Consider the following 280581-nt stretch of genomic DNA (forward strand, 5'->3'; position numbering starts at 1 on the left):
ACTTAAACCTTTCCACGCAAATCCCTTAATACGGCACACAAAATAAATACTGAGGCAGATTTTAAACTTAAACAGGGTGAAAGGTTTATTAATAGAGAGGAAATGGGAAAGAGAGATGAATAACTTGGAGAGATGGAATGGATGAGGAAAATAAGGCAGGAGAATCTAAAGCTTGTACATACGCTAGAGCTGAGCACAGAGGTTCAGTTATTTAGTTTTTCAAGCACAGACTTAATAATACTTATTCAGTTTCAGTTCTCAGTTACAGTTCAGTTTATATGTTATATAGTTGTTTCTTAGATGGTACAGTTCCTTAAACGTAAGATGTTCTGGCTAATGGCTTGTTCAAACACACAAAGTTCTAACAGACTTGGTACATATACCCCACTCAGCCCTCACAGTTTGGAAGCCATCAACTAAAACATGAAACAATCTACTGAGGAAATACAAAACAAAGGACTAAGTGGTAGCCAGGAATTCTTCCCTTGCTAGAAGATATACCTCACTGGTTTACATATTTATGACCCTGTAGCTTGGCCCCTTTATAAACTTTTCCACCAGTTCTCTCAGTCTGTGTATAATTGCTTTCACACACACACACACACACAGACACACACACACACACAGACACACAGACACACACACACACACACACACACACAGAGAGAGAGAGAGAGAGAGAGAGAGCTCACAGGGCTAATACTAGTAGAGCAAAATTAAAATAATAGGAGATGGTTCTTCAAGTATTCTGGTCCTAAGATGTTTAAGTCCAAGTCTTACAAAAGACACTTCAGTCCCTGGACAAATATTCCTTCTAGCGTCCATCCCCACCCCCACAGGACCCTGATCCAAACCAAATATCATAACAAAGCAAATTACTGGGCTATCTGTTACCATGGCAACCCTAATCCAGGTTGGCAACTCTATCAATCCATTCATGGCAGGCATAACTCAGAAAATAAAACTAGGAATCTCAAAATTGGCCATCAGTTTAAAGATGATCATGGGGATTTTCAAGGCAAAAATTTGAAAAGGTATTGGAATATCCTGGTCCAGAATATCTCCAGACACCGCCCCCCATGCTATTTCCAATTGGCCATGCTGGCAGGGGCTGATGGGAATTGTAGTTCATGAACATCTGGAGTGCCATAGGTTTACCACCACTGTCCTAGCTGGTCTTGCCTTGATCCAGTGCTGGCTTGGCTGATGGGTTTAACAGGATCTGAGAAGCAAGGGGGGCCCTCAGCCTCATGGTAAACTTTTCAGAAAAGCCAAGCCCCAGAGTCAGATACTATCTTTGCTGTGCTCTGCAGTCAGAACTCCATCAGCAAGGCAGCTGACTTGGGCATCCTGAATTTTGTCTCCCCAGCCTCTCTCCTTGGTGGTCCTGTTTAGGGCTTTAATGGTAAGAATCAATACTTTGAATGGTGCACAGAAACAAATGGGCAGCCAGTTCAGATCTTTCAGCATTGGGGTGAAACAATCCCCCTATCCTGGCCTTGACAATAGTTTGGCTACTACATTTTGGAAGAGCTAATATTCCTAGACCATTTCCCAAGCCCCACATACAGTGCATTACAGTAATCCCACCTGGATGTAATCAGAGCATGGATCACTGCGGCTAGATTATGCTTTTTGAGGAATGATCGACTCTGACATGCCAGCCTGATAAAAGGCACTCTATGCCACAGAAGAGATCTGGGACCAGAATCCAGAAGTGTCTCTAGACCAGGGGTAGGGAACCTGCGGCTCTCCAGATGTTCAGGAACTACAATTCCCATCAGCCCCTTCCTGCATGGCCAATTGGCCATGCAGGAAGGGGCTGATGGGAATTGTAGTTCCTGAACATCTGGAGAGCCGCAGGTTCCCTACCCCTGCTCTAGACTGTGAACCTGTTCCTTCAGGAACCCCCTACAGAATAGGCTAACTCATCAGTCCTTGAACAGTTTTGGCATTGACTGGCCACACTTTAGTCTTGTCTGGACTGTGCTTGTCCGTATTGGCCTTCATGCATCGTATTAAAGTCTCCAGAAACCTGATCAAGACTTCCTCAGGCCCAACTGACTCAGATGTTAAGGAGAAGTAGAGCTGGATGTCATCTGCATATTTGTGACTCTTTACTCCAAATCCTTTAATGATCTAACATAGTAGTTTCATGTAGATGCTAAACAGCATGGGGACAAGATGGAACTCTGTAGGATCCCATAGCCTACATGCCATAGAGCTGAACAGAAGTCCTCTAGCATTACTCTAGAGGATCGGCCATTCTAGTAATAGCAGAACCACTGAAACAAGATACTTCCCACTTCAGCCAACCTCACCAGAAGGAGAACATGGTTGATAGCATTGAACACCACAGAGAGGTGCAGGAGAATCAACAGAGATACTCTCCCTTCCATCATTCTCCCAGAAAAGGACATTCATATGGTGATAAGGACCATTTGTTTCCCAAACCCAGGCCTGAATCCAGATTTAAATGAGCTAATATTCTAGATAATCTATATATATAAAAAGCTAACCATTCGTTTGTTGGAAATGCCCTAACGCCAAAACGGCTGGACGGATCGCCCCCAAATTTTCACATGATGTCTCTCTCTGTTGCGGGCAGGTAATTGGACCTTCAAATCACCAAAAGTCCATACCTGAGCCAGGTAAAACGTATTTTTCCTGGCGCGCCAGGCCATGAACCTGCCTCTGTTTAACTTTCACCCTTAGAATGCTCGTGCAGCCTGTCTGTGGCCTGAGGGCTTGGTATGCCCTTAGAATGTTCGCAGAGATGGCCAGAGATGAGCAGTGAAAACAGTAAATAGGTAATACTGTTAGGTAATACGAGTGGAAGTGAAACACATACACACTTTGCTGTGTGAGACGTCAGGTGGGGTTCCCCACCCCCACACACATGCAGGTAACTTTCACTCTCTGTGCCTCACCCACTACTACCACACAACACACATACTCTCATACACATCCAGCTCATCCTCACACACCTCACTCTGCCCTCCCTCACATCCAACCACCACTTACCCACTTCCTCACCCATATTCGCCACAGCTCTCTTTTACTAAAAGCAAGCTGGAGTTTGCCTTTTTCTTCTAAGAAAATATGCAGGGTGGGGGCGAACCAACACTACTGGCTCCGCTTCTTTTGCACGTGGCCCTTTAAAAACCCAGGGAGCTGGCCTCGATCTGAGTGCCTCACCACCCTGCCTCTGCTGCCTGACTGGGATAGCCTCCTTGCCTCATTTCTGCCTTACCCAAGCCAGGACTGTGCATGTCAACCAGCCTCATGGACAGTGGGATTCACACTCTGGACAGTTCCGTTGTGGAATGGAAAGGGTTACCTTATACTAAAAACCAAGACAGCACCATATAATAATGTGAATTGAAAAGGGAAAGAGGGATTCCATTTGACCACCCCAAAAGAAGAAGAAGAAGAAGAAGAAGAAGAAGAAGAAGAAGAAGAAGAAGAAGAAGAAGAAGAAGAAGAAGAAGAAGAAGAAGAAGAAGAAGAAGAAGAAGAAGAAGAAGAAGAAGAAGAAGAAGAAGAAGAAGAAGAAGAAGAGGAGGAGGAGGAGGAGGAGGAGGAGGAGGAGTAGTTTGGATTTATATCCCCCCTTTCTCTCCTGTAGGAGACTCAAAGGGGCTTACAACCTCCTTGCCCATCACCCCTCACAACAAACACCCTGTGAGGTGGGTGGGGCTGAGAGAGCTCTGAAAATCTGTGACTATCCCAAGGTCACACAGCTGGTGTGTGTGGGAGTGCACAGGCTAATCTGAATTCCCCAGATAAGCCTCCACAACTCAAGCTGCAGAGCTGGGAATCAAACCTGGTTCCTCCAGATCAGAGTGCACCTGCTCTTAGCCACTATGCCACTGCTGCTCCCAAAAGGCTATGCTGGGGATCATTGGACCTGCATGGACATCTGTGTGGGTTGCGGACTGTGATGAGAAGGACAATTGCCACAGCAACGCGTGGCCGGGCCCCGCTAGTTTAGTATAAATTGGACCCAAATCATACTGTATTATAATGAATGGAACCTCATAGAAACAGAAGCAAGTCTCGGGAGGAATCAAGTGGACAACACACCAATCTTGCAAAAAACAACACCACCTGATCAGAGGATGGCCTATTCTCCCCTCAGTAACTATGATGAATTGAATTGACAGTGTGGAATTTCCTTCCACACTGTAATCCATGACTTAATATAAATGATAGAGACTTTGGGATCTCTGAAAGGCTTTAATAAGTCACAAAACATTTGCAGTTAAATCCCCAAGGCCTTCAGATCGAAATCAAGAACACGAATCATGGATCTACTGCAAACAACTTTAGTTGACAATCCAGTTCCATCAATGGGATCACCAAATGGGAGTTTTGCCATACGCTGATACATTTCCAAAATAAACACACACAAAGTTGTTCTGCAGAAGCAGGATTGTCTCTTTCTAGGGCCTACATCTGGCCTGTCCTCAGTCAATGTGCCTGTGGCAAAACTTTCCCAACTCTGCAGAAACTGAGCAGGATCCACTTCTTTCCCTCATAACTTGGGCAGCCACCGTTGGGTTGGCCAGGAGTGGATCAGGAGCAGCACATAGCTGCAGCAACTGAGCATGGGCCTCACCATCTCACTCATGAGAGCTGAAGGCCTCCCAGGAACTGGCCAGAGAGAGAGAAAGGAGTGTGTCACACTTTGCAGGAATACTGCTCTAAGAAAGAAAGGAGGGACTTGAGTGGTGCAACCCAGTGCCCCCTCTTTTCCAATTCTGAGGCCTGGGGAGACCCTGGGAAAGTGAAGTAGTGCAACAGCTGAAGGCTAGGTGGCAGTACTGGTGAGGGAAGAGCCTCACAATATCATCATAGCTTTCTCCAGGAGGAGGAAGTGATCAGAGAAGGAAAAAAAACTGAAATTCATGGAGTTCACCTTCAGTTGTCCTTCTGATTTCTAATTTGTAGGTGTTTGCTCAATTGTCTGTAAATTTACATTGTCAAGTGTGTTGCACTGTGGATGCATTAAGGCATCTGGGATGCCAGAGAGCTGTTTTAAACAGCACAACCACTACCATTCATACTGGAGCAAAAATATGTTCAGCATCACCTTACTGGTGATGCTGGTGTGGTTGGCTTTTCCATCAATGCCCTGGTTGACCTCTGGAATAAAGACATGGCCCTCTCAGGTCTAAGAACCTGTGCTCCTTCGTCATTGAGTGGCTGTGAATGATGAAAAGACAAAGGGTACTGCTAGAGCAATAGTACAGAAAAAGTTGAGACAAATCAGACAAAGCATGGACTAGAGCTTATTTTAAATCTACTCCATGGTGGTCAGAGCCTTTTAGGTTCAGGCCTCCAAGAGGAGGTGAACTGTTCTGCAGCCTGTGCGATTATTTTGCTAGACACCTTGCAAGCAAATTCTCTTGCATCTGTTTCAATGAGGACTGCACATTAGCAGTGACAGGATCAAATAATCCCAGGGTGCCAATTTGTCCAGCTGTGTGGGATATCTTTCAGCTTGCCAAGTCTGAAGAAACAGATAGGATTCTTAGAAGTTTGAAACCTGCCTCTACTCTCCTTGCTGCTTAAATCTACTAGGGTATAAAAGACTGGGTCCAAGAGAAAATAAATGCCACCTTGAGAGAAAGGGGTGTCCAGCCCTGCCTTGCTGTAGGCAGTGGTGCATATATTCTCCAAAAGAATCCTAATTAGGACCATGGAGAGTTGAATAGCTACTGTCAGAGATGCTGCCTAACTATCAAGTTTTGCAACTGTACAATAACTGTGGTGATGGAGTTTTATTTCTACCCCATGATTTTGGATAGTCCAGTCATTAAATGATTGGGATGGGTGTGTGTGTGTGTGTGTGTGTGTGTGTGTGTGTGTGTGTGTGTGTGTGTGTGTGAGCGCGCACACACTATTCCTCCTATCTATGAACAAATGTGCAGGTTTGAAATGCCCTTTTTGACATGGCATCAAATAAGCACCAAAATGGTAACAGTTTAATTTTTGTAATCATCACTGGCTGACTCATTTGCTCACTGTCTTATACTCTAACAGTGAAATGAGCCAGTTTTGAGGATACTTAAATCCAGTGATTAGAGCTGTGAATGAGTCAGACAGAATTTTTCTCCAAAGCTGAAAAACACCCCAGGTTTGCAGATAAATCTGAAATATTAAAAAAAAAATACATTGGAGTTTTTGAAAACTCAAAATGATAAACAAACACTTTTTGCTTTAACAACTACATTCCCACAGTGACTGCTGCGAGCCATTCACAGCATTCCAGGCAGGGTTTCAGTGAATACAAGGCAGGGGGAAGGGGGAAAGGTCTTTTCCAAGGCTGTTTTAGCCTCTGAGTGAGGGCTCATTGGAGCCAGGTCTGACTAGAATTGCTAGCTATATGTTGGGAAATTCCTGGAGATTTTCTGGTGGAGTCTGAGGAGGGAAGTGTGGGGCCTCATCCACATACAATGCCACGGAATCCACCCTCCAAAGCAGCCATTTTCTTCAGCAGGCAGATTGCTGTCATTTGGAGACCTGTTGAAATTCAGGAAGATTCCCAGGTCCCACTAGAGGTTGGCATCCCAAGGCAAAGCAGTGAACACCTGGTGAAGTGACATCACCTGACTTGCATGACTCAACTAGGCCTAACTAACTGCTTGCTACTGTTCAGCAGCAGCCACACTATGAAAGCTATTGTGATGTAGCGATTAGAGCAGTTAGAGTCTCAGAGCAGGGTCTGGGAGACCAAATTCCCATCTTGCTTTGGAAGCTAACTGGGTAATTTCAGCCTAACTTTCCTCACAGGGTTGCTGTGTGGATAAATGGAGAGGAGACTAATTTAAACTGTTTTTGTCTCCACTGAGGAGAAAAACTGTAGTATTCCTAAGTGTGGTCTGTGGAGCAGGGAGTTGGAAAACATAACACAGATAAACATAAGGCAGATAAAGGTTGGTTGGCTGTTGGGTGAGAAGGCAATCAGGCTGTCAACTTCAAGTTGGAAAATTCCTGGAGATATGAAGAGTGGAGCTTGGGGAGGGGAGGGTTTGAGGTGGAGAGGGGCCTCAGACATGGTTGCCAGGTCATCCCTGACCACTGGCAGGGGACGGGGGGTATTGTCGCCAGATCCAGGCTGGGTAAGTCCTGGAGATTTGGGGTTGGACCATGTGGAGGAGAGGGATCTCAGTGGGTACAATGACACAAAATCATTTTCTCCAGGGGAACTGATCTCTGTAGTGTGGAGGGTGGATCTGTACCTCAGAAGGGTATAATGCCAAAGACTCCACCCTTCAAAGCAGCCATTTCCTCCAGGGGAACTAGCATTACCAGCTTCCAGATGAGAGCTAGAGATCTCTCGCTGTTACATTTGATCTCCAGATGATCCAGATCAATTCCCCTGGAGAAAATGGATGCTTTGGATCATGAACTCCATGATATTATACCTTGCTGGGATTGCTTTCTTTCCCAACCATGCCCTTCCAAGGCTCCACTCAAAATTCTCCAGGAATTCCCCAACCTGGAGCTTGCCACCCAAACAGAAGAAACCAGGAATAGGTGGAGTCTATGAGGTTTTTCAAGAAAAGGAAAGAGGAAATAGTGAGGTTCCTGCTTGGTTTTTCAAGAAATTAGTTTTTCAAGAAAAGGAAAGAGGAAATAGCGGGTTCCTGCTTGCTTATTTATATGACTGACTGCCAAGAAGTGGGCAGGGGTAACAACTTAATAGGCGATGGAGGAACTATAGCTACAGTATCATAGGACTGTATGAGAATGAATGTGTACAATTTGGCCAATTGCACTGCATTGTATTATTCTGTTTGAAAGCATTAAAAATGAAAAATGTTATAACACATTTTTGTAACACACAGGTGTTCTCCATAATGTGTGAATTGAAACTTGAGCCCTTTGGTAAAGTAACCACCATTTCAGTGCCAGTGTGGTGTAGTGATTAGAGGGTTGGACTAGGACGTGGGAGATCTCTATCTTGGAAGTTAGTTGGGTGACCTTGGGCCAGTCACACAATCTCAGCCTAAACCTACCTTGCAAAGTTACTGTGAGAATAAAATGGAAGTAACCAGAATGATGTAAGCTGTTTTGGGCCCCTATTGGGGGGAAAAAAAGGTGAGATATAATGAAGTAACTAAATAAATAGTCCTGGCAGTTTGTATTGGGAGCCATCTATGCCTTTTTTTGATCTATCAAGGGAACTCCTGCTGTTTCTCTTGAGATAAAATTCAGGGATCATTGGCTATTCCTTATCTGGTGCCTCCTACCAGCATGGCCAATTGGCCATGCTGACAGAGGCTGATGGGAATTGTAGTTCCTGAACATCTGGAGAGCCGCAGGTTCCCTACCCCTGATCTACCATATCCATCATTAGGCTCAGAACTGGCAGATAAATACCTGGATCTCCCCAGCATTGTTTTAAGCTTATTACATCTGAAGGGTGGTGTGAATTAATGGAGTCAGAAGAGTGTAAACCATCTTATCTTTGAAAGACTGGCAGTGCTGCCGCTAGATATGCCATAAGGCTCCTCCAGCAGCTCCCAGGGTTACATTTTTGCCAGAACTGGATACACAGAATATTATTTTCACAGCAATGAAGAAGCAAAGTAATAGGTGTGGTTAGGACAGCAGGTGGAGGAGAGAGATTTTTGTCTAGGGTCTGCAATGTGGAGACAGTTCTTTTTCCAGCAAAATATAATCAAGGGGAAGGGCAATGATGAGGGAAGAAAGAAAAGGCAAGAATGATTCTGTGCACATTTTTAGAAATGAAAAAGGCAACACAGATTTTTAATTGACTTCTCCTGTATTTAATGACTTAAAAATAAAATGAAGAGACACTCCACTGACATTGTTGGCCCAGAACTTTTTCTTTTCAGTGCGTGTTAAGGGCAGCAAAACAACCATGACATGGGTAATGGGACAGTCCATCCCTCTCCAACAAGGTGATCTTAAGAAACAAGCAGATGGAAATACGGTGATGACGTTGAATGAGCAAACATGATCAGCATTTTTCTTGTGCCCAGGTTAGGTTTCTCAGTCAGGAAGCCAAGCTTGTCAAATAAAAACTCACCTAATACATTAACACTGATTTGGTTTGAATTCCAAGCTCGGTATTTTTTTTTCTTTAAGGAAAGGCTGTTTTTTTGAGTCTCATGGAATTAGGAAAGAAATTCAAGAAACTTCAGAGATAAAATAGGTGCGGTGAAAACTTCTACTGAATGTGTGGCTTTGATGTTACTCAGCACTTTCCTACAGGCCCAAATAATTGTCTCACAAACCACTGTTGCTCATTCTATGCCAACCTCACAGGGTCGTTGACAGCATAAAATCAGATCTCATGCACATTGTCCTGACCTCTTTTAGGAAAGGATGGAATACCACTGTGACAAATAAACCAAAGCATACTTACATATGAACACAATTTGGTTAACAAAGGTCATATGTACTAAATGATTGTGAAGAAACAGGGATTAAAGACAGCCATAGTAACCTGGGGAAGTTCTGCTTTTTGAAATCCAAAAGAGCTGGTCATGTGATAACTAGCTTCTTATTTTACAAAAGATCTTGTGCAGGAAATTGGAGATCAGGCACCAAGATATTTACTTATTTAATCTGCTTTTCACCCCCATTTTTTCCCCTGAAGGTAGGTAATGATAAAATATAAATTGCAGAAAGATTAGAATGGATGAATTATTATGACAGATATTAAAGCTCCCACTAGAGATGGAATGACTATACTGAAGGAACAGTATTTCCATGGGAAGGAATCCTTTCTCTGGTTTGGGGCACATCCACCAGCGTGCTCTGATGCTCTTCAATAGGGTTCCGCAGGAGATCTTCCCAGTAGTCTGTACCATCCATTTTATTCATTTCACCATGGGGGATTACCTACTTGTGCTACCTCAGAAGCCTAATGAAAGCCATCAAATGTTCGCCCTTTACCAGTTTCCACAAATACAAATTTTCACCCCTTTTCTCTGTCCAAACTCTTATGGTATGGCAGAACAAAGTATTCCCATTTCCTTCTTATGTTTCTTAATGCACACACACACACATACATATAACTATATCGATATGTGATAAAGACCCATAAATGGAGTGTGACATATTTGAAACTTCTGCATGATTTTATAGGAAAATAAATCTTTTTTTTCCAGTTAAGGATAATTTTCATTCATTGTCCTACATTTCTTAGATCATCTTGTATCTTCATGTCCATGTTCAGTAATGCATCCTTTTTGGCCACTGCAAATTTCCCATCACTCTTTCATGTTCATGCTCTACACACACACATTCAGCATCCAATATCCATAGATGTACACTTCCTCCTTTGCTTCAGCAATTCACTCTTATAAAACGATATGCCTGATGGATACCACTTGTGTACTTGCCTCTGATCCTTCCGCGCCTCTTTAACAAGGTTGGCATTTATGAAGAAGACATTCCTGTAGAGCACCTAAGTATTTTTGGACAGAAGAAAATGTCTTCTACTTAAAAAATAAAGCATAAACCTTTCTGCTTTCGCACTTAAGAAATATGTATATATAATATGTGTCTATAGATATAAGTATAGCTTTTATTTAGTACCAACCCAAAACTTCCGTTTGCAGCTGTTACTATAATTCATTTATATTTTTTTCATTTTATATTTTTTTTTCTTTAAAAATGATCAATGGAAATGGAAAGGGTGCTCTCTTAGACTGTTCATCACATGAAGCAGAATGGGGGCAGTTAAGACCACACCTCTCAACCGAACAAAGACTGCAAAGTGAACCTGTGTGTGAAAAGAATGTGATGGATGTAACACAGGCTAGTTGAATGGGAAACATCACTGGAGCTGAAAAAATATTATCAGTGTTTTCTTTTGGAAAAAAGAAGACCAAAGTACCCAAAGGGGATTGGTGGTCAGTTTTCTTGGTATAGAAGGTGCCAGTGTACTACAGTAATCAGAGGTGTGTCGACATCCGCGAGATCATACTCTGCCTTACAGGAGATGAGGAAGTCATCTGGCCAAATGTAGGCCTACCAGATTACATTTCAGATGCTTCACTTGCCAATTTCACTTCAAGGTGATGATGACAAGCCATGTCCAAGTCTCCCAATGGCCGAGGCGCCAGGCCTCTGAGTCACAGTGAAGACTTTCTTTCACAAATGGGTTGTTAAAAGAGTCACAGATGCATCCCTGATACAGTCTGGCATACCTAGTCAAGAAGAGCAGGCAGAATCCTTTCCTGCTTCTCAAGTATTTTTAGGAACAAAGTATGTCCAGGAAAGTGATGCTTAGAAGACTTTGAGTGGCACCTTAACTCCTCAAAGTTTCCTCGTATGCACCAAAAAATGTGAGAACAGCAAATTATTTACATAAAGACATCTCCACGTAAAAAAGAAACAATTTCCTTCCCTTTCACAAATGGACAAATTGCCTACTATGACTAAAAAAGAAACTTGTGCTGGTTTTTCCTGGCTCCTATTTTCCACACTGCAGGCTTTGCCCCACCCCCCCACACCTTTGTGTTGATTTATTTACCTTTTATAAGTGACTATCTTTGTTGCTCTCTGCAGTGACAAAAGCTTTAAGAAAGTTCATTACACAAAGAGAGTTGCCATATTCAAAATATACAAGTTACATACAATATTATTAGAGGTCTTTTTTCTGTTTTCCGGGTTTTTTTAAAATTTTAGTAGCCCAGGCAGGTAATCAGATTGCTTCATGCTTCAGCTATCAACTGTATTTTTCCTGCAGAGGTGTGTGTGTGTTGCTTTGTGTTTAAAGCACAATAGTGTAACTCTAAAATAAAGTGAAAAAGAGCATGTCTCTTGACAGATGCTGTTTATGCAATGTAAACAAAAATGTAGCATTTTCATCTCCAGCATTGATTCTGCCTTGAGATTTGGATGGGCTGACAATTTCCCAGCTCCTTTCTGAGTGCTAAAAGGAAAATAGATCAAGTCAGGGCCAAACCAGATGAGAAAGATAAATGCATAATAGCTGCTTTGAAAATCTGGGAAGGATGCTTAACCCTTTCCTTTCATACCTCCTGCATATCTTAAAATGCCCATCCCAAAGCAGTAATTTAGTCTGCATGCAGGAAAATACAGATGCAAGCACCAGACCTATCTTTCCCTCTGCATAGAGTAAACTAAAGCTTTGGAGGAACATTTTAAGTTGTGGAAGAAGCATGAGAGGAAAAGATTAAACAAATAGTTCCTTAATCTTGAAAGCAGCAACCTGGACCTGCTGACTAACTTTTAACACATCAAGGGAGATTCTATATACATATTTTCTGCATCTTATCTGTTTTGGCTCTAAGAATCACACTGCCAAATACATTAAAAATTGTTTTCCATCTGAATCAAGACATTTAGTAAGGCGGAAGAAGGAATAAAGTTGAGTTCAGCAGTAACTGAAACAGGAACTTTGAATGTTGCTGAAGTTTTAGATTTAACAGGGTAGGATCAGCGACTGGGATGATGTTGTTGGCTTCATTTTAATTATCTTAAACTTTGTTTTTGTGATAGTTTTGCCCTTCTTAAAGCCCAGTTGTCCTACCATCTGGGCAGCTATGGAATCTTGAGTGATAGCTGTCATTCCTTGTTTGACAACACTTTGAGGACTGGTGTCTAATGAGGTAACGGAGGAGGGGCAGCCCTCCCTTCCAATTTGATCATCTTCTTCACGGCTTAGAATCCTCTGATGTAGCAATAGGCTTCCAGGGTGGCAAACAAAATGTACAGGAGCCACAGGCTCACGAACAACAAAGTTGTGGCAAGTCTGCACCCTTTGGGGCCTCCTAATTCCCCTCCAAAGTGAGGCCGTCGTCGGTACAGCAAGACGCTGATGCAGACAAAAGCAAAGATGGTGAACAGCGTCACAGAGAAGGCGAGAGTGCCTGCAGACACTTGGAACTCCTGTCCCTTGGAAGCCCAGTAGATGGCAGCCACTGACCAGGCCAGTCCAATGCCCAAGAAGACGTTGACAGCATTACTGCCTGTGACGTTGCCGATGGAAGCATCTGCATACACGTCTTGGACGGCGGCTGCTTTGCTAGCAAAAGTGTCTGAAAGGAAGAGGAGAAACTAGGGCATGGGTAACAATTAAACAGGAAGACAGCAATGCTTAATTGGGGCAAACAGCTATCACAGGCAAAGGGAACATATGGGTATCTTGTTGGGCTGCAAAGGAAAGGACTATCAGTTTAGTCCTGGTTCTTGCTAAGATACATCTGTGGGTTATAGCCTGCCAATGGTGTGTGGCTCCACAAGATTGAATTCTCCTACATATAAAAAAATTGTATTCAGAGAAAATTAGCATGTCAGGGAGAAGGATAGGGAAGAATAAATTTTCTTGACCGCCAAATTTCTATGTAGGAGAAAAAAATTACATGAAGAGAGTGAATCTCCACCTGCAGACATAACAGCAGCTGTGCTGGCAACTGGACTCAATATTCAGCTAGTTAAGAATCCCATTTTCCACAGTAGCCAACCAGGTGCTGTCCATTGAAAGGATCACGTCCCATCAACAAGCAGGAAGTAAAGCCACCCATGTCTATTGCTGTTCTATTGCAAATCAGCTTCATTGGGTGCCCCTGAGTTCTAGTATTATGGGAGAAAAAGTTCTAATACTTTCTCCACAACTTTATGACCCTCATGTTTCTTCTTGGTTGTTTTTCTCAAAACAGACACAGATTTTTTTAGTTTTTCTTAGCAGGAAGTTTGCTCATTTTGGCTATCTTGGACCTATCTTCCAATAATTTGTCTAATTACTTTTTAGGTGATACCCAACAACCAGGCCCAACATTCCAAAGGTTTCTGCACCAGAATATTGATTAAGAGCATTATGATACTAGCCATTTTTCAGAAAACCCCATTCCCTAGCAATCCTTAGCACAGAAATTGCCCTTTTCAGAGCTGCCAGAAGTGGTACAGGTTTGCCACCTTTCCAAGAAATGTGCAGTTACTGTAAGGGCAATTCATGTGACTACTTGAAGAACTACTTGACAAGTGATCAACCTATCACTTCACTTTTGATCAAGAGATATGGTGGAAACCTGATAAAATGTCTGAGTACAGTTAATTCAAACCCCACGGTGTAATTAGAAAGCTGTGTTAATCTTGTGACTAGCTGGACTGTGTCAGTTAAATTCATTCAGTGCCTTGGGAGCCACATGTGGCTTTCTGACAGGCTACCTGTCAGTAGTTTCCCAATGTTTGCCACCTTTCCAAGTGATACCTGCCTCAGGAAAGTAGGAAAGCCCTTGCCTGATGAGGCTTATGGACAGTAGGTGCTTTCCACTGTGAAACAGCCACTGATGGAGGAGCAGGTGAGCCTCCCTGAGGTTCAGGCCTTTGTGCTAGAGATGGAAGCAAATGTGTCTCTTTTGGATGAAGGTAACTGAGAATGGCTTGCCATAAGTACCTCTGGAATGTATGAGTTACCTCCAAGGGAGAAAGCTGTGTGTGGTTCTGCACATGGTTCCAGTATCATTTAATTCTGTCCTTTCTTGCAACTTCTTCCATCCCTTTTGAAGAAGTGTTTGATAAATTATTTAAACAAATAAATGCTATTTCTAGATGCAGTGATGCATGTAATTGCTGCCTTTATTTTTGTAATTTATACAGTAACTCAAGGTCCCCAACCTTTTTGAGCCTGTAGGCACTTTTAGGATTCTGAAACAGAGTAGTTGGCATAACTACAAAATGGTGATTGCAAGAGGTAAAGCCAACCACAAAATGGCTGCAACAAGAGGCAGAGCTGACCACAAGTCAGCGAGTGAAGTCATGTATAATTCTAATATTAATTCTTCAACATGTCAGGCAGAAGCTGTTTAACAGGAAGTCTTTTAAATTAAAGATGTAGTTTAAAAATATTTTCTTGAATGCACACAGCTTGCCTTCAGTCACACAGAGAAGATTCTTGTGCTGTGGCATTAGCTGTTGCTGAAGCAACTTTAAAAAAAATTGTATAACCAATCAGATCTTCAATGGCCAATGGACAAGAGTAAGCCCAGTCCCCTGATTAAAGCTTACATGGCTTCTTAAAAACACCATTTCACAATATAGTTCCATACACAGAAGGCAAAGTTTTCCTGAATTCTTTATTTTTTATCCCTTTCTGACACTCCCAAGGATTGTGGGACCTGTGCAGGAGAACAGCCATCAAGTTTGGGAGCAGGAGTGGAATGAGCTAGGACAAGAGTATGAAATCACTCCTCCTTCCTCTTCTCAAATGTAGTTATGATGAGGAAGGTGATCCATTTAATCCTTGTTCATCTCCACTCCCACCCATTGGCCTACAACTCTATTTCTTTGCAAGGGCCCCAGGAATTATTGTTGTGGGGATCAGAAGGTGCTGCAGAAATTGCGAAGAATGCAGAAAAACTCTGTTTGCCTTCTATTCATGGATGGTTGGAGACATGTAGTTCTAGGAATCAGAAAATCTGAGACAGATTTATGACAGACCTTCAGAGATGCCCATAGGTGGACACTCTCAGATGATGCGTGTGGTGCTCTCAGTTTGTCATATGCACATGTTTTGAAGAGGCAGCTCATAATAAATGCTAAACATATATGTGTATGTGTGATAAAATTGACATTTGAGGGGCTTTTTTCATGACAAATATAGTCTTCTGTTCCTGTTTACTGCTGTGTAAAGATAACACCATGTGTGAAACAGCCCTAAGACTGCTGTTTCTCTTGTTCTTAAGAGTAGTCATTTTTGTGTCATCCCTGTAGTTACACCTGGAGGCAGCATAATCCCCCCCCCCCGCCCAGTAGCTTAGATAAATGGGGGAGGGGCATAACAAGTGAACATATTTAAATGCTGAGCAGTGGGACTGGGAATGGTGAAGTAATATGGAGCAAAGTTCTCCATTAGTTTCCTCACCTGGAACTGAAGTACCAAAAGCCACAAAGACAACAGCAGTCACTGAGTCCTTAAGGCCAATAGTGCAGCCAAAATGAGAAGCCAGGTCTCCAATGACGGCGGTGAGCATGCCAATGATCAGGATAGACACAATAAAACAAGCCCAGCCATTGCAGTATTCAGTGGGTGGGACACAGGCAAAGAGCACCTTCCAGAAGACAGTTAGGAAGTGCATGACATAGTCAAAGCAGGAGGGCAGACGTTCCTCGCCAGATTCATCTTCATCTTCATCTCCTGCTGCAGAAAATAGAAAACAAGAAATGCAAGATCAGAGGACTCTGTGGAAATCCTGAGATCTCTGCCACTCCATTTAGCCAAAGAAATCACAGAATCTCACTGCACTAGAATCCCTCAAGAAGTTTGGGGATAATTTTTTTGTTTCTGTATCAGAAAGGGTAGGTCTATTTGGAAAGAAAGACTCAACCTGTGTACCAGAAAAACTCCTATCCCGACTTTTGGAGGTATTTTCATATGGACGAAGGGGACCAGTTTTAGTTAGAGCCTCACATGAAGGAATGAGGAGTCAGGGTTTGGTTCTTGATGACAGCTGTACCTGATTTGAAAGACTATGAAATACCTACTGTCTGCTTCCTGAGGGACAAAGAGTAATCAATCAGTCTGCTCATGATGGTTTTTGCTTTTTAACTTACAATTACAATCTTCTGACTCATCACTTTGCTAATATTGGGACCACCTTGTGACTGATCTTATTCCTCCAGGGTGGGGACAGAGAGTGATACAAGGGGAAATGATATCACCATGTCACCCATTGGTATGTGGAGGCCCCAAAAGGGCCATCCTCTTCCTGATGTTATTTAACATCTATATGCACCCTCTTGCCCAGTTGGTCCAGAGTTTCAGGCTGAATTGTCACCCGTATGCTGATCACACTCAGCAATACCTGTATATGGCTAGTCAGCTGGATGCTGTCCTGGATTCGCTGGCCATTTGACTGGGAGCAGTGGTAAAATAGTTGAAACAGCTGGCTGAAACTAAATCCATCAAACACAGAGGCTCTGTGGCTGGGTCAGGATGATTTAGGAAATGGATGCCAGCTACTAGCTCATGATGCTATACAATTATGTCAACCATTGAGAGTTTGGGCACAGTCCTGGATACCTCTGTTCTATGGAGGCATAGGTCACAAATGTAACCAGACTGGCATTCTTCCATCTTTGCCCTATCTGTCTCACCCCAACCTAGCCACAGTGATTCATGCAATGGTTCCCTGCAGGCTAGACTACTGTAACTTGCTGCATGCTTGGCTGACCTTGAGACTGCTCTGGAAAGTTCAACTGGTCCAGAGTGTGGCTGCACAGACCCTTACTGGGATGCTGTGGACAGCACATATACAACCAGTGCTCTGCCAGCTGCACTGGATTCAGGTGGAATATCAGTTCAGGTTCAAGGTTCTGCTGTTAATCTTCAAAGCCCAAAATGGTGTGGGACCTTCATACCTGCAGGACTGCCTCTCCCAATACATCCCCCAAAGAGCACCGAGCTCTATGAGTAACAACTTACTGGTGTTTCTGACTCCAAAAATGTCGGGCTGCCCTCAGCCAGAGTCAGCACATTTTCAGATCTGACCCCAGCCTAGTGGAACGCTCTTTCACATCAGATCTGGGCCCTGTGAGACTTCGATTTCACAGGGCCTGCAAGACATAGCTGCTTAACCAGACCTATGGTTGAAGGCAGCAATGATTTCCAGCTCGGCTGTTCTCCCTTCTCTCCTGTCCTTCCTTGCCCTGACCTGCCCTTCCTTCCCTTTCACTTCTCTTCCTTTTTTGGTACTTTGTTGTGACTTCATGCCTTTTATTCATTCCTAGTTTATTCTCTCCCTCTGGTTGGTTTACTGCCTATTATCTTCTGGGGCACTGAGATTATAATCTGAATTGATTTTATTATTGTAGATTTTTCTGTTGTGAGCTGCCCTGAGCCCATTCGGTGGAAAAGAGGGGCCTATAAATCTAACAAATAAATAAACAATCTTACCAACTGTAAAAAGAGGCTATAAAGAGATACAAAATACTGTTTTATTCTCTTGTGGTTGATATTTCTCTACTAACACATGCACTCATCAGGACAACAGCAAACCCACAGCATGGCTGGAAGGCACACAGTCTAAACAGGCCTATTCTGCTTATCACTGGTAATCCTGCAGATGAAAACCATGATAGAAGAAATGCAAGGTACTCATGGATCTACAGTTTCCTATGCCATGGTGTCTGCTGCCAGCACTTGATCAGGCCTAAGCCAAGACACATGCAGCAAAGTCAGGGTACTTCCCCAATGCCACAAGAGCCAAGCGGGGTGCATCCATTTCCCTCATACCTTGGGCAGTCACTGTCAGATTGGCCAGAACTCCCAGGATGGAACCTTGGGCAGCAAGTAGCTGCAGTAACTGAGCATGGGCCTCACTACTTTCCTCCTCTGCCTGTGCCAGGACAACAAAGAAGATGCTGGGGAAGAATGAGCCTCAGAAGCCATCAGGCCAGCCAGTGAACTTAGAGGCAGTCAGTAGAAGTCTAATGTAATGACCTGGAAGGAACCCAGCCATGCAGGAACCTGGAAGGAGCCTAGCTGGGAAGGCCTGGCCGAGGGCCTCCCAGTAACTAGCATGTGAGACAAAAAGGGAGGTCCAGAATGGATGGAGCAGGAGACTGGTGGAAATGGTGCTCCAACCCCTGGCCCAGATAATGGCTCAGGTTATATGGGCAGGGCCAGGGAAGGGTAGAAAGGGGGAGTGTCACACTTTGGAGGAACACTGCTGCAGGGAAGAGAAGGAGGCCTTTGGTGGTGAAACCAGAGCCTCCCTCTCTACTCTGAGGTCTGGGGAGACCCTGGAGAAATAAAGCAGTGTGCTGATTGATGGCCAGGGATGGTGCCAGTGAGGAAAGAGCCTCATGCATGTTTTTTGAATTCTAGAGCCACACTGTTACCACAGTCAGACTCAACTAGGAGTGCTACATCCAGGTTACAAACTCTGCAAATCAGGAATGATTAGAACTACTTCTTCACTAATCTCCGTCCACAGTTCCAGGAAATATCCAAACTTGGTAAGATGTGGACATTGATTCTTGTCCCTCCCTTTCTTTTTTGATGTGTAGAACTCCAGATCTCCTTTGTCTCTGCCTGACTCAAAGGTGGTGTATGAAGATGTAATCTTGCCATGAATTACTAGAAGCTAATTTCTGATAACATAACATTCAGGCATAGATAACTGCAGCTCTGTGGTATATTTAGGGAAAGTAATTAGAGAGACACTCCTCAAAACAGACTACATGAGAAAAAATCTTTTCACCTAGAGGAGTTCTTTGGGGCTGAAGGAATAAACACCGCTGTTAGAGTAACCCTTGTTTTCTCTGCTTCTTTAAGATTCTAATGGTGGGGCAGGCAAAAGTGGCACTGGGGTCCCCCACACCCCCAAATATTATCAAGTTATTTGAAAGTGTGTTAGCAATGCCACAATCGTATTTAATTTTCTGAACTTTTTATATGTGTACCCAGAGGATATGCTCAAATTTATTACCATAGCAACAGAGACAGCTTCATGAAGAGTGTGAAGGCCAGCCATGCATCCTTATTCACTCTTTCTCTGAAGAAGAGCATGAGCATACATTGGAAACACACAGGCATTATGAGAAATCTGTTTACAGCATAGTGGGATTGTTAAGGCATGGCAGACATTCATCGACACACATCAGGGCTGATCCTGAGGTGAGGAGAAAGCCCACTCTGCAGCTCTGCACTCTGGCAGTGAGGGCCTGCTTACGTTGTATCAATACTGAATGGCAGGTTTTGCCCTTATCACTTTAATGTCCCCGGGGACAAAGGGTTACTTTTCCTCTCACAAGGCTCAATGACAGTCATTCATTTATACAGGGAAAAGTAAAAGGGTATCCTTGGCTGGCATCATTGGGCTGAGTGGCTGGCCTAGCAATCCTTACCCAAGTTACACCCTTCTAAGTCCACTGTTTTCTGCTTAGGATTGCATGTAAGGTAAGATTTCTGCTCTGGTATCCTGTTTGTTTGTTATCTGCTTGGAATTGCAAAAATAAGGGACCCTGTCAGGTCCCTAGGAAACAGCAGAAGACAGCTGTTGGGCAGCATTCAGTGTGGTGAATGTTCAAATATGCCCTGGCTGCTGGGAAGTGACATAAATGTAGAACAGTAGAACAGAATATTGGAAGAGTTATCAGATATTCTACACAGAGGTGAAGAGATGAAAGGTCTTGATCATGGCTTGATCTACTTTAAATTGTCAAAGAAGGATAATTGCTGTGTTCAGAATATCCCAGCTTTGCCCACTTCACTGTCATGCCTGGATGTATGAGTAGACTATCCATAGATAAATTGCCAAAAACAGAACATATGCCTCTCCTTTACCACAATGTTTTTCAACTGAATCAGATCACCCCAAGTTTCTATCAGCTATATGAACATACTTCCTGTGGCTGCCCTTCTTAAATTCTTCAGGACATGCAACACCTACATCTGGAGGGTATGCACAGACATTGTGAGGGGAGGGGGGCTTAAATCCAGGCACAACTTTAGGGTTCACGTGGGGGGCACATTGAACCACCTCTCCCTCACTGCCTGCCATCTCCTCCAGCCTCCACGTCCTATTTCATTGTATGGCTGCCACTGTGGCCACCAGCTACCTGCCTGCCTCTGCCAGTCAGCCACCCTCCACTTGGGCTTCTGCCGGAGGCTGGGGAGGTGCAGAAGCTTCAAGCTGTGGCCAAGGAGAAGACACAGCACAGCCCAGGAGCAAGGAGCTGGAGGCGCATTTGCACTGCCTACATTGCTCCTCCTCTTGCGTCCTGTCCCCCTGTTTCCTCAAGATGCCCATATAGCAGAAGCACACCTGCCCATATCTGCCAGGGAGGAGTCTGGGTTTGTCACACTCCATGGCTTCCTTCTCTACAAAGGAAACTGCCCAGGGATTCCCCTCTCTTCCAAGTGAGGGGTGCCAAGCTACCCTAGTTACGTTAACTAACTTCCTTCCTTCCTTCCTTCCTTCCTTCCTTCCTTCCTTCCTTCCTTCCTTCCTTCCTTCCTTCCTTCCTTCCTTCCTTCCTTCCTTCCTTCCTTCCTTCCTTCCTTCCTTCCTTCCTTCCTTCCTTCCTTCCTTCCTTCCTTCCTTCCTTCCTTCCTGTTAACCCAAATAGGGTGGCTTGGCAGCTCTCCCCAAATTACCCAGACACCACTGCCCCACTATGGAGGCAATGGTGAGGCAGTGGAGTCCAGGGGGTGCAATTTCATTGGTTGCCCTGAGCGCCATAGTAGAAAGTCAGATGAAAAACATAAACATATTTTATAAAATAAAAAAATCAAATAATGGAAATATCATCTGTCATCAAATAAAGAAATGTCTCTCATATTCTCCTTTTTCTCCTAAAATGTTGCTAGATAGGAAAAGTGACTATGTCATGATGGACAGTTTTCCACTAAAATACCATTATGTCAACACTGGCAGTTGGCTGCTCTACATGCACTCAGCAGGAACAAAGTCCTCCTTTCCAAGACATGCTGAGACTCAGAGTAGAAGCTGTTCAAGAATTTGGACTTCTGGACAAAGCCTGCTTATGTTCCACAAAAGAGAAAGGCAGTGGGGAGAGGAACTGGCAAGCTAACCCTAAACAGATCTATTTGGAAGCAAATCCCAGTTGATTTCCATGGTGTGATCTGGCTTGCAGCCACTCAATAGTCCCAGCTGTAGTGTTCAATTTGGAAAGCAGAGGGAGACAGAGGTATTGACAAGCACAATGCCCTAAGCAAAGTTCTACCATTGCTGTTCTCTGACATAACTGGTATGGATGAGAATCTTCTGAAAGACAGAAGTTATGAATTGAGAATCTCTTTGCAGAAATATGAGCCAGGGGCATGGCTGGAACTCTTCCACTCCTCCATGTCCTCTGACTACCTCTGACATCTCCCTCACAAGTCTCCTCCAAGTTCATCAATAATAAAGCATCTGTATGGTGAACACGCTTGCATGCAGCTTCGGCAGAAGCAATTCACAGCTGTTCATGGCTATGGGCATGTTGGAAATCAACTCCTTTTCTGGGAGGAATGTGAGGTAGCCAAGCCATGGTGCACCATGAATTGCGTGGATACTGATTGCAGGGCTTTTCAAGGGTAACAGCTGCTGGCATTTTTATCCATGTTCCCTTTTATATTATGTTGGAATCAAGAAATGCTCTTGCAGATCTAAAAAGAAAGTGCCTAATCCTGAGCAATCAGTTCACTGAAATTCCTAGTCACAAAGGTAATTTTTTAAAAGGATGCCTAATGGTTGAGAATTAAGATTTCCACAGGCACATATAGTAATTAGCAGCCCAAATTTAGCTGAAAATAGTAAGAATTAAGAGCTCTAATCATTCAATTCTGAAGCCACTGCTGAATGGATAAACATTAAAGCTGGGTAGATAGTAGATTAATCCCTTAAAATGTAAATTAAGCAAGGTGGGGGGGACCAATTTTAATTGGCAAAGGCTAATTTTAATCAGTGGGAGCAGCAGATTAAAGAAACACATGTAAAATTAGGAGGCTATTTTGGTTCTAGTGTGTTACTGTTTTAGGAAATGAAAAATTACAAGTTAATTTTTTTTGACAATGCCTGAAAGACAATAGGGGTTTGACCAGTGGTAAGACTCAGTATAACAAAACTTCTTGGGTCCATGTGACATCCTTTAAAGATCTTTTTACCATCCAATGGGCTTCAATCTACTAGATTTTTTCTGTGGAAAGGAGTATTTTGGCCTGTGGAGTGCAACTTTTCTCACCACACTCTGTCCCCTGCAGTTTAAAATGTCCCCTTCAGGAGCTGGATTTATGGGGGTTGCAGCAGGAGGGAGAGGTGAGAAAGGTATACTGTGTAAGCAGAAATCCTCCTGTTTGTGGAAACACTCCAGTAGATTAAATCTATTGCACTGATGGGAAAAAAGAGGCAAAACATTTGTTTGTTTATTTAATCAATCAATTAATTAATACCCCTCCCCTTCCTGAACAACAGCCTAAAACAGCTTACATTCTTTTCTTTCCTTCTGTTTTATCCTTTCAATATCCTGGTGATGTACATTAGGCTGAGGATGCATGACTGGCCCAAGGTCATCCAGCAAGCTTCCATGGCAGAGTAGGGGGAATTTGAACCTGGGTCTCCCATATTGTAGTCTGACCACTTCACACTGGCTAACTACTAATCACAAGTAGAAAGAAACACTGAATCCCGGATCATTCTGAAAAGTTGTGCCACTCTGAGAGAGATGGGAAGGAGGACCACTGGCTTATTTCAGCACAGGTGATGCATGTTTTTCTCTCAATGGTGGTTGTTTGCCTGGGTTGCATTGTGGAATCCCAGCCATTAGGCCTGTCTCACCTGCACTGACAGTAATGGCTTCCAAGAACTGGTCCCGCCAGGAATGTGTCCCTACCACCAAGGCCAGGTTTGTCTTCTTGATCAGCTTGTCCACAGTACTCTGTCAATAATAAGAACACAGAGTAACCTGTTTGGGAGAAAACCTCTAAACTGACAATATAGAACTTCTCAATTTCATGAGCCCCAGGCTCATAATGATGAATAAAAAGATCACACAACAAACACACTAGCCAAGCAAACTTGGTGACAATAAGGTGCACTACTCTGCATACAGCCACATCAGATTTTGGCAGTTGCCATAGAGAATTAGGCCACCTTGTCATTTAGCAGTAATGGTTTCCTGCCTTCATTTATTCATATAGATGTTTCCATTCTTAGTCAAATGCTTTTCTCTTTTCATGGGACTGTCTTTTTGCTGAGATGTTCCTTGTGATTTCCACATAGCTTCCTCATGGGCTGTTCAATGTCTGTTCACAAATGGACAAGGCCAGCTGATTCAGGGACCAGGCTGAAGCTTTGCATGGGTGTTGTCAGAACTGACCTGTATTCAGGCTTGTCACTAATACCAAAGCAAATCAACTTTCTGAAAGAAAAAAGGCCAGGCTGAACTAAGGTCTTGCTTTGAACTTTTGTGTACTTGTTACCCACGGCTTCAATTAAATGGAAATGCTCACTTGTTGCTTTATATGGGAATAGAGATGTAATATTAATATTACTGTAGCACTGTAGCCATTGCCACAGGGCAGAAGAGATGGTGGCCTCAAGGGCCTCTCTTAGTTTCCCACAGGGATTAAGAAAAGTGGCTGACAGCCCTTGAGTGAAATTTGCCCTCACTCTCCTATTACCAGAAATGAAACAGATGTACCCAACAGTGACTGCAGCAAACACACCTTAGAGTTGTCGCACCTTAGAGTTGTCTGCTTAGAACTTTGACCTGCTATTCTTTTCAGAAATTAGTTTTGGCTCTCTTAGAAAACTACTTGCCTACTGGGCCCATAACTGCCTTTAAGGCCCATGTGCTACAATGTGCAGAAAGGAAAACAAAACTCTGCAATAATTTGCCTGAACATATATTACAATATCTGATTTAAAAAAACCCAACAGTGCAGTTATAAACATAATCCTATAGACTGACATGTACAATTGCTAAAACACAGCAATTATTATCTACTCTTCAGTCTTCTGAATGTATACTGAAGCAATATAATGTTGAATCCTTTGAGTGATCCATTTGGTTTGTGCTCAGGTGCAAGGTTATTTGCTGCCTCATGTTTCTTCAAAGCTAAATCACTAGAATAGCAAGATTTCCCCCTACTATTCATGGTTATATAATGTTCGGGTGCAATCAGATCAGGCTGAGAGACCTGGAGCAGGTCTCAGGAAAATATAAATTATCTGAAAAAATATACAAATAAACTTGGCTCTCAAGCCATGTATTTGGGACTCTGGATTGGCTGAGTTGTATTTTGAGTGGTCACATGGCAGTAAAGGATTGCAGGTCTCTGTAGGGCTATGCATTTCTCTGACAACAATCCTTTCAGCATAACCTTAATAAGGCATCTTGGGGACTACTTTTTTAAAAAAGTGCCTCCTCATTTTTTGTCTTGACAGCACAGACAAAATGTCAGAGTAAATAGTAGGTTCATTGTTAATTTAGTTCACATATACATCTCTTTTCTACCCAATGGGGACTCAAAGTGGCTTACATAATTTTTATTTCCTACGTTTTATTCTCCCTGTGAAGTAGGTTACACTGAGAGATTGTGGCTGGCCCCAAAAAAGTCAGCAAGAATTGATGGCACGGATGGGGATTTGCCATGGGTCTCCCAGATCCTAGTCCGACATTCTTAATCACTACACCACACTGGCTCCCCTGTGACTACCAAATTGTGATTTGGTATGACCTCAAAAATCACATAGCCACTCATAGGCTCCTGACTACAGAGACGGCAGCACAAGGAAAACAGTGGAATGTGGGGGAAAAGACGAGAAGTATACAAACGAGAGTTTTCATAGCAATTAGGTCTGGTAAATTAATGAAATTTGTTGCATAAGCTGTGTTTAAACAAACCACAACTTATCATGACATCGGAATTCAGCCTTTCTCGCCTTGTCACAGCAATTTTTTCCAAATCTTCCATCTGCTCTCTGACTTTTTACTATAGACCACACCTCTCTTTTTTATCCCCCCACATCAGCTTTCCCTTTCACCTGCTGCTTTTTTCTACTTCAAAATATGTTATTCTTTCCCTCCCCCTCTTCCTAAGGTGAGTCTCTTTCCTGCAGCTCTTTCTCATGTTCCATTCCAAAAAGTTTGATGCATAGCACTGACCTTGAATTCATAGGACTCTTCAATGATGACCTCCAGTTTGGGATGCTCGCCCAGTATTGGCTTTCCCATTTCTGCAATCCTCTTAGCTTCCTCCTCTTCCATTGTCAGCTTCCTTTCTGCCACTTCTGTGGGAACAGCACCAACATATAGAGAATGTCCTCCACACTCCTAACATAGGGCAGATGACACTGGACAGAAGAGCTGGGTTGGGAGGGAGGGGATTGGCATACCAATAGCCTTATTTGCAAACCCAACATAAAAGGCCTTATGAAAGCAGTGGAAGAATGGATTATTTAAAATGGCAGCATTATTTTAAATGCTGAAAGGGTGGAGAGAGCTGAAAAGGGATGCTATCTACTTGCTATAGTCAGATATGACTAATTTAACCAATCAGTTGTTCAGCCTTGCAAACACTATTCCACAGAATGGCTGTGTGAAGAGAGCAAAACAACATTTAAAGGAAAAGTTCGTGGGGAGGCTATGGACCTCAAAATCTGGTTGAAAATGGCAGAACTGATTGTTTACTGTTTTTTAAAACTTCTTTTTGCTATTTTTATTTATTTATTTATTTGCAATGGTATTTTCTACGTTAAAGATTTTCTCAAGGAACAATCCAGTTGAAAGATAAGTGCATTTAAATCCACTGAAGAAGCAGACTTGAGTGTGTACTGGATTGTGCTGTCAGTTATTCTAATATGGTATTTTGTTTCTCAAGGCTTTTCAGCTAAGATATGGCTAGCATATTGTATAGATAGGCAAACTTCATTTTATGTATTGTCGAAGGCTTTCACGGGTTAGATTAACTGGAAAGTTGTTGTGGATTTTTCTGGGCTGTGTGGCCGTGGTTCAGAGAATCTTACTTTAGCTGCTACTGCAGATATAGCTGGCATCTTCAGAGGTGTATCACAGAGGGAAGTCTGTTACACTCTGTGATACACCTCTGAAGATGCCAGCCATAGATGTAGGCGAAACGTTAGGAACAAGATCTATCAGACCATGGCCACACAACCCAGAAAACCCACAACAACCAGTTCATTTCATGTGTTGTGACATTATCATGTTCAATATTTCCCTGCTAACAATAGCCAATGATGTGGCACGAGAGCAGTGAAACATGAAACATGAAGAGGCTGTGATCCCACAGAGGCTGTGATCCCACATTTAACAGGGGAGAGAAGAAAAACTGACAAACTATCTTCATATCAGCAGTCCAATGTTGTGTGCAATATGTAGACCCCCCCACACACAATCAAAATATCATTTCATAAACCGATAACATACTTGCAAAAAAGTCAAAAGCATAAAAGGTTTATTTGAGCAGGGTGGCCCTATGCATTTTAATACCACTCCCAGATCTTTTCCTGGTAGATGCCAAGATTTTATCTGAAAAACAAGCCAAGATTTCAGAAAGAAAATATAAGCATTCAATACTATGAAATGACCACGAGAAAGAATTATTATGTATAAAACAGGCTTGTGTTCCTCTGTTTCATGACATTGACATAGTGCTGTCCATGGTATTTGGAGGGGGAAGAAATCGATTCACCAACAATTTCTTTTTCTAATTAATTAATTAATTCCCTAATCAATTTCTCTAATTGGGACTCTGCTCATTTCAGAGTTCTCCCATGTATTTATGCTAAAGGACAGTTAAAGCTTGGCTGATGTGTATGCACATACATGCACATCAACAAGCTTTAGTTGTCCTTTAGCATAGAAACAAGAGAAACATCTGAAATGAGCAGCATACCAAGAGGCATTTCCTTGTTCACTGCAAATGCAGAAAATATGTACAAATATGGAGGTTTTCTGAGAAGAATTCTTGCATCAAATAAAGAAAGAGTTGATGCATCAATTCCCTTCCCATCTTGTCCTAACTCTTGTCTTCTGTCCTAACACATTCGCATTGTAGCTTTTTTAACAATTAAAAAATGTGCAGGGGGATGCTGCTTAGGGGATTTTAAGTCTTGGAATGAAAAAAGGTGGGAGAAGTATCCTTAAAGTGAAGGGTGTGAAAAGTCATGCATGCCCTTACAGGCCAGGGAGGGACAGCAAATCAAGATAGAAGAAGACATCAGAGGTATCAGTAGCATGTGATGCAGTCTATAAGTGAATCCGTACTAGATTTGGCTGTGGACGTGTCACAAGGCAGTTGTCACAAGAAGGAATTTCAGTAGCATAAAATGGGTAGCAAATCCAGAGACAAAGGGTGGTATTTGATTGCAACATTTCAGTGTTTGAAATGGCCAGATGTTCAAAACAGGCTTGAAAATGACCTGTCCATTTAGGTTTTCTGTGATAAGGGGGACACCAAGAGAGTATAATAGTCCCAGCAGCCTCTGCGTTTATTGTGTCCATCAGGTGCAGACTGGATTAGGCTTGGTCAATACCATAGAAATTCAGTAAAATTCGGTTTCAGATTTATTCGGGCATAAAATTATCTGCATGCCCAAATAAGACAAATAACATATAGACCTGAGAAATTAGGGTCCGTCTGATTTTTTTTTGTAGTATTTTGGGTGTTTTTTTACGTTTGTGCCTGCAGGGAGTGCAATTCTAAAGCTAGTGGCACCAAAATTTCAGAGAATCATCCGGAGTGTCTCCAACCAAGTTTGGTAAAGTTTAGTTCAGGGGGTTCCAAGTTATGGAGCAAAGTTCACCAAGCCTGAATGCTATTACCTTGAGGGCCTCCTGGAGCCACCTTGAAAGTCTGGAGCCTCTATCTTTAAAAATGTGCAGCCTGCATACACACTCAGAAATTCCCCATTGGCTACAATGGAGTCAAGGCACTGCAGAGCAGAGAATATTGGGCAATTTCTTGGGGTGCCTGTCAGGGGCGCATTTTTAAAGTTAGAGGCACCAAAGTTTCAGGGTCTCATCCAGAGACTGTCCTGATGATACCACCTGAGTTTGGTGAAGTTTAGTTATGGGGGCAAAGTTATGGACCCTCAAAGTTATGGACCCTTTTGGGGTCCATAACTCTGGACCCCCTAAACCAAACTTGGGTGACATCATCAGGAGAGTCTCTGGATGATACCCTGAACGTTTGGTGCCACTATCTTAAAAATGTGTGAAAAGAACACAAAAAAATACTCCCCCCCCCCCAAAAGCCCAAATGCCTTGCATTCAGATTCGTTCATATTCGGACAGGACATATTTTGGCCCAAATGCACCCAGATTCGAGCCGAATCCGAGATTCGTTGCACTCAAATCTCCAAGTCTAGAATGGATCATTCCCATACTCACTCATGGTTCCTAGCTGGGAGGGGTGTCACGGACATTTGTGTATCTGTGTTTGTTGATGAGTTCAGCAATGCCATTGATTGTGCAAAAGGTCATTATTTTGCAAATGGTCAAAAAGGCGTTATATAAACTCTCTTGGTGTGATCATATCCCCCCCACCCCAATTATCTCCTAATTCCCGGTGGGCTTTGCCTCCATGTACCCTGTGCCCATCTCAGTAAACATGGGATCTTGACCACCATTCCCTGTAGAAAGTAGTGCAAAGCAAGGGAGTGTGTTTTTGATAGAGAAAGTATAATCTACACATAAGAGTAGTGTAAGATGTATGGAACTCCTGTGCAGCACTGGGGGTGCCAGCTTTCCCACTTCAACCAACTGCCTGCCATATTTCCATGACTATTTGCTCTCCTCTTCTATTAATCCACTAAAGCAAAGAACACAGTCTAGTACGTCTGAAACTTTCTCTGCTGACAATAAAAGTGTTAGTGATCATAATCTGTGTTGCATTATTAATATACATAGCACTTTATAGATGGGTACCCTTCACTTGCGGAGCATATGAAATACGTAGGCAGTTAATACAGAAAGGAGGCATGACAATAACAAGCAATAAATGGGAGTAAAATGTGATACAAAAGAAATGTGATATTAAACATTCTGTCACAAAATGTTTGAACAATCTTGTGCTAGGGACACAGTGAATAGTGAACACTCAAAATTTGACTTCGCTAACAGTATTTTGTTGTTAGAATAGACTTCCAGTAAATTGTGCCCTTGTCCATGTAACTCATGATAGTAACCACTAGCTGAAACAATGGAAAAGCAAATTGCAACTAAGGCTTGATGCATACAAACATTTCTTACATAGGCATTTTAAATGTTTTGAAATTTGTACTGAGCAAGAATTGTGGTTAGAATCAAAAATATAGTGGACTAACTGGCCCCTGTGCCAGAAAACAGAAGTTGACATAAAAATACCCTTGAAAAAAACCCCATGAACTCAGTGGTTTCAGCTGGGAAAGCTTGTCCCACCAACTTCCTATGGCCTATTGAAAGATTTGTTTGCCTTTTGGGGCCTCTCCTCCTGTGCCTTTACATGAAAACAGCAAACTGGGCCTTTAACTGAAAGCATTCTATCTCTTGCTGATTCTAGTGCTTCACAGTGGCTACAAAACTTGTCATAACACATATTAGTGGGGAATGCAGAGGTGTAGCTGGGCCAGAGTGCGCCCAGTGTGCACTCTGGATTCCCCCCCTTTGCGGCGCCCACTCCCACTCCCACTTACTTTAGAAAACTGAGCAGGGTGGAGAACAGGCCTTCCTGTTCTGGTGGGAACTGTAGCCTGTTCAGTTTCCTAAAGTAAGTGTAGGGGGGCGCCGCAGGGGGGCCGCTGTGGGGGGCATCGCGGTGCCCCCCCACACTTACTTTAGAAAACCGAGCAGGCTGCAGAACAGGCCTTCCTGTTCTGGTGGAAACTACATTTCCCAGGAGACTACATTTCCCAGGAAGGCACCATGGGGGGCGGGGGAAAGGGGGAGGACCCGGGGGATTTTTCACCCCCCACGTGACCCAAATCCATGCGCCTGGTGTGTAACACCCCTCCCATCCCCTGGGAGCTTCGCCACTGGGGTAACATAGTAAAGCACACTGTTATGCTTCACAGTGAAAATCTCTGTTTCATTCTTCTTAATTGACTGTTCAATCTGAGCTGTCACACAAAGAAAATATAACCATAAAACAAGATTCTCTAGGTATGTTTTTAAGAATTTCTGTAGGATTTTTGAAGACTGAAGGTCCTTCTGAGAGTACAAGATACTTCACATGATGGAGTTGATAACCCTTGCATGGGATTCAGCTGGCCTATTTTTCTCCAAAAATTACAGAGAGGCTAAACATTCTGTATGAACACCATATATCATTAAAATTTTCCCTCAACTCAAAAAGTCTACCAGACTGCAAAGACTATTAACTCTGCAGAGCCAGCACAGTTTTACACATCATACATGGAACCCTGTGTCAGCAGAAACAAATCCAGCTACCTTTTGAAGTGAACAATATCTTGAAACGTCATGGTCAATTTCCCTCCTCATGCAGGCTCCCACAGAGTGTTCCAGGAAGGAGAAGTCCTTTTTCAGCAGTTCTGCATGAATTAAAAAATTCTTCCCAACAGAACAAATGCAGAAACTGGCTGCAGCTATGAAAGCTAGGGTTATAATCTTTCAGTGCTTTTCTTTGCATCAGATGGAATCAGTGTGCAAAAATCGATGAACATCCCTTAGCACTTGGGCCACCAAGATACTGAAATGAGATTAGTCCATGAACGTTTATGCTAAGATAAAGTTGTGTTAGTCTTTGATATGCCACAAGACTCCTATGTAATTTTCCTGCAACTGACTAGCATGACTACCCATCTGGGACCACTTTTGAACGTGATTTAATGGCATCTACATAACAGCTGAATTGTGAGTGCTGCCCTCAGAGCCAAGTGGAGGTAGTGCATAAATTAAGGCAAATAAATTTTCCTGTCCACATCATCTCAGTGATGATTACTAGGCTGCAATATCATTACCTCCATATCTGAAATCTAAGAAGAGCAACAGAAGTCAAAATGAAAACCTTCATTCAGGACCTCTATTTGGTTTTCTGTCTGCCTTGAAGTTTTTTAGATACAATTCTCATTTCAGTATCTTGGTGCTGCTATAGTCCAACTGGTTTGGGGAAGAGGGATGCTTTAATTACTCTTTTTTTCCTTTGTAGAAAATGTGATTTTTTTTAAAAAAAATGACTGTAAATGCACAATTAGGATATTGCTTTCAAGAAATATTTTAAAATGGATCAATTCATGGACTGTCAAAGCAAAAGCATTTGGGAAGTAAGTCTGACCAGACAACTGAAGGGAGAAGCTGGCATTTGTTCAATGGGGTTTACTTGCACATAAACATAATCTCAGATTCCTGTGCTTGCAGATGAACGCTACCAAATAGCTTAATATCAAGTTCTGTGTGAAGTATCCAATTCAGTCCCACTTGTACAACAGGAACCATTCAGCAGCACAAAAAGCACAAGTTAGAAGAACTGACTCCAGTGTTATTCCAGAAAGGGAGACACATTTATTTCTCCTATATAGCTATGAAAGTGTTTTCAAACACTGGTCACCTCGGTGGTGCTGGATAAGACGATGAAAAGTGTACACCAGCCTCTCATTCATTGTGTGTCTTTTAAAGGGAAGGAGAAAATTGAAAATTGTGGGGATTCCCTATTGCGTGTACTGTGTTCCTCATCAGGGAAACATTCATGAGAGGAAGCAATATCCCAGAGCTTTTTGAGAGTTTTGCATCTGTAAAGGGAATCGGGTTGAAAACATAGTGAAAACATAGACTGTTCATTGCATTATTCACTGGATATTCGATTCTGTTTGGAGTGTGTTGTTCTTAACCTTGCAATTCTCTTTCTTTGCATTGTATGTTGTTTGTATTATAGTATGTTGTTTGTATTATAGTTTGTATTATTTGCACTATCTTTAATTGTGTAATCTTCACTGAGCCTCAATGAGAAAGATGGACTATAAATGAAATAAGTGAATAAATAAATGTTCTTGGCTGAGTGGTTCTGAGTTCTTTCTCTTCTCTTGCTCGCTAAAATATTTAAATATTGCATAAACAGTATACAAATAGTTACACTTCCTTCTTGCTGCCTGTACTCAGTGAGATTTATAAACAAACATCTGTACAAATTTTCATGAAGGAAAGAGGAAGGGAAGACACAAGGGCCCATTATGCATAGAATGCTTATCTCAGGCTCTTCAGGGGCTCTTCAGTGCATGGTGGGCTCGCATAGGAGTTTCCTCGCATTTTTCTGCTTACACAGGAAGAGCTATTCTTTGCCTTCCCTGAAGCTAACTTGCTAGTCTCAGTGGGCCTCCTCAGCTTTTCCTGGTTCTTTTAACTCCACTTATCAACTCGTCCTAAAGGCACAGATCTAATCACGCCTGTAATAGCAAGATAATGGGCCAAAATGCAAAAACACCAAAAATACCCAAAAAAGCCCAATGCCTTGCATTCAGATTTGTTCCTATTCGAGGAGGACATATTCGGCCGATTTTGGCCCAAATATGCCCAAATGCACCCAGATTCAGGCTGAATCTGGGATTTGGTGCATCCGAATCTCCAAGCCTAGAGGTGACTATAGCAGTAGCTAGTTCCTCATAATAGTGGATAGGGGTTTCAGGAGTATTCGCCTCAGCTGCAGCCTGGAAGAGACCATCAAAGGACCTTAAATTTATTAGATGTGTTAATCCCATTTCTGTCCTCTGTGACCATTTGGGTGGGTTAGCCTGAAAAGGATTTGTTGGATCACTCTTAAGCACAGGACTGAGGTTGATCAACAAAATTAAAAGCAATAGTCAGAGGTTGGTGGTCATTTTCAGCTCAGTCTGAGATACAAAAATTGGTAATGTGCCCTAGCAGGGAGGGTGAAACAAGGATGTAGCCGATGACACTGCTCCCTCTGGCAGAGTGGAATGTAGAAGACCCAGGGTGATCATTTGGGTGTCTTCCATTTATCATTATTTTGCTAGATAGTAAGCAAAAGTTGGCTAAAAAAGGGCCCACTTTGTTGATAGAGGGGTCACATGTAATTCTCGAGAATACAGGTGTATTAGAATGAAAAGCTAAAGGCTGTATCCCTTTCCCAACTTTCCCCCCACCCAAGAAAGAGGCAAAATCATTCCCTGGACTACACGATGCTGAAGAAGAAGCTCATGTGCTAGATCCCCCTTTCTTCCCTTTCCCCCTTCTCTCTTCATGCCTCCTGCAGCCAGAAAAAAATTGTTTTACAATACAGTCTTCTTTGAAATAAAGTTGTAAAAAGCCCTCCCAATCACTGGGTAGGGTGGAAACAGTAGGGGAGGCAGTGGTGGGATCCAAAAATTTTAATAACAGGTTCCGATGGTGGTGGGATTCAAACAGTGGCGCTGCCGCACACACGCACCTCCAGTCCCTATTGGGCAGGGAGGTTGCTTTAGTAACCGCTTCTTGGCACTCAGAAAAAATTAGTAACCACTTCTAGAGAAGTGGTGAGAACTGGTTGGATCCCACCTCTGAGGGGAGGTGAGGGGAGGACGAAAAGAGATCCTGCTTGTGTTGTTTCTTTGCAAAAGCCAGAGAAAGATTATTGCTTTTAAAATAGAAGTTTGTCTAAAATAAAATTTTAGAAATGCCCTCCAGTTCATTGACAAGGGAGAAACAGAGCGGAGGAGGTGGGTGGAGCCAGAAAGAGACCTTGCTTGTGTTGTTTTTATCAATATATAGATATAAGCATTTAGAGAAGTGAAAAGGGAAGCATGCAAAGCAGCGCGAGGAAATGGGTGTGTGTGTGTGAAATTGGGCAGGGTGACTTTGGGCAGAGGAAACAGGTCCAGGGCAAAGCTGTGCTCACTGGCAATTCTGCCCATTCTGGCTGCAAAGCAAAATTACATTCATGCTAGCAGTGGTCTCACTTGCTGCAGGAAGAATAGAAAGTGAAAGTGGGACTTGAGGAAATATGTCCGTCCAAGAAATCTTGCAGCGATGCACATTTGCACCATCATTCAGCAGTTGCTGTGTGTTTAATCAGCCAAGGAGAAAAACAACCATGGTCCATGGTCAGCACATTGAAAACAAGGTGCTGTTCGGGTTCTCCTTAAAGATGAAGAGAAAGGCAGAAAGAAGAATCTCTGCTCAGAAGGAATTCCACACACTCTGCCTTTATCTAGACAGAATCACCCATGGGTTTAAGGTGGCAGAAGCCCCCAGCAGCAGGGGTAGCGTTCAAGAGTGGAAAAGCCAGAGCTACTTTAATTTGATGGGTCAAGTCTGTCAAGGTGAATGCTGCCAAATGCCTGCTTAATTATTAACCAGCACTGATTTGTTTGCATCAGCTTCAGCACTCAGCTTTCAACATGGATTGCACCCTCGACTCCCAGCTGTCAACTCCAATTAGTCCTGATAAGGTCTGGAGATGCCAGGCTGGAAAATGAACCTGCCACTTCTTCCTAAGTGCCCATTTCTGCTTTCCATACACAGTAGAGGCAAGGAGGAAAGAATTCCTTTCTAACACTTTTCAGATTTGAACCCAAGGAAGTGTTAATGGGTACATGGGAGGTAAGTTGATCTGTTTAAGCAGGGAACAATGGAAGATGCACTTCCAGACAGATAAGGGAAACTCCCTTATTGTGACAGATACATGAAGCACAGACAGTACAATTCAACATTGAATAGAAGTAGTCCACTGTTTACATTTTTAAAAATTAATTTGAGAATATAGGGACACTTGTCTTATAAAGGACCCGAATGTCCTTCTGTTCAGATAAACTGACATTGACTGAGGCAACACTTGCTATGACAACTGCAAATCCTGTGAGAAATTTACCATGTACACCCCCACCCACATGAGGCCTGAGTTGTATATGCAACAAAGAGTGATATATTAAAAGCCTGAACTGGGAAGAATAGACTGTGTCAACTCAGGTTGTGAGCAGGAAATCACGTTTTCTGGTACCTCCAAGGTACAAAGAAAGATCTTACAAAAAAATTAGCCCTGCAAGAATAAAGAATTAAACAATCCAGTCCAGCCTGGTAACTGATGTACTGATTTTCTACTTGCGTGCTGATTTTTAAGGCCTCATGTTGGATTCACTTAGCTAAATATTAGAGGAGAGTCATTTGATTTTTTAAAATTCTGGTTATACTTGAGAACACTTGGGCTAATTATGACGCACTTACAAGGGAGGGCGTTTCCCCACTCATGATCCCCCTTATGCTCTGCGCGGGGGTCATCAAATGGCGCTGTTAAGAAGAGCGCCTGGGATGCAGCGCACTGAGGGGGCGCGACAGTGGCAGCGTCGGGGCGGCTGTGCTGTCGCCGCCCCTGTTGTGGGGAGTGCCGGGGGACTCCGTGCTACTCTCCTCAAGTAGCGCGGGGCTTAAGGTAAGTGGGGAAAGGCCCGGAGTCTGGTTTGGTGCTTAAGGAACCATCACCACAGAAAATGAAGGATTTATTTATTTATTTGTTTGTTTGTTTGTTTGTTTGTTTGTTTATACTTTACATTTGTACCCCGCCAATCTCCCAAGGGACTTGAGGCAGCTTGAAAGCTCTGCTGAAGAAAATACCACAACATTGACCATAGGTGGAGTAGTGTGGACCAATATGGTAACATTTCTCATCTTAATTTCAAACTGTACACACTCACTCCAAGCTGAAAACACAAGTAATCCTACTTCGATACACAAGCAGAAAGCTGAACTGGCATGACTGCAAATTGTGAGAGATTTACACCTGAACAGATGGGCAAAGAAAGTTTTTTCCCCCAAACGTTGGACAACGGCACCTTTAAAACTAACAGAGGATCTACCACTATTAAGCTTTGTACAAGTCTAGCAACCCTATCTTTTGACACACAGAACAAGAAAGGCTCCAGTTAAAAGATAGGTTCTTGTGTTGTTCAAACTTGCCTTCCACAATGGTTGATGAAATCAAACCAAACATAATTAGGCTAAGAGCACAGAAAAAGACATATCTGCTAATCCTAAAAGCTGGGAAGTTAGAGAATCTGCTACATCTGTAGTTACTGAAATATGCAAAAATAATAATATTCGAATGCTGATTTTTTAAAAAATTCAAAAGTCCTTGTGGCCCAGGGACAGGGGTTGGCCTCTTCTGGGGGATTGGGGCAGGGAAGCCACAGAAGATCTGCCATGTGGAAGCCTTGTTGCTGCTGCCAGCAATGGAGCAAACCACAAAATCCCACCCCAATGTAAAAGCCACCCAAAACTCTGGAACTCTTTCCCCAAGGAGATTCATCTGCCCCCTTCTGTGGTTATCTTCTGCCAGCAGGTGATGGGTTTTTTGTTAGTTTCATTTGGCATTCTTTCAGTGATCCATCCCTCTTGCTCTATGTTTTAATTGCTGTAAGTATAATTTAGCTTTGGTTTTTACTACATATGTTTTTAATTTGTTAGCTGTCTTGGTGTTCCTGACACAGCCAGAAGGATGGGGTATGAGTTTTGTAACTAAACGATAATAATCATAAGTAACATGTCAGCTGATGGCGTAATTGATAACAACTGGAATAGATTATTTCCAAGATAGGTCATTTCCAAAACTGCGTTCCTATCACATCTTTGTCTGAATATCTATCTTTGTATTTGTTCTAAATTGTGATATCAAGTCAACAACCCAAAACAACAGGCATGTCTAGCTTTTTACCTCAGCAAGCAAGCTCTTAAGAGAGCAGAGAGATGTTAGTGGATCTTCTTTTTCTGCCATCAAGTCACAGCCAACTTACAGTGATCCCAAAGTTTTCCAGAAAAGAGACTAACAGAGGTGGTTTGCCATAGCCTACCTCCAGGCCACAACCCTGGTATTTCTTTATGGTTTCCCATCCAAATACTTGCCAGTGTTGAGACTGAGCGTGACTAGCCCAAGATCATCCAGCAAGTTTCCATGGCAGAGTAGTAATCTGTACCTGGGCTTCCTGGATCCTAGTCCCAACACCTTAACCACTATACCATGCTACTTCTCATGTTCGTGGATAAGAGTCACAAAATGTGCATGAACAAAATGTGCATGCAAAATGTGCGTGAATATAGGAGAACTAATACAGCCAATTTGTCACAGAGAGAACACAAAAGAATGCTAGCAAATTAGCTCTTGGCCTAGTCAGAACCAGGTCTAAGAAAGTCAATATAATGTAGAACTTTGGAAGAGAAAAAATATGAATTCAGAAGCTAGAGGCAAAGAGACAGTGACAAACTTCAATGTAATTTTCAACATAGTTTTCTCCAACACTCTTGAAATGTTTGCATTTTCTAAATCTAACATGACATGGACTAAGTGAAAATGTCACGTCTGTTCTTTACTTATTAGTCATGATCTGTCCCGAGTGCATTCTATGCGTGCAGTGGCACATGCATTTTTCATGTTGCTCTGGATCTTGTCTGCCACCAAATTTAGAAAAGTCTGAACTTGAAGCACCTCCTCATGTCCAAGTGATGCCAATGCAGCAACTCAAGCAAAGGGCCCAACAGCAGAAGTTAACTGGAATGGAAGTGTCATTATATAAACTTGGTTCAGTCTAAAGAAGAGGGATGCTATTTAGAGCAGACATAGTGGTGGAGGAAGCAAGGGGCAATAGTGCTGTCTTCCGGGCACATTTTCTTTCCTAACATAGTAAAAAATGTGCCGCCCCCCCCCCCCTTATTAAGAGATACTTTCTAGCCACTCAAGTGAGTGAATTATCTAATACTACCTGCCAAAAGCAATCAAATTTGAGCATAAGAAAGGTTAAAATTCTATTATTCCAACATGTCTCATTTGGTTCCAGAAGATCTGATTAAATGGCACACTACTGAATTACAGCAAAAATTATAGTGGGAGTAGATGTAATAGACTTCTTGAAGGTGAAGAGATCAAACTCCTACAAGATGTCCACTTCCTTTCCTAATTATTCTCAGTCTAAATTTCTGAACACAGGGCACTCCTGACATATATCAGGACTGGGACACTTTGGGATTCAATAGTACATTACAAGCAGTAGTGTATGTATATTTATATTCTTATGCCATTTTATACAAGCTTATTATTAATCCCTATATACAAAAGAATGATAGCATCAGCCATAGATGAAGGGTAATTTTCTGAACAGCTACATGATTGGTCCCAGTGAGGCTTTATCAGTGTAAGGGGCCTGCTAAGTTGAGGGGTATTCAGTTCCCCCACATGTGGCAGATACTTTTTCCATCTGTCTCTGGTGGGTTTTTAATCACATGGAACAGTTCACCTGACACATTTGCACCAATCAGATTTTGCCATTTTCACACTTCTCAGGGTAAGCTTAGTAAACGTAAGTTGGATGGTGGCCTGCAAAATTGTAGGCATCATAAATGGCAGGTGTCACTTTGCCATTTAAATGAAGTATTTTTAAAAAATAATCCCCATGGACCCCATGCACCAGCACCAAGAGTTGTGCAAATGTTTTCTTTACACATCTGTCACTGATGAATTCAGGATATAACACAAGCTGGAGACATTAAATTCTTTATCCAAGCTTCAGTGATGATCAGTGAGGCAATTCTCAACCAGAAACTACTGGTTACATCTATGAGGCAGTTTGGCCATTCCTTTTGATAATTTCAGATAGCTAGCTACGTTTGTCTGCAGTACCAACATAAAAGCAAGAAATCAGTGGCATCTTAAAACCAAATTTTAGGCCACCAAAATATTTTGTGACTCAGATACACCAGGGTCTAAATCCATTAGGCTGGTTTATATACATAACAGAAAGGTTGTGACATTCTGACTCACCACGTTTCTGGCTGTGTATATGAATACACTTGATAGATTTATACTACAATACCTCTGATGAAGTGCACCAAAATGGATGGTTCCTTCAGGGGATGGAGCACTGGCATGGATGAAGGTGAAGCACATCACCTCTCTTCTGCAAGATTTGTACTAATATTACTCTAAGGTGTGTTTTTATCAGAAAATAAAGATTACAGGAGCAGGAAGGATGGTGTGTGGCTGTTAACATGATGGTGTACAAAGTGGATATTTAGTACCTAGCCCAACTGCCTGTCAAGTCAAAAATATTTGGGTTTTCTATAGTCTCAATGAACAATTATTGTTGTTAGAAACTGCAGTTCAAGTGGTTCCACACAGAAGTCTGGGATGAAATCAAAGCCTGTATAGAGAGAAAAGAACAAAGCAAAAACTAAACATATAAAGCAGGGAGCCCACTTACCTTGAGTCAAAAGGAGAGCTATATTGAAAAAAGAGGAAAAAAGAGAGAACAGAGTTAACGTCTCATACAAAAGTTTCAAAGGCCTTTTGTAGATGATTGCATTTACATGTGTAATGAGCCTGACTGATGTTGCTGTGAATTTTTATAGCCACATGCTAGATGCAGGTTTGTGAGCATGCCTGGTAGCAACAAGGTGAGAATGAAGCTGGAGAGAACAGGTGTGTACCATGGGTTTTGGTTTTCTGAGGTTCTCCTTTCCCAAAGACAGGAGGATGCAACTTGAAGGGCGGGGGGGGGGGGTAAAGAATCCACTGGAGACAGAAAGGGTGCTACATTGCCACACAGCACCTGGGAAAAGCCAAAGCCTTCAGCAGGTATTTCAGCCATTTTTAACAGCTGCTTTTAGTTGGGTTCAGTACTTTGGCTTGCCTCTCAAATTAAGCCAGATGTCAAAGATTCAGATGTCAAAGATGATGAAACATGCTTCAAAATGAACTTTAAACCAGAGGTGTAGCTAGGCCAGAGTGCGCCCGGTGCACACTCTGGCTTTTTCGCTCTCCCGTGGTGCCCCCGCCCCCCATGGCACCCCCACCCCCCGCAGCCCCCCTCCCCCACGGTGCCCTCCCGCGGCAGCCCCCCACAGCACTTCATTTTACTTACTTTTAGGAAAGGAGCAGGCCGAAGAAGCCTGCCTGTGTTGCCTGGGCCTGGTGGGAACTACATTTTCCAGGAGCCCCTGGTGGGAACTACATTTTCCAGGCCCAGGCAACGCAGGCAGGCTTCTTCTCTGGGATGTTCCATTCCTAAAAGTAAGTGGGGATGTGTGTCGTGGAGGGGCGGGGGGCACCGCAAAAGGGGGGCAGGGGCACCGCAGGGGGAGCACGGGGGCCACGGGGTTGGGGGGATTTTTCTGCCCCCATGTGACCAGAATCGGTGCACCCGGTGCATTGCGCACCCCCCATCCCCTGGTGGCTTCGCCACTGCTTTAAACCACCTTAATCCTTAGTAGAACTACTCCCATCTCCAAGGTAAATGTAACATCACCACTCCTAGTACACACATTTCCTCTGGAAATGTTTTCAGGAACTGTGGTTGAAGTAATAACCCCCCCCCCATCTATAGAGGACATAATTTCATGCCAAGCCCAGCAGATCATCATGTATTGCAGAAGAACTGATGTTATCCAAGGTGAAGTCCAAAACTTTTAATGTATTTAAGAGATGTGCGGTGGTCTGAAGAATAGAAACAAGTCTGGATTATACAGGTCTGCTGAATCATCAAGTGTAGGTATTGCCCATAAAGCCTGAAAAAGGTAGCAGCAGTTGATTGGTTGCTGCTCACCAAACACAAGTGCCCAAAACTGGTGACTATATGAATAAGTTTGGCTATTTCAATAAGAATCTTCCTTAATCTTTAAATTCTGTTAGAAACAGCTTTTGACAAAACTCTTTATTTTAAATTCTATTTGCTAATTGCTAGTATAATATGGATATGAATATTTTTGTTAATTTAGGTTTAGACCGTTAATCATCTTTTTAAGTGCTCAAATCCCATTATATCTCTTTCCTTCTAACTTCATATTAACGGTAATATGACTCACAGGAACTTTAGTAATAAGAATTAATTTCTTAAGCCTATAATCACTGTTTCTAAAAGTGATTCTCTTACTTTTAATTTTGCTCTGGTTTAAAAACTACTGTGCTTTGAAAATAACATTACTGAATGCCTAAATTGATCTGATTTATGACTAATAGCATGAGAAAAATGCTGCTATAGAGGAAAGTGGGTAGAAATGCTCAACGTGGAATGGGGGGCCGATGGTGGCTCATACCGCCCGCATAATGAGGTGTATGCTCACGTTTCTATGAAAGGCTGCCTTAGCAGGGAGGATAAAATATTCTTGCTAAGGATGAAATGGGTTAAAAACAAGGGTTAAAGAAGTAAAACACTGGAGGGCCCTGATCAGATTCTGTATTTTTAGTCTTCTTTGAATAGTAGCTGTTGGGAAACCTGACTGAGGCAGCAATCCTGAACAGGTCCATTCAGAATTCTGCTACATTCTATTCAGTGGGCCTTACTCTCCTCTCAGGAAAGCTTCACTGTCAGATTTGGAACCGTGGCCTTGGGTGAGAATTTTTAAAACTGCTTCCACTGCCCTTTTTTGCTGATATATGTAATTTTGCCAGTGGTGCAGATGCTTTTTTTTTCCCTACCAGGAAAATAGTATTGCCAAAGCACCAGTTTGTATTGTGTTGGGATGAGGGAAATATTACAAGCACCAAGCCAATTTCTTATTCCCCATAACTCTATGGCTACTAGTTAGAGAGCTGTAAGGGGAGAGGAAATCCAGTCACCAGTCTCCCAAATTTTACCTAATTTCAGTGTCACAGGAAAATAATGATGACCATGCTATTCTGTGTCTCACAAGTGTACACGAGGGGCAAAAAACCTCCTACAAGCTGCATTGTTGGTTTCAACACATCTTTCCTTCCAGTTTCCTTTCCTCCCTAATGTGTCTTATTTAACTTATGATTATAAGCCTATGAGCTTTCTTTTTAATTTGTATTTCATATTGCTTAACTATTATTTTAGGTGCATTGTGAATATATACATTTTCCACTATAACCTTCATGAAAAAAACATAATAGAAAGAAATTTCTAAGATTTAAATAGAAAGAATTGCTAAAACTTAAACAAATCAGCTCCCAAACTAACTCCAACCATGTCTACTTTAAATGCTTCCATATTCTTTCCTTGTAGAGAGCAACAGATCCATGGGGAGAAAGAGCCCAGAGCTTCAATTCTAAACATACTTCATTGGAAGTAATCTTCAGTGGGTGTTAATTAATTAATGAGGATGTGAGTACAGTGCACCCCATGTTTTAAAAGCTCCAGTAGATGATATTGGCCTCAACTGTTTTGGCTCTGGAATAACAAATAAAAATGACATCTCCTGCTTTTGTAGAGATAAAGAGTGGAGCCAGAAAAATGGCATCCATCTAGTATTTCTAATGCTTATCTCCAGTGCCAAACAGTCTGCTTCATAGTAATGCTGAATGAAAATAAAATATTTGCTTCTCCCACAGAGACTTTCAATTTTACTTAGTTAATTCTATTGAAATGTGCACATTAAGAACATAAGAAAAAGCCTGCTGGATCAGACCAGAGTCCATCTAGTCCAGCACTCTGCTACTCGCAGTGACCCACAAGGTGCCTTTGGGAGCTCACATGCAGGAGGTGAAAGCAATGGCCTTCTGCTGCTGCTGCTCTTGAGCACCTGGTCTGCTAAGGCATTTGCAATCTCAGATCAAGAGAATCAAGATTGGTAGCCATAGATCGACCATAGGAGGACTTCCCCTCTTATTCCTTCAGTGCTGAGTTTTCTATACAGTCTCTGGTGAGGAACTTTGTCAAAAGCCTTTTGGAAATCCAAGTAGACAATGTCCACTGGTTCCCCCTTATCCACATGCCTGTTTACACCCTCAAAGAACTCTAGTAAGTTTGTAAGACAGAACTTGCCTCTGCAAAAGCCATGCTGACACTTCCTCAACAGGTCTTGCTTTTCTACATGTTTAATAATTTTATCTTTAATGATAGATTCTACTAATTTACCAGGAACAGATGTCAAACTGACTGGCCTGTAATTTCCAGGGTCCCCCCTAGATTCTTTCTTAAAGATTGGTGTGATATTGGCCATCTTCCAGTCTTTAGGGATGGAGGCTGATTTCAGGGATAAGTTGCATATTAAAGTGAGAAGATCATGCTTGAGCTCTTTAAGAACTCTTGGGTGAATGCAATCTGGGCCAGGGGTTTTGGTAGCATTTATTTTATCAATGGCTGCCAGAACTTCTTCCTGGTCTACCACTATCTTTGCTAGTTCCTCGGATTTGCCTCCTAAGAAGCTTGGTTCAGGTGCAGGAATTTTCCTCACTTCCTCTTGGGTGAAGACAGATGCAAAGAATTCATTCAGCTTCTCTGCAATCTCCCTGCCATTTTTTAGCACACCCTTTGTTCCTTTGTCATCTAACGGGCCTACTGCTTCCCTTACTGGCTTCCTACTTTTGATATACTTGAAGAACTGTTTGTTGCTGGTCTTGATGTTCGCAGCCATGCGTTCCTCATTTAACACATCGATACCATTGCTTGAATTGGACTAACAGAGTGCAAGCAAGCTTTAGAGAGTAGACAAAACCTTATTTCATCAACAATCTATACAAATAATATGAATTCTATTTAATTGAATACTGAAATAAAACCCCAAATCATCACTATTGTGGCATGGTCTGCCTCTTCCAGATTACATGGGACTGGGCTGGGCTGGACCAGGTGCTACTTCTCCCAGGGTGTGTAGGGCTGGGATGGGCTGCATACAGCCCTTCTTGCACTGGGTTTACCCAGTCCAGTTGTGGGGAGGTATCAGCCCCCCAAGAGGAGTCCCAGTGGCCATAATAGCCTATGTGTTCCTGCTACTGCTCCTAGCTGAAATTACTGTTGAAAAGTACAGTTATATCACTGCAGTCCAAAACAGAATCACACCATTCTATGTCCAGTGAAGTCAATGAACATTGCTTAGGATTACACTGCATGTCTCTTAACACACTCATATCTAGCTGTCCTGGGATCTTTATCTTGCATTTGCACTTCAGTCTCGTAAAAGAGTGTTTTTCACTCTTTCGCTTCTAATGTGATACATGAATATTTGAAGAGCACTATGAATGAAACTTCAAAAATATAGAACAGGAGACTGGGGATTATTCTAGCCTTAAATTTCTGATTGGACATTGCTCATAGAAGCAGGAAAATGGTTTCACAGTAGAAAGATTTCCTCATATTAAAAAGTAATTCTGTTCTGATCTGTAAAAACTCTACTATTCTATTTGTGGAACCCACTAAAACAATGATATATTCTTCACTTGGATAACTACAGCAGGTCCAGATTCTCCTAATTCAGTGCTTCCCAACCTGTGGGTCAGGATCCTCCAAAGGGTCATGAAGCCTGCAGAAGTAGGTCCTGGGCTCCTGTAGACTGTTCCCTTCCCCTCCTTGCCTGCTGCCCAGTTGAACTCATGCTGAACCTTGGAGGTAGAGGAGGTGGGGCATTACTTGATTTAGAAGAAGTGTGTTTGTTGGGGGGAGCAATTCAGAGTATCTGATGGCATGGTTGCAAATGTTGGAACAGCAGTGTTTTTTTCAGAAGAGCAAATAATTGGGAATTTGGTGTTTCAGGTTCAGACCACATTTTACATTCAACTTATGGTCCTAGGTAAGTCATTTGCCTTCAACTAGACCACCACTCTGTTTCCAGTAGTGATCAGTCACATATCTTTGGAAAGCAGAAAAGCAGGGCATGAGGGTTCAGTTCAAAGGAATCATTGCTTGATCCCAGCATCTGAATACTTGAAGATATGTTGCCTTTAATTCCATTTAGTTAAGATGGCTAATGGAAGCAATTCCAAAGGTGGAAATGGGGTGGAACAGATGGGAGAACTCCAGGTAGGTGTAGAGGAAGGAATGAGTGTTGGAGGAGTCTTTGCAGAGTCTTTTAGCACTTCATTCTATGCAGGCCAAACAGTAAGAATCTTTATTGATGTATGAGACAGAACTGGAGCAGACAGAAAATATATAAAGCTAATGTAATACTGCCTCAGTGGAATAACTTAAGGTCTGAATGACTCTGATGAATGGCATAAACATTCTGTCACTGTTTATGTTGTTAGAATGGTTATGTTAGTATGAAATGCTGTTGTATGTACAGAGTCACCTGGAAGACTGAAATCATCTTGAAGAGGAGATCAGAGAGCTCCAAACTCTGTAGTAGTAAAAGGCGTGACAAGGGATGTTTAGTAACTAAGGAATTATTTTGGAACAGAAGAATGTTCTAGGACAGTGGTGGCGAACCTATGGCACAGGTGCCAGAGGTGGCACTCAGAGCCCTCTCTGTGGACACGCGCAAACAGAGTTGCACCCCACCCCCCCACATCTAGGCTGGCCTGGACTCGATTATTAGCATTAAACCTAAGACCTCGTTTTGGGGAAGCAGTGTAGGTAACCCTGTTAAGCGCTGTTAAACCCCACTGATTTTCATGCGAAGAATTAAAGCACGATTCTTTACCTGGGAGTAAGCTCGGTTGCTGGCAATGGGGCTTGCTTCTGAGTAAATCATCCCAGGGTCGTGATTTACCCATTGGAAGAGTTGCATGGTTGCTTCAAAGCAAAACCACCAACTACCACCAACGCATGCCTCGGAGCCAACCATATTTTCTAAACTAAAACCTCAGTATTCAGTTTAAATTGCTGCGTTGGCACTTTGCAATAAATAAGTGGGTTTGGGGTTGCAATTTGGGCACTAGGTCTCGAAAAGTTCGCCATCACTGTTCTAGGATGCCTTTGTGCTTTGATTAGCTTGGGTTCAGGCAGAGAAGTTATGAGTGGCCAATGATGACATTTCTCAGCCACAGAGGAGTTTAACTAGAATACAGATGTGCATGGTGGCATGCTTGAGAGGCGATGTGGCTACATCCCCTCACATTCTTCACACTTTTCCTTGCCGATTCTGCCTTTTTGTTACTTCACATTATCTTTTCAGGAGCCCAGATCTGAATGAATGAATGAATGAATGAATGAATGAATGAATGAATGAATGAATGAATGAATGAATGAATGAATGAATGAATGAATGAATGAATCCCATGTGCTGGATTGTGGTCTTGGATTCCTACAGCCACATTTTGTTATAACTAAATTCTGGAAAACTGAACTCTGTATCTGGGTTAACCCAAAATCTCCATTGTAATGGCCATACGTATAAGTTTCTGGAAAGTAAAAAATCTATAATACTGTCTTTGACATTTAAAGTAATGCCTGAAATCAAACTACACATTACAATGGAGGAGCCACAGTTAATCTGTCAAACTCCCCCCTCCCTCCCCCAAAACTGACACAGCTGATGAAGGCCGCCCATTGTTCAGGATAGCATATGGCTTCTAACCCCTTTCCTTGTACTATATTGTGAATGAGAATCCTCCCTTGCTTTTTAACTATGTATATTTTTAACTATTGTGTGAAGCAAGTAATCATCTGGGAAGCGATCTGATTGGTTAAATGGTATGGGAAGGTTACTTCCCACCCACACCCCAAAAGCAGAGGAAAGCAATTAACTGTTCCGAGTAAATGGGCAGTGCCCTTCCCAATTATTGGCCGCTGCATTTCAGTCAAGCTCACAACAAAAAAAGATCAGATTATCAATCATGGCTCTCTCAGCATAATGTATAGAATTGCTATACTATTTATTGACTCTGAATTTTTTGTACAATAACATTCATATAGGAATTTTTTTGGATATATTTCCTGATAGCTATCTTTAGGTTCAGTTTAAACTAAACTAAAACAAGTAAGGCCAGTCGGTGCCTTTTCCCCATGTTATAATTTTTATTTTGTCTTTTTACTGGATCAGACCATTGGTCCATCTAGTGCAGCATCCTGTGACACACAATGGCCAACCAATTACTGTGGTGGGGCAATAAAAACAGAATAAGGCATAAAGAATAAGGCATAGAGAAAGAAGCCTTTCCATGACATTGCCTCCTGGCACTGGCATTCAGGGATGATCTGTCTGGATGTGGAGGTTCCCTTTAGTCACCATGGCTAGTAGTCATTGATAGACCTAGCCTTCAGGAATCTGTCTAATCCCCTTTTAAAGCCATCTATGCCTGTGGCCATCCCTATATCCTCTGGCAGCAAATTCTACATTTCAATCACTTGTTGAATAAAGAAACATTTCCTTTTGTTCATCCTGAACCTACTGCCAATCAGCTCTACTGGATGTCCTCAAGCTCTAGTATTTTAGGAGAGGGAGAAAACTTTTTCTCTACTATCTATGCATATTCGTATAACTTCCTTGGGAACTCCATACTCTATGAAAACTCTTACAGTTCCATTTCATTCCTTTCATTTTTCATTCATCCATTAATGGACCCTAGGGAACTCATGGATGTTCAGGAGGAGACTCTGGCCTCCATGCCCTGCTTCTTGGCCTTTGGGAGCCATTAGATTGGCCACTGTGTGCAGCAGGATGCTTTACTAGAGCAGTCATTTGATTCAACGTGGCTGTCCTTATGTTCTTTAAGTTGCCATTTGTGTAATTTATATTTCCTTTGTCTTGGTTATACTTGTACACGTTTCTCTTTGAGAAACTGACTATTGAAGAACAGGCTCTCTCCACAGTCAAATGCAGCTCCTCTTCTTCAGCTATGTGTTGTTGAGGGATTTATGCTGTTTTACACCCTCAGGCAAGTTATAGTTTAGATGAAAGGTAGTAACCCTTCCTAGGCAAGCAGGCATAATACTTCTCCTCTAATGTAAGAGTGTCAAAATTGATGTGTGAAGAGAATACAGACAGCCTGAATGTCTCTAAACTGCCCCCGAGGGCCGACGAGGTAAGAAAAACCTGGCCCAAATTTTCAACTAACGTGATGACAAGACTATCCAGGGAGTAGCAGCTGAGCTAAAAGCTGTTGTCTTTTAACAATGAATAAACCTTGAGTCACTAGAGGGACATTCAAAAAGCACTGACAGTGGGGTGACCAGAAAGGTGACACAGTCTGCTGGAAGGCATTTAGGTGCTGCTATGCTTTGCCACCAACAGTTAGGACTCTGTCACTGTAAATAAGGGAAACGCATAGAACTGTAAGAATACAGAGCAAGGTTGGAAAGCCTCAGAGCTAAGCAATAGAAGGGAGAAGGAAGGCCACAACTCATCATATATTCGCTTTTAAGTCTTTGTTCTTCCAAATTCATCCAGAAGAGGTATTTGCTGGTTGGTGCTAGAGAACAATCAACACAGGCCTAACCTTGTCAAGAATGAGATTACAAAAAGGGAAATGCTGAGAAATTGATAATACACAGCATTGTCAGGGCTGAAGGTTGTACAGCCAATAATAGTAAAGGAATTCAAAAATAAAAAAGGCTGGGAAGCCAACAAAACATAAATTAATTCAATGTAGCTAATACATTACAAGCCTAGAGGGTAACAAAGAACCAACATCTTATAGAATGAATTTATCTAAATAGGATGAACAGTTAATCCAGGACAGAGCAGGGGGGGGGGGCACATTTAGTCTCATTTCTCTGACAAATAAATTGCCTAACATTACTGGAAAAACAGAATTTAAATCCCGCATTGGGACTTAATACAGAGTTTCTTTGCTTGCCAGTCTGTTGCTGCATTCCCTAGACATAGGGGCAATCCTTGCCTTCCATACAGGCAGGCCATGCTGCAGGGAATTAAGGTGAATTTTATACAGTCCTCTGCCAATATTTATTTATGTAATTAGTTTGTTTGTTAGATTTATATGCCACGCTCCATGACCAGTGAAGCTGAGTGGGTGGCAAACTGAGGGATACATTTGCTTGTCTACACCGGCATATTCATGTAGTGGTTGCTGCCTGGGCTGGAGGATGGAGACAGGTGCTATCTTTGCTTCCTTTTCCTCAAGCAATGTCACATAGCATCTGCTTTGGGACCAACACAAAAGAGCGGGATAAGCAGACTTGGGCTCAAACCAGAGGAGAGATTAGTGAGGATCTAAACTCTCTCAATGAGTCTTTTCTTTTTTTGCTTTCTTTAAAGGGAGCTGCAGGAAGCCCAAATTTGGGATGTTAACCTTTACTCCCCCTTTTTCTCTACTGGTCACTTCTCCAATAAAAATGGCCTTTCCTAGTTCCCAGGAGTCCTGGTAAAGAAAAAGGACAGGTAACTTCTTTTAGTTAATTCAGTTAAGGATCAGATTAAATGAAGGTAAATGACATGAGGACTCATGTATTTAGACAAGTCTGCTCATTCACATATGAAGGAAACGAGGAGAGGAGACTTCTGTTTGAAAAGGACCAAGCAAGTGAAGGAGCGAGACACTGTGGCTCAATTGGCTTTTTTCCCTGTTGCTTTAAGCAGCTCTGAGACTTGTATCTAGTGGACTGTTTGTATGGGTGAAAAGTGGCAAGGTGCAGCTTTTGACGGCCCCTCCCCCTTGTTGTAGCCAGAAATATCCCCAAACACTCTTCCCCGGGAGCAGCATCTTGGGAGCAACTCTGGGTTGCAGTGGGAAGTGATTAATCCATTTTCTCCAAGTAAAAATAATTCTGTCCACTGAACTGCTTTGCTCAGTCCAAGTCACTGGAACTGAGTTGGGTTGAAATACAGCTGAAGTCCCAGAGCACGGTCAGGGAAAGCAGCAAAGAAGAAGCTGTGCTGGGCTCCCTCATCCACACATTCAGTCTTCACTTAAAAGAGCCCTACCTTGTTCCCTTTTTTCTTTACACATCAGCAGTAAATCTTGTGTAAATACACAAAGTTATTATACAGGCTGTTTTCACATGGCACAATTATACTGGGTAACAATCAGTATCTTACAATCCAGGTCTATTTTATCCTGGTTTCTCCCTTTCCATGGATGCCCACTTCTGTGATGGAATCTAGTTAAGACCATGAGGAAATACTCCAATTTCTTTCGCATGAGCTCGGCTTTTTTTGTTTTTAAAACTTAGATGCAGCACACATGTTCGAACATCCCCAGTGTGCAGCATTCTGATTGGCTCTTCCACCCCTCCCAAAGGCAATACTTCTGATTGACGGATCCACAGCAGCCGTAGGAAAACCAAGCAGGACCCCCCCCCCCTTTTCTCTATCTTTGGAAAGGAGCCAGTGCAGTGAGCAACATGGCAAGCACATTGTGCTAGACAAAGTAAAAACTTTTGACCAATACTGAGCAGAGTACTATGCCCCATCCACATTTAAAATTGTGCAGGAAACCACAGCATGAGACACTCACCCCCCAATATACCAAATAACATTTGACTGGTCTTTAGGGCTGTCAGGGAATGAGAGCATCCTGCCAGGCAGGCGCTTCTCCACCCCTCCTCTCCCAGGATCCTGTTGGGAACATGAGCCGGGAGCTGCAGTACTGGGCTGGCTGCAGCTCGTCTAGTGAGTGGCGCTTGGTGAGAGTGAGCTGGAACAGGGTGAGCTTGATGTAAGGCAGGGAGATCAGGCAGTGGGGTGGGAAAAATAAATCAGTTCTGCTCCCGTAGCCTTTGCACAGAAGCGATTCAATGCAGGATTTTGGAAAAAGATCAACATTTTAGTGGGTTTTTAATAACCCAAGATGAGGAAAATATCACGGGACAAACCCGCTTTAGGATTGGGAACCATGCAAACATCTTGGCCAAACCGGGATATTTCTCTTGCTCAACCCAGGATATTTGGACCATAGAGAAACAGCCAAAGAATGACTACATGTACCTCTGCAAACTACTTGCTTTCTTAGGTTACCAAACACTTCATACAGTATTCACAGCAAGTGAGAATTCTTAGTTCCCATAAAATGCTTTCTCCTATCTACCTGAAATTTGAAATGTGTATCCTTTAAATGAGAGAATCAAGAATTTCATCCCTGTAGAATTGATTGGGGAGGGAGTTACAGATGAGAAATATGTTTTTTATAAACCTGAATCCAATGGAAACAAAAAATTACTCAATTGAAAAACTGAAATGAACAGCTGTAATAACTAAAAAATGAATCATGATTTTTTGTTTACAAACTAAATTGAGAACAAAAGCATGTTTGGGGCGGAGATATCTCTCCTATAAGGTGTTTTAATGAGTGTATAGTTCAGAGCTCACATCTCCTTGCCGGAAAAGATGGGAGGCTAGAGGAATGGGCACAGGGAACATTCAATTGAGCTCCAGGTTGTACCTTCACAACATGTTTGGGCTTTCCAAATACACAAGTGACTAATCAAACACACCTTTGTTGGCTCTTTCTTCAGTTCTGCCATGTCTACACCCCTGAGCAATCCTCTACATATCCCCTGAGTAGCCTCCCCTTGGGCAATCATGCCTATCCAGTTGGTTGGTGATCCTCCCTTGTATTTGGATTGCATGCCCACTGAGAAGAAGCTCTGGAGACATGTGGTTGAGGACAGTTCAGGGGAATAGGAATGGCAGAAACAACGAAAACAGGTGTATTGGGCTAGGTAATATATATGGATTAGGGAAGACATGAAATGATACATATTGGTGTGAATTATCTCCATACTTTACATTCCCCAAACAATGCCTCAGATGCAGCTTTTCCTACTCATTCCTTTTTTCTCCTCTCCATCTGCCAGCTGTGTGGTACACCTGGACTTCTGGATGCCAGAGCAGGCAGGAACTGATTAAGGAACTGGAACAGAAAGGGCAGGGCAGGGAAAGTTGCAAGCTGGCAAACCAGCAGCTGGGCTGCACTGATGTGCTCTTGATTTTAAGCTGGTTTTCTCTGTGGCTCATTCAATAAGGAGCTTCGACCACTCTTCCATAGATCCTCTGGAGATTTCACAAGATACTTGCAATTGTGTCCTTTTCCCAGTAATTAAGTAAAGAAAAGAAGCTTAAAAGAGGTTTCTACATGCTAGGGAGATTAATGAGATTTCTTGCCTTCCCACAGGGTTCTTCCTTTGTTGGATGTAACTCTTGCTTTTTATATCTTTGAAGAAATTCACCCTGATAGTTGGCATAGGTGTACTTACAGACTCCAGTGACAGAACTTTAGAACCCTTGATAAAGTCAGATATTGAAAAAGTGGAATTGGCAGTGACTGGTTGAGCCAACTTTCAGTCCAGCTGGCAAATGTTATTCTTATAATCCCACAAGCTGTTTCCTCCTAAGGTGGAAAATTGATCACTTTCCTGCCAGGATATGTTCTTTGCTGCCTAAATATCACTTCAACTACCATCTCTTTCTTTGACACCCAGCAAGCTTCTATGGCCAAGTCTTAATCAGATACTTGAACCATTACACCACATTGGCTCTCCAGAAATGAAGATGCATTGAGTAAAAGGAATGTGGAAGTCACAAGAGGGCTGTACATATTGAATTTCCAGTTGTTATGCAGCTGTTATAGTTTCTGTTAGAAAGCAGAAAACCTTGGATATCCCATAGGATAAACATATTCCAGAAACTCTCATCTTTGGACTCTGGACTGCCTTTCTCAAGAATTAATCTTTCCATTATTAAAAGAAAATCAGCTAGAATAAGAGAATATACCAGACTTTCATGAAGTTCTGTTAATTTCAGAAATTTTATTATGAATTTTAAAGAGGGAAGTGCAAGGGTTGAGCTAGATGACTTTGCACAAGGGAAGCGTGGGGACTCTTTCAGGGTCAGAGTGGCAATTACAGCTACCAGGAAAAGTCCCAGTGAGTCAATGACCTGGGGGACTGCCCCAAGCAGGGACCACCCCAATTGAGGGTCCATGGCCCCTGTCAGGGCCATCCCATCCCAAAGAAAGGAGCAGGGATGAGTCAGAGGCATGGAAAAGAAGGGTTTGATATGGTAGGTAATGTACCCACCTGGTCCACCCTTGACCAGCCCTAAGGGATGGGGTACAACTACCTAGCTTAACCTGGACACAATGAAGAATGGGACATGCCAGCCTGGTCTCACTGAAGAGAGGAATGGGATGTGATCTCTTACCCTTGCCCCAGTGAAGGACAGGCCAGCTCCATCAACCTCACCCCCACCCAGTTACCCAGCTTGGCCAGGCAACTGGCCAGGCAGGATCTCCCTCCCTCCTTTGTAAGGGTAGGGCAGGCATAGGCTGGGGGCAAGGCTTGTTTACCCTTCACAATCCATCTTGGGCTTCCTTACGTGAGAGGCAAAGACAAGGGTTTGAATAAGCATAATGAGTTAATCCCGAGGAAGTTTTTAATTTACAACTTTTTAAAGCACTTCTTTTTTTCATGGCATGCTTTTCAGGGTTTTGTTTTCATAGTGCACCTTAAACCTTCAAGAGTGAAAGTAGAACCTGTTCCTTTAATATTGTTTTTATAGTCTGTGTCTAACCTGGGAAATGGTTTATGATTCTTGTATTTTAAGCTGATCCATGTTTTATGCTATTTTAAAGTTCTGGCTGGGTTTTTAATACTAGAATTGTAAGAATTTATTTTAATCATTAACAATTTTGATGGTGTTCCATGTGATTATGTTTTACTTTAAGCTATTAGGAGAATGTTCTCTGGAGAAATGGCATGGAATTAAATAAGTAATACAAATTAAAGAAGCAAAAGTAGTAATAAGTATTTTTTATATTGGTAATAATCACCATCCTTATGACTCACTAGTTACTGATTATTTAAACATGTGTGTGCGGGAATTAGAATCATATATATCAAATTGACTTCCTTATCCAAATCAGTATCAAAGGCCTCCACTTTTCTTTACTGATAGGCAGCTCCACATTTAATGTGATGAAGAGTTTTCTCTATGAATAGACAGATCTGAGATTCCTCGACAAGACCCACTGTAGTGAACACAAGTTGTGCAAAATACTCAACCTCCAACACATATCCAGGTGTGCACATCTTTTTGACCCTAGTGGGACTTGCAAATGTGACTGGAACCTCACCTTAAAATATGGCTGTCAAAACTGTTATTGATTTGCTATGTACTTTTAACAAATCTCAGAAGTTCATTTTCAAACTGTCCAGCAATTACAAATAAGAGAACTTTATAAGTTCCTTTTTATTCATGGGTATTTTTGCAGAGCAGGGAGATTTTTAAATCAAAGAAGCAAACAAAATGCAAACACACTTTGTTGTCCTGCTGTCAGAACTTGTTAAACATGACTCCAGTTGCATACAAAAATCAAATTAAGCTGCACCCAACATTATTCATTACAATGCCAAAGAAAGGGAGCAAGAGGAAAGAGAGAAAGACAGAACAAGATACAAGACTAGGGAGCAAGCCAAAAAAGGCAGCCATGCAAATACACTCTTCTGAAAAAAGGTATCGTACTTTCAGGCTTGGCATTTGAAAGGGAAAAAAGATAATGCCACAGATCCCACAAAAAGGGAGAAGGGAAAAAGAGAGAATGGAAGGAGTCCAACCACATAGGATCAAACAGCCTCAAAGGCACAAGCACTGCACAAAAGGAGGATCCGAAATAAGCTAGGCTCAAAAATGCGGAGATGGGACCGAAACAGGGTGAGAGCGAGAATATAGGAGGGAAGAGAAGAACAAAGGATAAAGGTGGAACAAAGGGGGAGCAAAAAGGTTACTCTTTTGGGATTGGGATTGGGGTTTGTTTGTTTTGTTTTCTCAAAAAAGGATCTCACACCTGATATTCCTCGTTCCATCCATTTCGGTTCACCAAGGGCAATGAAGAAATTCTCCTGCCTTTCGTATTCCTCCTCATCTACTATTTTAACCCTTATGGTCTTCCTGTAGGGACAACAAGAAAGACATGTGTGTACAGTGGGTTGCTTGGTTGGGAGCAGATGCAAGAGCAGAGGCACCACCACCACACCTTTCTCACATGCAGCCCCACTTTTGCCACTGCCTTGGGCGGAGTTTTGCTTGCTTTCTATTGCACGTCTCGTAGCTGATCTTTAGGTGAGTCAGAGAATGTTAGAAGAGAAAGGAAGGGCAAAGAAGGGACAAGGAGGGGAACTGGGTTTTTGTAGATGGTTAGTGGAAGGTGACTTCTGCAGCACATTGAGTTCAATGTCACATGGTATTAACAGCTCACTAGCAATTGAAAATACCTACAGGCAAAAAAGCTCCTGAGGTATCTGTAAGAGCCGATTTTTTACCGCTCAGCTCACACCAATTTTGTTGAGAACACGTTTGGTCTCTGGCTAGGGATCAAGAAAGATAGCAAACGCACATGCCCATCCATCCATACACTCAATCAAGAAGAGATCATTGCATAGGAAACTGGCAACAATCACAGAGTATTGGGCAGTTTCTAGATTGTTGTGATGACCATGATGTTATTTCCAGGTATGTAATCAGAAGCGACTCCTTGTCCTGCTGCTCCAGTGAGTGGGAGTGTGGGTCAGAAGTCTGGAGGTGGGAAGTTGCCTTCTATAGCAGAGGACCTGGCCACCCTAGTAGGCACTCAGGCTATTTCCACATGGATTACTTCAATGATGTTGAGGAGTGTTTTTCCTCTCAGCTTCCCCACAGCAATGTGGGGCATTTAAGCACCTCTGGGGGCTTTTCCAGCTTGCTTCAGATCTTTCCCAAATGTTTTTTTGCTGTGAAGTTTTGGAAAAGATCACAGCAAAGCCTGAATGGCAGTTGTAGGGGTGAGAGTATGGATTTTCCCAGTCCTACCCACAATGGCAGCCATCTCCCCTGTCTTTGTGGTAGCTGTTTCTCCACCTTTACAAGGGGAGGTTTTTAATTTTTTTTAAATGAGCAATAAATACATGAGTGCATCATTTTCTGTGAATTTTCAAACAAGTAAGTTTCTACCCCCTTTTGTTGTAGAGATATGCTCTTCCGCTTCTATCTCCACAACAAAACGAACTAGAGACTTACTTCTTTAACAGGTAGGAATTCACTGGAAATGATACACAGATTGTTATATTGCTGTATCAATATAATAATATTCATTTGCCATTTAAGAAAAACAAAAAACAAACAGCACCCTACGAGGGGGAAATGGCTACTGGGGCAGGAAAATTATGTGCGAAACAAGCCATCTTAAAGTTCTGTTGCCACTTCTGCTGTATCAGCAGCAACAACAGGGAAACTACCGAAGTCTGTTCCTGTGTGCAAAACCCCTCAATTCTGCATGTTTCCCAGGTAAACACCACATATGTGACAGAAACAGCAAATGGATATTTTAGGTCACATATGAAAACACTTTCAGTGCTCATATTATACAGCCACATTCTGGTTGTGACCCTATACACATTCAAAGTGCATTTCAGGAAAAAGGATATCAGTTGCAGCGCATATGCCATCTTTTCCTATCTCACTGCCTTCAAGATAATATAGCCCTGCAAAAAGCACACACACACCCCTCCAAGCCATATTTTATGCTATATTTTATTATTGGACGCTGTATTTTAATGTACACTATCGCCATTGTATGATGTGTGCTTTTATTTTTGTTGTAAACTGCCCTGAGCCCTCTGGGGGAGGGCGGTATATAAGTTCAATAATAAATAAATAAATAAATAAATAAATAAATAAATAAATAAATAAATATGGATGCCATGCCAGTGTCAAAGCAATCAAGTGAATCGAAGATCCTGAAATCGTAAGTCTGAGTTAATCAATGGGGAAATGTTGGTTGAATAACATTTCAGTGTTGTACCTAACTTTTTTTTTAATTCAAAATTTTATATTAGAATCTAGGCCTGCCTGATAAGTGCAACCCAGAGAAGTGGAAATTTGGTGGTAACATTCTGAAGAGGGAGAATAGACTAAATTCATTTTAGATTGTACATGATGAAGTTTCAATGTTAATGTTCCTATATGAAAACAAAACAAAACAAATGCAAAAAACTCTCTCTCTCTCTCTCTCTCTCTCTCTCTCACACACACACACACACACACACACACACACACACTCACTCACACACACACACACACACACCCCACCACCACCACCATCCGTTTGAAAGTTTGAAAGTAAGAATACATTTTGGCATAAATGTTCATGTATCAAAGTGCCATGTTCAATAATGCACAAAATAATGGTTTTGACAAAGACAGTGGGTAAAAATGAATAATAATTCTCATGTTCATTTGGGACTATATTCTAAAACGCTGCACCTCATCTGACCAAACTTTACATCTTTAAGTGAAACAGAGTGTAGTAGAGGCTTTTAATGCGTATTTTAAAATTTTGATCCCTCCCTGAGTTCATTCAATGGGCTGTGTCAATTAGACCATGACCTACAAGTTTTTGAAAAATTCATGAAATTAGCAGGAAACAGAGGTCAAAAGAAACCAACAGCCAGTGCAGTAGAGGAAAGAGAATGGAGTGTTGAAAGCCTGTAGAATGACTACGTTCAAATCCTTCAAGAGGTATGGGACTACAGGGTAAACATTGGGCAAACTGAAATTTCTCAATATAACCTAACTGCACAAAACAATTTTTAACAAAAATGGGAATAGCAAGCTGGAAATCCTCGACAGGCTCAACATAAGGGAATCTCACTGAATTTAGTGGGACTTTTTTCGAATTATACATATTTAGAATTGCACTATTCATTCCCTTGGGAATATATGGACCCATCCCAGGGTTAAAGTAAGAATGCAAGCATAGGTCCTGATAGACTAAGAAAACTGCATTGGCACACAGCTATATGCACAAGGATGCTTACTGTGGGAGCAATGTTTTCAGTGAGAGGAAAGTATATTGATTTTCCATACATTCATGATACCACCATTTGATTCAACACAGCTGAATTCCAATAAGTGGAAAAATGAGTTTAACAGAAAGACCAGTTTTCCTTTCACTAAGAATTCTGGTATACATTTTCTCTGTATACCAGCCATAGTAAGTGCTATTTGTGTGCTGTACATTCCTGACATCCTGCTATTTGCTGGAGAACTCAAAGCAGAATCCGTCTTGTGAGGTTACCCGGGAGATCTGCAATACACATATCACCATGGAACGCAGAGCATTACAGCTCACCCATGTGGTGTACAAGATACACCTTAGAACTCCATATATTTTTTTAAGAATATGCATAGGCATCCACCAACCACACACACTCCCTTGCTAGATATATCACTTTGCTAGACCCATCAGTACCATGTGACAGATTGTGCATACACAGCAGTGTTAAGGATTGAGCAGTTGAAAAATGAAAAGAGACCATCGATAGCAAGAAAAGAAAGGTGGGAGAAGAAAGAGAATAGGAAAGAAGAGTTTTAATGTTAGTTGGGAGAACCAGTACTACACCTTTCTGTAAACTCATATCCACCATGCGTGGGCCCATCAGCTCAATGAAGAAAGTCTTGTTTTTCTCATACTCTTCATCATCAATTACCTTGATGTGAATAGTTTTGCTGTGAATGGAAAAATAATAAGTGTCATAATGAGGAGAAAGGGGATAGGCAAGCTGGGGCAAGAGAGGGAGGAGAAGCCAAAGAGGACAGTTAGATGGTCAAAGCTTACTCACCCATTGAGAAAGACCACAAAACTCACTAAAGATTTAGATCATTTCCTGAGCAATTGCCTGTGGCTCTCCAGATGTTCATGGACTACAATTCCCATCAGCCCCAGCCAGCATGGCCAATTGGCTATGCTGGCAAGGGCTGATGGGAATTGTAATCCATGAACATCTGGAGAGCCACAGTTGCAGACCCCTGGCCTAGCCAGTTAGAGCATTTCTATCAGACAGTGCAACTCTGTTGCCAACATGTTCTCTTCTTTCAGTTCCTACTTAGACATACATTCCTTTGTTTGTATCTAAAATCCTAATTTTCCTTACTCATGCAATTAAAAATTAGAAGGTGGTGTGTGTACATAAAAGTCCTGTCATGCGATTCAAAACGTGACTTAACTTTTCATTAGAAAATTAACCAGCTGGAAGTTTAAAAAAGAATTATCACAATTAATTTGGCTAGAAATTCTGACATTTCATTTGTATGCTATGTCAATATTACAAGGTTCATTTTAATAATTTATACTTCTCATGAGTTACCAAAGATTTCATATATGCAGAACATTTGAATTCTTATTGCATTGCCAGAATGAAAAAAATAGTAATCTTTGTTTAAACTAAACAATCTATAAAAGAGATCAGAAATCAGACCTTTTTAGCTCATGGTTTCTTACAGATGGTTGCTTGGTGATGCCTTTAAGCAAACCACATACTTGAATGACAAATTTTTATAGAGATAAGACTTGCTTCATTCAGTGTCTCTGCTAAAGATAAATGATAGTGCTTGGTTTGGTACACATAAAAAGAACCCTCTAGAAAATGTAATATCAAATAGAAAAAAATTAGAATGTTTTCTTCAAAATCTGTTGGACAACTAGAGTTATATATTATATAAAGTCACTATATTTAACAATTTAAGACATTTGAATTATTGAGTACTTATCCCTCAAATTTTAAGGGATCCCAGGATTTTATTGGACTTTGTTCTGGATTTTATTGAATGTTTTAATTGATCTCTGTAAGCTACCCTGAGCCTTTTGGGAAGGGCAGTCTAAAAATTGAAATAAATAAATAAATAAATCTATGAGAGATCTAGATGCATATTTTTAATGGAGTCAAAGCTTTAAAGAAACTGCTGCTCACTAACCTATTGCTTCAAAGGTAAGAGTATGTTCTGTGATTCTAAAATAAACACTCAGTGACTCATTGCATTATTGACAGCACAGTTTTGGGGAACGTGATATACATGCAATGATAATTTAAGGCATTTTACAAATTTTCTTAGAAATTACTTCACACATGGACTCTTCCATTAAATGAGAATTTATGCTGAAGGAACATCAGTGGGCTACTGGTGAAAGTCCTGCCGGGATACATGCCAATACTTTTTAAAGCTGAAAATCTGAAGAAATCCTAACTTTCAAGAAACACTATTTACAATGATAAAAACACTTTTGAAAACTTTTATCCCGAGACACTATACTATTGTGGCTGCCTACAAGTGCCCTTAAAGACCAAGCTTATGTTATACTGAAAACAGGTATTCTCATGGATTAAAAACTCGTTAAATTACAGGAAGCAGGAATGAACTGTCAGTTCTCGCAATGAAAAAGACTGAGAAGTGGGGTGCCATGAGGATAGGTATCTGGATAGGTGCTGTTTAATTTGTTTATAAATTATCTAGAATGTGGGGTTAGCATTGTAGTGGTCAAGTTTGCAGATGATATGAAATTATCCAGGATGGTAAAAACCAAGGATGACCATGAAGAGCTCCATGAGGATCTCTTTGAATTGAATGAGTAGGTACCAGTGTCACAGATGAAGTTCATTGTAGGTAAGTTGGACTTGATGGACCACTGGTATGATCTAGCAGAGCTCTGATACTTTTATGGGTAGCACAGCATGAATATCAGCTTGGAATCCAGATCCAGTGAAAAAGGCAAACTCATGGAAATGGTGGCAAAATAAAATAAGGAAAGTCTACAGTGTTTGGGACTTAGAAATTTAGAAGCAAGTTTTGATAAATTTAGGAAATTGTGGATGGTATGAAAAAATGGCTGAAGAGAAAAATTGTTTGCTTCCTCCCTCATAAGATTAACTCTGGATCACCAATGAAACTTACTTCAGATTTAAGTCAAACTAAATAAAGTATTGATGGAATTTACTGACACAAGATATGATTATTGACACTGCCTAGTTGGCTTTAAAAGGAATTACATAAATTCTTGGAGAATAAGGCTTTAGGCATGCTGAAATCAATGTGCACAGAGGAGCAGCATGCACTAGCCCCACAGAGACATTCAGAGGGGGTTTGCCATTCTCTGCCTTCCCATTCCATGGAAGTTGCCCATCGAAAAGCTAGCCAGGCAGACCCTACTTAGCTTCCAAAGTCTGATAAGATTGGGCTAGCTGGGCTATCCAGATCAAGGTTTGCCCTTGACAGGGAACATTTTAAAAAACACTTTCTACATGCCTAGACTTCATGCTCATGAGGCAGCAATCTTCTTAGGATGGGGTGGAAGTGGTACACTTGTGCCCACTGTCCCTTTCTATGCATTGATTTCGGTACAAATAATGCCTATAGGGGAATTTTACAATTAACCAAAAGGCTCTACTTTCCCAGCACTACCAACCTTGAAAGAACTCTTTGTTATCTAGACTGAGTTGTGTGGGCAAGGGGCAGGATGTACCCTGGGATGGAAGGGGGATGGGGGAAGGGAAAGTGAGCTGGAAAGGGCAGGGCAGAATCCACCTGCTGTCCCAACTCATTGTCTTTATGATTAGTGAGTCCAAAGGTCAGATGACTTTGGTTGAGACTGCTGGGGATTCTCATATCTCACGTTAAGTGTTTGTTTCTAACTAGGAAAGACAGAAACTAGGCAAGTGAATAAATACATTTCTTAAAAAGCCCAAAGCATTTATTTTATTTTCTTCATTATATGGGAGCAAACTCTCACTCTGTCACCAGCTGGAATGGAGAAAAAACACGAACACTGGTGGAAAACTGGCCTTCTGGATGCACACAAACATTAATTCTCCAGCTAGAGAATTATTGTAGTGTTTGCAAAGATGTTATTTTATGGGAGGAAGTGAGAGCAGCTCCAAGGGAGGAAACAAACATAGGTGCATCCGCATGTGTGTGGAACACTAATGGACAAGAAAAGAAGAAATGTAAGGCAGGGGAGAGCTTTTATGTGGGCACACAATCAAAAGGATTTCAAGTTTTCCCAACATTAAAGTCCAACTTTAAGGGAACAGTTGGCTTCAGGAAAAGCAGAAAAATCTCTGCAGAAATGTCACCAAGAAAGCAAATTCTCTGCATTCTTAGAACATCTTCACTAAGCAGCAGTGGCTCCTTCCTCAAGCTCTAAAAATTGTTTTATTCTTTAAAAGTCTTTGTATTGGATACAGATCCATAGAATGGTTTCCTCCTTGGAATACTTTCCCTCTGGGCTGAAGCAGAAACCTAAGAAATTTTTATTATAGTAAAGCAAATTGATTTATTTTTCAATATTCTTCATAAGCATGCCACAAAACTTCCCCAGCTCTTTAAAGTGATACCCGTGTTTCCCGGAAAATAAGACAATGTCTTATATTAATTTTTGCTCCCAAAGACGCGCTATGTCTTATTTTCAGGGGATGTCTTATTTTTCTGTGTTCTGTTCATCGGGCATGCTTCCAAACAAAAACTTTGCTAGGTCTTACTTTCGGGGGATGCCTTATATTTCGCACTTCAGCAAAACCTCTACTATGTCTTATTTTCAGGGGATGTCTTATATTCAGGGAAACAGGGTACTGATACTTGAAAGACGAGGTAAGTTTTGTGGCATTAGAAAAGTCTTTCCTTACATCACCATTGATTAGGCATTAATGAGAACATAAGAAAGAGCCTGCTGGAACAGACCAGAGTCCATCTAGTCCGGCACTCTGCTACTTGCAGTGGCCCATCAGATGCCTTTGGAAGCTCACATGCAGGATGTGAAAGCAATGACCTTCTGCTGCTGCTGCTCCTGAGCACCTGGTCTGTTAAGGCATTTGCAATTTCAGATCAAGGAGGATCAAGATTGGTAGCCATAGATCGACTTCTCCTCCATAAATCTGTCCAAGCCCCTTTTAAAGCTATCCAGGTTAGTGGCCATCACCACATCCTGTGGCTGCAAGAATAAATGTCCATAAGATTTTCTCACATGAATCATCTTATATTGTAACTTGAATATTCAGAGTTTCAATGTGGTCCAGAAGGTGCCCCCTTTTTTTGAGAGGATGGTATGCTGCCAACTGATGAATGGAATAATCTTGTTCTCAGATTCTTCTTTGAATCCACCTTACAGATGATATTTGTCCCTTAAGAACCTCAGGAGCCATGACCCAATTATGGCTGCCATTTATTTTTATTTTCTACATTACATTAAACACATGCACACACGCACGTGCGCACACACACATGATTCAGATTGGTATCTGTGTTGGTCTGAAGCAGCAGAAAAAAAGTTTGAGTCCAGTGGCACCTTCAAGACTAACAAAGAATAAAACTTTTGTTGGTCTTAAATACATCAGCTGTAAGAAACAGTAGAATATCCACAGTGTGCAGGTGGCAAATCAGCCATACTAATTAAGTGGAAGACTTTCTAGAATAAGCATTAGAAGTTGCAATGAATCTTCTGAAAGATTTTAGTTTGATTTTTGCTAAATTCCTCATATGATCAAGGGAGAGAATAATCTATAAAGTAATTTTATATGACAATGTGATGATCTAAACACACAAGGAACAACTGGATGGATAATTGATTAATGTGCTAGAAAAGGAGAGTCTTTGTCTTTCACTTTCTTGACTGAGTTTCTCAGCTGTAAAAATCACTGCGGTATGGACTAAGACTTTGAACAGAAAATATATAACTTTGGACAGAAAATATATAACTACAGAGGGAAAATACAGGTGGCAGAAAGTCATTCTCTGATACTACATATAATTTATGCCTGTGGAACTGGAAGCAATGTCACTGTACTGCAGGATACTCTAGGATTCCCCCTAACTCTATAGCTCTTATCATAAAACAGAGAAATCCTAGAATGTCTTGCATCCAGAAATGATGTTGCAATGTCTCAAGATGCCATTCTAATGAGTCTCTCCCCTTTCCCTGTCTCCCACAGGTTACCAGCTGGCAGTCCTAGTAGTTTCATATGGGGTTAGGCATTCCTTATATGTCTGTGTACGTTCTGTATAAGTGGTTGAGATCCCTGACTTTTCAAAGTTTCCAACAGCCTGCCCAAATCTATTTTATATTCATGTGAGCTCTGAGCGGACCAAGCAGAAGAGAACAGATGCTTTTTTATTCCCCCATTATACACTTTGAATGTACACAACTGTAACATGTATTTAATCCTTCAATGTGCCATGATCTAAGAAGGCCTTAACAAGGCTAGGTATTAGACGGAGGAGACCAACATAAGGAATGCCAGTTTTCTCCCTCACCAGATGCTCTTCCTGCATTCATTGGAGTGAACATGAAAGTCACATTTCATTTCATGATCTTTCAGTCAGTGAAACACTGGCACATTTATATTTTTCTATTTTCAGGAACAGTGATTGACAAATTGTGAACTTTCATAGGACTCCTGAGTGTCAAGAAATGCCAGCGGGCTTCATTTCCTAATCTGTCAAATACTCCTTCTGAGCTTTCATTGCAGTGCAGTCATTGATTATAATATCAAGGTTTTGTGTTCTCACCGGCCTGTGTGTGACCAACATCATCATTAAACTTGAAATTCTTCAGGTGAGGCTTTGCCCTGGAGAGCTGGTTGATGATACTTAGGAACAAACACATTCCAGCTGATGGAAGTACCAGTAGCAGGCCAGATTGGTCTCACTTAACAGGTGGTGCAAGTGGGTGCTCAAATTCTATAAACAAATTATCTGTGAAGAGCATAATCTTTTCCCACTGTCCCAGAGTTTGGGACATCCCATTCCTGCCTCTTCCATCAGTGGAGCTCTGTTCATAGAAGAGGCAGGAAACAGCAAATTAGTCCCCTTTCCCCTCTCCACTGCAGCCTCCCAGCCTCCATGGCTATTAATTCACATGGCTCTTGTGACCCTGGGAATAAAATTTCCTGGAGTCATAAATGGCTGCTGGTGGGAGAAGAAAGCCAAGAAGATCAAGGATTTTTGCACCACCCTTGTAAAATCTTTGCTCTGGGTGCAACTCAGATTCTTGCTGTTAATAGTTCAGAGTTATTTAATATCTGACAGTTAATATATAAAAAACCTTATTGAACTAGAATGTAATACACTTCACTACCTTGGGTAGATGATTTGATTACAACTTGGTGAGAACTGAGATTAGGGTACTATGCCACAGAATGTTGCTAAGGCAAAAGAGATGGAGACATTTCTACTGTAGGTTGTTTTTACAGTTACCATTCCATGTGAAGCATCTTGGGGATCCTTCTGGATCAAAAGATGGGGTAAAAAATCAAGCCAACAAACCAACAAGCAAGCAAAGTCAGTCTCTACAAACTATCCTGTGATCTGCTCTGGGCTACAATATTACTTTTGAAAGTCACAGACAGTCTAATACTATAAGTAGCTCTCACTTCAGCAACTGCTCCACTCTCCACTGTTAATCCAACCTTCCCAAGATGTTCCACACATGATGCACAAACAGAAAAGTTGTGAGCACAGCAATGTGGGAGGCTTTGAAGAGTGGGAGGGTTACAATTAGAAACTGTCAGGAAATAGAATGGTAAGTATTCTGTACACAGGCAAGTCCTGTTGGGAACCAGGGTATGGACAAGAGGTGATCAGTGGGCAAGTCTTGCTTTCTTAGTTGCACAATTTGCACTAGTTTCTTTCTAGGAAGTGACACAAGAATAGCCATTTTTATTGCAGCCAAAATGCAATTGTTGCTTTTCTAGAAACACATACCCCAACTACTTTCACAAGCACAGATTGGGGGGGGGGGGGTAGTATAGCCAGCCTGGTTTTTGAGGCAGCGTACAATTATAAAATTGACCATTCCCCTAACTCACAGAAAAAAGAGAAACCTAAAAATTATGTGGTGGAAAATGCACATAAAGGCATCCCCTTACAAATTCTTATTCTGTGTAACAGGAATCCCTGAAGACTTTCATTAAAAAAAAAACCTATGATGGATCAGAAAAAGACCCATCAAGTCCAGCCATCTGTTTACACAGTGGCCAGACAGGGGCCTCTAGGAAGGCCACACACAAGACAGCATTATCCTGCCTGCGTTCCGCAGATGTGCTTCTTTGATACTGGAGAGAATAAGCATACATACTATTCATTTTGACTAGCAGTCATAGACAGTCCTATCCTCCATGAAATGTCCACTCCCCTCTTAAATCCTTCCAAGTTGGCAGCTATCACCACATCCTAGGACAGTTCCACAATTTAGCTATTCACTGTATAAAGAAATACTTCCTTTTGTCTGTTTTGAATATCTTCAGCTTCAGCAGATGACCCTATGTTTTAGTTTTATTAGAGAGGGTGAAAAGCTTCTCCCTGTCCACTCTCCTGTCCAGGAGCAGCAGTGTCGTAGTGGTTAAGAGCAGGTGCATTCTAATCTGGAGGAACCGGGTTTGAGTCCCCGCTCTGCCGCCTGAGCTGTGGAGGCTTATCTGGGAAATTCAGATTAGCCTGTGCAGTCCCAAATGCGCCAGCTGGGTGACCTTGGGCTAGTCACAGTTCTTCCAAGCTCTCTCAGCCCCATCCACCTCACAGGGTGTTTGTTGTGAGGGGGGAAGGGCAAGGTGAGTTTCCTTCAGGAGAGAAAGGGGGGGATATAAATTCAAACTCTTCTTCTTCTTCTCTCTCCATATCATGCATAATTTTATAAACCTCTATAAACCCGTACCCACCTTTCTTCCCTAAGCTAAACAGCCCTAAGCTTTTTAACTGATCCTCATAGAGCAGTTCTTCTAGCCTTCTGATAATTTGGATTGCTCTTTTCTGCACCTTCTCAGGCTCTGCAATATCCTTTTTTATGTCTGGTAACCAGAACTGTACACAGTATTCCAAGTGTGGTCTCACCATAGATTTATATAAGGGCACTATGATAGAAGCATTTTTATTCTCTATTCCTGGTCTAATTGTGGCCAGCATGGAATTTGCCTTTTTCACAGCAGTCACACACTGGGTTGACATTTTCATTGAGCTATTCACCACCACCCCAAGATCCCTTTTTTGATCTGTCACTGTTAGCCCAGATCACATCAGGGTAAATGTGAAGTTGAGATTTTTGCCCCAATATTCATGATTTTACTCTTGCTCTTATTGAATCTAATTTGTCATTTTAATGCCCATTTCTCTAGTTTGGAGCGGTTATTTTGGAGCTCTTTACAATGGCCGTTTCTGAATGGGCCATTTAGACTCCTGACCTCTGGCCCTGGATGCGTGGCCATGGCCATGGGGGGGAGTGTCCCCTGGCCTCTCCAATGCGACAAAGGCCGGGAGACAAGGTAAGAGGGATCTGTGCATGGCATGGCCATGTGGGTTGCTGGGGCACCAGGGCCGTTCGCAGGGCACCATGCGAATGGCCCTGTGGGGGGGGGGTGCACCAGCATCAACTATGTCAGCGCACCTGCGCTCGTGAGGCCGTGCAGGAACAGCCAATCTGTTTTTGTTTTAAACATCTAAATAATTTGATGATATCTGAAAGCTTGGCCACCCCTCTGTTTCCCTTAGCCCCAGGTCATTGATGAACAGGTTGAAAAGCACCAGTCCCAATGCAGATTCCTGAGGAATCCAACCATTCACATCCCTCCATTGCAAGAACTGAACATTTATTCCTACTGTCTGCTTTGTATTTTTAACCAACACTCAATCCATAAGAGGACTTGTCCTCTTATCTTATCCCATGACATGAAGTTTGCTTGGCAGACCAATCCCCAATCTCCTTGTTGGAAAAAAATAAAAAAAAATCCAGGTAAAAATTAAAATGAAACTTTCCACATGACTGCAACTCAAATGATTTCTATTTGATGAACATGATTTCTGTTTACACTTAATAGCAAGCACCCAACAATACATAAGAAAGAAAAAGTACCCCTGGAAGAACCTTAACTAGGGTAAATTCTCATTCAGAACATACACAAAAACATAAGAAATTAGGGAGGGGGGGGGAGTTGCAGCAGTATTGGAAATATGGAGCCAAAATTGAACCCTAAACACTCAAATGAGAAAAAAGTAACAATTTGCAACAAACAGCTTTTTTTTTTTTTTTTTTTTTAAAGGGGTTGTGAAGTCTCAGTGGGGGGTGGGAGGAATTATTTTTTCACATTAAAAAAATGATCATCACAAACATTTGTCAGAAGTTGGAATGTGTGGAGTTTTGCTCAATTATATTAGAGTCCCCAGTTTTGTTGAGCCTGTAGGCACTTTGAAAAGACATAGTGGGCAATACCACAAAATGGCTGCCATGGGACTGGAGCCAATCACAAAATGTTGGGTAGAGACAGCTGTTTTTGATCAAGCAGTTCCTGCAAATGCAGATGCAACATCTCCTTGGCTCTTCTGAAGCACCTCCTGCTATACTGAGATAGAGGAAATGCCAAGACTGGCTCTTTGCTTTGAAGAAGGAAGTATGCACAGAAGAGCACCAAAGCCTCAATCAGCATCATTCTGGGGAGCACTGTCATTCAGAATCTGCTTCCTTGAGCAATTATTTTTCCCCTTATACAATAACTATCCCTCCTATCCAGAAGGATACCCTCCTATCCAGAAATACTTCCATCATAATCTATGTTGGCCATCTCTGTCATATAACTCTTCCCTCCTTTAATGCCTCCATCTTGTTATTCAGCGCCATCACTTGAGGCATTTTTGCTTTGTTTTGGATCCCTTTCCACCTTATGTCACTTCATTCTTAATATTCATTAGCAGGAATGTAGTATCTTGCCATATAACTTTTGTGAGCTGCTTGAGATGTTATTTGAGAATCAGATCTGAAGGGTATGACGCAAAGGGAAAGACAGTATGCAAGTCATAATTTTTGTTTTATAAACATTAGCTTTGGGGAGATGTGAGAGCTTATTTTAAGTAGTTTCCCTTTGCCTTCATGAACTTGGTAAGTTTCCTTAGAAAATTCAAGAAAAACAGTTGTGAATAACAACCTGAAAATCAAAGCAATTGCTGCTTGGGATGCTTCTTAGCTCTTTCTATAGTCCCTTCTATAACCCCATAGGAAATAATTATTCTTCTGAGGCTAACTCACACATCACATTTTTAGCACTCTTAGATTCAGTAGAAATCCTCGGGGAAACAAGATGGCAGCCTGCAGGTTTTTTCTAGATAGATGGACACCTGCATTGTTTTTACTGGAGGCATGCCAGATGCTTCCATCCAGATATTCATGTTTTTTTCTTTCAAATAATTATGTTTTCTTGGCTTCCCTGCTTCTTTGAAGGCAGGCAACACTTGGGGGAAATCCAAGAATAGTAGGGGCCTATGATTTTTTTTGTGTTTCTACCCCAGTTCTTCTTTCCACATTTGCCATTAAAGAAGATCTTATCTCCTCAGACTTCAATATAGTCTAGTCAAGAGATAATAATCAACTTTGTCTTTTATTCCATATTGTCAGGATCAGCTCCATTTGATCCTGCCATGTTTCACCTCCTGCCCAGGACCTGGGGACCTGCTTCTGTTCAGACCCCTCCCCTCCCTCGTTTGCTTTCCTGAGGCCCATCATCAACTTGTTAGCCACTGCTATTGCAGCTCTCTCAGTAGTGTGGAATGTATGTTGTTTTGATCCTAGTGGGGGAAGAGGTTTTTCCTTACAGTAGACCATGGGACTGGAGAGGTGCCATCCTCCCCTTGGGAACTGGTCAGCAGGGGAGGGTGACAGGACATAGGGGTGACGTGGGGTATAATGGTGCTTGCAATATTAGCTATGCTTAGTTCTAGCTATAGAAGACTAAAAGCTCATTTCCTGATGCTGTTTTACAATAAAGAAATTAACTGGAACCAGAGACTTGTTATTGAACAGTCCAGGGTGCAACACATATTGAAGTTCTTGTTGTCCTACCACAGTATTCTCTTCAGCTACCCTTTCTTATCTATTCCTGTTGTTAAATCTCTCATCCATGCTGAGCCCATTTCATCATGAGATTACTAGGTAATTCGTTTTTTTGGTATTTCTTCCTGTGACAGACTGCACAGGAAAGGGAAGTTTAAGAAGTGGAGGTCTGTCTGTAGCACGTGTTGTTTACATTTCAGAGTGAGGCATAAAAATCTTAGAAATAGGGATGCCATCTGATTGGATGTTGCTCCTGGACTCTGATTGGTCCAAGAGGCTTGATGACACAGAGGGGAAGGAGGATATCTCCCTGGGAAGAACAATTTGAGAGGCTTTTGGATTTTGATGTTCCTTCCGCCTTATCTGTGTTCTAAATATATCATCTCTGAAGAGAGCAGTTTAGTAAGTGTGTGTGAAACTGACTAATTCTACTGTGACAGCTGGTACTGTGTGAAAGCAATAATATATACAGACTGAGAGAACTGGTGGAGAACCCAAGCTGAAGGGGCCATATATACAACCAGAGAGGAATGGAGCTTCCAGAGATGGAAGAAGAATTTTGGGGGCCAGATAGTCTGGTGTATTGGGATTTTGCTTTGTTTCCCTCAAGAGAGTGTTTTATGTTTATTTTGGATTTCTAACTGGGAAGACTGAGTGAGGGTACTGAAGTACCAGTCAGTGTTAGACCCTGTGCAATAATTCTTAAGCCGGAACATCTTAAGCAACTGTAGGAACATCTAAGCAATAACTAAGCAAACTGAAACTGAACAAACTTAATAAGCTTGTGCCTAGAATACAAAGAACTGATTAAGTCAAGGCTCTTGAATATGTTTCTCCTGCCTTATCTCTTTCCTTCCATCCAAGTTATTTATCTCCCATTCCCATCTCCTTTCTGTTAAATACATTTTAAAGGCTTTGCCAGAAAAGATTAAAATAACAGCCTACCTTTCACCTTCTGGGAAAGGTACACAGCTGAGATAAAGTGCTTTTATTACACCATATGCTACCATATCAAGCAGCTCAGTCCCTGTAAAAGGTGGGACATCTGACAAGCCTGGTCAGAGAATGGCCATCCTTCCTCAGTGAGTTAGGAAGGTAAGGCGATCCATCTAACCTCCTCATCCCTTTACAGGACAATTCAAAACGTCTTTGCCAAATTAATCTCCTTGGGGATCATGATATCTCTCATTTCTCTGGTGAAACAAGGAGTTGCAAGGAACTGTTGAAGATCTGTTCACTATGCTGGAGACATGTCTGGAGAGACTATGACAAAGACCCCATTTGCCATGGGATATACAGACTATTTAATCTAATCTAATGGTTAATCTAATTTTGTTTTCTGCAAAAATTGCAGAGGAAATGCAGAAACATCTAAGCAAGCTGTTCTATACATGGCTACTGCTGCTCTACCACTCTCAGAGGGAAGAAAAAGAAGTATTGACACAAAGAACAATTTCCTTTTGTGTATTCTCCTTGTAATCTCAAGTTAATTAGTAAATTGGCCTGTGTTTCAATTAGAGCTATTGGGAAATGCTTTTGTGCTTGGTGCACAGTAATTAATGGGTCAAGACCAAACCATACATATAAAATAAAGATCTTTGCTTCTGTTAAAATATTAATAGTGAAAGATTTGTACTGACTTTAATTTATTATTCATCAGCAGTGTAGTTGCTATAATTTATGTTGGCCATGTGGAAGGGGACAATTTTCTGCTCACTGTTAACTTTGCTCTCCATCTTTGGATGAATGAAGTCATAGATCCAAAACAAACAAGTAGGCACATATTCTGATGCACATATTACAGACAATTTAGGCTAGGCCCAGGGGGATCAAGTCTCCTCCATCTTTTCCCCACAGTTGCTGCTGCACAGTAATGGCCAGCACACCAATGTGCTCAGAAAAAGTGCCATCATGTGTGGTCACTTAACTGGTAGTGACCCCATAAGTTGCCTTAATGCTCTAGCAATTCCTCAAATCTGTAATGTAACTTGAAGGGATGTCACAGCATCACACAGCGTCAAGGCCACCTCCAGAAACTCCAAGGGGTTGTCAGCCTGCATCTGACAATCCTAGTTGGGCCTTAGGTCTTCATCCTTTATCCTGTGTTACAGTCACATATGAGTTGTGGGTTCTTCTCAGTTTTGTGCAGTGCTTTGCGTAGAGGATTGTGACTGCAGTACACATGGAGAAGGGTTCAGCCTTTCTCTGCATTATTTTACTTGAAATGGTCCTGGGAGGTTCTATTTAGCTTGTCATGGAAACCTATAAGTGTATGCAGGGGAACAATGGAAGCCATAGAAAGGGGAGCCTAAACTCTATTCAGTATTATGGAAAATAAAACCCAACATGGCCTTTGCAAAAGTAAGTCCTATGAGCAGTGGGGTCCCTCAGGAATCTGTGTTGAGACTGATGATTTTCAACCTGTTTGCAAATGGCCTGGGATTAGAGGTGTGTAGTGAGGTGACCAGGTTTGCAGATGATACCAAATTATTGGGGCGGCTAAGATAAAAACAAATTGTGAACTTCACATATACACAGATGAGATCTGAAATGACAGCAACAGACCAAGAAAGGGACCTTGGGGTAATAGTGGATAACTCAATGAAAATGTTGATCAGTGTGTGACTGTGAACAAGGTAAATTATAATAGGAACAGAGAATAAAACTGCTACTATCATACCGCCCTTATTCAAATCTGTGATGAGACTACATGTGGATATTATGTTCAGTCCTGGTCACCATGCCTGAAAAAGGATATTGCCAAGCTTGAAAAGACTCATAAAAGAGCAACCAAAATGATCAGGCGGCTAGAGAACCTGCCCTATGAGGATCAGTTAAAACACCTAGGGCTGTTTAGCCTAGAAAAAAATCAAGAGGTTTATAATGATACATGGTCTGGAAAGAGTAGGTGGGAAGAAGCTTTCCCCCCTCTCCTGTGAGATTCAGGGCAAATGTAAGAAAGTATTTCTTTACACTGTCATAGTTAATTTGCAGAACTCACTGCCACAGTATGTGGTCACGGCTACTAACATGGAAGTCTTTAAAAGGGGGAGAGGACCAGACTACTAATCATGATAGATATCTAACCCCACCAGAATCAGAGGCAGGTGCCTCCACAGATCAGTTGCTGGGGAGCTCAGGCAAGATGATACTGTTACAGTCTTCCTTTTTGTGGATCTCCTTGAGGTAGTTGGCGACCACTGTGTGAACAAAATGCTGAACTAAATGAGCCTTGCGTCTGACCCAATGTGGCTCTTATGTTTTCATTAAAATGTGAACAAGCACAGGGACATGCTATTAGTCACTAATCATTCTGATCTGCCATATTATTACAATGTACTACCTTTCATCTACTATTGATATAAAAGATTTATTTCATTGTTTACTTTTGTTACTGCTTTTAGCTGAGCAAGTTTTCAAAGAAAACACTAAAAAAATTAAATTATTTACACATTAAAACAACAATTACATTAAAACCAACAGGCCAACCCCCAAGCCAGATCAAAGGTCTTTGAAACAATTTAGTTCAGATTTTCTGGAAGGATGACACCATTATTAATTGTATGGGGATCCAGAACTTGAGGAAAGCAGCTCCCCTGAGCTTTACTTTATCAATTTGTCTACCCACCATTTTCAGTTTTCATTGTATACAGGGGCACTTCACTTACATTCGAGGAAGGTGTGAAGATCAGGGTTAGGGATCCAAAATAAAGCCCCACCACCCCTCTTGCATGCCCTCTAGTACTTGTTTCCCTCACTACACGTCTCTATGTACTCAATCATACCATTTAATCATATATGAAAATATGAAGTTGCTTTGTAGTAATTCAGCCCCTGGTCCAACTATTGCTTTGACTGGCACCAGTTGTCCAGAAAAGGTCTTTCCAAATCCTGCTATCTGAGACCTTTCAACAGGAGATGCCAGGGATCTTCTGCATGCAGTGTATGTGCTTTTCTACTGAGCTTTGACCATATATGCACAGATGCTGTGATTGACACAAAGGGTTCTAAGTGAAAGGCATCTTATCCCAACTTGTGGCAAGCAGCTCTGTTTCTCAGGATGAGTATGCATTTCATTTTTTCATAGAGAAATGAAAGAAACAAGAATCCCTTTTATTTATCCAATTTGTGAACACTTTCTCCAAGTAGTTTAAGGTGGTATATAAGCTTATTTTAATCAATTGATGCAAGAAGCAAAAGAGGTATGTGTGACAGATTGCAAGGAAAATGTAATTTTAAAATGCAATTCTGAGAAAGCAAACTTACTGTTTACCTTCAGAGTAGAGCAGCAAAGGTTTTGGAACCTGATTGGAGTCACCTGATTGGCTGTGGCCTTTTGCACTCTTTGCAGGTAACAGTGTGATGCAGAGAAGCAGGGAGGAGGTTAGCTCTTTGTCAGAAGTACTGTGAAGTTTTTTAGTGAGAAAGATCTAGGAAGCACAAGAGCCAGTATGTTCTTTGTGAATGACTTTTTGATACTGTTAAGACCTGTCCGTCTTAGCTAAGAGAAAAATAAACTCTTGAGGGAAGTAGATTAGCCAAGACAGTGAGTGATTCTACTGGTATAAACCTGAGTGTTGAATTTAAGCAATCATACCACAGACACTGTATGGGTTTATTGAAGAGACAGGAGAAGGTTAAACAAACCAAGATAAGTACTTGTGGAAAGAGGAGAGTTCTATTATATCATGTTTTCTGAGGTGTAGGGATTTGCTTTAAGTTTATGTTTTGTTTTAAGGGTTTTACCTAACTTGGAAGACTGTGTGTGTGGGTATTGAGTGAATGAACCTAGCCTATGCCAGGACCTTGTAAGTGAATAGCCATAAGCCAGAACATCTAATCAGTGGAACTGTACAAGCTGTGAAACATCTTATGAAATATCTCTGAAACTACCATCTAAGTAATCTTAAGTGCTGTGGTAAAGAAAACCTAAACTAAAAGTCTATGAACCATGCTTTTTTATGTAATTAGTGTAAATATCTCTCTTGTCTCCTGCCTTGCTTGCTTCAACCATCCATCTCCAAGTTTAAAAATCACCACCTCCTCTGCCTGTTTAATAAATCTGTGTTCTTTATTGATTGATTAATTGATTGATTGATTTTAGTGTGCTCAGTGTGGGGAGTGTCTAAGTGGGAAAAAAGAAAGTAAAAGTCAAGGCATCCCTTTTCCTTCTGTCGTGTGTTAACAGGGCTGATGGAAATGGTACTTTATGTTACCATTGTAAAAGGCACCTCAGTCATTGAACTGAAAAGTTGGGAAAAATCTGAGCCAGTGGTTTCTTTGTCTTGGTGCTATAGGAGACTGAGTGGGTGTCTGTTGCAGTAGGTCTGGCTGAGAGAGATTCCCCAGTCTACTCTAGGGCTGAGATCAAGTGTCCCACATCCAAACTTTATACATTATTATTACACTGCTTTCGGGGGGGAGGGGATGTCGAGGAATATCTTGCTTGGAAGTTAGGCTTATCAGTGGAATTTACTTCTAAGTTATAACTCCTCTCCTGCCCAAAGATACAGCAACAAAATTTCCTTTTCTGCAGTGCATTAGGATTACAGGAATTTCTTGTCCTGTAAAACCCTGATATGAGTTTCGTCCAATAAAACACAGGTAATGGCATGTATTTTTTAAAATCACTTGTTTTATTAGCTTGTTTTATATTATTATTTTATGACCTGCCTCAGGCTGGTTCTGAAGAGGCAGCGTATAAATTCCCTAAATAAATAAATGAGACAGAAAATCAAAGGTGTATCCCAGGAGCAGGCATATTCATGCTGAAAGTAGAGAGCAGAATGAGGGAGCCCCCTGTTACTGCCAAAGGGCAGGGGAGGGGCAGGAGCCCTAGAGAGTCACAAGTCTATAGAAATATACTGGCATCAGTATCATAAAGAAGAAATAGTGAACTGATAACAAGGTGGGTCAACACTGTTCTAGTCAACATGAATATAAACCTGGGCTTGTCTTGCCTCAAAGAGAACTTAAACCTGTTTCCCTTAAGCCTGCAGATTTTTAAGGAGGCTTGTCTGTCAGTCCAGTGTTCTCAATGTGTATGGCTCTTCACAGATTTTCACATGAAAATGATCCTTGTCATAAGTTTTGGCAGTGAGAAAGATAAGAGAAGGAAGAGCAGAGACACCCAGCCAGCAAAGAGTGCATGTGAGCAAACAAAAAACCTTTACCAAAATAGCATTTCATAAGAGAAGCAGAATCAATGTCTCAGTCCCTTTCACCTTTGAATTTTAAATGCCTGTTAAATCTCATGAACTGTGGAAATAGTTATTTATGTCAAGACCCATCATGGCTTTATGGCCTGATAAAGTAGTCAAAGGTCTGGCTCTTTTTTAAAAATATGGGATCTGAAATATAATAGAGATCTCTTTGATTTTTTGAGGTTGGACCAAAATGCCTGTGAATACCCTTGTATACATATCATGATGAAAATTAGAAATGAGTTGCAGGCTTGGTTTTAAACCCATTCAAATCATCTCTACCTCTTATATATACTCCTCTGTCCCACCATTTGCTGCCTATTACTTCAAACTGTCTTCCTAGTTTAAGGCTATTATCTGAAGGCAAGAAGATCTGGAAGCTATATATAGAGCCATTTTTGCTACCCTTCATCAGCAGTGTGCTGTTACTATGGAGATGGTGACAAAGATGGAAGAATCTGGAGGATGGGAAAGGAAGATTATGTGATGGGGAGCTCTGGGCTACATGTTGCCATATCGGAATGCTTTACTCTCATATGAGGTTTTGACAACAGCCTTGTACTTCCAGCATCTCTACCAAAGAGCAGTTGTGGTTACTGAAGTGCCAGAGATCATTGTCACCAAGTAATATTCATTTAGGGCTGCCAGATCTTCTGAATTGGAGACCTCCACTTATCCTGCTGTTGCTTGGTGAATTAACAGGGGAAAATGCAGATGGGGGATCACCAGTGATGGCAATGTGATGAGGTCACTTCTCTCTTGTCATAATTTGGGGATGACACTCTAGCACAGGGGTAGGGAACCTGCGGCTCTCCAGATGTTCAGGAACTACAATGGCCAATTGGCCATGCTGACAGAGGCTGATGGGAATTGTAGTTCCTGAACATCTGGAGAGCCGCAGGTTCCCTACCCCTGCTCTAGCACATAGTTATACCACAGAGTTAAACCAGAATTTGGGGCAAATTCTAGAGCATCATTCCCAGGTAATGATGTCACTTCTGGGTCATGCCAGAAAATGACATAACCATGTTGATAGCAAGCCAACACGCACCATGGCAGTAGGTCTCCTACTGGGCCACAGCCTTAGCCTGGCAACTCTAAGAACATGGCATCTCCTCCATCGAGGCTGCTGCTCAATAGCAAAAGTATTTTTCTATCAACAGTCACACCTGGAAAGTTGTTACTCACACAGAGAGTTGTTTGTATTCTTAAAGCTCGCTTAGCCAAGTCGCGGTCTTCAAATTTCCTCATATGTCCATGTTTTTGTCCTTCTTATCACTTTTGGCACCTTTTGAGATGATGAAACTGCAAATGCTAGCAATTATCCCTCACTTGGGAATTCAGTGGGACTTACTCAAAGAGAACATTCACAGACTTGGACTCTAAATCTGTTAAAACGCGAATGTTAAATTGAGAAGTAAGGCATCTAAATCTGTTAAATAAGTTTTAAAATGTCTGAAAAAAGATTCACTTCTTTTCAAGAGGCATGCTAGATAACTGAGCTTTAAGCCTGAATAAGGCCATTGTCTAGCACAGAACAGAAAAACTTTCTAGAATTCAATTTATAAAATCCAATTGTAGCCTGAATCCTCCTCATCCCTCTGGAATGTATGGTACTATTTTTCCCCAGCAACAGTTAAGTATCATCATCGCTATCATGGAACATCAAACAGCCTGAACATCTCAGGCAGCTTAGTGTGGTGCTTTTCTGACAACCTAGCTGTTAAAATGGTATCATGGGGCTGTGTGTTTATTATATCCCAATGATTCTAGATCATTTTTTTTCTCAGTTTACAAAGAGATGGCTTTTATTAGAGCCTAGAGTTATTGGTTTAGAGTCAAGCTGGGGTTTTTTTTCTCCTTCACTCACAACAACACAAGTAATAAAATCTCTGCAGGATAAACTAGGCCCATGGTGACACCAGTAGAGCCTAGCTGAAGGCTAATGGGCCACACAGGTACAACAAAGGGCAGGGTTTGGCTTGCAGAACATTTATTGCTGTTGACAATGGTTGATCTGTCACGCCTCATGTGTCACTAGCAAATCTTTCAAAAATTGGGTACTTATGTGTAAGTATAACATATTTGATCTGGCAACACAAGTCACCAAGACATGACTCACACATGAAATGCAACTGCACAGAGGCTGCTTCCCACAATGAGCCAATACACAGAGGGGCTACTAATTCCAACTTGGAAAAACACCAAAGACTTGGGGAGGGCAGAGTCTGGGATAGGATTTGAGTCTATCCCCTGAAGCTACCATTTCCTCTTGGGAAACTGAGCTCTGTAGTCAGGAGGCCCATGGTAATTCTAGAATTCAGGGTTCTACTTTGAAGTTGATAACTCTAAATAAACCCTCTGTAATGTTTTCACAGATGAAAACCAAAACACACAATTTTCATGGCAAAAATCAATGCCCAAAACCTCCAACCTCTTCACATATTTATTAGTTTGTTTATTTAGTGTATATTCTGCCTTTCTCCCAATGGGAACTCAAAGTCACTTACATTATTCTCATTTTGACCAACTATTCTCACAGCCATCTTGTGAGATTGACTAATTGGCCAAGGTTACCCAGCAAGCTTCTGAAGCAGAATGGGGATTCAAATTCAGGGTCCTTCAGATCCTACTCTGACCCTCTAACCACTATAATCACACTATTCTCCACTCAGAGATTAAATTGATAAATACCCTGCTAAGAGATTACAACCCAGATTATTGATGACATGTATTCATTACATTTAGAAGCCTTCCTTTCTTCTGATCAAATACATTTAAACAATTCCATTAATCTTTAAAAAAACAAGCACCTTGTGCACATAATTCCAGTGTCCCAGACTCAAACTTCTCCAAATGCTCTGTGGAACAGTTGTTTTACAACCTTGTCAGAAAGCCAAAGTAGAAGTCCCCTGGACTTCTTCCGGGTGGCTGTTCCACAAGCATGGCACCCTGAGAACAACCATCTGGAAGATGTCAAGGGGGCCTTCTACCCCTAGCTTCCCGGCAAGATTGTAAAACAACTGTTCCACAGAGTATTTGGAGCAGTTTGAGCATGGAGCCTGTGGAACTGAAAAAGCCCAAGAGAAGTGTAGGGACACAGAACTTGCAAGCACTTGTTTCTGCCTGTTGCAGGGGTGAGGAAGTTACTCAGCTTTCCCAATGCTCCAGCCCAGCCAGGCTCATGTTTCCCCATTCCCTATTGACCGCCATCAAAGCATTATTGAATCTGAACGTTTGAGTTCAAGCCCCCTCTGCTGCTTTGCCAATGGAAGGCTTAGCAGTCTGTCTTTTGGCCACCTGAAGCTACATAGCTTAGGAGTGACTATGGCTGATTTTGCACTTTTTAAATGCTCCATGGCTTAGCCGAGGATCATACTTGCTGCGGGGCTTCTCACCCTGCTTGTAGTTCCCCACTGCTGCTCAGCTCTTTCCTCCACTCGAGTCAGGACCGGTGAGGGAAGCCCTGAATGGTTCCCCACAAACCTGGGGCTTTCCCATAAGGACCGCTTAAGCACCGCGAGATCTTCCATAGTCTCTTTCACATATATGTGGGCAGCTTCCATTTCCTGCTTTTGGATTGGCTGAATCTTGCCCCATTCCCCCCACTCACTTTCACTATTTTAGCTTTTATATGACAAATCAGGCACTGAGAATCGGTGCCCATGCCGTCCCTCCCCCCGGCTGTCTAAAATCTTTGCCTGTGCAACAGGATCACTGTCCTCCCCTGCTCTACCACCTAAAATGTAAATCTAAAATCCTTTCATGTGTGAGCGAATCACTGCCCTCCCATTTGCGGCGGCTGCACACACCACTTTTCTGGCCAAGGTTTTCCCCTCCTTTATAAAAACGACCGTTTCTCCCTCCATTTTTTTCACTGCAAGCGGGGGGGAGGGTGCTGCTTCTCAGCGCCTGTCCATTGGTGGGGTGGGTCAGAGTGGCTCTGTTTATGCTATGGAGGAGTTTTGCATGCTGGTGGAAGCCTCTGGAGCAACAAAGGGGCATTTCAAAAGGACCCCAACCTTTGCAGTTCAGGAAACTCACGGAGTAAAGACATTGCTGCGGCACGACTCCAGGGCAGAAACGTGGCAGCCACACTGCAGCACTGGGGGGTGGGCTAAACTCCCGATTGCATAGGGGCATTCCCTGTGCCAACAGAGGGGCAATTTCAACGTGTAAAAACAGCCTATGCCTTAGGTGTGACTTCAGCGGCACACTGTTCTTTTCCAGACAGAGATCCACATTTCTGTGGCAATGGCAAACTCTGAAATGACCCATCCCAACTTGTTTCTCCACTTTCTTCCAGCTAGTCAGCAAACAGTCCCTGGCAGCTTCTGTACCTGTACAAAGTACAAACCCCCAAATTATCATTTGAGTCTGAAAACTTTAACATCAATCCAGTGTTGGGATTCAAATAATTTAACAACTGGTTCCAGTGGTGGGATTCAAAAAATTTAACAATTGGATGTTTACAAGCACTATCTTAACAACCGGTTCTGCCGAAGTGGTGCGAACCTGCTGAATCCCACCACTGCGATCAATCCTGTGGTATGAGGCATTTCGCTACAAGGAAGCACAACCAATAGATCCTGCTGGCAAGGGTTCAGCTGCCACACAAGAACATACAGGGAGAGAAGGTCCTTTAGGAATGGGATCTCGGGTAATGAAAGGCTTTAAAGGCAAGTAGGTTGAATTGCACCCGGAAATGGAAAGTACATGGGTTTTAAAATCTAAGTAATATTGTCCCAACAAATAGCCCAGTCACTGGGAGATCAATCCTGTTTAAAGCAGCATTGGATCCTATGAACAAATGCTGCGCGCTTCTGCTAAAACTTCCATTTGTGCAAGTTCAATGGATTTCAGTAATCCCAACCGAGATTATCTAAAGCACATGAAACTTATCCATAGGGTCCAAACCCAAGCAAGTATATAAGCAAAAGCAAACCTATTAACGCCATTTTACAGACCACCCCCCCGCCAACTGCTAATGTGACTGGTTGTCAGTTTTAATTGTGATAGCTCCTGCTAAATGTTCCTGGATCAACAGCAGAATGGGCCAAAGAGCACATCTCAGAGCAATTTTCACTCAGGAATTGCAATTTGCTGATCCTGCTTTACATCACTTCTCAGAATATACATTTTTCATGCTTTTAAACACTACAAACACTGACTTAAATTATATTAGTGAATATCAAAAGCTCCTTCAGTTCACAGAATCAAAGTAGTGAAGAATCATGGATGGTTAAGAACAGCAAGAAAGGAAAAAAATCACTCCCAAATACAAAAGAAAACCTCATAAATACTTTTAAGGGTAGGAACCTCAATTTTTGAAAAGCTGCCCTCTGTACAACACTTCAAAATCTGTGGTTCACCTCATTCCACCCTGTACCTTGCCTCACCAAGGGGGTCCTTTCAGCAGTGAAGAACACCAAGTTATTTGCAGATCTCTGTTCTAATGAAGTACTCCACCTTTTTTCCCATTGGTAACTCGATAACTGCCAGATAAGGAGGTGGCAGATTTAACCCCATGTCTACTGAAACTTCAGCTAGTAAAAGCACTTTCACTCATTTATTTAGTGCAAAACATTCATTCTGGACACATGTAAAGCATAGAGTTTCCGGAGGTTTCTAGAACTACCCTATGCCATTCTGTGTGGGGTTTTTTTTTTACCAGAAATAATGCAGCACCATACACTAGACTACAGGGGAGTGGGGTTTCCCCGCCTTGTTGGAGAAATGGGACTCTTAGCTGGCCTTGTAAGAAGTCAATAAATATCAAGCACCTTCAGTATATTATAAAGCAGTACATGCCAAAGCACCCATAATCACTGGAACTAATGATTCTGTTTGCAAGAAACTGCTATACTAATGGCCAGAAGGGACTGGCTGCACTATGGTTGACTGGGCCTGCACAGTTTGTAATCTTAACACAGCCCAATAGCTATGGAAGATAGTCCAACAGAAGCTCAATAAAGTTTCTCATTTTGCTTGCTGTTGAATCTGCAAGAACAGGTGGTGGCATCATTCACATATGTAGACTACATGGCCTTTTTCAGATTTTGATAATTTGAGGAGCAAGTGGTCACCATGTCCCCTGGAGACTTGAGCTAGGTTGTATTCAATATCTGGATGACACTCAGCTCTATCTCATGCTTCTGGCTGATCCCAAGGAGACAATAGAAATTGTGAACCAGAGTCTTAAAGCAGTTTTGGAATAGATGTGGACAGATAAACTGAAGCTTAATCCTGTCAACGTATATGTGCTGCTGGTGAGCAGAAACCTGGGATTTAAAGCGTCACCTGCTCTGGATGGGGTTGCATTCACATTGAAGGAACAGATCTGTATCTGGAGGTGGTCTTGGACCCAGGCCTACTGCTGGAGAAGCAGTTGGCAGCTATATCCAGGAGTGCCTTTTGCCAGCTCTGAAAGTCAGCTTGCTGCAGGTCTTCTTGGTCAGAAATGATCTAGCCATGGTGCTGAATGAGTTGAATACATCTAGATTATGCCCTGCATGAGGCTGCCCTTGAGAAGTGTTTCGGAACTTCATTGGACGCAGAACACTATAAGCAAGGCGTTTTCCCCACAGTCAGTATATCCTGGGATAAACCTGGGATCATATATCCCAGGGTGTTTTTGTCCCAGTTTCTCCCTTTGCATGGCTGCCCATCAGTGCATTCAGGCCAGGAGGAAGAACTACAGTGAGTTATGCGCGAGCCCCTGGTTTATTTTCATTTTCCACATGAACATTTACGTTTACGTCATTTACATAGTTTGTGTATGTTTACGTAGTTCATGTAGATTCTGTTTTTCCAATGTTCTGATTGGCTGCAGCTAAGGGGTGGGTAGAGAAGCCTGGAAAAATAAACTGGCCCACGTCTTGTGGTATTTGCATGGGAGCAGATCAACATGGACTTTTTCAAAAGAACGGCCAATTTTATCATTTTTTGAAAGCTGCAGGATAAGGCAAGTCTCGCGGGGCAGGCCCATGTGAGACCCAGAAACCATGTGGAAGTCATGGCCAAACCAGAATGGTTAACTTCTTTATCCCAGGATATATTGGCTGTGGGGAAAATGCCCAAGATGACTACTGGAGTGAGTCATGAGGAATCTATCACTCCACACTTAGCTTATTTACATTGGCTCCCAATCTGTTTCCAGACACAATTAAGATGCTGATGTTCACCTCTAAAGCCTTGTATGGTTTAGGACCAATATACCCAAAGGGCCACCTACTCCCTTGTGAACATACCTAATCACTATAATCATCTTCCAAGATCCTGCTCCGGGTACACCCACCTTCCAAGATTAGGCAGGGGAGGGTCTTCTTAGTTGTGGCACCAAAACTCCTGAACTCCCTGCCCAGGGAGATTGTCTGCCCTGTTCTGCGTCCATATTCTGCCTTCAGGTGAAGACTCTTTTTAAAAAGAATTGTGGCATTCTCTCAGTGATCCCTTCTTCTTGCCCAGTGCTTTAATCACAGTTTTTATGTTCTTGTTTGTATTTTACCTTTGGTTTTGTTTCAATAATGTGTTTCTGTTGACTTTAATGGCTTTTAAGATATGGTTTTATTATGTTTTTGTTAGCCACCTTAGTGGCCTTTATGATGGCAAAAGGTCTGGGTAAAAATTTTGTAAAATAAAAACAAAAAATGAAATAAAATGTATAAAAGTACTCCTTTTCACTTTCTGGAGCAGCTGAGGCTCCAGAGAATCGGAGATACAAAGCAAGAGGTAATAGAAAGATTATAATTCAAATTAAATAAATTACATTGATGGACATGTAGAATTATTGGAAATAGTGCTAGCGACATTATCTTGTTCAGTGAAGAATGGATCAATAGTCTGACTCAGTAAATGCAGCTTCGCGCATAAATAGATACAGCCGTGTTTCATCAGTGCAGAATTTCATCATCCAAGGAAAAGATCTCAGTCCCCTTTCCCTGGTTTATTCTCATAACGGTCCTGTGAAAGTGGTTGGGCTGACAATGGATTTCTGACTCAAGGTCACACACACACTTCAGGGCAGAGTGAAGGTTTGGGTGCCCAGTCTCCTTAACAGTAATCCAGTGCTCTAACCACTACCCAACCTGACTGTCAAGTTGAATGAATGGTCTATTTATAAGGCGTCTTTCCTTGCGATGAGAGAGAGAGAGCGCACTGGAAACTTTCAGTCTTCTTGTAACATTCTGTTTATTTAGAAACACTGAAGCAGGGTAGAGGGTCCTCCTGCAGTTGGTACAACCTCTGATCCTTCATCAAATTCCCAAAGAACAACTGTTGTAGCACTTTACCAGCTACATCCATTTCAGCTAACTCCAGCTAAATTCTCCGCGTGCATCTGTCCAAATTCAGTCTGCTAATTTCTTCTAGCTGTCTGCCACTATCCAAAATTCTGAGGGTTGTCATCATATCCCAGTTTTATACATATCTAAATACCTCCACACAAAGTTACACACACACAAAACCTGAAGTAGAATCATTTGGATTTTCTGTTTTGGGTACAAACACTGCAATGCTATGAGTGTTTTCTGGAGAATAAGTCCCTCTGAACATAGTGGGACTTACTTTTGAGTAAGTGTGCGCTGATCATGCTAAAAAAGCCCCAACATGTTACCAGTTGTGAAGGGAAGAACGAGAAGAGGGGAGGGGAGGCAATGACATGCTACAAACTACAGAGACAATTTTAGTTCTCTGTGACCTGGGGAGTCTGAACAAATAAAGACCATAATAAAGACACAATGGGAGCAAGTCATCAAATACAACCTTTACTCATCTACTGTTTTCACTGTGCAGAAGCCCTGCACAAATGTCATAGAAATAAACACAGGTTACGCAGCAGCAGCACTTGGTGGATAACATTCCATGTTGCGCCCACCAAGGGATGTGCCATCTCATCTCTGTGCTTCACTTTCTAGAGCAGCTTGACACAGACAGCTGCAGCTGTCTGGGGGGCCAGAGAATAGGAGATACAATAAGAGATAAGGCAGTATCTTATGTTGTTTCAATGTCTGCTAGCAGGGAGGTTGATGTTTCGAAAAAATATTGCCTTCTGGCATTCTATGAACCTCATGCTTGTGAGCCAAAGCATAAAATATCCACTTGACTTTTAATGGATAATAACTATTTAGCATTTTATATAGTTTGGTCACCCAGATCCTTTTCCCTGGAGATGCTCTACCCTTGAGCCATGGCTGTTCTCCAAGGACGGCATGTGTAATTTACCTTGATCAAGTTCTTCACCAGCAAGAAAAGGCTTGAGGATGGGATTTGAATTCAGGTCTCCTGGGTAATTGACTTGGTTCACTCAATTTAGAAGCTGAAGTTCCAAGGTAGAAAATGCAGGCAACCATAGAGTTATCCAATGGCATGACCTCCTCAACATTTGAGGAAATTTGAAGGGCAGCAACACCAAAACCCAACAGAATTCTCTTTTCCTTCCTGGTCTCTTGTCTGGGTAGCTAAAGTATGGGAACATTTCTTCATAAGGAAGCACATGTGGTGCTTCCCATCCAAAACAGAAAAGCTCCTTCTCATGCTAGCCTTCTCTCCTGGATGAAGAGATATTGTTGGAAAGGGACAAGAGAAAGGGACAAGATACATGTGATGAGGTATGGATGTGGATTCATTAACGGCAGAAGTTCAACAGGCTCCCTCACAATTAACTGAGATAGTCAAGTGGGCTGAACTAAAGTCACTGTTCTTCACTGGAACCTCCCTGCTCTCACTCTCTTGTTTTCTCATTATGTAACTGCCAGGGGCTAAAAATACAACTTGCAGCCTTGATGCAGTCCAAGCTGAACAAGATGCAAATTTAATGAGGCTACCATGGAAACAAGCTTCTCTTAGCCAGGGAAGGGGGAGGGTGGGTTTATTTGTGGGGAGCCTGGCAGGAATGCTTCTTGGTCAAAGCAGGAATTGCTGAAGCCAGCCCAATCCAAAAAAACCCCAAAACCCGAGAGTTATTTTTAAAGGTTTGAGTATTCCAATCCAACTGTGTAGGCTTTAGAGGGAGAAAAAGTGGATATTGGTCTCTTTATTTTTAACACGAGGATAAATATTTACTAGATGGGCTTGAGTTAAATACAAGCACATACCACAAATAACAAATTGTGGAATTTTCATCAATGTAGCAGTATTATAAATACCTCCTCTACGAAGAACAGCACCTCGTCACATTTCATGTGCCAGCCACAGTACTGAATTGGGAGATTTCCAAGGTTTCTGACTGGTAAATCAACAGTGGGGCACTGCCTGCCAAGCAGAGAAAAGTAAAGCGCCAAGACCACAGACTGTTGCTAAAAGGGGCCATCGAGCTGAGAGGTGCTCCTTTGCCAACAGAAGCCTCTTCCGCAGCAGTTCCATAACGTGCTTTACAAGAGCTATGTCGTTAGCCCTGGCGTCTTGGCCAAATTCCTGCCCAGGAGAATAAGAGCATCGAAGTGTTAGGCATGCACTGAAAACTGTCCTCAAACTAACCACTTTGGATTCCATCTAATTGAATTTGAGAGGCACAATATAACAGGGGGCACTTGAGGACATATTACATCCCACAGACTAATGTTGCTTATCAAATAGTGTGGTAGACTGAATAGAGTGAGAGGGCTTGAACTGGGGCCCGCAGGTCTACAGAGCTCCCATTCGGCTATGAAGTTTAGTCAGAGTAACTTTTTTTTTTACCCTGGGGCTATCTAACAGGGTTGTAAGGTATTCCAAACTGAATATTTCAGCGGTACAGTTATATAACCAATAAATATGAAACAAATAGCAAGTAAAATGCTAAAACTGCCAACCAAATTTTAGAAAAAGTTACCCCCTTAATTAACTATGCTGTGCAAACCCTATAAACAATTATTCAATCAAACTGAATATCACATCCTGATGGTTGTGGCATTGGGCACACCAGATCTGACATAGTCTTTGCTCAGAGGAACTCCCAAGTAAATGTCATAATTGTTGCACGTCACTGTGAGTGTGGTCAATGCTCCAAATGCAGCCCTGCACATGGTGGTGAATGCACATGATGGGCTGAGTGCAAGCAAGTCATGGCACATGGGCAAGTTTTTAAAAGCACTTTATCCATGACTACCACCAACCCCAGAATGGTCACATTAAGAGGACTTGGGTATGCTCAGGAATAGGGTGTAGGCAAGTGGGTTAAGGTAGGAGTGGCTCCATCAAAGGAATAAAAAGGATGATGCAGATGAAAATATAGCTGACTGTCCAATTGTACCCCAATGCTTTCTACAAAGATTATGCTCTTTCCATAGATTTCTCATACCTCAGGACAAATGCCAGGACTTTCAGGATCAAAATATTCCCAGGCAGTACACTCCCTGCCCCTAGCTTATTCCAGCCTTAGCCCAGACAAACTATTCCTCTCTGCTTCAATCATGCCAGAGAACAAAAGAGGGCACAGGTGATTATTTGTCATTCTGTTCTCCCTACAGTAATACCCTACCTCAGTAATTGTCTGCAAAACAAACATATTCTACCAAAAAGAAGATGTCAAAAACCTTCTGGAGGAGACAAGCAATAATCTAGACAGGCCCATCCTTGCTGTCACCACCTGGCAGCATCAACATGGGTGGTACCAATTTACTGCTTGACAGGGTTTTGAGTTGTGAGTGGTAATACTGTGAATTTCGTTGTAAACATGCTCAACTGCTGAACTTACCATGTCCAAAGGTGGTGATCAGATGTGAGGCAATCACTTGGTCTGTTCAGTTCATGCCAAGCAGTTTCCCCCAAACTGCACATGCACAAAGATGGTGCCAATTCAAACTGATTGGCACCTGCTATTGTCATGAAAGATTGTTTAGATGACACACAGCATTTGTTGATGACTGATATATATGATTTGTGAGCAAACAATGGTCTGTTGAGTGGAGCAGTTCACATCAAGGATGGGAGGGGCTATTAGAACTCAGCTAGGCTGTGTAAGGATGCACATGCATGGAAGCCAATTGCAGTCTACTGCAATGCAGTGAAACAATTCGTCGAACACCCACAAACAAACTATGGAACATCAAGTTCGCAACCAGTGAACAGGATGAAAGCTGAACCACTGGTGTTTGAGCAGTGCTAATTTTGAGCCTGAACAGACTCCCCTACTCCAAAAAGACAAGCAGAGAGAATGGCATCAGTGGTAGGAAGTTACGTCAAATTTTCCCTTCAACACTGGTAGCAATAGCTCTCAAGGTCTTTGACTGAAAATGCAATCCTATGAAAATCAATGGGGTTTGGTTACAGTAATTCTGCATAAAATTACACTGAATTTTTCCATTCTTTCAATTCTCAAACAGTTTCATAGTTGATACTAGAGCCCTAAACTCCCAATGCAGTACACAGACTCTCCAGGATCTTCTTTTTTCCTCTTTCTGCAATCTCACCATGAACACATGAAACTGCCTTTTATATGCTCTGTTCACATGTTGCAGTGAATGCACATATGGTACAATTGTTGCATGTACATTTGTATATCCGTTTGTAAGAAAGAGCCAACACACTTTCACTCTGCTATGGAAACTAGGGACCAAAACCTTGAATAATTGTGAAGTTTGTACCATATGTTCAGCTATATGTGCACTGAGTATAAACATTACTCAACACTATTAAAAACAATAAAATGTACATTAAAAGATTCTACATGTATTCACTATAATATGTGAACAGGACTACAGAGTTGGACTCATTAGTCTAACAAGCACAGTATAATATAACTAACCAGTATTGACTGGAAACAACTTTGCAGGGTCTCAAGTAGAAGTCCTAGGCCAATTGCACACAGAATGTCTCCTCACCTCAAACAGAATTTCCCTTCAGGTTAGATTTTCAGTTACACATCCAAGCCAACATATTCTCTGGGTTAGATTTTCAATTATGTAACTGTTTTGAGGCAAGTGCTTTTCTTGCAGGAGAATCCCCACATTTTTCAAAACAAAGGTCAGTGCTCCAAAATGGGTGCAAGACAGATTGAAGCAAAGACATCTGGGGGGAGGGGAAGAGTAAGAACATAAGAACATAAGAACAAGCCAGCTGGATCAGACCAAAGTCCATCTAGTCCAGCTCTCTGCTACTCGCAGTGGCCCACCAGGTGCCTTTGGGAGCTCACATGTAGGATGTGAACGCAATGGCCTTCTGCGGCTGTTGCTCCCAATCACCTGGTCTGTTAAGGCATTTGCAATCTCAGATCAAAGAGGATCAAGATTGGTAGCCATAAATCGACTTCTCCTCGATAAATCTGTCCAAGCCCCTTTTAAAGCTATCCAGGTTAGTGGCCATCACCACCTCCTGTGGCAGCATATTCCAAACACCAATCACACGTTGCGTGAAGAAGTGTTTCCTTTTATTAGTCCTAATTCTTCCCCCCAGCATTTTCAATGTATGCCCCCTGGTTCTAGTATTGTGAGAAAGAGAGAAAAATTTCTCTCTGTCAACATTTTCTACCCCATGCATGATTTTGTAGACTTCAATCATATCCCCCCTCAGCCGCCTCCTCTCCAAACTAAAGAGTCCCAAACACTACAGCCTCTCCTCATAGGGAAGGTGCTCCAGTCCCTTAATCATCCTTGTTGCCCTTCTCTGCACTTTTTCTATCTCCTCAATATCCTTTTTGAGATGCGGCGACCAGAACTGGACACAGTACTCCAAGTGCGGTCGCACCACTGCTTTATATAAGGGCATGACAATCTTTGCAGTTTTATTATCAATTCCTTTTCTAATTATCCCCAGCATAGAGTTTGCCTTCTTCACAGCTGCCATGCATTGAGTTGACATTCCCATGGAACTATCAACTAAGACGCCTAAATCCCTTTCCTGGTCTGTGACTGATAGCACTGACCCCTGTAGCGTGTATGTGAAGTTTGGATTTTTTGCCCCTATGTGCATCACTTTACATTTTGCTACATTGAACTGCATTTGCCATTTCTGAGCCCACTCACCTAATTTATCAAGGTCCGCTTGGAGCTCTTCGCAATCCTTTGTGGTTCTCACCACCCTACATAATTTGGTATCATCTGCAAACTTGGCCACCACGCTACCCACCCCTACTTCCAGGTCATTTATGAATAGGTTAAAGAGCACTGGTCCCAAAACGGATCCTTGGGGGACACCACTCCCGACATCTCTCCATTGTGAGAACTTCCCATTTACACCCACTCTTTGTTTCCTGTTTCTCAACCAGTTTTTAATCCATAGGAGGACTTCCCCTCTTATTCCTTCATTGCTGAGTTTTCTCAACAGTCTCTGGTGAGGAACTTTGTCAAAAGCCTTTTGGAAATCCAAGTAGACAATGTCCACCGGTTCACCCCTGTCCACATGCCTGTTTACACCCTCAAAGAACTCTAGTAAGTTTGTAAGACAGGATTTGCCTCTGCAAAAGCCATGCTGACTCTTTCTCAGCAGGTCTTGCTTTTCTACATGTTTTATAATTTTATCTTTAATGATAGATTCTACTAATTTACCAGGAACAGATGTCAAACTGACTGGCCTGTAATTTCCCGGGTCCCCCCTAGATCCTTTCTTAAAGATTGGTGTGACATTGGCCATCTTCCAGTCTTCAAGGATGGAGCCTGATTTCAGGGATAAGTTGCATATTAAAGTGAGAAGAGCAGCAATTTCATGCTTGAGCTCTTTAAGAACTCTTGGGTGAATGCAATCTGGGCCAGGGGATTTGGTAACATTTAGTTTATCAATGGCTGCCAGAACTTCTTCCTTGTCTACCTGTAAAGGATTCAATGGTGTTGATGAGAGGGGCAGCCGCCTGGCCTTTGGGGGGGGGGTTACACCAAAGAGCCTTTTATTTCTGCTTCTATGGAATTCCTTACACTACCACTATCTTTGCTAGTTCCTCGGATTCGCCTCCTAAGAAGCTTGGTTCAGGTGCAGGAATGTTCCTCACCTCTAGGGTTGGAGATTCGGACAGTCCGAATCTGGATTTTTACCGAATCTGCACTGATTCGGACAGATTCGGACGAGCAGGGTCCGAATCTGAGCTGTCCGAATCCTAACAGATCCGAATCCATGGGATTCGGATCACCAGCCGAATTGCGTTTTTATTTTTTGGTGTTTGTTTCATGTTTCGGCCTGCAGGGGGCGCATTTTTAAACATATCAGCACCAAAATTTCAGGGTATCATCAGGAGACTGTCCTGATGATACCCTCCAAGTTTGGTGCAGTTTGGTCTAGGGGGGCCAAAGTTATGGACCCCCAAAAGGGGTGTCCCTATCCCCCATTCTTTCCAATGGGAACTAAGGAGATGAGGCTACCCTTTTGAGGATCCATAACTTTGGCCCCCCTGAACCAAACTGCACCAAACTTGGAGTGCATCATCAGGACAGTCTCCTGATGATACACTGAAATATTGGTACCGATACATCTACAAATGTACCCCCTGCAGGCACCCCCAGAAATTTGCACAAGATTCTTTGTTCTGCAGTGACGTAGCTGCATTGCTGTCAATAGGGAATTTCTGATAGAGGGCTGTGGAGTGCAAAAGGGGGGGGGGAAAGGCGTCCAGTATTCTAATCTAAAAATTCCCTCCCCCTCCAAAAGGGAGGAATGGCGAGTCTGAGATGACAGTTGGCCCAGATCTCAGGGCCCGGCCCAGATGTCAGGTTCCTCCAAAGGCCTGGCGGAACAGCTCCATCTTACAGGCCCTGCGGAACTCACCAAGGTCCCGCAGGGCCTGGACAGCTGGAGGGAGAGCGTTCCACCATGCCGGGGCCAGAGCCGCTCTGGCCCGTGTATAGGCCAGCCATATCGCCAAGGGGCCAGGGACCGATCGGAGAGGCTGTGCAGGGACATATGGGGTGATGCGGTCTCGAAGATAGAACAAAGAAACTTGGGCAAATTTCTGGGGGTGACTGCAGGGGACGCATTTTGAGATGTATCGGCACCAAATTATCAGGGTATCATCAGGTGACTGTCCTGATGTTGCCCACCAAGTTTGGTGCAGTTTGGTTCAGGTATGGACCCTCAAAAGGGGTGCAACTATCCCCCATTGTTTCCAATAGGAGTGATAGGGGATGGGGGCTACACCTTTGAGAGTCCATAACTTTGGCTCCCCTGAACCAAACTGCACCAAACTGTGGGGGTATCATCAGGACAGTCTCCTGATGATACCCTGAAAGTTTCGTGTCACTAGCTTTAAAAATGCTGGTTTGCGTGTTTCACCGCTCACTCACTCCAGCAGGCTTCATGTGCAGGAGCGGTGAAACATGAAAACCAGAATTTTTAAAGCTAGTGGCACCGAATTTCAGGGTATCATCAGGAGACTGTCCTGATGACACCCCCCAAGTTTGGTGCAGTTTGGTTCAGGGGGGCCAAAGTTATGGACCCTCAAAAGGGGGCCCCTATCCCCCATTGTTTCCAATGGGAGCTAAGGAGATGGTGGCTACCATTTTGAGGGTCCATAACTTTGCCCCCCCTAAACCAAACTGCACCAAGCTTGGGGGTGTCATCAGGACAGTCTCCTGATGATACCCTGATATTTTGGTGCTGATATGTCTAAAAATGCACCCCTACAGGCACCCCCCAAAATTTGCCCAATATTCTTTTTTCTGCAGTGACTTCTGCATTGCTGTCAATGGGGAATTTCTGGTGGAGGGCTGTGGGGTGCACATTTATCAAGGTACAATCACAAAATGTTCAGGGTATCTTCAGAAGAGTCTCTGAATGACACCATCCAGGTTTGAGGAACTTTGCTTATGGGGGCAGTGGGAGATGGACCCTACCCATAACATTGAACCCCTTGAAGCAACGGTCACCAAACCTGGATGGTGTCATGAAGAGACTCTCCTGAAGACACCCTGAAAGTTTTGTGGGTTTACCATGAGAAATGTGCACTCCACAGCCCTCCCACAGAAATTTCCCATTGGCTGCAATGGAGCCAGCCAGCCAGCCACTACAGAGCACAGAATCTGGGGAAATTTCTTTGGGTGACTGTGAGGGGTGCACTTTTAGAGCTACTGTCACCAAAATTTCAGGGTATCATACAAGTACTGTCCCTATGATACTCCCCAAGTTTGGTGAAGTTTGGTTCAGGGGTCAAAAGTTATGGACCTTCAAAAGTGTAGCCCCCATCTCCTGTTAGCTTCCATTGGAAACAATGGGGGATGGGGCACCCCTTTTGAGGGTCAATAACTTTGCCCCCCCTGAACCAAACTGCACCAAACTTGGGGAGAATCATAGGGACAGTCTCCAGATGATATCCTGAAAGTTTAGTGCCACTAGCTTTAAAATTGTGTCCCCTGCAGGCCAAAACGTGTAAAAACACCAAAAATTCAAAAAAATAATAAAACGGACCCAAATTTTTCGGATTTACCCGAATTTTCGGCCATATCCGAATCGGCTATGATTCGGATTTGGTATACAAATCATTTTATGCCCCAAAATACCCAAATCCGAATTTTACCAAATTTTTTTAGTATTGACCAACCTCCTCTTGGGTGAAGACAGATGCAAACAATTCATTCAGCTTCTCTGCAATCTCCCTGCCATCTTTTAGCACACCCTTTGTTCCTTTGTCATCTAACGGGCCTACCGCTTCCCTTGCTGGCTTCCTGCTTTTGATGTACTTGAAGAACTGTTTGTTGCTGGTCTTGATGTTCAAGGCCATGCGTTCCTCATAATCCTTTTTTGCCTCCCTTACAGCTAACTTGCTTCTCTTTTGCCACCATTTGTGTTCCCTCTCATATTCTTCATCAGCCAAACTGGACTTCCATTTTCTAAAAGACATTTTCTTTTTTCTGATAATTTCCTCAACCTCTCTTGTTAACCATGGTGGCTTTCTTTTGGACTGGGTGCTGCCTTTTCTAACCTGTGGAACACATTCCAGCTGAGCTTTTATTACTGTGTTTTTAAATAACCTCCAAGCATCCTGGACAGTTTTGACTCTCTTGATTTTCCCTTTCAGCTTCCTGCGCACTATACCCCTCATCTTTGAGAAATTTCCCTTTCTGAAGGCGAATGTAACTACATTAGTAGTTGCCACTTGTTCGCATGCTGAGATACTGAATCTGACAGCATTGTGGTCGCTGTTCCCTATCGGCTCAACAACACTGACTTCCTGCACCAGGTCCTGGGTCCCACATAGAATTAGATCTAGGATCACCTCTCCCCTGGTTGGTTCCACAACCATCTGCTCTAAGCCACAGTCATTTAGCATATCCAGGAATGCTCTCTCCTTACTATGACCTGAACATGCATTTTTCCAGTTTATATGGGGATAGTTAAAATCACCCATTACCACTACATTTTTGTTTTTGTTGGCCTCTCTAATTTCTTTTTCCATCTCAGAATCCTCTTGTGCACTTTGGTCAGGGGGACGATAATATATTCCTAATATTAAACTGTCCTTCACACCTGGTATTGATATCCACAGTGATTCTGTAGGGGAACCAGCTCCCCTTGCATTGTCTATTTTATGTGATACTATGCTGGGGGGGTGGGGGGGGGGGGGGGTGGGGGGGGGGGGGGGTGGGGGGGGGGGGGGGTGGGGGGGGGGGGGGGTGGGGGGGGGGGGGGGTGGGGGGGGGGGGGGGTGGGGGGGGGGGGGGGTGGGGGGGGGGGGGGGTGGGGGGGGGGGGGGGTGGGGGGGGGGGGGGGTGGGGGGGGGGGGGGGTGGGGGGGGGGGGGGGTGGGGGGGGGGGGGGGTGGGGGGGGGGGGGGGTGGGGGGGGGGGGGGGTGGGGGGGGGGGGGGGTGGGGGGGGGGGGGGGTGGGGGGGGGGGGGGGTGGGGGGGGGGGGGGGTGGGGGGGGGGGGGGGTGGGGGGGGGGGGGGGTGGGGGGGGGGGGGGGTGGGGGGGGGGGGGGGTGGGGGGGGGGGGGGGTGGGGGGGGGGGGGGGTGGGGGGGGGGGGGGGTGGGGGGGGGGGGGGGTGGGGGGGGGGGGGGGTGGGGGGGGGGGGGGGTGGGGGGGGGGGGGGGTGGGGGGGGGGGGGGGTGGGGGGGGGGGGGGGTGGGGGGGGGGGGGGGTGGGGGGGGGGGGGGGTGGGGGGGGGGGGGGGTGGGGGGGGGGGGGGGTGGGGGGGGGGGGGGGTGGGGGGGGGGGGGGGTGGGGGGGGGGGGGGGTGGGGGGGGGGGGGGGTGGGGGGGGGGGGGGGTGGGGGGGGGGGGGGGTGGGGGGGGGGGGGGGTGGGGGGGGGGGGGGGTGGGGGGGGGGGGGGGTGGGGGGGGGGGGGGGTGGGGGGGGGGGGGGGTGGGGGGGGGGGGGGGTGGGGGGGGGGGGGGGTGGGGGGGGGGGGGGGTGGGGGGGGGGGGGGGTGGGGGGGGGGGGGGGTGGGGGGGGGGGGGGGTGGGGGGGGGGGGGGGTGGGGGGGGGGGGGGGTGGGGGGGGGGGGGGGTGGGGGGGGGGGGGGGTGGGGGGGGGGGGGGGTGGGGGGGGGGGGGGGTGGGGGGGGGGGGGGGTGGGGGGGGGGGGGGGTGGGGGGGGGGGGGGGTGGGGGGGGGGGGGGGTGGGGGGGGGGGGGGGTGGGGGGGGGGGGGGGTGGGGGGGGGGGGGGGTGGGGGGGGGGGGGGGTGGGGGGGGGGGGGGGTGGGGGGGGGGGGGGGTGGGGGGGGGGGGGGGTGGGGGGGGGGGGGGGTGGGGGGGGGGGGGGGTGGGGGGGGGGGGGGGTGGGGGGGGGGGGGGGTGGGGGGGGGGGGGGGTGGGGGGGGGGGGGGGTGGGGGGGGGGGGGGGTGGGGGGGGGGGGGGGTGGGGGGGGGGGGGGGTGGGGGGGGGGGGGGGTGGGGGGGGGGGGGGGTGGGGGGGGGGGGGGGTGGGGGGGGGGGGGGGTGGGGGGGGGGGGGGGTGGGGGGGGGGGGGGGTGGGGGGGGGGGGGGGTGGGGGGGGGGGGGGGTGGGGGGGGGGGGGGGTGGGGGGGGGGGGGGGTGGGGGGGGGGGGGGGTGGGGGGGGGGGGGGGTGGGGGGGGGGGGGGGTGGGGGGGGGGGGGGGTGGGGGGGGGGGGGGGTGGGGGGGGGGGGGGGTGGGGGGGGGGGGGGGTGGGGGGGGGGGGGGGTGGGGGGGGGGGGGGGTGGGGGGGGGGGGGGGTGGGGGGGGGGGGGGGTGGGGGGGGGGGGGGGTGGGGGGGGGGGGGGGTGGGGGGGGGGGGGGGTGGGGGGGGGGGGGGGTGGGGGGGGGGGGGGGTGGGGGGGGGGGGGGGTGGGGGGGGGGGGGGGTGGGGGGGGGGGGGGGTGGGGGGGGGGGGGGGTGGGGGGGGGGGGGGGTGGGGGGGGGGGGGGGTGGGGGGGGGGGGGGGTGGGGGGGGGGGGGGGTGGGGGGGGGGGGGGGTGGGGGGGGGGGGGGGTGGGGGGGGGGGGGGGTGGGGGGGGGGGGGGGTGGGGGGGGGGGGGGGTGGGGGGGGGGGGGGGTGGGGGGGGGGGGGGGTGGGGGGGGGGGGGGGTGGGGGGGGGGGGGGGTGGGGGGGGGGGGGGGTGGGGGGGGGGGGGGGTGGGGGGGGGGGGGGGTGGGGGGGGGGGGGGGTGGGGGGGGGGGGGGGTGGGGGGGGGGGGGGGTGGGGGGGGGGGGGGGTGGGGGGGGGGGGGGGTGGGGGGGGGGGGGGGTGGGGGGGGGGGGGGGTGGGGGGGGGGGGGGGTGGGGGGGGGGGGGGGTGGGGGGGGGGGGGGGTGGGGGGGGGGGGGGGTGGGGGGGGGGGGGGGTGGGGGGGGGGGGGGGTGGGGGGGGGGGGGGGTGGGGGGGGGGGGGGGTGGGGGGGGGGGGGGGTGGGGGGGGGGGGGGGTGGGGGGGGGGGGGGGTGGGGGGGGGGGGGGGTGGGGGGGGGGGGGGGTGGGGGGGGGGGGGGGTGGGGGGGGGGGGGGGTGGGGGGGGGGGGGGGTGGGGGGGGGGGGGGGTGGGGGGGGGGGGGGGTGGGGGGGGGGGGGGGTGGGGGGGGGGGGGGGTGGGGGGGGGGGGGGGTGGGGGGGGGGGGGGGTGGGGGGGGGGGGGGGTGGGGGGGGGGGGGGGTGGGGGGGGGGGGGGGTGGGGGGGGGGGGGGGTGGGGGGGGGGGGGGGTGGGGGGGGGGGGGGGTGGGGGGGGGGGGGGGTGGGGGGGGGGGGGGGTGGGGGGGGGGGGGGGTGGGGGGGGGGGGGGGTGGGGGGGGGGGGGGGTGGGGGGGGGGGGGGGTGGGGGGGGGGGGGGGTGGGGGGGGGGGGGGGTGGGGGGGGGGGGGGGTGGGGGGGGGGGGGGGTGGGGGGGGGGGGGGGTGGGGGGGGGGGGGGGTGGGGGGGGGGGGGGGTGGGGGGGGGGGGGGGTGGGGGGGGGGGGGGGTGGGGGGGGGGGGGGGTGGGGGGGGGGGGGGGTGGGGGGGGGGGGGGGTGGGGGGGGGGGGGGGTGGGGGGGGGGGGGGGTGGGGGGGGGGGGGGGTGGGGGGGGGGGGGGGTGGGGGGGGGGGGGGGTGGGGGGGGGGGGGGGTGGGGGGGGGGGGGGGTGGGGGGGGGGGGGGGTGGGGGGGGGGGGGGGTGGGGGGGGGGGGGGGTGGGGGGGGGGGGGGGTGGGGGGGGGGGGGGGTGGGGGGGGGGGGGGGTGGGGGGGGGGGGGGGTGGGGGGGGGGGGGGGTGGGGGGGGGGGGGGGTGGGGGGGGGGGGGGGTGGGGGGGGGGGGGGGTGGGGGGGGGGGGGGGTGGGGGGGGGGGGGGGTGGGGGGGGGGGGGGGTGGGGGGGGGGGGGGGTGGGGGGGGGGGGGGGTGGGGGGGGGGGGGGGTGGGGGGGGGGGGGGGTGGGGGGGGGGGGGGGTGGGGGGGGGGGGGGGTGGGGGGGGGGGGGGGTGGGGGGGGGGGGGGGTGGGGGGGGGGGGGGGTGGGGGGGGGGGGGGGTGGGGGGGGGGGGGGGTGGGGGGGGGGGGGGGTGGGGGGGGGGGGGGGTGGGGGGGGGGGGGGGTGGGGGGGGGGGGGGGTGGGGGGGGGGGGGGGTGGGGGGGGGGGGGGGTGGGGGGGGGGGGGGGTGGGGGGGGGGGGGGGTGGGGGGGGGGGGGGGTGGGGGGGGGGGGGGGTGGGGGGGGGGGGGGGTGGGGGGGGGGGGGGGTGGGGGGGGGGGGGGGTGGGGGGGGGGGGGGGTGGGGGGGGGGGGGGGTGGGGGGGGGGGGGGGTGGGGGGGGGGGGGGGTGGGGGGGGGGGGGGGTGGGGGGGGGGGGGGGTGGGGGGGGGGGGGGGTGGGGGGGGGGGGGGGTGGGGGGGGGGGGGGGTGGGGGGGGGGGGGGGTGGGGGGGGGGGGGGGTGGGGGGGGGGGGGGGTGGGGGGGGGGGGGGGTGGGGGGGGGGGGGGGTGGGGGGGGGGGGGGGTGGGGGGGGGGGGGGGTGGGGGGGGGGGGGGGTGGGGGGGGGGGGGGGTGGGGGGGGGGGGGGGTGGGGGGGGGGGGGGGTGGGGGGGGGGGGGGGTGGGGGGGGGGGGGGGTGGGGGGGGGGGGGGGTGGGGGGGGGGGGGGGTGGGGGGGGGGGGGGGTGGGGGGGGGGGGGGGTGGGGGGGGGGGGGGGTGGGGGGGGGGGGGGGTGGGGGGGGGGGGGGGTGGGGGGGGGGGGGGGTGGGGGGGGGGGGGGGTGGGGGGGGGGGGGGGTGGGGGGGGGGGGGGGTGGGGGGGGGGGGGGGTGGGGGGGGGGGGGGGTGGGGGGGGGGGGGGGTGGGGGGGGGGGGGGGTGGGGGGGGGGGGGGGTGGGGGGGGGGGGGGGTGGGGGGGGGGGGGGGTGGGGGGGGGGGGGGGTGGGGGGGGGGGGGGGTGGGGGGGGGGGGGGGTGGGGGGGGGGGGGGGTGGGGGGGGGGGGGGGTGGGGGGGGGGGGGGGTGGGGGGGGGGGGGGGTGGGGGGGGGGGGGGGTGGGGGGGGGGGGGGGTGGGGGGGGGGGGGGGTGGGGGGGGGGGGGGGTGGGGGGGGGGGGGGGTGGGGGGGGGGGGGGGTGGGGGGGGGGGGGGGTGGGGGGGGGGGGGGGTGGGGGGGGGGGGGGGTGGGGGGGGGGGGGGGTGGGGGGGGGGGGGGGTGGGGGGGGGGGGGGGTGGGGGGGGGGGGGGGTGGGGGGGGGGGGGGGTGGGGGGGGGGGGGGGTGGGGGGGGGGGGGGGTGGGGGGGGGGGGGGGTGGGGGGGGGGGGGGGTGGGGGGGGGGGGGGGTGGGGGGGGGGGGGGGTGGGGGGGGGGGGGGGTGGGGGGGGGGGGGGGTGGGGGGGGGGGGGGGTGGGGGGGGGGGGGGGTGGGGGGGGGGGGGGGTGGGGGGGGGGGGGGGTGGGGGGGGGGGGGGGTGGGGGGGGGGGGGGGTGGGGGGGGGGGGGGGTGGGGGGGGGGGGGGGTGGGGGGGGGGGGGGGTGGGGGGGGGGGGGGGTGGGGGGGGGGGGGGGTGGGGGGGGGGGGGGGTGGGGGGGGGGGGGGGTGGGGGGGGGGGGGGGTGGGGGGGGGGGGGGGTGGGGGGGGGGGGGGGTGGGGGGGGGGGGGGGTGGGGGGGGGGGGGGGTGGGGGGGGGGGGGGGTGGGGGGGGGGGGGGGTGGGGGGGGGGGGGGGTGGGGGGGGGGGGGGGTGGGGGGGGGGGGGGGTGGGGGGGGGGGGGGGTGGGGGGGGGGGGGGGTGGGGGGGGGGGGGGGTGGGGGGGGGGGGGGGTGGGGGGGGGGGGGGGTGGGGGGGGGGGGGGGTGGGGGGGGGGGGGGGTGGGGGGGGGGGGGGGTGGGGGGGGGGGGGGGTGGGGGGGGGGGGGGGTGGGGGGGGGGGGGGGTGGGGGGGGGGGGGGGTGGGGGGGGGGGGGGGTGGGGGGGGGGGGGGGTGGGGGGGGGGGGGGGTGGGGGGGGGGGGGGGTGGGGGGGGGGGGGGGTGGGGGGGGGGGGGGGTGGGGGGGGGGGGGGGTGGGGGGGGGGGGGGGTGGGGGGGGGGGGGGGTGGGGGGGGGGGGGGGTGGGGGGGGGGGGGGGTGGGGGGGGGGGGGGGTGGGGGGGGGGGGGGGTGGGGGGGGGGGGGGGTGGGGGGGGGGGGGGGTGGGGGGGGGGGGGGGTGGGGGGGGGGGGGGGTGGGGGGGGGGGGGGGTGGGGGGGGGGGGGGGTGGGGGGGGGGGGGGGTGGGGGGGGGGGGGGGTGGGGGGGGGGGGGGGTGGGGGGGGGGGGGGGTGGGGGGGGGGGGGGGTGGGGGGGGGGGGGGGTGGGGGGGGGGGGGGGTGGGGGGGGGGGGGGGTGGGGGGGGGGGGGGGTGGGGGGGGGGGGGGGTGGGGGGGGGGGGGGGTGGGGGGGGGGGGGGGTGGGGGGGGGGGGGGGTGGGGGGGGGGGGGGGTGGGGGGGGGGGGGGGTGGGGGGGGGGGGGGGTGGGGGGGGGGGGGGGTGGGGGGGGGGGGGGGTGGGGGGGGGGGGGGGTGGGGGGGGGGGGGGGTGGGGGGGGGGGGGGGTGGGGGGGGGGGGGGGTGGGGGGGGGGGGGGGTGGGGGGGGGGGGGGGTGGGGGGGGGGGGGGGTGGGGGGGGGGGGGGGTGGGGGGGGGGGGGGGTGGGGGGGGGGGGGGGTGGGGGGGGGGGGGGGTGGGGGGGGGGGGGGGTGGGGGGGGGGGGGGGTGGGGGGGGGGGGGGGTGGGGGGGGGGGGGGGTGGGGGGGGGGGGGGGTGGGGGGGGGGGGGGGTGGGGGGGGGGGGGGGTGGGGGGGGGGGGGGGTGGGGGGGGGGGGGGGTGGGGGGGGGGGGGGGTGGGGGGGGGGGGGGGTGGGGGGGGGGGGGGGTGGGGGGGGGGGGGGGTGGGGGGGGGGGGGGGTGGGGGGGGGGGGGGGTGGGGGGGGGGGGGGGTGGGGGGGGGGGGGGGTGGGGGGGGGGGGGGGTGGGGGGGGGGGGGGGTGGGGGGGGGGGGGGGTGGGGGGGGGGGGGGGTGGGGGGGGGGGGGGGTGGGGGGGGGGGGGGGTGGGGGGGGGGGGGGGTGGGGGGGGGGGGGGGTGGGGGGGGGGGGGGGTGGGGGGGGGGGGGGGTGGGGGGGGGGGGGGGTGGGGGGGGGGGGGGGTGGGGGGGGGGGGGGGTGGGGGGGGGGGGGGGTGGGGGGGGGGGGGGGTGGGGGGGGGGGGGGGTGGGGGGGGGGGGGGGTGGGGGGGGGGGGGGGTGGGGGGGGGGGGGGGTGGGGGGGGGGGGGGGTGGGGGGGGGGGGGGGTGGGGGGGGGGGGGGGTGGGGGGGGGGGGGGGTGGGGGGGGGGGGGGGTGGGGGGGGGGGGGGGTGGGGGGGGGGGGGGGTGGGGGGGGGGGGGGGTGGGGGGGGGGGGGGGTGGGGGGGGGGGGGGGTGGGGGGGGGGGGGGGTGGGGGGGGGGGGGGGTGGGGGGGGGGGGGGGTGGGGGGGGGGGGGGGTGGGGGGGGGGGGGGGTGGGGGGGGGGGGGGGTGGGGGGGGGGGGGGGTGGGGGGGGGGGGGGGTGGGGGGGGGGGGGGGTGGGGGGGGGGGGGGGTGGGGGGGGGGGGGGGTGGGGGGGGGGGGGGGTGGGGGGGGGGGGGGGTGGGGGGGGGGGGGGGTGGGGGGGGGGGGGGGTGGGGGGGGGGGGGGGTGGGGGGGGGGGGGGGTGGGGGGGGGGGGGGGTGGGGGGGGGGGGGGGTGGGGGGGGGGGGGGGTGGGGGGGGGGGGGGGTGGGGGGGGGGGGGGGTGGGGGGGGGGGGGGGTGGGGGGGGGGGGGGGTGGGGGGGGGGGGGGGTGGGGGGGGGGGGGGGTGGGGGGGGGGGGGGGTGGGGGGGGGGGGGGGTGGGGGGGGGGGGGGGTGGGGGGGGGGGGGGGTGGGGGGGGGGGGGGGTGGGGGGGGGGGGGGGTGGGGGGGGGGGGGGGTGGGGGGGGGGGGGGGTGGGGGGGGGGGGGGGTGGGGGGGGGGGGGGGTGGGGGGGGGGGGGGGTGGGGGGGGGGGGGGGTGGGGGGGGGGGGGGGTGGGGGGGGGGGGGGGTGGGGGGGGGGGGGGGTGGGGGGGGGGGGGGGTGGGGGGGGGGGGGGGTGGGGGGGGGGGGGGGTGGGGGGGGGGGGGGGTGGGGGGGGGGGGGGGTGGGGGGGGGGGGGGGTGGGGGGGGGGGGGGGTGGGGGGGGGGGGGGGTGGGGGGGGGGGGGGGTGGGGGGGGGGGGGGGTGGGGGGGGGGGGGGGTGGGGGGGGGGGGGGGTGGGGGGGGGGGGGGGTGGGGGGGGGGGGGGGTGGGGGGGGGGGGGGGTGGGGGGGGGGGGGGGTGGGGGGGGGGGGGGGTGGGGGGGGGGGGGGGTGGGGGGGGGGGGGGGTGGGGGGGGGGGGGGGTGGGGGGGGGGGGGGGTGGGGGGGGGGGGGGGTGGGGGGGGGGGGGGGTGGGGGGGGGGGGGGGTGGGGGGGGGGGGGGGTGGGGGGGGGGGGGGGTGGGGGGGGGGGGGGGTGGGGGGGGGGGGGGGTGGGGGGGGGGGGGGGTGGGGGGGGGGGGGGGTGGGGGGGGGGGGGGGTGGGGGGGGGGGGGGGTGGGGGGGGGGGGGGGTGGGGGGGGGGGGGGGTGGGGGGGGGGGGGGGTGGGGGGGGGGGGGGGTGGGGGGGGGGGGGGGTGGGGGGGGGGGGGGGTGGGGGGGGGGGGGGGTGGGGGGGGGGGGGGGTGGGGGGGGGGGGGGGTGGGGGGGGGGGGGGGTGGGGGGGGGGGGGGGTGGGGGGGGGGGGGGGTGGGGGGGGGGGGGGGTGGGGGGGGGGGGGGGTGGGGGGGGGGGGGGGTGGGGGGGGGGGGGGGTGGGGGGGGGGGGGGGTGGGGGGGGGGGGGGGTGGGGGGGGGGGGGGGTGGGGGGGGGGGGGGGTGGGGGGGGGGGGGGGTGGGGGGGGGGGGGGGTGGGGGGGGGGGGGGGTGGGGGGGGGGGGGGGTGGGGGGGGGGGGGGGTGGGGGGGGGGGGGGGTGGGGGGGGGGGGGGGTGGGGGGGGGGGGGGGTGGGGGGGGGGGGGGGTGGGGGGGGGGGGGGGTGGGGGGGGGGGGGGGTGGGGGGGGGGGGGGGTGGGGGGGGGGGGGGGTGGGGGGGGGGGGGGGTGGGGGGGGGGGGGGGTGGGGGGGGGGGGGGGTGGGGGGGGGGGGGGGTGGGGGGGGGGGGGGGTGGGGGGGGGGGGGGGTGGGGGGGGGGGGGGGTGGGGGGGGGGGGGGGTGGGGGGGGGGGGGGGTGGGGGGGGGGGGGGGTGGGGGGGGGGGGGGGTGGGGGGGGGGGGGGGTGGGGGGGGGGGGGGGTGGGGGGGGGGGGGGGTGGGGGGGGGGGGGGGTGGGGGGGGGGGGGGGTGGGGGGGGGGGGGGGTGGGGGGGGGGGGGGGTGGGGGGGGGGGGGGGTGGGGGGGGGGGGGGGTGGGGGGGGGGGGGGGTGGGGGGGGGGGGGGGTGGGGGGGGGGGGGGGTGGGGGGGGGGGGGGGTGGGGGGGGGGGGGGGTGGGGGGGGGGGGGGGTGGGGGGGGGGGGGGGTGGGGGGGGGGGGGGGTGGGGGGGGGGGGGGGTGGGGGGGGGGGGGGGTGGGGGGGGGGGGGGGTGGGGGGGGGGGGGGGTGGGGGGGGGGGGGGGTGGGGGGGGGGGGGGGTGGGGGGGGGGGGGGGTGGGGGGGGGGGGGGGTGGGGGGGGGGGGGGGTGGGGGGGGGGGGGGGTGGGGGGGGGGGGGGGTGGGGGGGGGGGGGGGTGGGGGGGGGGGGGGGTGGGGGGGGGGGGGGGTGGGGGGGGGGGGGGGTGGGGGGGGGGGGGGGTGGGGGGGGGGGGGGGTGGGGGGGGGGGGGGGTGGGGGGGGGGGGGGGTGGGGGGGGGGGGGGGTGGGGGGGGGGGGGGGTGGGGGGGGGGGGGGGTGGGGGGGGGGGGGGGTGGGGGGGGGGGGGGGTGGGGGGGGGGGGGGGTGGGGGGGGGGGGGGGTGGGGGGGGGGGGGGGTGGGGGGGGGGGGGGGTGGGGGGGGGGGGGGGTGGGGGGGGGGGGGGGTGGGGGGGGGGGGGGGTGGGGGGGGGGGGGGGTGGGGGGGGGGGGGGGTGGGGGGGGGGGGGGGTGGGGGGGGGGGGGGGTGGGGGGGGGGGGGGGTGGGGGGGGGGGGGGGTGGGGGGGGGGGGGGGTGGGGGGGGGGGGGGGTGGGGGGGGGGGGGGGTGGGGGGGGGGGGGGGTGGGGGGGGGGGGGGGTGGGGGGGGGGGGGGGTGGGGGGGGGGGGGGGTGGGGGGGGGGGGGGGTGGGGGGGGGGGGGGGTGGGGGGGGGGGGGGGTGGGGGGGGGGGGGGGTGGGGGGGGGGGGGGGTGGGGGGGGGGGGGGGTGGGGGGGGGGGGGGGTGGGGGGGGGGGGGGGTGGGGGGGGGGGGGGGTGGGGGGGGGGGGGGGTGGGGGGGGGGGGGGGTGGGGGGGGGGGGGGGGGGGGGGGGGGGGGGGTGGGGGGGGGGGGGGGTGGGGGGGGGTTTTTGGGGGGTGGGGGGGGGGGGGGCTGGGGGGGGGGGGGGGGGGGGTGGGGGGGGGCGGGGGGGGGAGGCGGGGCCGGAGGGGGGGGGGGGGGGGGGGGGTGGCCGGGGGGGGGGGGGGGGGGGGGGGGGGGGGGGGGGGGGAGGGAGTGGGAGGGGGGGGGGGTGGGGGGGGAGACGGGAGACAGCGTCTTCCCGGTGGCGCGGTTCGCACCGCACCGCCGGGAAGACGCTTCCCCCCCAACAACAACCCTTTAAAGGGTTGTTGTTTAGCAGAAGGCTCCTGACAGCCGCCTCTGGAAGGACGGGAAAGCGCGGTCAGGTTCGCGCCACAGCTGCGCTTGCAGCAAAAGCGGCACTCTGTATGAACGGCTTGACGGCTCTAAGAGGCAAGCTGGCCGTTTTTTACATTGCCCCCAGGCCGTCGTTTTTGGGCCGTGCGGAAACGGCCTTATTTAGTTCTTCCTCCAATGGAAGAGCCACTGAGGAAGGAGCAAGATTCCTTGGAGGAAAGTTAGGTCCACAACATCATTTTTCTGTTGGCCCAACACAGGGCAGGACACCAAATGGGAAAAAATGGTTCCTTTTTACACTTTCTACAAAATGATGTGGGGAGCCTTCCTGACCTCCTTAGGCAGGCTTTTCCATCAAGTAGGAATAAAAACAGAGAAAGCTCAGGTACATTCTAAGGTAAGCCAGCCCCTTAAGTCCTTTGTTTTTACCTTAGGCTCATTCTGCACATGCAGAATAATGCACTTTCAAACTGCTTTCAGTGCTCTTTGAAGCTATGCGGAATAGCAAAATCCACTTGCAAACAGTTGTGAAAGTGGTTTGAAAACGCATTATTTTGCGTGTGCGGAAGGGACTTTAGAGAATGAGCTGGCTCAGGCCTTAAGCTGCTAGGTCACAGGGAGGAATTGTCCTCTTTCAGCTTATCCATTCATTCCCCTTCACCAGTAGGGTTTAATATCAACTGCCATTAGCCAACCAATAATAAAGTTGCTGCCTGGCCACCAGCCATCAGACTCTCTGAAGGAAAAGTATTAGGCTGTTATCATTTATTAAACCAGCATGAATGCTGGGTGAGCATTCTGGAAACCTCACTGCACTTCCTCTTTTTCTCTTATACTCAGAAAAATCTAAGGGATGGATACTCAGTAAGATCTAAAGGATGGGTTTTTATAAGGTTGCAACAATCCAATAACTCCCATTTCATTTTTTCAATTATATAAGTATTCCATTGGCATAAAAGTGAAAAAGTTCATTTGAACAATAACTATGCAATCCTCTTTCCCTAAACCTATATCTATAATGTCAGAGAGACAGGCGGAAATTCTTACAGGTTCTAGGTTTGATGGAAGGCTCTGTTCATTTCAGATTTATCTTTTCTTCCATGGGTATATCTTTTCTCTGTCTTCCCCAAGATGCTCCCATACATGGCTGCCCCTCCCCTTAAAGTGAGACCCTTCTTCCCATAAAGCTTCTTACAAAAACACACTAAGTTGGAAAAAAGAAATCTTCAAAACATTTAGCCATTGTTGTGTGCATGACCAGGCCAGTGTGCTTTTACTTCTGCATCTTCTTAGGTTGCATTGATTGCCCTCTTCATGGTTTTATGACCTTTTTCTTCAGCTTGCAAACTAACTCTCCTTTTTAAGAATAGGCTATTTAAAATTGCAAGTTGAAATTAATCCCTGAATGTTCACAGAACATAAATACAACCTTAACAAGGCAAAGTGGAAAATTGAAACACAGATACTTGGGTGAAGAATACCATTGCGTGAGCAGCTAATACTCATGTTTTTGCTAGGTGACACTGTTACAAGGCTTTGATCAAAGCTGCCACAGTGGAATGTATTGAGAGGGACGGTCCAATAGATAATGGGATAATGGTCCAATAGATAATGGGACGTGGGCCATGAAGAGCCTAGATGATGAGCAATACAATACACTGACCTCAGAAGCTAATTGGTAACCCATGGAGTGGGTGCAAGATAAGAGTAGTGTGCATGCTTTCTTAGCTCCCAATGGTGTACAATTGAATTCATTGGCTTAAAGTGAACCAGAATTTGAAAGGCTCTTCCTCTGGTAAAGCAAGGAAACAACACAGGTGAATTTTGCACAGCACAAATATAATGTCTTTAGGACATTATAAAGAGCATTGATGAAGAACTTCACACAGTTCTCTTCCTCAAAATGAGTTCAGCCTGTTATATTCCCCTCAATCTGGGTTTTTCAAAAATCCCTAATCTGGTGATCTTTCCCCTCCAACCTGGGCTGAGGTTGATTCCTGCCTACTGAGTGAATGCGAGGAGATGTGAAATGTTTTACTCCTCCTGCCCAAACCTCTTATTTTTGTTTCTGCTGGTCGGACCCGCCATTTTGTGTGCTGCTGCAGATACTCCATGGAGATTCCCACGCAGGTTTCCTCTACTCGCAGCTCCTCTGTTTGCTATTTCACTGTAAAAAGTAGATAAAGTTTGTCTTGCCTAGCCATCCCGCACATGTGTTGTTTTTCCTTTTTAAATTTTGTCTGCAAACAATTAGAGAAGCTGCAATATGCACATTTTTGTGTTGCCGTACCCTCAAAACAAAACAAAACGGAAAAACGACATGCGGACGGGATTGGTAAGCAAGACAAACTTTATTCACCTACTTTTTGCAGTGAAATAGCCAATGGATTTGCTGCAAGCAAAGAAAACCTCCATGGGGGCTCTTCACAGAGAATCTGCTGCAGCACACAAAATGGCAGGAGCCACTGTGAAACTGACAAATGCTCTGGGCAGCAGGCAGGAAGAAAGATCTGTTTTTGCTGACCACGCCTCTGTTCTCTCATGCTGTAGGAACACAAAATGCCAAAATGGATCTTTTTCTACTGTCCTAGAGATGTTATATTTATGCTGTGTGGAATCCATGATAGTGACAGAAGGCTTCAAACAAAAAAGTGCATATACAAGATATGAAATATCAAAGCAGAGCTAATTTCAGCCTCCCATGATGTCCTTTTTTCAGAAAATTAGCCACAACATTATACCACAGGCGGCATGGACTCAATGAAAGCAACAGACTCAAGAGATGAATTGCCAAGTATATTTTACCTTTTACAGTGTGAGACAGATTGAGAGCAAGCTGTAAAGAAACTGCAGATGTTACTATCCCACTGTTCAGGAATTGGCACGACCCCTGTAGTGGTGTCTGGCTATAGGGACTATATCCACAGGCCATATATGCTAGCAACTGCTTCAGTAATTTGAATGATACTATTGCCCTCCTGAAGAAACCATAAATAATCAAGATAAATAAACCATAAATAATCAAGATAAATAAACTATTAATAATCAAGATTACTAGAAATAGGATATGGAGACTCTATATACCAATACTGCCCACAAAAACAGATTATGTCAACTCCCATAATATCACACTACATCTCTCATAATATCACACATTTTTTCAAACATGATTACTTGTACCCTCCAGATTAATGGCACATGATTGGATCCATGGTGTATATGACAAAAGTGCTGTGTCCTCAGACCAGGAGCTGGTTCTTTACCCTGGGCTCCACTCTTCAGGTTGTCTTCCTCAGCCTTTGCACTGTGTCCCTTCCTAGGCCTTCTCAGCCATGTTGTCTCAGTCTAAGTCAGGCATGTGCCTGAGCCACCTTTTCTTTATGAGCCTTGATACCATCAGTGCCTGCTGCTATCTTCCCTTGGCCTTCCTAAGGCTTTTCCAGCTGTAGCGGTCATCTGTTCTACAGCCAATAGCTATGAGCTACTTCACTATTCCTGGCTGTTTCTCTGTTTTCCCAGCCATGCAGGGTCCTGAGCATCTTTTGTAGTCATCTTCCCTCTCATCTGCTCCTTGTCTGCTCTTAAATGTGCAACTTGTCCTTGCATAGGGTTACCAGCCTCCAGGTAGTGGCTGGAAATGTTCTGCTATTACAACTTATCTCCAGGTGACAATAATTTCACCTGGAGAAATGTCCACTTTGGAATGAGAACTCTATGGCATGTCTAATTTGGAATGTCCACTTTGATGATAACTCTATGGCACCCCTAAATATTTCCAGCTTGGAGCAGGCAGCCCAATCTGTGCAGTTTCACCCATGGTAGTCCAGCCAATTTTTCTTCCAGTCAGGCTTTGGAAGTTTCCTGACACTCTAGGCATCACCAGAAACTCTGTGATAAAACCATAGGGAAACTGAAGGTCCCATTCTCCGCCCCCTGCCCCCCAGCCATTTTATCTTTTGCATCGATCCTGTATTAATCTGAAAACCAGTAATAATTAAAGTGGAATTCAACTAAGAAATATTTGGTATCTATTCCAAATAAGAGTTAAGATCCATTTAAAATCATCATATGTAATGAATGAAGCCAAGATTGTTTGGATTGTACCTCATTTTGGGGGACAGAGTTGCTGTTTTCTATATGCAGATAACTAACATGAGTGAAACATCCCAGATATTTTCATTTGGTTACTTGAGTCACTGGGTGACCTTATCTATCAACCAATCTTTCCAATGTTCATTCCCTCCTTTTCCTCCACACTAAGTATCACAGCACATCGCCTCCAGCATATATAGTGAGTCAGCAGCACTGGCATGCTTCGAATAATGGAAATGCTCTCGGGCTCACTCTGATGATTTCCATTTGCAGCATAACAATTAGGCCAGTGCAGGGAAGGCACAGATATACCAATTAGGTGAAAAGTGAAGAAATGGGGAAGGGTTTATAATTCATAAATCACATTCATAAATCTATTGTTAATTGCTCAGTTCAACTCAGGCAGTAATACAAGCTGTGCTTCACATAAACTAGAGAGGCAGGGATAGCCAGTATCTCCACCAACACTAGCTCTGAACTCCTGTTTTGTGTAGACTGGAGAAGAGTCACCAGCACATGTTGATTTTTAAATTTTTTGATAGAGCTTCAATCTAAAGGAAGTGTTTTTGAAATCATCTGAATATAGGCAGCGGCTTAAATTGAAGTCCCTTTCAGATTACCACTCTAAACTGGATGTCCTTCATTCTTGGCCTGTTTCTGAGTAAAGGATACAGAGATTGGTGCTCATACAGCTCATTTCAATCTCTCTATGAGCCGTCTCTATAAGTACTCTGTTAAAACTTGTTTTCCCACCTTTTTCGACGCATTCTTTTTGGCTTTTAAAAAATATCCTAAGATGTGTGCTAGAGCACCATAGCAATCCAATGTATCCCAGTGCAGCAATCCATTAGATCTGAATGCTGGTGGTGGAGCAATCCCATGCAATATTACCCACATTGGGATGTAATGAATTGCAATGGTGCTATAGCCCTATAGCACTTGTCTCAGAATGTTCTAAAAAAGCCCCAAAACATGCTGCCAAAAAAGGTCAGAAAACAATAGTGGTCCTTTCAGAAGTGCTCCAGACAGTAAAACCAACACACTGGAACAATTCGGACATGCACGGAAGAACTGAAAATGAGAGAAAGCAGTTTTCATAAAAACTGGCAAAGCCCCACAATGCTGAAGGGATGCAAGTGTCTGAACTGATTTTAAAAGTCTACTAGCAGCTGCCAAATCATTTGTATCTGAATTGACACCCAAAAATCTGTTAGCAACCTGCTGCTCAACTGGATTATAAGGGCAGCTGAAAGGGGCCTGAGTCAGACCATTGTTCTATCAATATTAATCTATCAGTATTGTCTTCTTTGACCAGCAGTGACCCTCCAGGTTCTTAGGCAAAGGTGTTTCATGTCACCTACCACCTGATCCCTTTAGCTCAGGGATGTAGGTAGTGGTGGGGGGTTTCTATGAATTCAACCCCCACCCATTACATCTTCACATATCTCTTAAAGGGGCAATTCTCCAAAGATTGCTTAAAGGGGAAAGGACATCAAACTGAATTTCAGTACTTTCCCCTTTAAGCAATTTTTGTGGAATTGCCCCTTTAAGAAATATGTGAAGGCTTCACAAGAGACCAGTCTGCCTGGAGGGTGAGGGAAACTCACCCCTTGGCTGCTAGGCACTGGCAGGAGTCGGCGGCAGCAGTGGAGAGGGGCCGTTGCCACTGCTGTCTCCCTCCTAGCAACAGGAGGGTGAAGGAAACTCGCCCCTCAACTACTAGGCACTGGCAGGGAGGCCATGGTGGCCACAGTGGAGAGGGGCTACCACCATAGCCGTCTCCCTCCTAGCAGCCAGATGGCGAAGGAAACTTGCCTCCCGTCTGCCAGACAGGTAGGAGGGCTGGAGCCGCACTTACTCGTGAGTAAGCAGGGTTCCACACAGGAGAGCATCCGGAGTGGGATTTGTCTCCGGGTGCCATTTGGCCCCGGTACGCCTCTGACCGCGGACACAATTCCCTAATAAACGTGGGGATGCTTCGCGGTGGGCCAAACAGCCATGTTTGGAGGCTCACCTTTTCTTTTCCCGGTTTTCCAAATAGATTGGGAGGGAGCCGTGATTTTTCAGGCTAGCCAAACTGATTACATGTTAGTAGTAAGTTACTTAAAATCCACTTTACAGTAACCTTCTGAATGCAACAGAAAAGAGAACAAAGAGCCCCCCCCCGCCCTTTAAAGAAAGCCTTTGAAGGCTGAAAAAGGACGGGCAGAGATGCAGTCAGTTCTTTTCAGCTGCTTGATATCAGCTTTGATTTCCCCAGAAAGTCCAGGTACAGCTTTGGGAAATCCGGTGCAAAATTCTTTTGGCTTAAATTTCATAGAATTTGGAGTGATTCCCTCCAGCTTGGAGGGCAGGGTGAACCGGAGCTTGGGGAGGTGTGGCCATGCCCAGGGGTGGGGCCCTGCCCCCTGAGCCTTGCCCCCTGAACCCACGGCATTAAAAATTTATACCTAAGTCACTGCTGGAAAGTTGGAAAGTCTGGAGAGTGAACCTGGGGCCTTCTACATGCAAAGCAGATGCTATAGCAGTCCACTACCATGTCTAGTTCCTATGATACCTGCCAAGTTATTCTTCCAAAGTTCCTCCAAGGATGTCCAATACCGCCCCATACCGTAGGTGGAGAGTTGAATCCAAATCATATGTGTGAGAAACTAAACTGTCCTTTAGTTTTTCCCTCCTCTATTGCTATAAACATAAGAAAATCTCCACCAGTGGCCCATTCAGTCCAGCATTCCGCTCCACACAGTGGCTGACCAGCTGCCCTCAGCTAACTTAATCTCCATTGATTCAAAAATGTAGCCTCAATAATTTAGTATTCTCCTCTAAGCACTGGACAACAGAGAGTCACAACAGACCTTCTAAGACTTCTCTTGTATCATTTTCAGATAACAATGTGCAGACACAACATGCCAGGTAGTCAAGTAAGTGATTTACTGTTACTGTTTCACATCTCACAATCCCAGGATGCCCCAGTCCCTGCCTCTCAACACCTCTGTCTGAGTGATTAAAGTCATACTAATTTCTGAGGTCAGGCTGTGTTTTTTCTTTAGAAGGTATATTTTGCCAATAACAATTCTAAAGCTCCTGGCAAGGTACACAAGGTAGTATATAACTGTAAAAAACATTTCAAATAGATACATGAAATTAAAAATAAAACTATAAATTTACAGTATAATAAAACACTAGAGGTTAAGGCGATTTGTTAAACTGTGCACGTTTTAAAAGCTGAGTTTTAAAAACCATTAAATTATTGTTTAAAATGGTAAAGGGGGTTTCCTTTAAGGGGTTTTGCGTATTTCTACAGTGTTACACTTGAAAAGGCTTTTCTTTGTGTCCACGCAGATCTCAGGAGGAAGTATCCCTGTGCCTCCCCATAATGGAGAAATCGCTTGGCTTTAACAAATTATCCTAAAGGATAAGAAAAAAATGTCTCTTCTCTTCTACAGCCCAATAAAGACTAGTGTAGATCAGATCAGTCTGCAGATGGTGTAGCATAATATGGAAGCCATTTTTATAACCATTTTTATAATCATTTTTATAATCTGTATATGATGCACAGTTGATCAGTTGTTAAACTACCCATCAAAAGACAGCCAGACTGTTATAAAAAAATTGCCTGTGCCCTGCCACTCCATTGAGCAAAGGCTGAAGCCATTCTCCTCCAACTTGAATGACTTTTCATTCAAGCTACTGAACTGGGAATGTAGACACTACCTGACAGCTTGTCAGGACTCCTGGGCCAGACTCATACTAGGGAACATAGATTTCTCCAAGGAGGGAAATATGGAACTAGGGATAACTCCGGGGCTCAGGGGATGCCCAGCATACCATACATTTGGGCAGAATCCCAAGGCATGTGGCTTTTTATGGAATTAGAAACTGGGGACAGTTCATAAACTGGGAATGTATGGACAAACAAAAGCAAGGATACTGTCCTCTCTTGCAGCTGAAATGGAATGAAGTATACTATAAAATACTCAGGATTTTCTGTGCACAAAATCCTTTGAATTGTATTTTGGATGGTGCATAAAGTCCTGAAATTGAAACTTCTACGGTGTTCAGCTGGGAGATTAGAGTTAGACACAGAGAGCACATCAGCTGCAGATGACTTGTGAAACAGTATACATCAACAGCTTGGGTGTTTAATCTGATCCTGTTACTCCCCATGGTAACTGCTGCAATGTTAATTCATTACACAGTTGTCCTGCTGTGTACTGTAGGGTCTATTGAATTGGTGACATAATATTAAGTTCACACTGGGCAGCTAAAGAGATTTTTTTTAAAAGGTCATGGGCATTGGAGCCTTGCTTGGAGAATTTGATGGGAAAGTGAAAGGTGGTGAAGATCAATATAAGGGGAACAAGGATTTTGTTATACCTTTTTAGACTGGGGCAAAATACTGATGTCAGTATATGTACAAAGATGTGTGTAGGAGTTCACATTAACCTTGATTCATTTACATTTTAATTCATGCTTATTGCACCATATTTGTCAGATAGATTGTTATAATGAAGCTACTTTTTTTCTCCAGCTTCGAGGTTATGGGAAATACCTTGGGAGAACATAAAGGGAAGAGCTGCCCATATTCCCTTGGTATTTACTAATGAGTTCCTTGCTCTCATTTTGGCATAAGAGTCTCACAGATTGGAATCTGTACACTAGCAATGGTGCTAGTGGTGAAGGGAGCAGAAATGTTTGTTTGGATGTGGAAGACAAAGTATCAAATCCCTGCTAATTTCTTAAGCTTACTGTGTGATTTAGCAGAAGATTCTATCTTCTGTTCTTCCAGTGAAAGATGAGATAGAAATTATATTGCAAGCAGAAACTCGACATTTCTTCCACAAGAACATATTGGCTCAGTTCTAAGACTCCTTAACATCAAAAGGGACTCCTAGAGCATCTTAGGGGCATTCCTCTGGTACAGTCCCAGATTCTTACTTTCCTTCTTGTCTGAGTTTTCAGCTTCTTTGCCTGTTGAGAAGTAAATACCCTTTTTCATGACATTTACAAACCACTTTTAGGCACCACTTGAAAACAGTCCTGTTTACCTAAGCTTTAATTATGTAGGCTAATGCAAACAGTTTTATTTTGTAGTGTAATGCTAGATAGGTGTTATTGCAACACTGCTGAATTTATTCATTATTTTACATTGTTTTTATTATAGCAAGTGAGTGCTTTTTGTTCTACAACGGCTGGGTAAGAAAACACCTTTGTTAAATATATAAAATAAGATATAAATAGCAAGCTGTAACAAATACTTGTATTCTGAAAGAACGTAAGCAGAGAGGTTATGCACATCTACCTTAAGAACAGAGAAAGGAAGCCTTCGACAAGACAGAGAAAGGAAGGTAGATGTGCATAACTGTATAAAATAAGGAGACACAAAGAGTGCAATGAAACTCCCATGTGAACAGCATCCCACTGAAAGAAATGCGACCATATTTATATCCCCAAAAAGAAAGAATAAGATTAGGTACAGATACATATTATGCCTGCCTCCAGGAAATCTGATTCTCAGATATCTCAGGGAGTGAGAGACTCGTGAAGAATCTAAATCTCTGCCATGAGGATTAAAGAATGAAAAAGAACAAGGGGGGAAATAAGGTAGATAATCTATAAGCGCTCTTCTTTTATTCTAAAAGAAATGAATATGGCAGTGGAGCTTTGCTAGAACAAGTGGAAAGGAAAGTGTATGAATCTTGTTGGAGTTGTGCTCAGCAGAACAGAGGAAGCAGAGGGGTTCCAGAGGCATATCTACAAAAAATGGTTCCCAGGGCAAACACTGAAATCCACCCCCACCCCCCATTATTATATTGCTCTACCTGCTTTGTGACCAACACCCTCAGAGATCTCTAGACGTTGCCAAATTTCTGGCGCTGGCACAACAGACTCGTAGCAGATTTTAGCATATTTATTTATTTATGTTTTAATTGTTGATAACGCCTGAACTTATTTATTTTAACCCTAATCTGATTCTCCTCAACCCCAGTTGTATTCCTAAATTCATGCCAATAAAGGTTGAAATGAAATGAATTATTATATTGCTGAAGAGCCTGGCAGATTCTGTGCTCTGCAGTGGCTGCATTGTACCCAATGGGGAATTTCTGTGCAGGCTGCCCATTTTTGAAGATAGAGGCATCAGACTTTCAAGGTGGCTCCATGAGGCCCTCCTGGCAATAGCATCCAGTCTCGGTAAACTTTGCTTCTGGGGGCGGGTCGAGAGAGTTCTCTTCAAGCCTCATAGAGCTGACAGAAGGCCTGTGGATAAAGGCATGGATCCCTCTTCTCTGGTTCACTCTACAGATTAGCAGACTGTGGCATTTTCTCCACGGACATAATATCCTAGGATGGGTAGGTGAATTATCCTGGTCTGCCCATCAATTTCGCATGGCTTCCGGTCTTAAATCAGGCCCGCCCTGGGATATTTTCCTTCTCCCTGGTTTTTAAAAAAATGGTACATCTGTTGGTTATTTTGAAAACCCCATGCCGCTCCTGCTCCCATGTGAACACCGCAGGAGACAGACCGGTTTATTCCCCCCCTCGCCGCCTGCTCTCTCTGCCCCTGCGACTGCCTCCCTGGTCTCACATTCTTCTGGTCCCACATTCTTCTGATCTCACATTCTTCTGTCATGGCTAGCCCTCCCAGCCCTCATCCCCCTTGCCAGAGAGCGAGGGAACATCTTGCATCAGCTCCTTTTGAAAAGGGAAAAGGGGGTGGTGAACAGGAGCATCAGCTCCTTTTGCAAAGCTAGAGAAAAAGGTGTGTGTGTCTTGCTTGGTTTTCCTGCCATTGCTGTGGATCATTCAATCACAAGCCTTTGGAGGGGAACAGCCAATCAGAATGCAGCACACCAGGACTGCTCGAGCATTATACAAAGTTATTTTTAAAAAACAAGGCAGGCTCATGCAAAAGAAACTGGGATACTTCTTCCTGGTCTTAACTCGATTCCTTCATGGAAATGGGCAGCCGTGCGAAGGGAGAAACCAAGGTAAAAACAATCTGGTATATATGATCCCAAGTCTATCTCAGGACATTTGGTCCGTGGGGAAAACGTCTGTACTGCCTTTTCAGCCCCACTGCAGAACATGCCACTGACCCTAGGATAGCTCCACCTGCAGGCATGTGTGTGTTTTTCACCCATAAAAACTGGACACAGCAGCGCTAGTTGTAAAAATTCAAGGCTGTCAGAAGGGCCCCCAGTATGGTCCCATCTGTTGTGCTATCTTCAAATCCACCACAGACCCTTTTCATTTTGTAAAGGCAGTGATTTTACACAGTGATACCAGAATGTTCTATTTTCAGCAAAGTATTGCTGTGATCTGCCCACATAGGAAAGAAGCTGTTAAGATTAGTTGTATCTTATGCACTGACAGTCACTCATCACTGCTCACAGTGCAGGCATGTTTTTACATCAGTCCTTTTGACTTTGCAATGTGGCATGCTTATAGTTAAGACTGTGGTTCTTCTTGGAAACAGAAATAAATGCCCAAATAATAACCTTATGCTGATTATACATTCTTCAGGAACCTAGGCAGAAGGAAGGAGGTATGAGCCTATAAATCTCTCCATCTGGCCTCACACTTGAGGAAAATATCTAGTAAAAATAAGAGGGAAGAACAGATGAATGCGTTAATTTAATTTCCATTTCATGTACAGCAACCAATATATGGTAGCTATTTGAAATGGGAACTGGATGGTCACTGCTAAATATGAGAACCCTCTTCTTCACTGCTACTCCTCTCTGCTGCTTCCAGAGACAGAGCAACACAGCTAATAGGAAGTCCCACCTCTCAGCAGCCCCATCTCTCAGAAGCCTGGGTGAAGCACATGGCCAGGACAAAGAGAAAAAAGAAATCCCCTGTTAACCCCAGTTTAAAAACCCTGTTTTTAAAACTCCTGTTAAAAACCCCTGTTAAAAACACACTGTTAAAAGATGCGGCTTTGAGAAAAGCTTCTTCTCCTCTATGTGGGCAGATCACTCCTCTTCTCCACTGCTACTCCTCTCTGCTGTCAATTAGGACTGTCAATAAATAAAAACTAAATTATCCCAATGCAGTCCTAAAGAAAATTGTCTTCAACTTCCTCCTAAATATTGTAAGGGGGAGGGCCAAGTGCCTCTCCCTGGGGAGGCTGTTTCATAATTGTGGGGCTGCTGTACATGATCTTTCTCATGTGCCCACCAGATGAACTTCTTTGATTGGTGGAACATTCAAGAAGACCTCTCCCTGTAACCTTAGTTCCAAGACAGGAATATATGGGAGATGATGGTCCTTCAGATACCCTGGTCCTAAGTCCTGTAAGGCTTTAAAGGACAAAACCTGCACCTTGAATTGGGATTGAGAGTGGATTGGTAACTAATGTAATTGCTGTAGTATCAGGGGCACATGCTCCTAATACCAGCAGTTTAGCTGCCACATTCTGCATTAGCCGCTGCTTTCGAACACTCTTCATGAATAGCCTCAAGCAGAGTCCAATTCAATTGTCCAGTCTAGCTTGGTCACTGTAGTCAGATCTGACTGAACCAAAAAGCTCCCCAGAATTAGGTATACCTGAGTGTCCTCTGCATATTGGTGATCCTGTAGCCCAAATCTCCTGCTGATCTGTTCCAAAGGCTACATGTAGATATTAAATACCATGAGGGATACGATTGAAGCCTGTTGAACCCCACAGGCCATGGGAGAGAGCATGAATCCCCCAACATTATCTTCTGAGACTGACACTTGCTTTGGAGCCAAGGAGATCCAGAAAGGCTGAAAAATTGTTCCTCTTCCACACTGATGAAATCCAGGGTTGCCCTCCCCCGCCTCCCGTCAGCTGCTAAATTGCAAATCCATATCAAGCTGGCTAGGGCTGCTAGACTCTAGCACTTCTGCATCTCCAACTGGATATCATTCCTGGATATCTGAGATTCTATGTAGAAACCTCCCTTCTAAGGGCAGCGTGATCATCTGAAAAACCTTTTGTTTTACTTTTATTCTTTGACAGATATTTGCTCCTCCTCCTCTTTATTCCCAACTGGCCTGTTAAGAATGTTTATCCCACTTTTTAAAAAAGATGATAATCTGTCTGTGAATGGCCGCCTTTTCACAACACTACATGCAGTCAGATCAAGGCTAACTATTGTAGCACCAAGGCAGAAGTCACTGAAGTTACCCTTTTAAAAAGGCACCTGAAAAAGGCACCGTTCTATGTTTCTGCCCTATTTTTCTACTCTTTACTGTGATGTGCTACAGTTTTCTTTCCCTCTTTAAATGTTCTGAAGCATACATTTTGAAGAAGCAAAGAACAGAAATTATTTGTGGAACTGGCACATGGCTTTGCTCCTTACCATGTGGTACAGGCATTTACCTTTCAGTGCTACAACCTCTCAACTGACAGTTTGACTGTAACCTTCCAATGCATTACATTCTTTCCCTTCCACTGTTCAAAGCTTGCTTTAAATATGTAAGGATCACTGGAGTTTTGTTACATAGTCAATTTCCCTCAGGGTTTGGACATGTCCAGTCAGTTTATTCTACATCCTGGGTATCATCAGCCACAATCTCAAACACATACCCACACGTGCGCCTTCCCCTTCAGTGAATTCTCACTCATTCCCCCACTGAGGCAAAATGCAGTTCTCAAGCAAAGCACATGTCTCAGGGTTAAAAATATCTTCCCTCTCAGTGCTTGTGCTCAGATTTAGATGGAGGGGATATCTGCAGTCCTGCAGGTTAGTCTTACCATTGGATTCAAGATTCCCAAAATATCTCCAACAAGGCATGACATCTAATAAATGTAACATTGTCAGAGGATAGAAACTATGAACGCTTCATGATTTAGGAAGGTCATCCCCACAGCCTGAAGGGCAGAGTTGCAAAAGTATTCCCTCAAAACGAAATATTATCTTTGTAGAGAAGGAAGAGAGCCAGTAGCACCATATTTACTTGGTTCAATTAGTGCTGTGTTAATTAACACTTTTTAAAGGGATTTTCTCTTTAAAAATATAGCTGAGATAGCCAGTTTTTGTAAGGACTCTAAAATTACCAAAATCTCCTAAAGACAACACTGCTAATGACAGCTAAACATGACCTTTAAAAATGTAATTAGAAGTCTCATGTAGTTGATATGAAGTGGTGTTGGGGGAAAGGAACTATTTAACACTTTAGGAGTACTATGTGGTTTCCGGGCTGTATGGCCGTGTTCTAGCAGCATTCTCTCCTGACGTTTTGCCTGCATCTGTGGCTGGCATCTTCAGAGGATCTGATGTAGGAAAGGAAAGCAAGTGGAGTATATATATTGTGAGGTCAATAGGTGAGGCCATCTGAATAGAAGTAGCTTGGCATGTGAGTAACAAAGAAGTCTGTAGCATGTGAGTCACAATGAAGATAGCAAGGTCAATAGGTGAATGCATCTGAATAGAAGTAACCTGGCTATATTTAACACTTTCTTCAATACAAATCCTCCCCCCCCACCCCCCACACACAGCTGATGCAGTATTCCCCTTCCCAGGCTAACTGCAACTTGCAGTTACTTCATGAGAGGTAAGAAATAAAATAGCTTGCTTCTCTGAACTTCACACCAACCACAAGAAGCTTTTTATTATTTTTAGTAAAAAGCAAGAGATTCTAAGCATGGATCCCTCAGATATTGTCTAGTTGAAACCTCAATCTGGACTTTTAGGAATGGTTCATATGCAGAGGGGTAGGTGCGGCCTGGCAAGCTAAGAACTGAGCTACATATTTAGAGACATCATGTGTTACAACCTTCCTCAGACTGTCAGAGTTGCCAGCAGTCCCAGAGAAAAACAACTTATCCCTTTAATTAATGTGTGGAAATGGACAGGTGATGCTTTTCATGGCATAGGGGTCAATAACATCCTATTAAGCCTCCATTGGAAGGACAGGACATTTTTGTACAGGATTGTTGACAACTCTAGGGACTGTAAAACTTTAGGCTACCCTTGCTGAACTGGATAGTTGAATGTTTTCCCATCTAAAACTTCCCTGCAAGCAGAAAGCAAAGGGTCTTGCGGTTTTTGTACATGTGGGAAAGTTTTATAACAAATGAACATACAGCTGCCCCTTGATACCTTTAGTGCGGTACATTTTATCCTTTCCCTCTTCCTTACCACAACCCTGAGAGACTGGTTATGCTGTGAGTGCATGAGTGGCTGAAAGCCGCCCAGAAAGCTTCATGGCAGCAGATCCTGCTCCAAACTTTCTAACCACAATACTATCCTGGTTTGTTTCTGGTATAGAATACTCTGCCTTGGGACAGATCAGGCAGAGTCGATCACTCTGTACCTGCTACAGACTAGAATCTAACAATTCTATACCAAACACAGTATGCCAACTGGATGGGAAATCTACACAAAGAACAAGATAAAGATAACCATCTCCTGGTCTTGCTGGGGCCCTCTCCAAAATTTCAACCCTCAACCTGAAACTCAGCCCCACCTTGATTCTTCTGGCCTCTCATGCCTCATCCTCAGCAGCAAGCATAAATCCATTTCCACCTAGTTATGACCCAGAGCACCACTGCAAGGAGACAGGAATAGCACAGGAACCTGTATTCACCAGGTAATACAGAGTTCTAACTGAAAATGCTGGGGAAATAAGACAAGGGGGAGAGATTCATACACTGATAATAACTGCTACCTTGTCTGTCCATTGACAAATCTGCTGGAAATTTCCGTGACCTCAGGCTTAGAATCACAAAAATCAAGGAGGAGAATGGAGAGCCAGTGTGCTGTAGTGGTTAAGAGTGGTGGACCATGACCTGGAGAACTGAGTGATTCCCCACTCCTGCACATGAAGCCTGTTGGGTAACCTTGGGCTAGTCACAGTTCTGTCAGAATTCTCTCAGCCCCACCTACCTCACAAGGTGTCTGTTGTGGGGAAAGGAAGGGAAGGAGTTTGTAATCCGCTTTGAGACTCCTTGCAGGAGAGAAAGGCAGGGTATAAATCCAAATTATTATTCTTCTCTTGTGTAAGGAATGAACCAATTTCTGCGAAAAGTATGAATGTAACAACTGAATCTGCAACCAAAATAGAAAATTTGTCTACAATGAATCCACACAGAGACAAAACCAGTATTGACTATCTCTGATCCACAGAACCTTCTGTTTTGCTGCAAGACTGTCTCAGTGATTTCCTGGGAGGCTTCCCCAATGATTACAAAATGGGGCACTTGCATTTTCATATGCATGCAAAACAGCCAGCCAGCAGACAGCTCAGCATGATGAGCAGAGTGCCTGAGGTAGTACAGGACAGACTGGACTCCCTGTGCCTATCACATTTTTGGTACTACATAAATTTACTTTAGTTATTTATGCAGTGCCATCCATGTACATGCTGTTTTAGAGGGTTAAGGCAAAACAAAAAAGACAAGGCCATGCTCCAAGGTGGAACTTACAATCTTAATTTCTACAAGGGAGACAAGGGGAAGGAAGAATTGTGTAGAATCTAATACATGATTATTCCACATTCTATTCCCTATGGTAGATGTTGTTCTAAAAGGTGAGGGGAGCTTGGTTTTCATTTATTCTCTCTAGTCAACCGGTGCCCAAGGCAAAACGGGAGATGTTTCCAAACCATTTTTCTGGATGAATATTACATCCTAACACAGCAGTTTTTAGTGCACATCCAGAATAGGATGCTGCTTACCAACAGCATATTACCAACTGTCTCACCCTACAAAACATGCTCAATTGTGCAATGCATTTTCCTGAGCTCCCATCACAAAAGAATGGACTCATTTTAACATGACATTCCAGGGCAGTTTCCCAGTCTATCCCTAATGGCTAAGGTGTAAACAACCCAGTATTTTTCACTGGTGCGTGTATACAACCCAATGGTTTTCAATTATAGTCCGATTTTATCCTATCCAAGGTCCTAGAATGGAAACCCCTAGCAAAGGCAGTTAAAAACATTAATTAAAAAATTAATTACTTGCTCTGGTTGCATGCATACACAATGTCAGGAAAAAAATCATAACAGCACCTAGACATTCAATTAAACTTTAGTCCTATGTGGTACTGGATTCAGTCTCTCTGCCAAGCAGCTTGTTGCTTGTTGCATCTGTTTGCCAGAGTTACACGTGTGCAGTCTTGAGTACAGCATCTGTACACAGAAGTTGGCTCAGGGCATTCAACGTATTCAGCTTTTGTATTCTTGAAAGCTGGAATCAATTGTCTATTGAAGGTTTTCTGGGCTATGCGACCATGGCAATTTTTGCTCCTAACATTTCACCCGAATCTATGATGGGCATCTTCAGAAGCAGGTCAAAGTAAGGTGAGTTTCTGTGGCACAGTGCCTTACCATCCTCAACATTATGGTACGGTAAGACCGAAAAGACTTGATTCCATGATAGAGAAACTTGGTTGCAGTCATGTATGAAAGAACTAACCCCCAAGATAGCACCAGCCAAAGACCAAGCCTAGCCTAGCCTCTTTTCAGCTTTACTCTTTCTTTTTTCTATCTATTTTTTCTTCTTGACATATGCATATGGATGATTCATCCATGCCTAAGTGAAAAAATGATCATCATCAGCTGCCTCCTGGAAAAAAAAGAGGATGAAAACTGAATTTGGAAACTGGGGTTAGTGGGAAGAGATGGGTTATTTTTGAAATGTATTTCAAACAGCAAGACAGAGACTGAATATGGAAGGGGGCAGGGAAGAGAGAAGGAAAATTATCTGCAAACATTTTCTGGCTTCTCTTGACTGTTTGTAGCCCTTGGCTGGAACAGCCCTAAGTATCTGATTTCCAAGGACAGTTCTTTCTGTATTGATCCTACCTTTGATGGTGAACAGGCTACTAGCATAAACAGCAAGTTGGCAAACAAATTAAGACTGAGCTGCAAGGAAATATATTATGTAGAGATTGTTATTATTGTACATAGAAGGCTAAGTAATTCTACATAGGAATTGGAAAATTTGCAACAAAAAAAGAATCATTTCACTGTTCTCTCCATGCCTAGGGAATATTCCCTTCATATCTCTATGAAGCCAATTAAATTTGTAGAAATATGTTCCTACCACATGCAGCCACTGAACATTTTTCTATTCAAAGGAATAAAAATGAATATCCTGAACATTCAGATGGTTAAGGCATCTAGCTGACCATCAGTTTTTTGGAGGGAGAATAACCCTTAAACAGGTCAGTGAGAGAATGAGCTGGGGGGGTGGGGGGTGGGGGTTCAAGAGAACCAGTTGTTGAAGAGAACAGTTCTGATTTGTTTTTAATAACACAAAAAGGATGGGAAACAAGAAACCATACCTCAGAAAAAGTGAAAAAGTACACCAGGAAAATATAAGCAGAAAAGTAATTACCATATTTCTGGGAGGGAAGGTGACATGGTGTAGCCTGATCTTGCCAGATCTTGGCTGCTAAGCAGGGAAGATATTTGAATGGGGACCACCAAGGAAGGCTCTGCAGAGGAATGCAATGGCAAACCCACCTCTGCTTCTTACTTGCTCTGAAAGACCCTTGAGGCTACTGCCATAGATTGGCTATGATTTGACAGCACCTCTCTCTCTCTCTCTCTCTCTCTCTCTCTCTCTCTCTCTGTGCTGGTTATACATAAACTAGGGTTGCCAACCTCCTGGTGACACAGATCAGTTCTCCTGGAGAAAGTGACAACTTTGGAAGGTAGACTTTATGGCACTATAGCCCACTGAAGTCTATCTTCTCCCCAAACCCTTCCATCCTCAGGATCCACCCCAAAAATCTCTAGATATTTCTCAGCCTGGAGCTGGCAACCCTAACATGCACAGGAACTCATTTTGAAGTCCCTTTTATGGAGGGGATGGTAAGCAAAGGGAAAAAAATGCAAAGCCAGCATGGTGAAGTGGTTAGGAGTAGTGGACTCTAATCTGGAGAACTGGGTTTGATTCCCCACTCCTCCACATGAGCAGCAGACTCTTATCTGATGAACCAGATTTGTTTCCCCACTCCTATATTCTTGCTGGATGACCTTGGATTAGTCACATTTCGTTCAGAAATCTCTCAGGCCCACCTACCTCACAAGGTGTCTGTTGTGGAAAGAGGAATGGAAAGGAAGCCCCTGTGAGTCTCCCCATGAAAGAGAAAGATGGGATATAAATCTGAACTCTTCTACTTCTCTGCCATTTTGCTTACATAGAAACCTACAGGGTCATCATAAGTCATCTGTGACTTGACTGCACACACAAAAATGAAAGGAAGTAGCAAAAGTGACTGAAAAGGTACATCTGTCATCTGTTTACTTAACTCTTCCTGGTCTTGGATGAGAACATCTAGTTTGGGTGGGGGTAATAGCATGTTGAATCCAGGATATAATAAATGCCTCAGTTAGGCTGTTTCCACACGGTCCAAATATCCTAGGTTGAGCAAGGGGAATATCCCTTCAGAAATGAGATAGGTAGCTATTGTTGAGAGGGATGTATCTGATTTGATGTCCCAATAGTGAAACTTTTTCTCCAGACAGACTCTCACAGAAACTTACTGCCTACTGAAATTTTAACACCAGTTAGATTTTATTGGCTTTAATTTTTAACTCAGGCAATTGTTTTTATGTCCATTTGAATATGCATTTTAATGAACTGTACTAGAGTGTTGTGAGATTGTTCTTAGCCATTTATAAACTGCTTGAGATCTTCTTACTAGGAAGAGTATTGGGGTGAGTGCCCCCTTTGTCAGCCACCCCTACAGTGTAGGAGCTTGGTTACTCTTCTGGATCAAAAAAGATACAACTCTGGCTTCTATTCATAAGTTCTTTACTTTCGGCAGGCAGTTAAAAGCATTCCTGCAAGCTTGAACCCCTGAATCACACTAACCCTCCTCTCTCTTTCCCTGACTCCCTTTTATCCATTCAAAGAATAGAGTGCAACGTTTTCTTCACTGGTATCCCTTTTATCCATCTCAGGAGGGAGGGTGTCTGTGACAAGGAGAGGGGTGGATCAGGCTGACTGGTGCTGGACAATAAGTTTTAAATATATTAATAAACAAAACAAGCCTGTGGTACAGAGCAGTAAGTTGCACTACTGCAGTCAAAAGCTCTACTCACGACCTAAGTTAAATCCTGATGGAAGTGAGTTTCAGGTAGCCAGTTCAAGCCAGCCTTTTATCCTTCCAAGGTTGGTAAAATGAATACCCAGTTTGCTGGGGGTTAAAGTATAGATGACTGGAGAAGACAATGGCAAACCACCTCTTTAATACAGTCTGCCTAGTAAATGGCATGATGTGACATCACCCCATGGGTCAGTAGTGACCTGGTGCTTGCACAGGGGATTACCTTTACCTAATGAACAAATAAAAATGACCCAACTTTTGGAATGAAGGTGTCCAACTCCCATGGCAGCAAATCAGAGTCCGGGATTGCAGTGCTCACCAGTGTCCAATTTTCTTGGCCTGGTCTGGTTTTCCTTAGCTGAGTCTCAGATGGGAAGAGGAGAAGTTCTAGCTCACCCACTTGCTCCCCGAGTGAGCATTCTCTCCCCCACACCTTGCAGCAGCAGTCTGGCACTTCCTCCCTGGCTCCACTTAAGCTTGCCAAATATAGCACATTCTGGTTGGCCCAAGCTCCCTCAATGCCCTTTCTTCAGGAATGACTCATAGTGAATGAAGGGAATCTGGGCCAATGGCTAACCCAGTGAGGCCCTTCCTTCTCCTCCCCTCCCCTCCCCTCTCCTGAGGCTTCAAGAGGCTGCTCTGCTGGCATGCTCGGGCCCTATGTTTGTCTGTTCTTGGGTGCAGCCTGCCTCCCCTCTAATTATTATTATTATTATTATTATTATTATTATTATTATTATTATTATTATTATTATTATTATTATTATTATTATCATTATCATCATCATCATAATCATCAACATCATTACCATCATCATCATCATCATCATCATTATCATTATCATTATCATTATTTTATTGATACAAAAACAGTTATACACGCCAAACAAGATCACTATGCTGGATTTTGTATTAAATCACATGTCAGACACTTCCCAAGCATCTAGGACTGCGTGATGTATCGACAAATAATAATATTAATAATATTAACAACAACAACAACAACATTTGATAAACCGCTCACCCCCAAAGGGCTCTGAGCGGTGAACTGAACAGCATTCTGATTGGGTAAGCTGACCTGCCCACTGATTGGGGGAGCAAACCAACTGACTCAGAGAGAGGGGACATATCCCCTCTTTGAGAGGGAAAAGATTGAGGGTTTTTGGATTTAGATTCCTGCATATTAACATCAAGTCCTTTAACTGTGTGTGTGTGGAAAATCTACTCTAAGGGTGAATCTAACCTGAGTCAGAGAGTGACTCTAACCTGAAATATATTGTGACATCATATTCTGAAAGCAGAAAATGCACAGACAAGAGAACTGGAAGTTTATTTAGTGGTCAAGGCTGAACTGGAATAGTGAGAGACTTTCCACAGTGACCATAAATAAAGGATGAAGGAAATATAACTTCTGGGAGATAGGAAAGGAATTATACTTCAAGGAGGATTCCCTGTCTGGTGTGTTAGTGATCTGCTTAAGTGACCTCATGAGAGAGGTTTCTGTAGAGTAGGTATCTAAAAGTGGAAAGGTTGTGTGTGTGCTGTCAGAAAGGGTACCAGCCTGTTGAAACCCAGAGTCTTTTTGAATCCACAAGTCATAAACATCTAAGAATAATGCAAGACAAAACTGCACCTTCATAAGAAATTAAGAAACCTAGAAAACTAGATAAAATCCTGTGCCTGGTACTGTGACAGGACCCAAAGATTGTATATAGTTTTCTCCAGCTTGTTTTCCATCTGTTGAAGCATTTCCTAATTCTATCTTTGTCTTCAATAAATCTTTGTTTTTATATGTTAAACTTGCCTCAGTTCACTTATGCCTCAAAAAGGGAGACTTTTTTTTTTTAATAAAAAGGCTCTCTTCACCTTTCAGGAATTCCTTGGGCAGAGTACATTAGCTAAAAACCCTCACACATTACCTGAAAGACTGTTCAGTCTAAATAAAGGCAGGAAAACTTGTATCCGCAGACCCAGAAGGGTGTTGGGATGCTACAGCAACACTGAATGTTCCATAGCAAGAGACTTATTGCTGGATTTTGTGTTGAAGGAAAAGGAGGTTTTGTGAAAAATTAGAATCTAAGGTGGATTCTGCATGGGTCAAAAACAGTGGTGTGAAAATGGTGTAAAATGGTTTAAAATGGTGTAAAAGGGTTTACACCGTTTTCACACCATTTTCACACCACTGTTTTTGGCCCATGCAGAATCTGCCATCGAGTTGGAAAAGAGCACAAAAGCCATCACATCCAACCCCCTGCCATGCAGGAATACACAATCAAAGCACTAACAGATGGCCATCCAGCCTCTGTTTAAAAACCTCCAAAGAAGGATACTCTAACACACTTTGAGGCAATGCATTTCACTGTCAAGCAGCCCTTATTGTCAGGAAATTCTTCCTAATATTTAGATGGAATCTCTTATCCTGTACCTCGAATCCATTACTCTTCGTCCTAGTCTCAGAAGCAACAGAAAACAAGCTTGTTCCCTCTTCAACAGGACATCCCTTCAGATATTTAAACATGGCTATCATGTCACCCCTTAACCTTCTCTTCTCCAGACTAAACATACACAGTCCCCTAAGTCTCTCCTCTTAGGGCATGAATTCCAGACTTTTTACCATTTTGATTGCCATCCTCTGGACCCATTCCCCAGCTTGTCAATATCCTTCTTGAATTGCAGTGCCCAGAACTGGACACAGTATTGCAGGGGAGGTCTGACCAATGCAGAATAGAGAGGTACTATTACGTCCTCAGTCTAGATATGATACTCCTATTGATGGAGCCCAAAATTGCATTGGCTTTCTTGGTTGCCACATGTCAGTGGCAAAAGCATGGGTCGTATGCTGACAACCTTTCTGTATTCAGTTCTGCCAAAGCAATTTAGTCATGACCTCCATCAGCACCTACCATTCCTCTCTGCTCTCCTGCCAATTCTCTTCAGTCTTGAACTACAACAGAACCTTGCTAAATTCTCTACAGAATGAACCAAACTGTTGCTTTACATACGATGAGGTAGAAAAGGTAGAAAAATCAGCCTTTGTCCCTATCCTATCCACTATTTGTACAGCTTAATATCTGAACTGGAGAGTAATCATATGTGCCTGAATAAAGACAGACTTCATTGATTCAAGCCATTCCTGCCAAAACAGGGATTAGACTATAATGTAATTGGGGCCTATGAGCAAAGTATCTTGGCTTATGTTGCTTGTCTTTTGTAAAATTTGGTGTGAGCCCAATACAAGTCAAGGGTTCACAGTGTACAGACAGTATCTGTGTGAATCAGTCTTAGGGTTGCCAGGTTTTCCCTGGCCACCAGTGGGGGATTGGGGTTGGGGTTGCCAGCGCCAGGATGGGAAACTCCTAAACATTTGGGTTGGGGCCTGGGGAGGGCAGGGACCTCAGTGGGATGTAATGCCATTGGGTCTTCCCTCGTAAACATCCATTTTCTCTGGGGGAACAGATCTCTGTAGTCTGGAGATGAGGTGTAATTCTGGAGGATGCCCAAGTCTCACTGAGGGACTTTCACCCCTAACCAGTCCTGTGATTACCCTAAAACTATTAACATACAAAACATCAAGCTGCAAAAAATTAAACTAATTTTCACTAACTACATATACCATTGATAGTTTTCAAAGGAAGTTTCAGTCATTTCATTCAGTTTACTTCATAATTTTATCAGTGTGACCTTAGAGACATTAAAATTAAATTGAACTGATGTTCAAAGAGATGCACTTAGCACTGCAGTGTTAAAGTCTTAACATTACAGTATTAAAATGCAGTAATAATCACTATATTTACGTGGAAAATATTGTGGTTTAAGCTCTGTATTGGCATGCATAACTGCTATATTACATTGTTAATATACTATTTCTCCAAGGAAGTTAGGACAGCATAAACGGTCTGCTTTTCTTTTCTTTTATCCTTAGGCCAATCTTGTAAGATAGTTTGGTCTGTTGGTCTTCAACCTTATCAGATCTGGGACTTCCCATCCTCCCCCCACCTAAGTTTTAAATCACATGCTATTAGTTACATGACAAGAAAAAAAGGAAGCCAGAGTTATAAAGTCACTGGTGTTAAGGTGAGGAATAGGGGCAGCTGACTGAAGGATGCAGTAATATAGGCCAAGCACCAAGAAGTGGTAAACAACAAGTCAAGGATCAGAGCCTTGGACCCCTTCTGCACAGCAAATCTATAGCAGGTTGCAGTTGGGATAAATTAGGTACCGGTAACCTGTTTTCCTGTTTTCGCATTCACATGCACCTGTGCAGGCAGCGATTGGAGCCAAGGAAACAATCTGGGTTGCTGTCGTGCCTTTGCATGGAGACGTGTCTCTCTTTTTAAAATTTACTTCCCGCTGATGCATAGATATGCAGGTATGCACCAATGAACCCCACATGCTGATGTCTCATGATAGGACTGTCTGCACCTGTACAGCTATGCAGATGTAAGCCGCAAAATTTTTAAAAAGGAAAATGGAAGTGAATAAAACACCTCCTGCCCAGCTGTTCACTCACGAGAGGCTGCAACCTGGGATTTTTGAAAAGACTAGCTAATAGCTTGATTCTTAAAAAACCCACTTTGGGGGAAATAACATGGGGCAGGCTCATTTTAGGAGAGGGATCTGTGCAAAGTTCCCCCCAAACGTTTTTTTTACCATCCTACACCCATGTTTATTGACCCATGCAGAACTGGCCTTGGGGGAATTCTCTCCACCACTTTATGAACTTGTTTTACCATCTTGCAGCTCTCCTCAAGGACAGCTGCTTGCTATGGTAGCATAGGTATCCTACACAGTAAGTCATTCCAGAAGCCAGCAAAAAGTCAACTCTGTAGAGGCCCATGGCTCCTCTTTGGTCCTATTCCATGGCCTGAAGGTCACTGGGTTAGACTAACAGTGAGAGATATAACCAAGGTAAGCCAATGAATTTCACACTTAAGCTGGAATTTGAACAAGGGTTCTTTCAATTCTCATCAGATGCTTGAACCACTACCCTGTTCTGGCTCAGTGTACCCTGATATGCAGTTGTCAAGAAATGGTGAATGTCCCGGTATTTGTCTTGTATTCTCCTCCAAGAGTTCAAAACATGCATGCTGTACACAGTTCTCCCTTGCTCTTTTCATATGACACATGAAAAGACATTTTAGGTTATGCCAAAATCCAATATGTATCTGCCATTATTGTCAGTGCAGAATGTGGAATCCATCTGTCCAGTGATTTAGCTGCTTGACGGAGAAGAAAAGAGGGCTGCTTCAACACCTCAACTTAATACTGGCAGTTTGTGTAGGAGTTTGCCAGTTTTCTTGTGTTCACACAGCATTTTAAATGTATTTTATTTATTTATTTATTTATTATTTGGTTTTATAACCCGCCCTATCCCCGAAGGGCTCTGGGCGGCGTACAACAAAGTTAAAATCACAGATCGACTAAATACAGTCAGAGCTAAACAATTAAGATCCAATATAATAAATTACTAACTTACTAGCTCCCCATTTAAAACAGCGGTTAATACAAGATTAAAATCGAATCGGGCGCCCAGCAAACCCATTTTTAAACCCTCCCTAGATGGGAAGACTGCTGACTCCATCAATAAAGGATGTAAACAAACAAGGATGGGAGGGGGGGCAACATCAACGGCTGGTTACTCCAAGGGCCCGGTGGAACAACTCTGTCTTGCAGGCCCTGCGGAATTCACCAAGGTCCCTCAGGGCCCGGACAGCTGGAGGGAGAGTGTTCCACCAGGCTGGGGCCAAGGCCGTGAAAGCCCTGGTCCGCGTGGAGGCCAGCCATATCATTGAGGGGCTGGGGACTACCAGCAAATTAACCTCTGCTGAACGCAGAGGCCGAGTGGGGACATATGGGGTAATGCGGTCCCAGAGGTACAGAGGTCCCAGGCCGCGTTCAATTCTTGAGGTTAATTAGATAGTTAATTAGATAGTGTCAGGAATAAAGTGATGGTTTCAAAGTGGACATGGAGGGGCAGATTAACTTACTGAACACATATAATGTTATGCACCTGTGTCTAGGCACACTTTGTACAGCCCATTCCTAGCTAAATAAGGCTTGTCAGTCAACTGGAGAAAGAGCTTGTGGATGGGAGGAATTCGGTGCATAACAGTACAAAACAGCTGACCCAATACCATGTAAAATGTAGGGGTGTGCCTTCAGCAAAGCTAAGCCAACTCCACCCTCCCCAAAAAACCTTATCAGTATTTTTAGGAGTTTTTTTTCCAGAGGTAATATAAGGGAGCCCAAAAGTGGATCCCAAAAATATTTTTTGGCATTTTTCAGGCTGCTTTACCCCCACTATCATTAAAAAAGATGGTGGAACCCTCTTCCCCCTTCCTCTCCTCCTCACTTACTTTCTGACCACCACCTTCTCTAAAGTTCACATAGGTTCTTGTTGTTTTTACCCTAAAATGTGTCAAGATCATTTGGCACAGGACATATTTGATTATGGAGTGGTGTATAAAAGTCAGTGGGCTGGTACTTTTCACTGACATATATTCACATGTATTCACATGTAGTAATGGCATATTCTACTGATAGGACCAAGTATTAAAGCAGTTATTTTTTAATTTTGTTGACAAAATATGGGGCAGTGTCTCCTAAGCAAATGGGCAACCCCATCCAAAGAGCCAAGTGCCCAGACATGGCCCCACGGCTGCTTTGCCCCGCCATTCCCAAGAGGGCTTTCTGGGGGCTTGGGAAGACAACACAAAAAAGTCTCTCTGCCACTGGAAAACCCCCACTGAGCTTAATGGACCTACTCCACTAAAAAGATGGCATAAGTCCAAAGCCACAGGTGGGGGTGTTGTTGATGTAACAGCTGGATAGAAGCCAACTAACACTGGCTCCTCCCCCAGCTCCCCCCCCCCCAGCTATGCCACAAGTGGGAGAGCAGGAATGCTGGTGCACTGCATTTGACCACCATGGAGGGCCGCAAATTCACCCAGTCCAGTGGGGAAAAGCCCTGAGAAGGGCAAATCCACCAGCATGACTCTGTGTCTCCTCCAGGTGGCAGATTCACCCCCCCCTTTGGGTGGGGCTTTTAGTGGGCACATTTCTGGTACCAATACATTTGGCTGCTTTGAAACAATTAATCTGTCCTAGTTTCAAATATACTTCTAAGCCAGTGTGGTGTAGTGGTTAAAAGCGGTCGAATTTAATCTTGGAGTCCCACATGGAACCCAGATGCTGGGATTGATGCAGAGCTGTGTACCCACTCAGCCAAGTCAAGCTGGGCTTGCAGGTCTATGCAAAATTCCTTGTCCCAGCCTTCAACTACCACATGGAACTCAGAAGCCAGGGTGGGTGCAGAGCTGCAAGTACACCTTGGCTCGGCCAAGCCAGGCTAATGGCTCTGTGTCCACCATGTGGGACTCGGAGGCTGTGGCAGTGGAGTTCTGCAGAGCTGTCTGACTTCCTTCCTTTTAACACAGCTAGAGTGGCTTGGCACACCTCCCCTCCCACTCAGACTCTAGTGCCCCACTGTGGAGGTCATGCTGGAACAGCACAGTCTGGGAAGAGGAGTGCAATTTCAGTGCTTGCCCCATATGCCATTTTCTCTAGTTATGCTCCTGCATATCCCACAACATAAGCTCACCCATGCTGAAAGAAATGCAATAAACAGCCTCAGAAACAATCCACACATTGTTGAAGAAGCTGACAAAGGAGGAGAAGCTGTCTGCATGGAGAAATAAGACTACATCCAGGAAGCCAAAAATAAGACTACATCCAGGAATACCAACAAAAACTAAACAAGATTATAAAGGAATTATCCATACACGTACAGGAACAGATCTATATGGATATACCACAAGAACCTCAACTGGGCATTTCTTATCTTCTGCTTAAAATACACAAGCCCGGCAACCCAGAATGTCCTATTGTCTCTGGCACAGGTCCCATCTTTGTAGCGGTGTCTGGATTTTTGAATGATATTCTCATACCCTGACATCAAAGCCCTCAGTTATGTGTGAAATTTCATGTGTTTCCAGAGAAAAATGCAATATGTTAACAGTCTTCCATGAAACACTATTTTGGCTACCATGGATATAAAGTCTCTATATCAACCTCTCCCACTAAGATTGAAACAAGCTATTGGAAACACCATGTCTGACAACACCACTGCCAGCTTTGCTACCAAACTCTGCCAGTTCAGATTTGAGAAAAGTTTATTTCTTCAGATCAATGACACAGCCACAAGTACCTGCATGGCATCACAATATGCCAATATTTTCATAGCTAACCTGGAGCAGACCTTTCTCAGCCCCAGCTGTTAACACCCTTATTGTACCTCAGATTTATTGTTGACATTTTAAGCATTTGGACACATGAGAAAGAAACACTGGAGAAATTTCACCAGACCTTCAGCAACTTCCACCCCACCATCAACATGACCAGGAACCAATCCATGCAAAAAAATACTTTCTAGAGACCACTGTACAAATACATAACAGAAGTATAAAAACCATCTTATACCAGAAACCTGCTGATCATTAAACATATCAAAATGCCTCCAGTCACCACCCCAAATATACCCGGATACTCCTCTCAATAAACATTGGGAGGCAAACCTTTTCTTGCACACAGACAGACTTCAAACCTTAAACATCTTATCACCCACAGCATAACAGCAAAACCCTTCCAAACATGGACACAGACTCTGGAACCAGGGTCTGCAGCAAACCAAAATACCAGCTCTGCCCCCATATTCATTCTGACTTCACAATTAGTGGATTGAACGTCACCAGCCGTACCATCTCCGGTTCATTCATTTGTTCACCTTCCAAAGTTATATATGCCATCAAATGTCAGCAATGCCCTCCCACTCTCTACATTGGGCAAACAGGTCAGTCTCTATGCAAAAGAATAAATGGAAAAAAGCCCACAGGAAAATGCCCGCATGATTTTGAGAATGCTTGTATATCGGCAATAAGGATTGCCTTTCCACACGCTTAGGTCGAAGGGTGATATTTTCATCTGTGTGAGTCTCATCAGAAAAATAAAAAATGATGGCTTGAAGACTGAATATGAAACTAATATCAACATAAAAATCACACTGAAGTCTCTTGCTGTGTTAGCTTTTGTCCCAATCCAAGATGTGAGAAGTGATAAACTTGCCACCACATTTCCAGATGAAGATGGCTATAATGGGGTGCTCACATACTTCTTTTCTACATATATTGAGGGTGCAGCTGGTAGAGATCCTCAATTTGTTGTAAGAATATGGAATCATCATGAAGCAGCCTTGGAACAGTTGCCAAAAACTACAAACTGTTGTGAGGGATTTCATAATAGCCTTATGGCCCCATCCAAGGGGTGGGGTGAATCCACCATTGGTAGCAGTGCGGGGCTGTACTGGCCAATTTGGTCTCACCAGGGCACTTGCACCAGCAGACAGCTGGATCTGCAGGCAGGTGGCTGTCACAGCCCTCCCCAGTGACAGGATATGGTGCTGAATGGTGCACCAGCACCCCTGCCCCCCTGACAGCAGCATAGCAGAGTGGTCCAGGGATCTGGCTGAGCAGGAGCCGATGCTAGTCAGCTTCCACTTGGCCATCATCCCTCTTGTGCCAATGGATGGTGGTGCAAGTCCATTAAGCCCAATGGGGGCTTTCTGGTGGTGGGGAGGCTTTTTTGTGTTTTTTTGCCTCCCCATACTGCCAGAAAGCCTCCTTGGGAGAGGTGGACCAGCAGAGCTGCAGTGCTGTGTCTAGGCAGAGGCCTTTCAGATGGGGCTGCCGATTCTCTATTCCACTGCAGCCATCCCAGCGTGTGGTTTCTATTTGATGGACTGCAGAGAGACATGACTTGCCACAAATTAACACTGGCTAATGCACAGACAGGTTGCCTCAAGGTGAACAAGAGGAAATATGAGGCATTGAATGACATGATTGCCACTTCTGTGCAGCAATAACAGGAGGTAGAAGATAAACTTAACTATTTCAGGAGATGGGCTAATTTACAATAAAGAATTATATTTCTTCATGTGTGCAATGTTGATTGTTGCAATTTGTTGCCAGTTTTTGTTTGGTATAGTTCATTTGCCTCTGTTCTCTCCTCTCTCATTATGTGTACATTTTTTCAGGAGTAAATAATGGTTTTAATTATTACGGTTAGATATTTGTTGTTTTAGGGTTAATTAATTCTTAGTCATGGTCACCTGGTCTTTTGTTTATATTATATTGTTTATATTATGTCATTTTTAATTATATCATTTATTTTTATAATTTCTATTATTTTAATTATATTTTTCTCTGTGCACAATTTTTGGTGTGGGCAATTTTCAATTTGAGCTTTTTTCTGTGTGGGTATTCATGACAGTGGGCTTTTTTCTGTGGGTATTTTTTTCCTGTGCGATTTTTTCCTGTGTTTTTTTTTAAATGGAATCAAACTTGACATTAAAAACCATAACACTCAAAAACCAGAGGGAGAACGTTTTAATCTTTCAGGTCATTCCACTGCTGACCTAAAATGACAGTGTTCAAACAAAGACATTTCAAGGAGAAATTACCTATCAAGGAGATTGCTGAACTCAATTTAATTCACAGGTTCAGAACAATGAATCCCACCCAGGGCTGAATAGGGACATAGGATTTTTATCTCACTACGGATGCTAATTTTCTGCTCCCAAGCATTTCCTTTCTGCTCTAATCAAGCTGATTACAATATACATTCTACCTTTCCATCTTTTACAAGCATTCTTTACAACAACCTTTCCCACCTTCTGACTAACATTAAAGGATTCAGATCTACATTTCTACTCTACTGTGTCTGATTCTTGAAAGCTTATACCCTAGAACTCTTGGTGGTCTCTAAGGTTCTACTGAACTCAATCTGACTGTTAGGATACCTGTGGCTTACTTTAAAAAGTTATGAAGTTGTGTGAGTATATAAGCAGGCACTAGCCATGTGATATTGTACCATGGCCTTTTAAAAATATTTGCTGTGAGGCTCATCAAGATTCTATAAACATTTGTACTTTCAGGTGGCTTGTTTGTTTCTGCAGAAAAATCAGACATATGCTGCATCCCCCGAACAATCTCCCCCACTTCTTTATCCTTCCGGGAGGCCAGGCTCTGGAAAACGTTTTACAAGCCAATATCCAGACACAGGAGTCTTGAAGTAAAACATTTTCTTCTCCCTAAAAACTACAAAGACAACTATACAACAAATACTGATATTACCAGAATAATCTACAGCTGAGGTGAGATAGCCAAAGTTAAAGCTAGCAAGAACACTTCACAGAAGAAGAGCAATGACTCAAAGGGTAGTTCTAATGAAGAAATGCAGCACAGTTTTCTGTGATTATAGATTAACAACACAATCCAGATCAAGGGGGTGAGGGAGCTGCGGCAGCTGGGGATGGCATGATGAAGGCAGTGCCACATCAGCTCCAAAGGGGCTCCGGGCAGTGCAGAAAGGAGGGATGTAAGTCTGTGTGATGTAAGTCTGTGGGGCTTGGAGAGCAGAGTTCCCTAGACTGGAACATCAGTGGAAGCTGACTAAAGTCATCTACACCTGCAAGAACGCCCCCCGCCCCAATGCGGGGATCTGCTTCTGGGCTTACCCATCACAGAGCTTTGGGGTAGCTAGATGCTGGCCTCTTTGCCCTTTCCACTGGCAAGATGCCCCTTACACTGGTGAAGGGGACAAATGCAGCCTTCCAGCACTTCCAAAGTCCATTCTTCCCACCCCCTTCTGAATTGGGCTACCAGCTAGTGTAAATTCTCCTCCATAAGAATAAAATTGTTCATCTGTGTAAACCACTGCCATGCATGCTTGGTTTCACAGACTATTTCATTAGTTAGGTACAAAACAGATTTTGCAAAGAATCTGTAAGGTCTTTCTATCTATTTTCCCTGTCCATTTGCTTCTTGGCCACATGGATCAAAACAATTCAGAATTAATGTAGGAAAACCATCCTGATCTTTGGATGCCCAGGGTACCTCCAGGTCATATTCCCCTTATTAATAATATGTCACACTTGGTGAGGGAATAGTCTATCGATCTGAAGCCATGACTTCTGCTAGTTTCATGATGAAATTACCACAAATAATAGCAGAGGTCATGGCTAGGAAAAAATAGATTATTCTCCCACCGTTCAATCTTGCAGCACCATTCTTATTTTCATTCTTATTTTCATTCTGTCTCTGATACATAGCTCTAGTTATGAAGCAACTGTTTAGTCATATTCTTAAAATCGTGCATGCTAGTAAGGATAATAAACTCCCTTTCCCACGTCAGTCATGTCCATCATCCATGTTAAGGAGTTTTTGCTCCCTTCTACATTTCATAAAAATTCTTTAGGTCAATTGATTTCCCTCTTATCTACTGGAGCGTACCTCTACCCTGAGATAGTGAGAGGAAGGATTCATTGTTCGATTTATTTACTTTACAAATTGTATAACCTGCCTTTCTGCCCACACAAAGGCCACTACGGTGGCTAACAATTTAAAACATACATAATAAAAACATAATAAAAACATAATAAAACATAATAAAACCATTAAAATCAACCCTCACCCCCAAACACATCATCAAAACAATTAAAGGTTGGCATTTAGAAGCACAGTTATCCAATTCACAATAAAACAACTGCTATCCTTGGAGGATAATCCTCCCTATCTATTACATGATTAGATGCCAATGAGATACCAAGTTATTTAAGGCTGCTTCCTTTATTCTGGCCACTGCTCTGTGCTTCTAGAAGATGGACAATCAGTATAGCTTTTTTCTTAGTATGAAGTTATACTGGCTTGGAAGATGCACCAGTTGAGCTTTTGCCTGTCATGTTGTTTTAAAAGCAAGGAAAATATGGCAGTCCTTCCACTTCTGCAGTTGGTAAGGAGCTTGTAGGAGTACCATGGAAAGTCTAAGGTTGCTGTGATTGTGCAGAAAGTCTCATACCGGTAGTAGTTTAGAGTTCCATATCTGTGCTCAAGGGCATAAGCTGGAATATCACCTTACAAGATGTTTTCTTCTTCAGGATGGTGCTACCATTTGCTTTCTCCTCTCCTTCAATTTGTAGAGAACGTTAACAAAAGTACTGTGAATGGGGCTGCGGATAAGAAAAACTAAGAATGTCATAGCTCATTCCAGGAAGGAAGAGATAAAGCACCCTGGAGCCCTGATGGCAGAGCTTTGCATGTCACATCAGTGTCTGCTAAGGGCACCACAGCAGTAGAAATCTCAAGGGGAAAAATGCACTAACTAAAAAGCAACGTGCTTATTGAAAATGGAGAGGGGGGGGGGAAAGAGAGAGCGCTAAGTCAGCGGAGATGTTTCAGATAGTTATGAAAGGCTATTTCCAAACTACCTTGAAGACTAAAATAGTCCCATACTGCTGTGTGTGTTTTCAGTAAGGGACAGGGTTCTTTTCCCCTGTTTTTCCATGATGCTTTTGTCCACACTGTGTCCTTCTAGCTTGTTATGTAACCCATTTACTGCTGGTAAACCATGGAAGTTGGCAGGATTAAAGCAGAGTGAGAGCAAATTCTTATCAAAGTCCACTTCACAGTTATAAACAGTGAATCCCTCCCAGCCTCACATGAGCTGGGAAGGTACCCATACCTCACAAAGGTATCCATGGGCAAGCACTGGGTAGAGGGATCCTCAAGAACAATGCCAGCAAAATGGAGCAGCAACCCTGTGAGAACAAACTGAAAGGAAGCTGATAGATTAATCAGGTAAGATTAGCCACTACATGAACAAAGGACTGTTTCTCATCTGATGTTAAAAAAAGCACGCTTGTGCATCTCTATGCCATGTGTGAATACTGTTAATGCAGTATAAATTTCAAAAGAGAAATCAAATGCCGGTTTCCCATTCACAATATTGCACATGCTGGTATAACTCATGCCATGTTCGTATTTTTGTTTCATTTGGACCTTAGGGCCCAGGGGATAAGAGCTCACTGAGCATGTGCACTTGGTAAGCTTGCTTACCTATTTCCAACTGCAGGAGCCCCACCCTCCTCAGTTGATCTGGCCTGCAGTAGAAGGAAAACCTACAGCTCAGTTGAGGGAATTACTTATTTTTACAGGCCCAGGTTTTAAAAAGACCTGCAGCAGCTACATCCTATGCAGAAGACCAGATGAGATAAAGAAGCCCTGCTTTATTAAAAGTTTGGATTTTCTTGAAAGATTGAAAGATGTGTTCCTTTGCTTGGCTCTGCATAGCAACCCTGGGCTACCTTGGTGGTCTCCCATCCAAATAATGACCAGGGCCAATCATGCTTAGCTTCCAAGATCTGATGAGAGAGCGAGCTGGAAAAGGGTCTGTTTTAATATGGATAATTTTATGGTGTTTGCTTTTATGATTTTTTTGTACTTGTACTTCATGAACCAAAAACAGTAGGTCTCCAGAGAGGTGGCAGATACATTTTCTAAATAAATAAACAAACATCTTCCTGGCTTTTGCTGGTAAAAAATTCATGTCCTAAAGCATGATGATTCAAAGAAGCAGTAATTATGACTACAAGCTAATGCTTCTACAGATGCTATTCTTATTCATAGCAATGTCTGATCCTAATATCTAATTCATACAAGGACTCAGAGCAAAAGTAGAATCAAAGAAGACAAGAAACAATTACAAAAGCAGGAGCTGCAAATACAGGCTGCCTTCCATCCCCACTTGGATTTCCATCGTCGGTGGCTGGCTGTCTTGCCTGCATTCTCTGCTATCCATCTCTATTGCTCTCCATGAAGTTACATTTCCATTTCACATTCTGAACTCCTTCTGTGACCATCTTTTCTTCTGAGACATATTCCAGGAACTATTTTAAGAGACCAGTGACCATGCTCCACCTATGAGAAAAAATGAGTCTCACCTAACAACTCTAGGTAAGGGTCACACATGTGACATGGTTCCTTAAAACGTATGTGGGTAAGGGAAATATTGTCAGGAGACACTGAAGAGGAAAGGTTCAAGATCCTCATTTAGAAACTTTCATTTGCACCTTAAATGTGGATGGCTAACCCAAGACTTTAAAAACTTGAGGCTAATTCAGACCATTAGAGGGCCAGCTGATCCTCTCACAGGAATTGCTGGCATATACCTCTTCCCTACAGTGTGCACCTCAAGTACTGTGTGATATGCAGAGGCCCAAATGTACTTGGTTCTCACAATTCCTTCACTTCAGAATGTGAGGAAAGACCTGCTCATGCAAACTAGCCAAGCAAAAGGATCAGCAGCCCTGGCAAGTGTCTGATACAGTGTCTAAGTGAGAAAGTCCTACCCAAAGCTGTCTTGAACATTACAAAAAACTCTATTGGCACTGGTGAGTAATTTAAATCTTTCATCACCTGCCACAAATGACAACACATTGTGTTCTGCTCACAATTGCTTTTGCTTCAAATGTACTGTCCCTTTTGACAATAAAAACCTGAAATACACTAGACAGGAAATCTGCTTTTCTTCTCTCCTGGATATGAGAATTATTACAGCAATAAAGAAAGAACAATGGTAAAGGCTGGAACTCTTCTCAGAATGTGATGGCTTTAATAAAGGCAGCACAGATTCACACAAGGATGTTGTCCTCAAGGGGCAGATGACCTAAGTACGGGCCTTACCAAAAATCTAATATAACCATGTAACTGGATACTCAGTTCTCATGTAGTTGATATCACATTTTACAGTTTGACGCAATGAAATACAGCAGGGTTTATTACTACATGATTCTTTTCTGCTGAGTTTTTATAGGTTCTTTGAGCAATACTGACTCCTTAAATTCTAGAACCTAGATATATCTTTACTAACACTTCTCCATACTGATCAGGACTATATTCTTCCATTTCTCTGTCTTACAAGAAATTTGGTCATTTCAGCAATGTGAATGGCATTTTTCCATGTTATCATACAGAAACCAAGGGACATTCCACTTCTGTATACTTCTGTTACCAGCTTGAAGAACTCTAAAATAAGGAGCACTTTGTAAGACCATAGAAAATGAAATCTTATGAGTGTTAGTACTTCAACCAATAGTACTGCATTAGAATATGCCATTTTTATTCAAGGCCAAGGCCAAGGTGAAAAGTTAATTTCCCTTTGCTCAGTACTCAGTCCATGGTGAGGTCCTCACCAACAGCTGCTTCCAACCACAAATTTGCAACTTCATTTGTAGTTTTGGTCCTAAGTCATTGTCAAGAATGAATCAGTGTGGCAATTTCAAAATGGGTCATGTTAGTTTCAAAATAATGAAGAGTCTGGTGGTATCTTAAAATGTATTTGGACACAAGTTGTTGTGGTCCAGAGCTCATTCCATTCGAACCATGTTATATCACTTTGGCACACATATATGGGTAATTAAATACATGGAAAAAGGGAAGAGAAGGTATTTGCAAAGAGCAGCCAGAAGGACTAAGAACCCAAGAAGCACATGTGTTACACACAGAAAACAAATGAAAGCAAGATTCAAGAGTAAATATCACATCACTTCCTTCTCAGGCCAGAGCCTGCCATCTGAGATTAAATTACTTTATGCAAATGGTATAAAGTAGATGTGCTTGAATGTTTCTGATCTATTATCTTGTTCTGACTGGAGCTCTTAAACAAATGGCTAATTTTCTTCCTCACTTTTCTTAATGCTCCTTTGTTCATGTTTAGAGAAAACTGAATGAGTGATTTAAGAAGCTCCAGCATCCCACAAAACAAACCTCCATTTCATGTGCAACAGGCAATAATTCAACTCAGCTCCCTCATCATCCATCCTTTCAATGCACCTTTCCTGTCACTCCTTGGCAAGAGAAAACAAATTAAGGGTGTTTGCCAGTCTGTCATATGGGGGGGGGGGGGGGTAAAAAGCAGTTGGCAAGGAGTGACCTTGCCATTTATTCCAGTAAGCAAATATGTCTTATTGCCAGGCAAAAGGTGGTCTTTTCAAAGAATACTTGCTTTACGAATTAGAGGCCTTGAAATACAGAGAAAGAGAGATGCCTTTGTTTCCTTAAAAGTGTGGCTACGGTCAAAAGAGAGACTCTGTCATTTGTCTTTTTTGGGTGGTCTTTATTGAAAACATATTCTGTTTACAAGTCACAATGATTTTCTTTGGGAAATGACAACCTTGCAATCCATGTTACAGAATCTGTTATTGAAAAGACACCCCCCACCCCGCCCCCGCTTCTTTTCTGCTGAAAGGATAATAAAGATACAGCATTCTGATGCTAAGGAGCTGAGGCATAAACCAGACAAGTTTTGGGGGTATTGCTGGGAGCTGTGCTCCTTCTGCATGCCTAATAACAACCACAAAAACCCAGGAATAATTTCTAGATGCAAGTCCTATTATAGGGCTGTGGATCCCTGAATGCAGGCTTTGATGAGGGCAGAGGAGGATTAATAATATGCATCTAAAGTAGGGCTATCAAATATCCTTTCGTGTAATTAGTAAGAGTATCTCTTAAGATCAAGTGATCAAACCATAAAACACAACAGCTTAGGAGACTGGTTTTGTTTTCAGAATGTGGCAGCATACTGCTGAATGAGTAATTCCATTTGCTCTCTTCTAACAGGTGCTGCCACTCCAAATTCACACTAGAGGTGATGGCAACTGACAATAAATCCCGTTTGCCTCTAGTATCTACTGATGTACTTATGCTTACTGCCTCTGGACATGGAGATTCTATTGATAATTATCATAGTCATTATGACTGTCCTCCATTATTTTCTTATAAACTCAGTTCAGGAATAGCTACTCCAGACCAAGTGCCCAAAGGGGAACTCCTAGTGCAAATGGTCAGTAACTGCAGTGGAAGTAATATAGCATGTGGATAAAACAAAAGCAAATCAGATAACCGAAGAGGGTAAGCAATAATCAAATGGTCAGATCTGTGGTGAGAGATAGAACTTCTGGAGAAGCTATCAAAAATGCTGCCTCTTTAGGTTCCCCCCTTCCCCTGCACAGGCCCAACTGAAGTGAATGGGAATTGTACAGTGGTCTGTATGTGCAGGCAGCCATTCAGGTAACATGAATGGCTGCAGAAATGTGCACAAAAAGATCCCAATAACTAACTGAGGAATTCAAATACTTCTAGACAGGTTTGATGTAAAAGCATTCCAGTTTGATGCCAACACATTTCATTTTTATTTCAGAATCATTTTGGCTCTTCATTCATTGTTGTTATTTAAAATCAATAAGCCAGAGTAAATTGAAAGAGCCAAACCACTTAGTTGCCGTCACTGGCTACACTCTGACCAAGAGGCTGCTGTTTGAATTTTAAAAACAAATAAATAAATAGGAGATGGAAAGAACCATACCATGATTTTTGGTCTGTAAACAATCTCTCTTTCACTTGGTGACTGAGTTACAGGGGGAGTAAGCAAATAATAACAGGCACTGATTACAACAGTGTACATTGGTTTGAATAGCAAAGGTAAGAGAAGTTCTCACCTGTGAAGATAACTGGGATATGCTACATTTATTTTCAAGGTACTCTAGCAAGAATTAGTCTCATACAAGCACAATCCACAGAAGTGCTTGGACCCCAAAAAGTACATAATTGTACTCAGCTGGTCTTGCCAATTCCGGCAATATATAGTTTTCCTAGGTTTTTTTTTTTCCAATGAGCTATCTCTGTAGCTTTGCAGACACAAATCCAAGAATATCAGCTGCTTGGGAGACCCCTCTACTTTTCATTGAGAAACACTGGGTTAACCTGCCCTCCACAGCCTGACTTTATTTTCTGTGCAGTAAGAAAAAACGAAGTCAATCCGTGGAGGGCAGATCAGCCAATGCTTCTCAATGGGAGGTAGACATATCTTCAGAGTGAGTACAATTCTCGAATGTGTGTCTGCATAGCTACGGAGATAGCTCATTGAAAATTAAGGAAAACAGTGGGAAACATAAGATGCCTTCTGAGCTTTGTGTTCTGTTCAGCCAGGCAGGATGCGTCTTGCAGGCGGCTTCAGTGGCGTAGTGCCCATGGGATGGAGGGGAGCGTGACGTCCCAGGCAGAGGTGCAACGGAGGCATGGCCGGGCCGAGGTGGGGCTGTGGCGGGGGCATTCTGGGTGTGGTGGGGCGGGCGACACTGCGACGCTGCAGCAGGGGTACAGGGTGGTGCATACACCCCAGGTGGAGTTTCCCCTCACTCTGCCTCTGGACAGCTTGGGCGGGAAAGGTACACTTTGAAGCATTCCCCCAAAAAGACGCCTTGAGCTAAAATAAGGTTTTCTGAGGGTGTCTTGGAAATAAAGCTGTGTGGAGTACCTTCTGGGGTTGCCTTTTTTTGAGGGGAGGGGAGAGTTCTAAAATTTGGATCCATTATTTTTGATGCCACCATGCCTGCTGACGGCTTCTCCCTGCCACTGCCACTGAAGGCAGCAGAGCCTACCTCAGAGCCAGAAAATGGCAGAGGGGTTCCCAGACTTCCATGAGACTTGGCTGTTACAGAGGCTTTTTCCTCCCCCACTGCTGGAGGACTGATGTGTTTTTTAATGGAAGTGAAATTGCACTACGCTGATATAATAGTGAAACAATAGCGTACAAGGTTCTCTGATTCCCAGCTTTCATAAAAAATGAACCCAGGCACACAGTGTAGTTTCCCCCTCAATTCTGGTGTAGACTGAAGCTAATATACTAGTTGCACTTGAACTCAGTGACAATGTCACATAGTTATGGCTGATGGGCTACATAATGCCACAATACCATTATGTTACTTTCATGATCCCTGTCCGCCTAGGAAAGAAGGAACACAGTGGGAAGAGGCCAGGGAGAAGCAGAAACAAAGGTGAAACAAGATCTACAAAGGTACTGCCCCTCCCCCTGACCCCTTGTTACATTTAAAATGTTTGAAGTAAAAAATATGATAAATACAATAATAGTGGATGATTAAATTTGCCTGTAGACCTTGTACAATCAGGTATACCGTTTCTCATCTCTAAGCTCAGAACTGATCTGCATCACTGTTATTTCCAGCTCCATATTTCTGTGCTCTGAGTAAACTGAAATGTAGGTCATTTTATTTAAAGCAGTCTGGGAAAGATTAGAGCAGGTCTGTTAAATGTGTTCCTTCTGGGTAGTCTGCACATACTGAGGCCTGCCTGAGGCGGCTAAACTGGGAGTGGTGGTTGATCCAGCGCCTGGTGGGCAACAGTCTTGTAGCTCACATGGATGGGTGGTTTGCGGTTTGCACAAGTTTGACAGGCCTGGCTCAGAGAGAACTTCCAAAGGAAATCAATTTCTCTGTGTTTGGCACACCCTTCCTTTTGGGGAAAAAAGATTTGAACAAAAGCAGAAAAAGGGATTGCTGACTGTGCGAGCATATACTGCATATCACACATGCAGAGACGGTCCCTAAGCTAGGGCAATTGTGCTGTGCTCTGGCAGAGTCGCTGCACCACTCTAATGAGACACAAATATTTCCAATTATCATAATATACAATTTTCTTCAGAATAGAGAAGGTACAGAAAGGGAGAGGAAGGCTTTGCAATAGACAGAGCTCTTCAAAAGTAGCGGGCCATCACACTCATCACAGAAGAAATCCAGAATGAGCAAGATACATAGGATCCATGTTGGCAAGAGGATAGCCATATATGGAGCAGGAAGCTCTTCAGGCTTTTAAAATAATCATTTCAGGAACATACCATCCAAAAGGGTTTTCTTTCTGTGACATATGGGTTGTTCTTTCCTGCTTTTTATGTACTTCAAAGGACTACTATGATAGTTTTAAACTGGCCTGCCCAGATTTAATTCTATGCTGTAGCTTCTTTCCCTTTAACTATGGTGTGGTCTACACATGCAGCAAAATGAGATGATAGACATCTTAGGAGGGTGTCAGGGTTATAGCAGAGAAAAAGACATTTAGATTTATTTCCTGTTTTCCCTAACAATAAGGAGCCTCAAAGAACCTTACAAACTCCTTCCCTTCCCCTCCCCACAACAGACACCTCATGAGGGAGGTATAACTGAGAGAGTTTGAGGAGAACTATGATTAGCTCAAGGTCACCCAGCAGGCCTCATGAGTAGGAGTGGGAAATCAAACCCAGTTCCCCAGATTAGAATCCACCTGCTGTTAACCACTACACTTGCTCTTAACTCTTAACTACCACCACTTCTTCAGATTGTAGCAGGTCATGTTGTCAACGCTCCTTCCAAAATTTGTACAAGCTCCTTCCAAAATAAAAAAAAATTAGCAAAGAAGGGGAATAGGTTCTAGTCTAGTCTCTTTGCATTTTGTACTTGTTTTGCATTATACTGGGAATTATAAAATTATGAGAACCTTGAAAACTGCAGTTTGAAAAGTTTCAGCACCCTACTATGTCATTGTTCCCTCATTCTGTTGCATATGTAAACCAAGTCTGGGCCTGCCCTGAGCAGAAGGTAGCGTTGTTATGTGTCACATTCTAAAATCAGCTTACAAATGCTTAGGACTTTGAATTTTAATCCCACATCAGGAGTGGTGGAAAAATCTTCATTTTCATCCTATTCATCCCAAGTGCATTCTTCGCTACTGCAGCCAAGTCTGTCCAAGTATTGCTTGACAGGCTATACAACACACAGGTTCAGAAAAAAAAGTCATTCTGGGATTGACAAAACAGTCGTGCTGGAAAAACTTGCTGAAGCATACTTCTAGTTCTAACTGAGGATTGAGATGTACAACTGCAGACTGCAGGCATAGGTGGAGCTACCACGGGGTGTGGGGACAGTCCAGAGCAGCCTGGTGGAGGTTGGGCACCCAGCGGCAGCCCAGCCAGGCTGCTCTTTTAATTTTTAAACTGCTTTAAAGTCTTTTAAGTATGGTAAGTGGGTTGCAAGGGGGCAGCGGGGGGTGGGAGGTGCCATTTTGCCCCAGGCGCCAGTCCCCCCCCCCCATGCCACTGACTGCAAATGAGGTTTGAATGACTGAAATCTCTTCCATATTTTTTTTTAAAAAAACCTTCCCACAGAAAACCAGGCTTTAGGAAGGTCTATAGTTCAATTTATCTGGAGAAATGCTTGTTTTCAGTATGAATGGCTATCTGATTTGTATATATAGGAACATTCCACCCTTGGAGCTTCTGAAGTAGGTCTGGACACAAGTGTACACTCAAGACCTCTGGAATTTCAAGCACATGCAGCAATGGGGCTCCATTTTATTGGACCTCAAAAAGGTAGGGTTTTACAAGACTGCTCCATCCTTGCCAGGATCCAATTGGTAGGAAGGATGTTGTTGCCTGGGGAAACAAGCAGGAGCAAAGAACGACACAGTGAGCTCCTGCACATACTCCTGCTGGCTCAATAACCACCCAAACTAAAAAACAACATGGATTTTTTTCTGTAGAGTAGTTTTGTTTCACTTAGAATCCAGGATTGCTAATACTGTTCCAGGATATCACTATAATAATCTGAAACAGTGATTTCATGTATATTTTTGGCTTGGAAATTCTGTTTTGCGCACCCTTAGTTTCAAGACACTTTTGAAATTTACCTCAGCAACCTAGAATGTCATGAATAGCTCAGAGAATGGGTTAAGGGCAGAGCAGGAAACAGCCTGTGTGTTTGATCCCCTGAATTTATCTTGGAATGGGAAGACAGGGGGTCACTATCCACTCACCATAAGCCGCGGGGTCACCTCTTTAAAAAGCCAGGGGTCCTAGACATCCCCATCTCCGGCTCACTGCGGCGGCACCATGAGGGATTTTATATCTCTCCATACCCTCCTGACTGCTGATAAATTAGCTCCGCTAAAAGAGCAACTTTTAAAACCCGGCGAATTGCCGCGGGCTTGTCAGGAGGCTTCGGCTGTTCGCGGCTGATTCGCGCAGCGGCGCGCAGCTCGGTAATCAGGGGAACTGGGGAATCATCTTGTTAAGTGGGGGTGTCCCGTCTAAGAAAGTGCGGCGTGAAAGTGATGGCGTGAACGCGTCATCGATATCCGGTGATCGCGTCTTCCCGCGTCTCAGCTGTTAAAACCGATTGCCGAGCAAATGGAAAAGTGGTAGCCCGGCGAATGAAAATTTTAAAGTGGCGTGTCGCGAGCTGGCTTCTGCTTTCGCTTCCAGAAACACTGCGTGGCGATGTCTCCACAGAAGCGCGGCCTTGATTTACTGCGGCATCAGCATGTGCCGGCGTCTTAATAGGGCACAGCCTCTTTGATGGCGTTCAGCACTCCACGCTCGTCGCGAACCTATCACCAACAACCTCTTCCCAACCAATCGCACTGGGGGGCCAGCCTCGGCTGGCCGCCCACTTTCACCGTAGCTCATGGCGCTGCGTTGACGACCAATCGGAAACTCCATTCCCCTCATTACCACAGCGGAACTCCAGCTGCTTTGCTGCCAGCGTTATTTCAAGAATTGCAAGCGTGTAGGGAACAAATATGCTCGCTGGTCAGAAGCCCAGGCTTTCATTGCGGGGAATTAGCGGCGTTACCCAGTTTGGTAAGGAGTAGAGTGGGTAATTGACAGGTTTTCTGAATCACTGCTGGTGGTTATTTTTAAGTGTCAAATTTGTGTAAGTGTGTATAGGCAGCACCAATATGTGTGGGAGCTAGTGGAACATACTCAGTTCAGTTCCCCCTCTGCGAGGGTTGGTCCATCAACAAATATGGGAGGGGGTTCAGTAGACCTATGAAAGATCCAAAGTCCCCCCTACACATAAAGCCATCTCTTTACATTTACAGTAGTAGACCTTCTTGCTCTTAGTTTCACTGTACAACTAAAAAGATGTATTTCAAGGTGAAGTTAATGATAGTTTCCCACTTATTCTTGTATCAAAAGTAGGTCCACACAAAAGGCCTTTTCTGCACAAGAAGTTTACAACATTTTAGGGCTGAAAATAAAATATTTTCTCCATGGAGTTCTGCATCATTTCCCCCTCTTTTGGTTCCAAAAACATTTCCAAGCAGCCTTTTCTCCACTTTTTTTTTTAACAAACCACTTTTAGAACTATTCTTTTGACTGGAACATTTCTGAGCCAGCTTCCCTCTGAGTGTGGTCATATTTACAACATTTTATGATTTATCTTTCCTGCTGCCATTTTCCACACCTCTGTGCTGTTGCCTAACTTTCCCCTTGGTGCCATTTCTTCACATTCCTCATCTCTCTCCTCCTCTCCCCTTTTTTATTTTTGCCTTGCCCAAAAGTCAGGCTGGCTGGCCCTGGTTAGGGTGGCTCATCAGTATACATAACTGAAGTTCTTAGGCAAAGATCAGAGTGACCAAAGTACCAAAGTACATCTTGCCATAAGGATACACATTCTGTAACATTTCTGAATATCACTAGCGTAGCTTATAAATATATTTGAAGGCCCAAACCTTGAGAAAAATTCTCTTATATGAAGCCCTTTCTGTAAGGAGGGTAATGCTGATGGGAACAGTTTCATGCCTCAACACACTGGCACTTGTTAGACAGCAGAACAAGCAGTCTAGACAATACCCACACCAGTACTACAGGGAACTGAAGATTTCCACTGGCAGATGAACACAAGGCACAGCAGCATGCCTGACGAAAAAGCCTTGTCTCCTATTGATTGCCAATCAATAGTCACATCCCACCTCTGCCATTCAGTTTCAACAGTTCTAAAAAGCAGTAATCAAAATCAGAGAAGCTGCTGCCTGATAAGATACCATTATCAGCACAGTAGCCAAGTAGGACCTCAGACCCAAGCTGCCAGGTCACGTCTCCAGTACTAAACATTTAGCCTGGACTTGCATCTCCTGCTCATTCCTGCTCCCCCCTCCCCACCCCACCTCTTCATTTCTGTTTTGCAAAACTTCTAGCAAAACAAATGACAATGCTAGGAATTGGAAGGCCAAGTCCCATATTATTCATTTGGCTTCTGTTCTGAGCCTCCGGTCCTAGTTCATTCCCAGTATAATTTGGGTAAAAGAAAAAAAGGATGGTTATCATGTCTGAATAATTCATTATAAGCATTTTAAGTATATTAATGGGATGTTTCTATTTGACAGGAACTTCCTTGGAACAGATGAAGCAATACGAGTTAGTATGAAACAAACTGAAAAGTTTGAGAACGGTTAATACGTAAAGCCTCCAGCAAGAGAGCCACTGAAGAATACTTTTATCTTCTACTTTTTCTCAAACCAGTTTAATGTGTGTCAAACCAGGCAATGAAATAGCATCCTCCCTTAAGCTGGCATGTTTTTATGTTGGGTTCTTAATAATTTGGACATACTAACTCTAATGCCTGGTTGAACAGGGATACAATTCTGTCTATCAGATTCCTTCCCTGTGTGTGTCACAGGACATTTTTTTAGGTATAGAAAGCATATAGAAAGAAATTTAAAGTATACATAAAATAAAGCAAGAGTTCAGTGGCACCTTAAAGAGTAACAAAATTTATTCCATTTTATGCTTCCATGAACCAGAACTTACTTCATCAGATACATGAAATGTACATCCATTAAAAGAATGAATGAGTAGGAATACTTGGATCTTGGTGTAATCTGGTCTCTCTTTGTAACATCTCCATCTCCTTGCCACCTTTGATATAAATTCATTGGTTTTATGGCTGTACACTGTCTGAATCTGGTGAAGTGAGCTCTGACTGACAAAATCTTGTGCTAGAGTAAATTTATTTGTCCCTTAAGTGCTAGCATCTTCAGTTTTGGAACTGGATGCCATTAATATGCAGAGAACATCCAGGTCTATCTGTATCCTTTTGCTCTAAATCTCCTGGTGATGCAGAAGAGGTCTTGAGCCATTTCCGGGCTGTGTGGCCGTGGTCTAGTGGATCTTGTTCCTAATGTTTCGCCTGCATTTGTGGCTGGCATCTTCAGAGGTGTATCACAGAGGGAAGTGTTACAGGCCAAAAACTGAAAAACACTAAAAAATACAAAAAACACAAACCTGCATTTTTGTGCCCCCCAGTAGCGTGCCCGGTGCAATGTGCACCCCCTGGTCCCCTTGTAGCTTCGCCTCTACTACCTACTTTGACATGGTTGATGTGAGCACTTGGATCTATGTCACGGTAACACCAAGACTGGATCTCTGTAACAAACTTTACATATGTCTCCCCTTGAAGTCAACTCAGAGACTACAGCTGGTGCAGAATACTGCAGATTGAATATTATTGGGACTTAGCCAGAATATGCATATTACTCTCATTTTTCAGTCATGTAATTGGTTGCCCATCAGTTACCAGGCTAAATTCAAGGTATTGACTATCACACACAAATTGCTTCATGGCCATTGACCTTCAACTGCCTGTTCATGTATATTCTCTGTTGTGGCCCCCACCTTATGGAATGGTGATGAAGGCTCCAATTCTCCTGGCTTTTCACAAGCTGAGGAAAGCTGAATTAAGCAGGCGTGTTTTTTTCCACAGGTAATAGGCAAACCACCTCTAAACATCTCTCACCTTGAAAACCCTCCTGGTTTGCCAGGACTTGACAGCACTTTCCGCTACCAATAGTACTGCAATGAAATGGTTCAGGAAGATTCTTTGGGAACAAGGTAGGGATTGTGAACTACACTACTGTGAACAGAACAAACTGTCTGTTGTAAGCATGCTCATGCCCTTTCCCTTCTACCTTTGTCTTAAACATTTCCCTCATTGTGAACCACTTAATTTGTTTCATTCTTGATATTTTTTCCTCCACTGTAACTTGTGGGGGTTTTCATTTTTGAGATGTCATCTTGCTGGTTTTGCTGTATTGCAATCTAAGCTGACTTTCTGGCTTCACTCTTGAGCAGTGCCTGTTTATTCCTTATCACCCACTGCTGAGCCAGCTCAACCTTGCTTGCCCTAGCTAACGTTGTGTACAGTCTGTCTGAGAATCTACTTCTAATGTTCCATAAGCAGTAACATAAAGCCATGCCACTGTGTAACAAACATGTCATATAATGAAACCAAACACAGAGATCAATCTTCAAAAAAGGAGCCAGCCTGTCAGCCCTGCTTGTAATACTGCCCGCCAAGCTGAGAACCCTGCATTGGCCAAATGAAGAACTGCAAGCCTGACCGGGTGAGCTGTGGCCTGAAACTCCTGAACCCCACCGTATTGAGAACACCTGCAGGGGGTGCGGCCTGGCAGCTACCTCAACAGCAGCAGCAGCCCAAGGAAGTGGCCTTGGGCAGCAATTGAAGGGTGGCAGCATAAGGGCACTGCCTATTTTGGGGTAGGCCCCTTCTTTTCATGCAAGTTGGGGTGGGACTTGTAGGCATGTAGCTGGGCTTGGCAGACTTAATGGAGTTACATTGTTACTGTTTAATCTTTTTAAATCTTTTTTATATTTTTAGCTTGTGGGATTGGGGGTTAGCTGGCATTTGGGTAAGAGGGGGACTGCCACCACGGGTCCCTTATTGATATATTGAGATAGAGTTCCCGGGGGGGGGGGCTAGAACTGACCCAGATTTGCCCTCCAGGCTATCAGGTACAGCACCAGCCCAGACTGGGGTGGTGGGGTAGCCATAGTCCACAAAGAGTCATATATATTCACCAGGCGCCCCTCTCATCCTGTGTTTGGAATTGAGAGTTTGTATTTGGTGTTTGACCACAGTTGGGATTGTTGCTAATGTATCGCTCACCCCACTGCCCAGAAGCCTCCCGGCCTGAGCTAGCAGAGGCAGTCTCAGGGGTGGTGATGGACTCCCCTAGGACTGTTGTTCTGGGGGACTTCAATTACCTCACTGAGGATGTCTCTGATAGACCAGCTCAGGATGTCTGGCAGCAATGGCAACCATGGGGCTATCTCAATTTGTGTCTGGACCAACCCACGTAGCACTCTATCTGGTGTTTACAACAGGGGGAGTGGGGGTTGATCTATTGATTGGAGGGCTGATGCCTTGCCCATCATCATGGTGGATCATTACCAGGTGAAGTTTGGTTTGCTGGCTGCTCCTTCCCACTGCAGGGGTGAGGGCCCTATTGCAATGACCTGCCCCTGGAGAGGATTGGAATCTGATGGATTCCTGAGAGCTCTGGGGGAGTTTCCAGGTGATATGGCTGGTGCTTCTGTCAAGACCCTGGTTCAGAGGTGGGATCCAGCAGGTTCTCACCAGTTCCCGAGAGTGGGTTACTAATAATTTGTGTGTGCCGAGAGGGGGTTACTAATTGGGTCCGCTTTTCCGCCTCCACGCCCTCGCCTCCCCGAGAGGCATCCTGCCTTTGAACGTGAAGGTTCCATATAGCAATTGCGACTAATAATGTCACTCTCTGAACTGGGTGAATCCCTTTCAGGTAGCGCAATTCATGGATTCTCAGCCTTTCGTACCTTTTATCTCACCAGTCTCACCAGGTTTGCCTAGGTACGCCTCTGCCCCCTTTGCTGAGGGGGGGCTGGCAAGGGAACCTGTTACTAAAATTTTTGGATCCCACCACTGCCCTGGTTTCACTGTGGAATGGCAAAATCAAGAGGGCCATCAACACAATCGTTCCCGAGCGTCCCCACCCAGTCTGTAGAGCCCACTCAGCCCCTTGGTTCGATTTGGGGATTTGCAGGAGGAGCAACGGCTTAAGCGCAGGTGGTTGAAATCCTGCTGCAGGGCTCACCAAACTCTGGTTAGAGCCCATTTTTGGTGCTTTCCCCTCTGCTTTTTAATATCTATATGAAACCGCTAGGAAAGTCATCAGGGGTTTGGAGTTGGGTGCCATCAGTATGCAGATGACACCCAACTCTACCTCTCAATTCCAGCTGAGTCAGGAGAGGCTCTTCAGGTGCTGGATACTTAACTGGAAGCAATGTTGAACTGGATGAAGACCAACAAACTGAGGCTGAATCCAGATAAGACGGAGGTGCTGTGGGTAGTGGGTCCCAAAGTCCAGGAGATTAGAGGACACCCATGTTGGATGCAGCAGTGTTGCCACTGAAGGGCCGGGTGCAATAACTGGGGGTGCTCTTGGATTCTGCCTTGTCCCTGGAATTACAGGTGGCAGCGGTGGCCAGGAGTGCCTATCAGCAGATCTGGATGGTTAGCCTGCTTCACCGTTATCTGGATAGAAGGGACCTGGCCACAGTACTGCATGCCCTGGTAACCTCCTGTCTTGATTACTGCAATTTGCTTTACATGGGGCTTCCATTGAATATGGCCTGAAAGCTGGAGCTAGTGCAAAATGTAATGCCAACTTTGAAAGAACTGCACTGTCTGGCTCCATATTCGCTATCCGGCCCAATTCAAAGTATTGACAATCATATTTAAATGCCTAAATGGCTTAGGTCCCACCTACCTAAAGAAGTGCCTATGCCCATATGAGCCAGCCAGTGCACTGAGGTCAAGTGGGGAGGCCCTCCTGGTGATCCATTCTGCTGCCAAGCTGTGGTGGGAGGGGGTCGTGGAAGGGCTTTTTCTGTGGAAGGCCCCAAGCTGTGGAACAGCCTCCCTGCAGAAATTTGCTAGGCGCCGACACTTTATGGATTTCAGTGCCTGGTTAAAACCTTCCTCTTTACCCATGCCTTCAATATGTGACCCCCAGGGTCCCCCGCATTGATGCCAGCTGAAGTGTGGGGGGAGGGTTGAGTGGGGATTTTTTATGATGTTTTAATTGACTATTTTTAAAGGATATTTTAATGGTGGCTTTTAATGTTTATGTTTTATGTTTGTAGGATTGAATGTTTTAAAGGGGCTTTTAACCCCATTATGTAAGCAGCCCTGGAACTTCAGTGTAGGATGGGGTATAAATGGAGTAAATAAATAAATAAAACAACCTCCTGTTCCATGTTCACCTTTAAAAGACATTTAACATATTTCTTGCATAATTCATTCAACCCTTAAACCATGTGTCAATCAACATGTTTACAAGACATACAACAGGTACATTTGTGCTGGAAAAGGTTGAGCATTCCAAACCAATTACACCGTTTCATGCCAGAGTTATAACACAATTTCCATTAGCACAAAATGTCAAAGGTACTAAAAGGCCAAGGTGATAACATTTTACTAAACCAGTCTTGTCAGGGAGAACAATGGTCCAATATCAGGTTGTTCCTTTACATTGACACAGCAATAATTATCTACATCAGTGCTAAAGGGGGGGGGAGATACTTTCTCCCACTGTATGTATCTCTGCTTTCATTGATTTTTCATATCTCTTTTTCAAAACAATGGGAAACTGATGAAAAAGTGGCAGGTGCTGAGCTAAAGAAGGAATGCATCCAGACTACCAAGCTCCATCACTTTGTCCCTCACTCCAATCCACTCGTACATAGTTGATTAGTTGGGTCAGGATGTCAGTAGAGATGTGCCTTGAGATAAATATCTATTAATGCACATCCCATCAAAAATAAAGAAGTGTAGAGTAATAGCATTTACATGGCTATATGGATATTGGCCATACATACTGCACAACTCTTAGCAGAATACGTACACAGTTGAATACATATCCAACTGTGTATCCCCATTCACATTGCATCCCAGTCAAATCCCATGATAAGTGCTGGAACTTGGGGACTTTCTTGCTGTGCAGTTCTGGCAGGAAAATGTGCTAAGGCAAAGACTGTAGCCAAGTTTCTGATTTCATGTGACAGCATCTTGCATACATGCATAACAAAGTTTTTTTTCCAGAGTCAGATGGTGAAGCATTTTGTGAACACACAACATGCTCTGGAGTGGGCAAAAACACACAGTTTGGATACAGCCTGTATTTTGTAGTATTCATAGCCATATGTAAACACAAGTTTCTATCTATTCCTGAAAGAAAGGCTGATGTGTGTATAGACATGTAAAGAAAATGTGCAATAATAGGTAGAAATGAGCAATTGCAAGGGGACAATATGAACGTGCTCTAAGATAGTCCTTTAAAGGAAACCATGAAACATTATGCAGACAATAATGGTGATAAACAAGTTTTATTGCAATGGTTTTAGCTTTATAGATAGAAGAGGACTTGACTTTTCAAAACTACCGCATCAATGGGGTCAATAGTACAAAAAGCATCTACCATTTAAGATAGCATAATTGATACACTGTAAGATGCAAAATCCTATTTAAATTATAAATACAGGGAAGATATTCTCATTTATTGCATGTTTGTCTCCAAGAGAAGGATATGCAAAGAAAGCTGTATATTTTATGTCATGGGAAACAGAGGCCATTTATGCGCTTGGGTTCTTCCTCGCTGCCAGCTTACCTTTTCTTTGCCACAGACTTTTCTTTATGCATTGTTTTCTGCCCTTTCCGAAGCCTCCACAGGGCAGAGCAGAGAAGCTGCACAGTTATCAAATGCTGGCAAAATTCAACCTTTCTTGTTGCTTCACTTTTTCCTGTGGAGGAAAACAGCTAAACAAGAAGCATAATTCTTTATCTGGGGTTTGTTGCTCCTTCCTGCCTCCCCCAGATTACCCAGCAGCAGTTTTCTCCACTCTTCCACCATTTTTGAATGATCAGAGTGGCTTTGTGTTTTAAACACTGCAGGTCTAATGGTGAAGCAAGGGACTGGGATTTTGAACTATCAGACACCAGGAAGAAAGGGGGTGGGGGACGCAGCCTTCCCAAATGGGCTTTTCTGGCCACCATAGCTGAACTATCAGCAGGACTTTGTTTTTGTGTGTGTATGTTGTTTTGTTTTAACACTGCAGATAAAAGGCTGGAGCAAAGGACTGGTCTATCAGATGCCAGGGGAAAAAAAAGGGGGGGGGAGTTTTCAGGAAAATAACAAAGCATGCAGGATTTAAACTTTTGTCCCTGTTGGACTGGCAGGAGATAAGAAGACCCTTTAGATAAGGACCTTCAAAATGCAAAATAGTGTGGGCAAAAGTGGCTCTGCTATTGTGATACATTTATTGTGTATGTATATATAGAATATATAACTCTGCTCCTCCTCTGTGTGAATTAGTTTGGTCCTACTGTGTGGAGCTCTTGGTTTCAGTTTCTAGTTCTTGTGGCTAGTGCTGATGATTGCAAGAGGTGCCTTCCTTGAAAAGAAAAGCTGTTATTATGGACCTGCTTGTTTCTGATGAATGAACCTGAGAACGGAGAGTACTATGCCCACTCTCTTATATAAACAGAAAACCATGGGGAAACCCCACTACAAAGCAAATATACTCAAGGCAAGCAGTAAGTGCACAAAAGCGTTGGAGAAAAAGAAATAGTTAAATAGTTCCACAGCTTCAGAGGGTTTGCATGAGGTTAATGTTTTAAAAAGAAGAACTGTTTAAAACTGTGGTAAGAAGCCACACCCTGAAGCAGCTTTGAAGCAATTGTTGATATTTAGATATACATAATTTCCTCAAAGAGAATGAGCCCCAATGCAAAGTGGGAACACAAAGGGGGGGATGAATTAGTTGTACAGAGCTGGTGAACCAAGTAGACATTCAGTCCTAAATGTCAACACAAGCTAGCTAGTTAAGGTTCATCTCATTTTGAAAGCAATGCTAAAATCAACAGTCAATCCAGGAAGCCAAACTTCTAACAAGCGATAATTTGGGGTTAGTCTGAGAGAATGTGACTAGCCCAAGGTCACCCAGAATGCTTCCATGATGGAGCTGAGATTCACACCACAGTCTCCCACATTACAGTCCAGCACTCTAACCACTACATCACACTGGCTGCTTGTTCAACTAAGTCTATATAAAGTACCATCAAGCCGTGGTCAGAATGTGTATTCCTACAGATTCAGTCCCTATTGAGGGAATCTGAACTATGCTATTATTTATTTATTTTATTTATTTTTGAGTTTTTTATACCGCCCTACCCCCGAAGGGCTCTGGGCGGTGAACAACAGATTAAAACAAGGTACAATTAAAACCATTTTAAAGAGAACAATCAGCATATAAAAACAGCGCCCGTAACAAATCTTTATTAAAACCCTCTCAAAAGGGAGGGGAGGGGGGTCCCATAGGTGGTAAGGGAGCTCAGCACAGGGAACTAGAGTAGAGGGAGGAGGAAGGAGAGGGAGAGGGAGAGGGAGAGGGAAAAGGAAAAGGGGGGGCACATGGGCACTGTGCTTCGGATTTGTATTAAGGTCTATCATCCTGGAATTGTTCAGATTCCCTCAATAGGGACTGAATCTGTAGGAATACACATTTATATATGTGTGTGTGTGTGTGTGTGTGTGTGTGTGTGTGTATTCCTACACACACACACACACACACACACACACACACACACACACACACACACACACACACATGCTATTATAGTCAGCTTTTTCACTGAGATTCAAGGCAGGTTACACAGTGTGAGTTAATGCAATTAAGAGGATGGAACATCCAATAAGCAATGCAATCCAATTAGGATCATGGATATCTGAAACCAAGCAGAAATCTGAACCAAAAACTGAATCAAAGGATAAGTATCAACATGACATGTTAACTAATGCAGAAATTTCATGGCAGGAATATATATACAGAAACAGATAGTACATACTATACACAACAGTATAGTCTACAATCCCTCTGTTTTATAGCATCTTCCTAACCATCCCATTACAGTATAGGGGTCCCCAACCTTTTTGAATTTGTGGGCACATTTGGAATTCTAACACAGCATGGTGGGTGAAGTAACAAAATGGCTGCCACAGGAGAAGTCAGTCACGGAATGATTGCCACAGCTTAACTTAAGCACCCTTGTGCAGATCCCTGTGCTGTGGGGGCAGCATGTAAGAAGAGGGCAGAAACTATTCCCTGAAGTAAAAATCAGTAGCACAAACAATTGATGAAAACACAGCAGCAGTGTCTGCTCTTGGCCATAGGGAATGATTGATTCAGCAGTGACTTTGTGACAGCACTGTCCTTAGTATGTGAGAACTGGTTCATAAGATAGAAAAACTTAACAACTTAACCTTGGGGGGAGATGTGTATGAGCCACATGCACATAGAACTGGCACGCTTTGCTATGTAGAATAAACGCAAATTCCTGCTTTGGAGATAAAAGTGCAAAAAAGGAGAAAAGACATGCCGTATATACTCGTGTATAAGTCGACCTGCATATAAGTCGAGGCGCCTAATTTTACCACAAAAAACTGGGAAAACTTATTGACTCGTGTATAAGTCGAGGGTGGGAAATGCAGCAGCTACTGGTAAATTTCAAAAATAAAAATAGATACCAATAAAATTGCATTAATTGAAGCATCAGATAAATGTTTTTGAATATTTATTTCAAAGAAAAACAGTAAACTAACTCTGTAAGCCCTGATTCTCCCTTTAAATCCACTCAGAAGGAGGGGGTGATTTAAAGGGAGAATCTGGGGAAATTTTGAGGGTGCCTGTCAGGGGAGGAATGTTTATGTTAGCTATACCAACATTTTAGAGTATCTTTAGGAGACCCTCCTGATGATACCACCCAGGTTTGGTGAAGTTTGGTTCAGGGGGTCCAAAATTATGGACCCTCAAAATGTAGCCCCATCTACTATTAGATCCCATTGGAAACAATGGGGATGGGGCATCCCCTTCGGGGGTCCATAACTTTGGACCCCATGAACCAAACTTCACCAAACCTGGCTGGTATCATCAGGAGTGTCACTTGATGATACCCTGACATTTTGGTGCCACTAGTCTAAAAACTGCACCACCTGGCGGCCAACAAAGTAAAAACCCTAAAATATTTTTTAAAATACACCTCACTCGAGGGGAGCTTTTTCAGCACAAAAAATGTGCTGAAAAATTCGATTTATATGCGAGTATATAGGGTACACATTTCTGTGTAGCATCTGAAGTGCCTCTCAGAGAGAAACATGTCATGAGGCAGGAGTCTTGCCAATTTGCTTGGTAGACTATCTGGATGGTGCAAGTGAAAGAGGAGGGACTTAAAAAGTTTTTCTGAGAAGTCTCTACTGACAGACTGCAGGAAAAGGGTGAGAAGCAACACCCCATTTATTTATTTATTTATTTATTTATTTATTTATTTATTTATTTATTTAGAGGGTGAAAGAAAGACATATTAATTGCTACCAAATTATTCTCTGTCTGTTGAAAGTGCTGTGTTCCCATATGGACCTCTACTCCTTCAAACTAAGCAGGGGAGCACAGAGTATGGAAGAAACATGTTTCTTATCATGGATACAAAGCCTTATCCTTGAAGAAAATAGCTCCTCCCACCAACAGCATCAAATAATGGCAAGAACTGAGCTGGATGCTGCCTTGTTGCTACCAGAGGATATCCCTGAGAGGGGACAGCAGTGTGCAGGTTTGAGGTCCTTGCTTGTCCCATGCTTCCTCCTTAGCCTGGGACTTAAGTAGAGGGATTGGGGCTCAGATAATTCATCTGGTGTGTTTCACCCACCCGTTTTCCTTCATTTAAACATGCTCCTGTGGCAAAGGAGAGAGTCTCCCCTTCACTACTGAAAAGCTTGAAGGACAAATTAGGCTCATGGGATGTGTGCCCTTATGGTATTTTTCTTCCAAGTCCAGCCTCCCCATCTGCCTAACCCTTGACCCCGCCCTCACTGAATTATTCAGAGGTGTGTTTCATCTAAAAAGAAATGTCTTGGTGAATTCTGAGGTTCCAGATACTTTCTGTTGTTGTTGCTGTTGTTTAAAAGGTGTCAGTACTCGTATACAAGGTTGTGCCAATTTTCACTTCCTCCCCCCTCCTCACCCTAGCACAGGGGTACGGAACCTGCGGCTCTCCAGATGTTCAGGAACTACAATTCCCATCAGCCTCTGTCAGCATGGTCAATTGGCCATGCTGGTAGGGGCTGATGGGAATTGTAGTTCCTGAACATCTGGAGAGCTGCAGGTTCCCTACCCCTGCCCTAGCACATAAAGATCAGGATTTAGCATTGCTTTGGGAAAAGGTGCTACTAATCAGCCCCAGTACCTTCATGTACTCAAGAAGTCCTGGGAGTTCGTGAGGGATGAAAAGTGCAAAGAATTTAAAGGAGAGCGAAAAAAGAATTTTTATGAGATTAAATAATGTGATGTGTCAGAGGATTTTAGCACATTCCTGCATAGAACTTACAGAAAACATTTTCAGGTTGTTAGTCAAGCTATGCTGGGTTCTAGGTCCTGTTCGGGTTAAGAACCCCCATAGTGGCTTACATTGATAAGAACAAGAGTTGTAAGAGTATTTGACGTAATATGAAAATTCAAGTTGAAGTCCCTACTTGAGAAACATTTCCCTGAAGATCTTTTGGAGAACCAAAAAGAGAATTTAAAGAAGATGTACACATCTGTAACATTAATACTTATACCAGAAATTCATGCCCACAGCTAATCTTGGCTGTGACTTTGTTGGATAACCCCTCAGCTAATGCCAAGGTCATCGAATTCTTCAAACCTCAAGGTTATTAACTGCACTCAAAAGTTACTTTGGATCATTCTTGCCTATTAACAATTTCATATATTGTTCTTCCTTCATAGTTTTACAAACACCTAGATAATTTTCTCAAGTAGCTCTGCAAGTAGGTGGCAGATATTATGACAGCTGATCCTTAAGAGTTATTTTTCCAGTACAAAGCTGCTGTCTATTTCTGAAGGGCTAAAATTATTCAGTCCCCCTTTTAGACATGTACCTTAACATGGTGAGGGGGGTTGCATGTGTCAGAGAAGCTGGGAACAACACCATAAGAGGGCTAGCCTCTCAACTCCTAGCAGAGTCACTCAAGAAAGAATGGCCACAGCTGAGACACCAGACTAAGATGCATCCAGCAGAAGAGAATAGACAGTTCCAGTGGTGATGGGAGAGAATAATCCTTAAAGACTAGCTACTGAGCAGCAGGTGTAGTGGAACGTGACACTTGTGGAGGATCTGTTATAGTCCCTTTCCCCACTTACCTTTGTCCAAGGGTTGCTTGGCGCAATTCCCAGCGCGCGCAATTCCTGGCGCGCACCCCAGCTTCCCCACGAAGGCACCATTTGAAAAGGCGCCCGGAATTAAGTGCGCTGAGGGGGCGTGAGAGAGGCAGCGTCGGGGCGGCTGTGTTCTCTCCGCCCCTGAAGTGGGGAGTGCAGCTGGACCCCGCGCTACTTTAGGAGAGTAGCGCGGGGCTTAAGGTAAGTGGGGAAAGGGCCACAGGCAACAGCAATGCCCCCACAGCTAACCCTGGATAGTACTGCGCAAAAGAACGCAGTACTATCCAACTGACCAACTTTTGCTTCAAAAATCCTATGCTAAGTCAATCCAAAATGAAAAAGATATAGTACTGGAAGACAGTATCCCCAGATTGGATGGCACTCACTTGCCTACTGGGAAAGAGTGGAGGACAAATACGAGTAATACAAATACAATTTCATGACTGGACTAAACTTGTTGTTGACATGAATGGACACAGTTGTTGACATGAATGGACACAGACAGAAAGTACAAAGCTACAATCCTCAGTTTGCAAAACCTGAGCAATGCTGTTATTGATAGGATGTTTTGGAGGACACTGATTCATAAGGTCACCAGGAGTCAGAAGCAACTTGAGAGAACAGCATACACACACAATTTTCCACTGTGATCAGCTTTTGTTCTATTCAAGGGAGGGGATTGTGGGTCAGAGGGGGACAAAATATGCTCTGCCTTGTCAAAGGTCACAGGACCAATCCCAGGCATCTATACACAATATTAAGCAATCTCCTGTATTGAATTCTGGAAAGGATATCTTTCTGCCTGAGGTCCTGTAGAACCAGTGGGCTGACTTAGTATTCGGCATATTTTAATATTCAGTCTTCCAACAGAGGTCATCCCCCCCACCTTCACCCTTTTCCTGAAGACTATTCTCAATTAATAATGAGTTCCATTTAGGTAGCATCTGTCTCACTCAGAGTATGCATTAAAGAACATATGCCACATTCGGGACTGAGCCAATAATGGCGATGCATTCATCCCTAATTGCTGGCAGCTATATTCATTCCAATGATCACTTTGTATTGGGGGAAGAGTTGCAAAATATAAAAGAACAAATACTACCTTCATAATTATATGAGCAGAAATGGATACACAGGATAATAAGCACCTGAGACATGCCTGGAAGGGAGATGTGGAAACTAATTTAGACAAAAACTATATAATTAAAACTAATGCATACTGAAGAGACAGTAATTTTACTAGGGGCTTACTTTGGGCCACTTCTCACATCACTGGGAAAAGAAATGTGTGCTTTTCCACATACTATAGGGAAACGGTTATTTGAGACAGGTGTTCTCAAGTGTAGATCAAATCTTTGGTTTAAATTTTTTTTGAAGTATTAAACATTACATTTTTAGAATGCATAGAATGGGTACATGCTTTACAAAAAAAAAGAAGCAGCAAAAATGGCCAGAAATCAAACACACTTTTTAAAAAATTGTCTGAAGTTTAACTTTTTGGGTTCTGATTTAGGTAGAAAAATCTGACTAATAATTATTGCTCCTCAGAAGCCTTTTTCCTTTGTTACAGGCCATTAATGACTATACACAATAGTCATCTCCCAGGAGATAACCAGGGATGTCCCAAACAACGTCTGATGGTTGAACTTCATAACATGTTCAACAGGGACAGTCACATATGAGCCAATCACAGAGTCTGTTCATTTCAGTATTGGAATACCCATTGAACAAATTTGCATTGGCTTCCCCCCCCCCGCCCCCCCAAAAACAGGGCATGTGCAACAAAGCCTGCCCAATTCAGCCATTAATTATGCTAATAGAAAACACCAAATTGTTAGATTTTTTAAAACACAGAATTGTTTATGACTGATGTATGAGCTTTGTCTGTTTAAATAACTGCCTGCTAAGTGACCGGAGGCATAGCAAGAGTAAGGGGTAGCACAGCTCTGTAAGGCTGTGTGATGATGAGAAACTGAAAAACTGATTGTGCTGTACTTTACTGTCGGGAAGGAGCACACTCAAGCAACCTGATGAACAACCACAGAAGGTCTGATAAACACTCTACTGAAAAATCAGCTTCTTAACTGTGTCTGGTGAATAGAACATGAGAGAAATTGGTGGGTGTTCAAGCATCTCTAACAGCAATTGCTGAAAACACTTCAACCTTATTTACATGTTGAAGTGTGAACAGAAGTGGATGTAATCCTATGCAGAGTTACTCCAATTTATACTAATTTAAATGAATGGGGCTAGACTTCAGTAACTCTCCTTAGAATTGCACTGTGACACTTGTAGTAGCTGCGGGTAGGCAAAAAAAATTATGAGTTAATAGACCTAAAAATTTTTGAAAAATCAAAATGTTTCTGAAAAAATTTGGATTATTAAACCAAAACCTGAAAAATACACCTGCCACAAAACTCCACCTTGGTCTCAGAGGCAGGCAAACTGCGTTGAACTCTGAGCTTGGCTGGATCTAGCTTTATACTGCTTTATACCCCTGAGGGAACAAAAGGCATGAACCAGCAGACAATTGGTAAAAAAGGAAGAATCTCAAACAACCTCATGGTCAGGTCTGAGCAAGCCATAGTCTTCCATTGCCTTCTAAACGTGAAGATCTTACATGGGCCACTATCTTCCACCAAGCACCACTTTTTCAGCCTCTGGCCTAAGCCAAGGCCTGATCAAGACTGGGCCCTCCCAGCATTTTAAAATCACGTTACAATGTCAAGGCAGACCTCGTGGCAGCCATGCGTTTATTGTCATGTTTGATGTGGATGTAAATCTTCAGAAGCCCCTCCTTCTAGGAATGTGCTAAAGCACAGACAAAATACAGGCTTCAGTCACAGATATAAATGCACGAAAAGAATCGAAACACAAACACTTATCCCCTATTTGCCTCTTGCTCCCACTACTGCCTCCTCCTCTTTCTCTGATCCTGCTCCCAGCCCAGGAGTTAGACAGATAATGCCCCTTTCCTTCTTGCTTTGATAAAACCCAGGCACGTCCAACAGAACTTCACAGGGTCTAGAAAAACCCTATTGGTCAGTTCCAGTTTCCAGTGCTGGATTTGAAGATGCTTGGAGAACAAGAAGGGAAGGAACATTAGCTGCTCTGGGCATTTACAGAGAATGTGGAACCAAATGAACACAAACAAATCTCTTGAGATATTTGAAACTGAACCTTCTTTCCATTTTCTGTGCTATCTGAGACCCATATGTTGACCCTCCATCAATATGTTATAGATTTCTGAAAGCAGTTTTTAATGAGCTTTCAAATTCACTATCAGATGTTGTGTTAGCTTTCTATTCACTTTATACTCTCTCTGGAGTCTTACTATTAAATTACTGAACAGTAAATATTGGTGGTAGTAGTAGTATAAGTTTATTGTCTTGGCTATAGGCTTCACAATCTCCTTGTGCACAACATCGTAAAATTAGAATGTACACAAGACACCCCATATATACTAACCTGCTAAAATAACTAAATTAATACCATAGATATCCTTATCCGTAATACAACACAACATCATTACACCATATTTAACCTGATTCTTCTTGCAGCATGAGCAAAAAGCGCTACTCGATTGGTAATATATGGATCACCATCAGATAATAGACAGATCAATTTTCCAGTGTTATCGGTGTCCCGTGCAATTGGAAGAAGTTCGTTAATGTATTTGGTTCTTATGTTATCATAGAGGAGACACTCCAGAACATAGTGCAGAATGTCCTCATCTGTGTCACTACCACAGATACACCTGTAATTAGGTACTAGTACATTACTGCATTGCACTGGCGTAATGTCCATTGGGCAAGGTGGGCAGCTGCCCAGGGCATCACCTTGTGGGGGGGGGGGCATCAAAATGCTGGGTTTGTTTTTGGGTATTTTAGTGGTTTTCCATTTTTGGCCTGCAGGGGGTGCGGTTTTTAGGCTAGCGGCACCAAAATTTCAGCATATCATCAGGAGACTGTCCTCATGCTACCCCCCAAGTTTGGTGAGGTTTGGTTCAGGGGGTCCAAAGTTATGGACTCCCAAAGGGGGTGCCCCTATCCCCCATTGTTTCCAATGGGAGCTAATAGGAGATGGGGGCTACAGTTTTGAGGGTCCATAACTTTGGCCCCCCTGAACCAAACTGCACCAAACCTGGGGGGTATAATTAGGGCAGTCTCCTGATGAGACCCTGAAAGTTTTGAGACTGTGCCTTCAGAAATGTGCCCCCCCCCCCAGCCTGCAACCCCCATTGACAGCAATGCAGAAAACTCAATGCAGAACAAAGATTCTTGGGCAAATTTCGGGATGTTCTTGCAGGGAGGGCATTCTTGGACATATCAGCACCAAAATTTCAGGGTATCATCTGGGGACTGTCATGATGGCAACCCCAAGGTTTGGTGCAGTTTGGTTCAGGGGGTCCAAAGTTATGGATGCACCCCCTGCAGGCACCAATGTCCTGGTGCAAAAAAAAATTTGGTCGTGGTGGAGTGGCCGCCCATGGGGGGGCGCATCCAACTCATGTTTTGCCCAGAGCTACAGTTTGCCCAGGGCTGCCTCGTTACACCCCTGCTGCATTGTGTACTATACACTGCCGATGGCAAGTCCTGAAATCTCAAGTTGGTAAATGCCATTCTAAAGATATAAGTTGACAAATTCTCTAAATATGGTTATCTAATATGGCCCTTCTTTAAAAATTTAAAGAAGGGGGCAACTTTAGATTGATTGGTTCAATCTCTGTCCATTAATGCGTCCATATGGCAGTAAATATTGAGAAAATCTCAGATTTTCAGCTTGTGTTACTTCAGCTTGTGTTACTTCATTGAATGTAATAAATATCTTTTATTTTTATTGCTTAATCAAAAAAGCATTTTTTCCATGTATTGAAGTCAATTGTCCAATGTTAAAAATCTTACGATGCATGACTGAGAATACTGGCAGGATAAAACACAGGCAAAGAGAGACAGGAAGAAAGGTATCCTGCATGCTAGCAGAGGGGGGGAAATGGTAGCTCTTCAAGTACTCTCAGCTCAAGAGATGTCCCAGCTGGTGTCCCGATGCATTGGACTGAATATCACAATTGTTATTCCACATAATACAATCAATAAATGCATTTCTCTGAAGTGCAATCATATGCACATGTTCATTGTAAGATTGCAATTTTAAAGTCCCATGCTGAGCCCTGGCCTACAAGGACAATGACTGTGCCCTGTGGTGCTGCATCTCAGAAGTATGGCAGCATATCATTAAGATATACCCAGGTATGCACAAATACACCAGTGGCAAGCCATAACAGTGTCATTAATCTGCCAATGTTCAATGGGAATGCATCAGGGCATGCCATGGGTAGAGTAGGACTATCCATTTCATAAGTCCTTCTAGCCCTGTATATGTATCTAATCCAGTGGTTCTCAACCTGTGGGTCAGGTCCCCTTTGGGGGTCGAACGACCCTTTCACAGGGGTTGCCTGTTCTCCATCTGTAAAATGGATAAATGTTAGGGTTGGGGGTCACCACAACATGAGGAACTGTATTAAAGATCTAATCAGTGCAACTTACACCTTCGAAAACCTTAGTGTGACCCACATTCCCTGCAAAGGGAAAAAAACCCAGCACCTCCTCCTCTAGCACCTAGCAGCTGAGGATACTAAGTCAGCAACCAATCCCATCCCTCTATAAATGCTATCCCTCATAAACTGTAATCATAAAACTACTCCGTGTCTGCTTAGGACAGCAACTAAGCCCCACAACTGATGTAAGTCAGAAAATAACTGACATAAACTGAAAATATACCAGCAATAACTTGCTGGTTTAAACCCTGTGTGAAGATGAGATACAATCAGTGACAGGGGCATGCCAGAGAAGGAATGAAAATTCCTTCTACCATGCTGCACATTTGTGGCACATCAGAATACTAAACAAAGTCTGCAAACGATCACAGCATGCCCAGCACCCTACAAACCCCAGTCCAAACACCAGGATGTCAGATGACAGGGCTACATCTCTCTGGCCTTATGTATGAATAGGACACATTTAAGCGGGCTTTGGTGAGGGCACTTCTATAAAAGGGTACTTTGCGCAGCAACCAAGGGGAAAACAAGCATTGTCCTGGCATACTGGTAACAGTGTGTTGGTATTTGCAAGTGTCTGTCACAATTCAGACATGAAGGGGTTAATTGTGTGCATGCTAACTAGCTACTGAGGTCAGAGTTTTATGGCCAGTCCATTGATTAAGCTATTGGTCAGCTAACTCCAGCATTGTCTATGTGAGACTAGTCACGTAGACGGAAGTTATAAAGTAAAAGTATGTTTCTTTGTTTGAATCACACGAAGAAAAACTTTTTGCCTTGCTAGGTAGGCACCATGCGGGATCACATGGTGCTAAGCTATGTAACCAAGTTAGTTTTAGAATAGAAAGCTGTTCTTTATTTTCCTTCCATATAAACCCTCCCTAATAGAAAGTAAACTCTCTTATAAAAACCAGAAACTGTCCATGGTCTCATTTCTGCTACTCTGCTAAATATATTAAGTTAAAAGTCCAACACGGTGCTCTTCTCAGACCTCTGTATAGGTCAGGGATGGTTCCACTGTGGCTCATCAGCTGGATGTGGCTCTTTGCCACCTATTGTGCAGATCGTGGCTGGGAGGCTGGAGGTGGAGCAAGTCTCTGACTCTCCCGCTGTGTTCATCCTTGTCTCTGCCCACACTGCCATGCTTTGCTATGGGGTAGGGAAGCTAGAAGGGGCAGCAACAGCCTGAGCATAGGAGACGGAGGCAGACGTGTTTGAGGCCCCCAGCAAAGTTCAGCAGCCTGGCCAGAGTGAAAGATGTGCACAGCCAGACACATTCAGCTAGTGGGTTTTTTCAGAGTCAGCAAGGGATGGCAGAGTCTGTACTCAGCTGCTGTGAGCACAACACAGAGGCTGCAGCTCAGCCTGCTCCATTGCTACTATCATAGTTTGTAGCAGATACGAACACAACAATTTACATATCTCACCTTAACCCCTTATGCACACCTTGTCCAAGGTTATCTGTGTTCTCAGGGACTTAAACAGGTATTTTACCTCATTTTCCCACCCCGTTCTTTTAACAAACACATAGCTGCTGTCAATGGTTTATCCCATCTAAAGGATATTCAAGCTGTTAGGGGGAAGGGACATTTTGGTTTGGGTTAATTTAGAAAATCATATTATTCCATTCATTTCCCATGGAAGTCAATAGATCTTAAAATAGCTTAACACTTGTGTTGGATCATTTAATAACGCATCTCTTGACACTATTTTGGAAAAAAAATAGTTATGTGGAAGAGGAAACCCATAATTTACAGTGAGGGAGGGGAGAGAGACCATTTTGCCTCTAATTCACTTTTCTGGCAGTTCCATGCCAACACTTTGTATTTAAATAGGCAGAGGTGGCCTTGTTTTTTTAAAATCTCCCTTCTAAGTATTTGGCCCAAAACAGTAATCTAAGCCAGGAGGTGGGTGCTTGAGTTTGTATTTCGGGATTGCTTTGTATTGCAAATGTCAAAGTTAGAGTTAGATAGCGGGGGTCCTATTTAAAGAATCAAGGCTGGATTTTTGTGGATTAGAGTCCATTTCTTCCAACAGTAGGACCAAGAATCCTCTAACAGTGTCCTGCACCCGGGGCGGGGTCCCCTCCGGGACCCCGGTTGCCAACCCACCGTCCCCTGCCCGGCAGCTGGAATCGCCGGCCTCACTCCCGTTCTCAGGGGAGTGGACTAGCTGAGACAGCCGTCTCAGCCACAGGTTGCCCCTGCCACCCACAGGTGGCCCAGGGTCCGCAGCACTCTAGGCCAGGCGAGTCACTCCCAACTGCACTGGCCAGTCACTGGGCTGGAGTGATCCAGCCGGCAGGGCGCGGTAGGTGAGGCCGAGGGCGCAACCCGCTCAGCTGTGAGGTGCCCGCATCCTCCACCACTTTGTCCTGCGCCCGGGGCGGGGTCCCCTCCGGGACCCCGGTTGCCAACCCACTGTCCCCTGCCCGGCAGCTGGAATCGCCGGCCTCACTCCCATTCTCCGGGGAGTGGACTAGTTGAGACAGCCGTCTCAGCCACAGGTTGCCCCTGCCACCCACAGGTGGCCCAGGGTCCGCAGCACTCTAGGCCAGGCGAGCAGGGAAGCCTCCCTGCTCAGCCCAGCTCTGTTCTCCCTCTCTCTCCTGGCTTTGGGCGCCTCTCCCTGCCCACCGTCACTCCTCTCTTCCCCGTCCTTGCTCTCTGGCCTCTTCTTCTCTTCCCCCTCTGGAGGGTTCTCCTCCGGGACTTTCCCCTGCCTGTTCCCTATTCTTTCCAGCTCTCCTCCCCAGCACACGCTCCCACTCCTTCCCTCCTTCCCGTCCTCTCTCCTCTCTCTGCCGGACTTCCTCCTTCTTATCCCCTCGCTCCTTAACGTGGGGGTTGAAAACCCCGCCTCCCCGCCTCCTTTCTCCCTGCCGCCGCCCCTAATCAGCCCAAGAGGGCTTGGCTGGCCCTGCCCGCCCGGCGCGGTCCGTGTTCCGCAGCCGCGGCGGCAGGGCTCTTCGTCGGCCGGCTTCCTCGCCGATCGACCCACGTGCCGCTCTTCGTCGGCCGGCTCTCTTGCCGACCGACCAACGTGCAGCTCCTTGCCGGCGGAGCCTCCACATGCCCCGCCGGCCGAAAGAGGAGTCGGGCAATCCCCGGAGCCGTCGGCGTGGCGGCGCGGCGGCTCTGGTCCAGCAGCCTCCCGCGCCGCCGGTGAGTCGTCCCCCGGCGGCGGGTGCGGGGCGGGGCTCAAGGCCAGGGAGGGGGTCGGGGCTACCCCCACACCCGGACAAACAGACTAACCTTAGTTTCCCTTCTAGAATTATTCCCGCATTTAATGTTAATAAAATTACATACATACATAATTACTTACGTTTATTTCTTAATCTATATATATATAAGCGAATTCCACTCACTGACTCACTCGCCAACAGAACTAAAAAACTGCTGAACCTACGCACTTGAAATTTGGTACGCTGGCTCCTCGTGTGCCCGAGGCGCTCAATAAGAAAGGATTTCCAAAAATATTGAACTCAACTCAAGATATTAGCTATTTACTGTTTTTCCTATTCATCTCTGCCTATCTGCCTGAACATTCTGTGGATGACAGTTGAGCACCAAGGCACTTCAGCTGGCTTCCCAGTTCCTCTGATGAGTCACTCACTCTAACAGTGATTGGTACTCCGCATTTACATCTACAGCTTCCTGTCACAAAACTTTTCAGTGATGGCCACATTGCTGCTCTAATTCCACTATCCCCATCGACCAGCTGTGGTACTGCCCACCAAACAACAGGCATGCTTGATCCACTGGTGCGATGCCTTAAATACACACAGCAACGTACACATTGCATTACACACAGACAGCGCCAGAAAGCTGCTGCAAAATATGCAAAACCCACCCCGCCACTCCACAGGCATGCCGTGAGGAAACAAGCTACATGTTCACAAACACACTGTACAGAACTATGCTGACTATCACCCTGAAATTCACAGAGACACCACTCTCACCAACACATAGCGAACCACGAGTGCCCTGCTATCCAACAGCAACCTGTTCCTTCTGCTGCAACCACTACAGGGGGACTCAACAAATTCATGCAGACGCTGTGATCACCAACATGTAGCGATTCACAGGGGCCCTATCTAACACCGCGCACCTCAGCACGTAGGAACCTGTTCCTTCTGATGAAACTGCTAAAGGGAGAACATGCTCCACTGCTGCGCCACCTGCCTTCTAACACAGCACTCCTCAACACATAGGCTGTGCTGAAGCATGCGCACTGTCACCCCGAAATTCACACACAGCCTGTGCAGGAGCATGCTGAATGTCACCCTCAGGACAACAGACAAGTGAAAGAGAGCAATTTCATGCCAACATTCAAAGTGCACGGGGTGACAGATCTACCACAGGACAGGAAGCCTCAAACTGGGACTCCAGCACCATGACTGCACCATGGCTCACACAGGAGGTATCAAGGTCCTAAGTAGGACACTCCAAGATATTACTGGCCACAACCGTCTTATGGGTGGAGTTCTTTGCATTTCTTATGGGTGGATCATTTGCATTTCTGCGTTCCGCTTTTCTCAACTCCCCGTAGCGAAGCGCGGGCACCCTGCTAGTATTTATATAAAACGTTTGTAACAAAATGTGTATGTAACAATTAAAAAATGTGTGCAATATCTGTTCATGTCTTGTGGCTCCCAAACTTCTTGTTAAGGAAGTTTGGCCACCCCTGTATAGGTACTCCAATTCAGGACACAAACAGTGACTTGGATCCTCCGCTTCTCCAGCTGGAGGTGCAAGGACAATGTACCCCACACAAGTAAGGTGCAGTCCATGCCACACTTGAAGAAGAAGAAGAAGAAGAAGAAGAAGAAGAAGAAGAAGAAGAAGAAGAAGAAGAAGAAGAAGAAGAAGAAGAAGAAGAAGAAGAAGAAGAAGAAGAAGAAGAAGAAGAAGAAGAAGAAGAAGAAGAAGAAGAAGAAGAAGAAAAAGACGAAGAGGAGGAGGAGGAGGAGTTTGGATTTATATCCCCCCTTTCTCTCCTGCAGGAGACTCAAAGGGGCTTGAGGTTCTAAAAGAACTTGAGGTTCTAAAAGGCTGATCAAGGTTCCTCAGATTGAGGTTAGCTTTTCTGGTTCTACATTTCCCCAGACGAGCCAGCACCATAACTCCTGAATGGTCTCTAGCTCTTTAAGACTCTACTTGCTTCCTCAGAGCCTGGATTTCAGCTGTAATTCTTTAATCTATGACCTTCTTGCCGGAGTATTCGTGCTGGCTAGTTTGGAAATGGAACAATGTCATACCAGAATAACCCTACATACAAGTGAAGGAAAGAGAAGGCACAGCCTCTCTTCTGGGTGACTACCAGCCAATTCAACCATTGCTACTGCTCATCAAATGCTCCTGACCTTTTTTTGCTGTGCAGTTTCAGAATGTCATGAAGCAGCCCAAACAGACATTACAAACAGGGCTCCAATGCAATTCCCTACAAAGAATGGATCTTCCCATATTTATGCATCCTACCACATGGGAACTCCTCCTCAAGGGAGGAGAAAAATTTAAGAATTTGAATGACTCCCAGGTGATGCTATTCTCTCAAATCACTCACACCATGCACAGGATGCTTGAGAACACAGGCTTTTTGTTGCTACTGCAGCACGTTACTCAAAACTGTCCTTGTGTCTCTTTCCAGGCAGCCCTACAGAAATGGTAGAGGTCAGAGTGGACCATGCTGCAATGTCAATCATCTGCTGATCCTACAATGCAATCAGCAGCTAACTGCAATGATACAGTGTGCATCTAGCTACTCTGCTGTAGAGCTGCTAACTCTTTTGTTCGAGCCTGCCAGTGCCAGCAGATCACATGTAAAATGTCTTCATTTTCCAAAATGCTTCAACAAACTCCAGTCATTGCTTTTTGTCATCCTTGTAAGTGAGGGAACTACTTCAAACAAGTTCCATGTTGAAAGATCTGCTCCCAGGTCCTCTTTAACAGGTTTATTCCGCTGGCAGGGATTCCTTTCAGAAGTATTTGGGTAAGTGCTGTACACCACCGACTTCAATCTGTGCTAAGCAGATTAGTTCTTTATCAGTGAAAGGTTCTGGGCAGCAGTATAGTGTTGCATACCATGTGATATGAGGAGGTTGTCATTAGGTTTCACAGATAGGATATAATTATATGTCCCCTGGAGGCTACTTCTAATTGAATTACAGGGTGTCTTACCAGCATTCTGGGCAGTGGTTAAAGGAAGCTGAGCAGTTTTCTTGTCCTAAACAAGATAAAGACACCCCGTAATTAAATTAGAGACACCCTCCAAGGATTATGACCTTGCCTCAAACAGTGTGTTATACATTTTACAGAGGATTCTTAGATTCCCTTGCCTACCTTGACCTGCCTAACACTGTTTAAATTGGAGGATGGAATCCCCATATTTCTCTTTAGTAGGATATACTGGCCTCTGCTCCTCACTGCCTCTTAATTGTCTTGAAAGCAATGTGCTGCTGCAGTACTACATTTTTTCAAACAGAAACATCCAGATTTGGGGAAGATCAGTTTAAATGCTTTCCCCCAAACAACTCCAATTCAGGTTCAACTCATTACAAAACTGCTATCCAACATTTCCTTTGTGTCTTCAGAGGGTTTCCTTCTCTAATAGAGAGCTATGCTGGCATTCTTTGTACTATCAAATATACAAAGTTCTGATGCTCCAGGTCAGCAGTTGCAGGTGACTCAAGGCAAAAGGGAAATTATAAATATATCCAAAGCCATCACTTGTTTTGGTGTGCTTTTGCACTGCAATTCCTAAAGCTATGCTTAGAGGCAAAGGCATTACATTTAGAATAAAGCTAAATCCTTTTGTTGATTAAAACATTTTTAACTGGATGTCTTTGAAAAACATTTATCTAAATTTGCTTAATATACAGTGTTGAATGGTCCATGCTCTGAAAGAGGGATATAGAGACCAGGTCCACTCAAGACATCTCACCACTTCCCTGCATGCTACGGTGTATCTGGAACATTCACTCTGAGATTGGTCCTCCCTTTCCCACATCTGAATTAAAGAATTGAGCAACCAGCTCCTCCTCCAGCCCCACCCCACACATGTCACTACTTCTGACTAGTAGCCTGGGAAAAGAGCAAATGGCTTAAAGTTTCAACGTTCATATTTTGGATATGGGTTGCAACAATTATATGGAAATATGTAGGTTCAGTGAATAACAATGGAATTTATTTCCAATGATTTGTAAAGAACTGGACCTGCATCTATACTCTCCATCAGCAAAGCTAAACATTTTCAGCCAACTGGAGAGTCAGAGATCATACATATAGCAGAAATAAGAATTTCTAATAGTCAGCAATTGTCAATCCTAGTAAAAGGAATAGTTTTCCTAATAAAAGGAAACACTTCTTCATGCAACGTGTGATTGGTGTTTGGAATATGCTGCCACAGGAGGTGGTGATGGCCACTAACCTGGATAGCTTTAAAAAGGGCTTGGACAGATTTATGGAGGAGAAGTCAATCTATGGCTACCAATCTTGATCCTCCTTGATCTCAGATTGCAAATGCCTTAGCAGACCAGGTGCTCAGGAGCAGCAGCAGCAGCAGAAGGCCATTGCTTTCACATCCTGCATGTGAGCTCCCAAAGGCACCTGGTGGGCCACTGCGAGTAGCAGAATGCTGGACTAGATGGACTCTGGTCTGATCCAGCAGGCTAGTTCTTATGTTCTTATGTTCTTAATCCTCCCTTGCTGCAATTATTGTTCTGTTTGCAATGGCGTACCTGGGAGGGACATGAGGGAGCTCAAGATCCAGGCACCACTCACCTGGGTCATGTGGGGGGCGCATTTGGCCACACACCATGCTTACTGCTCACCAGCCCTGCCCACCCACTGACTCACCCATCCTGTTCACAACGCCCTCACCTGCCCTGTTTGCCTGCCTCATTCACCATTCACTCGTCCACCCTGCTTGTCCACCCCATTAGCCACCTGCCAACCCCACTTACTCATCCACCCTGTTCACCCACCTGGCTTGCCCAACCAATTCACCACTTACCCTACCAATTCACTGCTTGCTTGCCCTTTCTGCTCACTTGCCTGGCCACCTCAATTGAGGGGGGATTGCCAACTGAGTTTTGGAATTAGGAATATTTGGAGCCCAAATTCCAGAAGGCAGCACTGGGGAATTGCAGCTTATCTTCTGTCAATTATGCAGTGTTGTGCTGTGGAACAGTCTCTTGTGCTTTAATATTTACATGGAACTTCTAGCTAAGATCATTATCAGAAGCTTTGGGATGAAGCGTTATCAGCTCTTTATCAACAGTGTCCAGAACAGATAAAGGACTAAATGAGGGTTGAATTTCAGCACAGTTCAAACCAGTTCTTCAAACCAACAGTCTCTCCATCCCCCCCTCATTTTAGATTACCGGTATTTATTTATGTAGCTATTTATAGCCTGATTTTTTCCCCAATGGAACACCAAACAGTTTACAGCATTGTTCTCCATTCCTCCATTTTATCCTCACAACACAAGCTTGTAAGTTAGGTTAGATTGAAAGTGTGGGATTGACCTGAAGTCACCCAGCATATTTCTATGGCCCTTTCTCACTTACCTTAAGCCCCACACTACTCTCCTCAAGTAGCGCGGGGTCCAGCTGCACTCCCCACTTCAGGGGCGGCGAGAACGCAGCTGTCCCGACGCTGCCTCTCTCGCGCCCCCTCAGTGTGCGTAATTCCTGGTGCCTTTTGAAATGGCGCCTTTTGATGTGTGCCTTTTGAAATGGTGCCTTTTGAAATGACGCCTTTTGATAGAGCGCGGGGTCATGGGGAAGCCGGGGCACGCGGCAGGAATTGAGCGCGCCAGGAATTGCGTGCAGCAACCCTCGGACAAAGGTGAGTGGGGAAAGGGCCTATGGTAGTGTAAGGATCTGAACCTGTATCTCTCAAGTCCTAGTCAAAACCTGTAAGTACAACACCAAACTGGCTTCTTTTGCACACTGTTATTTAGGCTATTGAATTATTGTTCTAGTGTTGTTTAAACGGTGCACTGATTTTGTTGTTTTATTCTTCTTGAAATTATTATAACTTGTCTTGAATGGAATTGGAAAAATGGGATGTAGACAATTAACTAAATAAAACATCACCACCAAATTCCTAGATTTCAGTAACTGAGTTAGCTAGTCACAATCATGACATATTACACCCAATTTTTAAAATATTGTTTGTCTTTCATGTTTTTAGCCTTTGGTTCTCACTGCTAAACTACTGCCTCACTTTCTCGTATAATTGTGAGGACTAGCAACCTACCATGTTCATTTGATATTTTCATGGCATGAGTAGAAGAATATCCTGTTGAAATACTAATAAGAGTCTTGCCCTGGATGGCTTACACAGATATGATTAAAACTCAGTGTAGGAGAATGAATATCAGCTGCAGCATCCCTCAGGTTATTCTGATATCATTTGCACTGCTGTTCTCCTCCTCCTGTTTCTAATGGCTGAAAAATGGAGCAAAGCTCTTATTCATGATTTGTTTGCTTATAGGCGGGAGAGGAGCACCAGCAGCAAGATGTATAGCACTTTAATAAGCTGGAACAGTTTCTGCCAGTCCCAAATCACAGGGACACTTCACCTCCTGGCATTGCCCCATCTATCAGATCACTTAAGAAGAGCACAACAAGAAATAATTTTATTCTGTGAATATAGCGATTGTATGAGGCACATCAATCCTCTTAGTTTAAACAACAAAGTCACCTCTGGAACAAAAGAACTTTTTGATTGCTGTTCAAAGTGCTAAATGCCTGCCTTGTGGCATTAATCTTTGTACACTGCACAGAAACAATCCTTGCCTAACTATCCAAAACTCCTGAGCCCCCAGGAAAGTCACGGCTGCTTCACGTTCTATCTGCTAAATTTGGTTATCCTAGGTTGTAAACTGAAGATGCTTCACTATCTTTGTCCATCACTGTCCTATACTGGATCAGCCACATCCTGAAAAGTTTAAGTATGATTGACTGTACATTCTGAAAGTTGCCTGTTAGACAAACCTGGATTGGAGCTAAGACCAGCTCGAAATGGGCCATTAAGACTCCCCTGCAGATTGGTGCACGTGCCATTATGCAACAGTTTGCACAGTTAGGTTCTACAGACACTGATAGGTTTGCACAAATTTTTGCAGAGGAGGTAAACCATCTTTGGAATCACTTTATCTTTCCTTGCATGATACTATGGCATGAAACATAAAACAACCCTTATGAGCAGAGAGCATCGTCAACATAGGGAGAGGCATCTCCAACCCCTTGTAAATTGGGATTATTACTACAGCACAAAGTCCAGTGTCAGTCTAGCAGGCAATGTTGGCTGGTTTCCCACCCTGGGATATAATATTCAGCTGGTAAGTAATTTAATGAGAGTGATGATGTTTGCACTATCACTTCCTATGATGTTCTGGCAAGTCTTCTGACTATATTAACATGAGTACTAACCTTTTTGCTGGAGCTTTCAGAGATGAAATTTACATGCAAGGCAGCCATCAGGCATCATTCCCAGATATGCTGGATGGAAAAAAATGAATCAATGGCTTCACTTCCAAATATATAATTAATATTTTAAGAGACAATTTTATAATCTAAAGGGCAATGGTATTGGGAATCGTGATCCTGCAAGTTGGCTTTCACTGCGCTGGTGCAAGTACAGATTAAGTCTCCTTGCAAATAACCTATATAAGAAAAATGAGAGATAATCACTGTAAATTTGACAGTTTTAATTAAAACTCTGATATACCATAAAGGGGGGGGGGGTCCTGCTGCCTCAGTACTTTTACACCCAAATGATGCAGCACAAGAGGCTAATGTTGACTTTCTTTGTGCCCTCTAAAAGCAGGACAGACCCCTCGGGATCAGTGAGTCAGCTGGAAGAAATTCTGTCACAGGTGCCCTTCTCAAGTTAGGACTAAGAGCTGGTACGTAGGTCCACGGGTGGGATATAAACACTTTAGTCTATGGGTAGCCTGTCTTGGCCCAACAAACCAAGCCTCCTTAGAAATGATTTTGATGAGTCTATAAATTGATTGCTATTATTTGTTAATACATTTGTCTTGAAGGACATAGATTTTTCAATTAGAAGTGTTGGTTTTCATACCCTATTTTTCTCTGTCTCAAAGCAGCTTACAGTCACCTTCCCCACCCCACAACAGAAGGTAAGTGAGGTTGAGAGAGTTCTGAGAGAACTGTGACTACCCCAAGTTTACCCAGAAGGCTTCTTGTAGGAGAGTGGGGAATCAAAACTGGCTCTCCAGATTAGAATCCACCTGCTCTTGATCACTGCGCCATGCTGGCTCCCAAGAAGCACAAATAAAGTGTGCATGTTTACAGGTGCAAATCAGACTGAAACCAGTTATATGTCAGTTCATATTTGTTAGCTTTTTCACAATAATCTAAAAGACAGCACTCAGGAAATTTCCACACTATGTATATTTTTTATCACATAAGTTATTTGAAGTTTACCCAAACCTTTTGAATTATTACAGTACTCATCACAATAACTAATCTTTCCCCATATTTTTTCTGTGACAGAATTTCGTTAAGGTTAAACAGAAATTTAAACATTCAATGGAAATGTTTTGAATCCCAAAACTCTTCTGGAAATCACTAAAATGGATTATTTTGCACAACTAATTCTAGAGTACTGGAACTACAATCAAAAAAGTCCTGGGTTCTTTGCCATCCTGTGCTAAACACTAAGCAAAGACATTCCTGTATGTCTAAATGGACTGGATAGGAAAACACATTTCCTAAGATGCACTGGAACCAAGTCACAAGTGGATATATAATTTGAAGCCCCCTCTTTGAGTCTAGATCAGAAAACAACAAGTAAACAACCCAGCAGATACAATACCAAGGGTAGATATTCCTCCCACCTGTCCTGATCAAGGGAACAAGCATCTTGTGCCAACTGTACTTTTAGGTTGCCTTCAGAAACAGCCCTACACTGAGTTCATTTCAATAAGTGACCTAAGAAATTACCAAAAAAAGTGCAAAAAAAGATGGAACCTAAAAAAAATTGAATTAGAAAGGATTGAAATTTACCACAATCATGTGCAGCAGCAATGCTGGTTCCATTCCAACCCTAGCTATGTCTTTCAGCAGGGGCAGGGTGACATATTATAGGCAATTTTACAAGATTGCCGAGAGACCTTCATTTTCTCGAGATTCAACTCCTGCATTTATTTACAGCCTAAACAGACATTTATCATTAAACCAAGGCAAAGTCCATGAATAACAATGCAATCTTAAGCACAGATACAAACTTCTAAGTCTACTGAGGACAATGCATTTAAAAGGATATAACAGCTTAGGATCACATGGCAAGCTAAAGTAAAGTAAAATCAGACGGAAGATGACATTTTGCCTGTGTTTACAACATACAACATGAGGGATATAGCACATGTCATTGAGGCATCACACATATCAAAGGACTTTATCACAGGATTTTCCAGCAAGGCTGGAAAAGCTGAAAAACTAAATTAGTTTTTTGACCTGAAACAGAATAAGCCACTTTAGATCTGCAATTTTTGGCAAGCAAAAATTCTTGTGTTCCCTCTAAGATAATGCAAACACATGCCCTGTGAATTATGTTTATAGCCTTTCCACTGAAGGCTTTTATAATGCTAAGAATATTAATCACATCTTCGGTGCCTGTATATTTCACTTTAGCTGCGGGTTATTTGGGCCTCAGGGACTTCCTTTCATTTGACGTTGTCACATAAATCCCTCCACATGCCATTCTTCTTCATCCACCCACCCCAAGAGGATGCCATTTGTCCTTCACATGGACAGGGGTCATGCCATACCAATCCGCACCTGTCAGCAAAGACTGTAAGAAGGGAAAGATCAGCCCAGTGTTTCTCTTGTTTAAGTCACTGTCAGGGGGGGTCTCATTTAAGCCTTCCTGAAACAGAGCCAACATCGCTTGATCCTAATCTCTAGAAAGTCACACCCCACACATCTGAACCAATCTGTATTCAAGCACCATTGGTAATCATCTCCAGCCACTCCAGCCAATTCAGAACCAATACGTATTGTGAAGCGTTTTATGTCACCAGTATGCCTTGAAAATTAAAGGAAGTAAAATCTGACAGTCATGATTAAGCGTTGAGATAACTTGAAGAGCTTATCAAATCCACAACCCTTGAAATATATTTAATGCGCAGGATGTAATGTGCTGAGATAAAGCCAATGTTTATTACAAAAAATTCACTCAGACTGTGCAGAACTTCCCATTATTCAGGCCTTCAACCATCTAGAATTTTTATGCTCCATTGCATCATGTGGAAAAGTCTTTTTATCCAAACATCTGGTTATTGGATGTGTTGTAGATTAAACTACTTGTTTCAAAGACATCACAGCCACAGATTTGGGTTGCTTAGCGGAAAATGATGGCTAAGTGAAGAAGGTCTTAATCTGCTCACGGAAAAGGAAATAAAAAAGATTTTTAGACTAAGAAGCAGGGTATAGAAATATGTGTCTTTGTAACTTCCATTCAGCACACTGCTGTGGTTAGCAGTATGGCTGCCAATTATTCCTCAGCAGTTAAGCTGACATTGGAGGTTCCAGAAATCCCTATTTTTTTCATTTAGTTATTCTGACGGAAGTATGGACAAAAACACATTCAAAACAAGTAAATGGATAGAGAGTGATTAGATGGGAATAATAATAATTTTAGAATTAGCAACATTATGAAGCTAACAGCACTGTCCTAAAAAAACCCCAGAATTTGTAATTCTGAAATTATAATTTACAGATTTGTTGTTCCATTACAGAGACATTTAGAATAACTGAATAATGGATTTTTTTACTTATAAATCCCAAGCAAGAGCCAAACCATACTTAACTCCTTGCTTTAGAGTAATGGCATTGATTCAGAGTCTCAAAAGTGCTAACCTTCTATCTACTATCAGCTATCCACTAGCATTACAATCCAATGTAGACAGGCATTGGTCCTGAGTCAAATAAATCTGGATTGCTAAATTTTGCTGTAGATTCCAAAAGAATATCCATGGTGATCTCCTCACTGGCAATTAATCCTGGGATAGTCACCCGAAATATCCAGGTTCCCTCGAGATCTCCTCACAGCCGAACTGCAGAATACAGATCAGTCCCATTTCTGCCCCCCCCCCCCCCACATCCCCTTATGGGATTTTCCTGGACCTGCTTGTATATGCACCTTTGGGAGCTAAAAAGGAGATAGGGGCTACACATTTGAGGGTTCATAACTTTGGACCCCCTGAACCAAACTTCACCAAACCTGGCTGGTATCATCAGGAGTGTCACCTGATGATACCCTGAAATTTTGGTGCCACTAGTCTAAAAACTGCACCCCTGACAGCAGATACTCCTCCAAGGGGCAGGCCTAGATGTCTTCACTAGAAACATGCTGTAGTGAGGATGCTGGAACGTGGATGAAAAGGTGCCAATTCTTTTGAAACTTGGTTGTATCTAGATTACATTTTCAGGGGGAATTTGGCCCATGTTAGCCTCTTACAGCAAACCTAAAAGGAGTTTTTAAAATAACAGGTTTACTGTAATATAAGCTTTCATGGACTAGAGTTTAAGCAAATTGACCATTTACATATCAGCATCAGAAGCTATACCTCGTACATTTCATGACTTTTTAATCCCAGGGTTCACAGTTTTTCTCTGTCCAAATGTACAAAGAAAACTGCTGACTGACAATATCCTTCATGCATCAGGTGTAGAACAAAAACGTATGCCACAAAAACCCCACTATTCTTTAAGGTGGCACAATACTGTTTCTTGTATTATCTGTACAAAAATGTTTGATGGAAGAACATCCATAATAAATTATAACATTTGTATATAGAACATACATCAAATACAAACAAAAACAGAAAAGAAACATAGGTGTCATCCCAAAATGATCAGTGGTCACTGTCCTCCAACTTAAAAAGCCAACAGTTTAATGCTTTTGCTGAAAACTTGCTATATTTTATGAATCAGGAACATCATTTACAAAACCCAGAAAAAAACCAGGAAGTGTTTTTGCTGCCTTCTACAGCTAGTTGTGAAGGTACAAGCACACTAAGTGTATTATTGAAAAAAGTATTGAAGTACTGATTTCAATAGGTCAAATATAGGCCTGATTCTACAGCATTATGAAAACAGCAACAATATGCTTAGTTTGGAGCATATCTTATTATTGCTCTGAAGACTTACATTGCTTTGGAATAACAGAGTCTTTCAGGAGGGTCTACTATGGCTTAGCGATAGAGCATCTGCTTTGCATATGAAAGTCCCAAGTTCAGTCCTTGGTATCTCTAGTTAAAATGATCAGGTAGTAATGTTATGTGAAAGACTTCAGCCTGAGACTCTGGAGAGCCACTACCAATCAGAGTAGCCAACACTGATCTTGGTAAATCAGTGCTCTAAATCAGTATAAGGCAGCTTCATATGTTGGGATCTCATCCACCCTTACTGGCATTCTTACAGAAGAACCTTAACAAACTTCTTAGGAATATTGATTACAGTTTGAGAACCAATATTATAAATCATAGGTTTTACAAACCAGTTTTTATCCAGCCCCTCTTGCAGCATCCTACTGAGCTCCCCTGAATTTTAACACCCTCAAAAGAACATGGGGGACAATGTGATAAGGTTGCCAGACCAAACCTGGAAATCAGTGGGAGGGTTGGGGAACAGGGACTCAGGGGCCATGCAATGCCAGCAATGTTGGCGATGTCACTATGTCACTTCCAAGTACAACACTGAAGTGACAATGGATCACTCTCAGAATTATCAGAAACTCTAGTAAAACCATAGAGTTGCTGATTGTATCCAGAAGTGACATACTGGCACAGAGGCCGACAGTGGTAATTAGTGGGAGGCCATAGTTGGAGGGCTGACAACACTACAAAGTGAAGAAATCAACAAAAATAACACTACTGCATTCATTGGTAACTCTGAATCCAAGCCACAGTAATAGAGTTGTAAATGACTGAAAACAGGAAGTCTTTGGTTTTCCATTTGACTTGCATCATCAAAGTCCTTTTCTGGGATAAAAAAATAGATTGGTCCAATTTATTTCACATTCTTCTGCACTAGTTGCTGCTTTGGGGGATGTACCATGTAAGAAAGATTTGATATATGAGCCCTCCAAAACAGCACCCTGGATTTGGAAAAACAATTATTAAAGAAAACCAGACTTTATCCAAAAGGGTCTTGAACTTCATGCTGATAGCACAAGCCCCACTGAAGATAAAAAGTCTTCATATGTGGCCTTTGTGGATGCACTCAGAGAAGTGTAGCAGCAATTCAGTGCTGAAGAATTGGCTCTTGGACATTTCAATGAATTAACTGTGGAGGTAAAGACCTAAAAATCTAATGCAAATGTGGTAATGCTGTTTCGCCAAAGGCCTTTGAACGCATTAATATAGCCTAATGGTATGTAGATGGACAAGGCAGAGCCACAGGGTTATGGGAGGGCCTGCCCAAGGCCCATTTCAATAAGGAAGTAGGGGCAAAGGAAAAAGCTTCTAGAGGAGGTCAAGACCACAGATAGACCTGCCTGAGACATAAGAACATAAGAACTAGCCTGCTGGATCAGACCAGAGTCCATCTAGTCCAGCATTCTGCTACTCGCTGTGGCCCACCAGGTGCCTTTGGGAGCTCCCATGCAGGAGGTGAAAGCAATGGCCTTCTGCTGCTGCTGCTCCTGAGCACCTGGTCTGCTAAGGCATTTGCAATGGTCTGTGCCCAGGGGAAGGCAAGTTTCTGTGAAAAAGGACTCCAAATTGCTTAGAGTGAGCTAAACAGTCCAAGAGTCCCTACCTCTGCACCAATCAGCTGGAAGGGAAACCAGTGGGAAAGAGCAGGTGACAACAAAGCTGTAGGGCTAGACTGGAATGTCTGCTCTAGACTCCAAACTGACACTTTATGTATGTATTTATTAAACATTTCTATGCTGTCTTCCCATCCATCTCGAGGGCCCAAGGCAGCAAAAATTTTCAAACAGCATTTAAGATACAAATATATATAATATGTAATATTTAAAACAATTAAATAAAAATTAAATATGGTGATTGCCAAGATAACTTGTTCACTGTAGTCAGGTTTGACTCTACTTTTCTCCAGTGGGGACCTAAAGTGGCTTATAACATTATTGCCTTCTTTTTATTGCCAGATAGATTAGGCTGACAGTATATGGCTGGCCAGGGTCACCGGGCAAGCTTCTATAGCAGAGTGGAGATTCAAAACTGAGTCTCCCAGACCTCAGATCGAGATTCTAACCAATACATAATGCTCACTCTCATATAACAGAGTCACACTTAACTGCAAAGGCAACACTGTAATGCCATTAGCACAGTTGGTTAGCATCAGCTAGTGGGCAGCAGCTTCAAACAGCTTGTGGAAAGCAGTTGGAGTGGGCAATTATGGGGTGACACTTAACAGGCTCCTGTCAAATTCATCCTCAGTCATATACAAAAGGCTCTGACAGACACTAAAGATTACTGTTACATACATACACACCAGCAGAGAAATCATTTCTCCTGGCCCACCTCCCACAATACAGGTGAGAAAACTTTGACCATACTGGAATTACAGAAGCAGCAAGCAAGACCCCTTGGCAGGATCTCTGACTCCCACAACATTCATGTTTTATTCTGAGGTACTTTTAATCACATGCATCTCACAGAAAGTACATTTTTAAATGTTAAGTTATTGTACAATTTTAATGAAAACTAAATCTTTGCCACTTACAATTTTTATAGAAGACATTCAGTGCAACCATCTTTTGTTATAAACTGAGGCAGATTCTGCATGGGCCAAAAACAGCAGTGTGAAACTGGTGTGAAACCGGTATAAAATGGTTTAAAACGGTGTAAAAGGGTTTGCACTGTTTTCACACCATTTTCACACCACTGTTTTTGGCCCGTGCGGAATCTGCCTAAGTTTGCTTTCCTGGCACTTAAATATTCAGGCATTTTCAAGGAACATTTTATATTCACATTCTCCCAAATGTGTTGAGAATTCTAAAGTAGTGCATTTACTTCATTAGGGGTCCCCCACTTGCTGGAAACCATGAAACCTGACTATACATTTCCAGGTGCATGCCAAGTGCTTACAGAAAGTTGATGGGGTTAGGCTAGGCTTTTCCCCAACAATGCTTCTAACTTGCCATTGGAGACCTGATTGACTGTGCCGACTTGAGATCTCAAGAACAAATGCTGGATAATTCATGACGAGAATTAGACATTAACTTCTCCAGCTCATTTGACTCCTATCATGTTTCCCCGAAAATAAGACAGTGTCTTATATTAATTTTTGCTCCCAAAGTTGCACTATGTCTTGTTTTCAGGGGATGTCTTATTTTTCCGCTCCACAGCTGCATGCTCTGGTGTTCTGTTCGACGGGCATGCTTCCAAACAAAAACTTTGCTACGTCTTACTTTCGGGGGATGTTTTAAATTTAGCACTTCAGCAAAACCTCTACTACGTCTTATTCTCAGGGGATGTCTTATTTTTGGGGAAACAGGGTAGTTGCTCCCTGTTATCCTGTTGTGTACCTGGACAACTAAATCCTTCTTGGTTCTACTGATCTAACCAGTCTGTTATAATGTCCAAAGCAAAACAAATCGTGTTTTGTCTCTGGTTTACACAGAAAAAAACAAAGGGGGCAGATTCTAAACCAGGACTAAGATAGATGAGGAACTGCTGTCACATAGAACAAGGAAGCCTTCAATTCTCCAGCACTATGTGACAAGAGGAGCAAGAAGAGGGAGCAGACAACCATATTGTGTTGCCAGCCCCCAGGTCATCTCCAGACTACAGAGATCAGTTCCTGTGCAGAAAATGGCTGCTTTGGAGGGTGGACTCTATTGTATTGTACTGTACTGGGGTTCCATTTCTCCCTAGGCTTCACCCCCAAATTTCCAGAAGTTTCCCAATCTGGAGAGGCAAACCTATGCCTCCGCCCCCATTGGTAGCCAGGAAGCACCTGGTAACTCCAGGCCTGGACATGTCCCAGAATTACAATTGATCTCCATACTACAGAGATCAATTACCATGGAAAAAATAAGAACATACAGTAAATTGTTACCATACAGTTTCTAATAATTCCTAGAGTCATCCAAAAGTGACAAAGAGTAGATGTGAAAATCGCTGGAAATGATGGTAAACCAATTCCTGGAGCTTCACTTTGTCGCCACTGGATAGATGTAGGAATTGCCACAAGCTGTATGTTTGGAACTTCTGTAAGTAGATAAGGCCTTCTTTTTCTATTTGATTTTTCTCCTGCAGATGCTTCCAGCTGTTGAGGGCAACAGAACCTAGGGCCAGGAGATTCCCCACTGGGAGTCCAGCAGCTCTACACTTCTACCCCAATCCCACCCTCTCCAGGCTCCATCCCCAAGTCTCTAGGAATTTACCAATCTGAAGTTGGCAACCAGAAATCCAGAGGACTTTCTGGATAATTCTTTTCACAAATTGAGGTTTGTTCATCATGTCTGAATGTAGCCAGCCTTCATTTACCAAGTGTAAAACCAGAAAGTCAATTCATATGCAAGACCATCTCAGTCTTATTGTGACATCAGACCAGATCAGCTAACGGAATCAATTGAGATAGATCAAAAAGTGGACCAATCTGAACTAGTAGGAAGCAAGTTGATGATGCTATACTCTGTTTCACATGAAGGTGTTAGTTCGGTCAGTTGAGGTGCAGTGACTGAAAATTGTATGCTTCTGCATTAGAATGAAGTCCTGAACTAGTGTAAGAACAACCATCCATTTTTATGCCCTACCTTTGTCAAAACCATTGTTTTGTGCATTCTTGAACATGGTACTTTGATACAAGAGCACCTGCAAAAATGTATTTTTACTTTCAAATGGATGGGGGAGCAGGGGTAGGTAAGCACTAGGACCCAGGTGGAGCATTCCACAACAAAGAAGGTCCAACATGCTGTGTTCTGTGGCAGAGGAATATACAATATACTAACATCTTTATGTGGAACATAGTATAGTATTTTATGAATAGAAAAGTCTGACAAGTTACATGAGTTGCTAATAAAAATCAGCAAGGGCTAAACTTTGCTAAAAGAGATGGTTGCACTGAAAGCATCTTGCAGAGACTAACCTTAATCATAAATGTTTGGATCAGAGTAAGTGGCAATGAAAAATATGTATGCTACCAAACCACAACAAAAAAAGGAGGCATTATTGTTTTTCAAGTAGACTGGGCTAATAGAAGATTTTGTCAACAGGAGTAATTGCTGTAGATATCAGAGCATGGAAGTCCCTTAGAAGATAAGCATCATTTGTTGGGAAGGGGGGAGGTCCTGAAAGTTGCCTTTCTCTCCATATATTTATTTAAAACTGGTTAAACTTTTTTTCCTTTTCAAAGCAGCCTAAATACTGAAGTGTATGGTAAAAAAAAGAGAACAATTAATTTAATGACTGGAAAGAAAAGGAAAAATGCTAGCTGTTTAGATGGACCTATAGATGTCAGTTTTGATGCTCCAGGTCTTGTAGCCACAAACCATGCAAATCCCATGTCAATATGACAATTGAAACAAGCAAATCTGTTCTGAATTGAGGCCTCAGTATTCTTAGGAATAACAGCAATTAGCCCTGTTGGAATTGTAATATTCTGTGTAAGGATTTGTATATCTTTCCATTAGGCCATGCAAGAGGCATGTGAAACCCCATGTATTCACTTCTAAGAGGAGAGCAAAAGAGACTAGACTGCTGTGGGGTCATTGCCTGGAGGAGATAAGTATGGAGACTAGAGGGGAGGGAGAGAGAACAGTCCATTCTAGGTGGCCCAAGTTTTCCTGTGATGGAATAAAATTTAGTGGTTAAACTCACTGCTAATTGAATAAGTTAACATGAGGTACTTACACAGTTTCATCATTCTTGAACTCCAGCTCACCATAAGCATCTTCAAAATCCTCACCGCCTCCTTTTGCTGTCCCTTCAACTGTTCTAAAGGGGACTATGACTGTCCCTCGGGCACCAGATGTCCTAAGAACTTTCACTTCCATCACCCCAATGCTCTCACTGACATGTATCACATCACATTCAAAGGTAAAGATGCCTGCATGATCATCATCCAAAATAGTTACAGTGGCCACATAGGGAGAGGCAAGTATGGCCTTGGGATATGGCAAGTTGTTGACCTCAGGAGGCTCCTCTGTCTCGACCACTCGGAGGTTACTGATGCGCACAAAGAAATGCTCATCTTCTTCAAAGATGTCATCATCAATGATGCCTATTGCAAACTCTTTTTGGGTCTCCCCTGACTTCAAAACAACTGTACCTTCTGTAAATTCATAGTCAGCCCCAGCATTTGCAGAACCATCTTCTGTCTTATAGTCCACATAAATTGTCTTGGACATGTCTCCTCCTTTCCGAACGATGGTTAGGAGGACAGCACCACAGTTCTCAAGACACTGGTAGGAGCAAGGATCAAAATAAATTTTTGAAATGAATTCTTCAGGTTCCTCTGGCCGCACTTCATGCAAGCTAGCACTTCTTTTGGCTTGCTCAGCTGCATGCCTTTTCAGAATATTGCCTGCTCCAGTCATCATCCTAGTAGCCTGTATCCGATAGAAAGCTCTGCTTTTTTGTTGATGAGACAAGGCATAGTAATTGGCCATCTCCACTAGCTGGTCCAAGTCCTTTTCTGGATGCTTTTGCTTCAGGTCTTTGAGGATCCGGATCATCTCTTTGCGAGACTCATCTACCTCTTTCCCTTCCATAGGCACTAGGTTTCCATCCAGAAAGTGGGAGTTCATCATCTTACCATCCATTTCAATCCCTTTGGGGTGATCCCCCTCGGTCTCAATTATAATACCCCTGTGCTTGTCAGTACGGTACCTTTTGTGCATATACTTGTTGAGGAAAAGCTTTCTGTCTGCTATCCAAGCCAGGATGACACAAACAGGGAAGAAAAACAAAGTGAGTAGGCCTTCCCACACCTGGACCACACCTGGAGAGAAGACTGCAAGGATCATGTACAACCATATATATGCAAAGATGCTCCATGCAGCCGTGACAAAGAAAACCCTCAAGTGTTTTATCTTTCTAATCTCTCCATCAGGAATGACATAGACACAGATGGCTATGATGATAAACATATTAAAAGCTGCACTGCCAACTATGGTAGAAGGCCCCAGATCACCAGCAACAAACCCATGACCGCATACTTCTATCAAAGACAGAAGAATCTCAGGAGCAGAGGAACCAAGGGCCATGAGGGTCAAATTGGAAACAGTTTCATTCCATACTCGTACGGTAGTTGTGGTAGTTTCTCCATTGGATTTCTTGATTGTGACCTCCTTCTCTTGTGACGTAATGACCTCTATGGATGCCATGAAGCGATCAGCAATGATAGAAACTCCCAGAAACATGTAGATCAGTGCAACAAAATAAACAATAACCCTGGCAATTTTGTCCCCAAGAGATGGGTTTTCTGGGTACCATATTGGTAAGATGACACCTTCCTTGCACTCAGAAGAACCTGAACATGTGTAATTATGTCCTATGATGGGGGAAATTGCCCCTGTGCCAGCATCCACCTGCAGACCATGTAAAAACAGTACAAAGGTAATGAGGCCAAAGCGGAGGAAGGCAGAGGTGACAGGCTGCAACCTTAACCACGCCATACACAAGATTTAATTTCCACTGTACACAGGTAACAGATCTTCTTATCAGGTCAGCAATCTGAAACAGAAGGATAGGAAGAAGATGATTGAAACCAAAGAAAACAAAAGGAGCTATAGATTTATTACATATATGCATGAATGCTTCAAGCAACATTGATGAAGTATGCACTGGTGCTGACACTTAGAGCCTAACCATACATTACATTATCACTGCATCCTCCCTGGGTCCACTAAGATGACTTTTGATCAGATCGCTGTAAGTCAGCTGTACCTTGATGGCAATTGTTTTTAAAAAAATCCTTAGTCTGTTAGCCACTTATTCTCTACCACCTAATAAAGTCACAAAGGGAGCAATCCTAAGCATAACTACTCTGAAGTAAGTGCCATATTATTCAATAGGGATTATTCCCAGAAAAGTGCCTTTAGAACGGCAACATAGTAATTTAGCCATTTTGGCAACAATTTCCTTAAGGCTTCAAAGTGAATTAATTCTCCAATGGAGAAACTACCACAAAGATTAATATGATCTCCTTCCTGAGGCATCATTTAACAATGCAAGTTCATTAGTCCAAAGTGAGGCACAAGACTAAACATCTGATATTATTATTATAGGTAGGTATTGCCAGAAAAGCTTTAGCATGTAACATATCTTGGTTGCCTGTAAAGGGGAGCTCACCAATTCCCCAGGCAGAAAAGTTCACTACAGAACTACTCTCACTGAAAGAAAAAAAGTTTCCTAATATCCAGTTGGAACTATTTGCATAATGGATACCAATTATGAGTCCTATTCTCTTTTGCCAAAAATAGCTCCCTACCCTCCTCTAAGAGACAGCCTTTCAAATACTTAAAGAGAGCAATCATGTCCCTCCTCAACCTCCTCCAGACTGAAGATTCCCAGGTCCCTTAGCCTTCCTTCATAGGGCTTGGTCTTCAGACCCCCATCATCTTCATTAGTCCCCTCCACACCCACTCTAGTCTGCCCACATCCTTTTTGAGGTGAGGCTTCCAGAACTGCACACACTACCCAGTGTGCAGCCTGACCAATGCAGTGAACAGCAGAACTATAATATCTTGCAGTTTAGGCTGCAATAGCTTTTTTTTTTTTTTTTTGCTGCTGCATCATAATGACTGCTCGTATTTAGCTTACAGGCCACGCATGCCCCAAGATCTTGTTCGCACACTGCTACCTGGAAGTGTATTCTATTCCCCCATCCAGTATATGTGCTTCTCATTTTTGTTACCCAGATGTAGAACTCTGCACTTGTTAAATTGTATTTTGTTCACATTCCAGGGTGTTCAGATGTCACTGAATTCTATCTTCCAGGGTATTTGCTACTCCTCCCAACTTGGTGTCATCTGCGGGATACCTTTGTTATTCCACATTCCACATTGCTCTCACTATGCCAGTTGGGGCAGTTTGCTATGCACAGTGCAGTTTACTTCTGTATTCCTGGTCCTAGTACACATGTATTGCCATTCAGTTTTGTATTCCTAGTTCTGCTGCATTGTTTATGAATTGTCCCATACTGTATGATTTCATTTCTCTCTGTAATCTGTAATCCAACTTGAGCCACAGTGAGAAAGACTTGCTAAAAATAAATTGGCTGGCTGGCTAAATAAATAACTGTCAGTGTACATTTGCTGGCCAAGGATCCAGAATACACCTGAGCAGTTCTTTAATCCACCCCCTTTTCTACTGCTCTATTTACTTAGAAAACTTATATGCCATGTCTCCAGAGAGCTATTTGCAGATATTCTGCTGTTTGGGCTTGTGCCAAGTTTAAATAGTAGATTACCATACAATAAATTGAACAAAATAAGAAGAAAAATAATAATACAATTTGAAACAAGTTCTCCAAGCAATTGTGTGAGTTGTAATTCTACCAGTTTCATAACAATGCAAAGTGTGGGGAAAACAAGGTGTACCATTTTGAAGTCAATTCCACGGGAATGGAGATTCACAACACTCTGGCCCACTATGCATGGAACACTTACTTCAGGACTATTCTCGGTAGCAGCCTTGCAGTGGGCTCTTCTTGTACTTCCCTGTTTACACATGAGGAGGCACTCTACAGTTTCTGTAGAGAACTCTCCTGCTCTGGTTCTCTTAACTCCCCCCATCAACTTATTCTTCAAGACGCATCTCTTAAAGGCCCTTATTCTTAAAGGCACAGATTTCATTACAATCTTAGTCTTTAAACTGAACTTTTAAGCTGCATTCAATTTTAGTGTTCCAAAAATAATCCCCCCACCATAAATGAAAGAGCGAAGTAATTCCCTGGACCACAACCTGCCGAAGAAGGGGACATTGTGCTCACTGGCAAATCTGCTTGCTCTGGCAGTGAAGCAAAATTAAAATCATGCCAGAAGTGGTCTCACTTGCCACGGAGAGAATGAAAAGTGAAAGTGGAGCTTGAAGGAATACGTCTGTACATTCAACCCCTCCACACAGCAAACACATTGTGAATAATCTTTGCCTGTCTTTTCCTGTAATTTTCAGTTACACAGTTAAAAGAGATTACAGAAATCCTACATAAATAGTCAGAGTTAAGAGTTTGTATTCTTAGACTAGAGATATCTCAGATTGCTAGAGAATTTTAAATACTATATTCCAGAAATAATGTGAATGTTAACAGTGTTAACAACTGCATTTCAAATGGCGATGTTATCATCATATTCTTTCCCAAGCAAATACAGTCTCTCCTACATCAGCAACAGTCTTTATTTTTAAAGTTTCAGATAAGAATATATAATGACAAGCAAAATAGAAAGGTAAGAATGCAAATGAACAAAACCAGGTCTGACAAACTGCAGAAAAAGAGAGCTAATTGATTTTGTGGTTTCAGAATCACAAATGCACATCCAACATCCTTGGGATAGATAAGGATAGAAAGAAATAACGCATCTCTGGGCATTACACAGATTAATTCAGACAGGGCAGATTTTTTTCTGCCTTGCTCCCTGAAAGGCTAGTTATTGCATTTCCTTTTCCAATTTAGATCTGACTTTCAGTGTTAGTCTCGAAGACCAGAGGCTAAAGTTTTATAAAAGATTTCAGAGCCAATCCCTCAAGCCCTGACCCAAATTAAGCTCTGCACAAAAATATTGCCAGAACATTTTAAGGAGAGCAACTTTTTAGAAAAGAAAACACTCTTCTTTGCATGGAATAGCTCTTGCAAAGTAGACTGCACAGTAGGCCTTCTTTGACTCACCCATGGCTGATGGATAGGCTGCTTCATTAGTTCATAAAATTGTACTACAGTGCAACTGACTTTTGCCACCATTGCTACCATTTTCCCTCCCATGAAACCAGAAAGTTTTTAGAGTTTTTGTTTTTAAAAAGAAGCAGTTGTTGTTGTGATATTGTGCTCACATTCTAATGATATACACAGTCATAACTGCAGAAATCTCAGCTTTCTTTTTTTAAGTATGTCGCTATCTCCTTCCTTTAGTGGGTTATAGAAGGAAAGGTACAGGAAATGCCTTTCTCCTTTTAACTCAGCAAGGAAGGAGATAGAGACTTACTTGCTAACAGATGCATACCATCAGAAAATGGCACCCGGGACAAGACCTGACTTTTCCGCCCCCCTGCCCCCCTGCCCCCCTGCCCCCTCCTGCCCTTATGGCCTCCTCACATGCCATAAGGGCAGCCATGGCCACTCACATGTTCGGTTTCCCCCTCCCCTCCACCACCAGCCCGTCATGCTAGGCACTTCTGGCCACAGCTGCACTGCCCGCCTGGAGAGGCTGTGGGCTCCAGCCAGCCCCTGCCCTCTCTGCGTGGGGCTTGACTCAGCCAGCCCAGGCACCCTCTCCCCTCCGCCCCAGCTGAAGAAGGGTGATGTCTGGCTGGGAGAATCCAGGCAGGAAGGGCTCCCCCCCCCCCCGAGACGCCTGCCTGCCTTGCCTGCCCTGCCCTGCTGGTGCTGCTTGGCTGACAATGAAGGCAGGATGAGCTGCCTGCTGCAAAACTGAGGTTGGCCAGCCGCTGTTGCTCTGCTGCTTGCCTGGGCAGGTGAGGGGCACTGCTCTCAGCTGCCACCCCCCTCCCAAGTTGGCTTCCCATGGACTTTCTTCTCTGCGTGGCTGATGAGGGAGGATGGGGCAGAGCATCAGGGGTGGGTGACCCCCTGGGCAGCCATGGAGCATTCCCCACTCCCTCCCATGAAGAATGCACCCATACTCCACGCTGCCTTTCTGCCTGGGGTGCTGGGGAGGGGTGTGGGGAGATATTACCCGCCAATGGTTAAATAAGTTATACCCAGGGACATGTGACCCCACGTGTCCCTCTGGCAGGTACGCATCTGCTTGCTAAAAGATGAATGCTGAGATTTTAGCTATTATTGCATTGCATCATTAGAATGTCAATTTGCAATACCCACTGCTGATGTCGTAAAAGATCTTTAAAAGCCTACTAATGATACAGCAGCCAAAAATGCAAGGCAAATGGCAGATAATCTGCAGCCTACAGTTACCAATCTCCAGAGGTACCCTGAAGTTCTCCTGCATTTAGAATTGACCTCCAGATTTGCTCAGATCATTTCTCATATAGAAATGATAGCTTCAGATGGTGGACTTTATAGCATAATATCCTCTTTTAGCTCCCTCTCCTCTCCGGATTCCACCCTCCCCAGGCACGACCCCCAAAATTCCCAAGTCAGAGTTGGAAACTCTGCTTTAACTACAGTTAGTTAAATCAGTCCCAAATTATATGTAGAAGGAAAAACTACCTTTAGGTATTTGTCTAAGACATAGTTAGTTAACAGTTGTCAATCTGCTTGGATTGGCAGTACTTCGCACATTTTATTTTATTTATTTATTTATTTATTGTTTCGATTTATAAACCGCCCCATCCCCTGGGGGCTCTGGGCGGTGAACAACATTCACATATACAATTAATTAAATCGATAACAACAATATAATACTAAAATCCATTAAAAGCTACTTAAAAACAGCGGTTTGTATCATAATAGGTGCCCTATTATGGCCAATTCAATTAAGATCACCCCAGTAAAAAGAAAAGGGAGGGGTCAGGTTCCTCTCTGGGAGGATAATAGGTGGTAAAGTGCATCAGATGGTATGTGCAAAAAGATGCAGGGGGGAAGGGGGGGGGGGGGGGGAAGGGGGCGCCACTCAGCGACTGGACACTCCAAAGGCCCGGTGGAACAACTCGGTCTTACAGGCCCTGCGGAACTCACCAAGGTCCCCGGGAGACCCGGACAGCTGGAGGAAGAGTGTTCCACCAGGCTGGGGCCAGGGCAGTAAAGGTCCTGGCCCGTGTGGAGGCCAGCCAGCATCATCGAGGGCCAGGAACCGCCAGCAAATTGGCCTCTGCTGATCGCAGAGAGGCCGAGTAGGGGCATATGGGGTAATGCGGTCTCTCAGATACGAGGGTCCCAGGCCACGTAAGGCCTTAAAGGTTAAAACCCACACCTTGAAGATGATTCGGAATTCCACTGGAAGCCAGTGCAGCTGGCACAGCACAGGTTGAATATGATCACAGAAGGCGCCCCCTGTGAGCAAACGCGCAGCTGCATGTTGGACCAGTTTCAGTTTCCGAATCAGGCGCAAGGGAAGGCCCGCGTAGAGCGAGTTACAATAGTCAAGCCTGGAGGTGACCGTTGCATGTATCACAGTGGCCAGGTCTGCCGAAGATGGAAAAATGCAGTCCGGGTTACAAGGGCCACCTGGGTCTCCATTGAAAGAGACGAATCCAGGTGGACCCCCAGACTGCGGACAGAGGGGGCCGGCGCCAAAATGGTCCCCTCCCACTCCGGCGGCTGGAAATCCCCTGCCTCCCCCTTGGGCAGCATTGAAATAATCTGATGCAAAACAATAACCTTTGCCAGATGTTTATTTGCTGCCAATCAATCAGACCAGGTGATCAGCTACTGAAATGTGTTCAGCATGAAATCTATGGGGTCCATCCTTTCAAGACCCATGACAGCCTCCAGATAGATTCCCTCTGGGCGATCAGACCCAGCTGAAATATCATGCAAAAGGAAACCACATGTTTTGTCCAGCTCCAAAGTTCAGCTCCAAAGTTCTGCAAAGTGACCAAGGCCTCTGGAATTTTGTCTGTATATTTCCCCACTCTTGACATCCCTTCCTGAAGAGAACTGTAATGCTGATAATTGGTATCCTGTGTTCTGGGACACAACTTCGGCACAAGAAAGAAATTAAGTGGCTGAGACCTGCTGATCTTTGGCTCAAATGAAGTTTTACACTCAATGAACCAAAATTATTATAATATGAACCACAGTCCCTTAGGACTAATTAATATTCTTCACTGACATAAAATGTCAATAATTTTCAGTTTCCAACTGATACCACTGGTGAGGTAGTCACACAGATTATGATGTTATAATGCCTCCTAACAACAGTTTATATTCCCAAAGAACTCAAAGTCTGAAATGTGTGCCCTAGAAATCTTACAAGAATTACTTGGAAAGAAAACTAATTCAAACTACTCCCAGGTTCTGGATCCAGACTCACTACGCCTGATCTGGCTGTGTTTTCGTGTTGTCTTGTTTTTGTGGGGCTACAATGCATAAAACCGCATACTGCTTTCCATTACTTTCTCCCCACTGTTTTTAAGTTTCAGTTTTCCTAGGTTAGTTATGGAAGGGGCAGCAAGGAGACAGAAATTGCCCTTTGGACAAAGTTACTTTTTTCAATCTGGGAAGGATCCTTTGGGTGAGGAGTAGACACCTCAATAATACTATCCTATTTGGAGTGGGATAGGAAGTTAGAGACAGAAAATATGCTGCCCAGTATGAATGATTGGCAATTATTCCTTTAAAAATTCATGAAGCTATTAAGGAATCCAAACAAAATTACTAATGACCTATATCCAAACCCAAATAAAATGTGTGTTCACGTTCCTATTGAGTTTTGTGCATGGGCATATGAACCACCATACATAGATTTCAGTTCAGTTTTTAGATGGGAGCGTTTTTAAAACAGTAATATTACTGTGCCACCTTAAGTACATTTTCCTGAAATAAACCCCATTGAATAAACATAAGTAGGATAATCAGAAGGCCCACATATAATCATTCTCTTAACTAGCCATTGCAGTTTAATTCCATCAATCTCACAGATCTAGGAACAATAGTTGCCTGCCCCATGAGAGAATTCTCTCACCATTGTTCTACTCCTGCCCTTACCTCTGGGATTTGTGAGACAACATGCTAAATGCTGACAAACCATAGCGATTCTAGTGTTTCAGCTGAAGCATGGCTATCATGGGTTTTCAACTGCACAGAACATTGACACCTAGTGTGATAAAATATCTCCCTTTGCTCCACCTCCAAAGCTCCTGGGGTTACCAGGCAGTGGCCTGGAATCCCTTCATAGATCAGACTTAAGAGACAACAGAAGAAAAGCTGAATGATTGTTTTCCATGAGGTTTTGCTGCATGGTGGAGGCGAATGTCTGCTGCAGCAAGATTTCTTGTACAGACATATTTTCTCTAGCCCCCGCTTTCACTTTCCATTCTCTTTGTGGCAAGCAAATCCACTTATAGCATGATTTTAATTTTGCTTCACTGCCAGAGTAGGACAGATTGCCCCGGATCTCTTCCAGCAGCCAGCCGGCATAGTCTTACATCCCCACTCCCTCATGCTGTTTTGCATGTTTCCTCCTTGCCCTCCTTCCTCAACTATTCCCGCCTCTTGTCCTGCCGTATCAATTCTATTGCCCATGGCCTCCCCACTCCTGCATATCTTTAGATCTTTAGATTTTTTTAAAAAATTAAATAACCATATTTCTAGACTGATGAATTCATACCAATAGTTTAAAAAGTAAAAATAATAAGAGTAGTTGATCAGTCCACACTCGATATCCCAGCATTTGATCAACAAACCGGGACATCTCCAGCCTCGTACTTTTATACATAAGCAACCAGTGATTCCAGACTGCACCAGGAAAAGTTTGTCAGACTTGGCACTTGGGTTGACAGAACGTTGGGAGACACATTAATGTGAACCTGGGAGTTTAGCAAACGGCAGTTCACATTGACCTTTTGCAGTTTTGCAGTTTGCACACCACCATTACTACACCACCACCCCCCCCACTTCCCACTATAAAAGACAATCAGTATTTGGACAAAGTGTACAGATGCCATGTTCAAGTCTTTTCTTTAATGGTTCACCTTTTATGTTGATATATCAATTTATCGACAGATTGATATATCAATCTATTGAGAAGATTAAAAATAAAAATTAAAGAGTATATTAAAAATTAAAGCACGCATGTGTGATAGAGAACCCATGAAACATCGCTCCCCCTCCCGGATGCAAGCAAAAAGCCAGCTAATTGGTAATGGCTGTCCCACTGCAAACAGGGCAATGGGCAGTGGTGGGATTCAGCAGGTTCACACCACTTCAGCAGAACCGGTTGTTAACATGGTGCTTGTATGCAACCAGATGTTAAATTATTTGAATCCCACCACCAGAACCGGTTGTTAAATCATTTGAATCTCATCACTGGCAATGGGTAATAATGCCAAACATGCCCTGCAACAAAGACTCCCCAGCCAATTCTCTTTGAAGTCGGGAGAGCCTCGCTATGCGTAATCAGCCATGCCTAACCAGTGCTGTTGACAGACCAAGAGTTGATCCTGCTTGTTGATTCAGAAACATTCAGTGAGAAAAACGCATCTGACTCAACAGCCAACTTCAAAAACTGATTTCATAACAAATTGCCTTGACCTAGAAGAAAACAATTTGCTTGCCTATGAGTTACTGTCAATGCTATGCTAAGCAGGATTACATCCTTCTAAGGACATTGAAGTCAAGGGTGTAATTCTGTGAGTCTTCTTTGCATTACCAGTACATGGTAGAATTAAATTACCACCTTCTGTTTTTTAACTGAAATTAGAAGCAGCAAACTCTACTGCTTTCATAGTCATTGTTCAAGGCAAAAGAGCAAGATAAAAAGATTGGCTATGCTTTGCATGCCTTGTGCAGAGACTCACCAGAGAGCAATTTTTTTCAATAAAAAGCACACTGCAAATGTATTGCCAACAGCTGAAAATAAATATGTAAATTCAATAAGAAAAGCTGCTTTCACACAGTTCAGTTCTCTTGTTAACAGTATGAGGATATTAAAACCCACATTAGGAGAGCTGCTGTTATGCATAATTTGCATGTGCAATTACCTTGATTGCACTGCACATTGCATGATTATTCACATACAGATTTTACTCTTTAAAAAATCTTTCAACCAGGGGTCGGCAACCTTTACCACCCAAAGAGCCATTTGGACCCGTTTTCCATGGCCCCGAAGCTCTACTGAGCTGAAGAGGCGGCTCCTCCACTCGCCTTTCCTTCCAGAGCTGCTCTGGAGGGCTGGAGGGACACGCCCACACTACCCTTCGACCTCCAGGCCACACAGAGCCACAGTATAAGGCTGAAAGAGCCACATGCGGCTTGGGAGCCCTGACCTAGACCTTTAAAAGAAAGTTTTCTTTATATGAACTGAAAAATATTGAAAATGAGAAAATGGGAAATTTTTAAAGCTACATTCCAATTTGGAACTGTCACTGGATATCACCCCTAACCCCACAACTAACTTAAGGCCATTTCTAAATACTGAATATATTGGAAAGTAGCCATTCTGAAAGGATTTTTCTAAAATTTGGGGATGTTCTAGACCAGGGGTGTCCAACTCTGGCATTTCAGGTGTTCATGGACTACAATTCTCATCAGCCCTTGCTGGCATGGCCAATTGGACATACCAGCAGGGGCTGATGGGAACTGTAGTCCATGAACATCTGAAGCGCCAGAATTGGACACATCTGTTCTTGACTGATAACTATTCAAGTAGGCATCTTCATCCATATTAGAAACACAAGTGATTCGCTTGGTAAACAACAGCCCTTCGGGGATCGGGCGGTATATAAATTTAAGAAATAATAATAATAATAATAATAACAGGAGTGCCAGAAAAAAAGTACAGATACAAGCACCCCAATGCAAAACTAGGCAAAATGTAAGTACCCTATCAAACATCAGGTCATTACTGAACCATGAAGTTATGTCACCTCACAACTTTTACTAAGCAGCTATTGGCCCATATTAGCCCCGAAGCTCCTCACTCCGCAGTGGGGTCTCCTCGCATTTCTGTTTTCAAACAAGGAGTGCTCCACTGCCTGCTGTGTGAGTTGCCTAAAAGGCCTCCCTCCCCCATATGGTTTGACACCTCCATAACAGGGTGCACACAAACATACACAGACACACAGGCAGATATCACACCTGGCCATAGAACATTTCTGCTGGTGTTTTCTTTTCCCTCTTACCCTTTCTGTCTCTCCCTCCTCGTCCCCTCCAAAAACAAAAACTGGATGCTGTTTGACTATAAAGTGACCTGGTTTTAGTTTACACTTTTCCATCACCCTCCTTCAAGAAAATTTGGCTGAAGTAGGTGAAGGGAAGTAAAGTGGAGGCTGGAGTGGTTGGAACATGTGAACTAAGAAAAAAGGAAGAAATGGGGGAGGTGAGATAAAAGCTTCAGACACCGCCAAGGAAAAGCCGCCCACATCCAACGGGGAAGCCATCATCCAGACTCACATCCCTTTTCTCCAAAGCTTGCTGAGATGGGGGGCAGAAAGTGACCACCCCATGGTTCAGTTCCCCACATCTGATTCGGGCCACCACCAGGAATTCCCTCAGCCAAGCTCCTTCCCTAGCCAACCCCCAAAGTAACTCGCAAGATTGCTGTAGGGATTTTTAAAGCCATTTAATTTTATATTGATATTCTTCCATATTGATACTGCAAGGGCTCGTTACTTTTATTTTTTTCAAAAAGCTGGCTATCTATCCCATGGAAAGGCCTATGAGGAGTTTGGGGTGGGGTAGATTGGAAAGAGTGGAAACCCAGAAATCAGGGAAAACATCAGGGTTTCCCCACTCTCAGGAATGGTGGGGCTTCTGAAATTTGCCGTGCCATTAGCCTGAGTGCTTTTGCAACCAAAAGAGACATACCCTCAGTGTGGGGCAGAGCACAAGTGTATAATCAGATTATGTTTATGATATGGTTTGCCATTGCCTTTTATACCTTACATCTAGAAAGCTGACCTCAGAAGAAGAGTTTGGATTTACACCCTGCTTTTTGAGACCGTAAGGAGTCTCAAAATAGCTTACAAACTCCTTGCCTTTCTTTCCCCATAACAGACACCTTGTGAGGTAGGTGAAGATAAAAGAACTCTGATTAGCCAGAAACCAGTGGGTTTCAGATTGCATTGCGGACAAGAGAAGGTCAGGCTTAGAAGATGGCGATGGGCAACTGTGGCTTGCTGGCTCTCCCCTGCTAGTTTGGTATTTTTCCTTTCCTTTTAATCTTTAAATAAGGCAACTACAGCTTTTAGTTTCCTTTTTATGTGGTTCTATTAGGTCATATAGCCGGCACTTTTTAATTCCCCTAGCTGTTTTTTACTTCCTATGAAGGGGACTCATAAGGTTGATAAGGTTGCAGCTGCAGCTTGTTAACAAGACTTGAATTTACTACCAACTTATTTCTTATTTTTTCTCCCATTTTTATCGCCTGTTAGCATTTTTGATTTATTTTGACTACTTGACCTTGCTGAGCTTAATAGGTTTATTTAACAAGTTTTTATTGCTCAGTCATTTTTCACATGAGGAAGAATGCAAAGAAGTGTTGCCTTTCTTCTCCAGTTTTATGTAGTGAGAAACCTAGTAAACAAACTACGATGGACCAATTTCTTGAAGGATATTCTGTGATAGAGAAGTTACTGAATGGACTACCACTTTCTAACAGATATACTCCATGAGAACCTGAGTTAGCTGAGCCAGCTGAAGATGAGACTTCTTTTATGAATCAGGTTTCAGATGGAATACAAACTCGGAGTGAAACACCGGTCCCTTTGCCAGCTGTGAACTCTGGTTCTGCCTTGGTTCTGCAAAAATGTCAAGTGGCAGTTTATATCGGGGAAACTGCTTTGAATTATAATGGATGGTCGAATCTTATGATGATTAAATTATCCTTAAGTATGGTACTAAACTGTTCACCAAAGGAGACTCAATTGTTATCTTTTGAACGACTCCCTTACTTTAATGGATATAAAAGAATTGTCTTGACCTTCAGAACCCCAAAGTCTCCTTTTATCTCGTTAGAACGCTGGGCCCATCTTTACAGGAGCTATGACATTAGAACAGTGAGAGTTTTCAAAAATGTTAACTCTCTCAAGCTCATGGGCGAAAATGGATCCCACTCATGTGGAAAAAGTTAGGCACGAATGGCCTACCCAAGGAGGAGATGTTAAAAAATTTAAATGATACTTATCAAGTTCCAAACATCTATATCAGAAGAATAAAGGAGATTGCTAATGAATGGAAACAGCTTGAAATGACCTTAAAAGAAATTGCCACCTCACAACAACGTATTTCAGAGATGGCTGGTGAAGAGAATCACTCCAGCTTTCCATCAATCTCAAAGGTGACTGCATTATATTCTGAAGCCAACCCTCAACTTGACTCGCTAATCTCTCCAACTTTAACTCAACTAGATTCAAAAACCAATCCTTTGCCTATACATTGCCACGTGCAGCAAATTGTTGCTCTTCTTGCTTGTAAAGATACTCTTGACTTACATCTGGAACCCCAAAGGGGAGAGCCAATTGATCTGGAGCTAGATTAAAGGTCCACAAAAGTGTTACAATGTGGATCCACTTTAAAGAGTTATGAAAAATCTTGGGCCCAAGAGCTCATGGAGCTTAATACTGAGACTGAATTAGAGAGACAGAATTTGCATTTGCTGACAATACAGAACATGAACGAGAACTTTCCTATTGTCCCACCTCAAAATACAATTTCATTAGAGCACTCTGCTGCCCACTAGCTCAATCTTTGTCAACAAACTTGGAAAATGAGGTATTAAAGAACTCTAAAAGCCTACCTCTAGTTAAGTAGAACAAGAAAATATAATTGAATGACTGGGAGCAACAAGAACAAAGCTTATCAAACTCAGTAATACCTCTCATCAGATATTGGCAATAGATGATCTACCTAGTCTGGATCCAACACAAACAGTACCTATAATGAATTCTTGTGCCCTGATGTTGTCAATAGATCTAACTTTTACTTCATTAATATTCATAATCCCAGCTGGGATAAACCCCACAATTATTATTTTTTGCTTAATAGGAGCTTGGGAAATTTTCCCAGCTTTGAAAGGCCTGGAACTGTCCTTATGGATGGCAGCCGGCCTCCACAAGGTCCTGGTGCAGATACCGGATGTTAAATTAAAGTTTTGGTCCCGCCTCCTCCCAAGGCTCCTGTGGAAAGATGTGAGAGAGCCGAGGAAAGTGGACTTGGCATGCTGCAAAGTGTGTAAGGCGGCAGTGTGGGTGGTCTGGGAGTTCAGTGGTAGTGTTATCCCGTACCCTGATATAACCACCCAGAAGCATGCTCTCTTTCGTTCAGACGGTGTGCACTTGTCCGAATGGGGCATGGACATTTGGCTGCATGCCATATGGCATAAGAACATAAGAACATAAGAACATAAGAACAAGCCAGCTGGATCAGACCAAAGTCCATCTAGTCCAGCTCTCTGCTACTCGCAGTGGCCCACCAGGTGCCTTTGGGAGCTCACATGTAGGATGTGAACGCAATGGCCTTCTGCGGCTGTTGCTCCCGATCACCTGGTCTGTTAAGGCATTTGCAATCTCAGATCAAAGAGGATCAAGATTGGTAGCCATAAATCGACTTCTCCTCCATAAATCTGTCCAAGCCCCTTTTAAAGCTATCCAGGTTAGTGGCCATCACCACCTCCTGTGGCAGCATATTCCAAACACCAATCACACGTTGCGTGAAGAAGTGTTTCCTTTTATTAGTCTAATTCTTCCCCCCAGCATTTTCAATGAATGCCCCCTGGTTCTAGTATTGTGAGAAAGAGAGAAAAATTTCTCTCTGTCAACATTTTCTACCCCATGCATAATTTTTGTAGACTTCAATCATATCCCCTTCAGCCCGCCTCCTCTCCAAACTAAAGAGTCCCAAACGCTGCAGCCTCTCCTCATAGGGAAGGTGCTCCAGTCCCTCAATCATCCTTGTTGCCCTTCTCTCCACTTTTTCTATCTCCTCAATATCCTTTTTGAGATGCGGCGACCAGAACTGGACACAGTACTCCAAGTGCGGTCGCACCACTGCTTTATATAAGGGCATGACAATCTTTGCAGTTTTATTATCAATTCCTTTTCTAATGATCCCCAGCATAGAGTTTGCCTTTTTTACAGCTGCCATGCATTGAGTTGACATTCCCATGGAACTATCAACTAAGACGCCTAAATCCCTTTCCTGGTCTGTGACTGATAGCACTGACCCCTGTAGCGTGTATGTGAAGTTTGGATTTTTTGCCCCTATGTGCATCACTTTACATTTCGCTACATTGAACTGCATTTGCCATTTCTGAGCCCACTCACCTAATTTATCAAGGTCCGCTTGGAGCTCTTCGCAATCCTTTGTGGTTCCCACCACTACAGCAAACGGGCGCCCAGGTGGCCCAGTACCTCCTGTCCTCCTGAATATGGATTGGGATGTGGTGCTGGGGTCAGCCAGGGGTGCTGACCAGCCACAATATGGATGCACTCCTCTTGCTTGCCCAGCTTCTGCTTCAATAAAGGGCTGCAGCCCAATTTAATTCCAAGATGTGTCCTGTGGTTATTTCACCAGAAGGAACCTCTGTACATCTGGGCACAAAGGTAAGTCTTCCTTAGATCATAGTATGCTTTTGTCACATTTGACAAACAAATACTCCAGCTCAGGAGCCACTAAGTCGTTTGTCTCTTTCATTGATTTAAAAGGGACTTTCGATTCGGTTATGAGGATTTTTTTTATGGCAGAAGTTGTGTGCTCTAAAAATCAATCCCAGACTTCTTTTTTAATAAAACAATTACATAATAACACGAATTGTCACGTTAGATGTACCCATGAGGGGCACCTAACTGATGAAATTCTAATGCAACATGGTGTTAAAAAATGATGCATACTAGCTCCCTTTTTATTTAACTTCTTAGTGATTTATTTCAAGCCCTATATGATGTAAATGGGCATAATCTTAAATTGCATACATCACATGTTCCAGACAGTCCTTCTATACTATTGTCTTTGTCAAGTATTGGCCTTAAATGACTATTATACCATTGTGCTGATTATTGTGCAGTGAACCAATTGGAAATAAACTATGCTAAAGTTTTAGTTTTTTTCTAAATGATGGAAACCCCTGATGTGGTGAATAAATGGCCATAAAATTGAGCAAGTGAAGAATTTCAGATATCTTGGTATTGTTTTTAGTTATGATCTGTCATGGTCTCCGCAATGTAAAGCAGCTCTTGCTACTGCATCTATAAACACATCTGCATTTTTTTTGTTTTTTTTACATTAAAGGTAACCAGTTTATTCTGGCAGCATGAACTGTATACAATGCCAGAATTGCCTCACAACTATTTTATGGGGTCCCAATATGGATTAACGCAGTAAACAAAACTGAATTCTTTCCACTCTGAATTCCTATGGAAAATTATGGGACTACCCAAATGTGTTCCATATGCGGCCATCTGTATAGAAACTGGGCAGAGTACTCCTGAAACACTAGCATGGGTGAAAACTATAAAGTTCTGGTTAAGTTCACACTTTCAGTCAGATTCAACTGGTTACTCTTGGCTGATGCTAGCAGATAGCTTCATCTCTAAATGGTGTCTCCTTATAGAGAAGAAGCTGGAAAATATTGGACTTCCAGTTGATGAATTAAAGATATTGACCTTCTATGAAGCCTTTAAAACTGTTAAACAAAAACTGATGGAACAAAGGATTTTGAAGAAACTTTCTCACCAATTAAAAATGGCAGGAGGTGAGGACAACCTGGAGGACTTTATCTCACTGTGGTCTCCTTTTACCTCTTACAACAATAGAAAATCAGAGAAGGCAGGGGAAAAACCCAAGAAGTATGAATATTTGTTATCAATATTTATAAATATAATGGTTATTAGTCTTAATATATACAGTACAGGAAGACTTAACCTTTCAATGAGAGGAAACAAAGGGTCTGTTATTTTATTATGCACTTACATTATTTGTGAATTTTTCCTCTTTCTTTTTTTTGGCTCTCATTCAAAACTTCATCAAGCAGTTGTTTACTGAAGACTGCCTTGCCGTGTACGGTACATATTGACACTGTAAACCAGATTAACTATTTACTGCTGTGCAATGATTCAGTATAGAATAATGGTCTTCAAAAGACAGATTTTTTAAAATGCAGATTTAAAAAACAAAATGTATAGTCTTTCCCCCTGCACACAAAAAGTCTCCATTTCACTGTAATGGAGAAGTTCTACCTACAAAAGCTCTAGAGGAGTGATCCCGGGAGCATAATGTTCCACCAATGGGTTTCCTGGTCCACATTTGACTGTTTGACAAAGCCAAACTTGGCTTTCTACCACCTTACTGGAATAGAGGAAGTTCAGAAAAATCCACGAGGTATCATCTTTGTATTTGCAGGGACTCTGTATTAGCACAGAGAACCCTGGGGAGGGAGGGTGAGTTGCATGACTTTGAGCACATGATAATTGCAGAAGTGCATGTGTCTTAGCAACACACCTGATTGATCAGCCTGAATCCAGCCAGCTTTTGGTGTAAAGTAAGGTCATTCACTCTAGTTTGTACCTTCCTGTCAGACCCTTCTAGATACCTGTCCTTTGGGTCATCCTTTGGTCTAGGTTGGGCCTTATGTGGCTGGAGCTCCCCTCAGATTTAACGGATGTTATCCATTTTTAGTCTAAATCCAAGTAAAGCAATAGAGGGCTGCGTTCATATAGCTCATTTCAATTCATGTATGAGACATCTCCAAAGTGCCCTGAAGAGCACTAGCCATTTCAAACAGTACCATGCTTTTTCCCAACCTTTGTTCATGGCGCATTCTTTTTTGGTTTTTTTCCTTTTTAATATTGTAAGATTAATGCTATAGCACCATAGCTCTAGTCTAGACTATCACAACAATCCAATGCATCTGACTGGTGGTGTTATAGAACAGAATTGCTATACCACCAACATTCAGATGCATTAGATTGCCATGGTAGTGTAACGCTATGGTGCTATAGCGCTAATCTTAGCATGTTAAAAATGTTCCTTTTGGAAGCTGTCCAGATATTTTAAACAGCACACTACAATGATTCAGAAGCACAAGGAAAAACTGGAAATGGGAAAAGCAGTTTTCATAAAAACGTCTGAGTCCAGGGATACCAATGAAACACAAACAGCTTTGTCTGAAAAGGTTTTTTAAAAATCCATTAGCAACTGGGAGCCCAAACATCTCTGTCTGAAATAACACAAAATAGTTTAGCAACCAGCTGCTCAAACAGATTATAAGGACAGTTTGAAAGGGGCCTAGAATACCTGCTCATGGGCTTTGGACTTTGAACCTTTGCCTGCAGTGTCTGGTCAGGTAACATCTGGGTCAGAGGACTCAAAACGCTGTATAAGTATTTTAGGTCAGCTATTTACATTTTAGTATTCTCTGCTTTGCTTTGCACTGCTCTTATATTTGTATACTGTTTACACACTTCTTTCAGATAAACCTTATTAATTATACTTTTATGGTGTTATCTGGTGCTACAAAGCCCCCCACGCCTTCTAATATTACCATAGCAGAGAAACCGCTCACTGACCAGGCCTGTCAGATTTTCCCTGCCTTCCTCCTCTCAGGGATTGAGGTGCTTCAGGAAAGGTAGCATTTGGGGACAAGAAGCACTTTCCTTCAGCCCTGTTATACTCTCAGAAAGTAAAAGAAGTCCGTTGACTTAAAACCTTCTTTGACAAACCCGTTCATAATAATACAGAGGCCAATTACACATGGTGAGGTTTCTGAGCATTCAAAAAGAATCAGCCTTTGTTTCAGGGCATGATCAATGTTATTATCTACTGCCCTGTATGCAGCAGGGCAACCATTACCCATCATCTGGTATTTGCTTGCAGCTGGGAGGGTGGGGGGTGGAATGTTTTGCAGATTCTCTATTTCACATGCATGCTTTAATTTTTAATATAACCTTTAATTTTTAAAATCTTATCAATAGATCGATATATCAACATAAAAAGGCAAACTGTTAAAGAAAAGTCTTGAATACGGCATCTGTACACTTTGCCCTGATTGGCTTTTATGGCGAGAAGTGAGAAGGGGAGCAACGGCAACATGCAAACTGCAAAACCTCAAAAGGACAAGGTGACCTGCTGTTTGCTAAGTTCCCCAGGTTCATAATCATCTATCTCCTGATGTTCGGTAAACCCAAGCTTTTCCTGGTGTGGTGTGGAATCACTGATTACTTGTGTAAAAAACTATGAGGCTGGAGACATCCCAGTTGGTTGATCAAATGCAGGGGCAAATTGGGTGTTTGGACTGATTGACTAGTCTTATTATTTTTACTTTTTCAGTGTTTGCATCAATTTATCAATTTTTCAATATAGTTATTTAATTTTTTCCAAAAAATCTAAAATCTAAAGATATGCAGGACTGGGGAGGTCATGGGCAATAGAAATGATATGGCAGGACAAGAATCGGGAAGTAGTTGGCAGCAGGGAGGAGGGTGAGGGGGAAGCATGTAAAGCAGGGTGTGTGTATGGGGGGGTAAGTCTAGGCAGGCTGGTTGCAAGCAGAGGGAAGAGGTCCAGGGCAAAGCTATGCCCATTGGCAAGTCCGTCCTGCTCTGGCAGCAAAGCAAAATTAAAATCATGCTATCAGTGAATTTGCTTGCCATGAAGAGAGTGGAAAGTGAAAGCAGAAATCTTGCCATGATGGACATTAGCCTCCACCACGCAGCGAACACTTGTGCATAATAGACCTGAGGCAGATGTAAACTTTAACAAGTGAGGACATAAGAATGGGAGATAAGTACATATCTACAAAAAGAACTTTGGCAGATGAGTGGTATATGTTTTCATGCACAGGCTCAAATAAGTTTGATCAGTTTCAGTAAACTAGATTTACTTCAGATAGTACAGTTGGTTCTGTTTGATGGTTTTGCTACTTAAGATTCTCTGTTGCTTAAGATGTTCTGGCCTAAGGATTAAATACACTGGGTTCTATCAAGCTTGGTACATTAACTTCAGTACCCTCACTCAGCCTTCGAAGTAAACATTTAAAAAACTCTCTTTAGAGGAGCTCAAAGCAAAACCCAATACCCCATGTGTGATTCTTCTTCTCTCTTCCTGGAAGATATATCCATCTCTGGTTATATATATGCTTCTGAGCCTGGGCTCTTTCACAACCTTACAACCAGTTTTCTCCAATCTGTGTATATTTGCTTATACCACAGCACACAAGGTCTATCCACAGTAGAATCAGATATATTTTCTTCACTGACTGAACTGCTTTCCTCGGAAAGGTTATGTGCTAAGCACAGCAAAGCTGTTCACTTCAGGAACTTCAAACTCCAAAAGCCCCTTAAACAGTTTTACACAGGGAGATAACCCCCTCCCTCTCAGAGACATCAAGTCTTCTGTGACCAATCAGACTGCAGAATTGCCTCCGCCAATCAGGTGGTCCCCTCTCTATGCCTCGCTCTGAATGTAAACAATAATGGCTGCAGATACAACTGCACTTTTAAAAACACACAAATAGGAAAATTTGTTTTAGGGTTTTAAGACTTTTTCTATTTTTAAACCTTGTTTTTAATTTTCATTATTTTTAAAATTGATTTTTATTGACGCACATGCAGACTGGGCTGATGCTGGGGCTAAACTAGAGCTGCTCCCACCGTTGTTGATCAGTGCTGTCAGACCTGGTGGGGACGGGCAACAGACCAGTCGCCCCCCCTTCTTTTACTGCCCTGCATGCTCTTTTAAAGGTATTTGTGGTGATGTGGCCTTAGTGTGACATAAGAAATTTTGTTCCAAGTTGTCTGACATTATCTAATAGCTACATTGAAAATGCACATCCCCATACTGCACTGTTCTACTCACTGACCTAATGAAGAAGCCCATCTCAATCCATGCTGCTACCCATTAATTCCATATGATGATTGTTACCAATGATAGCACTGTTTTATGGTCACAGGAAGAACCTAGGGTTTACAGTACAGGAATTTCATTATCTGTCAGGTGATCAACAACAGCAGCAGAACAAAAGAAGCTGACACTGGAGAGTTAAGTCAACTTGACAGTTTACAATAATTCAGATTCCTGCCATCTCTTTATTTTAGTGGCAGTGCTGGAAGACTTCCAACTTCAAGGGACAAATTGCTGAACATAAGAAGTGCTCTCAGTTTACCACAGAACAACAGGAAGGATAAATTGTGCCCCATCACTTTTGGAGAAGGGAAAACAAATTAAACAGATTTCAAGAAGTGATAGAAGTTTGATTGAGTTCATTTCAAATATTTGGGAACGTCGAAAGAATAGCCCCCTCCTTTAGGAAAAAAAATAGCACCCAAAGGAAGCAATACTCATTCATTTCCAGAGCAACACTACTAACACAGATTTGCAAAAGAGAGAGAGAGAGAGAGCGGAATTCACTCATTTTATAAATATTTAAAGAATCAGGATGCTAGGACTTCTTTGGAACCGTAACATCGTTTCGAAAAGTAATTATTTACGCTGCAGCTTATGCTGTGCCAAGCAAACACATATGCAATGCTGTTCAAAAGCGGTACGTCAAGCCTGGGCATGAACATTTTAAAGCTGTTTGAGAGCATTTGACAGAAAAGGTGGCAGGAGTTTTGCACCTTAGAATATGCAAAAGGGAAACCCACCAAGACTCACGGGAGGGGCACCTAATTTCCCTCTGGACACTGACTATAGAATAGTAGTGAACCACTGAGGTGATCAATACTGAGCCTGTGCTAGTAATGCAAGTTGCATCATAGTGCATCACCTGGTGGTTGCTGCAAGGCCTGGCCCCAGTGGGTTCTGCCTCCAGGGAAGAGATGAGATGAACACTGTTGGTCTGCAAAACAGCCCTGGAATGGCCCTGTTCCCTCCCCCTGACTTTTACTAACAATATTGTTGTGGGTGCTTGGCAACCCCTACATCAGCCCCTAAGATCTTGGAGGTCATGCATTTCATAAAGCTTCTATCATATGGAGGATTAACCCCTTGTCTAATGTATTTTTTTAATTCAGATTTTTCTACAAACCTGGGTTTTTCCTCAGATTTGTAGAAAGATATGGTTTGACTGTTCATGGATTCAGTTTTCAGATTTTAGTATCCACAAATGGAACCATGTTTAGAATTACATATATTGATTGATTTCAATATTTTGAATGCAAGTACTCAATAGGGCAAAGGGAATCAATTTTGTGTGTCTGCCTGAGTAGGGAATTAATCTTTTATTTTAAAAAAAAGACGTTAAGAAAATAGAGGTTAAAGTTATAATCTTATGTATGCTTAATTGAGATGAAATCCAGTGAGACTCAACAGACTCATGCATTGAGTAAGTATGAATTGGTTGGGGTGGGTAATGAGAAGGAAGTGACTGTTTCTTCACAGTGGCGGAAACGCACCTCCACCAGAATAAATTATGCTGGTGGAGGCTCGGGGACTGCTTGCATGGTAGCATGCAAGCAGCCCTGAAGATCCACCAAACCGAAGAGCGGAGCGGCCTCTGGTTCAGCCCCTCTACTGACCTTCCCATCCAGCGCTGCTCTGGAGGGCTGGAGGGACACGCCCATGCTGCCCTCCGACCTCCAGGGGTCAGAGGGCAGTGTGGGCTTGTCCCTGGATGGGAGGGTTAGTGGAGAAGATGGGAAAAGCAGCGTCTTCCCGCTGGTGCTGCTTGCACCACGCTGGCAGGAAGACGCCGCTTTTCAAAAACCTCGCTCAATGAGCAAGGTTTGAAAGCGGTGCCTTCACGCCGCTCGGGGGCGGCCAGGACGGCATTGCTGCGAACAGCACCCCAGGGACGGGTTTGTTATTTTGTTTGGGTGCTGTTATTCGCCAGTGTGGAAACAGCCTGATTGAGAAATACCAGAAAAAGATGAGGGAAGGGTTTTCAGATGAAAAACGGACAGAAATATTGAAATTGTAGTGCTACAGAATTCTTCATGTGGTAGTCACATTTACATGGATAACTAGCCAATGTTCTGGCTTAGCCCTATAAGTAGGGATTTCACAGAATTACTGAAATTAGAAACAAAAGAGAATTATTGTCATCTGCTCCCTTTCCTGTTGATCTTCTGTTCATGGAAACCAGGATTGATTTGTTCCTTTTGCATGCTCTTTTTTCTACTTTATTGTCCTTTTTAGATTTAAATTACCCAAGAGATGACTATGCCTCTGCTCCCCATAGAGAATAATCTTACAGTCTAATTTATCTCAAAGGTTTAGACTTTCTCCTTGGTCTCCAGATAGAAATTAGGCAATTCTGTTCTTCCTCTCCTCATTATCTTATTTTGTACTTTTTCAACTGTTCACGGCATCCAACTCTACCAGTATTTCCCCATAATTGTCAGAAACCAGAATATTTATTATTTAGTCATAGGGCAGTTTATACCCCCAAATTATATCAACTATCAGTTTAATAATGTATCTTATTTTCCCAAGATAGTTCTAATTCGTCATCTCTGTTTTGCCATTCAGGAAACTACAGCCTGTGAACTCAATCCTACTCCTACAAAAGTCAGTGACAAGGAATGCGACTACTGCAGAAAGAATCAATATAATATTTCACAAGTTAACATATATAATACAGGTCTCAGGTGTCAACATGTTTCCTCATTGTAGCAAAGAGCAGTAAAGATGCATGGGGGTGACTTAAATCAGAAACACTGCAAGGGAAATGAACAATAATCAACATTGTAACATGCAGTTTGGGAATGACTAACAGTGTGGAATTGCTGTGTTAAGGAAATTCCAGTCACACCACACTATAAAAGTATCTTAAGAATACTGGTTTCAGGTTTTTTTTAAAGTCCTCATCAGTCTGTAAAAAGTCTGGCTTAATGGATAAAGCTCTCTTTAAGAAACATGAATGTTCCATGAGGCATTTGGAGGGACAGAAAATAGCATAGACAGGACATGAATGAATTTTAATTTAAGTGCTCAGCCCTTCTTCTTGCTAAATTATACGTGGAAATACAGAATAAGACATTAGCAAGACTCATATAGTACATTTATTAGAATGTTGAAGTAAGAGGTGCTGAGTTTCATGAAAGAACCCACAAAATCTGTCTGATTTTGATTAATCTACTGTATATCACATCTGTCCATTTTGACAGAAGTAACTGCAATATTCTGATAACTGGTTGTGATAACTATATATAATGACTTCTAATTTTTTTCTATCTTTTGTGCTGTTTTCCCCCTTATTTCTAACATCCCTCAACCATATTATTGTCTCTGTGTCTATACACAGGCACGAAGTCCTCCCACATTATTATCTTGAAAATTACTGTATATACTGGCGTATAAGACTACTTTTGAACCCTGGGAAATCATCTGTAAAGTGTGGGGTCGTCTTATACGCCGGGTACTCTTATATGGCGAGTATATCCCAAACTCTATATTTTAACTGGAAAAGTGGGGGGGTCGTCTTATACGCCCAGTCGTCTTATACACCGGTATATACGGTATTCATTCTGCTCTTCTTTTAGTTCATTGACTAATGCAGACCTTAAGTAACTTTGGCCTCTCTGATGCCTTTCTAAGGTGACGGTAATACAGTGACACAGCATTTTAGCCAAGGTTTATACTCCTTAAATATTTATACATATGATCCAATTGGACTGCAGATCTCATATGAGTTCTCATGGCACACGGTTAACAAATACCACCTTTAAACACAGCTTCATCACAGCTAGTGAACTGCACCCATGCACTTCCTGGGGCCTCAGGATCCAATTCTAACCATTCTGGCTTGGATCTGGAAGCCATGTTGTCTTGGCTATATTACTCCTCCACTTTTACCCCTTCTTAAAATCTGTTGCCTTTGTTTATGGAAGCATGCTCACTTACTCACAGCATTAATGCCTCCCAGTATTGCAGCCAAGTACCCAGATCTATAAAATCACATTAGTTTGAACTTCAGATCTTTTTACTTTAAATATCTTTCCTATGTCAATAAGTCAGAAGCCTAGGGACGCTTTGGAGGCCCCCACATGGCAAATATATTGACAATACAAAATCTGGACTACAAACTAACCTGAATTTTGGTCAAGTTCTAGATATCTAAAGGACAATCTCATATTACCTACAACCTCTCAGTGAGACATTCTTTACAAACAGAATAATTTTAGAATTATATTTGTGCCTCTTCACATCTGAAGTGGGGAAAAACATGTAGCACAGTAAAAAAAGGCGTGTGGCCTTTTAAAAATGAAGTATGCATGCATATTCCATACGGTAATTCCATACGGTAATTTTCAAGAACAAGAAGAAAGACTTGAGAAAAGCTTTCAGAAGACCTTGAGGTGCTGGTGTAGTCAACTAATTAAGTTTTTGTTTTAACATCAGTATGATGACTGTCTCACATTATGGATGTTCATGATATCCATGCATAATTTTTCAATTTTACCTTTTCAGGTAGTTAGGCTGACAGAGATTAACTGGCCTGGAGTCACCCAGCAAACTTCATGGCTGCATAGAGATTTGAATGTGGGATTTCTCAGCCCAGATCTACCACCCTATCCAGTATGTGATATGGGCTCTGACTGGCAGTCATACACTTCCAACATCTCAACAATCCTTTTCCAGTACGTTCACAAGGGTAGCAATGAATGCTTCCACCATATCAGTCAAATTAAACAAATCAGATTCTTGCCAGTTGTGTGTAAGAGGGGAAAATCCTACTTGGACCACCAGTAACAAATGAATCCTGTGTTACAAATGGAAGTGTTTAGCAAAGTTTCCTTCAAGTGATGGGGAGATGAGTGGGGGAACCCTTATAAGCTCATGGCTTGCTCACCTCCCATTGGCAAACCTGCATGAAATTTGTGTGGTAGTTCACACCTGCTTTACACTACATTGCACCAACTGCACCTGACAAGTGGGTGAGCAAAGCACATTTACAACACTCCTGATATTTTTTTTTTCAAGTGGGACAAGAAGATACCCATGGAGTCCAGTTATATATACATTTATTCAAAAACAACCTGTACACAGTTCAGTGGGGAACATTTCCAAATTGAACATGGATAGGACTGAAGATCATGTTGTTTTTAAATTCTACCTTGGAGGTATACAGAATGATGAATGTGAATGGTGAAAATGCAACCCAGAATTGAGATCCATTAAGATGTATGTCAGCAATATGAGATTTTGCTAGGGAGAAAAGGAATAAAAGACAGTAACTGGGACATATGCTGTACATGCATACATAGAAGGTAAACTTTTGCCCAGTACCTCTGAACTGTTTCCCCATTGTGAGCTCTGAAGGTTAAACCATGCCCTTCAGCTGTTGCATCTAAGGGGTAAATCTGCTATCTACCTATATAAAAGTAAACCTTAGTATTGCCAGAAAGAATCAGTTGTCTTTTCATCTAGGATGCTCGTAGGGTCACTGCTCATGCTGCTTTCACCCACAACACCAGTTTTTCAGGCAGGAGGCCATGGGCACTGAATGTCACCCATTATGGCAACATCTGTCATGATGGATTTAGAAAGATGCACTGTTGAAGGTAGAAGGACAAAGACAAATGGCAACCCTGAGGTGCTTATACGAGGAAGAGAGTATGGGATACCATTGAAGTGGTATCAGCACTAGAGGCGAAGATATTTGTGAACTAGTTTCTCATATACCTTGCAAGGGATAAAGCAAAGTCTCTCCTAGCTGACCACAACAGCCCTTCTAGATGGCTTACAATAAGATACACAGATATAACTGCTATTTAAATAACACCATAACAAACAAATCTAGGGGTGCTTCCATGCAGGGATTTTTCTCTGCACGGGCAAAAGGAGTATCCAGTGGGCAGTAGCAATGCAAATGGCTCACTAAAGGGGCATGCGAACACTATTCCTGCCCATTCCCATGATGCTTGCTACCGCTGCCAGGTGGGGATACATTCTAAAGCCAAATTCTGAACCAGCCCAAACATACTATTTTCCCTAAAAAGAATATTAACTAAAATAAATAATTTCTCAATAGCCATTTTAGTTCCTTGTGCTTGGTTCCCTTGAAATCCCTCATCATGCAAAAATATAATAGGTGTTTCCAAGGGAATTATGGGAACAAATGACTCAGAAGCACTAATAACCATGAGCACATGAGCAAAAGGACTGATAGTTTCAAGTGTGGAATTACAGTATATACTCGCATATAAGTCGAATTTTTCAGCACATTTTTTTTTTGTTGAAAAGGCTCCCCTCGACTTATACATGAGTCAGGTGTATTTTAAAAAATATTTTAGGGTTTTTACTTTGTCGGTCGCCAGGGGGCTCAGATTTTAGGCTAGCGGCACCATAATTTCAGGGATTTTTCAAGAGACTCTCCTGATGATACCAACCAAGTTTGGTAAAGTTTGGTTTAGGGCAGGGGTAGGGAACCTGCGGCTCTCCAGATGTTCAGGAACTACAATTCCCATCAGCCTCTGTCAGCCTGGCCAATTGGCCATGCTGGTAGGGGCTGATGGGAATTGTAGTTCCTGAACATCTGGAGAGCCGCAGGTTCCCTACCCCTGGTTTAGGGGGTCCAAAGTTATGGGCCCCCAAAGGGGGTGCCCCATTCCCCACTGTTTCCAATGGGAGCTAATAGTAGATGGGGCTACATTTGAACCAAACTTTACTAAACCTGGGTGGTATCATCAGGATAACCTCTTGCTGATACCAGACAGGTTTGGTGATGTTTGGTTTAGGGGTCCAAAGTTATGGATCCCCAAAGGGGGTGCCCCATCCCCCATTGTTTCCAATAGGAGCTAATAGTAGATGGGGCTACATAACTTTGGACCCCCTGAACCAAACTTCACCAAACATAGGTGGTATCATCAGGAGAGCCTCCTAAAGATACTCTGAAATGTTGGTACTGCTAACATAAACATTCCTTCCCAGACCAAAAATCCAGTTTTGAAGGATTTTAACTCTTGTGTTTTAGCTTGGTTGCTGGTTGAGCTGTGGTTTTTGTACTTTTAAAGTTATTATTGAGATCATATTGTTTTTGTTGACCCTCTTTTCCACTTACAGAGCTAGTTTACTGTTTTTCTTTGAAATAAATATTCAAAAACATTTAACCTACTGATGCCTCAATTAATGTAATTTTATTGGTATCTATTTTTATTTTTGAAATTTACCAGTAGCTGCTGCATTTCCCACCCTCGACTTATATGCGAGTCAATAAGTTTTCCCAGTTTTTTGGGGTAAAATTAGGTGCCTCGACATATGCGGGTTGACTTATACACGAGTATATATGGTAATTGGATAGCCTGTGACACTGATACAGCCATCCTTTGCACAGGAATCAAAATGGCAACTGATCAGTATAAAATCTTTCTTCCCCACAAACTGTCAGGCGTCAATGTATGTGCCGAGGAGGAGCTTCCTTAAAAATCAAACATTCCAAAGAAGCCCCAAAACATGTAGATTGCTCCCTAGGAAGATACGGGTTCCCATTAAGAATTACTGATCCATAGGGAGTTGGTTTAGTAGTTAATTACTATATCTTAGCCTACATTTTAAAATTAAATTCTTATAAAGTACTTTGGAAAGCCAATTAAAATCCAAAACTAATTAACTAAATTCTATTTTATGGGAGGATGTGCAACTGAAATTACATTACTTTTCAGAATAAATGTATCATTCATTTAACAGTTCTTTGTTTGCCCAAGGGCATTCAAAACTCTCATGAAACCACAAAGTACTTGAAACACTATATATCATATGTTGCAGAAGAAAACAGATGGTATGTTTGGTTTAACTGTGTAGAGAACTGTGCATAGAGTCCTGTCGGCTTTCCAGTTTGGGTCACGCAGTAGCCCCATTCCAACTGGGCATAAAGGAAACGTTGTGGCAATAGCAATCTTTGGGTATGCTCCAGGGTAAAATCTGGTTGGTTTGGATTCATGTATTAAGTATTTAAGTATTCAAGTATTAAATAATTCCTCCAGAGCAACTTGTGTGAGTGACAAATGTACCTAGAATAAAATGTAAACATTAGACCATGATAGACCAAAGATGAGGCAAACGGGGTTCTTATTGGACAAACAATGAGAAGAATGAGAGCAGGAAAAGTTTTTCAAGTTTTCAATGTGAGGGTTACGAGAGGGGGTCCCTACCTACTGGATAGCTATCACTGAGGTGGCTACCTGATCTCAGTGCCTTTCCACACACATCAGTTCATTGCACAATAAATGTACATTTGATTCTTGTTTGCCATGTCTTCCCTTGAGTCATGCTCTGATAGAATAGTATTACATTTTCTGAGCACTTAAATGAAAGTTTTGTAGCTGAAAAAATTAGGATCCATCCCCTAGGTAGCTCATTTGTTGCCATCTTGATTCCTGTGCAAAAGATGGCTGTATCAGTGTCACAGGCATGTACTGGGTATTTTTTATCACACAGTTAATAATGTGCTATATTTCTTTCTCTCATAATCACTCCATTTTGCCAGCCTCTTTTACCAAAGTATTTCCTTTCACATTTTAAAAAAATAAGCTTATTCCTGTCCTACAACAATGGCCTGGCAACTCTAAGCACCTTTATTGAGTTTTCCTTTTAATTTGTTTTAATAATTTGGAGATTATGGTCACTTCTTCTAAACACTTCTACTCAAGTTATTATTTTAAGGGTCACTAACAGAAGGTCAGCTACACCCAGAGCTACAGACACTCTACAAGTCTATATTTCCAACTACTGCACATGGACAAGATATGGTATGTTTGTCATTGTAAATTGACATGTAGGAACACAAGAAACTTACTTAGACCACCAGTCTGTCAAGATCTCTTCCTTCTTGGCCTTGCCATGGGCACCCAAGGGAGTCTGGGACTCTGTGGCACCAATCAATTCTTGCTTTACTTGTGCTTGCTTTGTTTAGAGATGAATAGCAACTGTTCCTTCCCACAGCCAGACAGTACCAAGGCGGTTGAAGGTTTACAAGGCCGGATTCAACTGGTTGTAGTGGTTTTTCCGGGCTGTGTGGCCGTGGTCTGGTGGATCTTTTTCCTAATATTTCGCCTGCATCTATGGCTGGCATCTTCAGAGGTTACAGAGGGAAGTATGTTACGCACAGACTTCTCTCTGTATACACCTCTGAAGATGCCAGCCGCAGATACAGGCGAAATATTAGGAACAAGATCCACCAGACCACAGCCACACAGCCTGGAAAACCCACCACAACCACAACCACAACCAGTACCAGAACCCTTATCAGAGTCCTAATCTTGGGGGAACTGCACAGCCTGAGAACACTTTGGCTTTTAGGAAAATCATTGGAGGGAGGGCTTGCATAATACAGGCTGCTGTTTAATGTGAACCTCTCAGATCTAGCAAAAAAACCTTTGGAGTGTACCTGTTTGTTTTCTCTGATGCAATAAATCAATTTCAGTAAGCACAAGTCTGATTATTGGGAGGAGGTTGAAAGGCATGGCACAGTCCACCAAGATTAGTATTGTCTAGTCAGACTGGCACCAGCTGTCCAGGGTCTTAGGTAGATGTCTTTCTTATCACCTACTACGTGGTCCTTTTGATTGGAGATGACAAGGATGGAATCTGAGACTATCTGCATGCCAAGCTAACATGCTACCACTGAGCTAAGTCCCTTCCCCCTACCTTTGAACATAAAGCCAACCCTAAATACAGCCGGAGTACATTTTGCCTAAGTGTGCACAAAGATTCTCAAGGGTCAGCTTATTTGTGGCATTAAAAATAACATCTATGCTATTCTCACTCTTTTTAAATTTCATGGTCTCATATGAATGTTGTTAATTCAAGTGAAAATTCATTTAGAATTTATCGCAGCCAACATCTACGTGGAGTTTATATTTATATTAGGTCCAATTTAAAGCATCCTTCTAAAGCCTGACATATGAATGTTACAGTTTAAACCTTAACCTGAAACAAGTTGCCTACATACTTTGACCTTCTGGGGAATATATTATATTTCAGAGTTTTTATATACCAGTGCTTGGATATCTTATTCAGCCTACTGACTTGAGGTATTTTTACACACATGGAAGTGATCCAAGTTGTCTTTTGTGGGGATAATTTGTGAGACAATGGCAAGTCGATAAGTAATCACATTCACTCAAAAATGGTACAAATTGAGTCATCTAGTCACCAACCCCCCCCCCCCATCTTATTCCACATTGATAAATGGCAGCAAATCAGCAAAAGCTCCTACTTTAGGTCAACTTCAAGAATGTAAAGTGCTCTATCTCATCCTTTGTGCCAACAAAACACAGTTTACCCATCCCACTCCCCCAAGATTCCTTTGGGAGTTGACATCAGGATCTTACTTGCAGCTCTTTAAGATACCACTGGTATTCTGATTTATTTCACTGCTACAGACTAACTGGTTACCCATCTGGAATCCAACTTATCAGATGTGTTTTTCAGTGCCCCTGAATGGTTAGGAGCCTCACTCAGCTCAGCCACTCTAGGGCTTCTACAGTTGTGACAGAATTTTACTATGAACTGTTTCAAATGCCAAATCAAACCCCCAACACAGCTGTGAATTCAAAGTACCAGATATTAATAATGGTTATGCTGTCTTTATTTAATGGACAGGTGACATACATCTGAATCCATGTGACTGTCTTTTAAAAAGCTAATCAGTACACTAAAAATGACTGAAAAAATATCTGAATGATCTAGCCGTTTCCTTAACTGAAAATTTATCATGTTCATTTAGTTTTTATTAGAATAAACCTCTGAAAATTGTATACTTGTCACTATCAAGACCCCTCTCAGATATATTTTGGTTTACTTCAAAAGCAGCAGTGTGCCTTTTAATTTTAAAAAGTAAGTTTTGTGGTTACTTGGTACTTCTGCATTGCACAGGTCTATGAGTAGCATGATCCATAGAAAAAAGTTCTGTTGAGTTCAAAGGTACTTGTCAGGGAGATTATGATAGTCTTAAATTGCCATAACTAGGTATGCTCCATTGTCAATAAGCTCACCAGGTGCAAATAGAAACCGTTTTTGTCACTCAGCCCTGAACAGTTGGAGCCTGTTTATCAAGGGGTTTTTTACATAGTCAAACAGTACGATATAATGCAATTGTCAGTGTTTTGCACATGTGCATTCTCACATTATCACATAAGAATCCCTCTACTTACAAACCTGCATAATTTGACACAGTTTGAGACATCAATCAGCCAGCCATGTTATCAACATCATTTCACACATGCACATTTTTGCAGTCTTATGGGAGGTGCAGTCCCCTCGCGCACATCATTACATTACGTGGTCTGAACATCCAGGATCCTGGGCAAAAGCATTTCATCTGCTACACAGATACTAAGACAGATACACAGACAAGAAAATGACATGCCATCACCACCACAAGGAAAGGAATCTCCACCACTGCAGCTACTGCACAGTTCCAAAACTCACTAATAGCCATTCAAGGTAGACAGGAAACAGACAGGAGGATGGGGATCATGGGTGATCATGGCTGCTCAGTACAGAATACCTGCCTATGGAACTTGTTTGGCCTGAAAGTCATAGCATTCCTACCTGTAACTGCATTTAGGATTTTAATGGAATATCTGCAACAGCTCATGTTCAGCTCAGCTAGCTATATACTGAAACTGAGCAAAAATGGGAAGGGGTAATTCAGCTAATTCTCAGTGCTTTTTAAATTTCCATTGATTGCAGCAGGAAATGAGTAAACATGTGATTATTTCTCCTATTAAATCAACAGGACTTTAAAAGTGTTTGATGTTAGCTGGATTGTGGCCAACATGCATGATTCCTAATTTCCCAAAAATCTGATCTAAAATACCTTACACTGGAAATAAGCTTCATTGATTTTAACCAGATTTTCCTCCAAATAAGACACAGGACATAATTTCAAGGACCAGATTCCCCCATTTTTCTATACAAATTAAAGGGATTGTATATTTCAGTATGAACAATTAACTAAAGTGATTTGGTAATCTAAAATTACAAAGTACTTACTTTGTCTTCTGTGGGACTAAATTTGTTTGAATCCTAGATCTTCAACTAAACTGCAGTACAATCCTAAATATATAATTACAGAAAATCTTCTGCCCCTTCTAGTGTATTCTCTCATAGTTTTAAGTAATTTTATCAGAATATTACAATTAAAGAATTAAATAAAACACCTCTATGCTTTGGCCTAATTTTGCTTTATAATGATCAATAAAGATTGCATACCAAAGCATATTAGTTCCAAGGCACCTGCAGCAAAATCAGTGGGACTGACTTTTGGTGAACTCTCCTTCTCTGGAGAATTTAAAGTAGAGGATGGATGGCCATCTGTCAGGAGTGCTTTGAGTGTGTATTCCTACATGGCATGGGGTTGGACTGGATGGTCCTAGTGCGCTCTTCCAATTCTATGAGTCCAACAAAAGTGCATCTGTTTCCTTATTAAAAGATAACTCTTGCCTTTCTGCCTACATAGGCTTCTATGTTGGCTTATGCAATCCACAACAACTAACAATTTTTTGCAGTTCTCCAAAATATTTAAATATAACAGAAGGTAGGAAAAACAAGAGGAACAGCTAATCAATGTATATTGCCAAACTCTTTAGTAATTTCAGAAGTTCTTAGCTAGTACCAAATGTTACTAATGTGAGTGCCAACTGGTGACAATTTCATAGTATATATGCTCCCGCACTTCCAAAGGTTTAGGGTCAGGGTGCTAAACTGACAGCATTAACAGTCACTCTTAGAGAAACAGAAACATCTTTTAGAGCAAGCTGTTAAATTATATATTCAATAACTTCTAAAATTTAAGCCCAAGAAAATACAATAAGGAACCACTGATGTGCAGTTTAGGCAGAATGCTTGGGACTACTCTGTGTGTGTTTCCCAAGACAATGCCCTTCCCAGCACTCAAAAACTGATAACTAATTTCTTAGGCTGCGTCTGTATCTTATACTGCTCCAGCCTCCAGAGGAACAAGATACATTAGGACCTCTAAAATTAAGTACTCTAAAGCATAAAATCACTTGACTCTACTACAAACCTGACTGAAATGACAAAATACTAATCATATTTGAACAAAGTACAGAACCTAGTTGCACAGTGAAACACATCTAATCTACCAGTGACCTACATAATGCATTTTATCCAATGTTTTAAAAAACACATGTGGACATGTGGATCTTAACAGTCACTAATATACTTTCTGGTATAGGCTACTTAGCCAGAAGGGGTGAGTCTGAAGGTGTGTGCATAAAACATCTGTTCATTAGCTTTCCAACTACAGACAGTATCCACTCTCATTCATGTCAATATTCTCTTTGTAACTGTGACAATTCTCCTTGGATTATATCACCTTATTAAGGATGGAAAATTGTGTTGTTTATATGAGTATTAACTATCTTTAATATATGATCCTGGCTGTAGATTCCTTTTAGCGCATCCTATCATTCCTTCATTTCTCACTGAGGCTCAAGGCAGATTACATAAAGTGAGTCAATCCAGAGGACTAGAAATTCAGTAAATAATGAAATGTGATTTGGGTTGTAGAACCAATCAGAAAACCAGAAACCATAACTGAAGCAAAGCATAGGTGTTAATATGACACATACAATCGTGCAAGATTACATAGTAAGATCCAACTTACAGCAAACTGTGCACAGCAGTATAGACCGTAGTCCCTAATAATTTGTCCAAAAAACTTTGTGAAGCATTTTGTCAAGTGTTACCCTATTGTCTGCACAGAAAGGTCATCTTAAATAATTTGGTTTTGCATAGTTTGCAGAAAGCCAGGAGACTGGGAGTCTTCCTGACCTTCTCAGACAGGCCATTCCACAAGACAAAGGACAAAATGCAGAAGGCATGTGTATGGGTAGTTATTGATTTTGCCTGTTTGCAGGTTGGTTCTTGCAGAAGGTCCTATTCAGACGAGTAAAGCTGCCTTGGCAACACACAAAGGGAGAGATTTTTTAAAAAAATCTGAAACTGAATGGCAAACAAGGAGCACTCTAACGCACATGGGGTGAAAAACTCCTGCAGCAAATACAGAGGCCATTTATTCACTTGTGGTCTCCTTCACTTTGAGCATACATTCCCTTTGGGTTCAATTCTCATTTATACACATTTCCCTATTCTGACAGTCTCCTCAGTCCCTATTCTGACAGTCACACAGATCAGAGAATCCCCATGGTTTCCAAAAACATTTCAAGGGCAACTTTTTTCTCCCCCCCCCCAGGAAAAGCAAAGGAGATCCATATGTGTTAACATTTCTGCAAGTTATCGTGCTCATCCCCACCTTCCCCCACCCACACCACACTACCTTCTACTTCACCAACCACTATTTCAGGATGATAGGTTTCCCCTGCTGGCTTCTTTTTTTTTTTTCAATGTTCATGTTAAAAGTCCACACAGGAGCAGTAGACTGGAGCAGTGAACCCAGTGAAATTGACTGGCTTCTTTTACATGAATAAAAAACAAGGACTCTTGCCTGCCTGCCTTCCTCATCCTCACCCCCACACAGCTCCCATCTCATTCTTTCCTTCCTCTTTCCCCTCCCCCGACTCCCACAAGACTTTTGGCTTTTATTGCTTGGCATGTCAGACTTCGCTCTGACTAGCAATTTCAGCAAACTATCAGTCATCTTTTAGATGCCCCTCAAAAGCTCACAGGCAACATCCCAGAATGGGGCAAGTAGTTAATGAATAAATGGCCAGAGACTGTTATCTTCAAGTAGGGCAGCCCAATCCAGATTTGTGGGGGGCGCGGGGGAGGATTGCTGTAGGAGGCAGTTTGAAGATGTATGGACCTTCTTGCTCATCACGTGTTCATAACTGAAGCAAGTGCTGAATGGAGACAAGGCCTTTTTAATGGCAGAGAATGACATGTCTCAGAAACATCCTCTCCAGACATGACTGTATGACCACCACCAATAATGGTATCAAAAGAATTCCATTACCTTGGACATTTCATTTTAACTGAATGCACATTTATTTTCAGTTCTTTTCCTGTTTCCATTCTACAGTTTAGTTTTGATTATGATGTTTAAATTATTAAAGCTTCAGAGTTTGCTTTATAACTATTTTTATTCACATGCAACTTCAAAAGTAATAATTAGAAAATGGGATACAAATAGGTTAAATAAACAAACAAACAAGCTGCATCCACACATGGCCACTGATCTTCACCCCCATACTCAGCAAGGGGCAGGGGAATAGACACTGCAATCATACATGGAGTTCGTCTAGTATAACTATTAAAATCAATGTGTTTAGGTTGTGCCTGAGAGGATTCACTTTTAGGGAGGAAACCAAATAATTAATGAGGAAACTACAAACATTTTATTACAGAGAAGCCATGGCATACAAGTTTCAACCATCTCTCTCTGAACAGGTACAGCACAGTAAGGATACATTCCAAATCCTCCATCCAAGGGAGCGTTTGTATTACCCAAAACACTTACAACAAAAGGAAGGGAACTGACCACTTAACTGGAGAATCACTTTTTAGCTGGGCCCAATATTATTTATTATTACGTTTGTATCTACCCTGACTCAAGGAACTCAGAGCAGCAGATATCATTTCCTTCTCCTCTGTTTTAACCCCACAACAACCCAAGGAGATAAGTGAGGATGAGAAAGAAAATGGACCCTAGGTCACCCACTTCATGGGGACTGGGGTCTCCCAAATTTCAGTCCAAATTACACCACAATTGCTGTGCTTTCTTGAGAGGAATCCCCACTGAATAACATGGGAATTTCTTCCCAGTAGATCTGTTTAGGAGCGCTCTCAGTGGTTCTCAAGGAAGCTCTAAGCATCTTGAGCACATATTGTAAGATATATTCATAATGCCTTCCCCCAGGATCTCTTCTCACAGGGAAAATAAATTATCATAATAATGGCAGAACATTTGGTGTACATGAGGCTCTAGCTGAGGCTGATGGGATCAGAGGAAATGATACATATTCAATATACTCCCTCAACTGGTTAATACATATTTTTAAATCTCTCATCTCCACAGAGACATGGAAAGCTATTCCTCTAGAATCTCTGCAGAAGAGAAAAGAATGAACAGTCCTGTTGTGATAACTTAACAAAAAACTGATACGTTGCAACATGAACATTTCTGTACTAGAGCCCACATTACCACATTACTGACAGAAAATATTGAAATGATTCCTGATGGAGGATAAACAGAAAGTACCATAGTAGGATTACAGGTGAAAATCAAGAATACAAAAGTAATGGCTACTGGAGAATTACACAATTTTAAGAGTGACTATGAAGGTATTCAATTCCTTGGCTCCATCATCAGTCAAAAGGGAGACTGCAACCACTAGTCAGAAGGAGACTGAGAAGGGTAGTGATGAAGAAGCTAGAAATTATTCTGAAGCATAAGGGTATGTCACTGCTGTAGGCGTGCCCGCGAGGTCAGCGCAAGAACGAGACGAGACGCGGTGATAACATCTGGTGGAGAGTGCCAGCAGCGGGAGCGCGGGTGTCCGTGTTCCTAGCGACTCTCCCGCGTGCTGGTTCTTGGCACCTTTTATTATGATTCTAGCGGGGGCGTATAGAGGGGCGGAACGGGGGGGATTCCGGGAGAGCGGGAGACTGAGAGATCATCATGTGATGCATGATCTCACCTGGCTGCTACGTGCGGAGAGGAGCATCAGCGTCTGGGCCTAATCCTCACCTGGGGGCAAGACCATTGTCCCTTTGTCCGGGACACCCGGTGGTTGTGAGCCAGGTAGTTCATGACCCGTGACTCATCGGGGGATGAGGGGTGGGGGAGCGGTGCGACCAGAAGGCCGTAGGAGCGCCGGTGTTCCAGCGCTCTACTTACGGTGCTGCTGGGTCAGCAGTTCATCCCTACAACTGCGACCAAGAATAATTCATGCCCTATTTCAATTTATGGGTGGGAAAGGTGGATAATGAAGAAGGCCGACAGGAAGAAAGTTGATTAATTTGAAATGTGGTACTGGAGCAGAGTTTTATGGACACTATGAACCACCAAAAAGACAAATTAGTGGGTTCGAGATCAGCTGAAGCCCAAACTCTGCCTAGAAGCTAAAATGATCAGACTATTGTACTTTAGTCACATTATGAGAAAAAAGGCATACTGGACAAGACAATAGTGCTTGGAAAAGTTGAAGGCAGCAGGAGAAAAGGAAGACTCAGCATGAGATGGGACTGACTCAATAAATGGAGCCATGGCCCTCAGTATGCAAGACCTCATCAAGTCTATTAGTGATAGGACATTCTGGAGGACATTAATTCATAGGACTGCCATAAGTCAGAAGTGGCCTGGCAGCACTTAACAGATGCACATGTATTCGTTGCCATTACTACTTCCAGTGGCAGTGAATTGCACTATTTTAGGAACAGTGCAGAAATAATAGGCTTCATATTTCTCCAGAATATGCAGAAGGATTGCCACTCAAGTGGGATCAGAAATTTGTACAAGCCTGTAATTTGGGCAACATAATGTTTGATTGGTCATGTAATTTTACTAAATTAATTAAGATGCTCATTTACTAGACAACTGTTATATTTGTGCTCTAAAATGTAGGGAAGAGGCAGAACAATCTTCACACTTTGTAAATAAGTGTATGCTTTATTTATTTATTTATTTATTTATTTATTTAACTAACTAACAAACTAACTAACTAACTAACTAACCAACTAACACACACCCATATATGCATTCCCAACAGGCCTTAAGGTTTATAATTAAATTAAATGGTCATTTACCCAACACTTATAAAGAAATTGGTGAAAGAAATACCCAAGACAGGCCTCTGTGGTCCAAGTCCAAGATCATGCCCATGCTATCAGATTAATACCAATCATAATCACTGCTTTAACTCCATTATCAAATCTATATTTTTTTTCATGGCTTTTTAGTGTTAGGATATCTGAACAAGTCAGTTTGTAACTCTAAAAATTATTATTCCTATCTTACTTTACTAACAAGGACACACTTGATAAGTTTTACTAGGGTTCCTTTTTGGAGACTTTAGTAATAACAACTTTAAAGGCTCTCAAAGAAGTGTCAGTGACTTATCCTACAATAACAATATAAAGTTGTGCTATCCAAAACTCCTACTTCCCTAGTCTCACCTCTGGCTAGATGAGAATTCTGCTTTAATTTATATTTTGTTATTTACTGTAACTGCACAATAAACAGGTGTTACTGGGTCCATGTTCATTCATTTATCCATTCATTTGTTATTTTTGTATCTCAGTTTTGCCCCCAAAGGGTCCAAGGGACAAGCAGTAGCACAATTTGTAGAAGGGATCACTGCAGCCTTCCTTTACTTTCTCCACCCTTCTCTACTGCTCATCCTAATCTTGAGTGAATTCCTGATCTATTTATGTAAGAATCCATACAGCAATGGGAGAGGAAATGTCCAACAATTCTACCTTCACACTCTCACACTTCCCACACTATCCCTCAGGACCTTCTGACTTTCAGGGGTGGTTTTCAGGGGCATATGGGTCTGCTGTAAGAAGGAGAAAAAATCCCTTCCTTGACCTCTGTTCCACTTGTGAACATTTGAATCCAACCCACAATTTCCACATAGTCAAGCACTGTTCAACTGTAGACAGATCATTCCCATCAAAAAGTTGTGTGCAGTTCCATAACTTTGGGGCTCTGACAGTTAAAATGTGGAAGTAACATTGGTGTTGCAGAAATCGCAGTGTTCTACTTAAGGGGAAAGCTACTTTCTTAGTCAAACAGAAGAAAGGAAAATGAGTGTCTGCAATCCAGTCTGAACTCCAAAGTTTTCTGACTAAGAATGTTGTTTCAGTCATTCGTCTCCCGTTTCATTTGCCTTAAGCATACAGCTAACATAGTATGTTGTCCTTTTTCAGTCTCAATCCATTCAATAGTGTTTAAACAGTAGCAAAAAGCTGCCAGTGAGAAATGAAAAGGAACCCAGTGACTAGAAGACTGGACAGGGCCTTAAGAATTGTGGTATTGCTCCCACTATATGGTTTTAATTTTATGTTTTTCTTCTTCATTTCCACTATGTAAACTCAGTTCTTCCTGAGAAATTTTCAAAAAGCCTAATTAATTATGTTTATTTATGTTAATGGCTGCCAATAGCATCTAGCTGGAAGACAGAAAATTGCCGAAATATGGAAACTTGGGAGGATAAGAGAATATGCTACAGTGGTGAAACTGACAAACTTTGTAAACAGGTCAAAATCTGAGTTTGATGTGAAGTAGGAAGCATTTTTTTTTAGTATGAGGCTGAATCAATAACATAAATATGTTAATAGTTAAGGTTATTTGCTAAATTAATGTATACCAGTGGATGTTAATGAAATCATCTAAGAATAGAATACTAGATGGGATAAAAGACGATAGAAGGCACTCTCTCTCCAGGTGGTATTATGTTTATATGTTAATTTGTTAAAATATTAAGATCCATTCTGTTACTGTGTTTTAGTTTTATGGCTAGGTATTTTACCTGCTTATTATTCTTGTGTTATTTTTCCAGTTTTTCGGTTTATATCTTCTTCTTTTGTATAATTATATTGAGAAAATCAATAAAAATTATTTTTAAAAACTCAGAACAAGTGACTTTTTTGCAGATTTGTTATGAAGAGGGATGAAATAAGAAAGCATCATCAAGTCGCTCAGTGAGCAGAGTTGGTGATATATTGAGGACAGACAAGTTGGTTTGGCTCCCACTGATTTGGGAAACTGTTCTTTTGAAAGAAAATGCAGTGCAATGTATGCAAGTTAGGGTCAATAAACCATGCAGTTTTGTGTACAGTGAATACGTGCCACATTGCTTAATCAGAGTTAAATCTGGACATGGGATTTGAAATCTCAACATACTGTGAGGAAACATTCACAAGACCAGTGTATTCAAGTAAACTCATGGTAACCCCACCACAGAACCACTGCTCCACAAATGGTCATGTAAAATAGCCATCAGAAAAGAAACATTAAATTCAACACCCCTGATTTCACCAGAAATTGTCCTCCAAGTACCCCTTTCCTATCATTTTTCATGCAGTTATGCTTTCTTAAGAGAAATCTGACAATACAGACAAAATTAAAACTATAGTCTCATACTACTGTTCATCAGCAAAAAAAATATTCTAACCAGTCTTGGACAAATGTATGTTTTCAGAAACATCTTGCTAATCATCAGTAGAAAAACAGAGGAAAAGGAAAGCAACTTTTTGGAGCAGTTAACACAAATAAATGGTGTATGTGCCTTGAAAAGATGAGCAAATATAATTTGCCAGTGGGTACCCAAAATAAACTCAGCTATACATAGTTGCACTTTAGAACAACACTGCAGAGCAGAAGAACAGGATCACATCTACAAGTGACTCTTATATTGCAACTCTGACCTGGTAAGTTAAACCCTTGTCTGGGAAGAGGAAAACCAACAAGAGATTTATTTATTTTTGTCTAAGCTTCAGGCTGTTTGGCTAGCCAACTGTTTTCAGAAGGAAGACTTCTGTTGCAGAGTTACTCCAGATTAAGCCCATTGATTTCGCCTGACCTGTACTGGAGTAACTCTGCATAGGATTGCACTGGGAGTTAGGTAGGCCTCAGAAGGGAAGACGGGGCAGAGAAAAGTCAGTCCCTTGTACAGAAGCAATTTCTGTCTCTATCAAGGAATGGCTTATGCAAGCAGGATGGACCAAGTAAGAAGCAGTGGCTTTGAAAATATTTGGGAATTTTTCTAAGTTGTTTGTGATGAACTATTTGAGCTTGTGGTATTCTTACTCCCGGATGAGGATGTGAACTTTCGAGCACCTTTGGAAATACTCAGACTTGCACCTGTTACTATGTGTATGCATGCACCAATCTGTTACATTTTGTGACCAAGCTGAAATATTTTTCAAAAAGCTTGGATGCCTGTTGGCAGGCACATTCCTTGGAGTCCAAGTGATCAGGACTGTCCTTATTTGCAAATAAATATAATTCCTGTTGCCAGTGGTGCCTGGCTTCAGTTGGGTCTCAGCTAGGAACAAATCCTCATGTGATTTCCATATCCACCCCAAGCTATCTCCTACTACCACCAAGTCAACTGTTCTTCTTGTCCTATTTAGGAAGAGGACATGGCGCAGGAGCTATATTTGAAAAGCGAGGTAAACAAGATCTCAGCAGGAGTGGATGGAGCACAACAGCTGCGCAAGATTAACCGCACACGTTGAGACAGGAAGAGAGCCCCTTAGACACACACCGGGGGTTGCCAGAGGTTTCCACGGTTGCATTTGGAAATCAGCATCATCGTAGCAATGCAACCCTGGCTGGAAATTCCTTGGCTTCGAGCATCGCCGTTTCCTCTCCACCCAAACACCCCCCCCCCCACCCGCTTCTATTTAAATATTTATAGATGATCCCTGGTGATCTCGCTTTCAAACATATCTAACGGGGGCCAACAACCATCTGGTTGGTTTCGGGTACTTTTTGCAAAACCCGCACATTTTGTCTCCCGCCTTTCAGCTCTAATTCAAAACCAGCCCCGCTCTAGTTGCCTGCCTGTACACCTGGAAATAGGGGGTTTGGGATGGAAAAGAAATTTATAGCACTGCATTCAAGGCATTTATTGTGCCTATTGCTCCCGCCCCCAAACTCTTTCTTTCCCTCTCCCGCCTGCTCCCCCCCCCCCCCGCGCAATAAACCATCTCTCTTGCCCTTCCTTTTCCTCCTGCATCTGATCCAAAGGGCTGTCAGCAAGTTCAGCAGGAATCCCGGGGTGGGGGGTTGGCTGCGAAACTGCGCTGCCTCGACGTTTGCCCTCCAAGCTACTGCTGGCATGTTATTATATTAAAATATCAACACACACACCCTGCCCCCAGTCAACCCTTTGATCCCCGTGTTAATCTCCTTCAGTGGGAGGAGAGTTTTGGAGTGGCAGCAAAACGCGGGAAAGGCAACCCTAAAAAAGGCACCCTGGGCAAAGCAGGAGGACCCAGCAGCTTCCCTCTTTTCTCTGCAATTTCCTCCCGTTGCTCAAACGGTCTGAGTGCGGCGCTAAGAGGTGAGGCTGCAGCACACGGCTTATCTCCATCTGTGTGTGCAAACACACACACACACACACACACACACACAGGGCGACAGCTCCATCGAGGCAGCAAAACAGACCTCCCGTGAATCTGCAACATTACATCCATCCGTTTTCTGAGGAATGATCTTGCAAAGCCATTCTACCACCCACCAACCTGTCCAACGGTGTGGGAATTGGGACGCAATAGCTTCAGTGCCGCTTCCCAACTGCACACATCACAAAGCTTGCCCATTGGGTAAACCACTGAACTGGGGCTGAACTTACCCTTCCCGGTTCTGGTCTTCGGGGAGGGGTGTCCTTTTTGCTCCCCCAGTTACCGATCCTCCCGGTTCTCTACAGAGACCTCATTCCATCTCGTGGTCAATTGCTGCTGCCAGGACGGGAGGGGAGGGGAGGGGGGTCCTCCTTCGCATGTCAAGCCAAGTTGCGTTGCTTGCTGGAAAAGCCAGGCTCTCCTTCGCCTCTCCGGATGAGGACGCGCATCTGGGAAGGGGGTGGGTGAAGCGGAGCGGGGGGGGGGGCGTTTCAACTGGGGGTGATCGGTGATGCCACCGGTTTCGCCTTTTCCAGTCGTGTAATTTCAACGGGGGAGGGAAGGGAAGAGTGAAGCTGAAACAGAAGCAGAAGAATGAAGAGGGATGTTGAGTGGGAAATGACGACTGCACCCTCAGGTCGCAAGAGAAGAGGATGGGCTTCCCCCTTCTCTTGCAGTGTGTGTGCGTGTGTCACAATCACACCACCATTGGTTCAGCGGACAGACTTCCCAGCATCACAGAGCAAGCGGGCGAACCTGGGAGCCTGGTTGGTCTCCGTGTGCGAGAGAAACACACACCGTTCGCCTTTGCACGACTGCAGCAGAGAAGTCAAATCACCAAGCCCGTCTCCCAGCCTCTCCAAACTCCACGTCACTCGATCAGCTGGGAGCAAGAACTGCAGCCGAATTAAAAGCCGTGCATATTTATCCTTCGCACAAGCCTTGCCGCGGGGGCGGGGGGGGGGGTTTACAGAGTGTGGACTTTGAAGCAAAGCACAAATCAGGAGACCACACACCAGCCCCATGCAAAGAGAGCTATGGACAACGAGAAGACACTGACAACTCAGGAGCTGAGCCGGCTGGGATCACCTGGGTTTCTCCTGCCCTCTGTATGGCCTTGTGCCTTCTCATGGTGGAGCAGAGGCAGGGTGGAGAACATATCTGATTGCTGGGCAGGACGAAACAAAACCAAGATTTGGGATCCTGTTTGAAGTTTCTGCCAAGGACATCTGGGAGGGATGTTATATATAGCCTCGAAAATTGCTTAGGCAGAATGAGTGTGGCTTTCTGTGCCCGGGGACTTGTTTGGAAGCACCCAGCTCCACTTGGTAGTGGAACTGTGGCAGAGAGAGTACACCCCATCATCTCTTTCAACCAAAGTCAAATAACAACTTGGGAGGCTACAGGAGCCATTTGGAAGCTAAAAATATGATCTCACAAATTGCTACCTCACAAATTGCTGTTTGACTTCAGTGACAAATGACCAGGCTGGAAACTGTGGGTTCCACCAGTCTGGAGGAGAATGATAGCTTTTGGATTTTGAAATTAAGACCAGACCCAGATGTTTCACTCCCTATAATTGCCTCTATATTTGTCGAGAACCAGCATGAGTAAGTGTGTCTGAAGAGACCTGCCACTTGGCAGAGGCTGTCTTTTCTTTGAAGACTATATTATAGAGCTATATTATAGAGTGACCAAACTATGGGACACCGTCCACTGAAAATTCTCCTGCATTTGAAACAAACAGGAACTGTGCAAGAACACAACCATCTTTGCTTAGTGGCTCAGTTGCTGAACAAAGAACCTCTTTCATTTAATGCATCTTATTTTTAGTGTTTTGTAAACATTAGTTATATTTTATTTAATTCTTAACAAGGGTTGAAAGCAGGTTGAGGCATAACAGTATATCTTGCTTGTCTGTGAGAGCAAAACTATGGATGCATTTACAGCTGACAGGGTTAAGACAAGTGCAGCTCTTCAAGATATGCAGATGTTTCACTTCATTTGCAACCTTGTACAGCAAACCACTTCCTTTCTCCCATCCCATATGGCTATGGAACAATCAAATTTCTGCATCCTTGGTGTTTTCCATTGACTGTTCCTTAGTTTTGATCTTTCATGTGGATAAAAATCTCTGCTTCTGATAAATTCAAACTTAAGTCTTTTTTAAAAGGATCAGGTCACATTCTGATTATTTATGACAGTCTTGGCATGCTACACCAACTAAGCCTAAAGTGATTGTCCTCTGCTCTGTGCACAACTACAAGCCATTATGATCGTCAGAGGGTACTCCTTAATAATACTTCCCCCCTCCTCCTGTGCCAAGTTAAAAATCATCTTTGTGACATCCCACAAAGCATTCTATAGAAGATTAGTGAATGTGTAGTAACAACCTTGTAGGACCTTTTAAGTGACTGGGTTTCCCTGCCCCCCACCCCATCAGGAATTGTACCACTTATTCCTGTGAGGGTTTAGCACTGAGTCCTTCAACAAGTCTCACACAGAGATGCAGTTTTAATTCTCATTAAGCAGTTGGCCTTAAGCACACAGGACAGAATACTAGAGTGCAGCCTTTCTGTCCAGTGTACATATAGAATTCTGCTCACTGTTTGTCTTCTGTATTGCCTGCTCTACATTTGTCAAGAACCAGCATGAATAAGTGTGGTTCCTTGCCCTGAATTGAAGCTGTGATTGCCAACCTCCTTGTGGGATCTGAAGATCTTCCAGAATTAGAACTCCTATCCAGGCAACAGAGATAATTTCTTCTGGAGAAAATGGCTGCTTTGGGGGGTAGATTCAGTGGCATTATACCAAACTGAAATCCTGTCTCTCCCCAAACTCTTTTCTCCCTGGCTCCACCCCTTAAAATCTCCTAGTATTTCCCAACACATTATTTGTTTGTTTGATTTATTTTTTCATTACTCAGGGTGGTTTCCAACATTTGGCAACCCTAAATTGTGAAGCCCTCTCTACCCGAAGTCCATTTATGCATCTAGGTCAGGGGTAGGGAACCTGCGGCTCTCCAGATGTTCAGGAACTACAATTCCCATCAGCCTCTGTCAGCATGGCCAATTGGCCATGCTGGTAGGGGCTGATGGGAATTGTAGTTCCTGAACATCTGGAGAGCCGCAGGTTCCCTACCCCTGATCTAGGTACATATAAGCAGTGGTGGGATTCAGCAGGTTCGCACCACTTTGGCAGAACCAGTTGTTAAAATGGTACTTGTAAACAACCGGTTGTTAAATTATTTATTTATTTATTTATTTATTACATTTATATACATTTATTTATTTATTACATTTATATATATTTATTTATTACATTTATTTATATACATTTATATATATTTGAATCCCACCACTGCATATAAGCATGGGTTAGAAAGCTGAATAAATGAATTTTTAAAACTTTATGCCATCATCACCCATTCCTAGAAGCCCCATACTACAGTGAGATAGAGGCAGGTACTAGAAAGATGGGGAGCAAAAAATGAGGTGCTTTTTCATATATAGTTGACATATAAAAAATTCCTAACAATTCTTGATTTTCATAAGAAAGACACCTATATCAATAATCATATAAATACTGATCATACTCCAGGGAGAATGACAGCTAGTGTGTTGATTATATGCTGAGCAAAGATAAAATTAAAATGTGCTAGAATTTGTCATTTCCAGTGCAGCCCTTGGAAGAGTTATATCCTTCTAAATCCATTGAAGTCAATGGGTTTAGAAACATGTAACTCTACTTAGGATTGCATTAGAAGTATTTTGAAGTGCTATACAGCCAGAAAGCGGTCTATTTACATAGTAATGTGAAATTCCATGTTTTTATTTGTTGACTCCTAAGGCATACAAAAGCTAAAGACTCATAAACATGGATAGTTTCCATAAGGGGACAGTCTTGTATGGTTTCCCTGTAGCTACTGTCACAAACGATACAGTGCTGAAGCAATGGGGTTTCTACATGGCATGTCTCCCCCACAGTTTCCTTGATCTAATCCCCCTGCTAAAGCCAATCACTCTCTCAGGCCATTGGTGTTACCTGAAATGCTGGGAGTCTTTTTGTGTGGGGAATTTAGCAAGAGCAGACTTTTGGCTTAGCGATAGGTTGGGCAAGCTCGGGGTCTTTGTTGGCTATGTATGCCAAGATCAGCTTTAGCAAGAAAATCCGCAGGACAGCAAAATAAAGTTTAACAAATTTGTCGAAGGCTTTCATGGCCGGATTCAACTAGTTGTGGTGGGTTTTCTGGGCTGTGTACCCGTGGTCTGATGGATCTTGTTCCTAACGTTTCTCCTGCATCTGTGGCTGGCATCTTCAGAGGTGTATCACAGAGGGATGTCTGTTACATACTGTGCCCAGTGAGAAGGGAATGTTTTAGTGGGGTATAAATTATCATGTCCCCAGGTGGGGAACCAATCAGTAAGTGTTTGGGAACTTGCTTTGCAAAGGTGTGGTTGATAGTATAGTATTGCAGGTGGGGTTTTTCAGTCCAGGGAGTGATTCACATTTCCATTCCCTGCAGGGAGTGATTCACATTGCTAGGTGACTTTGGACCAGTCACACACACTTAGCCTAACCTACTTCACAGGGTTGTAAAGTGAAATAGAGTATAAATGAAGCAAAGAACAAACATGAATTTCATCAGAAAAAGCTTTACAAGGTGTGCCCGAAAAATCAGCAGCCATATCTGTTCCATCTTGTTTGTAACCAGCTGAATAATAACAAGGCTAGGAACTATTGCATGGCTATGGAAATAATGGCACCAGGACTGCCTTCATGGCAGCTGAAGAAAACAATAATAAAAGGAAATAGATTCACACAGGCATCTCCAAGTATTCAGTGCACTGGAAGAATCTTTATTAATAATCTAGTCTTGCATTCAATGGGAATTATTCCTCCACTGCGCAGTAGTGCTAGCTAGTGCTGGCTGGAAAAAAGAAGATAAGCGACATAATCATATGGAGCTGCTAGATTCAGCTGGAGAGGGTGTTCAGAAGCAGAGGAAGAAGAGAAACTGCTCATCTTTTTAAGGCTTCCATGCTAAGATTTTATTTTAAAAATTAAGCAAAAGATCCAGCAGCTACCATATTATCAGAGTTGCCTCCAAGAATAATTGGCATAGAGATTGCTAAAAGACAAAAAAAAGACAAAACTACAAGGTGCCATGACACCAATCCACTGACTCTGGTATTGCAAATATTTGTCACCCAGATCTTTATGGCACAACATCTAAAAAACCTCATGAATCCCAGGTACTCTTTCATGATTTATCTGCATAGCGGTCCAAAGCCATTAGAACAAATACGATCAAGGCCAGAATCGAAAAATCTTCAGATGATGCAATGTGAAGATTGTGCAAGGAAGTTGACGAAACTGTAAATCATGTCCTCAGCTGCTGCAAAAAGATTGTCCAGACTGAGTACAAATAGAGGCATAACTCAGTGGCCAAGATGATCGACTGGAATTTATGCAGGAATTACAATACTAGGACAGCTAAAAACTGGTGGGAACATTGTCCAAAGAAAGCCTCAGAAAATGAGAAGGTCAAGATCTTTTGGGACTTTTGAGTCCAAACAGACAGTGTTGGCACATAATACACCAGACATTACAGTGATCAAGGACAAGAAAGTGACCATCATCGGCACAGCAGTACCTGGTGACAGCAGGGTTATTGAAAAAGCACGTGAAAAGGTGAGAAGGTCACTAAATACCACGATTTGAAAATTGAGCTTCAGGGACTAAGACACAAACCAGCTCAGGTCATTCCAGTGGTAATCGACACCTTGGGCACCATTCCAAAAACACTAGGGCAGCACTTGAAACATCTTCAGATCAACAAAATTAACATCTGTCAGAGTCAGAAGGCAGCCCAGCTGGGATCCGCATGAATACTACGCCAATACATTATAACTTCCTAAACCTCTGGATGAGGCTCAAATTGTAATGAAAAGCCAGCAACCAGCTAAAGAACTGGCAGCTGTGATATCATCCATAATAATGCTCGTTACTCTGTGGTGTTTTTTGTTAATTAATTCAGAATTTATCTAAGTTCACACCTTTGCTGGAATCTCATTTCCCCTTTTATCCTTTCAAGTGTATCAAAAACCTGAAAAGTATTCTTGCTTTTTTCCCCCAGACTCTAAAAACATAACCTGTTCTTACAAAAGAACCCAGCAGTTTCACCCATCTCTAAGGGATGGACTACATGTTACATATAACTCTGATAAACATGCCTTTGGAGTCTGGTTGGCAAAAATCTATCAGAGGAGAAGCAGCAAAGCAGCAGACAGGGGAAGGGTTAAGTAGAAAGTAGACACTCCCCCTGCTGAAAGTCTGTTTTTGATTCAAGGAGCAGCTGTCATGGCTGTAAAACATACGCTTGCATGTAATGTATAGTTTGGCCTTAAGTTAAAGGCTTGGGAGAGACGGCAGCATGATGTAGCCTGACCTATCAGCTCTTGGAAGCTAAGCAAGGTCAGTACTGGGAAGGGAGACCACCAAGGAAGGCTTCTGCATAGGAAGGTAACAGCACAGCACCTCCACTTCTCACTTGCCTTGAAAGCCCCTTGCTGGGATTGCCATAAGTCAGCTGCGACTTGATGGCACTTCACGCACGCACGCGCACACACACACACACACACACACACACGTTAAACGTTTATATTAACATAATGCTGAAAAACCCTGACTGGAATATATTCCATATCAGCAGTTCCTCAACATTTTAGGCAGTAAAATGCTAGCTGAATATAAGCATTTTGAACTCTCCTTCACTGGATGTGACTGATTCATAATGGAGCCATATTTTACTGTGTCACCAAGGGTTCCCATTTTCCCACTTATGGTAGGGACTCCAGGTTATTGGGTTGTCAACTTCCAGGTGGGGGCTGAGGATATCCTGGAATTACACCTGATCTCCAGACTACATAAATCATGTGTTTGTTTATACAATTTATTACACGTCTATTGGAGAACGTGGTTGCTATGGAAGGAGGACTGCATGATATTATACCTTATTGAGATCCTTCTTCTTCCTAAAGTCAACTCTTCCAGGCTCAACCCTCAAATTTTCAGGTATTTCCAAATCCAGAGTTGGCCACCATTCCAGGTAACTGAAGCCATTGTCCTCTGATACCCATTTGATTGTTGGATGGTAACTGGGTAGCTGTTTGTGGCAACCATAGTCTGATGGGGCAACATGAGATCAAGGCATGTTGACCCTGTCACATTTAAATTAGGAGCAGAGGCATAGCTCCAAGGGGGCAGGGTGGGGGTGTGACGCACTGGGTGCGCGCCCCTGGTGGGGTGTGGCAAGGGCATTCTGGGGGCATGATGGGGGCATGGCAGGGGTGTTCCGGGGTGGGATGGGGGCATTCCAGGACAGGATGAGGATGGAAGATGCACCAGTACAGCGGGTGCTTTCCCTCCTTTCTACACCTCTGATTAGGAGCAATCATGAAATTCAGTTAGTAAAGATCCCACAAGCAACTATTAGACCAAAAATACAGGTAGCAATGTTGATCCTTAGCATTTTCAAAACCAAAAGCTAAGTAATATTGTTATTAAAGCAAATCAAAAGAAGACAAGACAGTATACAAGGTTTTGAGTTCTCCAGAAAATCTCTGCAGCCATGTTCTTGAAGCAGCAATGGCACACTGATGTGTCAGTGGTCACATGGTATGCTGGGAATGCAAAGCAAAAAATGAAACCCATCTAACTATAAACATAACAACCAGTAGTTGATCAAGTGTCTTTCTAATGTCAGACAAAACACATGGGTCCCTTAAAAAGCCCCAGTGGGAAAATGATGAGGCTCCTGAGGAACCTTAGGTGTATGCCTGCTTGGTCTGCACTAGATACCGTTACACCAGCCTTACAAAGACAAAGGACTTGTTAATGTTATTTGCTCAAAGTGTACTTTCCAGTATTGTATTAACCCAAAAACTTCTTCCTCTGGCTCATCTCACTCTAACAACCACCTTATTTGTTAGTTGTCATTGACTCAGCAGCACTCTGTCCACCTCCAAGTACTCCCAGTTTAGCCCACCAGCCTAAGTACTCAAACCATTAGATTAACAACTCAAACCATTAAGGTTGATGTCTGTCTCTTGTCTTTCCCCCAGAAAGATAGGAGAGGATTCTCCTGTGTCCTGGGAGATTAAGAGCTACTCTGCATAACCCTGATGGCCCTGTTTTTCGTATATGAAGCCCCTTCTCCCAGTAGCCAATGTGTAATATCTCTGGACACCTCTCTGTCTATTGGTATTATCCCCAACACATTGATCTTTTTCTTCTACCAGAGCTAAGTGTGAGTTGCTCAGCGCTGTTCATCAGACCATTCCACTCTAAGATCAGGTGACTACAGATCTTATTCCCCAAATCCCCTTCCTCTATTTCAAGCCCTTCCTCTCACCAATGCTTATATCACAGAACTGTGTGTGTGCTCTGCTGCTTTGATGACTGCGAGCTTGTGTACCCCTATTACCCCTTAATAAAATTGTTGAACTGATTTTGCTCTCCTGCAGATATCTTGGAAAAGCTGACTTTTATATACATAGGCAACAAAGATCTTGAGCTTGCCCGACCTTTTGCTAAACCAAGAGTCTGCTCTCGCTATTTCTCCACTTTAAAAACCTCCCACCATTACAGGTAACAAACCTTGAGCCATCAACTTGAAAACAACTTCCACTGGAATTGAACTCCGGTCATCCGCAGAGTTTTGATTGCAATACTGTAACTTACCACTCTGTGCCACAGGGCTTGTGTCTCACAGGTTTGCTGTGAGAATAAAATGGAGGAGGAGGAAAGAACCATGTATATCTAGGGTTGCAACTCTCAGGGTTAAGAAATACCTAGATATTTGGGGATGGAGTCTGGAGAAGGCAGTTTGGGGAGATGTTGCTCAGCAAGGATGTGATGCCACTTGCCAGGATGATTTTTTCTCTTGAAGAACAGATGTCTGTAATCTGGAAATCAGTTGAAATTCTGAGAGAACTGCAGGCCCCACTTGGAGCTTGTCCACTCTCTGTCACCCAGAACGCTTTGGAGGAACAGTGGGGGGCAGCTGTGCTTAAAAAGAAAAATAAGATTCAGAGATCACAGAAAAAGTATATCCATGTGTTTCTACAGATAACTCCTTTACAACAGGCTCCTTGTGTGCTGACAACATGTCTTTTTGTGAGGTTTTTTTGGCACTCAGTGCCAGATTTTGAAAGGTTTCCTTTTATTTGTTTGTTGGTTCATTTCTATGTTGCAGAACAGTGTGATCATACTTTTTTGTTTCAAAGAAGCAAAATAAGAACACTTGCAAAATTAAGTTTCTGCATGCCAAAAACTAACTCTTTGTGTGCCAAAAATTATTTCTTTTAGGAATTCTCTTATGACTTCTTAGGTCCCTCTTGCCCCTTGAGGATTGGCCAAAACATGACAACCCAACAGAGTGGAAGCCTGGGAATAAAGAGTGAAAAAATTGCTCTTGAAGTAGAGCTGAGAGAATCTGCTCCTCTCTAACTTAAATGCAGCCACTCTGTATGCAGACCAGATCTTCCTTTAATTTCGTCCTTTCTCGTGACTAGATAGGAATCCTCTCTTTCTCTATATGCAACATATGCTCTTGAATGAAATCAACTGAAATAGTGCAAAATTCTTGTTTCAGCCATATTTGAAATTTCTTAATGATCATGATATGAAGTTATTTGGTTATTCTGGAGTAATAGGCAGACAGACATCAATCCTATAGTCTCAGGACTGCGCAAAACATTAACAAATTTGGATGAAAAGAGATTCTCTTGATTGGACTTGGCTTTTAAAAAATGAAATATACACTATTTCTAATTTGGTTTGTCCTACAAATAAACATTTCTCTGCAGTAACTACATTTGTTGGGCAGGAGTGTCGGCTGAACTGTGGCAAGCAGCTTCGTTGCTAATGATGGCTTTACCAGCCACAGTGACCCTATTGGTGAGCAAACATAGACCTTTAGTCTGCAGGGCTGACTGAATTCATACAGCGCCCCCCACCCCCACCCCCGCCCAACTACTCCAAGGAACTTAACCATTCCTCAGCTGCTGCCGTCGCGAATCATTTTCATAGTGTATCAAGATGTGTGAAATTGCTGTTTAAATTTATGTGCAATTTTCACCATGAAAGCTAGAGATTTAAAACCTCTCCGTCATCAATGCAATCACAGTTGCAAATTTGTTCTTACTTTGTCAAGACTCTTCGCTAACCTCCATTATGAAAATATGCAAAGAGCTTTATGTATCTGTGGGGTGCTTAGCAAAGTGGGGTGAGATTTTCCTTCACAAATAAATAGACATTTTTCTTTCATAATTTATAAGATTACCCCATATTAAGAACCTAAGAAAGAGCCTGCTGGATCAGAGGGCTCATGGTGGGGAGTTACTGTGATATAACTTTGTATTGAGTCCAGTGTAATAGTTGTAGGCAATGGAGCCCACTACATAAAAACAGCTGCTACTCCTAAATCATGGTCCTTACCACAACAGCTTCCTGCCTTCAGAAATGTAACCACCAAAGGCTACTTTCATATTGCCCCTTATAGCAACATAGTACAAGAGACAGTAAAATAATCCCACTTGATACACACAAGTTCTTAGGGTTCAGATGTCAAAGGCTTAGTATAAACTTGACACACCAGCTCTCACCAGTTCCATAATTCAGTCTTATGAGCCAAGCAGGGAACATGCAATGAATTGTGGGGAGGGAAGCATCTTATTTCCACTCCCCTCCCACACTATTTTCTCATTTCCTTTCCCGAAAAGCCCCATAACCTCCCATAACTTTTCCTGCTTTCTTCTCTTGTTCTCTCCACCAACCAGCCTACCATTATCTGTCCCCTGTCTTCAGTTTTTCCTCTTTCCCTCCTTCTAGCAACTTCTACTCCCAAAAAACCTATGGCCCAGTTGCACAGTCAGAGGAGATTAAAATATAAGGCTGATGCTGCAATATATCACTGCAATATATATGCTGCAATATATATTGGATGAAAATTTGCTACACGTTTCACCCAGGAGGCTTTTTCGGGGAAAACTGAGAGTCTTGCAATGGTTTTTTAAAAAAGAGATGTGAACAGAATGGAGTGGGTGCAGAGGAGAGCAAGTGGGACTTCGGGATCCCTGGAATTACACCCCATCTCAAGACTACAGAAATCAGTTCCCCTAGAGAAAATAGATAATTGATGGTATTGTACCCCCACTGAGATCCCCAGGCCCCATCACCACATCTCCAGGAGATTCCTAACCTGGATCTGGCAATCTTACTCCCTAACCCAGGGGTAGGGAACCTGCGGCTCTCCAGATGTTCAGGAACTACAATTCCCATCAGCCCCTACCAGCATGGCCAATTGGCCATGCTGATAGAGGCTGATGGGAATTGTTGTTCCTGAACATCTGGAGAGCCGCAGGTTCCCTACCCCTGCCCTAACCCCTTGTCAAGCCCGGATCTGTAGACAATCACTAAACTCTGTGTTTCAAATCAGAAGCCTTTATTGACAGACAGATGGCATGTCTACAGAAAGCCAGTTCTAACGAACTGACTTTAACAAACTGTCTCTAACAAACTGTCCTTAGGTACAACCTTTTATCCCTGAGGCCTCTTCTCCTCCCCCTCCCTCTTTCTCACCCCATATCAAAGGCAAGGTAAAATAGAGCAGGCATGTTACAGCCATTACTTTTCTCAAGGCCAATGTAAAAGAACCAGGCCTGGTTCTTGGGGGCCTTTTGTTCACTACATGGTACAGTTCAAGGGAAGATGGGAAAATGAAAGTAAAGGTCCATTAACATGACATAACTCTCTTTGATGTCAGAAAGACTGTTCCTGACATTCTGCCTTTTCTAAACCCCCTCCCCTTTGGCCTTTCAGGGTAAGCTCAATGAAAGGCACAAACAAGCCTACGTGCACAAACATGGATGAGATCAATCCAGTCATTGTGCACTGCAGGGAGGTTAGTCCAGGCCACTAGGTACTGCAGTCATTTGCGGTGAAACTGAGAGTCCAGGATTGCTTCCACCTCTTGATGGACCTCGCCCCCCACTCTTATAGGCGGGGGAGGTTTGCGTTGAGGGTGCCATACATCTGGTGCGGTTGCCTTCTTTAACAATCTGCAATGAAACACAGGGTGTATCTTTCTCAAATTCGTTGGTAGTCCTAGTTCAGGGGTCTGCAACCTGTGGCTCCAGAGCCGCATGCGGCTCTTTCGTCCTTGAACTGCGGCTCTGCATGGCTTGGGTTCTCTCAGCTTCCTTCGGAGAGTTGCCCTAAGGATTAATGGGAAAGAGTCCCCATTCCTAGAGAGGCACAGTCTGAGATGGCTATCCCAAGCCACTTCCGACTTCCCTGTCCCAGCTGCCTGGTTGGCTGATGCCAGTGATGATGGGGCGGGGGTGGAGCACTGCTGGTGGATCCTCTTGAACAGGTGAGTGGTGAAGGGCGGGAAATGGGAGGGAGTTGCAGGAGCGCAGATTTTCAGCGCAATCCTAACCTCAGCCCGCCCCCCTAGAATGGGGGGTCAGGGGTCGACTCTGCTTTAGGTGGCCTCATTTCTCCCTCCCCCAGGTCCTTCTTGGGGGTGGGACCACATGGGGGAACCCAGCAGCATCACCTTGGGTTGCAGACCCCCCCCCCCCAGCAGCCCCGCTGAGCTCCAGGGGCTTTCCTGGCGGATGGCAGCCTGGCTGAGTCGAGGTGAGAAAGACGATGTCAGGTTTTAAAGGAGTTATTAACTGCAGCCCTGCAAGCTTGCACTTGTCGGGGCTGTTTGATGGGGAGGAGGGGGTGGGTGGGAATTGTTTGCTTCTGCATTGCCAAGGAGGGCAGGAGCGCATGGGGAAAGCCTTGCATGTGGATCTTGGAAGGTTTACTTCATAGTAAGCCAGTGGAGTGTAAGCTTGTAGATCGTGGAAGGGAGGAAGGCCAGGATCATCGTCAGCCATGGTTGTCGCAGATTGCCAACTCCCGGCGGGCAAATCCCAGGACATTTGCAGGTAGATTCTCAGAAGCTGTGGCTTTTGGTACCAGGGCGAGGCCATGCTCTGTGAGGAATATGGCTGTCGAGTCCACCCTCCATGGCAGGTCTCTTATTATTTTTGAAGAGTTCGAAGTGTTCAAAATGTGTTCTTTACATAAATAAAATATAATTTTCTCTATAGAACTTCATGGATTTCATAAGCAACACACTATAATTGTTTATACAAAGTGTAAAGGTATATATATATATATATATATATATATATACACACATTGTTATCTTCATTTTAAGTGTCAAAAAGTCTTTGCGGCTCCAAGTGTTTTCTTTTCCGTGAAAAACAGGTCCAAATGGCTCTTGGCATATAATTTTAAACAGTTCCACAAACTTATGCCACGTCAGCCCCAGCATGAACCGGTTGAAGGACTGAAGCTCAGGGGCATCGCCTTGGAACAGACTCATGTACCTGGCCACCACTTCTCCCTCTAGCAGGGCCCCCACCTCGTAGACCTGGTCTACATGTCACTCATACTCGTCCCCATTGGTCTGCATGTAGGTTTCCACCTGAACCAGGTTGTCAGAGTTGCCGTTGAAGGTGGCTTTTAATTTCCTCTGTCGTTGCAGCCTGGGCACGAGTCCCAGTAGTGGTGGCCCCTTCAGTGGTGGGGGTGGCTGCTGCAGTCCCTGCAGCCCAGGTTAGATTGGTCCTGTGGACATGGCCCCACCTCTGGTTATTCGCCCGGCACCCACATCTCCAGGTGGGCCTCCTCTTGGATTTTAGGGAAAACTGCCTTAATGTCAGTACTGGCTTAATGTCCCCATCCCCTTCGGGGATGAGGCGGCCTATAAGTTTAATAAATAAATAAATAAATAATGTCAGTAGACAATTACCAGACTCTGTATTTCAAATCTGAAGCCTTTATTGACAGACATCGGATGGCATGGCTACAGAAAGGGTCTTTAGGGACAACCTTTTATCCCCGAAGTTCTCTTCTCCTCCCCATCTCTCTTTATCACCCCATATCAGAGGCAGAGTAAAATAGAACAGGAATGTTACAAACATTACTTTTCTCAAGGCCAGTGTGAAAGATAAGATCCGAGCCCGGCTCTTGAGTGCCTCTAGTTTGCTACATGGCGCAGATCAAGGGAAGATAGGAAAATGAAAGTAAATATTCATTAACATGACAGACCTCTCTTTGATGTCAGAAAGATCCTTCCTGAGATCCCTGCTGGGGGCAGGAACTTGGCAACTCTATGCTGGAAAGCCATTTTATCAGAATTGTAAATTGCATTGAGCCAGAAGGAAAAGGCACAGCAGAAATACTTTAATATGTACAAACAACCAATTAAAGTGTATTTGTTATATGTCCCCGACTGGATCTTATAAGTATAATCAGTATGACCTATATGAGCTTATTAGCAACCTATTGTCATGGACAGCCAGTGGGCAATTCTAATGTAGCTTCTCCGCGAGCACCTTAACCTACATTTGGATATCCTCAAATTACAGTATTCAGACCTAGAACTCCTCACAGAATGTTTTGTTTAGCTCAGATAAATAGTAATTTGTGTAGTGGCCATTGGGAAATTTTAGCTGTTTGTGTGCACAGTATTTCTTTTAAAAGGTGAAAAGGTATATGGATGTGAAATGCTATCAAGTTAGAGACAACTTTCTTTCATTAACCTTATGATATATTATTATATGTTAAATTGAAAAGGGGTTAGAAGGGAAACAGGTAAATGATTAATTCTGCTATGAAAAATGAGAATGATATTTCTGTATACTGTATATACTTGCATATAAGTCGAATTAAAAAATATTTTAGGGTTTTTACTTTGTCGGTCACCAGGGGGCGCAGTTTTTACGCTAGTGGCACCAAAATTTCAGGGATTTTTCAAGAGACTCTCCTGATGATACCACCCAACTTTGGTGAAGTTTGGTTTTGGGGGTCCAATGTTATGGACCCCCAAAAAGGGTGCCCCATCCCCCATTGTTTCCAATGAGAGCTAATAGTAGATAGGGCTACAAATTGAGGGTCCATAACTTTGGACCCCTTCAACCAAACTTCACTAAACCTGTGTGGTATCATCAGAATAATCTCTTGCTGATACCAGCCAGGTTTGGTGATTTTTAGTTCAGGGGATCCAAAGTTATGGATCCCCAAAGTGAGTGCTCCCTTCCCCCATTGTTTCCAATGGAAGCTAATAGTAGATGGGGCTACCCTTTTGAGGGTCCATAACTTTGGACCCTCTGAACCAAACCTGGGTGGTATCATCAGGAGGGTTTCCTAAAGATACTCTGAAATGTTGGTAGCTTGTTTACTGTTTTTCTTTGAAATAAATATTTCAAAAACATTTAACCTACTGATGTCTCAATTAATGTAATTTTATTGGTATCTATATATCTATTTTTATTTTTGAAATTTACCTGTAGCTGCTGCATATACTAGTCAATAAGTTTTCCCAGTTTTTTGTGGTAAAATTAGGTGCCTCGACTTATATGCGGGTCGACTTATACACGAGTATATTTTTGTTTATAACACTTATAACACTTATGGGGTCTGATGCCAAATAGTCCAACCACCACAGCAGCCATTTTCCCCAGGAGGACTACAGTCTGTAGTCTAGAGATCAGTTGTAATTCCAGGAGAATTCCAGGCTGCGTCTGAAGGCTGTCAGTCTAGTCATTTTGATACCTGCCCTGCAATTGCATTGTACAGAAGATTTGTTATGGATTTTCTCAAAATACTTTGTGCAGGACAGATATTTAGACAAAATGTTTACGTATATATTACACTGCTTCCACAGAGCAAAGGAGTTAAGTGAAAGATGACCTGTGTTCTTTATTGAGAAGATGTCATGTCACAAATGCTGTGAACTGACTATTTCCAGTGTGTTCCAGTAGTCTTTCACATCCAACTCTGAAACCTCAACTTGGTCTAACGGAAAGGTTCTAGGAAAGGTTCAAGTCCATCTGAAAAAGAAAAGATCAGCTGTGGCTACTCATGGGTAGAGAACAACCCGTATTGATAACTGTCCTTTGTAGTCTTTGGAATTTGTAACTAATAAAATTAAGTTGCACTTCACCTCTTGTGGTCTGGACTTCTGTTCCGCTTGCACACTTTGTTGGAGTCAGGCAGTGCAATTCAAGGGGGGCAGTTTCATGGCAGCTGTCGATGGCCATTTTTAAAGGGGTTTTAGGTGGCACAGGATGTGACAAAAACTGCAGACCCCGCTATGCAGCCTAATGGGCTGTACCACAGTTTTAGCTGGCATAACTCATGCCACCCAAAGGGGGCTCCATCCCCAAGAACATCCCCAGAACCCCTCTACCAGTTCTGGCATGGATTCCTGCGATGGAGGAATGCTGCCGCAGCAGTAGCTTCTGCATTCAGGCACCATGGAGGCCCTCTCACCAGCATATTTGCCCCTTGTGCCGGCGGCGCACTCTCGTGCCACTCCCACTATTCCCCCCCCCTTCCCAATGGATTGCAGTGTGAGAAAAATAAGTCTCACTAACACTACTAAGCAAGTATTTCACATTTATCTTTATGCAATTTATAGAGATCATCCGGCTTCTCTAACATAACAACCTCTGGCAGTCAGGAATTAAAGAACACCCACTTTCTTGCTTCAAGTCACTTGTCTTATCCTGCTGGGTCCTGGCCTCCAGAACACTTTCAAGTTTCATGTATCCTTTTGAAAACTATTTCATTGCAGGCAGAACTAGAGCCTGGATGCAAAACTGAACTACAGTTTCATGGTCTCAGATGAAATAGGATGTCTTTTGAAAGACTACAAGGCATTAATTTCCCCAACCTCCTTGTTTTAATATGATGGATTGTCTGATAATGACAGGCAGTGGTTTTGGCTGACAGGCACATGGAAGTAAAATAACAGGAAATTGGATACAAGTGTATATGCCATTCAGGAGATCCTGGAACCATCAGAAAAACATTCAGCCAGGTAGGAAATGCCGTCCCACCCCCATTAGCTGTTGACAGGCAGTTGTGCATTCATTTTCCTGCCACTGGTTGTTGTATTTGTCATACAGCCAAAAACAGGAATATGAAGACAAGTTGATTTACAGATTTCCATGAATGAAATGCCAGCTTGTGCGCACAATGAGTGGGAAATAGACTCTGTTGTCATTTTGTTATATCAGAACTTCCCAAAGCCAGTACAGCTGTGCAAGCAAGTCAGCCCCACCAAACAACTCGGCAATTGTGAGGGTATAAGAAGCAAATTTTGCAGCAGGGCACCTGGTTCAGTAACGTGTGAAACAGGATGTTGGAATAGATTACAACTGGTCTTATCCAGCATAGCTGCAGCTTTATGCTCTTATCTACTGAGAAAAAAATTAAGGGTTGGTTGATATGATAAATCTGCACTGGTCTACCAGTTATGGCTGTCAGCTTGGTTTTCAAGCAAGACATGATCCAGTCAAATAGGTTCTCCATGAGATAAAGAAGGGTCTGTCCGTTCTCTGTGCCCTTCACCATCTTCCTCTTAACTCCACAAAGAAGCAGTGGTTTGCTAATTCTCCTTTTCCCCTTGAGGTTGCTCACATGCAGGCAGCATGTTTATCATACCAGTCTAGTTCTCTCCCTTGTCGAGGGGAAAGTGAGCTTTGTCCTACCAGAGGGGGAAAATAAAAGACGGCAGCACTTTTACAGCAGAAAATGTGGAAGAGGCATTCAAGAGTTAGCAGAGGTCAAATGTAGCTGGAAATGGTTTTCCCTGCTGATCTAGACCCAAATGTCTTTCCAGTCCTGGCAGCCATTTTTCTCCAGCATTGGATGCCTCACTTCTGAAAGCTCACAAATGGGGTAGAAGGCTGATGAGCTGTTGCATTCTGTCCATGTCCTAGCCAAGAGATAAAGTAGAGGCAGGATATGAGACTCATTTGGGGAGTGATCCGAGCTGAATGGCTGAAAACACACTTTGCATATACAAGATCCTAGATCGAATTCCTCATATCTCCAGGTAAAGGATGTCATTGATGGGTTGGTGTGGTGGGGGAGAGATTTTGTTTGGAGAAATATCAGTCATAGTCAACAGAACTGGACCAATAACCAGGCTTGGTATAAAGCTGTTTTGCATGTTTGCTCCAATAATTTCCGCATGTTTATCAGAGATGACAAGGCTTTGTGACAGATTTCTACAATGGCCTCATAACCAACTTTAAAAGCAAAACTTAGCATTCTGTTGAGTGGAGCCATTGCTTGTGCTGAGATTGTTTGTTATGCCATTAGAGCTCAGATGGAAGCAACCTAAAACAACCTCAAAGAAATATCTTTATTTATTAATCTCAGTTATGTCTCAGTTAAATAATAGCACCAACTGTAGTACATATGCAAAAAGCATTTTGAAACAATTACTGTGCTATGCAATTAAATATAAATAAAAGTTTTGATTGCCCTGAAAAGTAAAAGAGCTCCCATGAAGCGAAGAGTCTTAAAATAATGTTGTTGGAACATACAGGGACAGAAGGGAACTTAGAAGCAAGAAGTAGAGTCAGTTCCAGGTCAGAAGACAGACTATGGCCAGAACATTAGAAGGACATCATGTTCTCTAATACAAAGTGCATTTTGTTGAGTGGAGACTTTTCTATGCCATAAAGCAGAGTTACTTTTTCCATTGTTCTTTCATTCAGGTAATAAGTTGGCCTAACTAAACATTTAGCTGTTATGACTTTAGGGTTGCCAGATCCAGGTTGGGAAACTCCTGGATATTTGGGGATGGAGCCTGAGAAGAACAGTGACCTCAGTGGAGAACAATGCTGTATAATCCACCTTCCAAAGGCATTTATTTTCTCCAGGGGAATTGATCTCCGTAGTCTAGTGATGAGCTGTTCCAGGGAGATCCCCAGACCCACCTAGAACAAGGGTCTGCAACCTGCGGCTCTCCAGATGTTCATGGACTACAAATCCCCCCAGCCCCAATTGGCCATGCTGGCAGGGGCTGATGGGATTTGTAGTCCATGAACATCTGGAGAGCCACAGGTTGCAGACCCCTGATCTAGAAGCTGGCATCCTTGTGCATTCACTCCTCATCAGACGTTCATAATTCCAGTTAAATAGATAGAATATTAAGCATTTAAAGTCCATCTATTTCAAGGGGAATTTCAGGTATCTGACTTTTTCTGCAAGTGGAACATGTGTAGGTCTCTATAGTAATTTTCTTAATGGCTTTATTGAATTACTTTTTAACAGAGAATTTGTGCCAGGGACCATGTGGGATGGGGCTCAGGAGACAATGGAGGTAAGAGGACAACTGAATAAGAATGTTGGGACAGGAACAACCAAGGAGGAATTTATGGAGTCATCAACGTATGTGGTGCTGGAGAGAAAAACATATGCAAAAGTATATGATCCATGCTCTGAAGAACATACAACAGTATGTTAGATCAGGAGCTTAGACACACCTCCAATTGTCAGAGAGGAGAAAAAATAGCAGAGAGTGCAGAACTTCATCTCAATCTGTCTGTGTTCCGCAAAGTTTAGTCTTAAAATATATTTTCAGCACTACATGCTCCTTTAAAAATTTCCTTCTCACTCTAATAAATATCAGTCTGCTTACCTCAAGTGAATGTGAATATAGCAAATAAAATATTAATAAGAAGCATCACAATAGTCTTCAGTTTAGCCAGAGCCGGTCACCTTAGAAACTCCACATGAAGCATGACCAGCCAAGTCCTCCCTCCCTCCTTTCTCTCATCACACATCACCATTGGTCTGTTAATGTCTAGCAACAACTCTCTAGGTTTCAGGTAGAGAGGTCTTTCATATCACCTGCCTCTTTTCACTTGGGGCCTAAAGAAACCCTGTAAACTAAAAATTGGAATCTATGGAAGTCCTGCTGGTGCAACCTGTATCAGAACCAGAATATGAGTGTGTTAAGTTTATATATACTACCTAACCATTGCTGTTATCTTCAAGGGCCCTTGCTAAGGCTAAATGGGTGGCAACCCAAGAAAGGTCCTTCTCAGTCTTGGCACAAAAATTATGGAATTATTTCCCTAGGGAGATTAATCTATCCCTCTAGCACTGTCTTCTACAAGAGGGTGAGGACTTATTCATTCCCTTACTAGTAGATGTTTTAACTGTGTATAAGTTTTGTATAACTGTTGCTTTTAATTGTTTTATGTTGTATGCAGTGGTGGGGTTCAAATAATTTAGCAACCAGTTCCTGTGGTAGGAATTCAAATAATTTAACAACTGATTGTTTACAAGCACCATTTTGACAACTGGTTTTGGTGAAGTGGTGCGAACCTGCTGAATCCCACCACTGGCAGTATGTCAAAAGCTTGTTTTCATGTTTTCAATTTTTCACCACATTGGAGACCTTAAGCTGGGAAGGAAGGAAGGAAGGAAGGAAGGAAGGAAGGAAGGAGGGAGGGAGGGAGGGAGGGAAGGAAGGAAGGAAGGAAGGAAGGAAGGAAGGAGGGAGGGAGGGAGGGAGGGAGGGAGGGAGGGAGGGAGGCTGACTTTTCAATGATTAGAATAGGAGTATTTGAATAAGATCCCAAACTGAAGTGGGGTGAACAATCCAGCCTGTTCCTTGGGACCAAAATGGCTTTTCTTCTTTCCCAGCCTGACATACAAGGAGCACTCACTCTCATGTCATTTAAAAAAAACCCACACTTCTCCAAAGCTGCTTTCTTCACACACATCTTTTGTGGCAAAAAAAAAATCCTTTGGAAAAAATTACATACTCAAAGTTAGGTGCCCTTTAACCTTAGCAGCTAAAAGCATCCTCTAGTTCACTACTAATTTTCCAGAGACCCCGCCCCATCTACTTTCCTTTGTATTACTTTGTGAATTTGCTACATGCAAATTTGTCTCAAAGAAGAAGCATAAGGAGCGAAAATGCAATGGTTGTACTGAACAAAACAAAGTCTTGGGATACACTTTGATAACATTGATGTTATGAATTATGCACAGTCAGAAGTCTGGGAGACATGAAGGATCCAAACAATGCTGCGAAGGTGAAAAGGCCACGATTTCTGTATGTAAGGCTACAACTGTGAGACTTGCAGGAAAATAATGAGTCAGAGAGCCTATGGTTTAAATGAATCTGTTTTGCCTGCACATTTCCCTTCTTTTATTTATGCTGCAAACAGTCAGGTGGGAAACATAAGACGTCTCCTGAGCTCCTGAGCTCTGCACAGCCAGGTGGGAGATGTCTTGCTGATGATTTGAAGGAAAAAGTCCTCCTCCTAATGTTTCAAAATAAGACAGCTTGGGCTGAAATAAGGTGTCCTGAGGACATCTTGGGGAACAAGCTGTGCAGAGTTCCTCCCCAAGATGCCTTTTTGCAGTGTCCTCAGGACATCCTATTTGCCCTGTGCAGAATGGATCAGTTTTTGTTTCCTTGCCATATCTGCCAAAGCAATCAAAAGGTACCCGTAAGGTCATTGCTGGCGTGTGTCATTTCTTTAGGCCAACTGGTGGGAGCTGTGCAGCAGGAGGTGAAGTAAACATGAAAATGAAGGTTTGGAACAGATAGAAAAGATCTGCCTCTCCCTCTGCCAGTCCAATGAAACATGCTGTTCAGAGACAGTGGCAATCAGAGGGAGGGCAGAAGACAAAGGATCCATCTGACTGAGATGAGTTGCCTCTTTGTCAAAGACACCAGCACCAAAGCAGTGCATTAAAAAGCCTGTTCAATTAGTCATGGCACTGACTGGACACATCTGTCATACCCTGGCTGCATTTTCATTCTCTCACTGCCAGCAACCAAGCCAGATCTCAGGTGAAGGCAGCAAGCGACAGATTTCCATGCTGTGTGGCTCCTCTTGATTGCAAATATGCTCTGTGTATTGAATGAGAGCATCATAGAGCAAAGGAAACTGCCTTAGACTGAGTCAGTCCGTCAAGTTAGCCCAGGATGATCAACTTCAGCTCTGTGGCCTCAGGCAAGCCCTCCTACTTGAGATGCCAAGCACTGAACCAAGGACTCCTTTCAAAGCATGTTCTCTACCCCAGAACTTTGACTGATCCCTGAAGATACCGTTCTTTTTTTCTTAGTTATAATGGCTGATTCGATATCAAGAGGCTATCGAGAGTAGCTGGCTATGCAAAGGGGAATTATTAACCTAGTATTATTTGTGCAAGTAAAGTCAAAATTTTCCTGCCGAAACTAATGTAGCCAAAGGCAAGTTCACATCTATGAGGCAAAGGGGCCTCCACCATTGATTCTATTTCCCTCCTTCAGTACATGATCTCAAGATGATAGTGCTTCTGCTGTCCACTTGACTTTGTCCTCTGTTTTAGCAACAGATGGAAATGAGACTCTATTTGTGCCAAGAGAGGGTTGCTGAGTGCCAAGCTCCTCTTCAGCCTATTCAGATTCTTTCAATCTGAACTGCGTGCCGGAGACAAACCTGAGGTCTGCATGCCCCACCCATTCCAGGAGGGATTGGCCTACAGTGGACTACAAGAATCTAACCCTAACCCCCTCTTCTACTCAGGCACAAATAGCTTTTCCAGCTCATGTCTGGGAGCCTGTATTCTTCCTGATCTGTGCACATCCTAGTGATGCCCATTTGTTTGGGTACTCTGCCTTGTGGGGGAGCATTTACATTTAGGGCATGAAGTTGCCAGCATAAATCCAGATGTTCTCCTAATAGGAGAATATATAGACAGCTGAAGGGACAGAAGCTTTAGTAAGCTGCCATAAATAAACCGCACTCAGCTCATTCATAAAGCCACTCAGCAAACAGAAATGACGCAAAGACCAGCAATTTCTTGTATACATCTGTAGTGCATGTAGGCACAAAATTTCAGCAGTCTATTTCTCAAATTACACATTTGTGTGCTTGTTTGTCATAAAATGTGAAATATTGTCCCAGAAATAACACCTCAAGCAACCTCCTCAAATCCTGCTGCTGTTTCTGGGAAAACTGGACTTTGGGAGTATTTTGTGTTATTGCTAAATCTGTTATAAATATGTTAAGCTTAGATCCTGAAAAACTGAGATGACAGCAACCTGCTTTGCTTTACTGCCAACACAATTTTGAATGCATGGTGATTGTTGTGTGCTCATATTAGAGTTCATATTAGTGTCTCCTCACAAATTGCTCTGTAGCACTGAAGAGAGAAAAACATTTTTTCAGGATGATGATCACACTTGTTTCCGGAAAGTTCTTTTTGTAGTTTCAGAAACTTGAAAAACTTTGTTCGCCTGAGATGACAGAAGAGGCACAAAGTAAATATGTGTGTACCTCACAGAAATGAAGCATCGCTCAAATAATTTCTTTTAAGACTATTGTCTGTCTTTAGCCTACAACATTTTTCATGAATACATATGAAAATACTGTTGTGTTGTCAGAGCAGAACAGTAGCTTCTAAAACAGTGTTCCCAGATAGTAGATGTACACAGTTTTTCTGAATTAAAATAGGATGTTCACTTCACTCTTACACTTCTAAAGTAACACTGAATTTCAGGATCTGTCTGGTTCAATCTGAATATCTCGATTTCTGCTTCATGTTACTCTTCACCTAGGGCATCATCTAAACTTGGACACAGAAGTTGTTTTGTACTTGGTCAATCAAGATCAGTTCTGTCTATCTGACTGGCAGTAGTTTTCTGAAGTTTTTCTGAGACCCTTTAATAGCTGGAGACTGCAACTGATGTTCACCAAAAAAAGCAGGCGCTCAAGATCTCAGTCTCCAGTACTGGCCAGTGAAGCCAGTAGTATGTTTTACCCCTCTGAGGGTCCTCAAACACTGAAGGCACTTACTTGTTCCATTTGATATTAGATAGACATTTGATCAACAACTAGCTTTTCCATTTCAACTGGGGGCAGCCATTCTACCCTCATCTTCCCAGAAGAAAAGGTGCCACTGGATACCTGCTTTCACTTTATCCATTCAAGCCTTCCTGGCAAGCTGGATGAAGAGACCTTTAGTTCAGGGCCTGTTGCATCTTTTGCTGCCCCTATTTTTTTTTTTATCATCCAGTTCTGATGAAGAGTTTTGGAGAACTCAAATGCTGGCATGCTGTTTTGTTTATTCCTTTTAAAAATGGCCTTTGTTTTTGGATTTTACTTTGGACCAACACAGCTACTTGTAGCCCCTGCAGTTTTCTCAATGGTTTCTCATGTTAAATTTTCTCCATTAAGATTAAAATACTGCTGAACATTAATTTTGGTATTAATTGGACATGTTTTGTACAAGTGAATATTTGACATATAAAGAAACAAAAGAATCATTACACTATGTCCAGCGCAGGAAAGACTCAATTATTTTGTGAAATGCTATCACATATCTTATATAATCACTAGCGGGCCCGGCCATGCGTTGCTGTGGCAATTGTCCTTCTCATCACAGTCCGCAACCCACACAGATGTCCATGCAGGACCAATGATCCCCAGAATAGCCTTTTGGGGTAGTCAAATGGAATCCCTCTTTCCCTTTTCAATGCACATCATTATTTTTTTTTAGTATAGAAAGTAGCCACTCCACATTCCAATTCCACAATGGAGACGGGGTCCAAATTAATGAATCCCACTGTCCATGAGGCTGGTTGATGCGCACAGTCCCTAGGCTTGGGTGGGAGCTGGGAACGCTAGGAGCAAGCAGGCTATCCCAGTCAAGGCAGCAGGAGGCAGAATGGTGAAGTTACTCAGATCGAGGCCAGCTCCCTGGGTTCTTAAAGGGCCATGTGCAAAAGAAGTGGAGCCAGTAGTGTTGGTTCACCCCCACCCCATGGATTTTCTTAGAAGAAAAAGGCAAACTCCAGCTCGTTTTTAGTAAAAGGGAGCTGTGGCAAATATGGGTGAGGAAGTGGGTAAGTGGTTGTTGGATGAGAGGGAGGTCAGAGTGAGGTGTGTGAGGATGAGCTGGATGTGTATTGTGTGGTAGCAGTGGGTGAGGCACAGAGAGTGAAAGTTACCAGCGTGTGAGGGGGGGAACCCACCTGACGTCTCACACGGCAAAGTGTGTATGTGTTTCACTTCCACTCGTATTACCTAACAGTATTATCTATGTACTATTTTCACTGCTCATCTCTGCCCATCTGCACGACCATTCTAAGCCCTCATACCAAGCCCTCAGGCCACAGACAGGCTGCACAAACATTCTAAGGGTGACAGTTAAACAGAGCCAGCTTCATGGCCTGGTGCACCAAGAAAAAGACGTTTTACCTGGCTCAGGTATGGACTTTCGGCGATTTGAAGGTCTGATTACTTGCTCGCAACAGGGAGGAACATCCTGTGAAAATTTGGGGGCGATCCGTCCAGCAGCTTCTGAGGGAGACCATCAGGGACAAACACACATTTAGATTTTTATATATATAGGGAATGCTTGTTGAATCCATTATTCATGGTGAAAAACAGTGATTCCAGAGCTGGGGTGTGTGTGTGTCAAAGAACAGTTTCATTCAGTGGACAGCTCACTTCAGAGGTAGAACAAACACCCACCATTACAGTGCTGATGAATTCCCAGTCAGACTAGTGCTCTCTCTCTCTCTCTCTCTCTCTCTCTCTCTCTCTCTCCCTCTGTGTGTGTATGTGTGTGTGCGTGTGTGCGTGCATGCGTGCGTGCGTGCGTGCGTGAAAAACCAACATAGTAGGTTACATAAATTCTAATGATCCTACTTGAAGTGCTAGACATCTGAAAAAATTCAGTGCAGGATAGAAACTCTGAACCCGAGAGCTGCACCATTAAATTCCAGATCAGATCAGGTTCATTTGTATTTTCTCTCTGATTCATTTCCAGTTAAAATATTAGTTTAAAACATGGTTCATTAACCAGTTCAGCAACTTTGAACTGGTTGTGAACTGGTTTAGACACATTTCATATAGATTAATGCAAGAGTGTACAATTGGTATGCTACCAAGCTGAAAACATGTCACCAACTAATGAATGGCAGCCTGCCTGCAATGTACCTGGTTTTTTACAGCTGCTAGCAGGCAGGAAATCAGGAGGGTTGTTGAATGGCTGGAGGGCTGCATTTGACTTAGGAAAGTAAAAGTTGAGCAGACTGAGTTAAATATATTAAAACTGTACAACTGTAGTGTAATTTTGTCTCCTTATTCATATGGTGATGAATATGTAACTTGAGAAAAGTTAAATTTTCGTTCCCCAGGCTATTTGCATGCACTAATACCACCTTCTCCAGAGCTGTCAATCATATGTGTCCACCAAGAAAAAGAATTAATTTCTTCATTGACTTGCATAGTAGAAGTCGAAAAATAAGATGCACCTGAATAACCAGGGGCAGCCATTGCTGCCGTGGCTAGTGCTGATTGGAGGGCATGACAAATGATTGATAGGGCCCAACCCCCTTGCTTTCCCACCTTGGCTAAGGCCTGCTCACAGGTATCAACTAGTTCATCCCTGCTGAGTGTGAAATCTTTACCAACAGGGAGGCCTGAGATGCAGGGCTGAGAGTCAAGCATGCACAGTGGCAGACAGGCAGCTATGGACAATATAATCTTACAAGGTCATGGAACAATCAGAATGAAACAATGCCTGGTGGTGGCATGAAATGAGGAGGACGGGTTACATCTTTCCCTATGCAGAATCCAAAGTTAGTTTTTGCAGAGGTGGAGTGAGGGGAAACTGCGCCCGGGGTGCTTGTGGCATGCCCTGCACCCTCCCAGGCGCCCGTCCCTGCCTTGCCCTGGAACACCCCAGATGTCCCCACAGTCCGGCCACACTTCGCGCTGCTCATACAGGGCCTCACACCTTCCATTGGCCAGCTATGCCACTGGGTTTATTAATACTCTGTCTCTGTGGCACTCAGCCAACTTATACGTTTAGTACAATGCATTTGAATGCTGGTAATGCAACAACTCAATGCTATGTCACCAACATTCAAGATGGGTTTTATGCTATGGCACTATTCTTAAATTTAAAAAAATGAAATAGAATTCTCTACTAAAAGTCAGGGTGTGGCCCTTTTGGGAGCTCAGACACAAGTAGCTTTCTCTGACAAGGCAAAAAACTCTATTAGCAGCTGGGAGCCAAAATGACTGTGTCTGAACAAAATCTGTTAGCAATCGGCTGCTCAAACAGATCGTAAGGGAAATTTGAAAGGGACCTATGTCTCTATGAAGCAGCTTGCAACATCATTTGCCTCTCATTCATTTCATCCTTGCAACAACGACTCTGTGAGGTTGAGACAGACTGGCCCTGAGATCAACCAGCAAGCTGCCATAGCAGAGTGGGGATTTGAACCTTAATCTCCCAGATCCTAGTTTGACACTCAAGCCAGTTCATTGTGCTGGCTTTTCCTAGCTTCACCCTCTTCCCTGTACTATTTGTTAAAATAAAACTTACTGAGCTACCTTACATGATTATTGTAACTACTGCTGAGATAATGCATGCCAATGCTCTTTCACCCCTAAGGAAAAGCTCAAGTTGTTTCTTTACTTATTATTAGTAGTTCCAGTGATTTCAACCCAAGAATGAAATGCTGAACTCAGATATACACACAGACTTCCTCTCTGCTTCCTCTCAATGGCTGCTTCTTCCCCAGAGAGGAGAAGGCCATCAATCCCAATCTAATCTAGCTCCACTCTTTTCTTTTTTGCCTGCCTCATACACTGATAGCTGCATTAATGTACTTTAACAGCAAATGTTGTTGGTTTTCCAAGTCACCTTGACTTTCAATGAGCTAGACTGAAAGCAAACTGCCAGGACTAAACGCTCATGTTGTTATTTCAGCTGTGGTTCCAAGATAAGGCAGGAGGTAAACAGATCTCAGGTTTGTTTGGAAAATACATGTGCTTTAGAAAATATTCTGGGGAGCTTATTTTGACAACCTTTGTTCATGTCTGCATTTTATCTCACCTCCCTTACTCTGCCTCTCTCTATGCCAGCAGGACAGCAGCTCAAGTTTTCTTCCCATAGCCTCATTCAGCACTGTGGTTTGGGGGTTAAGCATTAATCAGTTGCAGGTGTCCTTATAGCCAGGTGTATTCTCTGGGTGTAAAGAAAAGTGGGGGAATTTGCCCCCGGCTGTCAAATTAGTGCTTGACAAACCTTTTGCAAATCTGATTGATTCATCAGCTGAGCTTGGCACTTGTAAAGTTTTCTGCAGACGGATCACAATTTCCATCATTGTGTCAGCTTTTTCAAAAAATGCTTTGCAGAAGTTTCAGTGGTACATGACTGGGCCTGAAACAGGGACTTGGAAATCTTTGCAGTGGTCACTGCATTTATCATTAAGAATACTGCCTGCTGTGATTGCCCTGGACTCTAAAATGGCACCATCCGGGTTAATTCACCTAGGCTGTTTCTGGCATATTAAGGACATGACTTCAGTGTATAGGCATCTAACACTGAGCACATGTTTAATGGGTGGAGTGATCGTTTCAGCTGTGAATTGAGGCCATGCTTATTGAAACAGCATTCAGTCTGAGTTTTGAACAGGTGAATACTTCAGATGAGATGTCATCCAAGAATTCAGAGAAACCACATTCCTTACAGTAGATACTGCTACAAAGCTCAAGTAGGTAGTGTTGAATTCCCTGACTTAGAATATAAGGAACAAGTAATGCTGCCCAAAGGAGACAGTAGACCAGCCTTCCAATGCTCTGTACAGCATACTTACGCAAGTGTACCCTGTTGGGGCCTGCCCGCATCATCCTGGGACCGCACAGCCTCTTCCACATTTTTTAAATGGTGCAGGAATTTGTATCAATATGCTTAAAAATGTAGAGTAAGCATTTCTGGGTAATTGTACTTTCTTTTGGCAAATACTGTTGAGTTTAATCTGGTTCCCACAGTTTGTGAAAATGAAGAGCATAAAATTAGCAGTGATGACATGGCAGTAGGTTTCTGTATGTAGTTTGCTTTCAAGGCTGAAGGAGTCCTGTCTTATTAAGGTAATTTGCAGAGCAGCAGGGAGATAGAACTGATGAAAAGAACCGGGCGGAAGTAGCATGGTGTACAGTCACAGGGAGCAGACTGGGGAGTAGGAGCTCCATAGGTGCCAAATGATGTAGCAAATTCTTCTTGCCTACATTTTCTTCAGAGAGGCGGGTAGGAGACATGCAAGACTGAATGCTTCCCAAGATATTTAAGGTTCCTCTCTGGATATAGAAAATTAGATGTTAGAGAAAAGAATTCAAGCTTAAAGCTTCTACACCAAAGCCTTCTACATATATAGGAATTCAGGAGGAAGGAGGAGCATCTAAACATATGACTACCTATGCAACAACTTATGAAGTAGAGACAATCCAATGCATCACCCTATACTGTTGTCTTCAAATGTTATGGTCTGCCTACCACTTTTCTCAGTAAAACTCCTTTTTTCTATGGTGATTACTTATGCAACACAGGACAATCTTGATTGTCCCGCTTTGTTTCAAAATGGTTTCTGTGCTATGTGGTCCTCAAACCTATGTGGCAATAAGCTGTACAGGTAGGAGGGTAAATTTTATTTCCGCTTAATGAATCATACTTATGAATACCCAAACATTGCAAGATAACTTTTACAATCAAATCTAGACAATTGTAACTTCTGTAGCTTACAGAATTTAATTGTGAAAAAAGCTGTAAGTACTTGACCACATTTGTAACCTGGGCTATATGATATCTGAACGCCTGTAGAGGCCCTGTGTATGCATATAGTTGCCACTGGAAGTAAAAAAATGACTTCAAAAGAAAGTGAGGAAGCAGATATGGTTCTGACATTGCCTTCCCTCTTCTGGAGTTTTTCTTGGTTGTCTCTCTTCCAAGTAGTGACCTTGCTTAGCTTCTGAGATCTGGAAGAGATCAGGCTATATCATACTATTCCACATCCCACAGAGGGTTTTACACATTGCAAAAGATTTCATTGCCCGGGCATGGGAATCTTAATGCTATAGCCATCTTTTTTTTCCCTGTTGTCATGCTGTAACCTTAATAGCCAGTCTGTCTGCTGGTTCCAGTGGGCAGACTGGACCTTTTCTTATTGGAACTGTATTGGTTGGCACCTCTACTCAGTCTACATAACTACACCGATCAGAAACCACTCCAAGACTTGGCAAGTACCAATGTTCTCAAAATGATGAATGACTTCTGTGGAGGGGGGGCTGGGGAGATGTTACCACTTCTAGAACTCCAAATAAATTATTTAAAACATGCAACCTGTTTATATATTCTTTCCGTTATAAAAATTAATGTACCACAGGCTCTTTTGTATTGTTTTCAAGGGCAAAATAAATCTATTTAGAAACTTACACTCTCTTGAGGAACAAAGAAAGGGGCTTCGACTGCCACTGTCAGACTTTCAACTATCAATGTCGTTCCCAATGTGCGGAAAGGGGACAGCTCTATTAATGAGTACCCAGGTATTAACATAACAGAGCAGCCCCATTAATCTCGGAGCATTGTACAGTGCTGCCAAAATAAGCTGCAGTAAAAGCTTTGTTGCTTCACTTTTAATGGGGAAAGAAGAGAGCCAATTGCACCCCACCCTTTATACCAAATGAAACATGCTGGAAAGCCTCAACAAGTGCCCAGTTGGAAAAATCTTTGCTGAATTGTGAGCTCAAGTGGCTGAGATTAAATGTCTGCTGAGAATTGTTTTGGGCATCATATCCCTTAAGCAAAGTCACAGCAAAAGAGCTGCTTGTTACACACTGGTACCTAACACTGGTAGTTCAGCCACCATGAAGAAGTCCAGTCATCCATATAAAGCTCAAATGATATTCCAATACATACTCATTCTTCTGGAACCACAGAGGAAAGACATCAGATGTGGCCGTGGAATTGTGGGAAGATCTAAAAGGAGGTTCACACATGCATGCACATCACACATTTCAGCACTGGGGAGAAGGCACACAAATCTTACATGCAATCCTGATTCTATTTAAAGTCCCTCATGCAAGAGGTGTGTGTTGAGATGAACTACACACACATAATCTTGTTGGCATTTCATCTATATGACGGCCATAGACAGATCGTAGGTCCTTGTACCTGGCAATTAGGATGAGCACCATTCTTTTTTCTGGCATTTTCAGGTTCGGCTTTAAAAAAACTGGAATTTTTTTTTTTTAAAAAAAAAGCTGAAAAAAAAGCCAACTTCCTATGCTGGTGTAACCTCAGCTTGTGGGTTCTGTGGGGCGAGTACTTAGGAAGAGTTGTGTAAAAGAGAACCAAATTTAAACAAAACAGTTTACTTTACTTTCTAACAAATAACACTTTTAAAACATTTAACATTTACACTTTTGCAGTCCTGTTAAGTTTGCATTTTCAAGTCCTTATTTACAGTCTAACTGATATTGCCAAGTCCAATTCTTCTTTGCTGGTGGTTGGTTTTGAAGACTTCTGAGGCTTGGTGAATGGGCTTCCAAGATGATGAAGGTTCCCAGAAAACTCTCACCCATTTTTTACATACACAAAAAAACCCTGAAACAATAAATTCTGTAACATTTACAATATAGCAAAAAAATAAACTCCCTTCCCACTAGTTCCCCACAACTTATTGCAAGTTACCTTTAAACAAGGTGTTAAGGGGCTTAATAAAATCAATCAAGGTCCCAGCCTGGTAGTCTCGCTTCCTCCAACCTCATGAGTTCTGCAGCATTCTACTTCATTTCAGAACTCCACCCCTTTCTGGGTCATCCCATTCTGACACAGGGTTACATTCTCCCCACTCAAAATTCTGTCGATCTCGACGGTATTTTACAATTTAACTCTTGAAATGATTGAACAATGACATATTACAGTAGGGAGTGTTGACTCCAATTAACCTCATTGAAAAATTCAGGAACATAATCAGCTAACTTAGTAGGCTGGGTTCTAACTCTTGCTAGCGGTCTAAGGGTAGGTTACTAATTTCCCCAGAGATCCCTTGTACTGAGTAGGGGACCACATTTGAGGTGAACAATCTGGACAGCACAACCTTGTCTTTCCCTTGTCTTTTTTTTTCTTACAAGGGGATTCTCCTCACTGCAGTAGTCCCTCATTGGAAGGGGAGCTTGGTGTAGAATTCCCCTTGCCATGGGATTGGGATGTCCTGGAAAGAGAGTTAGATGTGGATGCACAAACTTCTCCTACTGAGTTCACATCAGCTAACTTTTTGTCTCGGGTCTCTACCACTAATAGGACTCTCTCTGGACTGTCCAAATCACTCATATCCTCAGAGTGTAGGGAAATAAAACCACATGGTCTCAGCATATCCCGGTGCAGAGTTCGGAGACAACACCGTTGCACATCTTCTGATTGGACTCTGTAAACAGGAAGGGTTTCATCAGGTTGCTCCAGAACTATATGCACAACAGGTTCCCCATCGGGTCAGCTAATTTCTGCATTCCACGGGGGGGGCTTAAGGATTACGAACTAGCACTCTGTCTCCTGTTGAAATGGTTGATTTGATGACTTTCCTATCCCATCTTCGTTTGTTGGCTTGCTGATGCTTTTCACTTTCCCAGTGGCCAGATCATATGCATAACAGAAGCCACCATTTTAAGTCTCTTACATATTCTTCTTGATGAGTTACTTCTGTTTGCTCCTTTCCCCGACTTTATCCCGAAACACAAATCAATTGGTAGTAATGGTTGTCTTCCAAAACATTAAAAAAAATAAGGAGATTCTCCTTAGTAGTATCATTTTTGGTACAATTATAAGCATGAACTAATGGTTTTATGTGTACTTTCTCCAATTAGATTTCTTATTTACCTCCTAATGTGCCCAACATGTCTACAAAGGGTAATGATTGAACCCTCTGCAACAGGGTTTCCTCTTGGAGTGATATGGTGTTGTATGGGACTTAGTTCCTGCAATTTTACCTTCAGTTCCTGTAACCAGTTCTGACTCAAAGGCTGTCTCCTTGATCACTGTGGAATCTTCTAGGAAATCCATAATGGCATATAAAATTTTCCCAGAGAGTTGTAGCTACTGTTCTTGCAGTCTGATCTCGAGAATTAGGGGTACATGCTTGTGCATATTTGGTAAAATGATCAGTAACTACTAAAATATTTTTGGTGCCATTTACATCCAGGTTCAAGAGTTAAAAAATCTATACAGAACTAACTCTAAAAAGGAGCATATGTTTTATATGTTAACTAATTCAGCTGCTCTTTCTACTCTCAAGCTCCCTCACTCTTTACACAGCGTTCACAATTCGCGGCACTTCTGTTCTATAGCTTGTGCCATTTTAGGCCAGAAGAATCTATCCCTAGCCACAATTCCAAAGTTCTTTCCAATTCCAAAATGACCCATTTCATCATGAATGCCTTCCAGAGCTCTCTTCCCGATGAGTGTAAGGGGATCACAAGCATTGCCTCTACATCTTCTCCTTTTAGATTTGAACCTTCCGGGATATAGAACTCCGTTTGACAGAAAAAAGTTGGGGCCACTCTCTCAAGTAAGTACAGTCTAGTTTCATTCACTCCTCTTTTCTTTCTTCATCCCAGGTGGGTTTTATGCCTTCTCTCCAAAAAAAGTGTATTATTCTAGGCTATATATTTGTCCCTTCTTTGCAACTTCTTTCCAGTCAAGGAAACTTCGTCATTTTGGATCAGAAGGGGATTTAATATGACATCAACTTCATTTGCAAATTCTTCTGGAATACTGTCTATCCTCAGAGGCAGGTAAGGTCTCCAATATAACTGTGGTCCACTTCATTACATCTTGGCACTACTGGATGTTTGGGGCGCTTACACTATGAACTTGGATAACTGCCTTACCAGACTTCAGCATCCCATGACTTTAGTGCATTAGGATCATGTTGAATCTTTAGGAGCATTTTAGAAATTCTTTCTAGTTGTTTTATCTCCTTCCTCATCCTCAGTGAGCTCTTTCATGTCTCCTAGAAAGTGAGTCAAGCATCTATATTAGCTTTTCCAGATCTGTAGACTATTTCAAAATTATATAAAGATAAATGCTGACACCTCCACCTCTGCCCTGCAGCATCTAATTTGGCAGAGGTTAGAACATAGAGTCAGTGGGTTGTTATCAGTCATTACCTTAAACTCTGATCCATACAAAAAAATCATGGAACTTGTCACAAACTGCCCATTTTAATGCCAAAAACTCCAATTTGTTGCACTGGATAATTAAGCGCTTCACTCACGGCTTAAACCTCTACTGGCATATCACGATATTACGGAGACCAGTTATTTTGCACTTGGTATAGGGCTGCACTCTAATCCTGTAGAGACTAGGCATCCGTGATGCAATATATATAGCAACTTCCAGTCTGCAAATCCCAATACTGTGGTGCTGTGGTCAACTTCTAACTTTAAAGTCCCAAAGGTCCTCTTTGACAGCCTACATCCCATTTTGTCTTTGAGAGACTGGTTTCCTTTATTTTTTTACTTCCTCTAGTGAACTACCTGCTAGCAATGAAATTTTAATGCCTTAGCAATGACCGAAGATATCCTGACACAAACCTCCTATAATATCCAGCAAACCCAAGAAATCTCCGAAGTTCACTCGAGGTTTGTAGGAAACACCCGGCCAGGTGGTAATGGCATCTGTCTTTTCCTTGTCTGGCCTCTATTCCAGAGGCCTGATATGATGTGACCTAAATATTTCACTGATGATTGAAATAGTTTACATTTAGAAGAGACCAACTTTAATCCATATGTCTGAAGTCTTTTAAAACCTTGAGGAGAGCGTTCTTGATGCTCTTCTTTAGTTGCAGAGAATATGATCAAATCATCCAAAAAGGCAATAGTTTCAGCGTGGGTTTAAGCCTTGCATCACATTTTCCATCGATGCGTTGAAGGGTTGAAGGGGCATTTGTTAACAGCAGGGCATCATCTTGAACTGCCAATTACCAAATGGGGGGTGGTAAATGCTGTCTTGCGGAAATCTGCTGGGTCCGTTGGCACCTGATAATATCCACTTTTTTTAAAATCTAAGACCAGAGAACCACTGTGATCCCATAGAGTAAAGCAAAAAATTTCTTCTATTCTTGGCAGAGGGTAAAGCATCCTTTTCTGTTAAATTATTTAATTTCCTATAGTCCACTACCATCCTAAGAGCCCCATTTTTTCTTCCTTACCAATACTATTGGTGATGCATATGGACTGTTGGTTTCTTCAATTACACCTAGTGTAACCAACTCCCTCAAATGTTGCCGTAGGTCTTCAAAGATGGGATGGCTAAACTCGCCTAGTTCTCTCTCTAAAGGGCACATCACTTTTTAAATAAATTTTGTGGGCAACCACCTGAAACTCTCCCAAGGTCTAAATGTACATTGCAAAGACCCTTGGTGTTTCTGTTAGCCTACGTTATTGAAAATTCTTTCCTGTTCTGACTGACTTAATGCTGAAGCTTCAAAATTTAAAACTGGGAATTCATTTCCATTTATATTTGTGAGGTCCAAACCTGACGGAACTAGAGCTCTTGGCCATTTCTACTTCAGAAGCACAGCAGCTACTGTATGAGGCTTCAATACAATATCCTTTTGTGTCAAATTCTTGACACAGACCTTCTATTCTCATATTTGATACCATAGGTTTTACTATTTGTGGAAAAATGGATAACCCTCCTGGTCCAGCTGCCACTTCTGGGTCTTCTAAAAGGACTGTTGTTCCTATTATCTGTGGTGGAGTTTGCAACACACCTGTCACTGTGCATGCACTTCGTGCTGGGACATGTACAGGCGTTCCACCCTGCATCCATGCTGCACTTCCCTCTTCCACTTCACCCGTCTTGCTTGGTGTCTCTAAATAATAGCTGCAAGCTTCTTTCCAACGATATGGCAAGTCTTAAGCTGGTTACCGGAAACTGATCCCATCTGAATCAATATTGGCATAAGTCACACATCTTAATACATTAGTACCAATAATGGCTGAAACTTGCTGATTCATGCGTTGGTCTGGGCAAACTAGAGCTAAAATTTCATATTTCTCTTCTATTACCTTCAGTATTAATTGGAATGTGCAATTCTAGAAATATAAATCCCAAATAGGGCACTGTCTGACCTCCCTGCTTCCTTCTATATCCAATAAATCCCTAATAGGCTGCAGTTCCGCGATGAAGTAAATTGGGCTTTATATAAAGGTCTCACAAATGCATGTCACTTGTGAACCTGTATCTGATAAACAACGGCATTTCACTCCATCCAAATATATGCAGTCATAGCATACAGGTCCTATCAAACCTTGCAATAGTTTCTTTCCACCCATACCTATAGTCTGCTTTCAGAGATGCTTACTGACTTGCTATGCTGTTTTTAGATGGTCCATCTAAGCAAGTTTTTTTTCTTGGTTATAACTGTATTTAGTAATATTTGATGAACCAATTCTGGATTTGGCTGATTGACACATTCCGCGTTTAACATGACCCTTTAATCCACAGTTAAAGCACCATATCTTACTGCTTAGGGTCTTTAGAGGCTACCATTCTCCTTTCTCTCAGACCCTGGGAGAACTGAGGCTTTGAATTGCTACAATCCCTTGCTTGATGAAGGGTAGTCTTCAATTTAGCCACCTCCCTCTCAGATTGTAAATGTTTAGATTTCCAGTCTATCTCTTTGTTAGTACCACTCTTTTTCAGTCTTTTTCTGTATTTTTATCAAATAGTCCCACAATTTTATTTGAAGGCTTTCCCTTTTCCCTCATCTCTTGCTTCAGTTTTCTTTCCTGTTTACTAGAGATTTCTTTCTCTAAGGATCTCACTGCATGAAGGAGAGCAACATATTGACCTTCTTTTAGTTCACTACTGCACTCTATGTTTCATATTTTGAGGAGCTTGTTAACAATGCTTCATGTAGCATCCCCTAAAGAATTGTTCCTGAACATAGAACTTAAGCTCTTCATCAGCAATCCCCCCTTCTTCTAATATTTCCATAGCCAGAGAACGTACAGCGATTTAAATAATATATGCTGATGGGGGTTCATTAATGTGCTGATATGTCTCGTAAAACTTAGCTTTCCATTCAGAAACTGAGACAAAATATTGCCATATGCAATTTCCAAAATAGCAAAACATTGTTTTGCAGACGCATCCTTTCAGCTCCCAAAGCTATGGAGGCAATGCAGGGAGGCAGCAAGCTCTCTATAATTTTCCTTCTTTTAATATTTTCAGGAACACTGTCATCTGCAATTGAATTCTCTTGCATGAACTTCATGAAGCTGAATATTCTATTTCCCCTGCTGGTTTAGGTAAAATACCAGAATATGTTTTTAGTTGCACCTTCAGATCTACTGCTGGAAACTTAGATGTACCCCTGGCCTTTTGCAAAACTCTTTCCAGCAGCTATTTGCAATCCAGAGGATGAGTTTGCAAAAGGGGTAGAGGTTGCAACTGGAATCCCTTCATTCATGTAACTGCCAAACAGTGTTCCTTTTTCTCCTATTTTGCACAGGTTTTTGCTTCTTCCCAACTAACTGTTGAAAACTCTGAATCAATAGGGGATTACATCCCGGCTGCCTTGCAATTTTGGTTTACATACATTGGTTGACTATCTTGCAAACAGAATTATGTGTTTCAAATTCACACAGCAACATCTCTTTCCCTCTGCCGCGCATCCTTATTGCATTTTAGCAATTGCACCATAAGTTTCCACAGTATGTTGAATATCCTCATTAACATCCCTTGAACTTATGTCACATAACAAGACAGTTTTATGGGGATCAAACCCCAACTTTTTGCACACTTCCCTTGCAAGCAATTTATATTTGCAATCACCACTTCCAAGCCCCACGCTGGTTGAAACCAATTTGTATGGCTCTCAGCTTGTGGGTTCTGTGGGGCGAGTACTTGGAAGAGGAGTTGCTAAAGAACCAAATTTAAACAAAACAGTTTACTTTTACTTAACAAAATAACTTACCTATTAAAACATTTAACATTTTACACTTTGCAGTCCTGTTAGAAGTTTGCATTTTCAAGTCCTTATTTACAGTCTACTGATATTGCCAAGTCCAATTCTTCTCTTTGCTGGTGAGTTTGGTTTTGTAGAACGGACTTGGGCAGGATGAGGCTTGGTGAATGGGCTTCAAGATGATGAAGGTTCCCAGAAAACTCTCACCATTTACATACACAAAAACCCTGAAACAATAAATTCTAACATTTACAATATAGCAAAAAAATAAACTCCCTTCCCACTAGTTCCCCACAACATTGCAGTTACCTTAAACAAGGTGTTAAGGGCTTAATAAAATCAATCAAGGTCCCAGCCTGGTAGTCTCGCTTCCTCCAACCTCATGAGTTCTGCAGCATTCTACTTCATTTCAGACTCCACCCCTTTCTGGGTCATCCCATTCTGACACAGGGGTTACACTATCACTTTGGGTGTGCAGGCCCTCAAAGAAACTTCTTCATTCTCTCATTAAAAGAGTAAAAAAAATGTCCAACCTGATAGCTTCAGTAAGGTACACAGGGAGTGTGTTATGGAAAAAAACTTTTATGTCATCAGGTTGCAGCCAACGTCTGATGACCACTCTGGGTTTTCAAGGCAAGAGATAATCAAGTGATTTGTCATTGCCTGCCTCTGTGTGCAAACCTACAGTTTCTTGGTGGTCTCCCATCCAAATACTAACCATAAATGACTGTGCTTAGCTTCCAAGAAGTGATAAGATTCTGCAAGCTTAGGCTATCCAGGTCAGAGCAACCTTCAGGGACAATATTATTTTAAAAGTTAAAAATGGATTCATTATACAAGTATGCAGGCAAGCGCCATCACCTAAGTCACAACTGACTTTTGGTGACCCCCAATGGGATTCCAAGATCAGCGGTTTGTAGTTGCCTTCTTCTGCAGGGCCTTGCTCAATGGTTTCCCATCCAAGTACCAACTGTGCTCAGCTTCTGAGATATGAGATCAGTTATATGATGCCACCGTTCCTCCAATATTATGCATGTAAAATTTCAAAATCTGCAAAAGCATAAAGCATTCAAAAGTACTAAATACTAGATTTTCTTAAGCAGAAATGCTTCTAGAAAGCAACACCAGCCAGTGCCCCCGCAAAGCTTCCTGAATTACCAAAGTCATGTGAATCATTTCAAGATGGAATCTGTGGCATGTTTCCGCAGATCAAACCAGCAATGAGAAGCAGCAAGTCAAGACTTCTTAGCAAATTCTCAGTTCCAAAAAACTCAGAACAAGTTATCTAAAGAAGAGATCCAAATGTTTAAGGGTGGTCCATAATTACAGTTATGTATTCAAATCAGGGTTGTGTGGAATGGTATAGTATCTTGTGTGATCTTGTCAGATCTTGGAAGCTAATTGGTGGGTACTTGGGAAGGAGACCTCAAGAGAAGACTCTGCAGAGGATGGCAATGACAAACCACATCTGCTTAATTAACTTTTATTATTATTATTATTATTATTATTATTATTATTATTATTATTATTATTATTATTATTATTATTATTATTATTAATTTAATTTGTATACTGCCCAATCCCCGAAGGGCTCCGGGCAGTGGACAACATTCACTAAAACATCAACAGGAGCGGTCATACAAATATAAACACATAGGCTCCATCCCATAAATAGCTTAAAACTCATAAAAACAGCGAAAAAACCATAGTACATAATAACAAGAGGCGTCCGACCCCAATTTAAAACCTACCCCCATGGGGGGGGGGACGGTGGGGCCCCTCAATATGAGGGGACCCTGATGTAACTGCTCCAGGGGCAGGGCAGTGAGGGGGCACCGTATCAGCAGCTGGACACTCCAAAGGCTTTCTTGAAAACCAAGTTGGCTGTGACTTGAAAGCACTTTACACACACTCACATGCAAATGAGGTTTTATAAACTTGATGCAAAGGAAAAGTAACTGTGAACCAATCAGCTGTGAAAGCTGAAACATATATAGCCCACCTCCGAACTGGTTTTCCAGAAAGTATATGGCCATTTCATCATTCATACAATTTCTATCTGTTATAAGAAGGAATTTGACCTCTTCTGGATGTGATAGGCAAAGGCAAGTTCCACATGCTAGCAAGCAGATTTTTAACACAGGGTGGTAGGAGGGTTTTAACTACAGACCAAAATGGAGCAGGACAAGGTAGTTGGACAAACTTAGAAAATATAGATAACAAAATCTGAAGTCTACTAACCTGCAACAGTAAAAAAAAAAAGCAATTAAACATATCTCAGACTATTGGTGTGTGTGTGTGTGTGTGTGTGTGTGTGTGTGTGTGTGTGTGTGTGTGTGTGTGTGTGGTATGTATGCAAAAAGTCAGGAAAACTGTGCAGGAGGAAAGGGAGGCAGGAGCTTTCCCTACCCCAAACAGGGCTGATTCAAACTGGATCCATGCCATGCTTCTGAACTGAGTTCATACATGGGACCCCTTAGCTGTCATATGGTTGCAAGTCCCCAGTGTAATCACGTGATAGACATGGCCTATAGGTCTCTAGTGTAGGACATGGATCACACGTGTACAAAAGAGGAGTGGAAGAGAAAGTGACAGAGTCCTTGCATGTAAAAGCTTGCATGTGCATTGGTGCTGTGTGGTGGCCACATGCAGGCTGACAGTGTGCTCAGTCATGGATGGGGCAGTATAATTGTTCTTGCTCTCCCTCCATGCATGTTGGCCTTGTATACAGAAGCTGTGTATACAGTGTGCACACAGTGTGATTGTCATCCTTGTCTTCTTTGTTCTTGTCATGCCCATGAGATAGACAGTACTTTGAAACAACAAGGGGAAAAAACATTTTTTTCCAGCAAAAAAGGCCACAAAATGCTCGAATTGCCAGCAACAAAGAAATACATCTCTACACAGAGATAACCATTTGCCCAAACTACAAAGAAGGGGCAAAGTGGATGGTTTTGCCTAAACATGAGCTGGGCAATAAAACATGTGAGATGTACACTCCATGGTGATTGCAGTAGGAGCGCTAGGATCCCGTTTGAGATTGGGCAAGGGACTTCTAGCCAACCAGGGCAGGTATAGTTAAAAGGTCTGAGCAACTCGCTAACACTGTTCAGATGCCGGGTCAAGTGTTTGTTCCACCTGGGCATCTAAGGGAGGGTATGAGGTAATGACTGTAACAATGAAGTTGGAGGAGTGTTTTCTTTTATTTCCCTACAGCTGCTGTAGTCCTTTGTACAAGACATTAATTTTATCCTGAGTTATGTGCTCTAGATTGTTAATCAGTAGCAAATAACCCCCCTTTTCCTGTTAGAAAAAGCAAACTCTCATGTGCCTAACTGCTCACACGCACATTCCTAAAAAGGGGCGAGAAGGAGCTGAGCAACTCGGCACTTTAGACATCCACAGAGAGCCTTTACTGGTGCCCAAACTTTTAGTAACAGAGGGAAGCTGAGTTCAGTTTGGTGGTGGCAGAACCAAAGACATGGGCAGGAACTGAGAAGTGCCATCTGAGACACAAGCATGCATATGCAAACTCCTGTCTAGCTGGATGAAGTCCTGACAGTTTTTATCTGCCTCTCTAGGGCTGGCATATCTTCTCAAAATTCTGAATTTGAACCATTTGTATTGAACTGGCTGCCACTTTATGTGTTTAGGGATTTCACGTTGGTTCAACTTCAGGGTCACATTTGATTAATTGGAGAAAACCCTCTAAGTGGACCTCTCAGTTCAAATATGAAATCACTTGTTAAAGTATTGTCTCAATGAAGCAAGTGAGATTATTTTACATTTCCAGGATTGCAGTTTGAAAAGTGTCCCCCAATTTTGACTGGCAGTAGAGCTGTAGCCAGAAGGCGAGTTTCCTTTCCTTCAAAGGCACCTATTTAGTAACAGTTCATAAATAAAGGATTGGTTTGAATTAAACAAAGGAAGTGCTTGTTGCCATTTGGAAGAATAGGGAGAAAAACTGAAAACAAGTCCTGATAATTAAGCCACAGAGGACTTAACAAGATGACGATATTTCTCATATATTTTTGTACATATATTCTATCTATTTGTGGAACAAAGTAACTAACAATTTGCCATTCCATATGATGATCTGAGTTCCTGGTGCATGAATCTTGGATTGCTCTTTCACACAGTAATTCCACATCAGAGGACAGGCTGTTTCAGTGAGGCCAAGAAATTATTAAATAATACTTTTGTATATCTAAACTCCAACGTAGTCTTCCAAGACCTATTTCATGTGGCATTAATGAAATCAGGTGCAATCACATGTGGCAGATATATAGGGGGAAAAGACTACTCAGCTTCAGAGCTATATGAAATAGAGCCACAATATTCTGTACTTTAGACAATCTAATAAGTCCACTCTCAGTACAAAGAAACTGAAATAAACCAGAATCCATTAATAAGAATCCTGTTGCTAGCCTGCTTATAGATCCCCTCCCCTCTGCAATATGTTGTTTAATTGTTAATGGTAGGATGTGAGCATCGTTCATTCTGCTGACTTTTCAGCTTGTGCTCTCTGAATTTTAAGCAAGGAACAAATGAGGTTCAGAATAAAACAAAGGGTATGTGCTACTGAAAGACAACGTGACTTATAAAGATCACCCTAGAGGTGGAAACACTAGTACATATCCTACTACAGTCACTGTGGTGCAGCGGTTAAGAACTGGTGGACTCTAATCTGGAGAACTGAGTTTGATTCCCCATTCCTCCACATGAGCAACAGACACTTATCTGATGAACCAGATCGGTTTCTTCACTTCTGCATTCCTGCTCAGTGACCTTGGGATAGTCACAGTTCTTTGAAACTCTCTCAGCCCTACCCACCTCACAAGGTGTCTGTTGTGGGGAGAAGAAGGGAAAGAAGTTTCTCAGACCCTTTGAGTTTCCTTACAGGAGAGAAAGGGGGGGGGGTATAAATCCAAGCTTTCCCCTGTATAGAAAGTTTAGTAGGATTGTTAAAAATGAGCTGGAGAACCGTTTGGAAACTGTAATAGAATATCTGAAACAACTAAATTGTTTAGTAAAATATCCCTGCCAGAGAAATATAAAAGTTTAATTATTTCTGAAACTTATTTTCTTGTAATTCTGTAAATAAACATTTCATCTTTATTTGCCTGTTAATAAGCCTCAAGTGTCATTTAAGAGAGAAAGAGTCAGGTTTGGAGGGAAAAGTAAAAATCCCCTCACATTGCTATGAGTATATCCAACTGGTAGCAGTAAGAGTAAGGCTGACAGGAACTCCTGAATAACCTTAGGTGTGTGCCCGCTTGGTCTGCACTAGCCACTGTTACAGTTGACTTCTAATGTCTCACAAACAATGAAAGAAATTGTAGTAACAGATTATGTATTACGGTATTAGAATTAACATTGTATTAGGGAATAGTTACTTTATATACCTTATACATATATTGATATAACTTGCATTACTTTTAACTATTGAATATGAACGAATAGAGTAAATTGTGGTTTTGTGCCCTTGAAAGCTGATAAGTTTCTGCTTCATTAAAAACAATGTTTTAGAGAATGCTTAGTTATATGGTGCCCATGAGAACTAAGTGCCTGCCTGCAGGTTTCTTGGATCAGCACTTGCATTTCAAAGAGCAACTGAGATCAGTTAATACTCCCTAAATTGTTATACCACTCAGAGCGAGAATGGCTGGAATGAGATATTTTACTGATAAACATGGATGTTTGAAGTGTAACAGTTAAGTGTCAGCTTCTTTGTTATGTATGAAGGGGATTCCATTTTCCAGCCTCTTTCTTATAAAAAGAGCTACCTTTCATTGTTTCACCAGTCCTCTCCTTTTGCTACCAGAATCTCTGTCAGTTTTAACAGAATTAATTAATTCAGCCTCTTGTCTCGTCATCTTTTCTGCCCACTCATTGGGAGCAAGGTAGCTTGCCCAAATTGTTCTCGGAGCAACAAAATGACCCCCAACAGTTTTCTAGAGCCCGTTGTATTTTTTCTCACAGCTGGCTTTATTGCTAGTATGTAGTAAGAAAGATGAAACGTGTAGGCGTTGATCAATTTCAATTGTTCAATAAAGTCGAAGCAAAAAATCAATCCCCAAACATCTAAGCCCAAAGAAGCTCTCCAGCTGAAAGTCACTAAGCTTGATGCTCTATAAGTTCTGTCTGTGTTCCCTGAGTCCACAAACATATATGAAATCTAGTATCTGGTGGGTGTGGAAGACAGGTGTTGAAAGGATAGAAGGGCCTCGGGAAGAGTATTCCTGGAGGTCTTGAAAGGATAGAAGGGCCTCAGGAAGAGTATTCCTGGAGGTAGCAGGAAAAGCTTCATTGACTCAGACTGATCAGGTCAAGGTAATGGGGACTGGGAATTGATAAAACTCTTAGGACCAAGGAGGAAACTGTCTTCTGGCTGGGACCATCAAAGGGAACAGAGCTCTTGTTATAGGTCTGGGGTAGGCAGCCATCCTGGCCGTGTGCTATCCCAGGGAGCTGGCACAGTCTTCTAGATCAGTAATATTCTAAGCTTACAAGCCTATCATATGATACCATCTGATAAAGAAAGTACAGAGAGAGGGACCAAGGAATTGTGTCTATCTCTCATTTCTTTTGAGTTCCTTGCTCAATTGACCCTATTATGCCCAGCAGTGGGGAAGTGGGAAACACAGAAGCAAGGCCTCAGAGTTGGAAAGGAAGCTGGGGAGTTCTGACCCTCCCCAGTGGAAAATTCCTAAGAGGATCAGGTGGTGGCAGCAGTTACCCCAGAGAGAGAGGAGAGAGAAGGAGAGGCTCCTCCAGAAGGAGTTGGGAACCCCTGGGAGAGACCTGGGTAGAATAAAGACTGTAGATCAAAGCAGGCCTGTTCCACCACACAAGAAAAGACAAGAAGTGAAGAGAAAAAAGAGAAGAGAAAAATCTGTGAGCAGATAAGTGGGTTCCTGGAAAAGGCAAGTATTAACATGTTTGAGAAGTGACATTGTGCTACTTTCTTCCATTTTTCACTTGAGTTTTGTTGAGTGGCCTTTTACTTTACAAATTGCATTGTATTTTACTGGCCTTTTGTTAATAAAAACCATTGAATTATTATCAAATGACCATCTTTTCATCTCTGTTGTAGGTCAGCAATTGGTGCTGGATTACGATCTCATCATTTAAGATGAAAATACATTTGTTTTCCTTTTGCTCCTACAGCAAAGAGAACTGCAGTATGCATTAAAAGATAAAGGGATCTGGGCAGGGCTGGTTTTAGGAACACTAATCCTATGTTTCTAGGGAAATTGCTTAGATTATTATAATATCTTCAAATTAATTTGGAGGATTTCTTTTTTCTTCTTTCAGGAGCAAGGATCTATTTCCACTTTCTGTATGCTAAGAGATTAACTATCTTCCAAGAGCAGATGGAAGTGATGCAGCCAAGAGATGCTGCCATTCCTTGGGAAGGCACACTTATCACACTTAACTTAGGGGTGGCCCAGGAATGCAGTGCCAAGATGGATGTCATCCTCTGCATTGGTTCAGTGCCACCCATAAGTTATCTCTGGCATCCCCTGGCTTGGAACATTAAACCTAAGTGTTGAAGTTTAAGTATCCACCACTTAACAAGTGGCCATCTCTTGTTCTGTCCCGGAGAACAAGACCTGCCTTTGTCCTGGGGAGATACAAAGCTCGTAGCATGGTTAGAGGTTCTGATCTTCCCTATAAATTAGCCGTCTACCCTGCAATCAGTACCTAGTGTGTCTATTGCACTCCTAGTGCTATCTGCTTCCACCCTGTCGCCTTGAAGCTCAGCGTGGACATTGAACTCTGCTTTTCCAGACCCCCTCTTCTAGATATGGTAATTATCACCTCCCCCCCAGAATTCCAATTTATTTGAAATCTTTACCCTCAACTCTATCTATATCCTAGGCTGTGTGAATTCTCTGTGTGTATTGACCATTTGTGTATTTATATTTTTGTTATTTTACTTTTAATAATAAAATTGTTAAACTTTTACTACATTCTCCTGTGGCTTTCTTCTGAAAATCACCTCCATCAACTCCTGTGGAAAAGATTCTGGTTACTCCTCTCATTAAGCAACATTTGAACCTGCTAATTCTCCACCCTAAGGGGCATTTAGGGTAACACAGCAACCAATTTTGAGTTATATTTGCTGCTATGCTTAATGTCTCCTGTACTTTTACTGTTTCCTCTCACAACCTACCCTCTGTCTGCTGGCTGTCCTGTGACTGTGGGACAACACTGCCCTGTGCTCTTCCCCCCCCCCACCCCCGTAATTAGGAATTTTTACCTCTTATAGCAGCAAATTTTCAAGTATTAATTTTGTTAAAAAAACCCAGTTGCCTGAGATATGTCACTATAAGAAAGTGCATGAGTGATCACTGTTATTCCCACATGCTTACCATGGCCATTTACTTCTCTGCACTTTTAGATTTCCTTCAACAGAAAACCAGGCAACATATATCAGAAGGCACAGGAGCATACATTGCTCTTTCCAGTCACTCAGCCTTCACTTTGTACCTTTGTATGTGGCTCTCTCTACCCCCTGTCTCCCACAGTAAGGAGGCATTTTCTTCCATGCATAGGCAAGTCTATGAGTTAACTTTTTAAAAAATGCAGTCACTGATAGTGATATATCACTCTAAGACATGTCTGTGTCTTGATATTCAGCACTCTCCCCTTACTTTGTTCCATTGTTTGTGGGAATTTTGATATGTTATGGATGTGGGGATATTTGTTATCACTTTTGATTCTGTTGGAGACTGCTGCAGAATGGTCTGCTTCATTGTTCTCAGCCTGCATAAGACAGTTACATTACTAAATATTAAGTACCTGTCACATGAAATGACTGTCAATGTCACTTGAAAGCAACTGACAAATGGGTAAGCAGTTTACTTCTCTCTTTCACCTGCTGTTTGTTGACAGGAAAACTTTAAACAGACACACACACACACACACAATGGTTTGTAGCCCCAAACATCCAAATATTGAATGAACCATAGGGTGAGAGGTATTTCTCCACAGTGACAATACAGTGGAACCTTGGTTTTCATTGCCTTTGGTTTTCATCGGTTTTGGTTTTCATTGATTTTTTCAGTGAAAATTTTGTCTCGGTTTTCATCAATTTGCCTTGGTTTTCATCAATTTGCAGTAAGGTGCAGGGGTTTGTGGAGAAAAATCACCCGGACAAAGCTGTTGCAGGCCGTGTCTGCAACTTGTTTAATGACATTGGGCCCTTCCCCACTTACCTTATGCCGCGCGCTTCTCTACGGAAGTACCGCGGGGTCCCGCGGTACTCCCCACTACTGGGGCGGCGACAATGCAGCCGCCCCGATGCAGCCGCTCTCGCGCCTCCTTAACGCGCGGTTTTCCGCTCCTCTGGAAAACTGAACCTTTTCAATAACCTCGCGGAGAGCGCGGGGTTGTGGGGAAGGGCGGGTGGTCACCCCGGGGTTTCCGACTTCCGACTTCCCGCCGCTCTGAGTGACGTGCCCCATCCCGTCCAATCACGCGAAGGCGGGGCGTGCGCACTGCGCGCGCATCGTCTTCTTCCCCCATTTTCTTTACTGGTAGCCAGGCGTCTGCTCGCAGCCTTGAGTGCACGCGGCCATTTTCATCTGCTCATTCGATTATTCGTTCATTCGATTATTCGTTCATTCGATTATTCGTTCATTCGTTTATTCGAACATTCGAGGGGGTGACATTCGCCAAAAGGGAGAGGCGTTTTCGTTCGCGATCTATCCAGCCCACCCTCGCCAAAAACCGAAAAGCTGCCTGATCCCATACTGTTCGTCTACTCGCCTGAACAAGTGAACAGGGGTTCTTCGGCATGGTCAAAGCAATTGTGATTTCCTCGCACTTGCGGACAATTGTGGATTTAAAAAAGCAAATGTCGAGTAATGGACGGGCGTCCCCGCAAGGTTTTTGCAATATTTATGGAATTGCAAGGGCCGACTGTGCGTTGCGATGTGTGGGCGTGTCTTCCCCGCTCGTTTTTAAAAAATTTGTTCGACTTCCGAGCCAGCGGACAGACTAATCAGAGGGCAGATCTGCCCTGCCCATCAACGGCACACGGACCAATCAGATTGGAGTGATTGGAGACCTGCCCTGACCACCAACGAGTAGCGCGCGGCCGTGGGGGAATGCAAGAATTCTGACGCCGCGCCAGGTTCGCGGTTTTCAAAAGGTCTTCCGAAGGAGCCGCTGCAGTGGGGACTGTGACTGCGCGCTCAAAAACGCCAGCGTTTTACGAAACCGGTAGGCCTGCGCATTATTTTAAAAGTGGGGAAGGGCCCAATGTCTTGCCCCATTTCAGACAAATCAGACTGACCTCTTTGGACAGCTTTCTGATGCGACATTGGTCCACTGGCTCTGAAGCTGGTCCTAGTGTTATTGTTTGTTACTTTTTTCAGCATTAAACACTATGTTTATTCACCAAAAATGCGTTTTTGGTATGTTTTTTTGGAGTTGATATGAGATAGATATATGATTACAATTGTATGTGATGATCATTGTTCCTTAATATATAAGAAATACCAAACCTAAATTGGCTGCCTAGTGGGTGACGGGTTTAATGTGTTAGATGTTTTTTGGAGTGCCTAAAACAGATTAATTGGATTTACATTGATTCCTATGGCAAATTTTGCCTCAGTTTTCACCGGTTTCAGTTTTCATCAATTCTTTTCAGACAGATTACCAACAAAAATCAAGGTTCCACTGTATAGTAATTCTTATGCACGTGCAGTGGGGAGGGGAGCAGGTTCATTTTCCAGCAGAAGGTCAATATTAATACATCACATGCACATTAGACAAAGATAGAGAAAAGGAACAGTGCTGTGCCACCACTAATGAGGACCACACCCCTGGTAAGAAAACCTGATTGAATTGTGGCATGTCCTTAAGAAAATAAACTGGTGTGGGAGCTAGAAAACCATGAAGAGAATGATGAGGTGTGGAAATTCAGTGTTTGGTGCAATACTGCTGTTATGCCCTTGTATGAAAAAGCTGATGGCCTCATCCTTTGTGAAGAAAGTACATGAATTTTCCACAAAAATATATATACAAAAAGATAACAAGAATCCCATCTGGAGTAATTTAATGTTTCTGGGAAAGTGTAGTTTGTAAATGATGCTTGGATTGTAAATGATGTTTTCAAATTTAATTGGAGAATTTCATTTGCCTTCTCTCAGCAGATGACAGATTTTCCATAGAAACCATTGCTCATATTAATTTATGTTTGGATCAAAAAAATAGTTTGAATGTGTTCTCAACTGAGCACAGTATTTAACTTCCTGGTGGCAACTAAGTGTCCCTTCTAGGTAAGAAATAAAAACTTTTAGTTAAAAATAATGGCATCTATTTATTTATTTATTTAGTCCATTCATTCCATTTTTAATCTAAACAGCTATGGTTTCTTTTCCAACTAGCTGAACTCCTTTATTTTGATCCTGCTCCCCCCCCCCAAATTGAA

General features: G+C 44.1%; 1 protein-coding gene across 10 annotated transcripts; it reads right to left on the bottom strand.

Annotated features, from left to right (window-relative positions):
- Positions 1-8778: 8778 nt before the first annotated feature.
- Positions 8779-232296, bottom strand: SLC8A3 (solute carrier family 8 member A3). 10 transcript variants are annotated; one of them, XM_048484382.1, is made up of 8 exons: positions 231658-232296; positions 58485-58503; positions 54806-54909; positions 39654-39671; positions 25630-25754; positions 23298-23397; positions 15878-16153; positions 8779-13052 (listed from the first exon to the last, which is right to left on the bottom strand). In XM_048484382.1, exons 3-8 carry the CDS (start codon positions 54822-54824, stop codon positions 12676-12678), a joined length of 915 nt encoding a protein of 304 aa, XP_048340339.1. In that variant the 5' UTR covers positions 54825-54909; positions 58485-58503; positions 231658-232296; the 3' UTR covers positions 8779-12675. The 10 variants fall into 10 exon arrangements, with proteins under 10 accessions (XP_048340339.1, XP_048340338.1, XP_048340335.1 ...); XM_048484381.1 differs by having other exon boundaries at positions 58397-58503; XM_048484378.1 differs by lacking the exon at positions 58485-58503 and adding an exon at positions 187543-189366 and having other exon boundaries at positions 25630-25751.
- Between the last annotated feature and the right edge of the window lie 48285 nt (positions 232297-280581).

Source organism: Sphaerodactylus townsendi, linkage group LG02 (genome assembly GCF_021028975.2).
Source record: "Sphaerodactylus townsendi isolate TG3544 linkage group LG02, MPM_Stown_v2.3, whole genome shotgun sequence".
Lineage (NCBI taxonomy): Eukaryota > Metazoa > Chordata > Lepidosauria > Squamata > Sphaerodactylidae > Sphaerodactylus > Sphaerodactylus townsendi.

Coding starts and splice junctions, on each gene's coding strand:
- SLC8A3 (XM_048484374.1), bottom strand. CDS start 189,308: ATGGCGTGGTTAAGGTTGCAGCCTGTCACCTCTGCCTTCCTCCGCTTT. Junction 58,504..187,542: donor TTCAAGAATGATGAAACTGT/GTAAGTACCTCA, acceptor TTCCATTCACAG/CAAAACTATTCACATCAAGG. Junction 16,154..23,297: donor AGCCATTACTGTCAGTGCAG/GTGAGACAGGCC, acceptor TATTTTCTGCAG/CAGGAGATGAAGATGAAGAT.